This window comes from Myxine glutinosa, chromosome 9, assembly GCF_964187855.1.
Source record: "Myxine glutinosa chromosome 9, kmMyxGlut1.1, whole genome shotgun sequence".
In the NCBI taxonomy this organism is placed as follows: domain Eukaryota; kingdom Metazoa; phylum Chordata; class Myxini; order Myxiniformes; family Myxinidae; genus Myxine; species Myxine glutinosa.
In genome coordinates this window covers 132546476-132821475 of record NC_136269.1, presented here as the reverse complement: position 1 = coordinate 132821475, position 275000 = coordinate 132546476, and the positions used below count along the sequence as shown (strand labels likewise).

The following is a 275000-nucleotide window of genomic DNA, read 5'->3' as shown; positions in this document are numbered from 1 at the left end:
TCCGTCACACACCCAGAGCTACGTGTAGATCAATCACACACCCAGAGCTACGTGTAGATCCGTCACACACCCAGCGCAGCTACCCGGTATAGATCCGTCACACTCCCAGCGCAGGTACCCAGTGTAGATCCGTCACACACCCAGTGCAGCTACCCGGTGTAGATCCGTCACACACCCAACGCAGCTACCCGGTGTAGATCCGTCACACACCCAGTGCAGCTACCCGGTGTAGATCCGTCACACACCCAGTGCAGCTACCCGGTGTAGATCTGTCACACACCCAGCGCAGCTACCCGGTGTGGATCCGTCACACACCCAGCGCAGCTACCCGGTATAGATCCGTCACACTCCCAGCGCAGGTACCCAGTGTAGATCCGTCACACACCCAGTGCAGCTACCCGGTGTAGATCCGTCACACACCCAACGCAGCTACCCGGTGTAGATCCGTCACACACCCAGCGCAGCTACCCGGTGTAGATCTGTCACACACCCAGCGCAGCTACCCGGTGTGGATCCGTCACACACCCAGCGCAGCTACCCGGTGTAGATCCGTCACACACCCAGCACAGCTACCGGTGTAGTTGTTGCTGGTTTTGGATTCTTTTTTTTTCTTCCATCAAGAAAACTAAGGTTTGATTGTTGAAAACCTCCTCGTGATTGGAGGTTTTTCCCTACACTCCCGTTTTTTGTCCAGAGAATCATTGGTTGATGTATATTGTAGAGTATTGTTGAGTGAAATTTTCATATCCTCAGTATAGTACACGACGACTACTATTACCACAAATGGCCACAAAAGGAATATTACCACAAATGAACTACAACTGGAGGCAATCCAGGGTTCGGTGACGATCCTGAACAGGGTCCTTGGAACAAAACTCTGAAAAGGTTGAACAGTTTGGTCCATGAACTGTGATCCCTTACCGAAGCGGAGATGGATACTTTGGGTCCTGAGAGGACTCCGTTCCACCTCCTGAAACCCACAAATGAAGATAAGAACCACACACACACAGTCACACACACACACACACACACACACACACACACACACACACACACACGAGATGTGCACGAGGTCGGCGATGGCGTGTCGCTCGACGTGTATTTGCGGAAGGGGGCGGCGTCTTTGGTTTGGTGGGTTTCTCTGACTCTGGCCAGTCGAGGAGGACACATGTGTGCACACGCATGGGGTCCAGAGGGCTGAAATGGGGTGGACCTGAGTGGGACAGGCAGCCTGAGACTTTGCAGTCCGGAGTGTGGGGGACTGAGATTTTGCAACTCGAATGGATGGGGGGGGGGAGCCTGGGATTTGGCAGACATGGGTGGAAGAGGAGCCTGAGATTTGGCAGACCCGAGTGGAAGGGGGGGGCCTGAGATTTGACTGACCCGAGTATAAGGGGGGGCCTGAGATTTGGCGGACCCAAGTGGAAGGGAGGCCTGAGATTTGGCGGACCCGAATGGAAGGGGGGGGCCTGAGATTTGGCGGCCTCGAGTGGGAGGGGGGCCTGAGATTGATGGAGGAATGCACCGTTTGAGATGGCAGCTTCAAAGGAAGAGACTGAGGTGGATGGGATCAGGATGGATGAGATCAAGAGGGAAGAGATCGTACCCCGGCATACCACAGAGGCCACTTTGGGGCTGCTGGAGAGGGTAACTGAGCACGGATGAGGAGGCATGAGTCGAGGTTCCTCGCCTGGGATGGGGAGAGCTCCGTTTGGTCTTGGAGACTTGTGGATGGATGTGAGGAATGATGGCGGTGATGCATGCATGCGCGCGCACACGTGCACACACACACACACACACACACACACACACACACACACACACACACACACACACACACACACAGAAATGACTGCAAAACCCTGTCTCTCCGTCTGCGTGGGGGGCGGGCTGTTAATAATACTCTTAGGATGTAATGATAATAGAGGTTCCAAGTAAGACAACTTCAAACTTTGTGTTCGTGGTGACACACTATAAAATATGTAATGATCCATGTAACAATTCCTTTTTGCTTTTATGAGTGGAAGGAGGGGAGGGGGGAGAACAGAGCTGGGGTTCAGAGGGGAAGGAGGAGAAAAGATGGGACAGAGTTTGGAGGGGGAGGTTTCGACTTGGCGTGGTAAGAGGGCTTGAGGACTTCTGTTGAGGGGGGGGGGGGGGAGGGAAGGTTGAGGAGTTGTGTTGTGGGGGTCGGGAGGGAGTTTGAAGGCTTGAAGTGGGGAGGGGATTGAAGCATTCGGGTTTGGATGAGGAGGTTGTGGACTTAGTGTTTGGGGAGGGGTAGGGGGGGAGGGTTGATCACTTGGAATTCGGAAGTGGGGAGGGGGGGCGGTTGATGACTTCGGGTATGTGAGGGGGAAGGGGAATTGAGGACACATTTTATATTGTGTGGATGTTCCGTGGGTCCCTGCTCATAATTATTATAGCCATGAGCTGTGTTTGAAATGCATCAATAGAAGGGAAATGCGGTTTTTAAAGCAACTGTTTCATTTCATGCACACTTAATGAGCACCTTCAATAGATGATTCGTGCTGCACCTGTGTTCACAAAAGGCTCGTATGTTATATCTTTGTGGTGATTGTGGTGGTAGTGATTCAGGGACCCAAACAATCCACCTCTCTTCACTTTTTATGCCTCCGCCCCCGAAGGTGGCCGGAGGCATTATGTTTTCGGGTTGTCCGTCCGTCCGTCCATATGGGCTAAACCTCGTTTTTCTCAGCAATCACATGTGATTGAGACAAAAATTTGAGGGTAGGTGTGACATCCATGTAGAATGTTTGTATGACAATTATGATGTCATAGGTCACGTGGTATGGCAGCCATCTTTGATTCAACTCAAATAATTAAAACAATTATTTCTCAGAAACCGCTTATTGAAAAATTTGAAACTTGGCACTTTGTCAAGTCCTCCCAATGTGGAACAAAACCATCATAGTGATGCCATCATCAGTGAAGTGGTATACCAACCATAAATGTTTGAATTGAATGCCTTATCCTAAAAATCTGACATTGCATGCACATGATCAATGACCCATTTGTATAGAAATATAAAATTTATGACATCATAGGTCACATGGTTTGGAAGCCATATTGGATTGGAGGAAATTATTAAATAATTATACATCTGAAACCACCTGCCCTATCAATGCGAAACTTTACAAATGTCATCGAACACCATTGTTGCGTATAGTTTGAAAATGATGACTTCGCAAGTCATGTGGTTTGGCAGCCATCTTGGATAGAAAAACGAACCTTATCCGATCAACACAAAACTTCACAAACATGATCCTCTACCCATGCATATGCAGAGTGTACATTTTTGATGTCATATGTCATGTGGTTTGGCAGCCATATTAGTTTGAAAGCCGACATTTAAAAACATCCCTTCTCCACAAACACTTCACCGATCGATGTGAAACCTGTCCTTTGGTAAAAATGTGATACTTGAAAACAGCTGAAGGGATTTAAAGCAAACTTGTTTATTTTAGGACAGTGCACGAGGGCATCGACCCATTGTCATGGGTGGGGACTGTGTGGAGGCATATTGGCGACACAATCGCGTTGCTCTAGTTTATTTACTTAAATGTTTTTTTTTGTTTTTTAAGAAAGCAAAATAACATTAATTGATACAAGATATGCATGTGTGCAAGTTATACTGAGAACTCGTGTTTTTGGTGTATACAATGACCATGAAAAAAGCATGTTGTGTTCAGAGAGTCAAAATCATGGAGTCCATCATGTCTTTTGGAGTCAATCATAGGCCCAACTTTGACCTTGTGTTAAACATGTTTCTTGTTTGCGGACTGCTATAATTTTTAACGATTTCTCCATACTAGACAGATATGCTATGGTGTCAGTTGGACAGGCTTTGTTAAGGATTTGTCCAAGACAGATATGCTATGGTGTCAGTTGGACAGGCTTTGTTAAGGATTTGTCCAATATATGAGGGAGACTTGAAGTCATTCTTGGCATTAAAGGGGAATTTTTATGGCATAGCCCATGGGCAAAGCCATATATAACAGTGTTTGTATGTATGTATGTATGTATGTCCCCTCAAATGTATACCAATCAGAGCTGAGGATCTGGTCACAGGACAGGGTGATGCAATTACGTCTGATGTCATTATGGCGGTACGGCGGCTGACTCCACACTCCGGCATTTTCATTCCAATTTCGTTCAGGTCGAACATATCGTCGAACCTGTCTTATATCACAATCGCCATGCTCTACCTTGACGTTTTTCATGCAGTGTGAAACACAAACAAACCGATTGTTAAAATGACCATCAAATCTCGAAATCATCGGCGTTACGGCTCTTCCAACAAAACGGTACATAAGGCCTTAGACTTCATGCCTCACCTTCGGGCCGCTTCGGCCAAATTAAGCCCAGGTTTCTTAATACAGTAGTGTATCGTTTCAGTTGTATCGTTTTCGTAATAGTAATAATAATAATATAGTAAATATGACCATAACACTTTAATCCCAATGTCGTGAATACAATGTTCATGGAATGAAGAGGTGTATGGTTCATGAATCAATGATAAGTGGTGTATGGTACTAACAACCGTGGAAGTAAGGAATTTGCCTCAGTTTTTTGATACCATGTTATTAACCCAATCCTGTGAGGTACATAGATTACAGTAGATCTTCCCTGAGTTCTGGAAGTAAAACTTACCTCACGGATGTCGGGATTCCTCCAAATTTCTTTGTTTAATGTTATAAAAATCATTAGCGACTGTTTAAAAATCTAATCATATGTTTGTCGTTTATAATATTTTACAAGCCCGGCTACGTCGCTGTTAGACTTTTGGTCTTGTTTTTATTTGCTTGTTAAATAAACAATGAAAATGCATTGTTAAGAATGGTGATTGTGTTGAGTAATATTTTCTTTGTGGTGTATGCTTTGTATGTATGATGCATTGAAAAAGTTCTGCAAACGCGATACTCAATAGTCCAAACAAGTGAATGTTTTTATTTTTTCAATGTTAGTCGAAGGAATTATTTACAGTAGCCTGCAAAAGTATTCACCACCTCATACCAATAATGCCACATTTACATGAATTACGAATTATGCAGAAACAATTTTTCCAAAATAACTTTTTTTTAAATAACTGAAAAGATCAATGTTATTGTTGAAGGAGGTTACATTTCAGGAATACCTGTAAAAAAAAACATGTCCAAATCAAAATTCACTGGTTGTAAAAGTATTCAGCCCCTTAGGTCAATACTTGATGGAAGCACATTTTGCATCAATGACTGCTACGAGTCTTTAAGGGTAGTAGGTCTCTACCAGATTTGCACAGTGAGATGGTGAAATATTTGCCCATTCTTCATGTGAAAATTGCTCTAGTTCTACCAAGTTTGATGGGGATTGTCGATGGACTGAAATCTTCGAGTCTCGGCAAAAATGTTCAATTGCATTCAAGTCAGGACCTTGATTGGGGCTACTCAAGAACATTTATTTTCTTCTTATGCAGCCACTCCAGTGTGGCTTTAACTTTGTACTTCAGATCATTATCCTGCTGAAATGTTAATCTCCTACCAGGTATCAGATTAATGGCTGACTTGAGCAGGTTTTCATCAAGGATTCTCTTGTACTTTGCACCGTTCATTGTCTCTTCTATCCTGACAAGCTTGCCAGTCCCTGCTGATGAAAAACAGCCCCATAACATGATGTTGCCACCACCATGCTTGACAGTGGGGATGGTGTTGACTGGGTGATGCGCAGTGTTCGGCTTGTGCCAGACGTAATGCTTTGAATTTTGGCAAAAAAAAAGTTCAATTTTGTCTCATCTGAACACAAAACTTTTCTCCAAATCCCTGTATCATTGAGATGCTTTTTCACAAACTCTATGTAATGAGCTTTTAGCTGGGTCTTTTTCAGTAATGGCTTCTTTCTTGCCACATTTTCATAGAGGTCAGCTTTGTGAAGGGAATGGGATGTTGTTGGTTGATGAACACTGACCCTCATCTTGGACAGAGAGCCTTGCAGATCTTTCAAGGTTATTGTTCGATTTACAGTGACATCCCAAGCCAGTCTCCTGCTTGCCCGGCTGCTGAATTAGGATGGGCGACCTGATCTGGGTAGTGTTTGGGTGATATGATACGTCTTACACTTCCTAATGATGGATTTCACCGTACTCAAAGGAATAATGAGTGACTTTGAAATCTTCTTATAACCCTCTCCTGAACAGAGCTTCTCCACCACTTTATGTCTGACTTCTTTGGAAAGATCCTTGGTCTTCATGTTTGCCTTGTTGGTGACCAAGTAAGTTTCACCTTAAAACTTCTTAGATAAGTAGGGGAGATTAATTTTTAAGTTAACCAACTGATTATTACATACAAGTGGAACCTATTACACCTTATTTTGTAACATTTCAGACCAGGTCATTCTACTCTGGACATGTTGCTTCTGCTGTCTCAACAATGGATGGAGGTCCTCAATGCCAAACTCGATGTCCCTGCTCTCAAATGTTGTGTTTGTGTCCTTCCCTCTCTCTCCCCATCTTGTCTACCGCTCCCCTTATTTTGTGTTTCATGTGTCGGTTTGACTTTTTGTGTGATTAATGTTAGCTCTTTCACGAGCCTCGATCTTGTATCCAAAAAAAAAAAAAAAAATCACCGATAATTTGAAAAAAAACCCAGTAGTTCAGCAGTACGTGGGAAAAATGTTATGCCATCCTAACCAATGAACTTTTCCATTCATGCCCTCAGGCCGGAGTTGGCAGCGGGTTCATCTCTGGACTGTTCCGTTTGCCCCATCGGCTTCGCATGGTTGCCATTGCACCTGTTCTTCAAAGCTTAGGAACAAAACGAATAAAGATCGTGTTCGGAAACGCAAAGTAAGAGTTCAAAAAATCCTTCCCACGTCCTCTTTCTCCCACACCTTGTGGGGTTCGGTGTTCTGTGAACTCTCTAGTTGTAATCGGCATTCATGGCACATATGATTGAATGTTGTCATCGCTCCCCCACTCTCAGGGGGTAAGAGGTCAATTTTAATTGCATCCATGACCAGCCCACAGGTACCCCGAGCACATGTGCAAAATTTGGTGGAGACCGGCCTGACCGTTTTTGATTGCATAAAGTACTTACATACGTAACAACAAATTGCATATTTAGTATAATTTTTGTACAAAAGTTCCACAAGAAATCTTCTAAGGATGCACAATATAAAGTCTGACAATGATTAGATGTAGTAAAAAAAAATTTCTTCTTCAAAATTGGACTTTTGCTTCACTTTAAAATGCCTGGACTTGGTCCACGAGGAATTGCCTTTAAAGAAGCCATTTTTTTGGAAAGTTTTACAGTCGTATGGGCGTCATTATGGCTGGGGCAATGCCATTGTTGATATCATGGAGCGGGCACATCAAATATGAATAATTGCGAATTAAAATCGCAAATACGTTCAGGCAATCCTGTTTTTATTCCCACGCTTATTTAAAAAAAACGGGGGTGGGGGATTGTAATCGGCTCTGTCTGTCTGTCTGTCCGTCCGTCACGTAATCTCTTCCTGAATGGTTGTGCAGAAATTCATCAAATTTGGTCGTTGTGATCACCACATGGCAAGAAGCAAGAGCCTATTTTGGCCCTGCACCCTGGGACTTATCATGGAGCGGAGCTCCACTTATCATGGAGCAAGAATGGAGGTTATCATGAACCCCTGGGATGGGGTCAAAAGGTCAAATAGCAAATAATGCAATTAAGGGCACATTTTAAAAACATTTTTTTATGAAACTTTGTGTATGCAATCCACATTGGAGGATGCATTAAATGTCCAACACATTTTTGGATTTGACCCCTGGTTTATTCCCCAGGGCATGGGGTGTTGGAGTCACAAGGGTCAAAATGGAAAATAAAAACTCAAAATTTGATATTGGGTCATTCCTTGTTGAAAATTTTCCATCTTTCAACTTTGCTTTAGATGGGAAGCGTGGAGATTTGTCATGGCGCACCATCGACTTCGCTCTAGTTTTTAATTGGGTTAATTGTGGGACTTTGTACGATTTAGAACTAGAGCAGCACTCGGTAGAGCAGATACTTCTGCTAAGCTGAACAGTTTACATTTTGGAAACCACTGATAGGTCGGATCTGGATCCGAACCTGAACCAAAAATCAAATCGGCTTGTTCTTGTCACGTAACCAACTCATCTAGCCTAGTTTTGTCATAACTCATCCACAACTTTTATAAATATCATGCTATATATCATGCTATATATCGTCTCTCAATCGTAAATAATCACTTTAAAAACAGGAAAAAAATTCTGGTATTTTGATCCGGATCTTCATCAAAATCGAATAAAATCGTCCTTGTCACATACCTAACCTGTCGACAAAATTTCGTCCGAATCCGTCCACAACTTTTTGAGATATCCTGCTCACAGAAAAGCAGACAGACAGACAGGGGTGAAAGCATAACCTGGCCCACCTTTGGTGATGGAGGTAATTACTGTTCCTTTCTTCTTAATTCTGAGAAATATTTATTATTTAATTCCAATCACTGCTCAATTCAGCATCGTACTCTGCGGTGCGATGTCCGACACTTTTCTTTGAAACAATGCCACCTGATTTTGTTCCAGATGAACAAGATGGGGCAAGATTTTAGTTGGGAAAGATTGTGCCGCATCCTGTCTAATGTATAGTTGTATACACATACTGTATATTGTTCCTTCTTGGGACTTGTGTTCAGTATCCTGGCCATTTTTCATTTATAATTGCCCACTTTAGCGTCAGCCACAGAGAATTCTGGTGCAGACGTTCGGGATTGTGAACATCGAAACAGGACCGAGGAGGTTATCCAGTCGGGGCAATATATTATCGCCCCCACCTCACTGTAAATCGAATTTGCCAGTGCATTCTCATTACCACTTTTATAGTTGTGCGCAATCACGGGGAATCCAGTGAAAGAAGACTCCACCAAGTCCTAATCAACACGAACGGGTCACCAGGAGAGTGGTGTCTTTCCTTAGTCGCAATCTCCTCTTTGCTGTCTGGCCTGGGATTGAATTGACTTTGCCTCGGGTTTGAATCTGAGCTGTAAACTGTCATCCAGGTGTTTGACAGGCAGGGCGAGGCATCAATGTGTGTGCCATCCCTCTGATGGACGTTAAGCTGGTCTGATCTAAATTCCAAATTCCTGATCTTACCTACAGGTGAAAGTGCGTCAATCGTACAGCTGCTGCCCCCAGCAATGAGGAAATCCAGAAACTACATACTGCATATGAAATAATGATGTTGATGTGTTTCGTTGTTATCATTATTATTTTTGGAAGGATCTAAGGCTCGTAGTCAAGCTGCAACACACACACACACACACACACACACACACACACACACACACACACACACACACACACACACACACACAGCCACTGAGCTTGGGGGTAGATTCCCCAAGCTTAGTCCACAAGCATAAATCCACCACACTTGGTAATTATGATCACTGCAATTACGGGCACATTTTGAAACATTCTTATAATGTAAATGTGTACAGTATACAACAACAGCAGCAACAACAACAACAACAGCGGGGGTTAGCCTTGCGGTCCCCATGACAATCTTCTCCATTTTGCCCTATTTTCTGCATCTCTCCTTGTTAACCCCCTTGCCCGCATTTCTTCTTCCACCACCTTCAGCCAAGTCTTTCTCGGTCTTCCATGTCCTCTACTTCCTTCTACATTCATTTCCATCACTCTTCTCAACCAGTCACTTTCATCCTTCCTCAACACATGACCAAACCATCTCAACCTGTGCCTCTTCACAGCATCCATCACAGGCTCTATTCCCATCATATTTCGCAATTCATCATTTATCTATTCAAATGTACAGTATATGCAATCAATATTGGGGGATGCATGAAATATGTAACGATTTTTGGGGATTTGAAACCCGGTTCATGCCCCCAGTGGGTGGGGACTTGGGGTCACGGGTCGAAACGTGGCCGCCATATTGGTAAACCTTTTTGTGTTTTTTTTTTCTTTTGAGCACCTCATTAGTCATCTTCAAAAGGTGTTATAACACACCCAAACACCCAGTTTTCATCCTTGCAATCTACTGGAGGTCCAGGTGTATGCATGCAAAGTTTGGGGCCGCTAGGTTTCATGGTTTTGGAGTTATGGAGGAGACAGACAGATGGACGGACGGACACTGCCTTTTATTACTATAGATAGATTAAAGTAGTGGCAGTTTTGTGTCCGTCCGTCACGCTACCTCATTATGTCTATGATGTCATTACGGCATACGACGGCTGACTTTACTGACCGCCATTTTAATCTGAACACATCGTCAAAGATGTTGAACCTGTCATATAACACAATCGCCATGCTTTACCTTCACGTTCTATTTAAATGGACTAAAATACTTTAAATGCATCTTTTATAGTTCACTAATATATAGATTTCACCTGGTGTTAGCCGGATGGTGAGGGTGGTGGGCTTGGGATCCGAACGTCCTGAGTTCGAATCGTGTTCAGCTTTTTCATTAATACCAGGTGGGGTTGACTCAGCCTGTCATCCTTCCGAGGTTGGCGAAATGAATACCAGGGTGGGTACTGGGTCCTCTCTCAAGGAGGTTGTTGGCAGGATTTGCAAAACCACTTCATTCCGTAGCACACACAGTGGTGTGTGTCGGGATGGTTGCTGAGGAGTCGTCCAAGGACGCAGCGACGTGCTGATCCAACGTATGGGTAATCTGGATTCGCAACATAAAACAATTTCATCACATTATTTTTGGCAATAAGTGTGTGGATGACTAAATTTAACACTGGGTTGTTAGCAATAAACAAAAAACTTCTGCGAGCATGCGAGGCAGTGCTTTGTTGCCTATACACTGCCCAAATAAAGGGAGGGTTTTTCTGTGGAATTCTGTTCCACGGGTCCCTGCTAGTGTATTCTGAAACAAACCACACCTCATGTGGGAATCATAAAACGATGGCCCACGATGCTCTTTAATCTTCTCCGTGAGGTAAAAAATGACTCCTTGTAGCCCTCATGACATTTGTGCCGTCGGTGATGCACTTGTCTCTTTAATAACTTTCATAAAAGTTCATACTTTTCGCTTGTGATATTCTGACTTCTACACCTTGAACCTAGAGCCACACTAAAGTGAGCAAAGTGACGTCATTCTTGGTTTATGTTTATGATAATGTTTGTCATGTGACCACTCCGTAATTGAAGCATGGAATCGAGTTACCCCCAGACCTTTCTATAATTTTTCACAACTCGATGTTTCACAGACAGCACAACCCCATTGCCATTCAATCATGTAAAGGCCACAGGCAAGTTAATTAATGTCACATGCCTTCCAAAATATGATTTATATGCAAATGATTTGTATGCAAATGGTAGTAGCGTGTGCGTTTCCTTATGAGCGTAGAACCCCTCCCAGACATACTGATGTATCCCATTTAAATGGTTTAAGTTGTGCTGAAGGAAAGTGATGTTAGCTGAAAGTATGCGTCCGCCGCACATTGGAACACCTGAGGTGAACATTCGTACTGATTGAGGAAACAACAACATTGATTGACATTCCCTTTCATCTGTTATGAAAACACTGCACAGAACAACTATCGGAGATGCCTCATCGTGGTGGTTGTACACCCCCCAAACGCAAGTGGGGGCCAAATCTTCCCCATTTTTTCCTGCTGCTTAGATTTGTCAGGGCAGCACGGTCATGGTGACAGTGCCAATCGGACCCCATGGACCGGCCCTTTCTCTGTTGTCTCTGTTCTCTCTCTCTCTCTCTCTCTCTGGATGGTGGTGAGTCGTGTGTGGGTGTGGCAATCATGGCGGCTATGGGTGTTGAGCTGTGAGTACGGTGTTGTGTTGGTGGTCGTTCCTATCCCCCCTTTCACTCCATTTGTGTCCTTGTACGTGGTTGTGAAGCTTTCTCCGTGTTCTCCTTCTGTTCTTGAGACAAGAGAGGGAGAGAGAGACAGCACGGTAACGATTAGCCACCTGTATTTATATCGTGGGCCACACTGCGTATAACGCACTTTCAATTAGTATACATACTAATTTAGTATACATACTAATTGAAATAATTTAGTATACATACCTTCAATTAGTATACATACTAATTGAAAGTAAACCGTGGCTCGTCGGCTACCCACCTTGGCAAACACGGATTACACGACACTGCTGGTAACCCCTTTCAGTCGTAAAAGCTGAAATATTTTGCATGTGTTGTAACAACATGAAATGGAACACTTTTAGCACCCAGACAGAAAATGTGCTAGAAATGTGTATTTTGATGCACCCTAACGGACACACTCGGCAGTATTGTCCTGATGTGAGGAAGAGTTATGCCACAGCAGCTGGGGCACCTCCCCCTGTAAATGGCTTGAACGACCCTGTAGATGAGCCAGGTGTAGAAAAAAGGTCAACACAGGAATACCAGGGTGCGGGTAATAGTGGTGCTGGCAGCGAGGCTCATACGGTAGTGGAGCAAGCATACGTGAAGGAGAGGCTGCAACCTCAAGAACAAAGGGACTATGAGGAGGTGAAGCTGATGGAGAATGAGTCGAGGAGAAACTTGAAACGCTCTCTTGCGAATGATGAGAATGGAGGAAAAGGAAACAAAATGGTTCTTGTGCAGGCAGATGGTAATACAGACCAACCTGATGACCATGAGCAAAATGGTAATGCAATAGGTTGGGATGGGAATCTGCCCATTTCACAGGATGAAGAGAATCGAAGCATTACCGAATGTGTCACCGGGTGTGATGGTGGACACCCTGCACCATGCGATGAGCAGTTAAGGACCCTCATCTCAACGGAAGATGATGAGAAAGAGATTGATAAGTCTGTGGTAGACAACAACGATGGGGTAGTTGGTGCCATGCAGACGCAACAAAAAGACCATGGTGACAATGACACAGGTGAGGTGCCAGTACCTGACACACTACTAGGCGAGAGTAGGGTCGAGGCTGATGAGGAAGGATGTAGTCTTGCTGCCCTGAGTGAGTCTCAGAAGGAGCAAGTGAGGCAAGCAACGGTGACAAAAGGGAAGGTCATTGATTTCTTAACGAAACGTTTAGACAACGTCATGTTGTCTGATGTTAAAGCTTTCATTAAGGCTTCAAAAACCTATTTTACAAAAAAATGATCCCATGCTCTCGGAGCCTAAATTTCAACGTCTTCGAAAAGCAGTAACAAAGGCGAATAAGGAATTGCAGGCGGAGGGTGAGCTACCACCTTAAAATGACAATGCGAGAAATACATATTGCCTCCCTGAACATTAATGGGGGATGTGCCCCCTTACGAAAAATTCAAGCAATCCAGGCAATGGATAGAGTAAAAGCAGATGTCATTCTATTAAAAGAGACCCATGCCACAAACAATTTAGCAGCTGAATGTTGTAAACTTTTGAAAGGGCAATGGTGGCTGAGTGGGGTTTCCACACCCAAGGCTGGTGTTGCCGTCGCCTTAAGTCCCAGGCTTCCCACTCAGAGTGTTGTTTATAGGGAGGTCTATAAGGCACATTTGATAGCGGTGGAGTTCTACTGCAATACACAAAAGCTTATTATAGTAAACTCGCATAACTCGGCGCGCTACGCGCGCCTCACCACACGTTGTTTCGGAGGGGTAGGCATCTTTGACCATTTCGGTGTCTTTTGGGTCTTCAGGGCCATTTGGGTCTTCAGGGTCTTTTGGATCCTATGGGCCTTTAAGGATATTTTGGGTCTTTGGGGTGTTTTGGGTCTTCGGGGTCTTTTTGGTCTTTGGGGTGTTTTGGGTCTTCGGGTGTTTTGGGGTGTTTTGGGTCTTCGGTGTCTTTTGGGTCTTCGGGGTATTTTTGGTCTTCGGGGTCTTTTTGGTCTTCGGGGTGTTTTGGGTCTTCAGGGTGTTTTGGGTCTTCGGGGTGTTTTGGGTCTTCAGGGTCTTTTGGATCCTATGGGCCTTTAAGGATATTTTGGGTCTTTGGGGTGTTTTGGGTCTTCATGGTCTTTTGGGTCTTTGGTGTCTTCAGAGGCTTTTGGGTCTTAAGGGTCTTCGGGGTGTTTTGGGTCTTCAGGGTGTTTTGGGTCTTCAGGGTGTTTTGGGTCTTCGGGGTGTTTTGGGTCTGCGGGGTGTTTTGGGTCTTTGGGGTGTTTTGGGTCTTCAGGGTGTTTTGGGTCTTCGGGGTGTTTTGGGTCTTCGGGGTGTTTTGGGTATTTGGGGAGTTTTTGGGTCTTTGGGGTGTTTTGGGTCTTCGGGGTGTTTTGGGTCTTCGGGGTGTTTTGGGTCTTCGGGGTGTTTTGGGTCTTCGGGGTGTTTTGGGTCTTCTGGGAGTTTTGGGTCTTCGTGGTGTTTTGGGTCTTCGGGGTCTTTTGGGTATTCGGGGTGTTTTGTGTCTTCGGGGTGTTTTGGGTCTTCGGGGTGTTTTGGATCTTCGGGGTGTTTTGGGTCTTTGGGGTGTTTTGGGTCTTTGGGGTGTTTTGGGTCTTTGGGGTGTTTTGGGTCTGCGGGGTGTTTTGGGTCTTCGGGGTGTTTTGGGTCTTCGGGGTGTTTTGGGTCTTCGGGGTGTTTTGGGTCTTCGGGGTGTTTTGGGTCTTCGGGGTGTTTTGGGTCTTCGGGGAGTTTTTGGGTCTTCGGGGTGTTTTGGGTCTTCGGGGTGTTTTGGGTCTTCGGGGTGTTTTGGGTCTTCGGGGTGTTTTGGGTCTTCTGGGAGTTTTGGGTCTTCGTGGTGTTTTGGGTCTTCGGGGTCTTTTGGGTATTCGGGGTGTTTTGTGTCTTCGGGGTGTTTTGGGTCTTCGGGGTGTTTTGGATCTTCGGGGTGTTTTGGGTCTTTGGGGTGTTTTGGGTCTTTGGGGTGTTTTGGGTCTTTGGGGTGTTTTGGGTCTTCGGGGTGTTTTGGGTCTTCGGGGTGTTTTGGGTCTTCGGGGTGTTTTGGGTCTTCGGGGTGTTTTGGGTCTTCGGGGTGTTTTGGGTCTTCGGGGTGTTTTGGGTCTTCGGGGTTTTTTGGGTCTTCGGGATCTTTGGGGTGTTTTGGGTCTTTGGGGTCTTCGGGGTGTTTTGGGTCTTTGGGGTCTTCCGGGTGTTTTGGGTCTTCGGGTATTTGGGGTCTTTTGGGTTTTTGGGTATTCGGGGTATTTTTGAGCCTCAGAGCCTTGATGGTTATTTTGGGTCTTTGGGGTCTTCAGGGGTCTTGGTGGTCTGAAGGGTCTTGGGGGAATTAAAGGGTCATGAAAGGTCTGAGGGGTCTCAGCAGTCTTAACGCAATTAAGAGAGTCAAATAAGAGGGTGGTAATTTTATTTGAAGAAGAAGAAGACGTTTTATTCGCATATAAACATACATAACCATATACGTTTGCTCTATTTATAATAAAATGTGTATGCACCAAGTGAACCTATCGAAAGAAGAATATTCTTTTCCACATTGCGGGACTTTGTAAAGGGACTGGATCCAGCTGTTCTCACCTGTATCGCAGGGGACTTTAAATGTACAATTGATCCTTCAGTGGACAGGAATGGACATGAACCCCACGGCGCTTCTGCGAAGGTGTTGGAGAGCCTCATCAAGAACTATTGTTTTGAGGATGTGTGGAGGTTGCAGCATCCAACTTCACGGGCCTACACATGGTGCAGATGTCATGATGGCGTCATATCAAGGGCAAGGCTGGCCAGGATCTATATCAATAAGCCAATGCTGAATGTGGTGTCCACTAGCCAAATACTCCCAACAGGGTTTTCAGATCATAATTTCGTCTCAATGTCCTTTAAATTACCCCTGACATCAGGAGGTAGTGCGTACTGGTCACTCAATACTCGTCGGTTAAGGGATAAGAAATTTAAAGATGCCTTCCGAACCGTGTGGGGAAAAATTCGGTCCTCTAAGCTTGAGCATGCCAACCTTCGCATATGGTGGGACCTTGCAAACTGTCAAGTTAAATAGTTTTGTCAACAGTATAGTCTGTATACTACTAAAACGCAAAGTATCTCAATTGACTCATTAAAGGCTGAAATTGCAGCATTGGAACAGAATCGTAATGGGGCTGGAGAAGATTTTGGATATGATCAGTTACTATGGACAAAAAGGTCGTTACTGACCGAAATGGTGCGGCAGCGGGCAATGGGTACCTGGGTGTGCGTATGAGGATGAATTACTTGACTTCGGATATGCCAAATAAGGACTTCTTTAGCTTGGAGAATTCGGTCAAAAACTCTCAGCAAATTCATAAGCTCTGTACTGCTTAGGGGTCAACGGTTACTTCCCAACCGGAGATTAAGGCTGTCTTGAAAGCGTTTTACTCTGACCTGTATTCTGCCCAGAGTATCAGCAGTGAGGTGATACTGGAGCTGATTGCCGGGCTCCCAGAAGTCAAGGAGGACAAGCAACACACACTGGAATCGTTAATTTCACCTGATGAACTTGAAGCAGCCATGCGAGGCTTGAAAGATGGCAAAGCCTCGGGGATTGACAGGCTGCCTGGAGAGTTTTAAAAGACATTTTGGAATCTTGTGGGACCCGATCTGCTTGAAGTCCTTGACGAAAGCCTTCGTGTTGGAGAACTTCCTCTGTCCTGTAGAAGGGCAGTCGTATGCCTTTTGCCGAAGGCTGGGAACATTCAACTCATTGAGAACTGGCGACCTGTTTCCTTACTGTGTACTGACTACAAAATCTTGTCTAAAGTATTAGCAAACCGGCTGAAAGAGGTGATCAGCTCTGTCATACAGCCGGATCAAACCTACTGTGTTCCTGGACGGTTCATGCATGATAATCTGTTTCTGGTAAGAGATATTATTTCCTGTAAAAAGTACGTGCCTGCCAGTTTTGGGTTATTGTTTCTGGATCAATCAAAGGCTTTTGATCGTGTTGATCATGCATACTTGTTTTCGGTTCTTAAGGGGATGGGTTTTGGTGAAACCTTCATATCGTATGTTAAACTTTTATATACAAACACTTTCTGTATGATGAAAGTAAATAATAACTTATGTTCCCCCTTTCCCTTTCGACGGGGTATCCGCCAAGACTGTCCTCTCTCGGGACTGTTATATACAATTGCCCTTGAACCACTTTTGGCATCTTTCAGGAAACGATTGCCTCAGGATATGGGAGTAGAGGGGTCAAAATTTGTCGTAACAGATTATGCTGATGACGTTTGTGTTTTAATTAAAGGCCCAAGCAGTGTGGCTGCAGTACAGCAGTGCTTAAAAGACTTCTCTGCAGCCTCTTCTGGTGAAGTAAACTGGAGTAAAAGTGTAGCCTTGTGGTGTAGTTCAGGTAACCCTTCAGTCACATCACCACCATCACTCCCACAAAATCTTGTATGGAAAACAGACGGAGTCAAATATCTTGGAGTTTATCTTGGAAACCATGAAATGGAAATGAGGAATTGGGAAGGAGGTGTGGAACAAATTGCATACCGTTTAAAATCATGGAAAGGGCTACTGCAGTCTCTTTCATATAGAGGCCACGCTCTTGTTATCAATAACCTGGTTGCAGCAAGATTGTGGCATGAAGTCATTACCCTGCAGCCACCCAAGGAGCTGATCCCTGCCATCCAGAGGAATTTGATAGACGTCTTTTGGAGCGGCTACCACTGGCTGCGGCCCAGTATACTGTACCACCCTCGAAAAGAGGGGGGCCATGGAGTCATTGATGTCTCTGGTCGGCTTATGGCTTTTCGCCTTCAGTTTGTGCAGAGACTACAGTATGTGGAGGAGCTGCCCTGGCACCCATTTGCACATTTTCTATTACAACAGGCTGGTGAACTGAACGATGATCGGCACCTTTTCTTGGTGGACCTTGATTGTGTCAGCAGTGCTTCACTTCCCGGTTTTTATCGGAGTTTGCTGGATGCATGGAAAGGCCTTGGGGTTAAATGTTGTCTTGAGGCATATAATTGTAATTTCCTCCAAGATCCTCTGTTCTATAACAGCTTTTTCCCATGTATTCCTCGTAGCCATGCCTTAATTCAAAAATTCATTCAAGCAGGCGTAAACAAAGTGAGCGACCTAAGGGATGCATCTGGAACCAAGTGGAGGTATGCTGGGGTGGTGGCGACAAGTGTATGTGTAGCGTCTGTTCGAGTTGTTCATCAAATCAAACGTGTAGTCGTAAAAAAATTCAGGCAGCTAAACATTGGCTGGGAAGGTGCCGGAATTGTTGAAGATTTTCGGCTATCTTTCCCCGAAATCAAGGTGCTGCCCTCTGTCCAGTCCAATGATGATGGGTTTCTCTCTCCCTTTCACTTAATAACTAAGGCTGGTGTCCGTAAACTCGTGAGGGGGAAAGAAGTCTCATCCCTGTCTGGAGCGACGCGTGTGGCCTTGTGGTCGGAACGGTTATGGCCGCGGTCTCCCTCTACTCCACTGTGGCATAATATGTTTGTTTCACCCATCTATGGGTTCTTAGTGGATATCCAATGGAGGCGAACACATTGGGCTCTCCCCTCAAAGACTTTTATTCACCACCTTAATGCCTCGGTGCCTGTAAGTTGTCCCTTCTGCGAGCAGGAGGATCTTTTTCATGCATATGTCCAGTGTAGGAGGTTAGCACCTCTATTTTCTGTGATTGCACACCTTTCTTATAAATTATTTTTCATTTTTACCTTGCATATGTTTATTTTTGGTGTACCCTTTACCCCCTCTGGTAAAAATGCTGGTGCCTTGTTGCATTTCTTGATTGCCATTGCAAAATATGCAATTTATAAGTCAAGAAAAATTAAGATTGATAAATATTATGGTCATGACGTCATTCCCATGTTTAAAGGGCTAGTGTCAGCAAGAATAAGGCTGGAATTTGATCACCATATGAGTAACGAGAATGTTGAACTTTTTGAATGGGAATGGTGCATTAAGGAGGCCTTGAGTGTGGTTCAGGACTCGAAACTCGTCGTAATGTTTTAAGAATTGCATCAAGAGTGTGATGCCTTGTTTTGTTTTTTTCCCACTGCTTGTAAATACCTATGCTTTTCCCTCTGCTGTATGGATTGACCTGCTTGTGCATTTAATGAAAATAAACGGTGTTCTCGTTTTCATTCATTCTCTCTCTCTCTCTCACTCTCACTCTCATTCCTCTCTCTCTCTCTCTCTAACTCTGTCTTGGCCCCGACTTCATCAAGGCGAGGGTACATTATCGTGGATGTGGGGGATCTCTGGGTCGCACCTGCGAGATCGATCAGCTGTCTCCGTGCTGCGGGCTTATTCGAGTGAACTGTCCGGGGCTATACAACAACAACATCCACAATACTGCACAGTATAAGAGCCATCCCCTCGGTTATTCAATGTGTTACCTTTATGGAAGCCCCTTGCTTCCGCTATCCTCTTTTCCCACTTGGAATACGCCGAGCTGTCATTGCAGCACACAGTGCCCGATTCTATCACCACATGCATCCCTCATTATATATGATTTTAATTAAGAAGAGCTGCCACGAGAACACCCTATTGCTGAGTTTCTCAAGTTTTAGCAAAAAAAATGCTTTGTAATAAAAAGTAAATTGAGGGCTTTGTTGATTAAAGCTTTATGCTTGCAAGTTTCAAATAGGGGAATAGATTGTGAAAATGTGTTTTGACGCACGATGGGCGAGCAGATTTTCTCAGCTTGTGCTCTTTGTGTTGTGTCGAAGTGCCTTGAGGTGCAATTCTGTTGAGAGCGGAATCGTTCCAGTGCCACTGGGTCCAATATAGTGCAGTGACGTGGCAGGAATGCTGGAAGCAGCAAAGGCATTGTGTATTTGAGCTGCCATCTTGCAACTGAAAAGTTCTCCTTTGACGCACCATGGAGGGAAGTGCAAAGGTACACGTTTTGTCCGGTAAATCTCATGGTGGTGAAATTGTGCCATTCTCTCGGACATGTGTGAACTAATCTGCGAAATCACCAAAATTAATCGTTTAAATCGTCATTCTGTGGCGTGAGTGAGGCGGGACAATGAGAAACCTATACGTAATCCTCTGGGGACATGTATGGTGGCCCGAAGTGTGAAGAAGAGTGTAATCCTAAAATGTTGTGTTTGATATGAGGTACCCAATTCTAAACTAGGGAGAAGAAATGGATACAGATGCGAGGACAATGTGGTGGTATCATGTAAGAGTACACCTTAGATGCACAGCAACCTGCCCTGCTACTAGGTGAAGCCCATTGGCAGAGTCAGTGATGATCAAATGGACAATTCCACCATATGGTATTGAAACAGATGAGTTGATTGCCAGTCTTGCACGTTGTGGAATGCTAGAAGCAGGTGTAAGTGGGAAGGTGAAGGTAGATCTAATCAGAGCACATGGAGTAGACAGACAGCTTATTGAATGATGTGCTCGTCGTTGAGGCATGTTGTGATGGCTGCCATGGTGCTTTTCTTGAATGTATCGTTAACAGAGAGCGACTGTTGAACCCTAACTTCACTCAAACGGTGTCCTGTGCCAGACTTGATTGTCTCCTTGGTTTGTCGACATTACTGCCGATGGTAGTAGTGTATGGGCTGATTTGTACATGTCCACCAATCTTTGTGCTGATTTTGGGCATGAGACCATGTGGTGGGCCATCCTCCTCAATAGTTTATGTGACCACATTGGGGCTGGTACACTGAAGAGCTGCCAAAGGATTTGCTTTTGTTTCTTTACAGGGATTGAGGCTCATGGAAAAGAAGATCAACATGGACAAAAAAAAGTCATAAAGGCGAACCAGAAGTTCAACATATATATTGTTGCGGTTTTGAGAACCCCTCACTTTGTAAATACTTGTAAATAATATTCCATCATTTGAAAGGTTAAAGGTCGCACCCATAGTTAGTCCATATGCAACACGTAGGCCACCATAGGAACTTTAGTTATTTCCTTATTATGTGTCAGATAAGGCTGTGTTCCCAATAGTTGAATCTGCATTGTATCAATCAAATAAGATAGGCCCCATTCGCTTCCTTTCCAATCTCTCTCTCCCAATTCTATTACGCACCTCCGCTTGCCAGCAGCGTTCGCTGCGTTGAGCTGAAGTTTGCTCAAACAAACGCCATTGAACATGCGGTCTCCGGCTGAGGAAAAAAGGGGGCGGGACACGAGAACGAGGTGTGGCCCTGTCAACGAGCCATCAAGAGCGGAGCCGGTAAGCCCTCGCCAACCAACCAGGGCTGAGGCGAGCTCACTGGTGGGCGTGGTTTCGAAGTGCGCGCATTGATCTCAAAGCGTGTTATATAAGCGCGAAGCCCTTTTACGAACTGCGCAGGGGACCGTCGATGATACGGACTTGTGAGGAAAGGCGCCGATTGCATGGACTGCGCCGAGAGAGAGAGCTTGGTGATACGAACATTGTTCAGGAGAGAGAGAGAGCGTTGGCACGAGCTACATATTACGTACGTAGCCTCCCAGTCCCCCCGATATATGCAACATCTGCTCGTGGTCAACGATGACGCGGCACGCTGCCGGCCTGCTTCCATCACCACCACGGCATGAGTCGGGACCGGGCGAGGAGCCTGATCATCTGCCTGGACCTTCCTCCCCTACCACTACAATCCGTGTGAGTGTCTGTTTGTCCTGGGGTCGTAATAAGTTAAGACTGTTTAGATAAGATTGCCCTGTGTCCTTTTGCTTCTTCTTCTTCTTGTACATGCTTCCCTTTCTTCTTCTTTTGGCTTGTAATAAATTCACCTTGTTATTTCTTGGTTTTCCTAATCCGATCGCATCCGTCCTTTCTTTCAATTGAGTACCTGTGGCACGATTTCGGAACTGCTCAGGATCGGGTTTAGTGTTTGTTAACGGCCCGAGTCGCGGCTCGCTTCGCTCGGCGTATCCATTAACGCTGCGGCTCGGGTGGGAGTTATCTCCTCACTTTACGGCCGGTGGTAGTACTTAGGTACTAAGACTAATTAGGCTTACAACCCTACTTACCACCGACCGGAAGTGACGTCATAATTTCCAGGACTCGGGACGGCCAGCTTAAAAGGCAAGGGGATTAACCCCCCCTTGATGAGGGGAGAGCCGACCCCCGAATCCGTAACAATATGTATGTATAATAATATAATAATATAATATATATTGTTATGTCGGGAGGTAAAGGAATATCTAGAGCCAGGTAGATCTGTATAGGTAGGTATTCGACTGTCGCGATAGGGAATCTACCCTGTAATAAGTTCTCTGTTTTTAGGCGGTTTGTCAGGATAAGTGTATACCTGTGAACATACAAGGATGTTCGGGTGTTAAATAATTGTGGGGACTAAGATAAACCCCTGTGTGTCAGACCTGGTAATCATTCCTTCGTCCCTTATGGCAATGCATACTCATATAAACACTTAGATAGGCCCTTAGTGCAACAGTAATTAAATTCCCTTCCCTTACAAAGACTGTGGAAGACAAGCAGGCAAGGGCCACATACAACACCAGCGTGGGCGCCAGACATCGAGCAAGGCTGGGAGCCATGCCCAGGAGGACTGTTGATTGGCCAGGGGGAGGGGCGAGCAACACCACAGTGTGGGAGGCACTCGGCCAATGACAGGGCACCAGCGAAAGAGAACATTGGAGAAGATTTGAGAGGTCGAGAGACTAGGCTCTGATTGGGGGCGAGCAAGACTTGACGGCACAGGCAAAGTCATAAAAGGACGCGCTGGACAACATTGGCTCTCTTGGCGCTGCACGGTCTCTCTTTGCTCCTTGTCTTTTTGTGTCTCTTCGCGCTGGACCTCGTGTTGTAGATCGGCCCCTTCGGGTTGAAGATTGGCTTTGTGTGGGGATTGCTGGCCCTGCGTTGGACGTGTGGTGTTTTTGATTCCGCGTGGTGCTTTTGGTTCCTGGTGGTGCATTGGTACTGGAGCGAGGGACCTCTTGGCATGCCGCGGAGTGAGTCGCATCGAGGCCTGGCAAAGCGTGCGAGCGAGCGGACGAAGGGTTTCTCCGTGCCGGAGCTTGGAGCCGCATTGGACGGTGGACAAGACTACAGACAGATAAGGACGCACCACATTTCACAACTACACGCCATAACGTTTTATTTTCCTTATTTGATTTTCCTTTGTCTCGTATCTGAAGCGAGTTGTGGGGACGTCCCAACCTGGGATATTTATTCATCGTCGCGTTTCATTGTTTCGGGGTCGGAATAAATCATTATTTTTGTACATTGAATTGGGTTGTCATTCGTGAGTTAATTCCCTGCAGGATCGGAGCTGCCGTCGGTTCGCCATATGTAAGCTCTGCTGCCTCTTCCTCTTCACTTCTTCTTCCTGCGGTTGATAGCAAAATCCGTATTGGATCGTCGCCTCAGTTAAAGCCGTTCGGTCTTCCGCGGTCCCTGGTGTTAACCTTGAGGGATTCGCACGACAATATGTATATATATTGTTGTGGATATGAGAATGTTTTTTTTATTTTGTTGTTGTGGTAAAATGTTGTTGTAAAAGGTTGTTGTAAAATATCACCCCTCCTCCCTCCGTTTGTGGTTGTATAAAGGTCAAAGGGCGTCCCATAGTCCACAAGCATACACGTCAGCCAATCATAGGATATTCATGTTCGATAGTTATATCTTATTCTGTGTTTTAAGATAAGGCTGTGTCTCCCATTAATTGAAATACTCCATTGCACCAGTGAAAGAGAATAGATCCCCTTCCATTCCCATCCCCAGAAATCCCCATTTCCTTCACATCCCCCCTTTCGTGATTGCCGACCCTCGATTGCCATATTACATCCCCTCTCATCATTGCTGAGCCTCGATTCCCAATCACCTCCCCTCCAATAACCGCCATTGACCACGAGGCTCGAGTCAGGGAAGAAAGGCGTGTCTCCACCTCGTCATAGAGGGGGAGGAGTGAACCAGCCCCGCTCGACCAACCATGAGCCAGGGGTTTGGCTACAGAGGGCGGAGGAAGAGCGGTCGGGGAGGTTCGCAAAGGTTGAGGGGCGGGGGCCTATATAACCCAAGGCAGGGGTGTGGCCAGGAGAGAAGAGTTTTTACCGGCAGACACAAGGGAGCCCAAGCCGTGGAGAGGAGTCAGAGAGATTCGCTTTTGCAAGAGACTGGAAGAGTTGAGCTTTTACCAGAGACAAGACGGTTGAGCTTTTACAGAGAAGAGAGAACCCGTCACACCAAGGCTCCACCAAGCTCCGTGTTGGCTCCACCGAGCGTTCCCCTCCACCAAGCTCCGTGTTGGCTCCACCAAGCTCCGTGTTGGCTCCACCAAGCTCCGTGTTGGCTCCACCAAGCGTGCACCTCCAGCCGTCCACCTTCTGCCATTCCTGGCATTCCCCGAGTGAGTCAGTGTCTTTGTTTGTGCTGTCCTGGGTAGTTAAGTCAAGTCTGCATAAGCTAATCATTTTCACTGTGTCACCTGCGTCTCATGTGCCTGTAAATAAACGTGCCTGCTTTCTTCTTGCTTCTGTGTGTACATAGTAAATAAATTTAGTAGTATTTCCAACTTCTTTGCCTTCGTTTTCCTCTTTGCATTCGTCGTTTTTGTCTTTTCCCCTCATTGGGCAGCTACGGTGCGATACGGCCAAAGTCTGGGTGAATCGGGTGAGTTTTGTTAGGTCGCGGTCTTACACCACCGCTCGGTCTATAACATCTAACCGCGATCTATAACAATTGGTAGTCAGGAGATGGGATTCGAACCTGGGACTAAATTTATTTAGCCCAAATTTTGGACACCAATTGTGTTAGTACAATAACAATTGGTGTCGAGGAGTGAGATCGGACCCGGAGCGCGTTTACGCGCTCGAAATTATAAAGCCGAAATTTGTTTGTTGTATAAAAACACGAATTTTGAAATCGCGCCATGGCTGTTCAAGGCGACGGGATGCCGGTGGGAGAGATAGACGGGGTAGAATCGACCCAGGACCTCGGGGAAATGTATGTGGAGGAAAGGGTGGAGGAGAGTAAAGAAGGTGTGGTTGAGGGTGTATCAGGTGCACAAGATGGCGTCCTCGCGCACATGGTTGTTGCGGCACCAAATTTAGCCACGCCCATGGTCGCGGTAGCCGAACCCGAGATGCCAATGAATTGGAACCTGTTTATGAAACAGATGATGGCCTTTATGGTAAAAACAGACGATAATTTCAAAGGGATGGAAAACAGGATGGGAAACCAAATGGGGGTAATGGGGAACCGGATGGATGCTCAGAGTGAGCAATTGGGGGTAATGAGGGACGAAGCGAGGGGTACCGGTGAGAAGTTAGACAATAATTTTGAGGGGTTAGACAACGGGATAAAAGAGGTGAAAAATGGGTTAATGGGGGTGGAAAATAGAATGGCTGCCCAGGAGAATCAGTTAGAGGGGGTGAAAAATGGGTTAATGGGGTTAGAAAATAGGATGGAGGACAAATTGCGGGAAAAAGGGGAACAATCCGCCCGGGAAATCGAACAGATGGGGAACCAGATGGAGGAAATACGACGAGGGGTGAGTGAGGAGGTCTCGGGGCTGCGCGAGGAGGTAAAGCGAGGCGAAAAGCGTATAGAGAAAGAGGTGAGAAATAATACGGCAAAGTTACAGGGGGGAATAGAAGATCTGACGGAGGAGGTGGAACAGCTGACGGAGGGACAAACGAAGTTAGTGGAGCAGGTTCAAAAGAACACTGCGGTACTAGGAGGGTTAAAGGCGACACAAAAAGAAATTAAAAACGAATTAATAGCGACGCAGAGGCAATGTCAGATGGTACGGGAGGAACTGACAATGAGGGTGGAGGAGGTGACAGAGATAATGGAGACAAAGGACCGGCAGGTGAGGATGCACATAGAGACGGTCACGGTAGCCTTAGAGGACGAACTTGAGGGGACGCACCGAGAAATAAAAGAGGTTAAACAAAAACTAGAGGAAGTGGGAGAAGAGGTGAGTGAAATTAAGAAGGGACGGACAGAAACTAAGAGGGAGATAAAGGAGGAAGTCATGGAATATGTACAAGGTCTGTGTTCAAATCATGATGTGATGCTCACTAACCAAATAAAAAGTTTGCAGGTGGCAAAGGAGGTGCGGAGACAAGGTACGGAGGTGAGTGGCAATGTATATGATGTGAGGAAAGCTTCAGTCGGCTTGGGGATTGGTTTGGATCCGGGTGTTCGTGAGAGGCCGTTGGTGAAGTGTGCGACAGGTCTGGTGTGCGAAAAAAGAGGTGTGCGAGAATGTCCGACCATGGGGTGTGTGAGGAAAAAGTGCACGCCGAGGAGTGAGTGTGCCGTCAAGAGTGAGTTGGTCGAAGCGCGTGTGCGAGGGAGCACAGGGAAGCGCGGTGTGGTGAGTGTTACGGAGGAAGTAACGAAAAAGTGTGCGCGGGAGGATGCGCGAGAAAGGTGTGTAACGGACGGGTGCATGGGGAAAGCGCATGCTGTCAAGAGTAAGGGAGAATGCATGCCTGTGGTGAGTGTTACGGAGGAAGTAACGAAGAAGTGTGCGCGGGAGGATGCGCGAGAAAGGTGTGTAACGGACGGGTGCATGGGGAAAGCGCATGCTGTCAAGAGTAAGGGTGAGTGCGCGACCGAGAGTGGAGGTGAGAGTAGTGAGAGTGACAAGGAGAGTGAGCTGGTTGTGACAGGTGAGCGAGGATGTACACCTGGGATGGAAGGATGCACACCTGGAATAGTAGAGCGTGTGTGGGAAGGCACATTTGAGTTAGTAGTGAGGCACGTGGTTGGGTGTGCGAATGAGGGCACACCTGTGCTTGTCACAGAGGAGGTGACCGAGGAGGGGGCGCGAAGCGGTGTATTGGTGAGGTGTGCGAGCAACGAATGTGTGCCAAAGTGTTCGGTGGTCAGGTGTGTGACCAAGTCGGTGAGCGGAATGAGTGTACCGAGGTGTGAAAGAAAAGGTACGAGGAGAATGGGAACGGCTGCATGTATGAGCAAGAAAGAGGTAGCGTATGCATGTAGGCCTGCAGGTGAAGCGTCGACGGTAACCGGGTTAAAGGTTAGGTCGACTTTTAGCCGGATCGGGCCCTCGGTGCGTGCCGGGCTTCGCGTGCCGCGAGAACCAGCGGAGATCCGAGCCACGGCGGGTTCGAAAGGACCGCCGTGCGCGATCCACGCTGGGCCTCGCGTGGAGCGGCCGCGTCCGGGCTCCACAAGGCGGAGCGGGCAGCTCGATAGGAAGGGTCGTCATGGCGACCACTTTCTATTGAGACGTGCCGGCAGGTCGAGATCGGGACATTGGATGGCTCCACGCCGAAGTGGTGCATGGGATCTCGGCCCGGGTAAGCCTCCGTCCCTGCCCCGAATGCGGGACGTATCCAGCCGCTGGCACAAAACGACCCGCGTTCATTGCTCGGCTGTACGAAGCCGGGCTGTAGATGTGAATTGGCGCACCGAGAGGATGTAATAAGTAGACGGGTGATGGTGATAGTGATAGTGATTTAAAACGAAATTTAGAAAAGTGAATGGAATTGGCAGTAAATGGAAAATTTTTGAATTGTTGGATTTGGACGAGCGAAATTGGTAGTGAGAGACCCCCGATGTGGTGGGATGGCAAATCCACCATCCCTCACAAGGTGGGGGCAAAGGAGCAATAGCTTATGGGGTGTATGGCAGTGAAAACTAGCCCGGGAGGGTTAGGATATAATGATAGGGCTCTAGAAGATGACATTAGGTGACGATAAGGGTAGTTAGTGACTGATACCTGTAGTGGGGACGCAGGTAGCTTAGTGTGGATTATAATGACGTGGGAGCGCAATAGTTTAAAGGGACGACTGGGAAGCGCAAGTTTCAGAGGGGAGTAGTTAGCTGAGATGATGCCGTGCGTGTGAGGATTGAACAGGTGAGAATGGAACAGGTGTGATTGCACAGGTGTGCAACTGAACAGGTGTGTGGAGCAGTGTATGAGTGAGTGATGGTGATGTGTGTTGCGTTGACCAACTGGTCCAGAAAGAGGAGGAGGGTGCAGGTGGCACCAGGTGAGATTGCACAGGTGTGCAACGACAGGTGAATGAAAGACAGGTGTATGGAATAAATGGTATGGAGTAGTGGAATAGATGGTCGTGGAGTGAGAATGGTGGAAATTGTGGAGTGGAGTGGATGGTGCGAAGGTGTGAATGGGGGAAGAGTGGACCCCCATCACGGATACCCGGGGCGGGTAGTGTAAGTGTTAGGTAGAGGGTATAGGTAAATTGTAGTTGGATATTGGCATCTGTGGTGCGGGTGACAGAATGGTATGTGGATGGGTGCGTTGGTGTTGTGGAAATGGCTGGGCGTGTAGCCTGTTAGTGTGTGTAGTTGTTTGGGCACTCCACCACTGTAAGGATGTCGGCCAGGTGAGGCCGCAGGTGGGCTCTGGGAGCCGGTAGTAGTTGTGTGGATGGGGCCCGAGGATCCGGAGGACGGACCCGGGTAGCCCAGTGCCAGAGGGCACCATGGGGTGACAGAGCCAGGAGAGGGGCTGCCCCCAGTTAGATAGGTTAGGGTGAGGAGCTAGGTAAGCTCGGGTGGCAACTACAGTGGTGGAGGTGTGCAGGTGGGTAGACCTGTTGGGAGAACCACACGTCGCGGCCCAGAAATTGTGCGAGGGCACCGGGAGATGAATCGGGGGAGTGAGACCCCAAATTGAAAAGCACCACAGTTTGGCCAATGGGAATTGGTTTTCAGAACCCATAGTGTAAGTTGGCCAATGGATTGGCAGGGAAAGACCCCGGGTAGTGTAAAGTGTGTTAAAGTCATTTAGAGGATAGTTAGGATGAAGGATCTCCTCGCACCATCTGCATCCACTCACCTGAGGTGACAGGTACTCCACACCATGCCATGTTTTGATTATTTTTTATGATGCAAATGTTTGGATTGTGAGACGCATCATGACGTGGGTGTGACATTGTGCGTAATTCCATCTCTCCCTCCTTATGAGGATTGATGATGAATTGGTGATGGCAAATTTTGAAGTAGAGGGATTGTGGAGACGAATTTGGTATAGGGGAAATATGGGGAAGACGTGACAGTAGTGACGAATTGGTAATGTGTAGATTTTGTACATATGGGGTAAGGGCAAGGGTAGGCTAGGTAACAGGGGGGTGACGTACGGTAGGGACGAGCTTTCTCACTTCGCCCTCCGTACGCATTTCGCCTTGCATTGCCTTTTTGATGTGTACCCTTGAGACCTTACCCCTCGCTCATCTGTCTTGTCCCCCCTTTTTGTCTCCCACATGAGGACCTGAGCGCCGTTGGGCGCCGAGGGGAGCGTGTGTGGGTCGGCCATTGTGCGCCCGAAATTCCCAGAACCAGCTGTCTGCATCGATGCACCACATTATGGACCACATGTCAGTGGCCGAGCACCACTTATGGACCCCATGGGTTGGGGCAAGGCCCCTCTGCTGGAACCGGCCATGAGGGCCCGAAATCTTGCTGGCGGACCTTGGCCACAGGGCACCGATGCCCCACAGGTGAACCACACGTAGTCGGCCCTGTGGGCCATAAATAAAGATAAATAAAATGGACACGTTTGGGCAAGCTTTATTGCAAATAGGCCGCCAGTAAGCAAAGCAAATGAAAATGACAACAACTGGAAGAAATAATAATAACCAGCAGAGGGAGCCGAAGAGCAAGAGACACCTGCAGGGTTGGGTTTGTTGGTTTTATTTTATTCATTGAACAATGGGGACTGCACCGATTGGTGCTTGGGTGTGTATTGGTGCGTTTTTGGGTGCTTTAATGGTGCATTGATGCAGAGCAGACTGTCCTCCCCCCAGAAAGAACAATTACAGGTCCTGGGTTAGTTTTGTAAATAAAAGCAGAGTCATTGTAAATAATGCTCCCCACCGTCAGTGTATAGTTTGAAGACCATTCCGCAATTCGGTTAACTGTGGGCGTAAGTCTGTTAGGCAGGGTGCAATGGACCAGCGGGACACATTTATTTATGTTTTAAAACTGTCGCACTCAGGGTCAGGTTAAAAGTAGAGGGAACTACACCTACGTGCCACACTAAGGTAAAAGTAATAGGCCCGGGACGTGCCTAAGGGGAGGAGGGTGCAGTGTTGTGGATATGAGAATGTTTTTTTTATTTTGTTGTTGTGGTAAAATGTTGTTGTAAAAGGTTGTTGTAAAATATCACCCCTCCTCCCTCCGTTTGTGGTTGTATAAAGGTCAAAGGGCGTCCCATAGTCCACAAGCATACACGTCAGCCAATCATAGGATATTCATGTTCGATAGTTATATCTTATTCTGTGTTTTAAGATAAGGCTGTGTCTCCCATTAATTGAAATACTCCATTGCACCAGTGAAAGAGAATAGATCCCCTTCCATTCCCATCCCCAGAAATCCCCATTTCCTTCACATCCCCCCTTTCGTGATTGCCGACCCTCGATTGCCATATTACATCCCCTCTCGTCATTGCTGAGCCTCGATTCCCAATCACCTCCCCTCCAATAACCGCCATTGACCACGAGGCTCGAGTCAGGGAAGAAAGGCGTGTCTCCACCTCGTCATAGAGGGGGAGGAGTGAACCAGCCCCGCTCGACCAACCATGAGCCAGGGGTTTGGCTACAGAGGGCGGAGGAAGAGCGGTCGGGGAGGTTCGCAAAGGTTGAGGGGCGGGGGCCTATATAACCCAAGGCAGGGGTGTGGCCAGGAGAGAAGAGTTTTTACCGGCAGACACAAGGGAGCCCAAGCCGTGGAGAGGAGTCAGAGAGATTCGCTTTTGCAAGAGACTGGAAGAGTTGAGCTTTTACCAGAGACAAGACGGTTGAGCTTTTACAGAGAAGAGAGAACCCGTCACACCAAGGCTCCACCAAGCTCCGTGTTGGCTCCACCGAGCGTTCCCCTCCACCAAGCTCCGTGTTGGCTCCACCAAGCTCCGTGTTGGCTCCACCAAGCTCCGTGTTGGCTCCACCAAGCGTGCACCTCCAGCCGTCCACCTTCTGCCATTCCTGGCATTCCCCGAGTGAGTCAGTGTCTTTGTTTGTGCTGTCCTGGGTAGTTAAGTCAAGTCTGCATAAGCTAATCATTTTCACTGTGTCACCTGCATCTCATGTGCCTGTAAATAAACGTGCCTGCTTTCTTCTTGCTTATGTGTGTACATAGTAAATAAATTTAGTAGTATTTCCAACTTCTTTGCCTTCGTTTTCCTCTTTGCATTCGTCGTTTTTGTCTTTTCCCCTCATTGGGCAGCTACGGTGCGATACGGCCAAAGTCTGGGTGAATCGGGTGAGTTTTGTTAGGTCGCGGTCTTACACCACCGCTCGGTCTATAACATCTAACCGCGATCTATAACAATTGGTAGTCAGGAGATGGGATTCGAACCTGGGACTAAATTTATTTAGCCCAAATTTTGGACACCAATTGTGTTAGTACAATAACAATTGGTGTCGAGGAGTGAGATCGGACCCGGAGCGCGTTTACGCGCTCGAAATTATAAAGCCGAAATTTGTTTGTTGTATAAAAACACGAATTTTGAAATCGCGCCATGGCTGTTCAAGGCGACGGGATGCCGGTGGGAGAGATAGACGGGGTAGAATCGACCCAGGACCTCGGGGAAATGTATGTGGAGGAAAGGGTGGAGGAGAGTAAAGAAGGTGTGGTTGAGGGTGTATCAGGTGCACAAGATGGCGTCCTCGCGCACATGGTTGTTGCGGCACCAAATTTAGCCACGCCCATGGTCGCGGTAGCCGAACCCGAGATGCCAATGAATTGGAACCTGTTTATGAAACAGATGATGGCCTTTATGGTAAAAACAGACGATAATTTCAAAGGGATGGAAAACAGGATGGGAAACCAAATGGGGGTAATGGGGAACCGGATGGATGCTCAGAGTGAGCAATTGGGGGTAATGAGGGACGAAGCGAGGGGTACCGGTGAGAAGTTAGACAATAATTTTGAGGGGTTAGACAACGGGATAAAAGAGGTGAAAAATGGGTTAATGGGGGTGGAAAATAGAATGGCTGCCCAGGAGAATCAGTTAGAGGGGGTGAAAAATGGGTTAATGGGGTTAGAAAATAGGATGGAGGACAAATTGCGGGAAAAAGGGGAACAATCCGCCCGGGAAATCGAACAGATGGGGAACCAGATGGAGGAAATACGACGAGGGGTGAGTGAGGAGGTCTCGGGGCTGCGCGAGGAGGTAAAGCGAGGCGAAAAGCGTATAGAGAAAGAGGTGAGAAATAATACGGCAAAGTTACAGGGGGGAATAGAAGATCTGACGGAGGAGGTGGAACAGCTGACGGAGGGACAAACGAAGTTAGTGGAGCAGGTTCAAAAGAACACTGCGGTACTAGGAGGGTTAAAGGCGACACAAAAAGAAATTAAAAACGAATTAATAGCGACGCAGAGGCAATGTCAGATGGTACGGGAGGAACTGACAATGAGGGTGGAGGAGGTGACAGAGATAATGGAGACAAAGGACCGGCAGGTGAGGATGCACATAGAGACGGTCACGGTAGCCTTAGAGGACGAACTTGAGGGGACGCACCGAGAAATAAAAGAGGTTAAACAAAAACTAGAGGAAGTGGGAGAAGAGGTGAGTGAAATTAAGAAGGGACGGACAGAAACTAAGAGGGAGATAAAGGAGGAAGTCATGGAATATGTACAAGGTCTGTGTTCAAATCATGATGTGATGCTCACTAACCAAATAAAAAGTTTGCAGGTGGCAAAGGAGGTGCGGAGACAAGGTACGGAGGTGAGTGGCAATGTATATGATGTGAGGAAAGCTTCAGTCGGCTTGGGGATTGGTTTGGATCCGGGTGTTCGTGAGAGGCCGTTGGTGAAGTGTGCGACAGGTCTGGTGTGCGAAAAAAGAGGTGTGCGAGAATGTCCGACCATGGGGTGTGTGAGGAAAAAGTGCACGCCGAGGAGTGAGTGTGCCGTCAAGAGTGAGTTGGTCGAAGCGCGTGTGCGAGGGAGCACAGGGAAGCGCGGTGTGGTGAGTGTTACGGAGGAAGTAACGAAAAAGTGTGCGCGGGAGGATGCGTGAGAAAGGTGTGTAACGGACGGGTGCATGGGGAAAGCGCATGCTGTCAAGAGTAAGGGAGAATGCATGCCTGTGGTGAGTGTTACGGAGGAAGTAACGAAGAAGTGTGCGCGGGAGGATGCGCGAGAAAGGTGTGTAACGGACGGGTGCATGGGGAAAGCGCATGCTGTCAAGAGTAAGGGTGAGTGCGCGACCGAGAGTGGAGGTGAGAGTAGTGAGAGTGACAAGGAGAGTGAGCTGGTTGTGACAGGTGAGCGAGGATGTACACCTGGGATGGAAGGATGCACACCTGGAATAGTAGAGCGTGTGTGGGAAGGCACATTTGAGTTAGTAGTGAGGCACGTGGTTGGGTGTGCGAATGAGGGCACACCTGTGCTTGTCACAGAGGAGGTGACCGAGGAGGGGGCGCGAAGCGGTGTATTGGTGAGGTGTGCGAGCAACGAATGTGTGCCAAAGTGTTCGGTGGTCAGGTGTGTGACCAAGTCGGTGAGCGGAATGAGTGTACCGAGGTGTGAAAGAAAAGGTACGAGGAGAATGGGAACGGCTGCATGTATGAGCAAGAAAGAGGTAGCGTATGCATGTAGGCCTGCAGGTGAAGCGTCGACGGTAACCGGGTTAAAGGTTAGGTCGACTTTTAGCCGGATCGGGCCCTCGGTGCGTGCCGGGCTTCGCGTGCCGCGAGAACCAGCGGAGATCCGAGCCACGGCGGGTTCGAAAGGACCGCCGTGCGCGATCCACGCTGGGCCTCGCGTGGAGCGGCCGCGTCCGGGCTCCACAAGGCGGAGCGGGCAGCTCGATAGGAAGGGTCGTCATGGCGACCACTTTCTATTGAGACGTGCCGGCAGGTCGAGATCGGGACATTGGATGGCTCCACGCCGAAGTGGTGCATGGGATCTCGGCCCGGGTAAGCCTCCGTCCCTGCCCCGAATGCGGGACGTATCCAGCCGCTGGCACAAAACGACCCGCGTTCATTGCTCGGCTGTACGAAGCCGGGCTGTAGATGTGAATTGGCGCACCGAGAGGATGTAATAAGTAGACGGGTGATGGTGATAGTGATAGTGATTTAAAACGAAATTTAGAAAAGTGAATGGAATTGGCAGTAAATGGAAAATTTTTGAATTGTTGGATTTGGACGAGCGAAATTGGTAGTGAGAGACCCCCGATGTGGTGGGATGGCAAATCCACCATCCCTCACAAGGTGGGGGCAAAGGAGCAATAGCTTATGGGGTGTATGGCAGTGAAAACTAGCCCGGGAGGGTTAGGATATAATGATAGGGCTCTAGAAGATGACATTAGGTGACGATAAGGGTAGTTAGTGACTGATACCTGTAGTGGGGACGCAGGTAGCTTAGTGTGGATTATAATGACGTGGGAGCGCAATAGTTTAAAGGGACGACTGGGAAGCGCAAGTTTCAGAGGGGAGTAGTTAGCTGAGATGATGCCGTGCGTGTGAGGATTGAACAGGTGAGAATGGAACAGGTGTGATTGCACAGGTGTGCAACTGAACAGGTGTGTGGAGCAGTGTATGAGTGAGTGATGGTGATGTGTGTTGCGTTGACCAACTGGTCCAGAAAGAGGAGGAGGGTGCAGGTGGCACCAGGTGAGATTGCACAGGTGTGCAACGACAGGTGAATGAAAGACAGGTGTATGGAATAAATGGTATGGAGTAGTGGAATGGATGGTCGTGGAGTGAGAATGGTGGAAATTGTGGAGTGGAGTGGATGGTGCGAAGGTGTGAATGGGGGAAGAGTGGACCCCCATCACGGATACCCGGGGCGGGTAGTGTAAGTGTTAGGTAGAGGGTATAGGTAAATTGTAGTTGGATATTGGCATCTGTGGTGCGGGTGACAGAATGGTATGTGGATGGGTGCGTTGGTGTTGTGGAAATGGCTGGGCGTGTAGCCTGTTAGTGTGTGTAGTTGTTTGGGCACTCCACCACTGTAAGGATGTCGGCCAGGTGAGGCCGCAGGTGGGCTCTGGGAGCCGGTAGTAGTTGTGTGGATGGGGCCCGAGGATCCGGAGGACGGACCCGGGTAGCCCAGTGCCAGAGGGCACCATGGGGTGACAGAGCCAGGAGAGGGGCTGCCCCCAGTTAGATAGGTTAGGGTGAGGAGCTAGGTAAGCTCGGGTGGCAACTACAGTGGTGGAGGTGTGCAGGTGGGTAGACCTGTTGGGAGAACCACACGTCGCGGCCCAGAAATTGTGCGAGGGCACCGGGAGATGAATCGGGGGAGTGAGACCCCAAATTGAAAAGCACCACAGTTTGGCCAATGGGAATTGGTTTTCAGAACCCATAGTGTAAGTTGGCCAATGGATTGGCAGGGAAAGACCCCGGGTAGTGTAAAGTGTGTTAAAGTCATTTAGAGGATAGTTAGGATGAAGGATCTCCTCGCACCATCTGCATCCACTCACCTGAGGTGACAGGTACTCCACACCATGCCATGTTTTGATTATTTTTTATGATGCAAATGTTTGGATTGTGAGACGCATCATGACGTGGGTGTGACATTGTGCGTAATTCCATCTCTCCCTCCTTATGAGGATTGATGATGAATTGGTGATGGCAAATTTTGAAGTAGAGGGATTGTGGAGACGAATTTGGTATAGGGGAAATATGGGGAAGACGTGACAGTAGTGACGAATTGGTAATGTGTAGATTTTGTACATATGGGGTAAGGGCAAGGGTAGGCTAGGTAACAGGGGGGTGACGTACGGTAGGGACGAGCTTTCTCACTTCGCCCTCCGTACGCATTTCGCCTTGCATTGCCTTTTTGATGTGTACCCTTGAGACCTTACCCCTCGCTCATCTGTCTTGTCCCCCCTTTTTGTCTCCCACATGAGGACCTGAGCGCCGTTGGGCGCCGAGGGGAGCGTGTGTGGGTCGGCCATTGTGCGCCCGAAATTCCCAGAACCAGCTGTCTGCATCGATGCACCACATTATGGACCACATGTCAGTGGCCGAGCACCACTTATGGACCCCATGGGTTGGGGCAAGGCCCCTCTGCTGGAACCGGCCATGAGGGCCCGAAATCTTGCTGGCGGACCTTGGCCACAGGGCACCGATGCCCCACAGGTGAACCACACGTAGTCGGCCCTGTGGGCCATAAATAAAGATAAATAAAATGGACACGTTTGGGCAAGCTTTATTGCAAATAGGCCGCCAGTAAGCAAAGCAAATGAAAATGACAACAACTGGAAGAAATAATAATAACCAGCAGAGGGAGCCGAAGAGCAAGAGACACCTGCAGGGTTGGGTTTGTTGGTTTTATTTTATTCATTGAACAATGGGGACTGCACCGATTGGTGCTTGGGTGTGTATTGGTGCATTTTTGGGTGCTTTAATGGTGCATTGATGCAGAGCAGACTGTCCTCCCCCCAGAAAGAACAATTACAGGTCCTGGGTTAGTTTTGTAAATAAAAGCAGAGTCATTGTAAATAATGCTCCCCACCGTCAGTGTATAGTTTGAAGACCATTCCGCAATTCGGTTAACTGTGGGCGTAAGTCTGTTAGGCAGGGTGCAATGGACCAGCGGGACACATTTATTTATGTTTTAAAACTGTCGCACTCAGGGTCAGGTTAAAAGTAGAGGGAACTACACCTACGTGCCACACTAAGGTAAAAGTAATAGGCCCGGGACGTGCCTAAGGGGAGGAGGGTGCAGTGTTGTGGATATGAGAATGTTTTTTTTATTTTGTTGTTGTGGTAAAATGTTGTTGTAAAAGGTTGTTGTAAAATATCACCCCTCCTCCCTCCGTTTGTGGTTGTATAAAGGTCAAAGGGCGTCCCATAGTCCACAAGCATACACGTCAGCCAATCATAGGATATTCATGTTCGATAGTTATATCTTATTCTGTGTTTTAAGATAAGGCTGTGTCTCCCATTAATTGAAATACTCCATTGCACCAGTGAAAGAGAATAGATCCCCTTCCATTCCCATCCCCAGAAATCCCCATTTCCTTCACATCCCCCCTTTCGTGATTGCCGACCCTCGATTGCCATATTACATCCCCTCTCGTCATTGCTGAGCCTCGATTCCCAATCACCTCCCCTCCAATAACCGCCATTGACCACGAGGCTCGAGTCAGGGAAGAAAGGCGTGTCTCCACCTCGTCATAGAGGGGGAGGAGTGAACCAGCCCCGCTCGACCAACCATGAGCCAGGGGTTTGGCTACAGAGGGCGGAGGAAGAGCGGTCGGGGAGGTTCGCAAAGGTTGAGGGGCGGGGGCCTATATAACCCAAGGCAGGGGTGTGGCCAGGAGAGAAGAGTTTTTACCGGCAGACACAAGGGAGCCCAAGCCGTGGAGAGGAGTCAGAGAGATTCGCTTTTGCAAGAGACTGGAAGAGTTGAGCTTTTACCAGAGACAAGACGGTTGAGCTTTTACAGAGAAGAGAGAACCCGTCACACCAAGGCTCCACCAAGCTCCGTGTTGGCTCCACCGAGCGTTCCCCTCCACCAAGCTCCGTGTTGGCTCCACCAAGCTCCGTGTTGGCTCCACCAAGCTCCGTGTTGGCTCCACCAAGCTCCGTGTTGGCTCCACCAAGCGTGCACCTCCAGCCGTCCACCTTCTGCCATTCCTGGCATTCCCCGAGTGAGTCAGTGTCTTTGTTTGTGCTGTCCTGGGTAGTTAAGTCAAGTCTGCATAAGCTAATCATTTTCACTGTGTCACCTGCGTCTCATGTGCCTGTAAATAAACGTGCCTGCTTTCTTCTTGCTTATGTGTGTACATGTAGTAAATAAATTTAGTAGTATTTCCAACTTCTTTGCCTTCGTTTTCCTCTTTGCATTCGTCGTTTTTGTCTTTTCCCCTCATTGGGCAGCTACGGTGCGATACGGCCAAAGTCTGGGTGAATCGGGTGAGTTTTGTTAGGTCGCGGTCTTACACCACCGCTCGGTCTATAACATCTAACCGCGATCTATAACAATATATTACATAGATATATATATATATTACATATGTAGAGTAGTTGGAGAGGTAGAGTTGGAGAGGAGTGTGAGGAGGTGTTGGAGAGGAGTGTGAGGAAGTGTTGGAGAGGAGCGAGGGGTTGGAGAGTGAGGAGCGATTGAAGAGGTGAGTGAGGCGCGATTGGAGAGGAGAGTGAGGCGCGATTGGAGAGGCAAGTGAGGCGCGATTGGAGGGGAGTATGAGAAATTGAAGAGGAATTTGAGGGATTGGAGAGGAGTGTGAGGGATTGGAGAGGAGTGTGAGGGATTGTAGAGGAGTGTGAGGGATTGGAGAGGAGTGTGAGGGATTGGAGAGGAGTGTGAATGGTTGGAGAGGAGTGTGAATGGTTGGAGAGGAGTGTGAGGGGTTGGAGAGGAGTGTGAGGGGTTGGAGAGCAGTGTGAGGGGTTGGAGAGCAGTGTGAGGGGTTGGAGAGGAGTGTGAGGTGGTTGGAGAGGAGTGTGATGGATTGTAGAGGAGTGTGAGGGATTGGAGAGGAGTGTGAGGGATTGGAGAGGAGTGTGAGGGGGTGGAGAGGAGTGTGAGGGATTGGAGAGGAGTGTGAGGGATTGGAGAGGAGTGTGAGGGATTGGAGAGGAGTGCGAGGGATTGGAGATGAGTGTGAGGGATTGGAGAGGAGTGTGAGGGGGTGGAGAGGAGTGTGAGGGATTGGAGAGGAGTGTGAGGGATTGGAGAGGAGTGTGAGGGATTGGAGAGGAGTGTGAGGGGTTGGAGAGGAATGTGAGGGGTTGGAGAGGAGTGTGAGGGGTTGGAGAGGAGTGTGAGGGGTTGGCGAGGAGTGTGAGGGGTTGGCGAGGAGTGTGAGGGGTTGGAGAGGAGTGTGAGGGGTTGGAGAGGAGTGTGAGGGGTTGGAGAGGATGTGAGGGGTTGGAGAGGAGTGTGAGGAGGTATTGGAGAGGAGTGCGAGGAGGTATTGGAGAGGAGTGCGAGGAGGTATTGGAGAGGAGTGTGAGGAGGTATTGGAGAGGAGTGTGAGGGGGTATTGGAGAGGAGTGTGAGGAGGTATTGGAGAGGAGTGTGAGGAGGTATTGGAGAGGAGTGTGAGGAGGTATTGGAGAGGAGTGTGAGGAGGTATTGGAGAGGAGTGTGAGGAGGAGTGGCATTGGAGAGGCATGAGGGTGGAGAGGAGTGAGGGTCACATATTATGTGAAATAAATAAATTGTGTTCATTACACCATTTTAACCATTTTGTAAAATTTAATGTGCAGCATCTAAATCAAGATGTCCAAATGTCACACATGTCCATACCCGTGGGATTCCCACGGGTGACCCCACTAGTGTATATATATTACATAGATATATATATTACATATGTATATATATATACAGACTTGGCATTTAATATGGAATTTTTTTTTTGTGGGGGTGAACTTACTTTTCAAGATGTCTTAGAACCAAAAGTTCATTGGAATTATGTTGAAATTATTCTCGATTTTGTTAATGTGAGCTTTAAAAGAAACAAAAACCACATTTGACATTTCGAAACAAATAAATTGATCCTTGAAAGTGATTTAAACTGATATCGAACTCAATTCATGGACAGTACTGTGTTAAACTTCTGTACGTTTTCCAGAAGTATCTCTTTATTTTGAACATTAGCCAAAACATTTTTAAACACAAACAAAAGTTAAATTACGACTGGGATTACGGACAGTAAAATTACAGTTCAGTACTTCGTGTAACCCCCACGAGCATTCAGGAGAGCACGTACACGTCGAGGCATGCTGTTCACGAGATTTGCCAAGGTTTGGACAGGAATCGCTTGCCATGCAGTGACAATAGCCTGCTGCAATTCACGCACAGAGGTCGGCTGCTGGTCCAAGTGGTCGATTTGACGCGTTAATTCTGCCCACAAGTTCTCTATCGGATTCATATCCCGGGACATGGCAGGCCACTCCATATGCTCTACACCACGGTCAGCAAGAAAGTGTTGGATCATGCGAGCAAGATGAGGCCGTGCATTGTCATCTTGGAAGACAAGGTTTCCTCGAAAGGCTGCACAAGCAAATGGAAGCAATGTTTCTTCCAGAATGGCCCTGTACTTGAACTGGTTCAGGTTTCCATTCAGAACAACCAGGTCAGTTTTGCCCCCTGCATGAAAAGCAGCCTAAACGGTCACCCCACCCCCTCCAGCTTGGACTCTTGGCACTATACAATCTTTGTTGTAGGCTCCATGCACTTGTCTGCGCACTCGGACGCGGCCATCTTGACGATAGACCAGAAATCTAGACTCGTCACTGAAGATCACGTGATTCCAGTGTCCTGGCTGCCATTGACGGTGCTCTCTGGCCCACTGCAATCGGCGCTGGCAGTGTTGTCTGGTCAGGCGTGGCGTTCTCAGGGGACGCCTGGTACGATAGCCTACTTGAACCAGTCATTGGTTGACTAGCCTTCTGGATACAGGCACATTTGTCAGTTGCTGCCACTCAGCCCGAAGCCGATTAGCTGACTTGGTACGGCCATTGCAGACTAACCGGTGCAGCTGGCGATCATCCCTCCTTGTGGTTCTGCGGGGACGTCCTGGCCTCGGGATTGGAGTAGGGACACCCCTCTGAGCATTTCGTTTCAGGATCTTTGACACCTGACGTTGAGTTATGCCATATTGCCGAGCAATAGCATGCTGTTTCATGCCGTAATTTCGTACAGCCACCGCTCCATGACAAACAGCATTGTCGAGTTGACGGACCATCTCCAGAGGAAGCGGCAATAACTTTTGGAGACGTGCAGCAGTTGTTTTCCACTAATACAGAACGCAACAACCCTTGTATACCCGACTGTGAAGCCAATCATCAAATGCACCTGTCCGTACATTTTGCCACGCCACCTGTGATATAATCCTGTTGTTGACTTCTTGCTGCGACAGACAATCAGTGACATGGTTCTTTTAACAAATACTTCACCAAAGTGTAAAAGAAACTCACCAGATTGATATACTGAGTTAAGAAAGTAAACCCAATTCAAGAAAATATATATATTCCATATTAAATGCCAAGTCTGTATATATATATACAGGTGGCGTGACAAAATGTAAGTACAGGAACATTTGATGATTAGCTTCACAATCGGGTATATAAGGGTTGTTGCGTTCTGTATTGGTGGAAAACAACTGCTGCACGTCTCCAAAAGTTATTGCCGCTTCCTCTGGAGATGGTCCGTCAACTCGACAATGCTGTTTGTCATGGAGTGGTGGCTTTACGAAATTACGGCATGAAACAGCATGCTATTGCTCGGCAGTATGGCATCACTCAAGGTCAGGTGTCAAAGATCCTGAAACGAAATGCTCAGAGGGGTGTCCCTACTCCAATCCCGAGGCCAGGACGTCCCCGCAGAACCACAAGGAGGGATGATCGCCAGCTGCACCGATTAGTCTGCAATGGCCGTACCAAGTCAGCTAATCGGCTTAGGGCTGAGTGGCAGCAACTGACAAATGTGCCTGTATCCAGAAGGCTAGTCAACCATCGACTGGTTCAAGCAGGCTATCGTGCCAGGCGTCCCCTGAGAAAGCCACGCCTGACCAGACAACACAGCCAGCGCCGTTTGCAGTGGGCTAGAGAGCACCGTCAATGGCAGCCAGGACACTGGAATCACGTGACCTTCAGTGACGAGTCTACATTTCTGGTCTATCGTCAAGATAGCCGCGTCCGAGTGCGCAGACAAGTGCATGAAGCCCACAACGAAGATTGTATAGTGCCAAGAGTCCAAGCTGGAGGTGGTGGGGTGACCGTTTGGGCTGCTTTTCATGCAGGGGGCAAAACTGACCTGGTTGTTCTGAATGGAAACCTGAACCAGATCAAGTACAGGGCCATTCTGGAAGAAACATTGCTTCCATTTGCTCGTGCAGCCTTTCGAGGAAACTTTGTCTTCCAAGATGACAATGCACGGCCTCATCGTGCTCGCATGATCCAACACTTTCTTGCTGACCCTGGTGTAGAGCATATGGAGTGGCCTGCCATGTCCCCGGATATGAATCCGATAGAGAACTTGTGGGCAGATTGAACGCGTCAAATAGACCACTTGGACCAGCAGCCGACCTCTGTGTATGAATTGCAGCAGACTATTGTCACTCCATGGCAAGCAATTCCTGTCCAAACCTTGGCAAATCTCGTGAACAGCATGCCTCAACGTGTACCTGCTCTCCTGAATGCTCGTGGGGGTTACACGAAGTACTGAACTGTAATTTTACTGTCCGTAATCCCAGTCATAATTTAGCTTTTGTTTTTGTTGAAAAAAAATTTGGCTAATGTGCAAAATAAAGAGATACTTCTGGAAAACGTACAGAAGTTTAACACAGTACTGTCCGTGAATTGAGTTCGATATCAGTTTACATCACTTTCAAGGATCAATTTATTTGCTTCGAAATGTCAAATGTGGTTTTTGTTTCTTTTAAAGGTCACATTAACAAAATCTAGAATAATTTCAACATTATTCCAATGAACTTTTGGTTCTAAGACATCTTGAAAAGTAAGTTCACCCCCACAAAAAAAATATTCCATATTAAATGCCGTCTGTGTGTATATATATATATATATATATATATATATACTTAATATATCCTTTTAAATCAGACAAGTCAGGAGACGACGATGGTTCACAAGCGAGCGGTATTCAATGACAAAGGACGGACTATAACCGAAACAGGCCCGGACTGGGGGTCGGGGGCCCACGTAGCAGGTGTCGGCCCCCGACATGCGGTGTACATGCCTATTTACAAAGGGCCCAATGCGCTGCGTGTGCAGGCCTTTAAGAGCCAGCTGTACGTAATTGTGTGTGGTGCAGGCCAGGAAATGTCAAAATGAAGGTTACTGACCTTGAAATGAGATAGAAAATAATGAATAATCAGTTCTGAGGTTAGTTAGCTACACAATACCGAAAATTCGGTTCGATTCTGACAACTTTGAAAATTTGACCTTTGTGACCTTCAAAGGTCAAAGGTCGAAGATTCTGAAATTTGTTGGAAAACTTGTATTTCATGATGTATGTGATAATATAAGATCATGTACGATATTTCACTCTATCAGGAAGCGAACAATGTAATAAAACCATCAAAAATTGACTTTTCTAAATTTCGTGACCTTGTGACTTTGACCTTGGGGCGAAAATGAAAAATCGAGCTCCGTGGGGCTAGACAAATGACATTGGCCTAACCAAATATCGAAACCCCTTCTCAGATTCCACCAAACCCCTCGGAGAAGATGTAGCTTGAACTTGATTACCCCCTAAAAAGACATCTTTTTCGGGCGTGGCTCCACCCACAATGGGTGCAATACGCCCACTCTAGGCAGGACACAACTACATCATGATATCAACCTCCCACCCAAGTTTCATCAAGATCAGATGATATCATCGGGTAGTTATGCTGCGGACAGACAGACAGACAGACAGACACACACCCATGACGAATATAGTGGTCACTCTGTTTGATAACTCGTGAACCAAAAATACAAAGAAATTGCATTGACAAAATTATTGACAACCAAGACTTAATATTTGGTAGCACAGACTTTGGACAAAATAACTGCAGTCATCCTATAGCCATGGATGAGCTTCCGACACCTCTCTACTGGCAGTTTGGTTCACTCTTCTTGTGTAAACTGCTCCAGTTCTCCCAGATTTGAAGGATGCCTTCTCTCAACTGCTTCTCCCAACTGCAACTCCTGTTTTCAGATCTCCCCACAGGTGTTCAATGGGATTTAGATCTGGACTCATTGCTGGCCACTTCAGAACAGTCCAGCATTTTGTCTTGAACCATTCCTGGGTGCTTTTTGAAGTGTGTTTGGAGTCATTGTCTTGCTGTAAGACCCATGACCTTCGACGAAGACCCAGCTTTCTGGCACTGGGTTGAACATTGCGCTCCAAAATGCCTTGGTAATCTCCTGATTTCATGATGCCATGCACACATTCAAGGCACCCAGAGCCAGAGGCAGCACAGCAACCCCAAAACATTACTGAACCTCCTACATGTTTGACTGTAGGGACAATGTTCTTTTCTTTGAAGGCTTCATTTTGTTTTCAGTAAACATAGAGATGATGTGCTTTACCAAAAAGCTCTATTTTTGGTCTCATCCATCCACAGGACATTCTCCCAGAAGGATTTTGTTTATTTTCAGGTGTGTTTTGGAAAACTCCAGTCGGGCTTTCTCAGCAGTGGAGTCCTCCTAGGTCTCTTACCATAGAATCCCCTTTCATCGAGTTGATGACAGATGGTGCAAGTTGAAACTGTCATACCTTGAGTCTGAAGGTCCAGTTTGAATCTGTTTGGCAGTTTATCGAGGTGCTTTCAACACCATTCAAACAATCCTTCGCTGCAATTTTCGATCAAGTCTTCTCTTGCGGCCACGTCCAGGGAGGTTGGCTACAGTGCCATGGGCCTTAAACTTCCTGATAACATTGCGTACAGTGGACACAGAAACATCAATGTCTCTGGAGATGGACTTGTAGCCTTGAGATTGTCCCTGCTTGGCTACAATCTTGTGTCTGACCTCCTCAGACAATTCTCTGGTTTTCTGTCTTTTCTCCATGCTCATTGTGGCACACACAGTTACACAAAACAGCAGAATGACTCCTTTTCTCTCTTCAAACTGGTTATAGTCCAGGAGCCAGTTTTCAAGAGAGGCCTAGAAAATGAGTTTCGTGCAACACCCACTACACAGTTGGTTTGTCATTTCAGGGTGCTTGGGATACATCTGTAGAACAAATCCAGCCCTGATGTACAGTTGAATTGTGGCAGCAACAATAAATGGCAGCCACTTTTCTATTAAGGGGGTAGCGTAAAGCTCGAAATTGACGATTTTTTTTTTTGTATTTTTGTTTTTTCAGCTCTTCCAATAGGGATTCTTCAACATTATAATTAAAAGGATAGTGGGAAGTATGAGGGGATTTTCGTTATGCTGTTCAAGTATGATTAAAATATATATATATTATTATACCTTGTATTATACCCAAAACACACAAAATCGCTGAAATATGTAGTTTTTGCTTTTCGACTGTAATTATGCAATATCATCTTTATGTTGTTCAAATGCGGTTATGGTTGTAATATGATATATCTTTATGATCTTTTCAAGAAACAAAATTGGACAATCCTTAAGTAAAGTCAGAAAAATATAGATTTAATTTCCCCTTAAATCATCAACCCCACTCCTGTTATGACCAAAAGTCCACAGGTAATCTCAGCAAAAATATCTCACCAGGTCAAATCTGGCTGTGTATCATAACCATAGTCATTCACTGAACATTACAATGTTAACATATAACTGTTATTTGTTGTATTATTAAAATAAACACACATATTTTGCTACTGAATCATCTTCTAAGTGGTATAAAATCACGAAAATGTCATCATTAATCTTCCTCATCATCGTCTGAGTCGCTTGTGGTAGGTTCTTTGTTTGGGTTTTTGCATTGTTCACCTCCCATGCAAGTGCAGGCTTCTGTGCATGGCATGTTATTGTTCTTGCGCACATACGTGGCTACGTTGACATGCAGACACTTTACACTTGCACGCAGTCAGCTCAACTAGTCCAACTGGAGCAGGGTCTTTGGTCATGAGGGTGGGCTGGAGAGTTCCATCTTCGATGTTCCATCCATTACCATCTGGCTTTGGTAGTGCTTGGTTGGGGAGCAATGACTTCTTCCAGATGAATAACTGATAGTTAGCTCGATAAATGTGTTGCCTCATACTGTCAGATGTTGGTGGTAGGCATTCACTCTTCTGCCTTTTCTGGCAGAACATCCAATATCTGATTTCGTCCGCCGTGTCACCTGCTGCCTGAGCTGTTGTGTACAGGGAGCATATGAACCGTTCACAAGCACAGACAGTATCCTCTGTCGGTGGGATAATATCTCCCCGTTTTGACACTTTCTGTTGGTGGTCTTTACCGTCCTGAAGTTTCCTCAAAACTGTCTTCTTACCAATTCCACTGAAGGCACTCGTCGTGTCACTTCCTGTTAGTGCATGCAATGATGGGAGTGCTTTGCATACTTCTGGACCAATGGCCAAGACTATTTCGTGGATTGGTATGTGTCGTAACTTTTGCTTTATTCCAGTACGAAACCAAAGTTTTTGGCATCTCATTGTGGCGTACATGTGTATGCATATGACTGCAACGTCAGTATCTGGTGATTGCACGATCACCTGTGGGTGGTCATATGACGCATTGTGAGCATGCAGAAGAAGCCTGGTGTCTGCTTCTTCGTGGTCAGACTCCAGAGGTGAGAGGTTAGTCACATGCCCTCTTACGATCAGCTTGCACTCCTTTCCGTTCTTGAAGCTACCACCGAGGACCAGCTGATTGCCTGGTGCTAGTTTTTCTGGTGCAGTTTGGCACCATCGATCACATAGGAATGCACATAGATTTGCTTTGTTGTTTGGATTAAGTATATATTTGTCCCATTGTTTAGGTAGAGGTGTACTGGGTCCCAATATCTTAATCTCCAGTTCTGTAGAAGACCCTCGTCGCATGCTTTCTCCGGTCTTGATAGAGTAAGGGTGATCGTAGCGATCACAGACCACATCTACCCTGTTGCAGCCATTCTTCCCAAATGCTGCTGATATCAGATCATAATACTTCTCTGCCAATTGGCCAAATGTCTTTGGTAATCTGCCAAAGATATCTCGATCTGCACTGACGGCAGCTGACTTGTCTTTTGCTGATTTCAAAGAGTTCTGCCAAATCTGCCAGCAGTTTCATGTTACAACAATAATATGATATTTCATCACATCAATACTATTTCAACGCATAGACAACTGTGTAAAATGTTTTGATAGCAAAATATTTGGAAATTTCGGGAAATCCTCGAATTAGGCGATATTATTTTTGCATAATTATATGAACAGCTATGACATGCGAAATATAAAACTATTTTATAACATACACATATAGATGTCTCATACTCATGAATGAAACTTTCACAACAAAATTGGATGTATCTTGCCTGTTGGGGCTAAGAGAAAAAATAAATAAATGAAATCCGTCAAAATCTCAGATTTACGCCTCAGACACCACCCCCCTCATAGAAAAGTGGCTGCCATTTATTGTTGCTGCCACAATTCAACTGTACATCAGGGCTGGATTTGTTCTATAGATGTTCCCCAATCACCTGGAAGTGACAAACCAACTGTGTAGCGGGTGTTGCACGAAACCATTTTGAGCAGATTCTGGCTCCTGGACTATTAAAAGTGATTTTTATATTGCAGGCACCTGCAACTCACCATAGGTGAGATCAATTCCAAAGTAAAAGTGAATCACCTGCTTGAAATCTAAATATTTCTAACAACTTCTAAAAGGTGCCAATAATATTATCCAGGCCATTTTTGGATTTCTGTGTGGAATAAGCTAAAATTAAGTTTTCTTTTCAGCTTTTCTGTTTTGTTCCATGGCAAACCAAAGAAATACATTTGTGGAAACTAAAATATTTTTAATTTCAGCAATTTTCTGGAAGAAATGGTGCATCATTTGAAAAAGTGCAAGGGAGCCAATATTTTTGGCCACGACTGTATAAACACTACATCACCAAAAGTATGCGGACACCGAAGTCCGACGGACGAATCTGGGTTTGGCAGATTCCAGGAGAATGCTACCTGCCCAGATGCATAGTGCCAACTGTAAAGTTTGGTGGAGGAGTATTAATGGTCTGGGGCTGTTTTTCATGGTTCGGGCTCGGCCCCTTAATTCCAGTGAAGGGAAATATTGATGCTGCAGCATACAATGACATTCTAGACGATTGTGGGCTTCCAACTTTGTGGCAACAGTTTGGGAAATCAGTGATGCAATCAGTGAGATTGCTTTGTGGCAATCAGTGAGGTAAGTTTTACTCACAGAACTGACCGAAGATCTACTGTGCTCTATATACCCCACAAGGGTTGGGCTAGTAACATGACCATTTCTGCTGCTAACGTGGCGTTTTTCGTGGTGGCCTTTTGAAACTCGCTCCTCTGTTTAACACGAAACTGAAATGGGAGAAAGTCCGGGTTGTGCTCATTTACCAAGCAGCTAGGTAGTGCTTGCCAAGCCAGCCGTTCCTTAACGGTTTTGAATGGAGTGCTTGCTCGAATGCTGAAACCACTTGGCGATCTCTCCACAAGAAACTTGTTAAATGAACACACACCCACTGTTCTTGAGACCCGACTGTAATGTATACCCCAAAGAGGAATGACACTTCCTGCCCCTCCCATAGTGAGCGGGTGTTCAGGTATGTAAAAAATTAAAAAATAAAAATAAACCTCAATCAACATCTAGCATTTGAAAATTGCAATTTATTTAACTGTAAACGGTGAAATAAACATGACAATAATGTCCGTAAATGAAAAAAAGAAAATGCGTCAGTAAATTAAAATGTACGTAAAAACCATAAACGCGTCTGTAAAATAAGTAAACCTAAATTGATATCTAGCAGGTGGTCGGGGATGCTTGTCTGTAATCATAAAGCTTCTATTTATTATGTACCTACATACGAAGAATGATTTGGTATTGCTTACATAATGTGTAAGCATACCCACTTGTGTATACTATGTATATAGTACACTGTATATATCTATTGAGTCTCGGGATATGCTCATTTCTCAGGATATCCGGAAGACTCGATGGCTCAGTGGATTGTCACCGCGTAAGTGATGAGGTCCACGGGTTCGAGTCCCGGGTTGATTCAGAATTTTTCCACACTAGACCCTTGCAGGAATTTGCTTCCTGTATATTAACTATATATATATATATATATATATATATATATATATCTATATAATAATAGCGTAAGGACTCGACATTGTTATCCCTTTTACGCCGCACCCAGTGACCTGATGCCCATGGCACTAATGGATTTACGATCTACGAACCGCGCTCTTTGTTTATCACATACAGCCATACTCGAAAATTCTGAATTAGCCAACGTTGGGGCCCAAAAGCATCCGATTAACTGCCGATACGACGCCATCTTACCACGCCATCGTATTGGCGTCTGCTGGGCGAAGGCGAAGCGAGCCGTCCGCTGATTGGACAGTCGAGTGGTGTGAACATGGGTGGTGTGAACCAAATGGTCTTTTTATTCCCTTGAACATTTTAAATTAGGATATATAAGGAAACGTCTTTATCGTCATTTTAATAAAGTTAAATGGAGTGACGTTGCGATACTCGGGGTGCGTTGCATAAATCCTCGTAACTCAGAGAGGTGTAGCAGGTGGCGAGACGTAAGGAAGCTTAAAGATAACGAGCTGAAACAGACGAACGATATGTCAATCCCTTTCTACACCGAACGGCAATAAAAGTATGAGAGCGGGAAGGCATGGCCTGAGCACTTCGAGCAGAGAGGACTGATTGGACTTAACTTAAAGAGCAAAAATTGGAGCTTAACGGAAGAAGAAGATCCCATGAGCGCTCCCCTATGCCATCCATAATGGTACACTCTATCCATACACCACATCCTCCCTTCCGTGGATGTTCCACGGGTTTCGGCTAGTGTATATATATATATATATATATATATATATATATATATATATATATATATATATATATAAATATATAAATATATAACTGTAAGAAATAGTAGAAACTCCAAAGTACGAGCAGGGCGTCTCATTTGTATTGAATAAATAATCGTTAGATTAAATAAGACGCGGACGTAGCTTCAGGACGTCGATCTTTAATTGTCGACAAGCTTTCGACCAACAAAGGTCTTCTTCTGAGTCAGCCCCAAGTTCAACGGAAGTATGAGTCGAGATTTACGATCTACGAATTAGATCTAGAAACGAGTTCCGTTGAACTTGGGGCTGACTCAGAAGAAGACCTTTGTTGGTCGAAAGCTTGTCGACAATTAAAGATCGACGTCCTGAAGCTACGTCCGCGTCTTATTTAATCTAATGATTATATATATATATATATATATATATATATATATATATATATACAGTGGAACCTTGACTTACGAGTGCCCCAACTTACGAGTTTTTCGAGATACGAGCCGTCGCTCGGGCGGTTTATTGCTTTGAGATGCGAGCCGAGATCTGAGTTACGAGCTTTCGCCACCCGGTCACGTGGTTATCTTGCCGTGCAAGTACAGTATCTCTGCCGTATAGCGCTGCATTTTTGTTTTCGCATGTTGGTTATTTTGAGTTTACGCCACCAGGTGGGTTCTGGTCACGTGGTTATCTTGCCGTGCAAGTACAGTATCTCTGCCGTCAACTTGTTCAGAGTGCCGGCGATAGCTCGCCTTCTCTTTGTGGAAAACACGGTACTGAGAAGAAGAAGAGGATGATGTGCTTGGATATAAAACACGCAATCGTCGAAAAACATGAGCGAGGTGTCGAGGAGGACGTATATAACGGCAGAGGAGAAGAGCATGCCAGGCCACAACTTGTGGATATAAAACACGCAATCGTCGTGTTTTATATAAAACTTGTGCTTGGATATAAAACACGCAATCGTCGAAAAACATGAGCGAGGTGCCGAGGAGGACGTATATAACGGCAGAGGAGAAGAGCATGCCAGGCCACAACTTGTTCAGAGTGCCGGCGATAGCTCGCCTTCTCTTTGTGGAAAACACGGTACTGAGAAGAAGAAGAGGATGATGTGCTTGGATATAAAACACGCAATCGTCAAAAAACATGAGCGAGGTGTCGAGGAGGACGTATATAACGGCAGAGGAGAAGAGCATGCCAGGCCACAACTTGTGGATATAAAACACGCAATCGTCGTGTTTTATATAAAACTTGTGCTTGGATATAAAACACGCAATCGTCGAAAAACATGAGCGAGGTGCCGAGGAGGACGTATATAACGGCAGAGGAGAAGAGCATGCCAGGCCACAACTTGTTCAGAGTGCCGGCGATAGCTCGCCTTCTCTTTGTGGAAAACACGGTGAGATCCTTAACATCCAACAACTAATGGGACGCAAACGGGGCGCCCAGTTTAGCGGTACACACATTGATGAATCACCCTGCCTGTGATTCACCCATGACAGGTTATAACTGGGTCGGGATTCAAACCCAGGCTGGACAGTTTAGACTTTAGAGTCAAGTGTGCGTACCTCCAGTCCAGGCCGTCCTGCCAACTTGTATGCTGCATACAGGTGAAATATAAAGCGCGAGATATTTTTATATATACTGTATATTTAAAAAAAAATTGGTGTGGTTTTTGGCGGGCTGGAACGGATTAATAACATTTCAATGCATTTTAATGGGGAAATTTGATTTGAGAAACGAGCAATTTGAGTTACGAGCTCGGTCACAGAACGAATTAAACTCGTAAGTCAAGGTTCCACTGTATATATATATATATATATATATATATATATATATATATATATATATATATATATATATATATATATATATATATATATATATATATATATATATATATATATATATATATATGTATATATATATATATATATATATATATATATATATATATATATATATATAATTTTTGTCATGCATGACAATCAGGCTAATTGCCTTCCCGATTGATTCAACCTGCTTTGCTGCACAATGGAATATTTGTAACTTAACATGTAAACGCTTCAGCAGCTCCAAGAACAGCATGCCAACAAAAATGGCAATCACACAAGGAACATGTTTGGGGCAATAACAATGTAAACATTTTAATACTTTAATTTTGTGTGTGATGTTTACGTTGTGTATTTCACCATGCCTTCCTTGGTCGGATAATTTTACACGTAATGCACTATTCACTATTCACACTAAGGTTAGCATTGTTTGTACAAATTTTATGCTTTTGTTCATTACATGTATGAAAACAGAAACAGAGCAAACTAGTGAGGTAACTGTTCACACTGCATCACATCATATCCGCTTGTTAATTGGCAAAAAAAAATTTGACGGCGAAGCCCATAGGGCAAAGCCGTCTAGAAGTGTTTGTACATCTGTATTGTCATGTGCCTGCCCTCTGGTGAACACCGCAGGCCGACACGGATGACCAAACGAGCTTTAACTCCGAGGCGTTCAATCCAAAACTGACGGTATTCTTTACACGCGAGGGAAAGGAGGATGACAAACTTACCTGGGCGGCTTCCACCTGAAATCTTCGACCCTGTAATAATCAACTCAAATCCGGCACAGAATTAAAACGTACAAAAATACCGGCTTTATGAAAGAAAGTGCCAGCAACAAAGAATGCACGATAAAATTAAATTCCTAATTGGAGCGGCCTCACACATACTCAAATACAAACAATGGGAAATATAACTGTGAAAATAAATATGTGTTTGTGTGGCACTTAGCTCTAATCAGCTCTTGAATCTCGTCAGGAATCGTACTGGTTCCCACGTCCTTGCACGTGAAAATGCAGGCTGCACTCCCCGTGGGCGCAAACAAGGCCTCGCTGCGTGGTCCGCTCACTCCTGGCTTCGTGCGCGAAGCGAACAGGCCTTGGCACGCAGCTCGCTCTTCCAGATGCGCTTATTCTCAAGATCTCGTTCACCAACACCAAAGCCAGACGATGCGAGCCAGCCACGAGAAGACGAAGAGAAGCGATGTCGGGACACGGCTGTTCGTCGTCAAAGCCAGGACTCGAAAGGACGAAGAAGAGGAGAGTGGAAATCAAGAGACGAGAATGAAGCCAAGCATGCAAAATGTCGGGGAGATGACTGCACACCACCAAACCCAGAACATCCATGGAAATCAAAGGGAAGAGAAAATCGTGGTGTCTCAAGGAATGTCCTTCACTCAAGAGCAAGAAAATGCCAGCCAGAGCGCTCCTTTATCAAAGCCAGAAATCAAGAGAGTAAATGTCGGGCAGAGATTTCCTTTATACTCCGGGCTCTGACGTCATCCGTGCCTTCTCCACCAATCCCATAGACCCTTCTTACCAGTCCTTTCTTGAACCAAATTCCGGACCAATCACTGCTCTTTGGGGCATGGCCTCACGGACCTTTTGTGCCTGTGTGCTCTCCAAGTCGATGTTATCCGTGGTTGTGCTCAATGTCCTGTTTCCGGTTGGTTTTTATTCAGTGTCATAAATGGGCGATTTCTTACTATGTGTGTGTGTGTGCTGCTGGTGTCATAAGGAACAGAGGAAAAATAACAGAGGCCATTACATACAGGGGATTAATTACCCATAATCCCTCACTAATTAACATACCCCTGCATGTAACATACTCCTCGTGATGGGATCGAAGACACGCTCTTCCACCACATACGGTCTACACAAATTTCCTACTAATTACATGAGGTTTCTTCTTCTTCACGACAATCGGAGCGCACCACCGATGCAATTCTACCTGGACTATGCAATTCTACCTGGAGGTATTGCCTACCCCCTACAAACGTAACAGTATGTATGTACAGTCATGTGAAAAAGTAAGTACACCCCATGTAAAGTTTTGACTTTTTCAACATATTTCAACATACAGCTATTTGATCTTCATTTCAACAACATTGACAGATAAAGGTGATATAATATAACAAATATCATGAAACATTTACATTTTGTAGTGCATTGTATAATTTAAATAAACATAAATGCAAATTTCGCATGTGGAAAAAGTAAATACACCCCTACATTTATCACTACTTCAAAGACCTAAAATTAGAATCAGGTGCACTAGTTCAGGTGCAAATGATTAGAACATCGTTAGAGAGGATCTTGGAGGAACCTGTCTTATTTAAACCTCAGACATTTTGTTTGGTTTGCTCTTTGTTGTTGAAGTGTGTGGCGTCACCATGCCTAGATCAAAAGAGCTCTCTGAGGCCTTCAGAAAGAAGGTTATAGATGCCTACGAGTCTGGGAAGGGATTTAAAAAGATCTCCAAACAATTTGAAATCAATCATTCGACTGTCCGGAAGATCATCTACAAGTGGAGAAGATTCCAAACAACTGCCAACTTGTTCAGGCCAGGCCGCCCCAGCAAGTTCAGCCCGAGAGCAGACTGCAAGATGCTGAAAGAAGTCTCTAAGAACCCTAGAATGTCATCACAGGACCTCCAGGTAGCTCTTGCCACTGTTGATGTCAAAGTGCACGAGTCTACCATTAGAAAGAGGCTGCTCAAATTTGATCTACATGGGAGGTGTGCTAGGAGGAAACCTTTGCTGTCCAGAAAGAACATCAGGGTAAGAATAAAGTTTGCCAATGAACACCTAGGCAAAGACCAGCACTTCTGGAGCAATGTGCTCTGGACAGATGAGTCAAAGGTAGAGCTATTTGGCCACAGTACCAGAAGACATGTTTGGCGGAAACCAAAGACAGCATTTGACCACAAGAACCTGATACCAACTGTAAAGGATGGTTGTGGAAATATTATGGTTTGAGGCAGCTTTGCTGCATTAGGGCCTGGGCAGCTCACCATCATATAATCCACTATGAATTCTTCGTTGTGCCATCGGGTGCTTGAGGATAATGTGAGGCCATCTGTCGGAAAGTTGAAGCTCAACCGAAGGTGGACCTTGCAACATGACAATGACCCTAAACATACCAGTAAAATCCACCAAGGAATGGCTGAAAAGAAAGAAATGGAGGGTTCTGGAATGGCCAAGTCAAAGCCCGGATCTAAATCCCATCGAGATGTTGTGGGGGGGGATTTGAAACGAGCTGTGCATGCAAGAAACCCCTCAAACATCGCACAGCTGAAAGAATTCTGCATGGAGGAGTGGGCAAAAATTCCTCCCAGTCGATGTCAGAGACTGGTAGACAGTTATAAGAAATGCCTACTTGAGGTTGTTTCTGCGAAAGGGGGCAATACCACCTATTAGAGCCAAGGGTGTACTTACTTTTTCCACATGCAAAATTTGCATTTTTGTTTATTTAAATTATACAATGGACTACAAAATGTAAATGTTTCATGATATTTGTTATATTATATCAGCTTTATCTATCAATATTGTTGAAATGAAGATCAAATAGCTGTATGTTGAAATATGTTGAAAAAGTCAAAACTTTACATGGGGTGTACTTACTTTTTCACGTGACTGTATGTATGTATGCATGTATGTCCCCTCAAACGTATACCAATCAGAGCTGAGGATCTGGTCACATGACAGGGTGATGCGATTATGTCTGATGTCATTACTGTGGCACGGCGGCTGACTCTCCACACACCGCCATTTTGATTTATATGTCGTTCATGCCAAAAATATTGTCGTACCTGTTAAGATGACTTGATTAAGCTCTTCGGGTCTTGAGTTTGAGCCCTTGTCAGCCTGTTAAATAACACCAAGTGGGTTAACTCAACCTGTCATCCTTTCAAGGTTGGCAACATGAACATCAGCTCATTTGAGCATCAAAATGCATCCACAGCACAGCCACGTTCCCAGTAATGATGCAATCAGCAGCCACAAGCTCCATACAATTCTTATGCCTCCACCGATGAAGTTGCCGGAGAAGTTATATTTTTAAGTTATCCTTCCGGCTGACCGTCTGTCCGTCCGTGATAGGTTTCCGTTACCGCGATAACATGAGAACGGCTTAAGGGATAGGACTACAAGTCAAACTTGGTACTGGTAATGTATGTATAAAGAGGTAAAGGTGAACTGATTAGATGTTGGGGTTATGAGGTCAAAGATCAGAGGTCATGTTAGGCCAAAATTCTGTTACCGCGATAACTTGTGAACCAGTGATGGGATTCTGAGCAAATTTGCTACAATTATGTAGAATGATGTAAAGATTAACTGATTTAATTTTGGGGTCATGATGTCAAAGGTCAGTTTGTAATAGGTTTATAACTTGAGAACAGCTCAAGCTGGATTCTCTTCCCCCATCCAAAACCTTGATCTTTTCTACCCCTGTTAATTCACCCCAGATCCACTTCTTTGAAATACCGAATTCTTTCCTGGAAGTCCGAGCAATGTCCATGTGTTTTATACCTCTCCCACCCCCCTCCCCCCCCTTCCCGTGCCTCCTCCCCCCAAGCCCTCTCCCTCCCACAGATCTCCCAATGTCCCTGCTCTCAAATGTTGTACTTGTGTGCTTCCCTCTCTCTACCCATCTTGTCTCCCGCTCCCTTTATCTTGTGTTTTATGTGTCAGTTTGTCTTTTTGTGATTGATGTTAGCTCTTACACGAGCCTCGATCTTGTATACAAAAAAAACCAAAAAAAAAAAACCAAAGGGATACACGTCAAACTAGGTACAGTTATGTATAATGATGTAAAGATGAAGTTGTTATATTTTGGGGTCACGAGGTTCACAGTCTGATGTCATGTTAGGTAAAAATCCTGTTACCGTGATAACTTGTGAACCAGCGATAGGATTTTGACCAAAGTTGGTACAGGTATGTATTATGATGCAAGGATTAACTGATTTAATTTTGGGGTCAAGAGGTAAAAGGTCAGAGTCTGTAATAGGTTTTCGTTATTGCGATAACTTAAGAACGGCTGAAAAGAACTAAGTCAAACTTGGTACAAGTACCTGTATGTATAATGATGTAAAGATAAACAGATTAGATTAGACTTAGAGGGTCAAGAGGTCAAAGGTCCCATTAGGTACAAATTATGTTACCGTGCAAACTTGTGAACCAGTGATGGGATTTTGACCAAACTTGGTACAAGTATATATTATGATTTAGATGAAATGATTCGATTTCTGCATCAAATGTTAAAGATCAGAGGTCATGTCAGGTAAATATATAATACTCGAGAACATCTGAAAGGATTTGAATCAAAATTGGTACAAGTATATATATAATGATGTAATAATGTGGGCGGAGGCATGTCGGTCGACGATAAAAACTGAAAACTGAACGCATATATGTGGCATTGTGGAAGCATGAGAAATGATCAGTAATTCCATATCCTGACCAAGTAAATTAATGACATTTTTACAACTTTGTTTTCTGTATTCTTTTTCTTCTTTTCTACAATAGTTTCCATTACCTTTTTCTACATCACCCTAATTACATTTGATAATCAACCTTTTTTTCTTCTTTTTTTTCTTTACAGTAGCAAGGCTGATGGGAAAGTAAGGCAGCACTGATTGACAGTGAGACAAATACCAAGGGAATGAATGAACTGGGAAAGAGGGAGGAGAGGAGGAAACGCTGAAACTATCAAGTAATATGGTTGGGTTAGTAGTGGTTAATGTTATGGGGAAAATAAAGATCATGGGTCACAATTGGGGACAAGAAGAGATTGAGTGACGCACTCTTTCTAGCTGAGGCATTGGGGTTAAGGCCAGATACACTCGAGTGAATTCGACAAGTAATATGACCAAGAAGGGGGGGATACACTTGGCAATAGGTTCAAAACACAATTAACAACACAGGGACGAGAGGACTCAGACCCAGAACCAGAAACCATATATATATATAACTTAAGAAACGAAGTAAATTCCTGCGTGGGGCTCGTGTGAAAAAATTCTGACAACCCGGGACTCGAACCCAGGAACCATGATCACTTACGCGGTGACAGCCCACTGAGCTATTGAGACTCCGGGATATCCTCAGAGATTTCTCACACTAACACTGCGAGCTTTATAATGGCCGATGTCTTACGTGCCTGCTAGCCAGACCCCGGATGTGAGTGTATGTGTATGTAACTATCACTGGGAAGGCAATGGCAAACCACCCACTGTGTAATCCTTACCATGAGAGTACTCCAGCAGCACACAAAACCTCCCCTGTGGCAGACCATCAAAGAGATATAGCAAGAGCACAATGTGATAATACAGTGAAATGGCGAGACCATCACAATGAAAAGTGACTGTACATAGTGTTACTTTGTCCTCGTTGGACATTGTATTTTTACGGCATAGCCCATAGGGCAATGCCATCTGGAACAGTGTTTGTCTGTCCGTCCGGTGTATGTATGTACACTACCGGTCAAAAGTTTTAGAACACCTCAATTTTTCCAGTTTCTATTGAAATTTACGCAGTTTAATGTCTCAATGTACTCTGAAATTAAGCATAGAACAAATAAACAATTGGAGATAAAAAATAAATCATAGAATCATTTTGTTTAACAAAATCGAATTTAAATTTTTGACTCGGCAAAGTCGCCACCTTTTGCAGATATAACCGCCGAACACACTCGTGGCATTCTTTCTACAATGGAAATCAAATATTGTTCGGGAAGTTCTTCCCAACACTGTTGCAGAAGTTCCCACAAATGTGTTGCACTTGTAGGTTGCTTTGCTTTTACCCTTCTGTCCAGTTCATCCCAAACCAGCTCGATGGGGTTTAAGTCTGGAGACTGTGCTGGCCATTCCATGATTTTAAGCCTACCGTCTTGTTCTTTTCCTCGAAGGTAGTTTTGACATAGCCTGGAGGTGTGTTTTGGGTCATTATCTTGCTGTAGGATGAACCCCTGACCAACTAGGCGTATACCAGAGGATATTGCATGGCGCTGCAAAATGTTGTGGTACCCCTTTTGGTTCAGGGTGCCAGTCACTTTGTGCAAGTCGCCGACTCTGGATCCAGCAAAAGAGCCCCAGGCCATCACACTTCCTCCTCGATGTTTGACAGTTGGTGTCACACACTGAGGAACCATCTTTTCGCCTACTCGACGGCATACAAAAATCCTGCGTGATGAACCAAAGATTTCAAATTTTGATTCATCGGTCCATAAGACCTTCTTCCAGTCTTCAGTAGTCCACTGGCGGTGCTTCATGGCACAGGCAAGCCTCTTTTTCTTATTTTGCCATCTTAGCAATGGCTTTCTTACTGCCACTCAACCTGTCAAACCTGCAGCTCGAAGTCTCCTCGTCACAGTTGAAACGGAGACTTGCTTACTTCGACCAGTGTTAAGCTGTGCTTGAAGCTGTTGTCATGTGAGCCGCCTATCACGCAGGCTGTTGACTCTCAGAAACTTGTCTTCTGATTCTGTTGTGGCTTTGGGTCTGCCAGACCTCTTCCTGTCGGAGTTTCCTCGAGTTTCCAATATGCTACTTCCTGCAGTGCAATGTTATCCAAATAATGCTTCAGAGGGTGTAATAACAGTCTGCTCCAATACTGCTTTTATACAGACAGGGGGTTTGTAATCAAGTAATCAGCAGAGGTTAGGACACCTGTCGGAATTGTTTGCATCAACTTTCAAGGCTTAATTTACTTACATTGCTGCAGAACAGCTGTAAGTTGTTAACCCATTACTTGTTCCCTGAAGAAAGCCTTTTTAGCCGCGTCGCAGACGCTGCTCATAGAGTGCCCTCTGCTGTTGTTGTTCTTCTTCTTCTTGTTCTTGTTCTTGCAGAGAAGACAAAACCTCAAAGCTCCACCCATTCTGGGAACCATAGCTCCACCCATTCTGGGAGAGCCTTCATATAAACAAATATCCACCATTTTATTAACTCGCATAGCTTTGAGGCCTGTTTTGTAGGCCCGTGGTGTCTTCCTCTCTCACACAGTTTTATTTCAAATCAAATTCGATATATCATTTCATTTTTCACAGTCGCTAACATAGTTTTAGACTCGGTTGAAAAAAAACGGGAAGAAAATCCGATGAAAGTTGCCCTTTATAGAACGAAATGAATTCTCAAAGGCCTGTAACTTCAAGTCCATTGAGATTTTTTTTTTTTTAATCGCGGCATGGTCAGTCATACACCGCCCGAAATAACAGACGGGAAAATGCCGAGATATATTAAAAATTCGTCCATTTGATGACAATCGTCACGATGAAATATTTAATTTATACGTCGTCACAATAATGTGGAGAGAGGAGAATAGCTTCGTTCACGTGTCGCCACACACGGGAAATTGCCGAGATTTTTTTTTTTAAATCGCGGCATGGTCAGTCATACACCGCCTGAAATAACAGACAGGAAAATGCCGAGATATATTAAAAATTCGTCGCCACACACGGGAAATTGCCGAGATATATTTCCACTTTGCACAAAAATAACATCAAGTAATCGAATCAATAGGAATGTCCTGTGCCTATAACATCGACGTTATAGGCACAGTTGCATCTAGGCATTGTGTAACATCGACGCAGCTTTTGTTTTGATTAAAACTTTTTGTACTTGTTTTACAATATAACTGTGCAATTTACATTATTTTCCCGTTTTTGCTAACATAAACATTTTTTAACCTCGAGCAGTTTACTGCTTACCTTTGTACCATTTCAGGTTATTCACTGGACATTAAACTGCATAAATTTCAATAAAAACTTGAAAAATTGAGGTGTTCTAAAACTTTTGACCGGTAGTGTATGTCACTCACAAACGTCCAACAATCAGAGTTGAGTATCTGGTCAGATGACAGGGGGACAGCAGATCCTCCATTCAGGAGATTCAAGCCCGGCCACACCGTTGTTCGACAATCGGTTTTGCTCTTTTTACAGTGTTCATCCTGCCGCTGTTGTAATGGCCTTAATAAATATTTAATTGTGCAAGTGTATTGAAACGTGTCCAGGAAATGAAAAGCATTTAAGCATTTCACATTTTCCACGATTTTTCTCTCTTGCTATTCTTACATTCATCCTTCTTTCCCTTCTTAATTCCTTTCTGCCATCTTTCTTCTTCCCCCTATCACCCACAGATGAAAGATAAGTATAATTGGTAGAGCAATGATACAATGTACTATGAGTCGATGCGCTCCCAACGGTAAAGAAGCTGATCATGTATGACAAATGAGCCCAAGAAGCTTCACAGACTAGAACAGATCATAACAGAGATGTGTTGTCAAATGAGCAGTAACCGAGCTCTAACCTTGAAGGCCTCGATGAACAGGTAGGACCGTGGGGTCATTAACGTTTCTACAGGTATGAAGGCATGTGGACACAACAGAACTCTGGCGTCAATAAATATTTGATGTCCCTTTGGTCTGACGTGTTTGTAAAAATGTTTTTAAATACGGAATGGGAAACTAGCCTTGGTCGTGAAGGATAATGTCATTCGGTGTCAGTAGCCAGGTAGAAACATTGATGGAATCAACAGGACTTTGCACTTCCCAGACATGCCAAGGGTTGTACGCATTACACTTTATAACTTTTGTTTAAGTTTTTTTTAACTTTACAAGAAAATAACTAGTTGTCGTTGCGTAGATGCACATTCAAAAATGAAGGTAGACCCGATATATATCATCGGCCAGCAGGCAAGGCTTATAGTCTAGTAGGAAGACTAGGTCCCCCTGCACCCCCCGGAGATATACTTCTAATCAGTGTTTCTAGATTGGAAAAAATGTGTAGAAAATGACTAGCTATGGCCCCAAGCTGAAAAAATGTCCCACATACCATTTTTATGCAAATTACTGCTTGAGGGGTCTTTGAGGGCTTCATCGAGGTGCTCTCGGTTGCAAGACTGGGTCATTCTGAGAAGCACAGCAGGGTCAGAGATCATGATGTTCTCCTCCTCAGTGAATCTCTCCATCAACAGCCTCTCCATTGCCTCACACACTGTTTTGAGGCAAAAGAGGGACTTTGCGTAGGCCTTTCCACTGAGAACACCTTTGAGAGATCCACTTGTTACTAGTTGTGCCTCAAAGAGAATCTCTGCATATCCAGAACCACGCATCTTGTGTCCAGTGAGCATCCCGATGTAGTTCATGGATGTGTGGAAGGGTCCAATCGTTACTACATGACTAGCAAATTCATTTGGCCAGCGCCAGATGATGGGAAGGGCTTTCATGCAGACACCCAGATCAAATGTATTCAGGACCCATCTCTGACCCACCTCAGCAGTTGCTGCCTCGGAACGCTTCAGTAGCTCACGAACAACTGCGTTGTCTGTGATCGGTTGGTGGATAGGCGTGCAGTAGTCGACTGTTGATTTGCTGGGTGGGGGAGAACCAGTTGCAGAGGTGAAACCCCCTAGCCCAGGCACAGGCTGCAGGCCACAGCTTCCGATGTATCTGATGAAGAGCCAGATGTAGTACTCTTGCATCGTAGTGGCATAGACTGTGTCATTCTCTGCTGGCGGTGTGAATGATGAGCCTTCAGGGAACTTCGGGCCAACGCGAGTAAAGTGCAAGGGTGGGAGAGTTTTTGGTGTGTCGACCTTCAGGCTACGCTGTTGTGACCTATTGATGGTAGGTAGCATTCGGTCCTTGCTGCTCTCGAACCCGGGCTTGACCTCCTGCACCATGATTCCTCCAGCACTGTTTACAATGTTGCTGCCGTGCACACTGGTAGTGGTTTTATTCAAGTTGTCCCACTCACAGTGGAATACAAGGTTGCCCTCTCCTGTCACAATTTGTGGTGTACGATAAGTTGAGACTTCATCCAGGACCTTGGCGAGAGCAGTTTCCAACTCCAAGGCGAAATCGTAGCTCTCAGAGTGTCCAAGCCTGTGTAGTATTGTGGTGAGCTGTTTGCTTCGGAACAGGTGCCTTACAGTCACACAGAGGAGAATGTGCTTTGGTAACTTCCATTTTCCATCTGACACTGCACGGCACAGATCTTGTCCAATGGAGAAGACCAGACGCTTCACCTTTTCTGTCTCGATGCCCTCCTTGCCAGTCATTAGCACGCTGAGAAAGCGGACAAGGTCTGGAGGTAGGATGTCTTCAGGATTGAGCTCCATGTCTTCAGCTGTTGGTGGCCATGGTTGGTCTTTACACTCTCTGAAAGTTAAAAGTTAAAATGTTAAAAGTGCCTGTGAAAGGAGGCTCTGAGTTTTCAGTGAGGTAACAGAGGTTCTGAGTCATGTTCTACACTAGGGTACTTTTTAGCTGACTAAACCATGTTTAGTGGCATCAAAAGTGCTAATAGCTAAAACATCTAAATTCTTCCACACTAACGTTAGCTATCTAGGCCAATGAAACATTGTGCTAAGTTACTGTAGCTAGCTCAGCTGTCGTGCCTCTTTCTGGTTCAATTCATATACAGAAGTCAACAGATATGTCTCATGTTTGGCATTAACAAAAGTTTAAGTTACACCGACATTAGGAACATACTGTACATAGATGAGGCTAGCTTTAACGTTAGCTAACATGGTGCTAGCTGGCTCAGCTGTTATTCTGCCTGTTTATGATTTCATGCAGAAACTGAAGTCAAGAGTGTGAGTAACATTATAGTTAGCATCTTACCTGGCTAGATTGGAGGATGAATACCAAGAACAACACACAGATGGAATGGAAGACTGAACTTTCAACTGAGGTATTCAATAACATCAACGTTACCAATTGATACGAGCGCGCGACATTACCAATTGATACGAGCGCGCGAGCGCGCATGTTACATGGATGGAAATGTAAAATGGCAGCTATAGCAGCACTAATTTGGATCTCTAGTCTGTCATTTCTGCACTGTGATTGGATAACATAAAAAAATATGTTTGGGAGTTAACAGCAGGAGTTGGTAGATTTTACGTGGGCTGGGTGAGAAACCTTTAAATAAGCAAGTGAAAATCTCTCGCAATACAAAGTCAATGGTGGGAAGAAAAGTTGAGTGGTACCAATGTTACTGCCAATGTCCCGCCCCTATGCAAGACTCAGGAGCATCTTGTTGACATTTAACCTTGAAAATACCTGGGTTTAGACCCCTTATGTACCATGTTAAGTTATCTGCAGTATTAACGTATCCTTATCATTTGTAAAACTGATTATTTTGTAATTACAGCATTAATATGCATACTAGTATACCATAGACACATGTAATCATGTTATGAATAGTTCTATCATGATCTATGCCCTTCAAAACATGGGTCTAGACACCTTCATTTTTCAATTATCTGCAATATTGGCTGAGATATGTCAAAAATCGTTTTTTTGATAATGGCAGCAGTAATTTGCATAAAAATGGTATGTGGGACATTTTTTCAGCTTGGGGCCATAGCTAGTCATTTTCTACACATTTTTTCCAATCTAGAAACACTGATTAGAAGTATATCTCCGGGGGGTGCAGGGGGACCTAGTCTTCCTACTAGACTATTAGTTCGGCCTTCATCCTGGACTGAGTGTAGACTCGGTTGAATACCACTCAATGGTCAAAACATCAGATCTGATCTCTTTCCTTCTGGGCAACTACACGAATTGGTGCTGCCTTCATTTTTGAACATTTTACATGGATCACAAGATACTAATATTGGACATGGAGAGAAACAGACAGAGAAGGTTCAAGTTAAGCAAGACAAGAATAACATTCTATTTAGAAAGATATTGTGATGAAATGGATGAGTTCTCACTGCTTGTTGTCTGGCTTTTTGATCCTTGACCAATACTCCTTGTTTTTCTATAATCAGCATTGCTCGGCCCCGAATAGACAGGAGAGGCTAATCGGTCTGTGTGTCAGTGAGTGAGAGTGGGAGTCTACACACAAATCTCCTCAAATATACTGTAGGTATAGCTCCTCCATTCTCAGATATACTGTAATCTATGTATACCCCGGTGATGCTGTGCGTTGTTAAATGCTCATTCATGTTCCCGATTGCGATGTGGTAATGAAATAAAACACTTCTGAACCTAACATAAGCCCTCCATGAGGTACTTTATCACTGAGCAATATCCGAGCTAAATGGCATCCCATTGTCCTGTTGTTGTTGTTGTTGTTGTATAGCCCCAGACAGTTCTCTTGAACAAGCCCGCGGCACAGAGACTTCTGATCGATCTCGCAGTTGCGACCCAGAGATGCCCCACATCCATGATGGTGTACCCCCTCCTTCACAAAGTCAGGGCCACAGCAGAGTTAGAGAGAGAGAGTTAGAGAGAAAGAGACAGAGACAAAAACAGAGAGGGAGAGACAGAGACAGAGACAGAGACAGAGAGAGAGAGAGAGAGAGAGAGAGAATGAGAATTGAATTTATTTCACAAAAACAAACCAGGTCAAGTCAAATTTTACAGGAGAGAAAAATAGAAAAAAACAACAGTTCGTAATGTAATTATTAAAAAAGAAAGACCAAATTCAATTCATTCACAACACATAAGGCTTCATTAATACACCATTTGCACTCAGAGTTTGACATTTTCATTCGCCACATAATAATCAAACTCTAACCTTATTCTTGCAGACACCAGCCATTTAAACATAGGAACAACATCAAACCCATTATCAATTTTAATTTTCTTTGATTTATATATTGCATATTTTGCTTTAGCAACGAAGAAGTTTAGGAGAACACCAGAGTCCTTGCAGGAAGGTCTGAAAAGTACACCAAAAATAAAAGAATGTGAAGTGAAAGGAAAAGACAACTGATCAAAAAGGTGTGCGAGAATGGAGAAAAGAGGTATTAGTCTTTCACATTTCACGTAGGCATGAAAGAGATCCTCCTTCTGTTCACAGAAGGGGCATGCTGCCAGTACTGAGCTATCAAGGTGATGAACAAAGGTGTTCGTAGGGAGAGCCCAATGTGCTAATCTCCACTGGATATCTGCTAGGAACCCATAAATAGGTAGTTTGTACATATTAGGCCACAATGGCATGGCAGGAGACCCTGGCCCTAACATTTCTGACCACAAGGCCACTCGTGTCACTCCGGAGAAGGGTGATGCTTGGTTTTCTCGAAGGAGCTTGTGAATACCCGCCTTTGTTACCAAATGAAAAGGAGATACAAGTTCACCATTTGACTGGAGAGCTGGGAGCACCTTAATTTCAGGGAAGGACAGCCGAAAATCCTCGACATTGTTTACACCTTCCCAACCAATATTTAACTCCTTAAACTTCCTCTTGACGATGCATATAATTTGGCTGACAACACGCACAGATCTTAAACCAAGAATGGTCGCCACCCTGCCAGCAGACATCCATTTTGCCCCAGATGTGTCCCTCAGGTCACAAACTTTGCCAACTCCTCCTTGAGTAAATTTCCTAATCAAAGTCAGACTATGAGGAATGCATGGAAAACCCCCGTTATAGAAAATAGGTTCTTGGATAAACATCCGGCAATTATAAGCCTCAAGGCAACGATGAACCCCAAAGCCTTTCCAAACTTTCAGCAAACCCTGATAAAAAATTGGGATTGAAACTAAGCTGACACGGTCAAGGTTCACCAGGAACATGTACCTATCATAACACAGGCCTCCCGCTTGTTGCAGCAAAAAAAATGCAAATGGGCACCAGGGCAGCTCTTCAGCATACAACAGACGTTGCACAGACTGCAGGCGAAAAGCCATAAGCCGAGTGGACACATCCACAATTCCATGTCCACCCTCCTTCCGAGGATGGTACAGTATTTGAGGCTGAAGCCAGTGGTATCCTTTCCAAAAGAAATTTATCAAGACCTGCTGGATGGCTGGCATCAACTCCTTGGGTGGCTGCAAGGCAATTCGTTTATGCCATAATCTTGCTGCTATCAAGTTATTTATGACAAGAGTGCGGCCTTTAGAAGAAAGAGATCGCAGCAGTCCTTCCCATCATTTCAACCGGTGTGTAATTTGTTCAATCACTCCTTCCCAGTTCTTCATTTCTACTTCCTGGTTGCCGAGATAGACACCAAGATATTTGATCCCATCTGTTTTCCACTCTAAATTCTGTGGGAGTGACGGTGGCAGTGTTACAGGAAGGTTATCTGAACCGCACCATAAGGCTACACTCTTGCTCCAATTTACTTCGGCGGAAGAGGCCGCAGAGTAGTCTTTAAAGCAATGCTGCACCGCAGCAACACTACTTGGGCCTTTAATCAGAACGCATACATCATCAGCATAAGCTGTGACCACAAATCTTGAACCAAAAACGGCTCCCACATCCTGAGTTATTCGCTGCCTGATGGATGCTAAGAGTGGTTCAAGGGCAATTATATACAGAAGTCCAGAAAGGGGACAACCTTGACGGATACCCCGTCAGAAAGGAAAGGGAGGACATAAACTGTTGTTTACTTTCATCATGCAGAAGGTATTAGTGTATAACAGCTTGACATAGGAAATGAAAGTTTCGCCAAAACCCATCCACTCCAGAACAGAAAACAAATATGTGTGATCAACTCGATCAAAAGCCTTTGTTTGGTCAAGAAACGACAACCCAAAACTGGCACGCAAGTACTTATTACAAGAAATAATATCCCTTATCAAAAATATATAATAAATTGACCTTCCTGGTACACAGTAGGTATGGTCAGGGTGCACAATAGAGCTGATCACAGTTCCCAAACAGTTTGCTAAAACCTTCGACAAAATCTTGTAATCCGCGCACAGCAATGAGACAGGCCACCAGTTCTCGACTAGTTGAGTGTGCCCAGCCTTTGGCAACAAGCACATGACTGCTCTTCTGCAGGACAGGGGAAGCTCTCCAACATGAAGGCATTCATCAAATACCTCAAGCAGGTCAGGTCCCACAAGGTTCCAAAAAGTCTTATAGAACTCTCCGGGCAAACCATCAATCCCAGAGGCTTTACCATCCTTCAAGCTCTGCATAGCAGTTTCAAGTTCAGCAGCCGAAACTGACATGTTCAGTGTGCGTTGCTGGTCCTCCTCAAGTCTCGGAAGCCCAGTAGTCAGCTCCTGCAAGGTCTCATTACTTATGCTCTGGGGGGAGTACAAGTTTGTATAAAAACCCTTCAAAACAGACTTAATCTCCTGTTGGGAGGTCACTATTGACCCATTAGCAGCACGTAGCCTGTGAATCTGTTGTGATTTTTTGACAGAGTTCTCCAAACTAAAAAAGTCCTTATTTGGCATATCCAACGTTAAATAACTCATTCTCATATGTACCAGGGTATCCATTGCCCGCTGCCATACCAATTCAGTCAAGATTGCCTTTTTAGTCCATAACAGCTGGTCACCTGTAGTGTCTTTCCCAGCCGTATTAATATTTTCCTCCAGGGCTGCAATTTCAGCCTTTAATGAATCAATCGAGAGATTTTGCAATTTAGTGGCATAAAGACTATATTGTTGACAGAACGATTTGACCTGACCCTTTGCGAGGTCCCACCACAGTCAAAGGTTAGCATGCTCAAATTTGGAGGACCGAATTCTTTCCCACACGGCTCGAAAAGCATCTTTGAATTTCATATCATTCAGCAGGTGGGTGCTAAGTGACCAATACGCACTACCACCTGAGGCCAGAGGCAAATTAAAACCCATTGAAACCAGATAATGGTCTGTGAAACCAGTTGGGAGTATCTGGGTTGTGGCCATCACATTTAGCATTGGCTTATTCACGTAGAATCTGTCTAGCCTTGCCATTGATATCCTCCCATCATGGCATCTGCACCAAGTATAGCACCGTGAAGTTGGATGTTGCAACCTCCAAACATCTTTCAAATGATGATTCTTGATGATGTTCTCCAAAATCTTCATAGAAGCCGGATGGGGTTCATGACGGGTCCTGTCTACGGAAGGATTGATAGTGCAATTGAAATCATCAGCAATACAGATGAAAGCAGTTGTATCTAGTCCTTTTACAAAGTCATGCAGAGTGGAAAAGAACACTCTTCTTTCCATGGGCTCACTCGGTGCATATACGTTCACAATGATAATCTTTTGTGTGTTGCAATAGAATTCCACCACTATCAGATGTCCCTTATAAATTTCCTTAAAGACAATCTTCCGAGCAGGAATTCTATCACTCAAGGCGATGGCAACACCAGCTTTGGGTGTGGTAAAATCACTCAACCACCACTGCCCTCGATAAAGTTTACCCCATTCAGCAACCAGGGTGTTCATAGCATGTGTCTCTTGTATCAAGATGATATCGGCTTTCACCCTCTCCATTGCCTGAATTGTCTGAATTTTTCGTAAGGGGGTACAACCTCTATTGATATTCAGGGATGCAATACATATCTCTCGCATTGCCATTTTACAAAGGTAACTCACCCTCCGCCTGCAATTCCTTATTCGCCTTTGTGACCGCTTTCCAAAGACGCTGAAATTGGGCCTCCGAGATTTCCATTGGGTCATTTCTTTGCAGGAGGGGTCTTGCAGCCCTGATGAAAGTTTTCACATCGGGAAAATGATCTTTAATTACAACATAGCGTTGCCTAAACGTCTCGTTTAAGAAACCGATGACGTTTTCCTTTGTTACTTCCATTTGTTCTTCTTCCTGATGATCTTTCACAGAAACAAGGCGTTGAGCTTCCTCATCCAGCTCCCTAACCACATCAACGTTGAAACTCCTTTGTTGTGTGTCAGGCGCTGGCACACCCCTTGTGTCATACTGTCATCAACACTGCAGTCTTCTTGTTGCATTACCAGGGACACATCTGTGCCACCACTGCTGCCTATTATAGGTCTGCTTAGACCATCATCCTTGGTCGTTACAACCGGATGTGAGCAACAACCATCGTCACTGAGGACCTGAGACTGCTCGTTGTCACAAGGGACAATGGTCCCATCATCACAACCAATGCTGGTGCTTTGGTTTTCTTCAACAAGAGCAAGGGATGAAGTCCTACTCTCCTCTGTTTCGTCACCACCCTGCCCAGCTTGCCGAGAATCATCAGGATAGTCTGAGATACTGTTTGTTTGTACGAGTATCACTTTGCTACCTTTGTCGTCGATTTCGGCACTCAAAAAGGTACGTTTTAAGTTCTTCTTAGCCTCGGTGCCTTTCATCAATACTTCCTCATAGACCATATTATCTTGAGGTTGTAGCCTCTTGTCCACATCGACTGGGTGCTCCGCTGCTGCACTAACCTCAGCAACACCGCCACCATTTGCCACACCCTGGTCTTCTGGTGTGGATCTCTGTACCCCACCAGGCTCATTAACGGGGGGGCACTGCATCAGTCACAGGGGGGGCCGACCCAGCTGCTGTAGCGTAAGTCTTATTGGCGTCTGGACAATACTGCTTAGTGTGTCGGTGTGCTCCACATCCGTAGCAGATCAAGGTCTCGGTCGCCATGAAAATCCTATATTCATGCTCGTTTACTTTAAAGGTGTGGGAGGTGCTCAACTACTTCGCTGCGTCTTTTAGTACGTACAACAAAACAAAACGTCTAAACGATTGTACGTGCTTCAACCTGCCGTTTCTCGTACGTAGAGGAACCCTAATGATTCGAGAGACGACAGTGCCAAACTCACCGAGCTTGTGCAGGATTTCCTCGTTACCTAGAAAAGGCGGAACGTTGCTCAAAATGACCCCAACTGCCGGCGTGTCCATCGACGACACAGGAACAAACAGATCGTTTCCCAAGGTCAAACCGTTCTCATTGTGCACAACAATGTCGGATTGTCGGCCAGACCTACTTGCGAAACAAATACCACAATTTTGTGATTCATACGAGACGCGGCACGAATATTACTCACGTCGATCAAATCCCCAATCGCGAGCAAAATGTCATCCATTTCAATTTTCAACTCCCTCCGGCGGGACAAGGCACAGCCCGTGCTTACGCGATAAACCCTCATCGGTAACACGATCGGCAGGCCTTTGGCTACTCTTATTAACCATATCGTCAAAGGAGAAACGAAGTGAACAGTAAATAGATTTGTAATCCTAAAGAAAAAGAAAAAAATGAATAGAAAAAAAATAATTAAATAAATAATAACTAAAGCAAGGTTTAAACCACGTTAAGCACGGTTTAAACCACGTTAAGCACGGTTTAAACCACGTTAAGCACGGTTTAAACCACGTTAGGAAAAAAGGTGGTTTAAACAAACCCTCACCGTGCTGGCTCTCTCTCTCTCTCTGTCTCGAAAGAGGGGAAAAGAGGGGCAGGTGGTAACGAAGAAGGAAGGGAGGAAAGGTCAATAAACACGACAAAGGTACAAATGGAAAAAAGGAAAAGGGAAGGTAAAAAGGGAGGTGGGGAGAGGACGAAACCAACACGAGCACACGCCATCTTGCCACGCCCAACACAAACGGCCAGCAGGGGCGAGAGAGATAGATATAGATATAGAGATAGAGATAGAGATATAGATAGAGATAGAGATATAGATAGAGATAGAGATAGAGATAGAGATAGAGATATAGATATAGATATAGATAGAGATAGAGATATCGACAGAGATAGAGATATAGATAGAGATAGAGATATAGATATAGATAGAGATAGAGATAGAGATAGAGATAGAGATAGAGATAGAGATATAGATATAGATAGAGATAGAGATATAGATATAGATAGAGATAGAGATAGAGATAGAGATATCGATAGAGATATAGATATAGATATAGATAGAGATAGAGATAGAGATAGAGATATAGATAGAGATAGAGATAGAGATAGAGATATAGATATAGATATAGATAGAGATAGAGATAGAGATAGAGATAGAGATAGAGATATAGATAGAGATAGAGATAGAGATAGAGATAGAGATAGAGATATAGATATAGATAGAGATAGAGATAGAGATAGAGATAGAGATATCGACAGAGATATAGATATAGATAGAGATATAGATATAGATAGAGATAGAGATATAGATAGAGATAGAGATAGAGATAGAGATATCGATAGAGATATAGATATAGATAGAGATAGAGATAGAGATAGAGATAGAGATATAGATATAGATAGAGATAGAGATAGAGATAGAGATAGAGATATAGATAGAGATAGAGATAGAGATGGAGATGGAGATGGAGATGGAGATGGAGATAGAGATATCGACAGAGATATAGATATAGATAGAGATATAGATATAGATATAGATAGAGATAGAGATATAGATAGAGATAGAGATAGAGATATCGATAGAGATATAGATATAGATAGAGATAGAGATAGAGATATCGATAGAGATATAGATATAGATAGAGATAGAGATAGAGATAGAGATAGAGATATAGATAGAGATAGAGATAGAGATAGAGATAGAGATAGAGATATAGATATAGATAGAGATAGAGATAGAGATATAGATATAGATAGAGATAGAGATAGAGATATCGATAGAGATATAGATATAGATATAGATAGAGATAGAGATAGAGATAGAGATATAGATAGAGATAGAGATAGAGATAGAGATAGAGATATAGATATAGATATAGATATAGAGATAGAGATAGAGATAGAGATAGAGATATAGATATAGATAGAGATAGAGATAGAGATATAGATATAGATAGAGATAGAGATAGAGATATAGATATAGATATAGATAGAGATAGAGATAGAGATAGAGATATAGATATAGATATAGATAGAGATAGAGATAGAGATATAGATATAGATAGAGATAGAGATAGAGATATCGATAGAGATATAGATATAGATATAGATATAGATAGAGATAGAGATAGAGATATAGATAGAGATAGAGATAGAGATAGAGATATCGATATAGATATAGATATAGATAGAGATAGAGATAGAGATAGAGATAGAGATAGAGATAGAGATAGAGATAGAGATATAGATAGAGATAGAGATAGAGATAGAGATAGAGATATCGACAGAGATATAGATATAGATAGAGATATAGATATAGATAGAGATAGAGATATAGATAGAGATAGAGATAGAGATAGAGATATCGATAGAGATATAGATATAGATAGAGATAGAGATAGAGATAGAGATATAGATATAGATAGAGATAGAGATAGAGATAGAGATATAGATAGAGATAGAGATAGAGATGGAGATGGAGATGGAGATGGAGATGGAGATAGAGATATCGACAGAGATATAGATATAGATAGAGATATAGATATAGATATAGATAGAGATAGAGATATAGATAGAGATAGAGATAGAGATATCGATAGAGATATAGATATAGATAGAGATAGAGATAGAGATATCGATAGAGATATAGATATAGATATAGATATAGATATAGATAGAGATAGAGATAGAGATAGAGATATAGATAGAGATAGAGATAGAGATAGAGATAGAGATAGAGATATCGATAGAGATATAGATATAGATATAGATAGAGATAGAGATATAGATATAGATAGAGATAGAGATAGAGATAGAGATATAGATAGAGATAGAGATAGAGATAGAGATATCGACAGAGATATAGATATAGATAGAGATATAGATATAGATAGAGATAGAGATAGAGATATAGATAGAGATAGAGATAGAGATATCGATAGAGATATAGATATAGATAGAGATAGAGATAGAGATAGAGATATAGATATAGATAGAGATAGAGATAGAGATAGAGATAGAGATAGAGATAGAGATAGAGATAGAGATGGAGATGGAGATGGAGATGGAGATGGAGATGGAGATAGAGATATCGACAGAGATATAGATATAGATAGAGATATAGATATAGATAGAGATAGAGATATAGATAGAGATAGAGATATCGATAGAGATATAGATATAGATAGAGATAGAGATAGAGATAGAGATATAGATAGAGATAGAGATAGAGATAGAGATAGAGATAGAGATGGAGATGGAGATGGAGATGGAGATGGAGATGGAGATGGAGATGGAGATGGAGATAGAGATAGAGATAGAGATAGAGATATCGATAGAGATAGAGATAGAGATAGAGATAGAGATATAGATAGAGATAGAGATAGAGATATAGATATAGATAGAGATAGAGATAGAGATAGAGATATAGATAGAGATAGAGATATAGATAGAGATAGAGATAGAGATAGAGATAGAGATATAGATAGAGATAGAGATATCGACAGAGATATAGATATCGATAGAGATAGAGATATAGATAGAGATAGAGATAGAGATAGAGATATCGATAGAGATATAGATATAGATAGAGATAGAGATAGAGATAGAGATAGAGATAGAGATAGAGATATCGATAGAGATATAGATATAGATATAGATATAGATAGAGATAGAGATAGAGATATAGATAGAGATAGAGATAGAGATAGAGATAGAGATAGAGATGGAGATGGAGATGGAGATGGAGATAGAGATAGAGATAGAGATAGAGATAGAGATATCGATAGAGATATAGATATAGATATCGACAGAGATATAGATATAGATATAGATAGAGATAGAGATAGAGACATAGATATCGATAGAGATAAAGATAGAGATATAGATATAGATATAGATATAGATAGAGATAGAGATATAGATATCGATAGAGATAGAGATAGAGATAGAGATTTTGATAGAGATAGAGATATCGATATAGATAGTGATAGAGATAGAGATAGAGATAGAGATAGAGATATAGATATCGATAGAGAGAGAGATAGAGATAGAGATATAGATATAGATAGAGATATAGATATAGATATAGATGTCGATAGAGATAGAGATAGAGATAGAGATAGAGATATAGATATAGATAGAGATAGAGATATCGATAGAGAGAGAGATAGAGATATAGATATAGATAGAGATATAGATATAGATATAGATGTCGATAGAGATATAGATATCGATAGAGAGAGAGACAGAGATAGAGATATAGATATAGATAGAGATATAGATATAGATGTCGATAGAGATAGAGATAGAGATATAGATAGAGATATAGATATCGATAGAGATAGAGATATAGATATAGATGTCGATAGTGATAGAGATAGAGATAGAGATATCGATAGAGAGAGAGATAGAGATAGAGATATAGATATAGATATAGATATAGATAGAGATATAGATATAGATGTCGATAGAGATAGAGATAGAGATAGAGATATAGATATAGATATAGATAGAGATAGAGATATAGATATAGATAGAGATAGAGATATAGATATAGATGTCGATAGAGATAGAGATAGAGATAGAGATAGAGATATAGATATAGATAGAGATAGAGATAGAGATAGAGATTTTGATAGAGATAGAGATATCGATATCGATAGTGATAGAGATAGAGATAGAGATAGAGATAGAGATAGAGATATAGATATCGATAGAGAGAGAGAGAGAGATAGAGATAGAGATATAGATATAGATAGAGATATAGATATAGATATAGATGTCGATAGAGATAGAGATAGAGATATAGATATAGATATAGATATAAATATAAATAGAGATAGAGATATAGATATAGATATAGATTAGAGATAGAGATAGAGATAGAGATAGAGATAGAGATATATATATATAGATAGAGATAGAGATAGAGATATAGATAGAGATAGAGATATAGATATAGATATAGATAGAGACAGAGATAGAGATAGAGATAGAGATAGAGATATAGATAGAGATAGAGATAGAGATAGAGATAGAGATAGAGATATAGATATAGATATAGATAGAGATATAGACAGAGATAGCGATATAGATATAGATATCGATAGAGATAGAGATATAGATATAGATAGAGATATAGATAGAGATAGAGATAGAGATAGAGATATAGATATAGATAGAGATAGAGATAGAGATATCGATATAGATATCGATATAGATAGAGATAGAGATAGAGATATCGATATAGATAGAGATAGAGATTTTTATTTTTTTTATTTTTTTTTGTATACAAGATCGAGGCTCGTGAAAGAGCTAACATTAATCACACAAAAAGACAAACCGACACACAAAACACAAAAAACAAGGGGAGCGGCAGACAAGATGGGGAGAGAGGGGGAAGGACACAAACACAACATTTGAGAACAGGGACATCGGGAGGACTTGGGGGGAGGTGGGAGAGGAATAAAACATATGAACACTGCAAGGACTCTGGGGTGAATTACCGGGGGTAGAAAAGATCAAGGTTTTCGATGGGGGAAGATAAGAGATGGTGGTGAACAGCTGTTTTAAAGACCTGGAGGGAGGAGTGGGATTGAAGGGAGTGGGGGAGTTTGTTCCAGAGGCGGGAGAAAAGAGGAATGAAAGAGTGAATGTGAGCAGAGAGCCTAGACTTTGGCAGTTTAACCATAAGAGGGTTGCAGGCAGATCTTGTGCGACCTGAAGGAATATTGGGGGGACAGAGCACAGAGAGAGCTGGGGGAGTAAGGCCGGAGAGGAGTCGGTAGAAGACAGAAAGACCACCAACCTGCCTGCGGTGAGTGAGTGAAAGGCCCTCGGAGTTAGCTTCATCGCGGGAGATTCCAATGATTCTGAAAGCTTTGGCCTCAACAGCGTGAAGCCGAGCAAGGTGTGAGGCAGGAGCACCAGCCCAGAGGGGGGAACAGTATTCCATTGAGCTGCGGATGAAAGCCTTGTATGTGGTGAGGAGCTCAGATGTGCCAAGGAAGGACTTCGCACGATGGAGGATGCCCAGTCGGCGACTGGCTTTGGAGGCCAGCTTGGAAATGTGGTTTTCCCAAGAAAGATCATGGCAGATAGTGAGACCCAAAAGCTTGAGCGACAGAACTTCTTGGAGAGGATTGTTGAGAAAGTAGATGGGAGGGTTGTCCAGTCAGTCCTTTCGGAGAGACATTGTAAGAGTGTGAGATTTGTCAGGATTGAAAGACATGTTCCACTTGTTTGACCAGTCTGTGATTTTGTCCAGGTCTGCAGAGAGTGAGGAGGCTGCAGACTGCCGATCTGAGGGATGAGGAATGGAGCGGCAGATAGTGGAGTCATCAGCAAAGAGATAGAGAGGATTTTCCAGAGAGTCGGAGAGGTCATTAATGAAGACCAGAAATAGCACAGAGATAGAGATATAGATATCGATAGAGATATAGATATAGATATAGATGGAGATAGAGATAGAGATGAGACTTGACTTTTAGGGTCTTTTATTACAAAAGTATCAAAGGAAAACAAGTAATACAATAGCAGTCAACAAAAATAATTAAATCAAGGAACAGAAAGACATGAGATATTAATTAGAGCACCAACAAAAGTTAATCTCCTCCCACCTTACACAGGACTTCAGCTTTGCACCATTTCCGAACAAAGTGATTAACCCGAGAAGTCTCTCGGTAAAAGTGAAATTCATATATCAAGACTTCAAAGCAAAGTAGTCTGAATTACGATGTTAAGGTTCATCGTAAACAGCCAATTTCACAACGCATTAAAATATTTTAAGGGTCCGTCCACCTGTTGTGTACAAGGCACTGGAGGAGGCGTGAGCTTCAATGAAAAATACGTCATTTAAGGACAGATTGGGGTGGAAAGAAGGAAATGGGAATTTGTAAACTTGTTTTCATTAGTAGTGTCTGCAATAATTTTTGCAATTAAGTGCCAAAGTGATTTTAATGATATTATTGACAACACATTAGCACTTACATCATTACACCGTTCATGCCAACGTGTTGGCACTTAACATGATTAACCGAGACTCGGTGCTCAGGAGGATGCCCCAATGCATCCCATTTACCCAGAAACCCTAGTTCGGATCCTCTTCTCATGAGGATCCTCCAGAAATGCCTCAACATTGCAAGCATGCTCACAACGTTATTACGTCAGTCATATTCCTCCAACGGCTAGTGTTGGCTTAGCGGTTAGGGTGCCGGCTTAGCGGTTAGGGTGCCGGCTTAGCGGTTAGGGTGCCGGCTTAGCGGTTAGGGTGCCGGCTTAGCGGTTAGGGTGCCGGCTTAGCGGTTAGGGTGCCGGCTTAGCGGTTAGGGTGCCGGCTTAGCGGTTAGGGTGCCGGCTTAGCGGTTAGGGTGCCGGCTTAGCGGTTAGGGTGCCGGCTTAGCGGTTAGGGTGCCGGCTTAGCGGTTAGGGTGCCGGCTTAACGGTTAGGGTGCCGGCTTGGCGGTTAGGGTGCCGGCTTGGCGGTTAGGGTGCCGGCTTAGCGGTTAGGGTGCCGGCTTGGCGGTTAGGGTGCCGGCTTGGCGGTTAGGTTGCCGGCTTGGCGGTTAGGGTGCCGGCTTGGCGGTTAGGGTGCCGGCTTGGCGGTTAGGGTTCCGGCTTGGCGGTTAGGGTTCCGGCTTGGCGGTTAGGGTTCCGGCTTGGCGGTTAGGGTTCCGGCTTAGCGGTTAGGGTTCCGGCTTAGCGGTTAGGGTTCCGGCTTAGCGGTTAGGGTGCCGGCTTAGCGGTTAGGGTGCTGGCTTAGCGGTTAGGGTGCCGGCTTAGCGGTTAGGGTTCCGGCTTAGCGGTTAGGGTGCCGGCTTAGCGGTTAGGGTGCCGGCTTAGCGGTTAGGGTGCCGGCTTAGCGGTTAGGGTGCCGGCTTAGCGGTTAGGGTTCCGGCTTAGCGGTTAGGGTGCCGGATTAGCGGTTAGGGTGCCGGCTTAGCGGTTAGGGTGCCGGCTTAGCGGTTAGGGTGCCGGCTTAGCGGTTAGGGTTCCGGCTTAGCGGTTAGGGTGCCGGCTTAGCGGTTAGGGTTCCGGCTTAGCGGTTAGGGTGCCGGCTTAGCGGTTAGGGTGCCGGCTTAGCGGTTAGGGTGCCGGCTTAGCGGTTAGGGTGCCGGCTTAGCGGTTAGGGTGCCGGCGTAGCGATTAGGGTGCCGGCTTAGCGGTTAGGGTGCCGGCTTAGCGGTTAGGGTGCCGGCTTAGCGGTTAGGGTTCCGGCTTAGCGTTTAGGGTTCCGGCTTAGCGGTTAGGTTTCCGGCTTAGTGGTTAGGGTGCCGGCTTGGGATCCCAGGATCCTGGGTTTGAATCCCGGTCGATCGCTGAATTAACACCAGGCGGGTTGACTCAGCCTGGTCCTTCCGAGGTCGGCAAATTGAGTACCAGTTTCACTGGTAATTCCCTGTGTGTCGCAAGAGGTGACTAACAGGGTTGGTGGCAGGAAGGGCATCCGGCCATAAAACATTGCTTCAAAAAAGGGGACGACGGTGCCCAAAAAAGGCCAACCCCAGCTCTGCGGTGGAAAAATGGCCTCTAAAGGTGGTTCCATATTCCTCCCTTCATTTATCAAAAATCCCCTTGAAGGAAATAACAGGCTTTTTAATTGGGCATTTGGGAGCAGAAGTAGCCGTGCATGTGGCAGTGTCGCCTCCTGCATTATTAGCTAACCACAGTAGTTACATATCTGAGAACATGAATTTATGACTTTCTCGGTCAGATCCAACCACATCCTTGCTGTGAGAAAAGTTGCCTTCGGGAAATCAATTCGAGGGTACCTGCTGAGTTTGTACTGCGGAGAACACAATGAATGGATCTGGAAATCTTGAGAGGGTAGGAGGAGCAACGTTGAGGGCAGCAATTAGGCTCTCACTGCCGATGCCAATACGCCTCGACTCTCGCCCTCCTCCAAGGCATCAAACGGATGATAAATTTGGAGTTTTATTTCCTTGAGTGAAAGCGTCTGTCCTTGAATAGCTGTGGGATGAAACCACTGAAATGGATAGACTTGTACACAGAGTCGGCGTCAGAACAAATCTAATCGGGGGGCATTAGGGTAACCGCGGGGGGGGGGGGGGGGGGCACAAACTGCCGTTCGAGAACTCAATATATGATGTAAATGCTTGATAATAAGAGTTTGCCGTCAACAATCAACACCCCAACCCAGTTACAATTTAAAAACATGCTGCAAAGTCTCTCTCTTACACACACACATACACACACACACACACACACACACACACACACACACACACACACACACACACACACACACACACACACACACACACACACACACACTGCACTGTGCCTCCACACTGCACAAAATATAGCCTACGTGCAAGTCACGTCTCCATCTCTCACTCTCTCACTCTTTCACTCACTGCACTGTGCGCGCCATTGGACCATCATTTGAAATAGACTACTTTTCCCCACTCTTACCGAATAAATGCAGACAGACCCAAAAATCATTCAACATTTTGCGTAATAATCATGAAAGCCAAGGCTGGCATCATAAAGTGAATGAAACGCATGGCTTACCTTCAGAAGAGTTGCAGGCGGCGAGTGTTGGTGCTGAACCTCCTAAGAATGGCGTCCTTCCACTCAGTTGTGCATTTTCGGGTTAAGTCCCTCTCAAACGCTCGCTGAACCAACTGGGCCTCTCTTTTGTGGAGCATTGCATGTGTGTGGTCCGAAAATACGTTTCTCAGAGTGGAGAATGAATTCTCGCACATTGCTGTGGAGGCGCCAAATGTTGAGGCATGTTTGAAAGCAGTCAGTACACTGGGCATTCCGATCAGCTGTGTGTGGTACTCCGAGAAGATGTGCTGTGTAGTCCAATCCCCCTCGATCGGCTGTGATTGTTTTTGTGAGCTGAAAAACTGCTTAGCAACTTCGTACTCTGCGTCAATTATAGGCGATCGTGACAGGTCCATAATATGCTTCACAGTCTTTACATCAATAAATGTATCACTTTCTGGATTCAGTGCAACAAGTGCACCAGCCAAGTGTGAGTTCCGCTCGCTGAATCTGTGATCCATCTCTCCAAGCACTGAATCAATAGTGTTGTCGTGCAGTCTCTGAAGTTCTGTTTTTTCGTCATCATCCCTGTGTCCTGTAGCTCCCATAACGACATACTCATCCATATTCGTGTTCGCTTTGCGTCTCCGTTTGGGGATCGCGGGTCTCAGTGATGCGCTGGCAGCCGTGGCCATGTCCCACACCTTATTAAACTCCTCGTCAATGAGCACACTACTTCCTCAAATGTGACCTGATGCAAATATGACCAACAGGGTGTGTTTTTTTCTTTTCTTATTTTTGTTTTTATTTCATTTCATTTAGCGAAAAGATTTTCACTTTTAATATGATAAATATTAATTAATTAATAAAACGCAAAGTATGGCGCCAAAGGCTTGGCCTGCGGGTGGGGGGGGGGGGTTACAATAACTCATTTGGGGGGGCATGGCCCGCGAATGCCCCCCCATGACGCCGACCCTACAGTTAAGAGTCGTGGTTATCGTATCGGTGTAACCTAAATGGGACAAATCCTTAAATCCTGGAAAATGTCATTGTCTCAACCCTGTCACTTCAAAATGATTGTCAATGTAACCCACGTGTTTATTTCCAGTGTCATCCACTGGAAGAGGTTCAGTCTCTTGAACTTCTAGCTCCCACCATCAGTTACAACCTCTCTTGGGCCAACCACACACAAACCAACTCCAGCTTCCAAAGCCAACAGGAGACTGAGCATCCTCCGTCAATTCAAGTTTTTCCTTGGAAAATCAGAGTTACTCAGTCTACAAAGCCTTTGTCTGTAGCCAGTAGCTCAATGGAGTATTGCTCTCTCCTATGGGCTGGCGCTCCAGAATCATGCCTGTTTCTCCTGGATTTTCAGGAATCGAAGGTCTCACCATTATTGGAATCTCCCAAAACGAGGCTGAAGCAAAAGATCTGTTTCTTTCACATCGTAAGCAGGTCGGTGATGTCTCCCTCACGATATTACTCCCTCAACTCTCTCAGTCCTCCGATCCTCCCTAGCAACTCCAGGATGCCCATGTTCTTCCAGTAATCCCCCCTGGTTAAACTTTCAAAATCCAGGTTGACTGCGCACCTAATTATCTTTATACCACACATTTCCAGATTATAGGGAACTGCCTTCTCGACGCCATTTTTCTCACTCTTCCCTGCAGGGCTTCACGTACGAAGTGGACCATCATCCCATGCCATCCCTAATTCAAACCCATGATCTTTATTGCCCCCATGAACCCTTCCTAAGTAATCCAACCCTCTTACTTCCCGGTTTTGCTGGCTCTTCTTCTGTTTCTATCTCTCTCTTCCTTTCGTGTTGGTTTATTCCATTGTCGGTTGTGCCCAAATGTTGCTCCGCGACCACACTGCCAATTTAACCTTGCTCTTCCATGAGCCTCATTTTGTCCAGAAAAAATTCCCAATTTAAATCCCATAAAAGTTTCCTTGTAGTTTGTGTCAAAGCAAAAGGACATCCCCCTAATGCCCTTGTCCCATCTGTGATACATGTACAAGCTGTTCCAGGAGCCTTAAGCACTGGGAGATTAGTAAATAATTAATGCAATGAACATTTCTAAATAATAATGAAATCACTCAAATCCTTTTTGGGGATTTCTTAAAAGTCGCCTCTCCAAGTTGACTTCGAGGATGTGAATTTTTATTTATTTTCTGAATAAAATCTATTTTCTGTTTGGAAAACGCGTCTCAATTTTATGTCAGTTCTGCCTCACTCGTGTACAGCTATTAATGAGCATGTTACATGTGGTTATCATGTACCTAACACATACATGCTAAATGTAGTTAACACACATGTTAAATGTAGTTATCACACATGTTAAATGTAGTTAACACACATGTTAAGTGTTAAAACATGTAGTTTACATGTTAACATGTTAAATGCAGTTTACACACATGCTGAATGTAGTTCACACATACATGTTAAATGCTGTTTACAAACACTTCTTAAATGCAGTTTACAAACATGTTAAATGTAGTTCACACATACATGTTAAATGTAGTTAACACACATGTTAAATGCAGTTAGCACACACGTTAAAAGCACTTCACACCTACATGTTAAATGAAATTCACACATACATGTTAAATGCAGTTTAGAAACGTGTGAAATGTAGTTTACACACACATGCTAAATGTAGTTTTACAGACATGTTAAATGTAGATAACACACATTACATGTAGTTTCACAGATACATGTTTAATGTAGTTTTACAGACACATGCTAAATGTAGTTAACACACATGTTAAATGTAGTACACACATTCGTGTTAAATATAGTTCACACATCACATACATGTTAAATGCAGTTTAGAAACACATTTTAAATGTAGTTTTACAGACATGTTAAATGTAGATAACACATGTTACATGTAGTTTCACAGATACATGTTTATCAACTTGTTGGACAGGTTGTGTGTGAGAAGGAAGAATCGATTCAATTTTGGTGAACATCCCGATCTGGATCCACCTAGTATAACTTTTTAAGTGATTCTTCACCATTGAGTGATATGGCCAACCAGGTGGAGGTATGCTCTCTACTGAGTGCCGTTCTAATTACGAGGTATACTTTCCACTGAGTGCCATTATATAGTTACTCCTGTTATTATAAAAATTATTGCTTTTATTACCTCTGCCACCGAAGGTGGATGGAGGTTATATTTTCACCCGTGTCTGTCTGTTTGTTACTTGCAAAATCGAAGATTTTTCAAGTATATTGGTTGGTCTTGTGTGTTATTCTGTCTGTCTGTTTGTCTGTCTGTCTGTTTGTATGTTATTCATCTACAGGTCACAATTTTAAACCAATCTTCACGAAACTTCACCAAATGGTAGAGTTGGTCGTAAGGAAGACGCCTATTGATGTTGACTGTTGTGGTTGTGTGCTTCCCCTTCTCTCCCCATCTTGTCTTCCGCTCCCTCTTTTTGTATATTTTGTTTGTTTGGTTGATTTGTTTGTGAAATAAATGTTAGCTCTTTCACGAGCCTCGATTCAGTATAAAAAAAAAATTCTGCTCACCTTCACTCCTTCATTCCTCTTTTCTCCTGCCTCTGGAACAAACTCCCTCACTCTCTTCAATCCCACTCCACCCTCCAGGTCTTTAAAACAGCTGTTCACCACCATCTCTTATCCTCCCCCATCCAAAACCTTGATCTTTTCTACCCCCACTAATTTCGGTCCCCTTGTGTTTTATACCTCTCCCCCCCCCCCCCCTCCCATTCCCACGCCTCCTGCCCCCAAGCCCTCTCCCTCCCACACTTCTCCCTGCTCTCAAATGTTGTGGTTGTGTGCTTCCCCTTCTCTCCCCATCTTGTCTTCCGCTCCCTCTTTTTGTATATTTTGTTTGTTTGGTTGATTTGTTTGTGAAATAAATGTTAGCTCTTTCACGAGCCTCGATTCAGTATACAAAAAAAAAGAGGAAAAAAAAGGTCAAAGGTCATCTTGAGGTCAAATTTCTCAAATTGTCATTTTGCATCCGATTGACTCGAAAGTTGAACAGCATTTGTATATTGAGTCACTAAATTGGGAAACCAACTATTTTTGAGGTCAAAAGGTCAACTCAAGGTCAAACTTCCAAAATCATCAATTTTCATCTGAAAAACCATCAATTTTCTTCCGATTGCCTTGAGATTGTAAAGCATTTATACATTGAGTCACTAAATTGGGAAACCACCTATTTTTGAGGTCAAAGGTCAAAGGTCAACTCAAGGTCAAACTTCAAAAATCGTCACTTTTCATCCTGTTAACCCGAGCTTTGATCAAGTTTGTTCATTTTAATCTTCATAAAATGGACAATTTGCTGGATCAATGGAATTTTTTTTCTTGAGGGTGGGGGGAGGATTTTGCAAGTATTGTGCTTTGCATGACGTCTTCTTGTTTGTTTGTCTATTTGTCTGTCTGTTTGTGAACAAGATATCTAAAAAAGGAGTTGTGGACGAATTTGAACGAAATTTGGTGGAGAGGTTGTGTATGTGACACAGACGAAATGATTAAATTTTACTGAAGATCCAGATCTGGATCCGATAATTTTTGAGTGGTTCTTTACCATTGAGAGATAGTGCCAAAAACAATATATAGGACGATATTCGAAATAGTTGTGGATGGATTTGGACGAAACTTGGTGAATGAAGTGGTGAACAAGCGATTCGATTTTGGTTCAGGTCTGAATCCAGATCCGAGCCTGGCGGAGGTATGCTCTCTACCGAGTGCCGAAAAAAGTTACTGCAATATGTTATTACTTCGGGCAATTATGGCTCACCCTGGTGGATGGTATAACCAAATCTTGTATAAGCAGCTAAAACAGTGTCCTGGGACTTATGACTCACCTATTAGTTCTTAATATATTTATAATAAAAACATTATTGTTCCACAGTTCCTTCGCCTGCACATTGTTTACACAATTTGTACTCCACGGACGCTGCCAAACCAACATTTCAGACATTTTGCAGAAACAAATTCGTTTTGCGAAAACAGATTTAACACATTGGTTGCCGTTTCTGGATTAAATGTTTGGCGTTTTAATATCTGCTTTTTAATTACTGTAAAGATGTAATATATTACAAATGTATTCAACGTATTAAAAAAAAAACTGCAGCTCTAAGATGTCTAAGAATGCCTCGTTCCGAAAACATTTTGAACGCCCCTCACAACCTTTGTTGTCCATCAATATCCATTTGCGTTAATGGCTTGCTTGGTTAGGATGTTCTTGGCACAGGCAACCTTACGTACAGTTCCATTCCTTTACACAAAGCAGAATTAATGCTTACCATGTCTGTTTGGCACCTGGGAGCGGGATGTGCGGCGCACATTCAAAGCTCAATATGAACGAGATGCAAGAGTCCAAGACATGAAAATATTCTGGTTTTAAATGTCCATGCACATATAATTACCATTACTCAGAATTCCTTAAGATTACATAATTAAATATTACAAGTTTTATTTTTTTTTTTACTTTTTTGACTATTTTGATGAATTCGGTAAAATACATTTTTTTTGAATGTCCATTGTAACACTAACAGTGGTCAGTTGATAATCTGTTTTAATACCCCAACCACATATAATACTCTGCTATAGATTGTCGATTCTATCTCCACTTAGGTAGTTATCAAGGCATGGAATCCACTGGATGATCTAGCCATTTTCTGCCCAGCTACACAGCAGTGGGAATAAAACCCACATCGACAAGGACAAATTCAATAAAAGCTATACCCATTTAGCCAGTGAGGCAGTTCTGAAAAATCCTAGTGAAAATGAATTGCAAAAATTCCATGTTGTGTGGAATTTACAGATATGCAGGCACAGCACATCAAAGGACTAGAATGGAAACAAACTCGCATAACTGTGTGCAATCTGGAGAGCGGCATCTTTCGCGAATGAATTTTCCATTTCCCTAAAGGGAACTGCAACGGTAAGAGGAGTCTATTGGCAAAGCGCATTGCAGAATCAGTGGGGACTTGTGGGCATTAGAGTCTGCTCACAGTCACAGGGGATAAGAGGGATTTGTACTCGAGATATGAGCCAGCAACATCCCCCAGAATCAGTGGTGACTTGTGGGCATTAGAGTCTGCTCACAGGGGACAAGAGGGATTTGTACTCGTGACATGAGCCAGCAACATCCCCCAGAATCAGTGGTGACTTGTGGGCATTAGAGTCTGCTCACAGGGGATAAGAGGGATTTGTACTCGTGACATGAGCCAGCAACATCCCCCAGAATCAGTGGTGACTTGTGGGCATTAGAGTTTGCTCACAGGGGATAAGAGGGATTTGTACTCGAGACATGAGCCAGTAACATCCCCCAGAATCAGTGGTGACTTGTGGGCATTAGAGTCTGCTCACAGGGGATAAGAGGATTTGTACTCGTGACATGAGCCAGCAACATCCCCCAGAATCAGTGGTGACTTGTGGGCATTAGAGTTTTCTCACAGGGGATAAGAGGGATTTGTACTCGAGACATGAGCCAGTAACATCCCCCAGAATCAGTGGTGACTTGTGGGCATTAAAGTTTGCTCACAGGGGATAAGAGGGATTTGTACTCATGACATGAGCCAGCAACATCCCCCAGAATCAGTGGTGACTTGTGGGCATTAGAGTCTGCTCACAGGGGATAAGAGGGATTTGTACTCGTGACATGAGCCAGCAACATCCCCCAGAATCAGTGGTGACTTGTGGGCATTAGAGTTTTCTCACAGGGGATAAGAGGGATTTGTACTCGAGACATGAGCCAGTAACATCCCCCAGAATCAGTGGTGACTTGTGGGCATTAAAGTTTGCTCACAGGGGATAAGAGGGATTTGTACTCGTGACATGAGCCAGCAACATCCCCCAGAATCAGTGGTGACTTGTGGGCATTAGAGTCTGCTCACAGGGGATAAGAGGGATTTGTACTCGAGACATGAGCCAGAAACATCCACCAGAATCAGTGGTGACTTGTGGGCATTAGAGTCTGCTCACAGGGGATAAGAGGGATTTGTACTCGAGACATGAGCCAGAAACATCCCCCAGAATCAGTGGTGACTTGTGGGCATTAGAGTCTGTTCACAGTGGATAAGAGGGATTTGTACTCGAGACATGAGCCAGCAACATCCCACAGAAACAGTGGTGACTTGTGGGCATTAGAGTTTGCTCACAGGGGATAAGAGGGATTTGTACTCGTGACATGAGCCAGAAACATCCACCAGAATCAGTGGGGACTTGTGGGCATTAGAGTCTGCTCACAGGGGATAAGAGGGATTTGTACTCATGACATGAGCCAGCAACATCCCCCAGAATCAGTGGTGACTTGTGGGCATTAGAGTTTGCTCACAGGGGATAAGAGGGATTTGTACTCGTGACATGAGCCAGCAACATCCCCCAGAATCAGTGGGGACTTGTGGGCATTAGAGTTTGCTCACAGGGGATAAGAGGGATTTGTACTCATGACATGAGCCAGAAACATCCACCAGAATCAGTGGGGACTTGTGGGCATTAGAGTCTGCTCACAGGAGATTAGGGGGATTTGTACTCATGACATGAGCCAGCAACATCCCCCAGAATCAGTGGTGACTTGTGGGCATTAGAGTTTGCTCATAGGGGATAAGAGGGATTTGTACTCGTGACATGAGCCAGAAACATCCCCCAGAATCAGTGGTGACTTGTGGGCATTAGAGTCTGCTCACAGGGGATAAGAGGGATTTGTACTCGAGACATGAGCCAGCAACATCCCCCAGAATCAGTGGTGACTTGTGGGCATTAGAGTCTGTTCACAGTGGATAAGAGGGATTTGTACTCGAGACATGAGCCAGCAACATCCCACAGAAACAGTGGTGACTTGTGGGCATTAGAGTCTGCTCACAGGGGATAAGAGGGATTTGTACTCGAGACATGAGCCAGCAACATCCCCCAGAAACAGTGGTGACTTGTGGGCATTAGAGTCTGCTCACAGGGGATAAGAGGGATTTGTACTCATGACATGAGCCAGAAACATCCCCCAGAATCAGTGGTGACTTGTGGGCATTAGAGTCTGCTCACAGTGGATAAGAGGGATTTGTACTCGTGACATGAGCCAGCAACATCCCCCAGAATCAGTGGTGACTTGTGGGCATTAGAGTTTGCTCACAGGGGATAAGAGGGATTTGTACTCGTGACATGAGCCAGCAACATCCCCCAGAATCAGTGGGGACTTGTGGGCATTAGAGTTTGCTCACAGGGGATAAGAGGGATTTGTACTCGTGACATGAGCCAGAAACATCCACCAGAATCAGTGGGGACTTGTGGGCATTAGAGTCTGCTCACAGGAGATAAGAGGGATTTGTACTCATGACATGAGCCAGCAACATCCCCCAGAATCAGTGGTGACTTGTGGGCATTAGAGTCTGCTCACAGGGGATAAGAGGGATTTGTGCTCGAGACATGAGCCAGAAACATCCCCCAGAATCAGTGGGGACTTGTGGGCATTAGAGTCTGCTCACAGGGGATAAGAGGGATTTGTACTCGTGACATGAGCCAGAAACATCCACCAGAATCAGTGGGGACTTGTGGGCATTAGAGTCTGCTCACAGGGGATAAGAGGGATTTGTGCTCGAGACATGAGCCAGAAACATCCCCCAGAATCAGTGGGGACTTGTGGGCATTAGAGTCTGCTCACAGGGGATAAGAGGGATTTGTGCTCGAGACATGAGCCAGAAACATCCCCCAGAATCAGTGGGGACTTGTGGGCATTAGAGTCTGCTCACAGGGGATAAGAGGGATTTGTGCTCGAGACATGAGCCAGCAACATCCCTTTCGGAAAGTGTGGCTGTGTCAGTGAGACTTTCTGTCCATGGGCACTTGCTCGTAGACATCATTTCATGTTTGTAGAGCTCTTGGTCACTTTATTTAAACGATTCTCATGAAGCAACTAATTCACTGACTCGAAGCATACTGTACTTGTTTTTTCTCATGTTTTCTCTCCATATTGTTTTTTTTAACCTTTTATTTCTAGAGGTCGATAAGTTAAAATTTAATAATTCTTCTTCTGCAGTTGACTGAATTGATGATATTTTCCAAGCCAGAGAGTTGTACCTGCAAACCTCCACTGAAATTCCTGCAAATCAAACCCCTCCAGGGAGGAAACGGTGTCAGCCAATATCGATTCAAGAATCATTCTCCATTTCTCGGCCGTTCTTGATTCACAACCGGGATTGTCAGTCCGACTCCGTCGCGGGGCCATTTGCAGAAGGTCTCTTAAAGAGGAGCCGACGCCGTTCTTCGGTAAGCAATATACACCGAGTGCATTGGCAATTGGCATTCACTTCCCATATGGAGTCAGCACAAGAATTTGGAATTCGTGAGGCCACAGCACACAATGGCATCCTCCTTAAAAAAAAAACGTCATTCAGACATATCCTTAAGTGCAATTTTCAGAGCTTATTCGGGTCATTTTATGGCAGCAATATATGGACTAATTAAGTTTTAATTACATGATTTGACCAGCAAGCACTACCTGTCACTGTGAATAAGCAATACATTTGTTCATTCAGGTAAATTCTGTCATCGGTAAATTCATAAAATGACAATGACGATAAATAACATTTCCGACAAGCCTTTTTTCCTTACTTGTTTTTCAAGAATATTGCAATTGTTGCATAAGTCGTTTGGCTTCAGGTGGAGGTGATTTTTTTTCTTTTTTTTTTCTTTGTATACAAGATCGAGGCTCGTGAAAGAGCTAACATTAATCACACAAAAAGTCAACCGACACATAAAACACAAAATAAGGGGAGCGGAACACAAGATGGGGAGAGAGGGGGAAGGACACAAACACAACATTTTAGAGCAAGGACATCGAGAGAAATGTGGGAGGGGGAGGGCTTGGGGGGAGGTGGGAGATGTATAAAACATATAACCACTGCAAGGACTTCCATGAAAGAAGTTGGAATTTCAAAAAAGTGTACCTGGGGTGAATTAGCGGGGGTAGAAAAGATCAAGGTTTTGGATGGGGGAAGATAAGAGATGGTGGTGAACACCTGTTTTAAAGACCTGGAGGGAAGAGTGGGATTGAAGGGAGTGGGGGAGTTTGTTTCAGAGGCAGGAGAAAAGGGGAATGAAAGAGTGAAGGTGAGCAGAGAGCCTAGATTTTGGCAGTTTAACCATAAGAGGGTTACTGGCAGATCTTGTGTGACCTGTAGGAATATTAGGGGGACAGAGCACACAGAGAGCTGGGGGACCAAGGCCGGAGAGGAGTCGGTAAAAGACAGAAAGACCACCAACCTGCCTGTGGTGAGTGAGTGAAAGGCCCTCGGAGTTAGCTTCATCGCGGGAGATTGCAATGATTCTGAAAGCTTTGGTTTCAACAGCATGAAGCCGAGCTAGGTTTGAGGCAGGAGCACCAGCCCAGAGAGGGGAACAGTATTCCATTGAGCTGCAGATGAAAGCCTTGTATGTGGTGAGGAGCTCAGGTGTGCCAAGGAAGGACTTCGCACGACGTAGGATGCCCAGTCGGCGACTGGCTTTGGAGGCCAGCTTGGAAATGTGGTTATCCCAAGAAAGATCATGGCAGATAGTGAGACCCAAAAGCTTGAGCGACAGAACTTCTTGGAGAGGATAGTTGAGAAAGTAGATGGGAGGGTTGTCCAGTCGGTCTTTTCGGAGAGACATAGTAAGAGTGTGAGATTTGTCAGGATTGAAAGACATGTTCCACTTGTTTGACCAGTCTGTGATTTTTTCCAGGTCTGCAGAGAGTGAGGAGGCTGCAGACTGCCGATCTGAGGGATGAGGAATGGAGCGGCAGATAGTGGAGTCATCAGCAAAGAGATAGAGAGGATTTTCCAGAGTCGAAGAGATCATTGATGAAGACCAGAAAGAGCACAGGGTGCTGAACACTGCCTCAGGGAACTCCAGCCAGAACAGGAAGAGGAGATGAGAGAAATCCATTCAGGGCCACACGTTGCCTACGACCAGAGAGGAAGTCCGCAAGCCATGCATGGAGATTTCCATGGAAACCATAGGAGGAGTGTTTGGTGAGCAGAGCTGGGTGCCAGACCGTATCAAAGGCATGTGATATGTCAAGGGAGACAGCTCTGGTTTCCTGTTTGGCATTGAGGACCTCCATCCATTGTTGAGACAGCAGAAGCAGCATGTCCAGAGTAGAATGGCCTGGTCTGAATCCAAATTCAGATCCAGATCAGAGATCAAGCCATTGGAGAAGAGGATTTGAGATCTGAAGCAATGGTGGATTAAAATGACTTTGCTGATAATTGGGAGCAGGCTGATTGGTCTGTAGTTGCAAGGATCTGTTTTTGCACCTTTTTGTGTAAAGCGGTAATATTTGCTGATTTCCAAGATGCTGGCAGATGACCTTGAGCAAACGAGAGGGTGAAAAGAACAGAGAGAGGGTGCGATAGAGCAGCAGAGCAGGATTTTAGGACCCGTGGACTGATGCCGTCTGGTCCAGTTGCAGAAACAGAGTCGAGGTTTGACAAAAATTTCTCCACCTTGTCAGGAGAGAAGGACACAGAGTCCAGGAGCAGTTGGGTTCGACTGTGAAAGGTGGGAACAGAGAGAGATGGGTTTGGGACACAAGATTTTGAGGCAAACACAGAGTTGAGGCATTCGGCTTTGTCACGTGCGGTGTCAACTGTGTAGCCATTTGACGTAAGGGAGGGGATGGAGGGGGAACAAACACCAGAAACGGATTTGACCAGATGCCACCAGGATTTGGAGGAAGGAGACAGGTTTGAGAGTTCAATCTTGAGTGTGGAGAGATAGTGCTTCCTGGCTCTCCTGAGGGGAGACACACACTTGTTCCGAGCTTGGTGGAAGGAACTGAGATTGCCTTAATCGATGAATGAAGAATAGATTTGGAAAAGACCCCCAAATACTGCTGGGCACAGAGGTATCATCCATTCAAAAATGAAGGGACAGCCAACTGGTACAGCTGCCCAGCAACAAATGGCTGTGTTTTGACGTTATGACCTCTGCAAGCGGTCTTCATCTGAGAATATGTAGGTTTGGCATCAAATACCCTCCAAAAGGTGAGATGGATTGCCTCTGGGACCATGCAGCAACTTGGGAACATTTTTCAACAGTCCATAAAATCTTTCAACCTTGTGGGGATGACATTCTCTTGGATACTTGACACCTGCTGTTTGGTTGAACAAAGGTTGCTGCCAGATTTTCATTCCTTGCTTTACCTCATTGAATTATTGAATCTGTACAGACTATAGGAATTTTCTATTCCTCTAACTTTTCCTGCTTTCTTGTTTATATATACTAGGGCATGCCCGTACTATATCTATATCTAAAATTATATCCCCCCCCCTCTATTTACATGAAATGGTTTGGTCCATGAAATGTTTTGGTCCATTCGCAACGCCAAAGCGAACGGCGAACGCTTTACATGAAATGGTTTGGTGCATGAAATGTTTTGGTCCATTCGCAACGCCAAAGCGAACGGCGAACGGCTTGCGAGTACAGTGACAATCCCCCCGGGGTTTTTATTAGTTTTAAAACATAGTTTAACGCCAACATAGCGCCAACATAGTTTGCAAACGTGAAATAAATGAATACGCTCTCAAATGTGCCATCCGAGGCAGAGTGTGTCCGCCACGTTCGGCACACGCGATAGCTCGCTGCTCTCTGATTGGTTGAATCGTTTTTTGGACATAGCTCGGTAAGTAATTGTCCGATTAATATGAAACCTTGAAAAGGCACATCCTCGGGTCCCCAGCAATATACCTGGCAAGTTTAAAGTATATCGGACCCGTGGTTGTCGAGAAACAGCGGTCACAGACAAACGTACAAACAAACAAACACACAGAGATTACTGGAATTATAGATACTAGGGCATGCCCGTACTATATATAAGCTAGGACGTGCCCGTACGTGGGTGCCCGTTCCTTGCCAAAAAAAAAAAAAAAAAAAATTTGTGTGGGGGTGTGTGTGTGTAAACATCCTAGGGCGTGCCCGTACGTGGGTGCAAAAAAACATGCGTGCAAACAACAACAAAAAAAAACTTTGAAACCACGTGGCAGTAACGACCACAGAACCCCCCCCCCCCCCTCTATTTACATGAATGGTTTGGTCCATTCGCAACGCCAAAGTGAACGGCGAACGGCTAAATCGCCATAGCTCGGTAAGTACTTGTCCGATTAATTTCAAACCTTGAAAAGGCACATCCTCGGGTCCCCAGCAATATACCTGGCAAGTTTCAAGTATATCGGACCGGTAGTTGTCGAGAAACAGCGGTCACAGACAAACATACACACACACATACACACATACAAACACACAGAGATTACTGGAATTATAGATAGATATATATATATATATATATATATATATATATATATATATATATATATATATATATATATATATATATATATATATATATATATCTATAATTCCAGTAATCTCTGTGTGTTTGTTTGTACGTTTGTACGTTTGTACGTTTGTACGTTTGTACGTTTGTTTGTTTGTCTGTGACCGCTGTTTCTCGACAACCACGGGTCCGATATACTTTTAACTTGCCAGGTATATTGCTGGGGACCCGAGGATGTGCCTTTTCAAGGTTTGAAATTAATCGGACAAGTACTTACCGAGCTATGGCGATTTAGCCGTTCGCCGTTCGCTTTGGCGTTGCGAATGGACCAAACCATTGCATGTAAATAGAGGGGGGGGGTTCTGTGGTCGTTGCGAATGGACCAAACCATTCATGTAAATAGAGGGGGGGGGGTTCTGTGGTCGTTACTGCCACGTGGTTTCAAAGTTTTTTTTTGTTGTTGTTGTTTGCACGCATGTTTTTTTGCACCCACGTACGGGCACGCCCTAGGATGTTTACACACACACACCCCTACACAAATTTTTTTTTTTTTTTTTTTTTGGCAAGGAACGGGCACCCACGTACGGGCACGTCCTAGCTTATATATAGTACGGGCATGCCCTAGTATATATAATTTGCTTCCTGCATTGTTTTTATTCGAATGAAAAATTGTGGAGTGTCATTATCTTTTGTCGTTTCTTCCGACTGTCAATGACTGGAACAATGTTCAATTGTACTGTGCTTGAAAAGTTAGAGGAGGAGGTGGAAGGCAAGAGGTCTGTCAAATGCTTTTGATTGGCAGGTGGTGGCAGACCTAAAGCCGCAATTGGTATTCCCGGAGGACATCTGCGTGACATGGTTGGTCGTGTGTGTGTGTGTGTGTGTGTGTGTGTGTGTGTGTGTGTGTGTGTGTGTGTGTGTGTGTGTGTGTGTGTGTGTGTGTGTGTGTGTGTGTGTGTGTGTGTGTGTGTGTATATATATCATACATAAGGGTGAGGTGAGATACATATGTATATACAGTATACATATATGTATAATATATACATATATATATATGTACATATATATATATATATATATATATATATATATATATATATATATACATATATATATATATATATATATATACAGACTTGGCATTTAATATGGAATATTTTTTTTGTGGGGGTGAACTTACCTTTCAAGATGACTTAGAACCAAAAGTTCATTGGAATTATGTTGAAATTATTCTAGATTTTGTTAATGTGACCTTTAAAAGAAACAAAAACCACATTTGACATTTCGCAGCAAATAAATTGATCGTTGAAAGTGATGTAAACTGATATCGAACTCAATTCACGGACAGTACTGTGTTAAACTTCTGTACGTTTTCCAGAAGTATCTCTTTATTTTGCACATTAGCCAAATTTTTTTTCAACAAAAACAAAAGCTATATTATGACTGGGATTACGGACAGTAAAATTACAGTTCAGTACTTCGTGTAACCCCCACGAGCATTCAGAAAAGCACGTACACGTCGAGGCATGCTGTTCACGAGATTTGCCAAAGTTTGGACAGGAATCGCTTGCCATGCAGTGACAATAGTCTGCTGCAATTCACGCACAGAGGTCGGCTGCTGGTCCAAGTTGTCGATTTGACACGTTAATTCTGCCCACAAGTTCTCTATCACATTCATATCCGGGGACATGGCAGGCCACTCCATATGCTCTACACCACGGTCAGCAAGAAAGTGTTGGATCATGCGAGCACAATGAGGCCGTGCATTGTCATCTTGGAAGACAAAGTTTCCTCGAAAGGCTGCACGAGCAAATGGAAGCAATGTTTCTTCCAGAATGACCATGTACTTGAACTGGTTCAGGTTTCCATTCAGACCAACCAGGTCAGTTTTGCCCCCTGCATGAAAAGCAGTCCAAACGGTCACCCCACCACCTCCAGCTTGGACTCTTGGCACTATACAATCTTCGTTGTGGGCTTCATGCACTTGTCTGCGCACTCTGACGCGGCCATCTTGACGATAGACCAGAAATCTATACTCGTCACTGAAGGTCACGTGATTCCAGTGTCCTGACTGCCATTGACGATGCTCTCTGGCCCACTGCAGTCAGCGCTGGCTGTGTTGTCTGGTCAGGCGTGGCTTTCTCAGGGGACGCCTGGCACGATAGCCTGCTTGAACCAGTCGTTGGTTGACTAGCCTTCTGGATACAGGCACATTTGTCAGTTGCTGCCACTCAGCCCTAAGCCGATTAGCTGACTTGGTACGGCCATTGCAGACTAACCGGTGCAGCTGGCAATCATCTCTCCTTGTGGTTCTGCGTGGACGTCCTGGCCTCGGTATTGGAGTAGGGACACCCCTCTGAGCATTTCGTTTCAGGATCTTTGACACCTGACCTTGAGTGATGCCATACTGCCGAGCAATAGCACGCTGTTTCATGCCAGAATTTCGTAAAGCCACCACTCCATGACAAACAGCATTGTCAAGTTGACGGACCATCTCCAGAGGAAGCGGCAATAACTTTTGTAGACGTGCAGCAGTTGTTTTCCACTAATACAGAACGCAACAACCCATATATACCCGATTGTGAAGCCAATCGTCAAATGTACCTGTCCTTACATTTTGTCATGCCACCTGTGATATAATCCTGTTATTGATTTCTTGCTGCGAAAGACAATCAGTGACATGGTTCTTTCAACAAAGACATCACCGAAGGGTAAAAGGAACTCACCAGATTGATATACTGAGTTCAGAAAGTAAACCCGTCAAGAAAAAAAAAAAATTCCATATTAAATGCCAAGTCTGTGTGTGTGTATATATATATATATATATATATATATATATATATATATATATATATATATATATATGTATGTACATGGCCTATGTTGACCTCAAAAATAATTGGTGGTTGAATTCAGTGAGCTGATATGAAACTCCTGTTCAAATTCCAAGTCAATCAGATAAAAATTGACGATTTAAGGTATGTTGACCTTAAAAGGGTGACCGCTACATCAAATGGTCATGTCACATCTGGTAAAGTTTCAATTTCCTCCACTGGACGATTTTCGATGTATGCTCCTAACAAAATGCAGACACGTACGTACGCTCACGATTGCTTAACCTCGGCTTTCGCTTCGCAAGCGCTCGGTAATTAGCTGTCACCAGATTTCTTTTCCATCTGCAGAATTTGCCACGGTCTTGATGATCTTGAGCCTCACTGTATTGAGCATGTGTGAATGACTTGAAAGCCTCATTGCTGTGAATTTAATTATTCACAACTTCCCAAGGATGTTCGGACGGACTTTGTGTGAGGCTTTTGAAGCACATGACAAATTGATGCTTAAAGAGTGGATGTTTTTTTTCAGTTTGTGGTGAACAGCTGTGGGATGCTTGGGGTTATGAAGCAATTGGAAATGGCTGCTGTGCTGTTGCAAGAGCAGATGGAGGTGCAAAACGAGGGGTTTGATGATGACTGATGAGCATAATGAGCCCTGGGAAATCAATAAGGAGGTTCAGGATTTTTGGGTTCAAATTAATATGTTTGTGAGTCTGAGTACTGAACTACCACTACAACCTACCTTCTTGCACGGTCGGCTTGGGAAAGTTTTTGGCATAAATCTTTAAGAAACCAGCTGGCTGGGCCTGACATTCGATTGAAGTTTATTTGGGCAGCCATTTGTAATTTGTTAACTCACCTACTCTTCCTTAATGATGTCCATGAAAAAGTAGATTGGAGGTTTTCCTTGCTCTCATTAGACTTAGTCTACTGTTGGGCTGTGTACCTGTGTATTGAACAATAAGAGGTCAATGATTGACCGTATCCTTGCTCTCAGGGTCCTCACCAGATGCAGGTGAGAGTTTCAGGAGGGGCTGCTTGCAGAATATGTTGATCTCTGCAAAGTGTTCAATTCAGTGAATTGGGATTCCCTCTGGAGGATTCTCGGTCTTCGTGGGATGCCACCAAAGCTGATTGCTCTGATTTCTGGACTATACTCTGGTACTGAGAGTGCCGCGTGGAGTGTTAGTTCCATCTCTAACTTGTTTCAAGGTGTTACTGGAGTTCCTGAGGGATGTGTTTTGGCCCCCACACTTATAAGCGGTTGTATATGGATTGGATTCTGAAGAAGATGTCGGAGAGATCTAGATGCGGTGCATCGCTTGGGAATGTCAAGATCTCTGCCCTTGATTTTGCAGATGATGCAGACCTCTTTGCCGAGACTCTGGATATCCTTATGGGAGCCCTCAAGGCACTGAATGAGGAGTCAGAGCCACTGGGATTATGGATCTCCTGAGTCAAGACTACGATCCAGGGTTTCAATGACATATTGGATTCTGCTATCTTCTCTGTACCTGTCTGTGACGAGAATGTTGAGGTCACAGTGAGATTCATGTATCCATCTGCATGTTTTGATCCAAAAGTCCATAGACGTCTTGGTCGGGCCTGAGGAGTCGTGCATTCACCCGACCATGGGCTGTAAACTGTCAGTACCTACACGCAGGAGGGTGAAAGTCTGAGTCTTTAGGTCCTTGCAGCTCCCAGTCTTGCTCTACGGATGTGAGACTTGGACTCTGACCAAGGCTTAACTCTTTTGGTACCAGGGCTCTTCAGAGAAAGCTTGGCTATCGCTGGTTAGACTTTATGTCTAACAAGAGTTTGCTGAGAGAGACTCAGGTGAGATATGTTACCTGTATTGTCCGTGAGCGTCAGCTGAAGCTGTATGGACATGAGGCTCGTTTTCCTGACATTGATCTTGCTCAACAGATTCTCTCAGCGAGTGAGACTCGTGAGTATAGTAGGTCAACGGGCCAACCACGTGCCTCGTGGTTGCAGCAGGTTGATTGGCATCTCAAGTAGATGGGGATGAGCCAGACAGAGGCCTGGGGGATGAGCCAGACAGATGACTGGGGGATGAGCCAGACAGAGGCCTGGGGGATGAGCCAGACAGAGGCCTGGGGGATGAGCCAGTCAGAGGCCTGGGGGATGAGCCAGAGAGAGGCCTGGGGGATGAGCCAGAGAGAGGCCTGGGGGATGAGCCAGACATTGCCTGGGGGATGAGCCAGACAGAGGCCTGGGGGATGAGCCAGAGAGAGGCCTGGGGGATGAGCCAGACAGAGGCCTGGGGGATGAGCCAGAGAGAGGCTTGGGGGATGAGCCAGACAGAGGCCTGGGGGATGAGCCAGTGAGAGGCCTGGGGGATGAGCCAGACAGAGGCCTGGGGGATGAGCCAGACAGAGGCCTGGGGGATGAGCCAGACAGAGGCCTGGGGGATGAGCCAGACAGAGGCTTGGGGGATGAGCCAGACAGAGGCTTGGGAGCCAGACAGAGGCCTGGGGGATGAGCCAGACAGAGGCCTGGGGGATGAGCCAGAGAGAGGCCTGAGGGATGAGCCAGACAGAGGCCCCAGGAGTACCAGCAGAAAGTGGACGTGGTGACGAACTGCTCCTGCCCATGCTCCCATACCTGACCTGCCTGTTCTACTGGTTATTGTCTATTTATCAATTTAACTACTACGGATTTTCCAGTATTCTTGTATCGACAACTATTTTCAGTACTTGCATCCAAAGTCCATGCAGGTATCTACCCTATAAGAGACATGGGCTGCATTCAACATTTTCACGGTACAGGAGGGTCACGGTACATATTCACAGCCATAGGGTGAAGCACACACACACACACACACACACACACACACACACACACACACACACACACACATACACGAAGGTGGATACTGTGAGACCTGGGAGGTCCGTTCCACCTTCTGAAACCCGCATATGGAGATAACAACCAATAAGAGAGCCATTTGTCTGTGTTCGCATTTATCTCAGAGGTGGCTCAACGGATCTTTCTCCAACTTTCAGAGGTTCATCAGTGATTGCTTGGGAGTGTTTTATTCAAAAAGTTTTTTTTTTTAAGTTTGGAAAAAAAGTTGGATTTTCTGGGATTTTTTATTTAATTATAATAATAATAATAATAATTCATTTATTTTGTATAGCGCTTTTCCAGAAGCCCAAAGGCGCTTTGACAGAGTGGCAAACATAATGCATAACAATACATGAAAACAACAATTGCAAAAAGACAAGAATCAATAGGGAAATATTTAAAGCAAAAGGAGGGAGAAGGAGAAGAGATAGTCAGGGGTTAAATGCTGTGGGTTGAATGTTGAATGCAGTGTTGAACAGGTGGGTCTTTAGTGATGTTTTGAATGTGGTGAGTGAGGAGGAGTCTCTGATGGTGTGAGGTAGTGAGTTCCAGAGGGTGGGAGCAGCGATGGAGAAGGCCCTGTCCCCCCAGGATCTGAATTTGGTCCGGATGTAGGGGGTCAGGAGGTTGGTACCAGCAGAGCGGAGGTTGCGGGTGGGAGTGTGTCTGGAGAGGAGGTCAGCCAGGTAGGATGGGGCCAGGTTATGGAGGGCTTTGTATGTCAAGAGGAGGATTTTGTACTGGATTCTCTGGGGGATGGGGAGCCAGTGAAGCTTGTAAAGGACGGGGGTGATGTGGTCACGGGTCCGGGAATGGGTGAGTAGACGGGCAGCGGAGTTCTGAATGTATTGGAGTTTATTGGTGATTTTTGAGGGTGAACCATAGAGGAGGCTATTGCAGTAGTCCAGACGGGAGGTGATGAAGGCGTGGATGAGGGTTTCTGCAGCCGTGGAGGAGAGGGATGGACGGAGACGGGCAATGTTTTTCAGGTGAAAGAAGGCTGACTTTGTGATCTGTTTAGTGTATTTGTCGAAGGAAAGGGTTTGGTCAAAGATGACGCCAAGATTCCGGATGTGAGGGGAGGTGGATACTGGGATACCGTCGATGTTGAGGGCAAAGTTATGGGTGGATTTTGTGAGCGTTTTTGGGCCAATGATGATTATTTCAGATTTATCACAGTTAAGCTTGAGGAAGTTGATTTGAAGCCAGGATTTTATTTCAGTGATGCAGTTTGTCAGGATAGAGTGGGTGTCGGTGGAGACGGACTTGGTGGAGATGAAAAGCTGGATGTCATCGGCGAAGCAGTGGAATTGGAGACCATGACGGCGGATTAAGTGACCGAGGGGGGACAGGTAAAGGATGAAGAGGAGGGGGCCAAGAACTGAACCTTGGGGGACACCTTGGGGGAGGGGAGCAGTGGGGGATTTGCAGTTATTGATGGAGATGAACTGGCATCTGTCAGAGAGGTATGATTTAATCCAAGAGAGGGCAGTGCCGGTAACGTTAAAGGTGGATTCAAGTCGGGTGAGGAGGATAGTGTGATCGATGGTGTCAAAGGCAGCGCTGAGGTCGAGGAGGACGAGAATGTTGAGGTTGCCAGCGTCAGAGGAGAGGAGAAGGTCGTTGGTGATTTTGAGGAGAGCAGTTTCAGTACTGTGGTTGGAGCGGAATCCGGATTGGAATGTTTCATACAGGTTATTGGCAGAGAGATGATGTTTGAGTTGAGTGGCTACAGCGCGTTCCAAAACTTTTGACAGAAAGGGAGATGGGTCTGAAGTTGTTGTTCGTGTTGTTGAAGTAATTGTTCTATCGTGGGTGTAGGGAAAGTGTGTAGAGACATTATATAGAAAGGTGTGCTTATTTATAAATCATGTCCAATCAATTGAATTAGCCACAGGTCGACTCCAATCAAGTGGTTGAGACATCTCAAGGATGATCAAAGGAAACCGGATGCACCTGAGCTCAATCTGGAGTGTCATGAGCAAAGAGGTTGAATACCTATCGACTCAAGACATTTCAGCTTTTCATTTTTAATTATTTTGTAAAAGTTTTTTTTTTTTATTACAATTTTATATTACTAGGGCATGCCCGTACTATATATAAGCTAGGACGTGCCCGTACGTGGGTGCCCGTTCCTTGCCAAAAAAAAAAAAAAAAAAATTTGTGTAGGGGTGTGTGTGTGTAAACATCCTAGGGCGTGCCCGTACGTGGGTGCAAAAAAACATGCGTGCAAACAACAACAAAAAAAAACTTTGAAACCACGTGGCAGTAACGACCACAGAACCCCCCCCCCCCTCTATTTACATGAATGGTTTGGTCCATTCGCAACGACCACAGAACCCCCCCCTCTATTTACATGCAATGGTTTGGTCCATTCGCAACGCCAAAGCGAACGGCGAACGGCTAAATCGCCATAGCTCGGTAAGTACTTGTCCGATTAATTTCAAACCTTGAAAAGGCACATCCTCGGGTCCCCAGCAATATACCTGGCAAGTTTCAAGTATATCGGACCCGTGGTTGTCGAGAAACAGCGGTCACAGACAAACAAACAAACGTACAAACGTACAAACGTACAAACGTACAAACGTACAAACAAACACACAGAGATTACTGGAATTATAGATAGATGGGGTATTATGCATGAATCTGTGACAAAAAAAATCTCATTTTAATCCACTTTTAATTCAGGCTGTAACACAACAAAATGTGAAGAAGTCAAGGGGTGTCAATACTTTTTGAAGGCACTGTACATAAGAAATAGTTGCTTCCTTATTTTAATAAAGGTTCACTTCTCCGTAATCCAAGCCATCATGTTCTACTCTTCATTAGAAGCGACCATAAATTAGCAACAAGTTATAGGCTTAATGAGCTTGGGGTTTTAGTGCCATTTTAAAGTGTCCCAGCATTATAATGAAGGCAACCACTGAAGCTGACGGATTGAGTGGAGGAAGAAATTGCTATTTTTGTGTCGGGCACAATTTGTTAGAACAATGACCTGGAACTTGCGTGTGATTTGTGTGGAAGGTTAAACGTTCAGGAAACTGAGCATTAGAAGAAGCCAAAGAGACGTGTAGCCTGCTTGCGGTAAATGTTCAGTATCTGTGCTTTGCAAGTACGATTCTGCAAAAACATTCCCACTCCAAAGTTTATTTGTTGTTCATTTGCTCTTTAATTTTCTTTTTTGTTGTTGTTAAGTTATTATGCAAATTAAAGCTTCTCTAACAATTGTAATATGATTTTTAAACCTATTCAATCTCATTAAATACGACCACTCACCAAGAGAGATTGCTCTTTGACTTTAGGCCTGGATGCATTTGTTGCAGATTTTGGAAAGTCCGCAATGGATTTCCAATTCGATCCATGCTCGATGTGGCCGCCTGAATGGTGATCATAGACCCTCATGTAAAATGGTCACAACTGTAATTTATTGAGGGATGTGTAATTTATTTACAATTATTTGTATTTTTCCCCCCTCCAGAGGAGAGGGTATTGCATTTGAGTCTGTTTGTCTGTTTGTTTGTTTGTTTGTTTGTCTGTCTGTTTGTTTGTTTGTCTGTTTTTTGTTTGTCTGTTTTTTTGTGTGTTTGTTTGTCTGTTTGTTTGTTTGTATGTTTGTCTGTCTGTTTGTTTGTTTGTCTGTTTGTTTGTCTGTTTATTTGTTTGTTTGTCTGTCTGTTTGTTTGTCTGTTTGTTTGTGTGTTTGTTTGTCTGTCTGTTTATCTGTTTGTCTGTTTGTTTGTCTCTTTGTCCATTTGTCTGTCTGTTCGTTTGTAAATTTGTTTGTTTGTTTGTCCCTTTGGTTGTCTGCTTGTTTGTACATTTGTTTGTTTGTTTGTTTGTCTGTTTGTTTGTCTGTCTTTGTTTGTTTGTTTGTCTATCTGTTTGTTTGTCTGTCTGTTTGTTTGTTTGTTTGTCTGTTTGGCTGTCTGTTTGTGTGTTTGTGTGTCTGTCTATCTGTTTGTCTGTCTCTTTGTCCGTTTGTCTGTCTGTTCGTTTGTCCATTTGTCTGCTTGTTTGTCCCTTTGTTTGTCTGCTTGTTTGTCCATTTGTTTGTCTGTTAGTTTGTCTGTTTGTTTGTTTGTCTGTTTGTTTGTCTGTGTGTCTGTTTGTTTGTTTGTCTGTTTGGTTGTGTTTGATTGTCTGTTTGTCTGTTTGTTTGTCTCTTTGTCCGTTTGTCTGTCTTTTCGTTTGTCCATTTGTCTGTTTGTTTGTCTTTGTTTGTTTGACTGTTTGTTTGTTTATTTGTCTGTTTGTTTGTGTCTGTTTGTCCACACAAAAGAAATATGATTTTTTTCTTCAACCGTTGTTCTGATTGACAGGAAATTTTCACCTTAGGTGCATCAACTCCTGTATAATTTTTTTAATGATAATTATGACGCCATAGGTCACGTGGTACAGGCGCCATCTTGGAAAACCCGAAAAAAATTGCACCTCTATATCTCCGAAAGCACTGCATGTTGAGACATGACTCATTATTTTAAAAAACAAGTACAAAAAGTTTTAATTAAAACAAAACCCGCATCGATGTTACACAATGCCTAGATGCAGCTGTGCCTATAATGTCGATGTTATAGGCACAGGACATTCCTATTGATTCAATTACTTGATGTTATTTTTGTGCAAAGTGAAAATATATCTCGGCAATTTCCCGTGTGTGGCGACGAATTTTTAATATATCTCGGCATTTTCCCGTCTGTTATTTCAGGCGGTGTATGACTGACCATGCCGCGATTTAAAAAAAATATATCTCGGCAATTTCCCGTGTTTGGCGACACGTGAACGAAGCTATGCTCCTCTCTCCACATTATTGTGACGACGTATAAATTAAATATTTCATCGTGACGATTGTCATCAAATGGACGAATTTTTAATATATCTCGGCATTTTCCCGTCTGTTATTTCAGGCGGTGTATGACTGACCATGCCGCGATTTTAAATATATATATATATCTCGGCATTTTCCCATCTGTTATTTCGGGCGGTGTATGACTGACCATGCCGCGATTTTTAAAAAAATATATCTCAATGGACTTGAAGTTACAGGCCTTTGAGAATTCATTTCGTTCTATAAAGGGCAACTTTCATCGGATTTTCTTCCCGTTTTTTTTCAACCGAGTCTAAAACTATGTTAGCGACTGTGAAAAATGAAATGATATATCGAATTTGATTTGAAATAAAACTGTATGAGAGAGGAAGACACCACGGGCCTACAAAACAGGCCTCAAAGCTATGCGAGTTAATAAAATGGTGGATATTTGTTTATATGAAGCCTCTCCCAAAATGGGTGGAGCTATGGTTCCCAGAATGGGTGGAGCTTTGAGGTTTTGTCTTCTCTGCAAGAACAAGAAGAAGAACAAGAAGAACAACAACAACAACAGCAGAGGGCACTCTATGACCAGCGTCTGCGACGCGGCTAAAAATTAAGACATGGCTCATTATAAATAACTCTCCATGGGGAATAACATAGGTTAATGATAATGTCATAGGTTCCTCCATTATGACGTCATAATTACACAAGTACAAAACTTAATCGATCAAGATGAAATTTCTTGAGCATCATCTGTGGATAAATTGGTCAGAAAAGAAAAGATGACGTCATCGGCCACATGGTTCGGCCACCACAACTTCATGGTTATGTTTATTTGTTGGTTTTTTTTTTTTGGTTTTTTTTTTTTTTTGTATACTGAATCGAGGCTCGTGAAAGAGCTAACATTTACTTCACAAACAAATCAACCAGACAAACAAAATACCCAAAAAGAGGGAGCGGAAAACAAGATGGGGAGAGAAGGGGAAGCACACAAACACAACATTTGAGAGCACATTGCATTTGAGAGCACGACAAGAGAGGAAGTCCGCCAGTCCGCCAGCTTGAGCAGGGAGATGTGTGGAAGGGAGAGGGCTTGGGGGGAGGAGGCGTGGGAAGGGGGGGGGGAGGGAGAAGTATAAAACACAAGGACACCAAGGACTTCCAGGACAGAAGTTGGTATTTCAAAAAAGTGGATTTGGGGTGAAATTAGCGGGGGTAGAAAAGATCAAGGTTTTGGATGGGGGAAGATAGGAGATGGTGGTGAACAGCTGTTTTAAAGACCTGGAGGGTGGAGTGGGATTGAAGAGAGTGAGGGAGTTTGTTCCAGAGGCGGGAGAAAAGAGGAATGAAGGAGTGAAGGTGAGCAGAGAGTCTTGATTTTGGCAGTTTGACCATAAGAGGGTTGCAGGCAGATCTTGTGCGACCTGTAGGAATATTTGCCGGACAGAGCCCAGAGAGCGAGCTGGGGGGGCAAGGCCAGAGAGGAGTCGGTAGAAGACGGAAAGACCACGAACCTGCCTGCGGTGAGTGAGTGAAAGGCCCTCGGAGTTAGCTTCATCGCGGGAGATTCCAATGATTCTGAAAGCTTTGGCCTCAACAGCGTGAAGCCGAGCAAGGTGTGAGGCAGGAGCACCAGCCCAAAGGGGGGAACAGTATTCCATTGAGCTGCGGATGAAAGCCTTGTATGTGGTGAGGAGCTCAGGTGTGCCAAGGAAGGACTTCGCACGACGGAGGATGCCCAGTCGGCGACTGGCTTTGGAGGCCAGATTTGAAATGTGGTTTTCCCAGGAAAGATCATGGCAGATAGTGAGACCCAAAAGCTTGAGTGACAGTACTTCTTGGAGAGGATTATTCAGAAAGTGGATGGGAGGGTTGTCCAGTCGGTCTTTTCGGAGAGACATCGTAAGAGTGTGAGATTTGTCAGGATTGAAAGACATGTTCCACTTGTTTGCCCAGTCTGTGATTTTGTCCAGGTCTGCAGAGAGTGAGGAGGCTGCAGACTGCCGATCTGAGGGATGAAGAATGGAGCGACAGAGAGTAGAGTCATCAGCAAAGAGATACAGAGGATTTTCAAGAGAGTCAGAGAGATCATTGATGAAGACCAGAAAAAGCACAGGGCCCAGAACACTGCCTTGTGGAACTCCAGCCTGAACAGGAAGAGGAGATGAGAGAAACCCATTCAGGGCCACACGTTGACTACGACTAGAGAGGAAGTCCGCCAGCCATGCGTGGAGATTTCCATGGATACCAAAAGAGGAGAGTTTGGTGAGCAGAGCGGGGTGCCAGACCGTATCGAAGGCACGTGATATGTCAAGGGAGACTGCTCTAATTTCCTGTTTGGCATTGAGGACCTCCATCCATTGTTGAGAAAGCAGAAGCAGCATGTCCAGAGTAGAGTGTCCAGGTCTGAAACCAAATTGATGATCAGAGATCAAGCCATTGGAGAAGAGGAAAGATTTCATATCTGAAGCAATGATGGATTCCATGACTTTGCTGATAATTGGGAGAAGGCTGATTGGTCTGTAGTTGCTGGGATCTGTTTTTGCACCTTTTTTGTGCAAAGCGGTGATGTTGGCAGATTTCCAAGCAGATGGAAGATGACCTTGAGCAAAAGAGAGGGTGAAGAGAACAGAGAGAGGGAGTGAACGAGCGTAAGAACAGGATTTTAGGACCCGTGGGCGATGCCGTCAGGTCCAGTTGCAGAATCCAAGTCGAGGGTTGACAGAAACTTTTCCACCTTGTCAGGAGGAAAGGACACAAAGTTTAAACACAAAAGCCTTAAAAACCACCAAAAACACGCCCTGGCGAGGGTCTGCAATCTCTGATTGCTCTTTCTTGTTTAATTTGTAATTATTTTTGTAATTGTAATTTGTAATTTGTGAATAATTAATGTAATTTGTAATTGAATATTGTATTTGTAATATGTAATTTGTAATTTGTCATAATGGATTTGTAATTATTTAATGTAATTTATTGAGGGGTATTAATTTGTAATTTGTTGTCATTTATTGTAATTTATTGTAATATTTCATAACCCTAACCGACTCTAGCCGAACATCAGGCCTAGCTAGTCAACGGAGTCCTGAAACACTTGAGGCAAAAGGTTTCCCCAGCAGACCCCACAATAATGTGGGAATAGGTGAGCCTGTAAAAGAAGTAGTAATAGATTCTTATCAAATTTTGCAAGTCACATCCTTTTCCCGATTGTCCAAAACGCACGAGTGGAGACAGCCAATCACACACTAAACAGACTGCCTCCGGATATATGACTGGGAAATTTGCATACCAATAACAACAATGATTTTAATGAGCAAATACACCGCCCATGCAACAGTTTTTGAAAATGTTCAGTAATTATAGGCGATCAATGTGCTGCTGTACATGACAGGTGCGACATTTTGCATTTGTCCTTGTCTAAAAGAGGATTTACACTTGATTGACTTACCCAATGCTTGCAGCTCCGCCATTCATCAAGTTCCACGTAGGAGTTTTCTCTACATTGACGAATGTTAATTGAACAATATGGTGATACATGAAGCCATCAATAAGGGTCAAATGAAAGGTAATAACAAAAGCAATCGGAGGATAAAAATGCATTTGTGATTTATTTATTTTTCATAATATTTCAATCTCGACAAATAGATTAATGGTAGGTTGTTTGATCAGTGTTTATTTGATACAGGTGTCGAGGCTCATTGGATGACAGAACAACAGGGGCAAAAGGTGAACATACAATGAGGGCCAAAGGGGAAACAGGAATACAAGAACGCAAGGATGTAACAAGGCATGGGGAGAAGAGTTGCAGGTGAAAGTGGGACAGAATCCTCAGCAGGTGTAGAAAAGTTGGGATGGAGGAATGAGAGCCACCGAGTTGGGGATGAGGACCACGCTTGATCCTTGAGGGAAGAGCATTAGACAACAGACTGGATGCACAGGTGACCGAAGAAGAAGATGGATGCACAGGTGACCTAAGAGTGAGGATGAATGAATATGGGTAAGTATTTAGGTTTACACTTTGTGTGGGCCAAAGTACCAAAGGAAGAGTTTATGCGAAAATGTGTGTGAGCAGGTGTAATAGGAGATAGGTAGAGTGCTGAGCAAAGAGGGGATGCCATGGGGAGAGGAAGAGCATCAATTGCCATCATTGGTTTAATGATTTAATGTACATACCGTATACACGAGATAAACAAAACTGTAGTCTTTCTGTGTTTCCCCTTTTATTTTATGATACTGTAGCGACCCATGGGTCCCCCAAAGCTCGAGACCAGCAACAGAATCTCCTGGCCCAAGCCGGTGACGTAACCGGCGGCCAAACCGCGGCGCCGAGGTTATAATCCTTTGCACCTGTCGGTCACATGACCACCAAAGCGTGCCTCGCCTGAGAGGCGGGGCTTTGGTTCTGATGTATGCTTTTTGGTTTGGATATACATATGCGAACCCGATAAACGGGCTTTCAGAGTTCCCGAGATGATTATACAATAAACATCTTCTCGGACGAGTTTGTGTCTTGTCCGTCACTTCGTCCGTCTCAAACAGGAGCGCTGCTCCTTCACTGGTGACCCCGAGTTTACGACACGCGATGGACATGGCAGTGTCCCTCAAACTGCCCACTTTCTGGGAAGCACATGCCGCCGTCTGGTTCGCTCAGGCGGACTCCCAGTTCGCCCTGCGTGGCATTACGGAGGACACCACGAAATACCATTACGTGGTCGCCGCGCTCGGCTCCGTGACCGCCGCCCGCTGCCTGAGCCTCCTCCAGAGCCCGCCCGCTGACGGCAAGTACGACGCCATCAAGGCACTTCTTCTGGGCGCTTTCGCCCTCTCCCCGGCTGAACGTGCACGACGCCTGCTCGCCCTTCCTGAGCTCGGCGATACGCGCCCGTCCGAACGTATGGACTACATGCTCGCGTTGCTCAGCGAGCATCCCTCGAATTTCCTTTTCCAAGAGCTTTTTCTCCGCCAGCTCCTGGCCCAGGTCCGGGTCGCCCTGGCAAGCACAACCATCACGAACCCCCGCGACCTCGCCAGGGAGGCCGACAAGATCGATTCGGCAAGCCAGCTCGTCAGAGCGACGAGCCAGCTCGTCGGGGTGGCTGCCGGGAGCCCGCCCACCGCCCAGTCGGCACCCGCGGCGCAGTTTCCCGCCCACACGCCTGACGCCTGCGACGCAGCTTCCTTCCCGGAGGCCGCCGGGCCGGCGCGACTGGCAGCGGCGACGCCGCGTCACCCGGTCCCGACGAGTCGACCGGAGCCCCCGCCAGACCCGGCCTGGTGTTATTTCCACGCCAGGTTCGGGCGGCAGGCCCGATCATGTCGACCCCCGTGCACGTTCGGCAAGTCGGGAAACGGTCGGGCCGGCGCTCACTACCAGCCATGAGCGCCGGCCGTTCCGGAAACCTGCTATTCATCGCGGACCAAGCGTCGGGTGGCGTTTTCTCTGCGACACCGGCGCTCAGCTGAGCGTCATTCCCGCTTCGGCGGAGGACAGGCGGGCCGCCATTTGCGGCCCCTCCTTAATCGCGGCCAACGGCTCCGCCATCCGCACCTTCGGCCCACGCACCGTCGCCCTCCGCTTCGGCAGCCAGCTCTTTCGCTGGGAGTTCGTGACGGCGGACGTCCCCATGGCTTTGCTCGGGGCCGATTTCCTTTGCGCCCATGGGCTGCTCGTCGACGTTAAACGTCGGCGTCTCATCAACGCCGAAACTTTCAGCTCGCTGGCGTACGCCTTGAGCCGTTCCGCGCCCACCGAGCTTTCCTGCATCCTCCCGTTGGCAGACGACTTCGCGCGTCTCCTCACGGAGTTCCCGGCCCTCAGGCGACCGACGTTTTCGGCCGTCGCGGTGCGTCACGGCATCGAGCATCACATTCCCACTACGGGCCCGCCGGTGTACGCCCGAGCTCGCCGTCTCGACCCAGCCAAACTCGCCGTCGCCAAGGCCGAGTTCGCCACGCTGGAGCGCCTCGGCATCGTGCGGCGCTCCGACAGCACCTGGGCCTCGCCGCTGCACATCGTCCCGAAGCCGGGGGGTGGATGGCGGCCATGCAGCGACTACCGCCGCCTCAACGACGCCACTACCCCCGACAGGTACCCCGTCCCGCACATCCAGGATTTTTCCGCCGGTTGGCGGGGCGGACCATTTTTTCAAAAGTGGACCTGATTTGGGGGTACCACCAGGTGCCCGTCCGCCCGGCCGACATCCCGAAGACGGCCGTTATTACACCTTTCGGCCTCTTCGAATTCCTCCGGATGCCCTTCGGCCTCAAAAACGGGGCACAGGTGTTCCAGCGCCTGATGGACGGTGTGCTGCGCGACTTGCCGTTCCTCTTTACCTACCTGGACGACATCCTCGTCGCCAGCACGTCCAGAGCCGAGCACCTCCTCCACCTCCGGACGCTGTTCGGCCGCCTCAGCGAGCACGGCTTGATCGTCAACCTGGCCAAATGTCACTTTGGTGCGGCGACGATCGACTTTTTGGGCCACCACATCACCCGGAACGGCGCCGTACCACTACAGGCCAAAGTCGAGGCCATCGCCGCTTTCCTGCGCCCCCGCTCCGTCAAGGCGCTGCAGGAGTTCCTCGGGATGGTGAACTTTTACCACCGCTTCATGCCCCGAGCTGCGCAACTCATGCAGCCCTTGTACACCGCCCTCCGCGGCCAGCCGGCGAAGCGTGATGTCGTCTGGTCCACGGACATGGACGCTGCTTTCACCGGCGCGAAACGGGCCCTCGCCAACGCCACGCTGCTGGCCCACCCGGTACCCCATGCTCCCATCGCCCTCACCACGGACGCCTCCGACTACGCCGTGGGCGCGGTTCATGAGCAATGGGTAAACGGGGCCTGGCAGCTGCTCGCGTTCTTTCGCCGGCAACTCCTGCCCAACGAGTTGAAGTACAGCACTTTCGACCGCGAGCTCCTCGGGCTGTACCTGGCCGTCCGCCATTTTCGCCACCTCCTGGAGGGCCGCCCGTTCACGGCCTTTGTCGACCACAAGCCATTGATTTTCGCCATGGCCAAGGTCACGGAGCCGTGGTCGGCCCGCCAGCAGCGCCACCTCTCCGCCGTGTCGGAATACACCACGGACATCCGGCACGTCGCCGGAAAGGACAACGCCGTGTCCGACTGCCTTTCTCGAGCCGGCGCCAACGCCGTCCACCTCGGCGTCGATTTCGCCCTGATGGCGACGGACCAGGCCACCGACGGCACGGTGCAGGCGCTACGGGTGGCGGACATGGGCCTCCGCTTGGCTGATGTCCCCTTCGCGGACACGGTCCTGCTTTGTGACGTCTCCCAAGGCCGACCTCGCCCCGTTGTGCCGGTCACCTGGCGGCGGCGCATTTTTGCTTCGCTCCACGGCCTCTCACACCCGGGCCGGAAGGCGTCCCAGAGGCTGGTGTCGGCACGTTTCGTCTGGCACGGGTTGCGACGGGACGTCCATGACTGGGCCAACGCCTGCACACCCTGCCAGCGGGCCAAGGTCCACCGTCACACCCAGGCTCCGCTGGCTCCTTTCACCGTGCCCGAGCGACGTTTCGACCATGTCCACGTGGACCTGGTGGGTCCCCTGCCCCCATCGCAGGGGTTCACCCACCTGCTTACCATGGTGGACAGGACCACCAGGTGGCCGGAGGCCGTGCCCCTCGCCTCCACCACCACCGCCGACGTGGCCCAGGCGTTCATCGCCACCTGGGTCGCGCGTTTCAGCGCACCGGCGGACATCTCGGTGGACCGCGGCCCACAGTTCACGTCCGAACTGTGGGGCGCAGTCGCCCGCACGTTGGGCGTTACCCTGCACCGCACCACGGCCTACCACCCCCAGGGCCAACGGGTTGTGCAAGCGGTTCCACCGCTCCATGAAGGCCGCACTCATGGCCGGCCTCCAGGATGACGGCTGGGCCGACCGGCTCCCGTGGGTCCTTTTGGGCCTCCGCACGGCTCCAAAGGAGGACCTCCAGGCGTCCACCGCCGAGCTGGTGTACGGCCAGGCCCTCCGCGTCCCGGGCGAGTTCGTGCCCGACGCCACCAGCCCCTGGTCCGCCGCGCGCCAGCGCATGGACTTCCAGGAAGCCGCCCAACGTTTCGCCCCGGTGCCCACATCCCGCCACGGCGACCCCCAATCCTACGTCCCCCCAGCACTCCGCACAGCGGAGTACGTCTTTGTGCGCCACGACGCGCACCAGGGGCCGCTCCGGCCACCATACGACGGACCCTTCCGGGTCCTACGACGGGACAACAAGTCCTTCGTCGTCAGCATCGGCGGCCGGGCAGACCGGATTTCGGTGGACCGCCTCAAGCCGGCCCACATGGACGTCGGCCAGCCGCCACGTCTGGCTCTCCCACCGTGGCGCGGCCGCCCCCCGTCCACTGCACCCCCCATCCGGCCACCCGCCACCACACCGGACCCCCCCCCCCCCCCCCCCCCCCCGCGACCAGCCAGGGTTCGTTTCGGTCGGGTCATCCGGACCCCCCTCAGGTTGACCTTCCTGGACCAAGTCGATTCTGGGGGGGCGTGTGTAGCGACCCATGGGTCCCCCAAAGCTCGAGACCAGCAACAGAATCTCCTGGCCCAAGCCGGTGACGTAACCGGCGACCAAACCGCGGCGCCGAGGTTATAATCCTTTGCACCTGTCGGTCACATGACCACCAAAGCGTGCCTTGCCTGAGAGGCGGGGCTTTGGTTCTGATGTATGCTTTTTGGTTTGGATATATTGTTGCGGATATGGGATTTGGCCTCCATATCCGCTTGTAAATATTCCCCTATTTCCCCAATACTCCCCAACTATCCCCAATCCCCCATTCCCTAGTCCCATTGTCTGTAAACAACACTCTGTAGAACCGACCTTCCCCTTTTTCCCCCATTAAATGTCGTGCCCAGGTTCACCGCATCTCACGTAGACAACTATAGGACATCTTGCTAGTTATTCTTAGCCTATGTCAGTTAAGGACTCGTTTCCATTAATTCTGACTCTTCGTTACACCAGAATGTGATTGTATGGCACCAGTAGTGAGTTTAGGACCTCCCCATACCTCCTCCCATCTTCCTCATGAAACAACAACAACAACAACTACAACAACAGCGCGCGGGGAGTGTGCGTCCTCACTCCGGCTTGGTTAGCCGCCATTGCCCATGTGCGCCGACGGGGTTACCACGAAGGGGCTGACTGTCGGCCCCTCGTCAAGGGCGGAGCCCGGTAACCCCCCGCACCCAATAAGAAGCAACGGGCCGATTCCATCTGGGGCGGAGCTAACGAGCCGAGGGCGTGTCACTCCCCGCTGGATATACGCAGCCACTTACCGGACGTGACGTGAGATGCGCCCCCAGCTTGGAAAGACAAGTCGCCACCTCCGAGCGCTGAGAGACCTCCCGCATCTCTGGACCGGACCGGGTCGATTCTGCCCCTGAGCCAAGGTGCACCTTGAGCCTCGACTACCTGCCCTTCCTTGCCATCAATCCCGGTGTGAGTCAGTCTTGTCCTGTTTATCTGTGGTCTGTCGGGGTTACTATAAGACCATGATTAAGTGCCTACCTTCCTATGCTGTCCCTCTTGTCCTTGTAATCTCAACGTTCCGAAATATTATAACCTCCTCCGGAGGTCTTGAGAACTGTACCCCTGGTGTCGTGTCATTTAACCCAGCCGTTGTGTCCTTTCCTCAATTGATTTAGCGTAGCGCGACTCGGCCAACGTTCGAGTATAATCAGGTAAACTGTGCAGACGCGGTCATACCAAACCGCTCGGTAAACCAACATCCACAACCGCGTCTGTAACATTTGGTGTCGGGAAGTGGGATTCGATCCGGAGCGCGTTTCACGCGCTCGAAATTATAACAGCGAAATTTAATTGTGTTTTACAAAAAAAAATAAAAACCCGAATTTTGAAAGTCGCGCTATGGCAGACCAAGACGGCTGGGTTCCGGTAGAAGGGAGTGAGGCAGGGTCGATCCAGGACCAAATTGAGGGACAAGAGGAGAGCGAAGCAGTGAGGGTAGCAGATTCGCAAAATAGCGTCGTCACGCACGAGGGTGCGGGCGCGCAAAATGGCGCCTCGCAGATGGCCACGGCGACCACGCCCGCGACCGTGGTAGCGCCGCAGGTGGATTCGAACCTTTTTATGTTGCAAATGTGGGCCCTTATGGACAGGCTAGAAGCCAAAATGGGACAAATGGGGAACCGGATGGATGCTCAGGGTGAGCGATTGGAGGGCCAAATGGGGGTAATGGGAAACCAAATGGGGGTAATGAGGGACGAAGCGAGGGGTACCGGTGAGGGGTTAGATAAGAAATTTGGGAAGTTAGACAATAATTTTGAGGAGTTAGATAAGAAATTTGGGAAGTTAGACAATAATTTTGAGGAGTTAGACAAGAAATTTGGGAAGTTAGACAATAATTTTGAGGGGTTAGACAACGGGATAAAAGAGGTGAGAAATGGGTTAATGGGGGTAGAAAACAGAATGGCCGCTCAAGAGAATCAAATGGAAGGGATGCAAAAGGGGTTAGAGGGGTTAGAAAACAGGATGGAAGGCAAATTGAGGGACATGAGGGACCAAGCGGAAAGGGAAGTTAAACAAATGGGGCAGCAGATAGAGGGGGTCAGAATGGGGGTAGAAACCAAACTGGATGCTCACAGGGAGGAAATGGAGCAGATGAGGGTGGCATCTGGGCAGGAGATGCAAGTGATGGGAGAGGAGATCAGAAGAGGTGTGAGTGAGGAGGTCGGAGGAGTGCGCGAGGAGGTGAGGCACTGTAAGGAGCGCATGGAGAAGGAGGTGAGAAAGGGGACTGTAAAATTGCAAGGGGGTATAGAGGAGTTGACGCTGGGAGTAGAACAACTGACAGTGGGACAAAAGGAGTTGGGGGACCAGGTAAAGAAGAACACAGCGGTAATAGAGGGTTTAAAATCGACACAGAAGGAGATGAAAAAGGACGTAGGGGTAATTAAAAAAGAGTGTCAGACGGTACATGAGGACCTGACGAGGAAAATGAACAAAGTGGTAGAGGTGATGGAGGTTAAAGAGCGGGAGGTGCGGGAGCACATAGAAAAAAATAAAGTGGAGTTAGAGGAAGAACTTAAAGGGGCGCACGAGGAGATGAAGGAGGTGAAGCAGAAATTAGAAGAAGTGGAAGAAGGGGTGAGCGAAATTAAGAAGCGACGGAGAGAGGATAAGAAAGAGATAAAGGAGGAAGTAAAAGAATTGGTCCAAAGTCTGTGTTCGGATCGTGATGATGTGCTCATTAACCGGATGAGGGATTCGCAGGTGATGGAGGAGAAGCGAAGAGAAAGAGGACCCGGTGTAAGTGGTGACCAATATGGTCGTGCGTATGATGCGCCAGGTGATTTAATAAGCTTGGGGGTCGAGATAGACCCGGATGTTCGTGAGAGGCCAAGAGTGAGGTGTATGGCTGGTCCGGAGGGTATGGAACGAGAGGTGCGAGGTGTGGGTGAGCAAGGTTGTGGTGGTATGGAATGGGTAGCGGGTTGCGGAGGTGTGACCCATGCATCGACACCAACAGGGGTAGTTGTTGGAGGGACCGGGGAGGCACGAGAGCCCCTTGGGGGTAATGTACTGTGGGGGCCCGGCCGGTTCGGCCCCGCGCTGACCCCGCAAGGGGTGACGCACGGGGTCCGGCAGGCGGGCAACGACTCGCATACGAGGTGGTCCCACAAGGTCCCACTCGCGCCGTATGACGGCAAGAGTGATCTACGCGCGTACCTGGCGCAGTTTGACTGTGTGTGTAAGGGCAACGGTTGGGGTGAGGACGAAGGTGGAGTACACCTGGTGGCCGCATTGCGCGGCGCGGCGGTGGAGGTGCTGACGGCATTACCAGCGGGTGCTCTCACCCTGCCAGCCCTCCGCGACGCCCTAATTAATCGATTCGGCATTGAACAGCAGAGCGAGCTTGTTAAAGCTCAGCTCGCGCTGCGAAAACGCAAGCCCCAGGAAGCCATCGGGGAACTTGCCCACGACATTCGCCGCGCAGTGGGGATCGCACATGCTAGCATGGCAGCGGATTCCCGGGAAAGCCTGGCGCTGGACCATTTTATCCAGGCCCTCCCGGATATTGAGCTCCGGCAACAGCTCGCCATGTGGCGCCCGCAGACTCTGAGCCAGGCGGCTGACGCTGCGGCCCGTTGGGAAGCAGCGAGGCCCCTGGCCCGGGGGGGCGAGCGTCTCGCAATGGCGGTCCGCCAGGTGGGACCCCCGATGGAGGGCGGACCCCCTAGGGGGCCCGCCCCCGACGTGAGTCCTGACCTGGCGGGCATGGTCCGGAGGCTGGTGGACCAGCGCCTGGCGGGACCTGGACCATGGCAGGCGGCCCCGGAGGTGGCCCGCGGTGGACCACGAGCGGGTAATCCAATTCGGACCTACAGGGGGGGAAATTTGGAATTCCGGAGACAAGCACCTTATCAGGTGAGGTGCTATACCTGCAACCGTCTGGGTCACCTGGCACGGCACTGTCGAGCCACGCGCCTGGATGATCCCCGGCGGTTGAGGTCCTCAACTCCACCCAGGGGGGAGCGGGTTAGCCGACCCCAGACACCCCCCCGCCAGATCCCGGGAAACTAGAAGGTGTCGGGCACGTAGGGCGGTGTTCGGCAGAAGAGGATGGAGGAGAGCCCTCATTGACGCGACAGGTCATTTATTGTGGCCAAATTGGAACCGGTAGCCTGACAATTAGATGCAAAATTGCCGGTGTGGGGGTAGACGCCGTAGTGGACACAGGAGCCAGCGCCACGATCATCAGCCCCGTGGTCCTTAATTCGAGTGCAGACGGCTGGGGTAAAATCCAGCATCTGGAAAATCATAGTTTGCAGTTGGCTACCGGGGCAACGGCTCCGATCATAGGGCGTGGTTTTGTGACCCTCAAGTTGGGATCGTTAAAGCAAGAGATAGAGGTTTGGGTGGCGGAGGTGTGCGACCCATGCTTCATAGGGTTGGATTTGTTGACTGGCAGCGGTTGTAAAATCGATTTGAGTCGGGGGATCCTGCGATGGGGAGTGGAGGAGCTACCATTGGAGGGGGTGAGCACGGCCGAGAGGGTGGAGCTGGAGGCTCCTGAGGCCGTGACCATCCCTCCAGGGGCCGAGGCCATCGTGCCGGCCCGATGGTCAGCTCGCCCGACATGGCAGGAATCCTGCGGCCTGGTCGAACCGGTGGCAGCGCTATCCATACCTGGTTTAATCGTGGGCCGTACCCTTGTAAAAACGGACGGGCCGGTGGTGGCCGTCCGAGTAATTAATATTAGCACAGAACCACGCACTATAGTGAGGGGCACGAAGGTAGCTGGCTGCACCCCAGTTAGAGAAGTCGCGTCAGTGAGGGGCGAGAACGTCCAGCCGAGCCGGCCCCAGGGGGAGCCTTCAATAAGTTCTAGGAATTGGCCCGATCCCATTTGCGAGATGGTAAATCGGAGTAGCGTAGAGTTGGGAGGTACCCAGAGGGAGGCCTTACACAAACTGGTTGGGTCCCATTTGGACCTCTTCTCCCTGTCCACCGAGGATATTGGACGTACGGGCCTGGTGAAACATCAGATCCACACCGGTGAGGCCCGGCCTATTCGTCAGGCCGCCCGACGGCTCCCTTGGAGCAAGAGGGCGGAAGCTGACGAGCAGGTTGAAAAAATGCTCGACGCAGGCGTGATCGAGCCCTCGGGAAGTCCTTGGATGTCACCTGTTGTGCTGGTCAAAAAGAAGGATGGGACCACGCGGTTCTGCATGGACTATCGCCAGCTAAACAACGTGACACTCAAGGACTCGTATCCCCTGCCAAGAATTGATGACACCCTCGATGCCGTTGCGGGCTCAAATTGGTTCTCGACTTTGGACCTCAAGAGTGGGTATTGGCAGGTGGAGATGGATAGGGCAGGGAAGGAGAAAACGGCATTTTCCACAGGTAAGGGACTGTATCAGTTTACTGTGATGCTGTTTGGTTTGTGTAACGCCCCCGCCACCTTTGAAAGATTGATGGAGCATGTACTAGGCGGCATGCCATGGCAATCATGCCTGGTGTACCTGGATGACGTCCTGGTACATGCCCAAACGTTCCCCCAGGCAGTAGCTAATTTGGACCAGGTGTTCGGGTGCCTCAGACAGGCAGGGTTGAAGCTGAACCCGAGTAAGTGCACCTTGTTTGCCAAGGAGGTGGCCTATTTAGGCCACGTCATCGGTTGTGAGGGGGTAAAAACGGACCCAGACAAAATTAAAGCGGTAGAGGAGTGGCCCGCACCACGTACCATCAAAGAGGTGCGGGGATTTTTGGGACTCTGCTCCTACTACTGGCGCTTTGTGGCGAAATTTGCGGAGTTGGCCCGTCCCCTCCACCAGCTTACGGAGAAGGGGACGCGATTTAATTGGACACGGGAGTGCCACGAGGCCTTCCAAAAATTGAAGGGGTGTCTAACATCCGCACCCCTTCTAGCTTACCCCACTAGCAACGGGGCATTTACCCTGGACACGGATGCGAGCCAGGAAGGATTGGGCGCAGTTTTGTCTCAGACACAGGAGGGCGTGGAGAGAGTGATTGGTTATTATAGTCGGGCCTTAAGTAGGCCCGAGAGAAATTATTGCGTCACTCGCAAAGAGTTATTGGCTATGCTGGCTGCCATGAACCATTTCCACCCGTACTTGTACGGGCGGAAATTTTTGGTTAGAACTGACCATTCCTCCTTGCAATGGCTCCTTCGGTTCAAGGAACCAGAGGGCCAAATTGCAAGGTGGTTGGAAAAGTTGCAGCAGTACGATTTTGATGTGGCCCATAGGGCCGGGAAGGCCCATGGTAATGCGGACGCACTCTCTCGGCGTCCTTGTCTGGGGGAAAACTGCAAATTTTGTGCGAGACACGAGGAGAGGGAACAATTGGGCGATTCGGACCCGACCCTCGTTGTCCGGGCAACCCGGGTGAGAGGGCCAATTTTGCCACTAACCGCAGATGAGGAATTCGGAACTTTGGCATGGAGCACGGCCCAGCAGGAGGATCCTGTCCTGGGGCCAGTGTTCAATTGGGTCAAATTGGGGCAAAGACCTAATGGGGAAGAGGTCACCCCCCTCGGGGCACAAACAAAGGCATATTGGGCTCAGTGGAAAACCCTGGAATTGAAGGATAACATCTTGTATCGCAAGTGGGTGGAGGTTCCCTCTGATAAAACTTCCTGGCTGGTGGTAGTCCCAAATAAATTTAAGACCGATATATTGCAACAGGTGCATGGTACCCGCCCCGGCGGCCATTTGGGCAGGACAAAGACGACATCGCGGGTACGCCGGAGGTTTTATTGGGTGAATATGGGGCGCGACATACAGGACTGGTGTCGGAGATGCGACGCCTGTACTGCCAAAAAGGGACCAGCACGGAGGATGAGGGCCCCCCTTCAATTACACCAGGTGGGGGCCCCCCTAGAGCGGGTGGCCATGGATATCCTAGGCCCACTACCCCGCACCCGCCTAGGTAATAAGTACATCCTCGTTGTGATGGACTACTTCACCAAGTGGCCGGAGGCCTACGCCCTCCCCAACCAAGAAGCAGGGGTGGTAGCGCAGGCCTTCGTGGAAGGATTTGTGTGCCGGCATGGGATTCCACAGGAGTTGCACACCGACCAGGGACGAAATTTTGAGAGCAAATTGCTAAAAGATGTGTGCAGTCTCCTGTCAATTCGGAAAACCAGAACAACGCCTTTAAGACCTCAATCTGACGGGATGGTGGAAAGATTCAACCGAACTCTAATCCAACAACTGGCACTGTTCACCGCCACCCGTCAGGATGACTGGGACGAACATCTCCCTTATTTGCTCATGGCCTACCGAACCAGCCAGCACGGGGCCACCGCATGCAGTCCAGCATTGCTTATGTATGGGCGGGAGTTACGGGCTCCCGCCGACTTGCTATGCGGTCCCGTGCCAGACACAGTGGTTAACCCGCCGAGGGAGGGGTACGCACGTCACCTAGAGGAAGGCATGGAGCTAGTCCATGCCTTCGCCCGCCGCCAACTCCATCTGGCGGGGGAAAAGATGAAGCGCAGGTACGACGACCGGAGCCAGGGGAGTCAATACGCTCCGGGGATGAAGATTTGGTTCTTTAATCCCCGGAGGCGGAAGGGAAGGTGCCCAAAACTCACCTCCCCCTGGCAAGGCCCAGGAGTCGTCCTGTCGCAAATCTGTGACGTGGTCATTAAGATCAAAATGGGGCCACGAGCCCTCCCTCGGATCGTCCACGCCGACCGGATAAGACCTTACACCGGCGAGCAGGCGCCCAAGTGGATTGCCTCGGCTTTAGATGCCGAGGCGGGACCCAGTACCTCTGAATAAGGGGGGCTTATTAGTGCCAGAGGACTGGGGGATTGATGAGCGATGGGCCCGGTGGGTAAGGGGGGCATCCCTGCCACCCTTCCCATGGTGGGGCAAATGCGCAATAGTTTATGGGGTGTATGGCAGTGAAAACTAGCCCGGGTGGGTTAGGTTATATTGTAGGGATCTAGCGAAGATGACATTAGGTGACGTTAAGTTTAGTTAGTGACTGATACCTGTAGTGGGGACGCAGGTAGATTAGTGTGGATTATAATGACGAGGGAGCGCAATAGTTTAAAGGGACGACTGGGAAGCGCAAGTTTCAGAGGGGAGTAGTTAGATGAGATGATGCTGTGTGAGAACTGGACAGGTGTGTGGAGCAGTGTGTGAGTAGTGAGTGTTGTGGATCAGCGCGAATGCGCTTGGGGAGAGAAGGGTGCAGGTGGCACCAGGTGTGAGAGCACAGGTGTGCAAGTACAGGTGTGTGGAATATATGGAGCAGAGAATGAGTGGTGTGGAGAGAGTTGGAGTAAGTGGTACGGAGTGGTGTGCATGGTGCGAAGGTGTGGATGGGGGAAGAGTGGACCCCTTTCACGAGTACCCGGGGCGGGTAGTGTAAGTGTTAGGTAGAGGGTATAGGTAAATTGTGGTTGGATATTGGCATTTTTGGTGCGGTTGCAGAATGGTATTGTGGATGGGTGCATTAGTGTTGTGGAAATGGCTGGGCGTGTAGCCTGTTAGTGTGTGTAGTTGGTTGGGCACTCCACCACTGTGAGGATGTCGGCCAGGTGAGGCCGCAGGTGGGCTCTGGGAGCCGTTAGTGTCAGTGGGGCCCGAGGATCCGGAGGACGGACCCGGGTAGCCCAGTGCCAGAGAGGGCACCGAGTGGGGAGAGCGCCAGAGGGCCTTCCCCAGGTAGTTAGGTTAGGGTAAGGAGCAGGTAAGCTCGGAGGCAACTGCAGTGGTGGAGGTGTGCAGGTGGGTAGACCCGCTGGGAGAGGTACACGCCACAGCCCAGAAATTGTGCGAGGGCACCGAGAGATGAATCGGGGGAGTGAGACCCCAAATTGAAAAGCACCACAGTTTGGTCAATGGGAATTGGTTTTTAGAACCCATAGTGTAAGAGGGCCAATGGTTTGGCAGGAGAAGGACCCCGGGTAATGTAAAGTTGTTAAAGTCATTCAGGAAATAGTTAGGATTGATGAACCTGTCGCACCATACGCAGCCACTTACCTGAGGTGATGATGATGACTCCACACCTGTGTTTTCTTTGTTCTGTGCGCAGGAAATAAGAATTGCTGTTTGGATTTGTGAGACGCATCACGACGTGGATGAGACATTGGGGTGCTTCCATCTCTCCCTCCTTAGGAGGGACTGATGATGAATTGGTGATGGCAAATTATGATGTTGAGTTGGAGATGGCAAATTTTGATGAGAGTTGAAAATGGCAAATTTGATTGGTTAGGAGGGAGAGAAGACGAATTTGGTTTATGGGAGGAACGGGGAAGACAGTAGGGACGTTTGTTGATTTGTAAAGTAGATGTGTATGGGTAGTGTTGTGTTTTGTGGATACAGTAAGGGGTAAGGGAGGGGCAATGTAGGTTACCTGGTGGGGGGGGGGGCGTACGGTAGGAACGTACCTGCCTCACCTGGTTCCCATGTGCCCCCAGTGTGCATCACCTTGTATTGCGTGCACTTTTGCGCCCTTACCACCTTACTCACTTGTTTTCTTCTTTTGTCTCCCACCTCCGAGGATCTGGCTTTGGGGCAGAGAGAGAGGAGAGAGAGGTGCTGGCTCCGCAGTTGTGGGCCTGCACTTTCGCTGCTTGCTGCCGGGATCGATACACCATATGGACCGCAATGTTTGTGGCCGCCCACCATGGACCGCCGTTCTTTTGCGGGCAAGCACCACCCGTCGATGGACCTATGGGTCAACGTGGCACCTATGCCAGACAGGTGAACCACTAATAGTTGGCCCCCTGATGGCCACAATAAAGAAATGGACGTGGTTGGCGCCTTTCTTTATTTTTTTAAAGAAGCAAGAAGGCCAAATGCACCACACGAAGAGCAAGAGACACCTGCAGGGTTAGGGGTTGTTGTTTTTATTTTAATGAACAATGGTTACTGCACCGGATGGTGCTGACTGTGTTATGGGGTGGTGCTTTTGGTGCTTGGATGGGGTGCTCTGCACATTATTAAAGGCCGTAAGGCCACAGAGCACTCGTGGGTTGGTGTATCGATGCTGGCATGCGTGCTCTCTCTATGCATAACATCTGCATGTGTTCCTCCAAAAACAGGTCCTGGATCGTAGTGTAAATATCAGCGTAGTCTTGTGTAAATAATGCTCCCTACCGGCTGTATGTTTAGTTTGAGAATTCTTTCCGCGATTCGGTTATCCTGTGGGTGTGTTTCTGTGAGGAGAAGGGTGCAACGTCGCAGGGGGACATATTTACTCATTTGTGAATATCTGTAAAACTGTCGCACTCAGGGTAGAGTTAATAGTAGAGGGAACTACATCTGAGTGCCACACTAAAGTAGGTAAAAATTTATCGGGTCGGGACGCCCCGAGGGTAGAGAAGGGTGCAATGTTGCGGATATGGGATTTGGCCTCCATATCCGCTTGTAAATATTCCCCTATTTCCCCAATACTCCCCAACTATCCCCAATCCCCCATTCCCTAGTCCCATTGTCTGTAAACAACACTCTGTAGAACCGACCTTCCCCTTTTTCCCCCATTAAATGTCGTGCCCAGGTTCACCGCATCTCACGTAGACAACTATAGGACATCTTGCTAGTTATTCTTAGTCTATGTCAGTTAAGGACTCGTTTCCATTAATTCTGACTCTTCGTTGCACCAGAATGTGATTGTATGGCACCAGTAGTGAGTTTAGGACCTCCCCATACCTCCTCCCATCTTCCTCATGAAACAACAACAACAACAACTACAACAACTACAACAACAGCGCGCGGGGAGTGTGCGTCCTCACTCCGGCTTGGTTAGCCACCATTGCCCATGTGCGCCGACGGGGTTACCACGAAGGGGCTGACTGTCGGCCCCTCGTCAAGGGCGGAGCCCGGTAACCCCCCGCACCCAATAAGAAGCAACGGGCCGATTCCATCTGGGGCGGAGCTAACGAGCCGAGGGCGTGTCACTCCCCGCTGGATATACGCAGCCACTTACCGGACGTGACGTGAGATGCGCCCCCAGCTTGGAAAGACAAGTCGCCACCTCCGAGCGCTGAGAGACCTCCCGCATCTCTGGACCGGACCGGGTCGATTCTGCCCCTGAGCCAAGGTGCACCTTGAGCCTCGACTACCTGCCCTTCCTTGCCATCAATCCCGGTGTGAGTCAGTCTTGTCCTGTTTATCTGTGGTCTGTCGGGGTTACTATAAGACCGTGATTAAGTGCCTACCTTCCTATGCTGTCCCTCTTGTCCTTGTAATCTCAACGTTCCGAAATATTATAACCTCCTCCGGAGGTCTTGAGAACTGTACCCCTGGTGTCGTGTCATTTAACCCAGCCGTTGTGTCCTTTCCTCAATTGATTTAGCATAGCGCGACTCGGCCAACGTTCGAGTATAATCGGGTAAACTGTGCAGACGCGGTCATACCAAACCGCTCGGTAAACCAACATCCACAACCGCGTCTGTAACAATATATATATATGCGAACCCGATAAACGGGCTTTCAGAGTTCCCGAGATGATTATACAATAAACATCTTCTCGGACGAGTTTGTGTCTTGTCCGTCACTTCGTCCGTCTCAAGCAGGAGCGCTGCTCCTTCAATACCATGTTTTATCTACCTTGCCTCTCCCACTACATCTCCTCTCACTCTTCTTCATTTTTCCTCTCCTCTCCCATCCTCTTTTATCTGCAATTACCTGCCTTTTCTCCCTCTGTTATATCAGTTTGTTAACTGTAATTATTATGTATTTTTATAATTTTGATATTTAGTTTATACTATTTTATTATATATTTATTTTTTACATTTAATATATTTTACTGTTAGTAAATCTATGAAATCTATTTTGTTTATTTATTTATTTATTTATTTGTATACAAGATCGAAGCTCGTGAAAGAGCTAACATTAATCACACAAAAAAATTGGCATAAAACATATAATAAGAGGAGCGGTAGAGAAGATGGGGAGAGGGGGAAGCACACAAGCACAACATTTTAGGGCAGGGACATTGAGAGATCTGTGGGAGGGAGAGGGCTTGGGGGGAGCAGGCGTGGGAAGGGAGAGGGCTTGGGGGGAGGTGGGAGAAGTATAAAACACATGGACACTGCAAGGACTTCCAGGAAAGAAGTTGGTATTTCTAAAAAGTGTATCTGGGGTGAATTAATGGGGGTAGAAAAGATCAAGGTTTTGAAAGATCAGGTTCAAAGATCAAGGATCATCCACCATTTTACAGTGGATGCTGTGGCAATTTCCAGTTGCAATGTGTGGATACAAGTCATAGACAGTGAAAAGGAAAGGAAGAAGATTGACAGTTTTGAAGTCTGGTGATTGTGATTAATTTTAATAATCCCATGGACTGCAAGAAGAACAAACAAATCAGTGCTTGAATAAAATTATAGGGCTGATGCTAAAACAAAAAGTCATACTTTGGACACATCATGGAAGCAGAAAACAAAGGTCTGGAGAAATCAACCATGCTGGTTGTAGTTGAAGGAAGAAGAGGAAGCTGCAGACCTTGTACTGTACTTCTATATGTCCCTGATGGATGTGGTGGAGGTGGAAACCAATCAGTCTCTGTCAGAGCTTCGGGAAGCAGTGCAGATTAGGGATGTTTGGAGAAATCTCATCATGGATGTCACCAGAAGTCGGACAACACTTGACGGAACTAGATGACCATTTTACTATTTTTATTTGTATCACTTTTCAAAGTTCCTTTCGTTTCTTTATCTAATATTCCTTTGCTTGTTTTTCTCCCCTATTATTTTCCATTTTATCCCAGTCCAAATCCCTTTAACCCTTAAACCCTGAAGCCTGATCCTCCTAATAAGTCACATGCCCACTCTGACCCCTAATGTCCACTATGGGTGGACAAGACTGCTCGGTTTCGACAAGTACCACTATTTGCATTCCCATCTGGCCACTAGGTTTTGCAGTCATGCTGACAATTTTCTGGTGATTAATGATGAGAAACAGTCGTGAACTTTGGAAGAGGTTACAAAGCCAAACCCATTGCTTAATTTTCACTTGACGACTCTTTTGTGACCTTTAAGACTCGACGGGAAAGGAAATTGTGGCTTTCTACTCGTATGTAGTGTTAAGACGATTAGGTGTGTGGAAAAATCATGGACAGCTAACATTAAATAATTATTGATAGCTCAATTATTTCTCTCTCTTCCTCTCTCCCTCTCTCTTTCTCCCCGCATCTCTCTTCCCATCACTTTCAAGGTCTCCTCACCCTTTTCATCTTCCCTGGCTGACCCCATAAGAAGGTGGGAATAGGGCCATTAATGAAGTGAGTGTGTGTGTGTGCTGTTGTTCTTGGTTGTCATCTCTATTTGCGGCTTTCAGAAGATGGAACTTTCTTTCACATGTTTCTCAGAAGATGCTTTCATGACGCTTTCATGAAGATGAAGATGAAGATGAAGATTTTCATGAAGATGGAAAAAAAATTTTGTTCAGAAGATGGAACGGAGTCCTCCGGGGTCTCAAAGTATCCACCTCATTTTCAGTTAGGGATCATGATTCATGGACCAGTTTGTGAAGTTTTCTCAAGTTTTGTTCCAAGGGCTCTTTTTAGGATCATTACCGAGTCTCAGACAACTTCAAACTGCGGTTTGCTTCTCGTAATATTCCCAGGCATGGTTTTTAAGATCTCTATAAGGTTCTTTTTTATCATTCCTTTGCTCCAATAATCACTTGTACTATTTCAGCACTCTTCAGCTTCCAATTGGTTCACGAGTTATCAAGTGACCACTATATTCGTCCTGTGTGTGCGTCTGTCTGTCTGTCTGTCCGCAGCATAACTACCCGATGATATCAGCCGATCTTGATGAAACTTGGGTGGGAGGTTGATATCATGATCTCGTTGTGTCCTGCCTAGAGTGGGCGTATTGCGCCCATTGTGGGCGGAGCGACGCCCGAAAAAGATGTCTTTTTAGGGGGTAATCGAGTTCAAGCTACATCTTCTCTGAGGGTTTTGGTGGAATCTGGCAGGGGTTTCGGTATTTGGTTAGGCCAATGTCATGTGTCTAGCCCCTCGGAGCTCGATTTTTCATTTTCGCCCCAAGGTCAAGGTCACAAGGTCACGAAATTTAGAAAAGTCGATTTTTGATGGTTTTATTACATTGTTCGCTTCCTGATAGAGTGAAATATCGTACATGATCTTATATTATCACATACATCATGAAATACAAGTTTTCCAACAAATTTCAGAATCTTCGACCTTTGACCTTTGAAGGTCACAAAGGTCAAATTTTCAAAGTTGTCGGAATCGAACTGAATTTTCGGTATTGTGTAGCTAACTAACCTCATAACTGATTATGGTCCCGATTTGATGCATCAATCGTCGATGATCGTGGCGATCGATTTGATAGTCCATCCTTTGTTATTGAATACCGCTCGCTCGTGAACTATGATCGTCTCCTGACTTGTATCTTTTCACTTCATTTTTGAGATCTTGGTATTTGGTCATTTCTTGAATTCTGTGTTGCTTTGGCCAAAATAACTGGGTACTGAAACCTCAATTAGCAATGCCTTATTTTCCTTTTTGTACCTAAGTACGATATCCAATCGCAATACATAGTTTTCTGTGTTCACGCTTGATGGGATCATTTGGTTGTACGTGAGCACTACTTCCTTGTTTCCAGTGACTGTTTTTGGTTCATGTTTCCATGAGTTTTCTGGAACTGGAATATTGAAACTTTTGCAGATGTGCCAGTGGTTACTCTACATGCCTTGTTGTGCCTTTGTGTGTACAGCTGCTCTGACATGACATTTTTTTTTTACATCCTGATAGGAGATTGGCGTCGGTTTCTACCTTACAGAATCTACACTTTTCCGATTGACTCAGTCCCGCCATTTTCTTAAAGCCATTGGTGTTCTTGGTCTTGGGCATTAATCTATATAATAATTGCGTAAGGACTCGACTTTGTTATCCCTTTTCTGCCGCACCCAGTGACCCGATGCCCACGGCACTAATGGATTTACGATCTACGAACCGCGCTCTTTGTTTATCACGTACAGCCATACTCGAAAAATCTGAATTAGCCAACGTTGGGGCCCAAAAGCATCCGATTAACTGCCGATACGGCGCCATCTTATTGGCGTCTGCTGGGTGAAGGCGAAGCAAGCCGTCCGCTGATTGGACAGTCAAAGGCGACAGCAAGCCGTCCACTGAGTGGACAATCCTGAGCATGCATTTGTGCCGGTGTTGTTGATCGCGGTGTACGCTAACCTCTTCAGGTAATTTTCAAAAGTATATCGTAGCGTTGTCATTTAAGTAGATTGCAATAAATACGGTGTTCATATACGCACTCTTCATTCTCATCTTTCTTCCTAACTCTTACTCGGACAAGCAAATCCCCTATGCCATCCATAATGGTACACTCTATCCATACACCACATCCACCCTTCCGTGGATGTTCCACGGGTTTCAGCTAGTAATGAATGATTCGTTCTGCATCCCAGGTGAGCTGACCTCTTCTTAGCCATTCCAAAAGAACCTTCTTTGTCTACTCAATCTGTCCAACTCTTTTTTTTTTCTCTTTTTTTTTTTATAACTTCCTGCTCTTTTATCGTTTTCCCAGTTGTCGTTGTATATCTGTTGATATTTCATTTTATATTTTTCTGTTGTCTTTTTTGCAGTTGTTGGGGTGTACTCGTTGTTTCGGTTTCTTGTGTAACATCTTCCATTCGTACCTGTCGTTGGAATTATTTTAGCTAGGTGGGTTCTGGATACTTTCTCTGGTTTGTTGTCTTTATGTTTTCTTACAAATTGGGTTTTGTAATATTTTGCACTTTTCACGTATTCAGCCAATTCTACAGTTGTCATTCTGTGAACTTAGTTGAGCTCCATCAGGCTGCTACGTCCTTCTTGTATTACAATTTATGAAAATGGCCGTTTTTAGTGGATGATCTATCGTTCCATAACATCCTCTTTTACATCCCTTCTGTTCAGCCTCTTTTACATCTTTACATCTTTCTTGTTTTAGGTGATGGTATATCATTTCTGTAATGATTCCCGTCGGGAGTTTGTACGTACATTGTTGGCAGACAGGTTATTGGTATATACTTGTGAGGTAGTTGGGTCTCTTCAGACTTTGGGATGAGGAAGGTCTCCCTCCCTTGGATAAGTTTGTTGAATGCCCAAGCATAGTGCATGAGCATGTAGTTGCTTTAACCAGGAGTTTGGAATTCCATCTGGGCCTGGGCTTTTAAAGTTTGGCATTTTTGATAGTTGGTATGTATCACTTTGATAGTTGGATAGTATGTATGTGTGTGTGTGTGTTTAAAAGGCAAATACTTGTGTAAAACCCTCAGAAACCACTCCCTTTTCATATGAAAATTGAATTGCACTAGATTACAATCATGTGTTCAACGTTTAAACGAAGATTTGGGGTGTAATCTGAGGGACGGGATACACATCGTTGCTCACTGTCCCCTGCTTCTGATACACCAGGATGACAGTTTATCGCTTGGCCGAGACTTGAACCCAAGCTAGACAACTCAGAGGTAAGTACGCATACCTCTCGGCTATCCTACCAGCCTGTTTTTTTTTTGTTTTTTTTAATCATTGTTTTGGAAGGGGGAAAATATGAGATGGTGGTGAACATCTGTTTTAAAGACCTGAAGGGAAGAATGGGATTGAAGAGCATGTGGGAGTTTGTTACACAGGTGAAGAAAAAGAGGAATGAAAGAGTGAAGGTGAGCAGGGAGACTTGATTTTGGCATTTTCACCAAAAGAGGGTTGCAGGCAGATCTTGAGCATCCTGCAGGAATATTTGGGGGACAGAACACAGGCAGAGCTAGGGGAGCTAGGCCGGAGAGGAGTCAGTAGAAGACAGAAAACCAGCCTGCCTGCGATGAGAGAGTGGCAGACCCATTGACTCAGTTTCATCGCAGGAGATACCAATGATTCTAAAAGCTTTGGTTTCCACAGCATTAAGCAGAGATAGGTGTGAAGCAGGAGAGCCAGCCCAGAGGGGAAAGCATTGCGGATGAAAGCTTTGTATGTGGCGAGAAGCTCAGAAGTGGCCAGAAAGGACTTTGCATGATGGAGGATGCCCAGTCGGCGACTGGCTTTGGAGGCCAGCTTGGAAATGTGGTTTTCCCAGGAAAGATCATGGCAGATAGTGAGACCCAAAAGCTTGAGTGACAGAACTTCTTGGAGAGGATTATTCAGAAAGTAGATGGGAGGGTTGTCCAGTCGGTCTTTTCAGAGAGACAAAGTGAGAGTGTGAGATTTGCCAAGATTGAAAGACATTGTTTTGTTTGTTTGTTTTCTTGTTTGTTTGTTTGTTTGTTTGTCTGGACAATGTCTCAGCCATCCTTTGAGTTAGGAAGCTGAAATTTGGACACGACAATGACCAAGTGGTTTGGCTGTAAAGGGTATTTTTGATTCATTGATTAATCAATTAATCGATTAATCATTTAATCATTTGATTAATTACTTAATTTAAAATAATATTAAGTTACAGATTCGGATGGAACGGTGGTGGTTTAGATATTATATTAGCCAATTGATTAATGGTTGAATTATTTTACCATTATCATTTATTTATTTTCATTATTAATCACTAATTTATTTTCTTTCTCATCTGAGCAATATCTCAGGCACCTTTTGAGCTAGGTAGCTGATATTCAGACACGACAGTGACCAAGCGATGTGGCTATAAAGGATATTTTTGATTAATCAACTAGTCAATTAATTATTTAATCAATTTTTTTTTCGATTAATGACTTATTTAATTATTTTTCAAAAAGTTACAGCTTCAAATGAAACACTGGTGGTTTCGGTATGGTATTATCCAAATTGATTACGAAATCATTTTACGATTGTTGTTTATTGATTTTAATTTTATAATTAATCAATCAATTAACTGTACACTTCTCCTTTTCAATACCATCTCTATGTGCTGCACGGTCGTATCGCCGGGCGCCGAAGGCTGAAGGCGCCCTGGAAATGCCACGCTGGAGGGTGTTATTTATTTATTTGGAATGGGGGCGGTGTACTTTGAATGTACCTGTACTTGTTTTTACAACATTTTCAATAAACCTTTTAAATTTTGCTAATTATATTATAACGTTGAGATTACCTTGCATATAATTTTTTTTTTTTTAAAGAAGAAAGTTTCAAGATGTAAAACATATGTCAATATGAAACTTTCAATTAGTGCCAAGCATGCTCAGTGTAATTATTAAATACTTTTTCATTGCAATCCACCGTTATTAGCTGGTTGGTTACAACATAAAGATAATAAAGAATATCATTTACCCCAGGTAATCAACGAGATGAGCTGTATTTCGCAGTGAAAGTCAGAAAATTAATTGGCAACCATCTTTTCCCCTGGCATTCGCTGGCTCAACATGCAATGCAGGCCATTATCATTGGAAGATTTTCCAGCTACTTGTGTTGCTTTCGTTTCTATCGCAGATGTCTCCCAGGTAGCCAACAATGAGTAATATTTTGGCTTGTGCTCTGCGATGAATCCTCTTGGGTTCAAATCCACAATCTCCACCTCGTACTTGGCAAATGAGCAGGTGGATTATGAATGTTTATTTATTTAATATTCTTATTTCTCAAAGATTCCGTTACACTATACTAGGTGTGGCAGCCATTGCTTCACTGATTAATTTAATAAAAAGACAGCATGTTGTACTTCACAAACATATTATATGTCCATCTGTGAATCTCAATTAGGATGGAAAATGAAGTGCAACATGCGAAACTAGAGCAATGCGACTGTGTTGCCAATATGCCTCTGCATAGTCCCTGCCCATGATAATGTGTAGATGCCCTCGTTAACTGTCCTATGAATAAACAGGTTTGGTTTAAATCCCTTCAGCTGTTTTGAAGTATCACATTTTTACCACAGGACAGGTTTTACATCGATCGACGAAGCATTTTTGGAGAAGGGATATTTTTTCAATATCGGCTTTCAAGCTAATATGGCTGCCAAACCACATGACATATGACATCAAAAATGTACACGCTGCATATGTATGGGTAGGGGATCATGTTTGTGAAGTTTCGTTTTGATCGGCTAAGGTTCGTTTTTCTATCCAAGATGGCTGCCAAACCACGTGACTTACAACGTCATCATTTTCAAACTAAACACAACAATGATATTTGATGATATTTGTAAAATTTCACATCAATAGGGTAAGCGGTTTCAGATATAATTATTTAATATTTTCCTTCAATCCAATGTGGCTGCCAAACCATGTGACGTATGATGTCATAAATTTAATATTTCAGTACAAATGCGTCAGAGATCATGTGCATGCAATTTCAGATTTTTAGGATAAGGCATTCCATTAAAACATTTATGGTTGGTATACCACTTCATCGATGATGTCATAATTATCATGCTTTTGTTCCCCATTGGGAGAACTTGACAATGTGCCAAGTTTCGAATATTTCCATTCTGCAGTTTCCGAGAAATATATATATATTTTTTTATTTGCGGTTAATCCAAGATGGCTGCCATGCCACGTGATCTATGACGTCACAATTATCATAAAAACATTCTGCATGGGTGTCACTCCTACCCTGAAAGTTTTGTCGAAATTGGACATGTGGTTGCTGAGAAAAATGAGGTTTAGTCCGAAAGGACGATTTGAACCGCTATTACCGATATAAAATATATGTTTCCTTTTTAACCGCTGTATTGAACTCCCAATTACGATGCTTCTTCTTTTTGTACAATTTTCGAAAGGGGGCTTTCAACACAGGCATATTTGTGATTAAACAGACTATTTTTATTCCAAGTAAATATATTATTAGTTTTCCAACGGTTATTAAGTTAACAAGTTCCATCAAGGCATATTCGACTTCTGATCAGATTTTCCAAACATCCTGATTCTGCATTTCTTTCTGAAGCTCTGGCAGAGACAACTTGGTTACATCTTTTACCCTATCCATCAGGGACATACAAGGTTTGCCTCTTCCTCCTCTTCCCTCAACTATACCCAGCATGGTTGACGTCTCCAGACTTTCATTTTCTGTATCCATGATGTGTCCCCCCCAAGTATGACGGTTTCTGCTTTAGCAGCAGCCCTTCTAATGTACATACTGTCACGGCCCGGGGTTCGGGTCTACTACGAGGGGGTTAGCCTCCGTTCCCTCCCGAACTTACCGGACCTGAGGCTGCCGCTCACGAATAACTTCGTACTTCGGCAGGTTGCGAAACAGTAACTACGAATGCCAATTGTTCCGTCGCGCGATAGCAGGGTCCATCGTCTAACTCCGCTTACCTGTACCACGTGAAATTTTCAATCAGGGAACATACCTTCCCTCTGGTGGTGTACCACTTTCTTTTGTTCCTGGATGGAAATTTGGAAGGTGGAGCATCCGGTGGTACCGCCGTGCTTGGTGCTAATGCTAATTTTGTTACGGCCGATCGCTACTCTGGGTGCGAGCAATGGCGGACCAATAGAAGAAAAGACATTCATGGACAGAGAGAAAGGAAACGTTTAACGATTTGATTTATTTACAAGTATTTACAGTGAAACTTATCAATAGGAAAGAAAAAGGGACAAGAGGCAGAAACTTAGCTTAATCTACGCCTTATGGCGATTACTACGAATAAACACAACATGGGCACCCAGCACACATTCACGGGGGAGAGGAGGGGGAACTAAAGTTGGGATCCTGTTAGCAAAATGGCCATGATGTTACCAGATGCTTTTCCTCGCGACGCCTTTTGTCTCGACCACACCAACTAGCACCTGGCCGGAAAACGGCAGTCCCCAACACTAGCAGGTAAAGGCGATTCCCAGCACGAACACGAAGATGAGAAAGTAAAGGCGATCATCAGCACGAACTTGGGCAGGGAATTCCAGCACGAACACGGGCAGGCAAGCAGGCACATGTAGAAAGAGTCCAAGTCCCACAGATTTATCCCATCTCGTCTTCAGTTGTCATACCCTTCCTCCCGTCCATGGTACACGGAATCTTGTGGTGAGGCTATTGCCCAGAAACAACTTGCTTTCGTCTCCTGGAAAGCAAATCCAACGGAAGGAAATCTCATTTCCTTTCACAAAGCCCGAAACAAGTGTGTGTCCACCCTCAGGAGAGCCAGGAAACAATATCTCTCTGTTCTCAGGACAGAACTCTCTTATCTGTCTCCCTCTTCCAAATCCTGGTGGCGTCTGGTCAAATCTTTTTCTGGTGTTTGTTCCCCCTCCATCCCCTCCCTCACCTCAAACGGCCACACGGCTGACTCCGCACGTGAAAAAGCTGAATGCCTCAACTCTGTGTTTGCCTCTAAATCTTGTGTCCCAAACCCATCCCTCTCTGTACCCACCATACCCAGTCGTACCCAGCTGCTCCTGGACTCTGTGTCCTTTCCTCCTGACAAGGTGGAAAAGTTTCTGTCAACCCTCGACACTGATTCTGCAACTGGACCGGACGGCATCAGCCCACGGGTCCTAAAATCCTGTTCTTCCGCTCTTTCACTCCCTCTCTCTGTTCCCTTCACCCTCTCTTTTGCTCAAGGTCATCTGCCATCTGCTTGGAAATCTGCCAACATCACCGCTTTGCACAAAAAAGGTGCAAAAATAGATCCCAGCAACTACAGACCAATCAGCCTTCTCCCAATTATCAGCAAAGTCATGGAATCCATCATTGCTTCAGATATGAAATCTTTCCTCTTCTCCAATGGCTTGATCTCTGATCATCAATTTGGTATCAGACCTGGTCACTCTACTCTGGACAGGCTGCTTCTGCTTCTCAACAATGGATGGAGGTCCGCAATGCCAAACAGGAAATTAGAGCTGTCTCCCTTGACATATCACGTGCCTTTGATACGGTCTGGCACCCCGCTCTGCTCACCAAACTCTCCTCTTTTGGTATCCATGGAAATCTCCACGCATGGCTGGCGGACTTCCTCTCTAGTCGTAGTCAACATGTGGCCCTGAATGGGTTGCTCTCATCTCCTCTTCCTGTTCAGGCTGGAGTTCCCCAAGGCAGTGTTCTGGGCCCTGTGCTTTTTCTGGTCTTCATCTATGATCTCTCTGACTCTCTTGAAAATCCTCTCTATCTCTTTGCTGATGACTCTACTCTCTGTCGCTCCATTCTTCATCCCTCAGATCGGCGGTCTGCAGCCTCCTCACTCTCTGCAGACCTGGACAAAATCACAGACTGGGCAAACAAGTGGAACATGTCTTTCAATCCTGACAAATCTCACACTCTTACGATGTCTCTCCGAAAAGACCGACTGGACAACCCTCCCATCCACTTTCTGAATAATCCTCTCCAAGAAGTTCTGTCACTCAAGCTTTTGGGTCTCACTATCTGCCATGATCTTTCCTGGGAAAACCACATTTCAAATCTGGCCTCCAAAGCCAGTCGCCGACTGGGCATCCTCCGTCGTGCGAAGTCCTTCCCAGGCACACCTGAGCTCCTCACCACATACAAGGCTTTCATCCGCAGCTCAATGGAATACTGCTCTCCCCTCTGGGCTGGTGCTCCTGCCTCACACCTACCTCGTCTTCACACTGTTGAAACCAAAGCATTCAGAATCATTGGAATCTCCCGCGATGAAGCTAACTCCAAGGGCCTCTCACTCACTCACCGCAGGCAGGTTGGTGGTCTTTCCGTCTTCTACCGACTCCTCTCCGGCCTTGCTCCCCCAGCTCTCTCTGGGCTCTGTCCCCCAAATATTCCTACAGGTCGCACAAGTTCTGCCTGCAACCCTCTTATGGTTAAACTGCCAAAATCAAGACTCTCTGCTCACCTTCACTCCTTCATACCTCTTTTCTCCTGCCTCTGGAACAAACTCCCTCACTCTCTTCAATCCACTGTTCACCACCATCTCTTATCTTCCCCCATCCAAAACCTTGATCTTTTCTACACCCGCTAATTTCACCCCAATTCCACTTGTTTGAAATACCAACTTCTGTCCTGGAGGTCCTTGGTGTCCTTGTGTTTTATACTTCTCCCACCCCCCCCCCTTCCCACGCATCCTCCCCCCAAGCCCTCTCCCTCCCACACATCTCCCTGCTCTCAAATGTTGTGTGCTCTCAAGTGTTTGTGTGCTTCCCCTTCTCTCCCCATCTTGTCTTCCTGCTCCCTTTTTATATATTTTGTTTGTCTGGTTGATTTGTTTGTGAAGTAAATGTCAGCTCTTTCACGAGCCTCGATTCAGTATACAAAAAAAAAAAGTCATGCACACATGCAGCGAGGAGAGTCCGATGAACCTATGCACCGAGGGCGATAAACACTTGCAAAACTAACAAAGTCCAAGGCCTTTCTGTCGTGTACACGTGCAGCGAGAGGGAGCAGGGAGAGTCCGGCCAAGAGAGTAATGCAGGCATGTGCTCGGTGAACAAAGTCCAAAGCCAAGTAATCCACGTGTGCAAGGCCCTTTTGTCCAGCCATCGCTATGGGGGGGCTGCTGTTCGAGGGTGTCCGGGCTCCCGAATGGTGGAGCCCGTCACTCCGCCCCTCAAGCCCACCCACCCCACCCCCGCAGTTCCTCAGGCCCTGATTGGTGCATTGGAAAAGTACCCTCTCCACAAAATGTTTTTGCTGGCATCCACCTTTGAGGCCTTTGACCTGTCTTCTGTCCTTCAAGACCTCAAATCAATAACTGTGGATGCAAACTTGGTGCATCTGCCTGGCTAATTATCCCTTATGAGTGGAGGGCCTGTCTTTCCCTCCCCAATGCATAAAGACATACGAACCCGGAATAAGGGGAAGGGGCTAAGATAATGTTCTGCTATGAAATAACTATTCTAAGGGACCTGTATGGTGGTTGCCATTATTTATTGGCAGTTTCCCAAAACCGCAACAATACATACATGGTGGTCTAATTTATTCAAACACTGATTTGTTTGTTCTTCTTCCCGTGCAAGGAATTTTAAACATTAATCTCCAAAACCACATTTCAAAACTGGAAATCTTCTTCCTTTTTCATTCACATCCATACAACGCAACTGGAAATACCAGATCATTCATCATTCTCCTCTTAGTTTGTATTTTCACATCTTTGTCTTTCCAGATCTTTGTCAATCCTGACATTTCTGATCTCCCGAACGCTAACGGTCTATTAATTCCTCCTCCACATTCTTCACTCACTTCAATCATAGAACTCAGGAAGATGAAACTTTCCACTATTTCCACATAATCATCTCCCAATCAGTTGTACTGTTGCATCTCCCAATCATTTTTTTAGTGTGCATTGAACTGTTGCATTCACCAGTCTGCTCATTAAACAATAACCGAGGTTAATTTGTTACGCTGACAGTGTTCGAAAGAATGATCCTATGGAGACCATTCTCCCCTATGGAGACTGACCTATGGAGACTTTGGCGTGACCTTTGACCCTATGGAGACTATGGAGAGCTTTGGCACCCTCATTATTTTTTCTGCTGCGAATATGAAATGAAAAGTTGAATATGAGACATACATGGTTGGAGGAACATTATTTGGTGTGATGTCCACAAGAGAAATGCAATTGGAGTTTGGGTTTTGCTTTGCATACATCACCAGCTGGTCTCCTGTCTCCTGTTTCCAGATGGAAGCCATCGTGCGGCGCATGGAGGACCAGGAGGACGTGGGCATACCTCTTCGGACTGTGAAGAGCTTCCTCACGAAAATCCCCAACGTGATCACAGGCAAGCAATCCACAACAGGCCGAGGTCCGCTTTTCATGTCCGTACCAATCAGTGTCGAACGTAGAAAGCACTAAATGCCTTGTGGAACGTTGAGATCGAGTGAGGCTGTTTTATCTCCAGGATTCGACATCAATGATTGTCAATCTTTACCTACACCATCAAAGGTTGATGGAGGTTATGTTTTCACCCCTGTCTGTCTGTCCGTTTATCTGTCTGTTTGTCCGTTTGTGAACAAAATATCTCAAAAAGTTGTGGACGGATTCGGACGAAATTTGGCAGTGATGTAGTGTATGTGACAAGGACGAAATGATTAGATTTTGGTGAAGATCCGGATTCGGATCCGGCTACTAGAAGTTTTTAAGTGATTCTTCACCATTGGGAGATACGGCCAAAACCTATTAGTCCAGTCAATCTATGACCGAAAATATGCTAACCTCAAACAAATTGCAAAAGAATGTATTTTAGTTGTTTCAATATAAGAACTGTTTCCTACATGACATATAAAAAGTCTAGAAACATTCAGCTTGGGGAACATTTTCAAAATTAGGTTTTCCTTGACCCACCCGGTATGTGGTTTTTAACCGCCTTGATATGAAACAGTCCGATTGTTATCGAATTTGATTATACATCACTGTGTTATCAGATTATCATTTCATCTATTAAACAGCCTAATCTCATTTCAAATAAACTTCTTCATCATGTGGACTACCTTTTTCACTTTCCTTTGCCTTAGGAATGTCTATGTTTCCCCGTGAAGGTCGGCTTGAAGGTCAACAGAAGGTGCATTTGAACAACTGATGCCATGACAGTCTCCACATCCAACTGAACACTGCAAACCATGTTTCTTGCAGTTGCAGCGTCGACTGTCACAATCTGTTTTACAGTTACATCTTATGATCTTCAGTAGTTTCTCTGGTGCTGGAGGCAAGTGGGTACGGATAGGCTGAAGTCTGTCACCGGCTGTAATCCATCCCCAGTCCTCTGGAATCAAATCCCCATCTTGCCATATCCATTGCTGAACTTGCAAGTAAACACGCTGACTGTGATGTCTGGCTGCTTCTGACGTTGGCGGTAAGACATGAACATGGACAAATGAGGTATTAGTCATGACTTTGCTGCAAAATTTCCTGCACCTCAATAGATCCAAGCCTTCCCCAGGATTACCATTATACAGACAGGTAGGTGCTTTCTCCCCAGCCACAACGACTTCCTCCTTTGATGCCTTTCTGGAAAATACTTCAGCTTGGTGCTTGAAATGAGGGTCACTTTTAAGTTTTCTCAATGCAGCTCCCTTTCCAATTCCATATAAACGAGATGTTGTATCACATCCTGTTATGCTATGAACAAATGGGAGCAAACAACATATTTCAGGGCCAAGTCTTTGCTTGATGCATCTGATGTGCCACACACGCTTTTTCTTAACAGCTGTTTGTTTGGCCTCCGACTTGAAGTAGATATCTCTTGAGCAGATTTCTGCATGGTAGCATAGAAGCACAAGAAGATCGGTGTCTTCTCCAACTAATACTGTCACGTTTGCAGATGCTGATGACACTGTAGTCTGGACAATCAGCAGGTCAGCATCCCCAGTAGCATGAAACGTCTTGATTCCCTTTTCTTCCATCTTCTTGCTGAGCAGATTGATGAAACGTTGTTTGTTTGCAGAGTTGGTCAAAAACTGCTGCTTCTTGGATTTGAGATGCATATCCTCTGTGAATCTGACTTCAGGTCCGTATGTTCCACCAGTGCGTCGCATGTGAGCATGGTCTTTTGTGGATGGGCCATTGCAATACCCATCGAAAACAACTGTGGGGTTTGAGTACTTCAAGACATACTCTACATACAATTTGCAGAGGGATGCAAAACTAGATCCTTGGGGCCATGGTATGCGTTGCAGCAGAGAACCACCGTCAAAAACATGATGCAGATCTTCTACGTTTGGTGCTGGCATGTCATATCTGGCTAAAGTCCATATTGCATCTGCAAGTGCTGGCTTCTGTGCCTCTCTGAGGAGACCAGATGAGTCAAACAACGAAGAAGGAAAGCTACAGAGTTCATAAGTGAAGACTTCCGAGATGTCATCAAAGAGGCCGTTAGCTGCTGTAATTAAATGTTGAAACAGGAGCTGAGGGTCAACCTGTACTGATTCTCCATCTATCTTCACTGCTGTCTTGGCTCCAAGGGTTACAGCTTGGTTTGCCTTCTTAAAGGTGTAGCTCTGTACATTCTGAGAAACCATCGATTTGAGGACACGAAGGCCAACTTATTTTGCTCTGTCAACATTTACACTTGCTTCTGCTGTCACACCAGTTGCTATGTTCCGAAGGGTTGGATCCTCTGCAAATGGATTTCTATCCTCAAGGAAAGACAAAATTGTCTTGGTGTCATTGTAATCTCTAGATTTTCTTGCTGGCGTGTCTTCTTTGTGCTGTTCACTTGTGTATAATTCAGTGCCTGTAAACTGCTGCATGGCAATGTTGATGTCTGCACAAGCTGGTCTGGAGAGTAACCACTGTGCTCTCTGAGATTCTGACATTCTGTGTCCTCTAGTCAATCCACCTGTTGTTTTAATGCTTCTTATTAAAACATGCTCTATTACAAGATCTGTAGATAAGCCAGCCCAAAAACGATCACTTCTCCTGAGTACATGGTGTCCAGATTAAAAGCAGGTGTACACTTCAGGGTGATCTGCTTCTAGATTTTGCATATTTTTCAAGTACATGTAAGCTGATTTCACATAGAAATTGTGTCCAGCAGCAGCAAAATACGGCAACATGTCTTGTACAGACTGAAGATGAAGATGCCAGTTACCTGTACGTTCTGCTTTTATAAACTTGTGGAGTATGTCTATCATATCCATGTACTGAAGCCAAAGAGATGGCGTGCGATGATGAATGAGTTCTACTTTTTCACACACAAGCTTTTCATTCATTTTGTCAACAACATTCTCCATACAGACTGACTCCGCAGTAACGTCTCCTTTCAGTAGACATTCATAGAGTTCAATACATTCTGACAAGACATTGTTGCTGGTTATCCTGGTAGGACCTTGAGCTGCTTCATCTTCAGAGACTATGACTTGAGGAATATCTGCAATATCTGGTTCCCTAGGCGTAACATCAGAAACATCATGTTCATTTGAATCTCTGATGTCATTGGACATGTCGTCATGTTGATGCTCTTCAAACAAGGGTACTCTGAATGCCTTTGAAATCAGCATAGCATTAAGGGCCTTGTCAACCAAAAAGTGTCTCCTGACAGCCCTTGATACAGACTTGTATTAGCATAGCTTGAAAACCAAAATTTCCTTAGATTTCAAACTATTTTGTATCTGACCTCTGCCGAAAAGTCGCACGCAAAATCCGTCAAATTTATTTCGTTTTTAAAACTGTTTCCGCACTCTAGACTTTTCTAGACTTTTGATATATCATTAAGGCAATACTACTAAGCATGTTTATTAAAACAGTATTTCTTTTGCAATTTGTTTGAGGTCAAATTACAGATTGACTGGACTATATACATAGCAGGATATCTCAAAAAGTTGTGGACGGATTTGGACGAAACTTGGAGGAGAGCTTGGGCATCTAACAAGGACGATTTGATTCGATTTTGGTGAAGATCTGAATATGGATTCGGATATGAGAATTATTTAATTTTTTGAGTGATTCTTCACCATTGGGAGATGGGGCCAAAAACGATACATGGCAGGATATCTCAAAAAGTTGTGGACGGATTTGGACGAACCTTGGAGAGCATGGGCGTCTGACAAGGACGATTTGATTCGATTTTGGTGAAGATCTGAATATGCATTCGGATATGAGAATTATTTAATTTTTTAAGTGATTCTTCACCATTGAGTGATGTGGCCAACCAGGTGGAGGTATGCTCTCGACAAACTTCCGTTCTGGTTTAATATTGTAGTCAGCTTTATCAGTTTTGTTTACAATGTTAAAAGATGTACGTTGAATCTGCCTTTTCCTTGCCCTGTCCTTATTTCCCATCCACCAACTGTTCTTTAATTTGGCTCCTGATAGCTTTTGCAGTGCTCCATCTGTTTTATAGTGAGCAATCTCCCGATTGTAAATGACATATATTTCTGTTTAAATACCTGTGCCACCAAAGGTGGAATGTAGGTTATGTTTTCATCCCTGTCTGTCTGTCTGTCTGTTTGTGAACACGATATCTCCTGTGAACAAGTTATGGACGGATTTGGACAAATTTTGGGGTGAGGTTGGGTGTGGGACAAGGACGAAATGATTCGATTTTGGTGAAGATTTTGGTAAATACGGATCTGGATCAGATATTTTGTTCAGTGATTCTTCACCATTGAGAGATAGGACCAAAAACGATATATAGCACTATATCTCAAAAAGTTGTGGATGGATTATGACGAAACTTGGTGGATGAGTTGGTTAGGTGACAAGAACAAGCCGATTCGATTTTGATTCAGGTCCGAATCCAGATCCGACCTATCGGTGAGATACAAAACAAACTGTTCAGCCTGGCGGAGGTATGCTGTCTACCGAGTGCTGTTATCGTTGACATTTGTATTTGCCATTAACTCAATGTCTTGGAATCTCATCTCATGGGTCATGTAGAGTATTGAGTCTTGAGTGTCGTCATTTTTAGTATTTTTCATGCCATCCTGACAGTAACCAAGTGGTACGCACACTCACCTTGAGCTGTCTAGCCTGGGTTTGAATGACAGTAACCTAATGCCAACACTAGTTGGTGGACGGTAGAGATCCCGCAATGTCCTTTGTGAAGAGTGGGCGAGCTTTTCCAGTCTCGACTGCAGGAAGCAGGTTGTCTTGTCTTCTCGGAGGATCCTTGACACCAAGTTACACTGTTTGTTATCTCAGAGTGTTGTTACTGTCTAGGGAGAAGCTTCTGCACTGCAAACAAATTGACCAAATGGTTTGCATGCGTCATGTGAATGGTCTTCTTTGGATACGAAGGGCAACCAATACACACCCATCAAACGGGACATTAAGATGGTAAACCGTCGAGCAGCTTTGGGTTGCTAGTCGATGTTAAAGATCCCATGGTGTCTTTCAAAAGGTCCCTGACACCTGCAACTATATTCCATTTTATTTCCCTAATTTCAGGGTAACTCTTTCAACAGCACAGCCATGTCTCAGTATTGAAGCAACCAACAGGCCAAATTCACAAGTAAATGTCCTCTCCATATGCATTCGCCAAATGCTAATCCTATATAAGGCTGAATCCTTGTGTCCACCACATGTAATTCTTACCCCTGGGGGCCTGAATTACCTTTTCCTCTGCGAGATTTCTTCGCATTCCTTCTTCATGAATAAATGAAGAGTGCACTCGAGTTGATCCTCCTGCAGCGAGTACAACTTAGACTGCAACAACTATCGGGGATCCCTCTTTGTGGTGGTTGTACCACCAACCCCCTCTCGTTCCCCCCACCCCTTCCAAGTTCCCCCAAAAGTCAGGGGCAAAATCTTCCCCATTCTTCCCTGCTGCCCAGATTCCTCAGGGCTGCACGGACACGGTCAGAGAGCAAATCTATCCCTATGGACCGGCCCTTCCCCTCTTGTCTCTCTCGTTCTCTCTCTCTCTCTCTTTCTCTGTATCTCTCTCTCTCTCTCTCTCTCTAACCTTGTCGTGGTCCTGACTTTGTGAAGGTGGGGGTACACCTTCCTGGATGTGGGGGTCTCTGGGTTGCTCCTCGGAGATTGATCGGCTGTCTCCGTGCCGTGGGCTTGTTTGAGAGAACTGTCCGGGGCTATACAACAACAACAACAACAACAACAACAACAACTTAGACTGCATGCTAAAGATGTTTTATGAACCACCTTTTGAGGCCATTTTTCCCCACAGAGCAGGGGTTGGCCTTTCCTTTATGGGCACCTTGGTCCCATTTTTGAAGTAATGTTTTATGGCCAGATGCTGCCAACCCTGTTAGTCGCCTCTTGCGATACACAAGGAATTACCAGTGAGCAGGTACTCAATTTGCCGACCTCGAAAGGATGACAGGCTGAGTCAACACCCCTGGTGTTAATTCAGCGATCGACCGGGATTCTAACCAGGATCTTCGGCACCCTAACCGCTAAGCCAGCACCCTAACCGCTAGGCCGGCACCCTAACCGCTAAGCCGGCACCCTAACCGCTAAGCCGGCACCCTAACCGCTAAGCCGGCACCCTAACCGCTAAGCCGGCACCCTAACCGCTAAGCCGGCACCCTAACCGCTAAGCCGGCACCCTAACCGCTAAGCCGGCACCCTAACCGCTAAGCCGGCACCCTAACCGCTAAGCCGGCACCCTAACCGCTAAGCCGGCACCCTAACCGCTAAGCCGGCACCCTAACCGCTAAGCCGGAACCCTAACCGCTAAGCCGGAACCCTAACCGCTAAGCCGGCACCCTAACCGCTAAGCCGGCACCCTAACCGCTAAGCCGGCACCCTAACCACTAAGCCGGCACCCTAAACGCTAAGCCGGAACCCTAACCGCTAAGCCGGCACCCTAAACGCTAAGCTGGCACCCTAACCGCTAAGCCGGCACCCTAACCACTAAGCCGGCACCCTAACCACTAAGCCGGCACCCTAACCACTAAGCCGGCACCCTAACCGCTAAGCCAACACCAGGCTAGCTAAAGATGTTTTATGGCCACCTGATTTCCAGTTCAGCACTGCTTGGTACCAATACGGCGTGTGGCCATCGTCACGTAATTTGCGAAAACATTATTTTACTACCAACTGCTTTGTAACATGCAGGGTCCATGAAGACAAACTAGCATACTTTGCATCACTGCCTTTGAACGCCTTCTTTGGTTGTTTGAAGTGGTCCATCAAATCGTTTTCCAGGCTTCCGTGAAATAGAATTTGCTGTCAGCAGCGGCTGGTGGTATTCAGCAAAGGGTGGGCCGAGGGCCATATCAGCCTTGGCAAAAGGTGAAATTAAAGTGGATGACAGTGGTGTAATGCACTATTCCGATCCAATTCCATCATCAAACTCGGCATAGTATTTGCTAGTTTATAATGTTCAGAACTTGAGTCATCCATTTTACAGCAGGGGGCTGTACAATCGATTAACGTGGAGTAACTTGTGTTCTACATACGTATCCTCACATTAGTAATATATTCCTCACCTAGCATAGTTAAATCCATTCTTTGCACATCTTTTTGATTGGCTGTGCTCTCTTTTTAATTGTCTTTTGCCCCCAAACCTATTGTTGGTTGATCGATCTTGGGAGAGATGGTCAAATAGCCATGCAGCAGTGGACCCTTGTTCGCAAAGCCATTTCACAATTTGGTACAGGTATTAACTTAAATGTTATATGATTAGACATGGGTCTGGCCTCAATCATTGGTAACTTCTGAAACTGAAAATATATGTTTAGTGTTACAGTGCTGGGGTCCAGGTTCCACTGGAGGGGAACCCTCGGGCTCGTCCTGACCTCTGACACCTGTACGCCGCTGGCACGCAAATAACTGTGTGGTCCGTCGGGTTGCGAAGGTTATGGTGCAACTGCAACCGCTTAATTTTTCGAATTACCGGCCTATCAGGGTTCAATAGCATCCATTAATCTGCCTAAGATGGTGGATATGCAGCACTTCTTGGTGAGGTCAGCCATGTGTTACTGTTACGCGTTCCTCCCCAAACCCCGGTTTGGTGCACCTCAGAGTCTTGAGAGGGAACGCAGCAGAAAGATTTGTTATTTTGAGTGTTCTAATAAACCATGGTAAAACCACACTAATGCAATTGTAGAACAAAACAAGTAATTGTATTAAGAACTCTCACATACACAATAACAACATTATTAAAGAAAGTACAATGAAAATGTCACTTGCATCAAATGAACAATACAAATGATGGTACCATCATTCCCCAATGCTCTCAAAGCAATGAACTCACGATACGACAAACGTGAGTGGAATGTAACATTCCCCAAAGTCCGTGCACAAATCCCCACGCTGGTTGGAGATGGAGGTCATGCAGAACGGCAAATCAATAGGCAGGTATTGGCGCGACTGTGGATGAGGAGTTACGAGGTGAGAGGTCGATATGGGAATTGAGCCAATATAGAAATCCCAACGACAAAACAAGATGCACCAAGCGAACAGTCTCTTCTTCTTCAAGGACAAAATGGCGTGTAGGCCTGTAATGGAAGCACTGGCTTCCTTCAACAATGACTCACACTTGGTGATAAAACCTGAGACGCAGGTTTAATTGCACTGGCAATACATGACGATGTTGCGGGCAATCCCTTTCCCGGGAAGCCTCAACTCATTCGCGACCAATATCAAAAAGTCTGCTCGCACCCTCGACGCGATTCACGGCTGTATCTCTATCATGGCCGTTCTCCTCCTCCTCCCCCTTCTGGTTCCTTTGCCACGTTTTCCTTTTTCCTCCACAAACATTTCTTTTTACCTTTTACTGAAGTCATCTCCATTTCACACAAAAATCTTAACAACAATATTACCTGAAACTAAAAATCCTACAAGTATATAATAACAACACAGGTGGAAGTGACGGATCCGTAACAGTTGCACTTCCGTTGGTGACTGTGCAAGCCAATTTGGGAGCGACTACAAGTGCTATATCTGAAGTCGTTGGCGAGGTTGGCATCTCCTGTAGTTGTAGGACGATGTTGTTTGCGGCGATAACGTCTGTTGTGCAGCTGCTCCAACCACTGGTCATCACAATGGCTTATTCCAGCCCATAATTGATGTCGCCATGTGCCTCTGTAGTTATAGTTTCCCAAGTGTCAAAATTGATGTGTAGGACTTTCGTATCCTGCTTACAGACATCCTTTTACCTAAGCTCCAGGCGACCTTTTGTTATTTTGGCCCCAGCTATCTCCCCATATAGGGCTTCCTTTGGGATAATCCATCTTTCATCCTGTATACGTGCCCAAGCCATCAAAGTGGTCTTTGCTTTATAAGTGCAAAGACACTTTGCAGATTTGCCTGGGAAAGGACTTCTGCATTTGTGCATCTGTCCTTCCACGTGCTGCCAATGATGCATCGTAGACAGCAAAGCAAAGATGAAAATTGTTGAGTCTTCGTTCTTGGCAGCTATAAGTTGTCCATGTTTCACAGACGTAAAGTTGAGTGCTAATAATGCACGCCTTGTAGATCAACATCTTGGTTCTGAGGGTCGGCTTTCTGTTCTACCACACCCCTTTGTTAGATGACCAAAGGTGGTGGCTGCCTTCCCGATGCGTGCATTCATTTCATCATCAAGAGACAGGTTGTTAGTCACTATAGACCCAAGATAATTGAATTTACTGACTACTTCCAGTGCAGTATTGTTTCGTGTAATCAGGGCCTGGGTTGTTACACCTTGTCCCATCACCACGGTTTTCTTCACACTAATGGTGAGAGAGAACATCATGCACGCATGTGAGAGATTATCAATTAGCTTCTGGAGCTGGTCTTCTGTGTGGGTGACAAGTGCAGCGGCGCCTGTGTAGAGTTCTCTGATCAGGACGTGCCGCACTTTTGTCTTTGCCCTTAATCTTGTCAGGTTATACAGCTTCCCATCCGGCCTCTTGTGAAGGTCCTGATGTGATGGCAGGGTTACGTTCTATTGATACACGCTACCTTTCCATTACCATGGTAACCTAACCAGGGGCCACACCCTCAACAACCACCCGTCTATTTATTTAAGTATGGCCCAGTGAAACCGTGGAAAATATCCCACGATGAACGTGAATCTCTGGGCCTGGCTTTTTTCTTGTCACATTGCAGACAGGTCGGTGGCATCTGTCTTTGTCTTGCACCCCGTGCCCTGACCCTGCTCTCTTCCTTCCCCACCCCTTTCACCAGCTCCACCTTGGTTTCTCCAGGGCACACATGTTTACCAAACCATGGATGGCTCTTACTCCTCAGTCACATTTGCTCTACGGCTAGGATACGGCGGCCGTACCCCCCCTAAATTGACAGAAACGTGCGGTGGCCGCAGATTTTCTGAGGTGGCCTCAGGGTGGCCCTAGGGCGTATGGCTATATTTTACAGGCCATAGGGGTCGCCGTGGAATTATAGCGCGGAGTTATAACTTTTTTCATTTTTAGGTTGGCCGTAGCAATTCGACAAGCCGTAGCCATGACAACTGTAAGTGCTGTTATACATATGAAAAAGAACTGGTATATATACCCACTCGTTACCGTCCGTCTGGCCGCACGTTCGCCTTAGGGCCCCCCTGCGGTCGCCTTGCGGGCACCTTGAGGCTACCTTGCGTCTGCCTTGAAAATTCTATGGCCGCCGCAGGGACGCCCTAAGGTCACCGTGCGACATCAAATCAAAGACCGTACGGCACCCACACGTTTTCGGTCTCCACAATTTCTAAATACCCCATGCGGCTACCCGAAAAATAAAAACATATGTGACTGCTACATTGTGTGACCGTGGAAATACTGCGGCCGCCCTATAATTGCTAGTGGCCGTAGATTTTTTTAGACCCTACGGCCGCCGAGCCAAATGTGACTGAAGCATTAATGGCACAGCTCACTCTGGGAACCTGCATTCTCTTGTATTAGTCCGTGGGCTGAGTAGGGTTTACATGCAACCCCCCCCCCCCCCCACACAACTTAACTTCCCGGGTATGTCCATGTACCCCCCACCCTAGGGGTTAGGAAAAACCATGTTAACAGAAAAAAAACTCATTCCCTCATAGTTTGACCTCTGGTGACCTCATTAGTGACCTCATTTGCATATAACACATATCATTGTAAAGAGTGTCCCAGGACAAACATTTTGAGGGGTCACATGCAACCATAGGATGACGAGGTAAAAAGTTATGGCCATTTGAATTTCGCCTACCCCTAATTTTCGGAAATCACTGACACAGGGGGGGTAACATCAAAATATGCGTGGGAGGTACCTTGGGAATGAGTTTTTTTTCTGTTAACATGGTTTTTCCTAACCCCTAGGGTGGGGGGTACATGGACATACCCGGGAAGTTAAGTTGTGGGGGGGGGGGTGCATGTAAACCCTACTCAGCCCACGGACTATATGCTTAGAGCTGTATTTGCAAAACTGCAACAATACACATGCACACACACACACACACACACATATATATATATATTTTTTTGTTTGTTTGTTTGTTTTTTTGTAAGACTGGAGAAGGTGGATCAGACTCGGCAACGGTTGCTGGAGTGAGATGTGCATGGAAGAAGTTTCGGGAACTGAGTGGCGTGCTGATGATGAGGGGAGTGTCGTTGAAGCTGAAGGGAAAGGTGTATGCTGCATGTGTGAGAAGTGTTATGATTTACGGGAGCGAGACATGGGTAATGAACGTAGAGCAGCAACGAAGGCTGGAAAGGGTGGAAATGCGAATGGTTCGGTGGATATGTGGAGTATCGTTGAGAGAGAGGAAGACAAATGATGAATTGCGAAAGATGATGGGAATAGAGCCTGTGATTGATGCTGTGAAGAGGAACAGGTTGAGATGGTTTGGTCATGTGTTGAGGAAGGATGAAAGTGACTGGTTGAGAAGAGTGATGGAAATGAATGTAGAAGGAAGTAGAGGACGGGGAAGACCGAGAAAGACTTGGCTAAAGATGGTGGAAGAAGAAATGCGGGCAAGGGGGTTAACAAGGAGAGATGCAGAAAATAGGGCAAAATGGAGAAGATTGTTATGGGGACCGCAAGGCTAACCCCCGCTCTAGCAGGGAAAATGGCCTTTAAAATGCATGTTGTTGTTGTGTTGTTGTTGTTTTGTAAGACTAGACATTGAGGCTCTGAGAGATTCTGAGGAGATTTCGGCTGGCTCAATAGTGCAGTGGGTTGTCGCCGCGAAAGCGATGGAGGTCCTTGGTTCGAGTCCCGTGTTGAGTCAGAGTTTTTCACAATCAGCCCAATGCAGAAATTTAATTCCTGTTTATATATATATTTTTTTTTTTGTAAGACTAGACATTGAGGCTAATCGAAGTCCTGAATACCAAAGCACCAAAAATAAACTTTATTTGGCCTGTAATGGGGAGGCTTTGCATATATGGCCCATTGTTAAAGGAACCAATGTTTGCTGTGCTCCCTAAACCTTGTCATTTGTCAGTGTTGAGGTCCCACCTGCTAGCCTGCCATTAATGGTCCTGTGTACTGGGTGCTTAACATCGTGAACAAACTTTTCTCTCTAGCTTTTCATGGGTCCAGAAAATTAACTTCATTCAAGATCATCAGCCACGAGTTGGTTATGTGTATGTATATGGTTGTAGTGTGCAAAAGTGTACAGGTTCCTCCTTTTGCTGCAGTTACTTAACAATTAAATTGACTAACAATAATTTTATGAAGTTTGTAAAGCTTTTTTTTTTGTAGAGCAGGTCATGGGTTCTAAAGATCCAATAGCGTCCAACTCGTACAACTGCCACGGTCATGTGCCGTCCTGGGTGTTGTGCTTCCCGATGCAATTGTTCAATGATCAGCTTGGTGACGTCTTTCAGAATTAGTACCGGGTGATGACCTCTGAGATCAAGATCGGCTCATCGAAGTCTACCTTTGACTCGGATAATTGCCTCTTTGTGGAGGAATAGACTCGATTTGTATAACGGGCCCCTTTTGATCGTATCGTGTGGGGTCTGGTCAATATTCGGAATTCTGATGTGCTTTGAGGCTGGCTATTTCTTTGCCCAAAGACTTATTTCATACAATTTGGAGGACTTGCTCTGCACTCGTAGTTCTTCTCTTGTTTCCTGTCTGAAATGTTTATTCTCGTTCTGGTTATCTGATTGACTGGGATCAGTAGTATCCTCCCTTCCAGACTTGAAGATCTTTACCGAAATGAGTAATATGTCTTCCATTTTTGCACATCTTGATAGAGTCACGAGCTTGTCCAACACTTGGAATACGTAATTCAATCCCGATAAATCTCACACTCATATTCTGTCTATCTGGTAGACCATCTGACAAACCCTCCCACGTACTTATTTAACAACAAGACCGAAAGTCTAACAGCGGCGAAGCCGGGCTTGTTTTATACTGTTGCGGATCTCGCCGCCGGCCTTCTCCCCTTACCAAGGGGGGATTAGTCCCCTTGTCTTTGACTGGCCGACGGGACCCGGGACCTATGACGTCCTTCCCGGACAGCGCGAAATAGGGTATTAGGACTAGAATCGCTATTACCTAATTACTCGTGCTGCCCTGAAACGAGGAAATAAGCCCTGCACGAATCACGCGTGTTGAGACGCCGAGTGGTGCATACATGCGATCCGTGCCGTTTATATGGTGACCCCGGTTCTAGCGATCTTATTCGTGCCACGCTTACCCAATGGAGAAATCACACAGGCGATCGAATTGGGAAGAAAGGAATAACAAGATTTATTTACACTATTCACAATGATTCCAGAAAAGAGGACACAGTGCAGCCTTAAAACAGTCTTAACTTACTACCCAGGACAAACGGGCCCGTCTCACACACAGACACACTCACACGGGGCTTGCAGCTGCAGGATGATGTTCACCACGTCCAGGGATGGCTCTCGTGCAGCTCCCTCCGGCCTCCGGCTCGTCCCGTGCAGATGGTAAGTAGAGGGGCAGGAGCTCTCCGCGTGTCGTTTGGCGCACAAGGGTTAATACGGGGCGAACGGTAGGGTCTGGGCTATGGCGGTTGGCAGTTATCACTGGTGGCTATTGCCGCGTTCACTTGCGTGGCTGAGGTAAGTGCTATTCGCCACCGGCGCTTCTGGCTGCCTTTCCTCTGGCGCGTACGTTATACTCGAGATATAGTGCAATGCCTCCAAAGCGAGCGATGCGAATCAAGTTCTTCACAGTCCTCTTGATCAACAAGTCCTCTCACGTGCGCTCTCCCCTTGCGAGTCCTCTTCTCCGCGAAAGCTCTGCAGTCCTTTCAAGGGCTTTATGCAATTACTTTTATAGGCACGCCCCGCGAACCTTCTAGCACTTATCAGACGCGCCTTACCACGCCCTGTCACGCCATGCTGTTAGAGTCCTGGTTGGCTGGTGGCCCTTACCGTCATCGCCTCTGACGCTCCGCCTTGACGCCACCCCATCCCGACCCCGTGCTCCTCCTTCTTAGGCCTACCTCGTGTTACTCGACTAGTGAGCGAGCAAAGGGCAGCAAATGCTGCGGGCAGCCAAAGCGTAACAAACTGAGTGGGGCAGCCAAATGGGGCGCGGGATAAATTATGCCCATAGAGGTGGAATTGGAGGGTGGACGTAAAATGACCGGGACCTAAACTCATGTCTTTACACAACGCAGATATTACTAGGGGAAATGGCCTATAATTACACATACTATGACATAACTAATAGTACAAGTGGGCCTACGTGTTGCTCGTGGACCAACTATGGGGGGCAACCCTTTAACCTTTCATGACCAATATGTGCAAATCTCAAAACCGTAGCAATACTTTAGTTGAAGAGGATAGTATGACCTGGGTGGAGAAACTAGTTAGCAAATAATGTAAGTATTAAATTATTTGAAGTACTCCAAGTCTCTAAGCTGGCTGTCATCATGGAAGTAAAGAGATTGCATTGAGACGCTGGTTTATTCTATATGTTGCTCAGTTAGTCAACACTATCAAAGTGACCTCAGCACCATCCCGGCACACACCACTGTGTTACGGAACGAGGTGTTTTACGGCGAACGGAGTACAAATCCTGCCACCAACCTCCTTGAGAGAGAGGACCAAGTGAGTTGGTACTCATTTTGCCGACCTCGGAAGGATGACAGGCTGAGTCAACCCCACCTGGTGTTAATTGAACAGCTGACTGGGATTCAAACTCAGATCCCAAGCCCTCCACCCTAACCGTTAAGCCAACACCAGGCTGAGGGTGGTTGGAGGCAGTCGTAAGAAATGCTTCAATGTTTGAAGAACCCTTAATCAAAGTTTTCATTATTTATGATCTGGGGGGGCATGCCCCTCCTCCTTCCCCCCAATCATATATCATCACCCTGTTGTCATAATTCCAGTTCCTCCCAATCATCAAGTGTGATAATTTGCCCCAAACAGGTATATGACGTAATATATGGACGTTCCCTAAAGGGTGTTGAAAGAAACATAACTGGCAAAGCCAAATGGCAGAACATTCTACCTTTCAGAAGCGTAATTGTGGCTATAAAACTCACTAATATGTAGGATAAACATGTGAGGAACACATACATACGGAGAGACAAACGCTGTAAACACAGGAGCCAAACATCTACGTCGTAAAAAAAAAATCGTTTGTTTAATCACGAATTTGCCAGTTCTGAAAGTTTCTTTGCGAGTTTTAAGAAGAGGAAGAAGCGCTAATGTATGGTTTATTCACACAGCAGTTTGAACGGAACATTTATTATTCTATGACAGTAGAAACCCTTTAGAATAACACGGAACAGCATACAAAATTATATTATACAGTAGTGATGTTTTGGGAAGCAATAGAAAAATGTATAAAACTACACAGAGGAAACCCACAAACAACAACAACCACGATAACAATCGAGTGTTATAAAAGATCCATATTTTCACGTGTTTTACTTCATGTGTTTCACGTGTTTGTTTGTGTTTCACACTGAATAGAAGAAAAACAATAACTGCCCTTGGAGTCCATTTTCCCTGATCCTGAAGCCTGATCCACCAACCCAATTGGAGAATTGTGAGCACGTGACCCTCCAGCAGCTACGGCATTAACCGCAGAGTCCTCCCCAAAAATGGCGCGAACATCCTTTCTAGTCTAGCTTGTTCCACAACACCGCAACTTCGACCGCTTTAGCAAACGTAATCTCTTCAAACGTCATCCGTAAAATTGACGCGACCATCTTCGCGTCACAATCTCACAACCCTGCGATAAATCGATCCTTCAATCTTTGTGATCGTTATCGTCACCAAAACGACAATCCCCCGCCAGATGCTTGAGCCTGGTCACGAAATCAGCGACACTCTCATCGGGAAACCGAACCAGGTTGTGGAGCTCGTACCGCGATAACTGTGGTGACTCGCCTGTTTTAATGTGGTCTTGCAACGTCTTCACTCGGCAAAATCAAGTCACACAGCAACCGGAAAACCTCCGCCGAGAGCGACGACAGAAGAATCGCTTTCTGCTTCCTCACCTGGACGATGTCGTTGGCAATGAAATTGAAATAAAAGCTCAGCTGCTGCGCCAAAACTTTAAAGTTATCCCCAGCATACTCCGGGACCTTTCTATACGACGTCGCCATGGTCCGGAAAATCCTCGTCGCCAATTGTAATGTCTTTGTTATAAAAATGCGGACACGCAGATGGGATCAAGCACCATCTTTATTCCCGGCAACGCAGGCCTCACTCGGCCCCGCCCACAGCGGCTTCACTCAGCCACGGCACTACACCCTGTCATGTGACCAGATCCTCAGCTCTGATTGGTGTATGCCTGAGGGGACATACATACATACATACATACATACATACATATGGACAGACAAACACTGTTCTAGACATCTTTGCCCGATGAGCTACGCTGTAAAAAAAAAGTTAAATCCTCAAAAAGATGTGGACGGATTCGGACGAAATTAGGCAGAGATGTAGTGTATGTGACAAGGACGAAATGTTTAGATTTTGGTGAAGATCCGGATTCGGATCCGGCTACTAGATTTTTTAAGTGATTCTTCACCATTGGGAGATCGGGCCAAAAACGATACATAACAGGATATCTCAAAATATTGTGGACGGATTTGGAGGAAACTTGGTGGAGAGGTTGTGTGTGTGACAACTGACAAGGACGAATCGATTCGATTTTGGTGAAGATCTGAATATGGATTCGGATATGAGAATTATTTAATTTTAAAGTGATTCTTCATCATCGAGTGATCGGGCTAAAACCAACGTATAGCAGGATATCTCATAAAGTTATAGACAGATTTGGATGAAACTTGGTGGACAGTTTGTGTGTGTGACGAGGAAGAATCGATTCAATTTTGGTGAAAATCCAGGTCCGGATCCGGCGAGTATAAGTTTTTAAGTGATTCTTCACTATTGGAAGATCGGGCCAAAAACCATATCTCGTAATGTGAATCTGTATTGTGATTTTCTGGTCTACCCTGGGATACAAAACGTAAAATGTTCACCTGGCGAAGGTATGCTCTCTACTTAGTGCCGTTCTAGTTACCCTGCGCTCACGAAGTGAAAAGCAGGGTTAAGCATTCAGGTGAGTACGTGTGCCGTGTCTGCATTTTAAAAATTCATTTTCTCGGCAACCGTTGGTCCAATTAACACGAAATTTTCACCATAGGAGCGCCTCCGCTTGTAGAATATTTTAATGATTATGACGTCATAGGTCACGTGGTACAGGCGCCATCTTGGAAAAAATTCGCACCTCTATATCTCTGAAACCACTCCATGGAAAAAATCGAGACCTGGCTTATTGTCACCTACTCCCCATGGGGAATCAGATATGTTAATGATGATGTCATCGGTGCCTTCGTTATGACGTCATGATTCAAGAAATACAACAATTATCCATCCGATCATTATTTAAAATTTTCAGCAACTGTTGGTCTGATGGACACGAAATTTTCACCATAGGAGCGCCTCCTCTTTTAGAATATTCAATGATAATCATGACGTCATAGGTCATGTGGTACAGGCGCCATCTTGGAAAAACCGAAAAATGTACCTCTATATCTCCAAAACCGCTGCATGGAAAAAATTTAAACATGGTTCATTGTAAAGAACCCCATATGGGGAATAGGTGTTGTTAACGATGACGTCATTGGTGCCATAATTATGACGTCATAATTCGACAGGGACAACGCTTAGTCTGATGAGTTTGAAATGTATTGAGCGTGACCTATGCAACAATTATATTGGAGAATATAAATTCATGATGTCATCGCTCACGTGGTCTGGCAGCCATATTGGATCAAAGAAAAAAAAATGTTCAAAAACAAGAGTTGGCTCGCATTAAGTTGACTGCACAGGGTAAGTATTGTATGAATACCATATAGTTTTATTTGCAACCACCAGATTACGGAAACAGATACTCAAGCCAATCCAGAACTCAAATGCAAGTTGCACATGACTAATATTATGTCGCATATGTTTGAGTCTCCATGTGAAAATTGACAAATTAAATTGGGGATTGAGACAAAGGATAAACGCAGCAGTGGGGATTGCTATGATTAATAGAAGCTTCAAACTGTGGCTTAACATTGGTTTAACAACATACCTGCATCACACTGAGCAATAGGAAACTCAGCGGTCCATCAAAGATATTATTCAAATAATTTCTCAGCTCTTCCCCATCTTCCACATATATTAATTTTTCATAATCCATGACCTAGAAATCTGGATTTCGTTGTTGAAAAGTAATTATATTTTTCATGGTTTATCCTCCCGTTTCAGACTTTAAAATGTCAATTATTGCATTTCTCATAGGGGAAGCCCATATGTGAGAAACATTAGAATAAAATTGATTACGCTTTTTAAAGGGGCACCATTTAATGAAATTGGGAGGAGGTTAAACGTTTTTCCAAATTGCCTTAACTTACCAATTAGTCAGAAAAACAATGCTATTCTTTAGTGGATTAGCAAACCACTCTCTTCATCAAAATGTCACAGATTAACAGATGATTCTTTACTGATGGTAATTATCTGATGGAGGGATGGGTTCAAGACACGTGGACAACTGTCCCAGCACATATTTATCTGCAGTTAATATAAATATACATAAAAAAAATTTTTTTTTACCGCACCAGTAACGTATTTCCGGGGAGCTTATGCGATGACGCGGGCGCGTCGTTCGTCCGTCAGTCCGGAAACACTTGCAACTTCTTCTCTGAAACCGCTGATGGGATTGTGACCAAATTTGGCGCAAATTATATTTGTTATGTTGTGACTAAAGTTTGTTCATGGCATTAAAAAATCGGGATCTAAGGGGGTTTACCGAAAGTCAAAGTGTTTCCGGGTTTGACCACCCAAAACAGGATTTCGATGAAACCTGACCACAACCTTCATCACCTGTGATGTACCGAAGTTTGTTTACAGCATAAAAAAGGGGCCTTGAGGGGGCTACAGGGGGGGTTGCCCCCCCCCCCACCCCCCAATATAGATATTTGCTTTCTTTTCAGAAACTACACATACAATTCCAATGAAACTTCACCACAACCTTCATCACCCATGATATATATGTATATATATATATATATATTGTTACGGATCTCTATGTCGGCCTTCCCACTTAAGAAGTGGGGATTAATCCCCTTGTCCGCGACTGACCGACGTGAGTCCTGGGGGTCCCAACGCTCCTTCCGGTCGGGAGCAGCCAGGGTATTTGGTCTACAAAAAGTCCCAAGGACCTGAGTGCCACTCCTGACCGTGAAGCAAGGGAGGGACTCCCGCTCTAACCCCGGTTTGGATGGTCTAGTTGCCGAGCGGTTTTTAGCAACCTGAAGTTCGAGTTATTAGCATTCACTAACCCGATTCCGAAACGTTGGCCAAATCGTGCCACAGGTATTCAATTTGTAAAAGACGAAGACGAAGGATGTGAAGAAGAAGAAGAAGACAAAAGGTATGAAGGACAAATATAATTTATTACTAATATTTACACAATTAAAAGAAACCAAGGAGGAGGAAGGATAATAAAATAAAAACAGAAGAAGAAGAAGCGGACACAGTGCACCTTAGCTTACCTATGCAGTCTTACTTAGTACCCCAGGACAAGACAAAAGACAGACTACGAGCACACTTACACGACTGGGGAATGAAGGCAGGAACGATTGGCTGGAAGGAGAGGAAGCTCCAACTGGAACCGGAGCACGGTCGGGCCGGGAGTGAGCAGCCGCCGCCCCCTTCTCGATCGGCACGTTTAGCAGCCGCCGTTCCTTCGCAGCCATGGTCGAAACTGCCGTCGAAGCTCAAAGCTGTGGTGGTTTAAAGCTGCGGTGGTTCAAAGCTCATGGGACATCCCTCTCTCCTCTCCTGGATCACGCAGCTCGTCTCAGGTGCGTCGCGTGCTTTCCAAGGGCTCATCCTTTGTATCTCATCTGAGGTGGGGGCGTCTCCCGCGGGTTATATAAGCCCCACCCTTGAACCTTCGCGAACCCCCCAGATCGTTCTCTCTCCGCCCTCTCAAGCCAAACCCCTTCATGCTGGATTGGTTGAGCGGGGCCGACTCACTCCTCCCCTCTATGACGAGGTGGAGACACGCCTTTCTTCTCCGAGCTGGCCGCGTGCTCAATGGAGTTTTGGGATGAAGAAAACCGCCCAAATGCAGTTGGCAATGGATGCTTTGGGAATGGGAATGAAAGGGAATCTATCTATTTGAATTCGGTGCAATGGAGTGTTAAATTAATGGAAGACAAGGCCTTAACCTACATAGAATAAGGAGATAACTGTATAGAAGGATATATGATTGGCTACGTGTGGTATATGAAATAACTACGGGAACGACCTTTTGACCTTTATACACAACAACTGGAGGAAGGAGGGTGATATTTTACCACAATAAAAAAAAACACAATTCTCATATCCACAATATATATTTTTTTTTTTTTATAGATATATATATATATATATATATATATATTTATATATATATATATATATATATATATAAATTTTTTTTTTTAATATATATATTTCTTTTTTATTATTTTATATATATATATTGTTACGGATCTCAGAGTATGGCACTCCCGTTAGCAAGGGGGGGTTAATCCCCTTGTCTTGTTAAGCTGGCCGTCTCCGGTCATGAAACTATCCTGCTCATTTGCGGGGTGAGATTGGCCAGGGTGATTGGTCAACGGTTTCCCAAATACCTTCACCAATCTCTCCGCAAAGCAGGGAGATGAGTCCCTGCTCGAACCGCGGATGTGATGGTAATTGCCGAGCGGTTTAGCAATCCGCGATCCGAGCCGTTAACAAAAGGACTAAACCCGATTAAAAGCGGTTGGCCAAATCGTGCCACAGGTACTCAATTGGGGACAGGACGCAAGCGATCGGATGAGAGGAACCAAAGAATAAGAAGGGTGAAGGAAGAACAAATATGATTTATTAACTACACTACAAGAGGAAACGAAAGAAGGGAATGTACAAGAAGAAGGAAATAAAAGGACATAGGGCAACCTTATCTAAACAGTCTTAACTTATCACGACCCCAGGACAAACAGACAGACTCACACGGAATGGTAGCTGGTAGGGGAGGAAGGTCCAGGCAGATGGTTCCAGGCGATGGGATCCGTCCAGGCTCCGGGTCCGTGGGCGAAGAACGGCAGGCAGCTTCGCGTATCGTTGGCGCGCGATCGGACCTTACATATGCGAGGGGCTGGAATGCTGCATACGTATAACGCACTCAAAACCAAACGGCAGTTCGTATCAAAACGATCGTTCCAAGCGATCCTTTGCGCAGTGTTCTTATCATCTGCCGTCTCTGCGCTGTTCTCTCAAGTTTGACTCCTTCTCTCTCCCTGGCGCATCTCTTGCATCTGCCGATCATCTGCTGAAGTAGTCCGCGGCGGCGCTTTTATTACAAGCCTCGCGTATCAAGCCGTGTCCGCTTCGCTCCGCCTACTCGTGAACACGCCTCGGCCCGGATTGGTCGCGAGGGTCCATTCTGACCTCCCCTCATGACGCGTTGATGGGGCCACGCCTATGTTCCTGGCCGCTCCTCCCTTCTTCTCCCACTCTGCCACGTGGCTTATGGCAGCGGGCAGGAACAACCAAAAGGCAGCGAACGCTGAGGCGGCTGCAGCTTGTAGAGGCGCGTAATACAATTTGGAGAGGGTAAAGCCGCAAAATGAATAGGATTGGAAAAAGGGGCCTAGGTTATTTGATTAATGCAACGCAGAGTCAAACTATTGGGAACAGATCCTTACCTGAAACACATACTAATGAAATAACTAAAGAAGATCCTATGGTGTGCTACGTGTTGCTCGTGGCCTAACTCGGGTGCGACTTTTGACCTTTACACCAAAAATGGGAATATTTACAAGGGATTATTTATAAGGGAATATTACAGATATTTACAAAGTGGAGGGTTCTAAAAACCACAATATATATATATATATATATATATATATATATATATATATATATATATATATATATATATATATATATATATAATAAGTATTTTTATTTGATTTTTTAATATATGTATATTGATTTTTTTTTTTTTTTTTTTTTACATATATATATATATATATATATATATACACACACACACACACGTGTTTGATTACCTTTTGAAACAGTCGCTGCTGCTGTTATAACACCACGAAACTGAAACGGAGGAAACCGGGGTGCATTCAGTTAAGCAAGCAGATATCTATGGTGCGCTTGCCAATCCAGCCATTTCTCATTTATTCTTATTTATTCTCGTTTCTTATTATTTAGTCACTTGGGGAGCTCTTGGCAAGAAACTTGGTTACTGAGCAGAACCCCCCCCCCCCCTTCCCCCCCCCCCCAACACGACCCCCTTCAACCCACCTCTTTCTCCACCCGATGTTATTGAGGCCCGACCCTAGATCTACTGTAATCTATGTACCTCAGAGAGGAATGATCCTTCCGGTCCCCCCCATAGGAAACGGGTGTGTACTAGTTTTAATAAAATAATGATTTTTATGATCGTTAAAAAATCCGAAAGTTTAGTGCTATTGAAGGTGTCCATAAGCATTCCCCAATACCACCCTTGTATACCACCCCATTGAGCCTTTATTTAAATTGAAGTCCAATAAATCCCAGACATTCGCAGGGGATGAATTTTCCTGGAAAAGTTCCTGGAAATGCCACGAATATTGAATCCGTGAATGTCGGGGCAATGTTTAAATGGGAAAAAGGGGGATAGGTTCCCGGAGGTTCGTGATCAAATAAATTAACTCCTCTCATGCTTTTCTAGCTGAAGAAATCTGCATAAAGCAACTGAGAAAAACTACACAAGGTAAACCCTTTGCTGTTTAGAACTCCACCTGAGTTTCTCTACAACTGCGGACATTCATAAGTAGTACATATATGAGAATCGCAATGCTACATGCCTCCCTCAGCCGTTGGACCAGTAATATTTTATAATCCAAGCCACCTGGGGTAATTGAATAGGTGAGAGCTTATTGGCTATTCCGTCTAATTACAGGTGAGATATGATTGGGCCTTGTTATTTATATTTTGACTGTTATTGATTTTGCATGTGGTACATACTTGGGATCCTCTATGTTTATGGTTTCTGTCTACGCTGTTATTGATGACTCGCCAACTGAGACTGCTGAGATCCATTCGACCTTTGAAGACCCTTTTTAGACCCATAAGATCCTTAAGACTCGAAAGACCCCAAAAGTCCCCGAGGGCCCAAAAGTCCCTGAGGACCCCAAAGACCCAGAAGACCCAGAAGAACCCAAAATACCCAGAAGACCCAAAAGTCCCCGAAGACATAAAAGTCCCTGAGAACCCAAAAGACCCAGATGACCCAAAAGTCCCTGAGGACTCAAAAGTCCCCAAGCACCCAAAAGACTCCGAGGACTCGAAAGACTCCCAAGTCTGGCAGGCAGATATGCTACAAGGTGGTGAAGACCAATGAAAATTTGGTTCAATAGACCAACGGGGTCTCCCTAGTATCTTCAAATGCCCGAAATTTTAACCATCAGGCAAGACTTGCTTGATATTTCTCAACCAAAATCTTGATCCTGCGAGTTTGGAAAGACTGCAAATGGACCAGGCAGGCACCCACAAGCATTAGTCAGTCCCCGTGCTCAACAACGACAGACACCGTCAAATGCTCCTGTCAGCCAAATATAAAAGGATCCATTCCAGAAAAGATGAACAAATCGCTTTGATTCTCATTTTTCATGAAGTCCAGTGTGCCAGACCTTATCAAAGGCTTCCATGATATTTACAGTGGCAGTTCGTACTTTATGCTGATTGTACATACAATGCATTCACCCTGATCTGAGACACAGCCATCTGAAGGCCATCTGAAGGTATGATGTAACAGAGTGTCAAACTGCCTATGAGCTAATTATATCAGTGTTTTTGTATCAAGGCTTTTCAACTTTCCATTCACAAGCTTTTCATAACCTCGTTAATTGTTCTGAGCAGAGACATAGCCTGTTATATCTCAGGGTCACATTTTGAGCAACATTTGTGAATTGGACACACACGAGCTATTTTCCATTTAATTGCTCATATGCATGTATCAATGGCCCTCCTTCAAGAGCCACACAAAGTGTACTGGCAAGCGCACTGGACAAGACTTCAGGATATGAGCTGGTATTTCATCTGAACAGGTAACCTTGCTGAGATCTTGGCTTGTAAGGATCTTCCTGACTACCTATGTTTTGTATGCAAAAATCTAGGTGCATGGAAGAGAGGTAACAGAGGGTAGAATGTAATGCATTGGCAGTGGCACAATGTGACAACATGTGTATGCACCAAGACAGAGAGAGACATACAGAGACAGATGGACAGACACAGACAGACAGAGACAGACATAGACAGATTGACACAGACAGACAGAGACAGACATAGACAGACTGACACAGACACAGATAGAGACAGACAGGCACAGACACAGAGAGACAGACAGACAGACACAGACAGACACAGACAGACACAGACAGACACAAATAGACAGAGACAGACACAGACAGACACAGACAGACTGACACAGACAGAGACAGAAAGAAACAGACAGACAGACATAGACAGACAGACACAGACAGACAGACACAGAGACAGACAGACATAGACAGACAGACAGACACAGATAGACACAGACAGAGACAGACATAGACAGACCGACACAGACAGACAGAGACAGGCAGACACAGACAGGCAGACACAGACAGGCAGACATAGACAGGCAGACACAGACAGGCAGACATAGACAGACAGACGTAGACAGACAGACACAGAGACAGACAGACACTTAGGAGACTTCTGCGTCCTTAGGGTATTTTAGGTCCGCTGTGTTGTTTGGGTCCTCTGGGTTGTTTGGGTCCTCAGGATTGTTTGGCTCTTTTGCATCCTCAGGGTCTTTTGGGTCCTCTTTGTCATTTGGGTCCTCTTTGTCATTTGGGACTCTTTGTCATTTGGGCCCTCTTTGTCATTTGGGTCCTTGGGGTTGTTTGGGTCTTTTGGATCCTTGGAGTCTTTTGGGTCTTCGGGGTCTTTTGGGTCTTCAGGGTATTTTGGGTCTTCGGAATCTTTTGGGTCTTCAAGGTATTTTGGATCTTCAGGATCTTTTGGGTCCATTGGGTATTTTGGGTCCTCTAGGTCTTTTAAGTCATTTGAGTATTTTGAGTCCTCCATCTGGATATTTGGGGTATTTAATGGTCTTCAGGGTCTTTTTAGTCTTAGAGGTAATTTGGGTCTTTGGGGTCCTCATGGTATTTAAGGGCTTTGGGGAATTTCGGGTCTTTACGGGTCTATGGGGTATTTTGGGTCTTCGGGGTCTTTGGGATATTTTGGGTATTGAGGTCCTTGGGGTCTTCTGGGTATTCATCGTCTTTTGTGTCTTTAACAGTCTACAAGGTATTTTGGGTCTTTGGGTATTTTGGATGTTTGGGGTCCATTGGGTCTTCGGGATCCTCTGGGTCCTTGGGGTCTTTTGAGTCCTCAGAGTCTTTAGGTCTTTTAACCGGTGGACACACAGTCGTCGTGTTCAAAAATTTCCAATTAAACCCTCCCACTCAAATCCCTCCAAAAGCACGACTCAAACTCAAAGCCCTTATGGATGTAAGGGGGGACAGATACACACACACACACACACACACACACACACACACACACACACACACACACACACACACACACACACACACACAAACACACACACACATTGTGTTTTATATGGTAGATAATAATTAATTAATAAATCATTGTATCTGTACACCTAACACCGTTGCTGGAGTGTTTCGATCTAAAAATGTGAATCTCCTTGTTGCTCGTACTCCAGCGAAGACGATTGGTGTTCGAGCATTTTTATGCCAACGCCAACAAAGTGGCCGGAGGCATTATGTTTTCGGGTTGTCCGTCTGTCCGTCCGTACGTCCGTCTGTCCGTCCGTACGTCCCTCCGTCCGTACGGGCTAAACCTCGTTTTTCTCAGCAACCATATGTTCGATTGAGACGACACTTTCAGGGTAGGAGTGACACCCATACAGAATGTTTTACTGATAATTGTGACATCATAGGTCACGTGGTATGGCAACCATCTTGGATTAAAAGCAAATAATAATAAAAATTATTTCTTGGAAACTGCTGAATGGAAAAATTTGAAACATTGTCAAGTACTCCCATTGGGGAACAAAAGCATGATAATGATGACATCATAGGTGAAGTGGTATACCAACCAAAAATGTTTATTTTTTAAAATCCCTTTTCTGAAACTGCTTCACCGATCGATGTGAAACCTGTCATGGCTGGTGAAAATGTGATACTTGAAAACAGCTGAAGGGATTTAAATCAAACTTGTTTATTTTTAGGACAGTGAACGAATGCATCTACCCGTTGTGGGACTATGCGGAGACCTATTGGTTACACAGTCACATTGCTCTAGTTCAAATATGCAACTCAACTGTTATACCCTCTTCCTTTTAAAATATGCACATCCCCATCAATTACAATTTTAATATCTCGTATTTTTACAGTTTCTTCTTTCCTTTTTGGCTTTTCTTAGCTCTTCTTCATGGAGCGCTTTGAGATTATAGTTCTAAATGAATAGCGCTCCATGAAATCCATTGATTGATTTCATTTTCATATTTGATTCAGGATTGTTGCTCCTTTATTGCAAAATTCTGGCTTGTATCAAATAAATGTATACACTGTCTGTATCAGTTTATCTTGACCTGTCTCCAACTGCATTACTGATTTAACCACACAGGCCAAAGCTCCATGACACTTGGGACAATAACCTCACCTTGCCAAACTTCCTGCTGCTTTGTTTGTTATACTCGTCTCTGAAGAATAGGCTATCGAAACCTTGAGTCGACACTACTCGTTCTTTTAATGTCTTAGTAAGGGCATTTTATGAGATATTTCACAAATCTGTTAACTAAATTGTTACCAAAAAATTTCTTCACCAATATGTTTGTAAAGGTGTGTAATAACATGTGTTAAAATGTTGAAGTTCAACTCCCGTGGGAAACCCAGAAAAAAAGCTGTTGAATTCGGGTACCGAAAAATTATTTTCGAGAATTTTTATTTTTTTTAATCGGCCCTTAAGTAACTTATGAGGGGTCAAATAAGGGTTTTTCATGATTCTGAGTTGATTGTTAACATTTATATTTTCACTTTTAGATTTACACACAAAGTAGCTTTTATTTCACATACATATATAATACTCAAGAGTTATTTCTCATTCACAATGTCAGAAGTTTCAACAGTCATTGTCTATGTCTTCTTCAGACTCAACAACATCATGACTGCAGTTTCTGCATGTAATGCCATTACAGACTCCACAGGCCGAGATGCATGTGACCCCATTCTTCTTGCAGCTGCATCGCCGGTTGCTGCAATCTCCATGACAATTATAGCTCGTGAACTGCAATAGCTCCTCAGGAGCCGTGGGGTCCAGTGTTGGAACTGGCTCATACCCATGCACACCTATTGTCCATCCATAGTCACTGGGGTTCAGAGACATGCTCTGTAGAAGGATCCAGTCCCGGGTCTGCAGGTAGGCACGGAGTGAATGTTGTGCAGCTGCACCCTCTGTTGGAGGTAGAGTCTCTGGTTTGATCACTCCTGCCGCTGCCTTCCTTGAGAACATGTTGTACCATGCATCATTAGCATGGATTCTCTTCATCCAGCCATTCCAGTTGGAGTGTGGGAACTCAGGATCGTTGGCTTTGATCACCCACCCCGCTGCCCAGAGTGTGTCACCTGGAGTGAGGAGTGGCTGATCATGAGCCAGGGAGGAGGAAAGCTCAGCGAGGGGGAGAAACATGATCGCGTTCGTTCCTATCTGTTTCCTGTTCATAAATGGAATAATCTTTACTTCAGTTCCTCTCAGGATCTTAGTTTTGTCGAGTGCCTTCAACTTCACCCGGGGGAAAGCTGCTGTTGTCTGTGGATCTGGCAAAGGTGGTGCCGGAGAGGTGACTTCGATCCAACCCATTGAGTGAAAGGGAGTGTTTCCGTGAATAGAGACAATGTTTAAATCTATATTGTTTCCAACAAACTGAGTGACTGCATTGTTTGTTTCCCCAACCTCCATAAAGACCACCTGATCATTACTTGACAATTCACTTTCACTGGCTGGCACTTTGGCTGTCATCACTGATTGATCCTCAAGCGCAACATCAACCGCAACCTCATCATTGATCTGTTCATCGGTTTCCTCCACAATGGTGTCAAGAGTGCCACAAGTATCTGGAACATCATCTCCACTCCTACTATTAAGGAAGCAGTATTTGTAGTTTTGTGTCTCCGTGTAAGACTCAGTGTATCCCAGCCGGTGGAACTTGTTGAGCATCCATTTTGACCCAAATCTATGATCAAGTTGTATGGCAAGCCCCATTTGGTGTGGCAATACTCCAGACCGAGGTCGACAGGCCTTAATAAAATTCTGCCCCCAAACGGCAACTCTTTCGTCTGTCTTGACAATCGGTCTCAAGAACATCTGAAGGCTTGCAGGAACAAGTGTCAGCTGACTATCGATGTCAGTCATACTGTGTGTGGTGGGGTATGACTTTGGACCTAAATCAATCAAGGCAATATCATTGGATATGAACTTGAGTGCCGTCTTTATGATCTGAGTCTTCTCATCTCCATGGTCAAGATTAGCATGATGCCCTCGCAGAATATTGTCGGTGCCATCTTTGAGACAGAGTACATCTGCCCTTCTTTCCTGTGTTGTGAAATACAAGGTGTCTTCGTATTTCTCTAGAAGTTTTATCTTTAGCCAATGCTTTGAATAAGAAAGGCTCTTCTCTGGTGACTGATCAAACTCCTGCAGCTTTTCATGGACTTGGTCCATGTTCATTACCCCATGCTCTAATTCTGAGTCTAACCATTCGCAGAATTCAATAAAAACTGCCTCTCGCTCCTCATCAATACTCCTCTGTCCTCTCTTCCTTTTTCCTTCCTCATCAGTCTTGGACAAACTGTCACCTCTCGCAAACATAAGTTTGCATCGCAAATGGTACAGTGTTTCTTCTGCTACCAAGTCGTTGATCCCTTCCAGGCGTCCAGTGACTTCAGTGCCCCAGTCATCCCCGCGACTCCGTGCTGTCTTCAGCAAGCTTGCCTTCAGTGTATCTGCAGTCAAATTATCTGGCACTCTGTATTTCTTTCTAGCTTGTGCTGGATTATTTTTGTAGAGCTGGGCTGGTTGGTTGCAAAGAATGCATACATCCTTATACAGGAGGTCAACTGACTGTGATCTTCTAGAACTGCAGCCAGTTGATGAACTGAACTCACAAGTAGTGCGTCTTCTCTTCAACTTTGATGACTCTTTCTCTGCCTTTGATGCTTGAGCTGACTTCTTGGTGGTTGCAACAAAGTTGTTGTACAGATCATTTTTACACTTCTGGTGGTACCTCAGTTTTCCTTCCTTTTGAGCCTCCTTCATACGTTCCACAACAGTAACATTTTCGACAGTTTCTGCTTGTTTCAATAAAGTTGAGTATCCCTTTGGAGTTGCCTGTATGAGCCTTTCAGCTGGTGTATCCGAGCGTACACAGATGAAGCAATTGAGCACAGGTGGAGTAACGTCTTCATCCATATTGCTAGACTCCATGTCCTGCAAAGTAGAAAATGAGATATATTTAGAAATTATTTTTCCACAAAGGAGTGTCTGTGGTGAAATATAAATGTTAACAATCAACTCAGAATCATGAAAAACCCTTATTTGACCCCTCATAAGTTACTTAAGGGCCGATTTAAAAAAATAAAAATTCTCGAAAATAATTTTTCGGTACCCGAATTCAACAGCTTTTTTTCTGGGTTTCCCACGGGAGTTGACCTTCAACATTTTAACACATGTTATTACACACTTTTACAAACATATTGGTGAAGAAATTTTTTGGTAACAATTTAGTTAACAGATTTTCATATGTTTCCCTTACTATCTGGAACTTTTCCTGTTTTTCAAAGTTCAGTCGGAATAAAATATAAATCTGCCCTCACATTGATTTTGATGCACTGTGGTCTAAACCAGGTGTAAGAGTAATATATCATTCTGAGATTCGACCTGCTTTACCTGTGCCTCTGCACCTTCACCATTCCTGGCCAATGCAGATAAGATTACCAAGTCTGATATTATCCAGTGTCTGATACACCAAGAAGTCACTTTCCTTTGTTGTAATTCAGACTAGTTATGCCCTAGTCGATTTGCAGCAAGCAAGTTTCTTTCTATGTTTGGTATTTCAGTGCTATTTAAAAACTATTTTTCTCCAAAAAATAGCAAAAAAAATAGGTTTTCCTTAACAATTTTTTCACTATTTTTGTGGACTTTGATGGTTGCATTTTTTCACTATTTTCCTGGACTTTCTTTTTTACACCAAATTAGTTACTATTTTTTCAATATTTTGCTGGACTTTCTTTTTTACACCAAATTTGTTACTATTTTTCCTATTTTTGTTCCAAAATTCGCTATTTAAAACATTTTCTCCTATTTTTTCCTTGTTTTTTGTGTTCCAAAACTGGCTATTTAAAATATATTTCATATTTCTTTCCTATTTTTTTTTGTTCCAAAACTCGCTATTTAAAATACATTTTATTCCTATTTCTCCCATATTTTTATTTAAAAGCTGGCTTCTTGAAATATATTTTTCTCCTATTTTTTTCGTTCCAAAACTGTCTATTTAAAACATGTTTTTCTACCTTTTTCCTAGTTTTTTTTTGTTCCAAAATTTGCCATTTAAAACATGTTTTTCTCCTATTTTTTCTTTGTTGTTTTGTTCTAAAACTGGCTATTTAAAATATTTTTTCCTAGTTTTTTCTTTGTTCCAAAATTCGCTATTTACAATACATTTTACTCCTATTTTTATTCAAAAACGGGCTATTTGAAGTGTATTTTTCTCCTATTTTTTGTTCCAAAACTCGCTATTTAAAATATATTTTCTATTCTTTTCCTAGTTTTTTTGTTCCAAAATTTGCTATTTAAAATATCTTTTCCTCCAATTTTTCCTTGTTTTTATTTAAAAACTGACTATTTGAAATGTATTTTTCTCCTATTTTTTGTTCCAAAACTCGCTATTTAAAATATATTTTCTATTCTTTTCCTAGTTTTTTTGTTCCAAAATTTGCTATTTAAAATATCTTTTACTCCAATTTTTCCTTGTTTTTATTTAAAAACTGACTATTTGAAATGTATTTTTCTCCTATTTTTTGTTCCAAAACTCACTATTTAAAATATATTTTTCATACACAGAGAAATAGGAAATATATATATTTCCGTATGTATTTTCCCCCCTTACTTTCTCCTATTTCGCCATATTTTTTTGACTAGGGTGTGCTTCTAGGATCGCACTTCTGGTGTTGTTTGGCTATTTCTAGGATCATATTACCATTAGGTGCCCTAAATTCAGGAACAGGCAGCTCAGAGATGAGCGCACTTTCAAATGAGTTATCCTGCCTTCCCTAATATTACAAAATCATTTTAATCATACTAACCACATTTGCTTCTTCCGAGATCTGATAGGATCGGGCCCAATCAAGCTGATAAGGTGAAGTTTAAACATTTGATTTATCAGATATGAATGCAAAGAAATTTTATTGTGAACAATAGGAAAATTGTATTTTGATCAAAAAATGTCGGAAGAGATAAGTCAGAATTTTAATAAACAACATCCCTGTGTCTGGAATAAACGAATGTAAACGGAGATTTGTACAAAAAAGCAAGTAACTTGTCTGCTCTCCTGTCTTTGGGCTGGTAGGATCGCCTAGAGCTATGTGCAATAGCATCTGAGTGGCCTTGCTTTTGCTCGAATCCCGCTATAAACTGCCGCCCTGGTGTCTTGCAGGCAGGGAGATTCATCAATGGGTGTACCGTCCCTTGGATGGAGGTTAAACTGGGAGTCCTTTATGCCACCATCAGTTGGTGGGCATTAAAGATCCCCCGGTGTCCTTTGTGAAGAGTATGCAAGTATCGCTGGTACCCCGAACAAATTCCAAATTCCTGCTCTAACCTACAGGAAGAGGCACATCAATATTGGCACTGCCACACCCGTGCAGTGTGGCAGTGCCAAAAACTGATGCCCACAGGCACATAACCATATATGGACGATGACGACAATTCTCAGGAAATGTCAGAAAATGGAAAAATGCAATCAACAAATTCATTCCCTTCACAAGGGAAGACCAGAACATGACACAAAACATCCTCTAAAACAGCACAAAATATAAAGAAGAATCTTCTTCAATTGGTCCAGAATTAAAACTTTAAAAAGATTTTGAACCTGAGGATGCACCGTTATTCGCACCACGAAATATAATTTACCTTCCACTGTTTAATCTTGTCTGATGTAGATCAATAGATTAAATTGCCTCTGCACTTTCATTGATATTTCAATTGCAAGAAATTGCAGCAGTTATTTTATCAAACGTCATAGTTTTATTATTTATTTGTTTTATAATGTTACCATGGCATTAGTAGACAATGCACAAACACCTGTGGTATGTGGGATTTCAACATGGATTATCTGCATGAGCTCGGGGTTCAGATGGGAACACTAACAGGACGATAACGGATCAATTTGTTGCAATTCGTGTAATACCAATGCTCTACTTTTGAAGGTTTTGTTGTTGTCTTCTTTATTTTATTCTTCTTTTTTTTTAATGGAAGATGCATTTTTTTTCACAGGTTCAGACATTTTACAGTGGTTGATGAAGAACCTGGAGATTGATGATCAAGGTACTCCAATGAAAGCATCTTTTTGTTCTTGATTGCAAGAGGCCTTACCTCTTCTGGATAGTTCTGGTGACCGCTGGCACGCCAATGGTCGATGCTGGGGAAATGAAGATGCCATGTGGTGTTCCTCGTTTCTTTGGCAACCTTTGAAGCAATGACTCAGAAATGATATAAGACAGAGCTTCACACAGATGCTAAAGACCAAACGAAAGCCTAGTTGATACTAGCTGACAGCGCAGTCATTTTTTAAATCAAAATTTATCAAAATTTGTTTTTTTCTACCTTTATTTGCTTCGTTGGACTAAAATGTATTTTTTATTTAATGTTGAAGTCTCCAGGCATAGACTATATAGTATATAGCCCTCATCGAGGCCAGGCCTTAAATAAAAGAGAAGGAAAGTGTATGATGAAAAGTGTATGGTGTTTGTTTGTGAGAAAGAGAGGTTGAAGCTAGGCCGGTAGCTGTAGCTTGAGTGAGACAGAAAGTAAGACCAGCAACCCTGTGTAAGTGTAAGATGGTTCCGGGCACCACTTTAACGCTCCCAAATCAGAACGGTGGTACTACCCTGGGTGGTTGCTGTCTACAACCTATTACCTGTGTAGTTTGTTTTCGCCCATGTTTGTTTCTATCTGGTTCTCTGCCGACCTACTGGTCTTCCACTACTCATCCTGCTTTGATATATTATTTTCACCAGTCTTTCCTCCTCCATCTTACTATAATTCACCAAATGTCCGTCCATCTGTCTGCCCATCCGTCTGTCTGTCTGTCCATCCGTCCGTTCCCAGGTACCGCAAAAACGGCTGAACCGATCGCAACGAAATTTTGGGTGGGTAATCTTGGGACCCCCTGGAGTAAAATAGGCTATATTGTGTTTCCAATTTCAGCTCCAGTATTTTCAGGTTTGGACTCCCGCCTAACGTTATTGTCCCGGGTACCGCAAAAACGGCTGCAATTAATGTCTTCAATTAATGGCTGCAATGTCAACATTATTAATTTGCCTTCTCTGTATTATCATAATAAAGCTTTGTTGAAAGTTTGATGGCAAAACTCAAATGGTAAATTTAAATTTCAGGTCAGTTGGCTGAAAAGTGATGGTTTTAGGTGACGCTGACCTTTGACCTTTTGACACAATTATTAATTTGCCTTCTCCGTATTATCATAATAAAGCTTTGTTGAAAGTTTGATGGCAAAACTCAAATGGTAAATTCAAATTTCAGGTCAGAATTAATATAATTAAAGAATAAAATTAAAGAAATTAATTAAAGAATAAAATGTTGACATCATTATCCCATCGCAACGATACACCTCCATGCCCGTGGGATTCCCATGGGCGACCTCACTAGTTCTTTCAATATGTCCAAACCATTTCAGTCTAGATTTGTGAATTCTCACACTTATTGGAATTTGTTCAAGTCTTCCCCTAATATCAAATCAATCAAGTCAAATCGTCCCATTTTATTATCAGCATGTTTCTCAATGTGCAGTAAATAAATGGGAAGGGAAATTGAAGGAAAATGAATAGTAAGTTGAAACAAAATTCAACTTTTTGTAAATGATGCAAAGTTTGTGCCCATTTGTCTCACAAGACAAGACCATACCTTGTTCTCATAACCTTCACCTGCAGTCACTTCCGTTAGAGGTCCTCGTGAAACGCAGCATATCTGACAAACTCGATTCACTGAAAGAATGTTTAAGAGTTTGCTCGATGGTTTGCATAAATTGTACGGTTCTTTTTTATTTGGGCAGAGGCTTTGCACCTGGGGTCGCAGATTGCTGCGCATGGATACTACTTCCCTATTACTGACCACGTGCTGAGCCTCAAAAATGATGGCACCTTCTATCGCTTTCAGGTACACAGTTCCACCCAGGAAAGGTATTTTGATTTAGCCCATTACTATGATATAAAATGTTGACATTATTATCCCAAATAACTAGGACATCATTTGAACAAGAATTTGGAAGTTTCTCATCAAAACAGCGAGGTTATTTTTTAGCCCGTCCATACGAGCTAAACTTCGTTTTTCTCAGCAACCATATGTCCGATTGAGCCGAAACTTTCAGGGTAGGAGTGATACTCATGCAGAATGTGTTTATGATCATTGTGATGTCATAGGTCACGTGGTATGGCAGCCATCTTGGATTAAAGGCAAATAATAATTGAAAAATTATTTATCGGAAACCGCTGAATGGAAAAATTTGAAACTTGGCACATTGTCAAGTACTCCCAATGGGGAAGAAAAGCATTATAATGATATCATAGGTGAAGTGGTATACCAGCCAAAAATGTTTTAATCGAATTCCTTATCCTAAAAATCTGAAATTGCATGCACATGATCTATGACCCATTTGTATTGAAATATTAAATTTATGACATCACAGGTTGATGTCATATGGCTGTTATTAATCACATGGTTTGGCAGTCATATTGGATTGAAGGAAAATATTAAATAATTATATCTGTGAAACCGCTGACCCTATCAATGTGAAATTTTACAAATATCATCTAACAGCACTGTTGCAATGTTGCATATAGTTTGAAAATGATGATGTCGTAAGTCACGTGATTTGGCAGCCATCTTGGATAGAAAAACGATCCTTATCCGATCAACACGAAACTTCACAAACGTGATCACCTACCCATACATATGCAGAGTGTACTTTTTTATGGTCATATGTCACGTGGTGTGGCAGTAATATTAGCTTGAAAGCCGATATTTAAAAAAATCCCTTCTCTGAAACTGCTTCACCGATCGATGTGAAACCTGTCATGTCTGGTAAAAATGTGATACTTGAGAACAGCTGAAGGGATTAAAATCAAACTTGTTTATTTTTAGGACACTGAACGATGGCATATACTCGTTGTGGGACTATGCGGAGGCATATTGGCGACACAGTCACATTTTAAAAATTATATTCTGGAAGTTAATTACAAGCAAATTGGGAAGGTATCCATGTGTGGCTGATATCCTCAACCAATGTTTATATCTTAACAGGTAATTTAGCAGAACAATGACATGAATCATCTGGATGACTTGTGTGTCAAGTGGTTTCCTTTTATTGCTTGTGAAAATTGAAGATTTTTCAAGTATATTGGTTGGTCTTGTGCATTATTCTGTCTGTTTGTCTGTCTGTCTGTCTGTATGTCAGTCACCTACAAGTCGCAATTTTCAACCGATCTTCATGAAACTTCACCAAATGGTGGAGTTTGTCATAAGCAAGAAGCCTATTGTTTTTAGCGTCAAAAGGTCAATAGGTCAACATAGGCCAAAGGTCACCAACTTTGTCAAATTTCTAAATCCTCAATTTTCATCCAATTGACTTGAAATTTTAGGAGGATTTGCATATATGGTCAGTGAATTCAACCACCAACTATTTTTGAGGTCAACATCGGCCAAACAGTCAACATAGGCCAAATTGTTAAAATCCTCAATTTCCATCCGATTAACTTGAAATTTCAAGAGGATTTGCATATTTGGTCACTGAATTCAGCCACCAAGTATTTTTTAGGTCAACGAAGGCCAAAAGGTCAACATAGGCTAAAAGGTCAACATAGGCCAAAAGGTCAACATAGGCCAAAAGGTCAGCATCGGCCAAAAGGTCAGCATCGGCCAAATTTCTAAAATCCTCAATTCTCATCCAATTGACTTGAAATTTGAAGAGGATTTGCATATTTGGTCAATGAATTCAACCCCCAACTATTTTTGAGGTCAACATAGGTCAAAAGGTCAACATAGGCCAGATTTCTAAAATCCTCCATTTTCATCTGATTGACTTGAAGTTTTAAGAGGAATTGCATATCTGGACATTGAATTCAACCCCAACTATTTTTGAGGTCAACATAGGCCAATGGGTGAACATCGGCCAGATTTCTAAAATCCTCAATTTTCATCCGATTGACTTGAAATTTTAAGAGAACTTGCATATCTGGACACTGAGAATTCAACCACCAATTATTTTTGAGGTCATCATTGGCCAACAACTTATTTTAGGGATTTCGCAAGTATCGTGCTTTTCACAACATTTTTGTTGTTTATTTTTATTTTTTAACCAGGAAAGGTTTTTCTTTTCCTGTTTCCTGTTTCCTGATTCCTGGTTATTTTCTATTTCCTGGTTCTTTTCATGAAACTAATAGTTTACTTGGCATTATTTTCCAAAATGTTGCAACTTTGGTATTCTTTTCTGCTCAACTACAATCCTATGATGCAAGAAAGTTGATCTGAAATTGTAAGGAAATACAATGAAACCAGTTGGTTCAATCTTGATAGACCCACCAACAGGCTCTTTCCCCAGAGTGTTTCTTTAAGGACAGCTCTCAATAGACCTTTTTAGTGGAAACAACCTCAAACACAACTTTTTAGAACATTTGTAGTTGCAATGATTAATTTTTATTCATCTATTTTCCATATTTTGCTCATTTACCTATTGATAACCCGATCCATGTATTGGTCGTTAAATGAGCCTCAACCCCACACTTGTGGCATGTCGGTGAGTACTGATGTAAAGTCAGCAGGTGCTTGTACAATAATGAAGCGTTTGAACCTCCTCTAATTGTGTCATGCACTAATTCGAACTTCCTCTTTAACAGAACTCTTACTACTGGGCATCCAATGGCTGGGAACCAGACAACACAGATTATGGTACGATTACCAAATGACCTCTTAAGAAACTTCCAACCGAAGGTCTCTCTTGTAACAAAAAAAAAAAAAACTCTGCTATATTTACACCTCACCATATTTACCATATTTAGTGAGTCCTACCATATTTAGTGAGGTTTCACTGCATTCTTTCAGAGGGTGGAAAACATATATTCGTTCAAAATGGCCACCACACGTGACAGAGAAATGAAGCAGAGTTCCTCGCTTATGAAGTTGTAGCACTGATTGATATTCATGTCACTTGATTGCCTGTTTTCTGAGGACCTGCGGTGTTATGACGTCGGTACAATAAGACGTGAGTCAAACTGCTTTTGAATGGGGTAAAGGGAAGATCAGAGACGAGCCGGATGCCAGGTCTGCAATGGCCATGGATGTTAGCAGAGATTGGCATGATGAATTCCTTCAACCTGTTGCCTTCAGGCAGTGACGTATCGAGGAAAAATGACGCACGGGGCGAGATGTCAAATTGCTCCTGGTGCTCACCTGGTAGAATAAGCAGTATACTGCACTGAATAAAGGTATTTTAAACCCATTTCAATGGTTGCTAGAAGACAGGGCAGCATGTAGAATCATACTAACATAATCATAAGACTTTAAACAAACAAACAAAAAATACCTATTTTGGGGGGCAAACCCCTCTGCCCCCCCCCCCTTATCCCCGTATACCTCCTCAGACCCCATTTTTTCCAATGCCTTGAACAAACAATGGTGCATCACGGGTGGTGAAAGTTGTGGTGAAGTTTCATCGAAATCGTGTGTGTAGTTTCAGAGAGGAAAGCAAATATCTATTTTGGGGGTCAAACCTGGACCCACTTTGACCCCCATAAACCCCCAAAGGGGCAGATTTTTTTAATGCCGTGAATAAACTTTGGTACATCACGGGTGATGATGGTTGTGGTCAAGTTTCATCCAAATATTGTGTGTACTTTCAGAGGAAAAAGCAAATTCCTATTTTGGGGGGTCAAACCTAGATCCACTTTGACCCCGGTAAACCCCCTTAGACCCCGATTTGTTAATGCCTGAACAAACTTTAGTCACAACACAACAAATATAATTTGTGCCAAATTTGGTCGCAATCCCATCAGCGGTTTAGGAGAAGAAGTTTCAGTGTTTACGAACGGACTGACGGACGGACGACGCTCCATCGCATAAGCTCCCCTGAAATTCGTTCCAGGTGAGCTAAAAAGAGAAAAAACAAGTACAGATACATTCAAAGTACACCGCCCCCATGGCAAATAATTAAATATCCTACAGCATAAGAAAGTCATAAAGAGTCATTAAGTCATTAAGAAAAAATTAAATAATTAATTGATTAATCAATAAATAATTAATCGGGTTTTTTTGTTTGTTTTTTTTGTATACAGAGTCGAGGCTCGTGAAAGAGCTAACATTTATCAAACAAACAAATCAAACAAACAAGTAAACAAAGTATATAAAAATGGGAGCGGTCGACAAGATGGGGAGAGAAGGGGAGGAAGCACACAAACACAACATTTGAGGGCAGGGACATCGGGAGATGTGTGGGAGACAGAGGGCCTGGGGGGAGGCAGGATGGGTATAAAACGCAAGGACACCAAGGACTTCCAGGAAAGAAGACAAAGGTCACCTCAAAAAAGTGGATTTGGGGTGAAATTAGCGGGGGTAGAAAAGATCAAGGTTTTGGATTGGGGAAGATAAGAGATGGTGGTGAACAGCCGTTTTAAAGACCTGGAGGGAGGAGTGGGATTGAAGAGAGTGAGGGAGTTTGTTCCAGAGGCGGGAGAAAATAGGCATGAAGGAGTGAAGGTGAGCAGAGAGCCTTGATTTTGGCAGTTTAACCATAAGAGGGTTGCAGGCAGATCAATTAAATGATTAATTAAATCAATCAATTAAATGATTAATCAATAAATCAAAAATATCCTTTATGGCCACATCACCTGGTCACTGTCATGTCCAAATATTAGCTTCCTTGCTCAAAAGGTGCCTGAGTTATTGCCCAGATGAGAAAGAAAATAAATAAATGATTACTAATGAAAATAAATAAATAATAATCATTAAAAAATTAAATAGTTAATCAATTGGCTCATAGAATACATAAACCACCACCATTTCATCCGAATCTGTAACTTAAAAAAATAATTAATTGAGTCATTCATCGAATAATTAAATAATGAATCGATGAATTAATTAATCAATAAATAAAAAATACCTTTTACAGCCAAATCACTCGGTCATTGTCATGTCCAAATATCAGCTTCCTAGCTCAAAAGGTGCCTGAGATATTGCCCAGATGAGAAAGAAAATAAATAATTAATAATGAAAATAAATAAATAATAATCATAAAAAAATAAAATAATTAATCAATTCGCTAATAGAACACATAAACCACCACCATTCATCCGAATCTGGAACTAAAAAAAAAAGAAAAAAAAAGTCATTAATTAAATAATTAAATAATTAATCGATTAATTGATTAATCAATAAATCAAAAATAGCCTTTGCAGCCAAATCACTTGGTCATTGGCATGTCGAAATATCAGCTAATTAAATAACTCATCAATTAATTGATTAATCACAAAACAAAAAAGACTGTTTTTGACAAAGGACTTGCTCACTATTTGCCGAAATTTCAGCTTCCTAGCTCAAAGGATGACAGATATCGTCCGGACAAGAAAACAAGAAACAAGAAAACAAAAACAAACAAACAACCAGAGTGAAAACTGAGTACTCCCTTTCAGCGTGCGTCATTGCCGAGCCCCCTTCGGTGCCAGACAATGACCACGTCATGCAGCACCTGGGGATGGCATAGGAAAGGAGCGGTGTACAAAAGGCTGGCGAAGCAAGCTCAGCATGCCAACCCTGAAAAGATGGGAGCAGAGAACGAGAGCTCCATGATGATGATAACATCGATCACAAGAGAATCCTGACACTGGGGGGAAGAGTTATTTTACAAGTTCGACTTCTCAAGATTTTGCTAAGATGGCGATCAGCAGCAAGACCCTGAGGTCATGTGGCTTCGCCCCTCTGTGAAGCGCCATGTCGCATCAGCTCGCCACCCCTCGGCCTTCAAAAGGGGAATTCTGCCATTTTTGCTTACGTAATAAATAGATGATATAGTGTTTTATCCAACAGGATTTCAAATAAATTAAAGAAAATTAATTTTCAACCTTTAAAATCGTGCGAATACGTTCTGCTTTTTTGTTCGTATCCTTTTCTCACCTGCACAAATGAGCCGCAAACACTCATGAGGCGTGAACGGCGAACGAGAATGAACACGAATGAATGACTCATCCGCTTAGTTTCCCGGCATGCCACGCGCTCCTTTTGCCCGCCCCCTCTCACGGGGATATTGTTGGCCGCAACCATTGGTCACAAAAACGGAGGGCGGGGCCATTTGCACAGTTTAACTCCTCCCATCGCTTGCGCTCTCATGCGCTTTGGCAAAATGGTACGAAGTGTCGATAATGACAGATGCAAAATAACAAATTTGTCGCCACACAAAAGTGCCGCTCGGGGCGACCGCCCCTTACGCCTCCCTCCCCCCCCCCTCCCTCGCCTTCAGGAATAGTAGATACGAGACATCTATTTTGGAATGAGCCTCCTTCACTTGTACAAATTCTGGATTTTACAAATTACTACAGTTCTCATTGATATTGTAGCGGTTACTGCTGGATGCACACAATCGCCTTGTGCACCGGCCAGACGCGCCTCTCCCGGGCATGCCCGGACTCACTGTTCCCGGGCACGCCCGAACCTCCCGGGCACGCCCGCTATCGCCTTTCCAGGGCTCGCCCAGAGCGTCCGGGCATGCCCGCTATCGCCTTTCCAGGGCTCGCCCAGAGCGTCCGGGCATGCCCGCTCTCGCCTTTCCAGTGCTCGTCCAGAGCGCCCGGGCACGCCCAGCCTCGACTTGCCAGGCCGCAGCCAAACACGCCCGGGCAGGTCCAGACTCACCTTTTTTTTTTTTTTTTTTTTTTTTTTTTTTGTATACAAGGTCGAGGCTCGTGAAAGAGCGAACATTAATCACACAGAAAGACAAACCGACACATAAAACATATAACATAGGGAGCGGTAGACAAGATGGGGAGAGAGGGGGAAGGACACAAACACAACATTTGAGAGCAGTGACCGAGAGACATGGAGACATCGAGAGATCTGAGAGAGGGCGAGGGCTTGGGGGGGGGGGCGTGGGAAGGGGGAGAAGGGGGAGACCTTTCCAAGGCTCGCCCTTGACACCCGGGCATGCCCGGTATAGCTTTTGCTGGGCAAACTTCCCGACATAAATGTGTATATACTGTATATTGCTGCCCGATAAACGGGCTTTTCAGAATACCTGAGCTGTTTTGTTTCAATAAAGCAACTCGGACGAATTCCGTCTTTGGTCGCGTCACTTCTTTCGACTCGCGTTGGAGCGCAGCTCCTTCACTGGTGACCTACCGACATGGACACGGCAGTGACTCTTAAACTGCCTACCTTCTGGGAGGCTCACGCGGCTGTTTGGTTCGCCCAGGCGGACTCCCAGTTCGCCCTGCGAGGCATCACCGCGGACGACACCCGCTTCCACCACGTCGTGGCAGCGCTCGGTTCCGCCACCACGGCCCGCGCCCTGAGCCTCCTCGAGCACCCGCCGGCTGCCGACAAGTATGACGCGCTGAAGACGCTCCTCCTCGACGCTTTCGCCCTCTCACCGGCGGCACGCGCACGGCGCCTGCTCGACCTGCCCGAGCTCGGCGACACGCACCCGTCCGAGCGCATGGACTATATGCTCTCGTTGCTCGGTGAGCACTCTCCGGATTTTCTGTTCCGCGAGTTGTTCCTTCGCCAGCTGCCTCACCCGGTATGCCTCGCCGTGGCTGGCACGTCGATCACCGATCCCCGCGCCCTCGCCAGGGAAGCCGATAAGATCTCCTCGGCGGGCCAACACATCGGCGCGGCTACCTGGAGCCTGCTGCCGTCCGAGGCGACGCCCATGACGCCCGAGCGCCCTGCGCGGTTGGAGGCAGAACTGCCGGTGAAACTGGCGGCCGCCACGCCACACCGACCGCTTCCGACACGACGGCCGGGGCCTCCACCTGACCAGGCGTGGTGTTATTACCACGCCAGGTTCGGACACAAGGCTCAGACGTGCCGACCCCCGTGCACTTTCGGCAAGTCGGGAAACGGCCGGGCCGGCGTTCATTCCCAGCCATGAGCGCCGGCCACTCGGGCAACTTGCTTTTCATTCGGGACAAAGCGTCCGGGCGGCGTTTCCTTTGTGACACCGGCGCCCAACTAAGCGTCATACCCGCCTCCGAGCAGGACAGGCGGGACGCCATTTGCGGCCCCTCTTTGGTCGCTGCTAATGGCTTGGCCATACGCACTTTCGGCCTGCGCAACGTCACCCTTTGCTTCAACAGCCAGTGCTTTCAGTGGACCTTTGTGACCGCCTGCGTCCCCATGGCTTTGCTGGGCGCCGACTTCCTCTGCGCGCATGGGCTGCTGGTCGACGTCAAACGTCGTCACCTTGTCAACGCCAAGACCTTCAGCTCCCTGGCGTGCACGATGAGCAGCTCCGCGCCGACCGAACTGGCGTGCGCCCTCCTGACGGCGAACGAGTTCGCTCGCCTGCTCGCGGAATTCCCGGCCCTCACATGGCCGACGTTTTCGGCCGTCGCAGTGCGGCATGGGATCGAGCACCACATACCCACTACGGGCCCGCCGGTCTACGCCAGGGCCCGCCGCCTCGACCCGGCCAAGCTCGCCGTGGCAAAGGCCGAGTTCGACGCGTTGGAGCACCTCGGCATCGTGCGGCGCTCCAATAGCGCGTGGGCCTCACCACTGCACATCGTGCCAAAGCCAGGGGGCAGATGGCGCCCGTGTGGCGACTACCGCCGCCTCAACGACGCTACCACCCCCGACAGGTACCCGATCCCGCACATCCAGGACTTTTCCGCCCGTTTGGCGGGACGGGTCATATTTTCCAAAATTGACCTGATACGGGGATACCACCAGGTACCTGTCCGGGCGGCCGACGTCCCGAAGACGGCCGTCATCACGCCGTTCGGCCTGTTCGAATTTTTGAGGATGCCGTTTGGCCTCAAGAACGCGGCCCAGGCGTTCCAGCGCTTAATGGACGGCGTGCTGCATGACCTGCCATTTCTTTTTGTCTATCTGGACGACATCCTCGTCGCCAGCACGTCCCACGCCGAGCACCTCCTCCACCTCCGAACACTGTTCGGTCGCCTCAGCGAGCACAGCTTAATTGTCAACCCGGCCAAATGCCACTTCGGCACGACGACCGTTGACTTTTTGGGCCACCGCATCACCAAGACCGGGGCCGTGCCGCTGCCGACCAAGGTCGAGGCCATCACCACGTTCCCGCGTCCCCGTTCCATCAAGGCCCTACAAGAGTTCCTCGGCATGGTGAATTTTTATCACCGATTCGTGCCCCGCGCTGCTCAGCTCATGCGGCCCCTTTACGAGGCAAGCCGGCAAGCCGGCCAAGCATGACATAGTTTGGTCCGCGGCCATGGACGCGGCATTCGCGAGCGCAAAACGGGCCCTCGCCGACGCAACGCTGCTGGCTCACCCGGTGTTCAACGCACCCATCGCCCTCACTACGGACGCCTCCAACTACGCGGTGGGTGCCGTCCATGAACAATGGGTGGACGGGGTTTGGCAGCCACTCGCTTTTTTCAGCCGGCAGCTCCGGCCGAACGAGTTAAAATACAGCACGTTCGACCACGAGCTGCTCGGTCTATTCCTGGCCGTTCGCCATTTCCGACACCTCCTGGAGGGCCGCCCGTTCACGGCTTTCGTCGACCACAAGCCGTTGGTCTACGCAATGGCCAAAGTCATGGAGCCGTGGTCGGCCCTCCAGCAGCGCCACCTCTCCGCCGTGTCGGAATTCACCACGAACATCCGGCACGTCGCCGGCAAAGACAACGCTGTGGCCGACTGTCTTTCTCGGGCCAACGGGAACGCGGTCCACCTTGGCGTGGACTTCGGGCTCATGGCGGCCGACCAGACCACCGACACCTTGGTGCAGGCACTCCGGGCGGCGGACACGGGCCTCCGCCTGGCCGACATCCCCTTCGCGGGCACCGTCCTGCTCTGCGACGTCTCCCAGGGCCAGCCTTGCCCCATCGTGCCCGTTTCCTGGCAGCGCCGCATCTTCGCCTCCATCCACGGCCTTTCTCACCCGGGCCGGAAAGCTTCTCAGAAGCTGGTGTCGGCGCGTTTCGTCTGGCACGGCCTTCGACGGAACGTCCGCGACTGGGCCAACGCCTGCACGGCCTGCCAGCGGGCCAAGGTCCACCGCCACACCCAGGCCCCGCTGGCACCTTTCACCGTGCCTGCACGGCGTTTCGACCACGTCCACGTGGACCTGGTGGGTCCCCTGCCCCCATCGTGGGGGTTCACCTACCTGCTCACCATGGTGGACAGGACCACCAGGTGGCCGGAGGCCGTGCCCCTCACCTCCACCACCACCGCCGCCGACGTGGCGCAGGCGTTCATCGCCACCTGGGTCGCGCGCTTCGGCGCACATCTCGTCCGACCGCGGCCCACAGTTCACGTCCGAACTTTGGGGCGCGGTCGCCCGCTCGTTGGGGGTCACGCTGCACCGCACCACGGCCTACCACCCGCAAGCCAACGGGTTGTGCGAGCGGTTTCACCGCTCCATGAAGGCCGCACTCATGGCCAGCCTTCAGGACGACGGTTGGACCGACCGGCTGCCGTGGGTCCTTTTGGGCCTCCGCACGGCCCCCAAGGAGGACCTCCGGGCGTCCGCCACCGAGCTCATCTACGGTCAGCCGCTCCGCGTCCCGGGCGAGTTCGTGCCCGATGCTACCAGTCCCTGGTCCGCCGCACACCAGCGCTCGGACCTCCAGGAGGCCGCCCGCCGATTTGCCCCCGTGCCAACGTCCCGCCACGGTGGCCCCCAGTCCTACATCCCCCCGGCGCTTCACACAGCGGAGTACGTCTTTGTGCGTCATGACGTGCACCGGGGGCCACTCCGGCCGCCGTACGACGGGCCCTTCCGGGTCCTGCGACGGGGCGACAAGTCCTTTGTCGTCGACGTTGGCGGCCGGTCGGACCGGATCTCTGTGGACCGCCTCAATCCGGCACACATGGACGTCGACCGACCACCACATTTGGCCCTTCCTCCGCGGCGAGGCCGCCCCCCGTCCACAGTTTCCCCCGCTCGACCACCCACCACCATGTCGGACCCCTCCCCACGACCCTCCAGGGGTCGCTTCGGCCAGGTCATCCGGACCCCCCTTAAATTGACCCTGCCGGTGCAGGTCGATTCTGGAGCGGCGTGTGTAGCGGTTGCCGCTGGATGCACACAATCGCCTTGCACCGGCCAGAACACGGCCAGACGCGCCTCTCCCGGGCATGCCCGGACTCACTGTTCCCGGGCACGCCCGAACCTCCCGGGCACGCCCGGTCTCGTCTTTCCCGGGCATGCCCGCTATCGCCTTTCCAGGGCTCGCCCAGAGCGTCCGGGCATGCCCGCTATCGCCTTTCCAAGCCTCGCCCAGAGCGTCCGGGCATGCCCGCTATCGCCTTTCCAGGGCTCGCCCAGAGCGTCCAGGCATGCCCGCTCTCGCCTTTCCAGTGCTCGTCCAGAGCGCCCGGGCACGCCCAGCCTCGACTTGCCAGGCCGCAGCCAAACACGCCCGGGCAGGTCCAGACTCGCCTTTCCAAGGCTCGCCCTTGACACCCGGGCATGCCCGGTATAGCTTTTGCCGGGCAAACTTCCCGACATAAATGTGTATATATATTCCTGCCCGATAAACGGGCTTTTCAGAATACCTGAGCTGTTTTGTTTCAATAAAGCAACTCGGACGAATTCCGTCTTTGGTCGCGTCACTTCTTTCGACTCACGTTGGAGCGCAGCTCCTTCAATATACTGTTTTTACAATTGCTCATTAAAGATGTTGATGCTTCATTGGCACGAAGACGAGTATCGGTAATCATAACTCCAGGAGGGGACTTTATCTTGGCATGAAGACATTTGGGTAACCCTTTAGTTTCCAGCCATAAAGTCACTCTCTCGGTAGCAGTCAATGTATTGTGAGGGCACAAATAAACTATTGTGGTGTTGGCGAGCCGCTCGGTGAGCCGCCCAGAGAGCTGCTCAACGAACTGCTCAGCGCACAAGCAAGCGAGCTGAAGGTTTCGGCTTGGACAAGGCGTCTGTGCCTCACGTCCACCAACAGCCCATGCGTACAGAGGAAGTCCGCTCCGAGTAGGCCCATGGGGACATTAGTGGTAACGAACGACCACTGAAAGCGCTGCCCCCTGAACCGCAGCGAGAGACAATGCTTCCCGAACGTGTGGATGGGCGTGCCGTTGGCGGCAAGCAAAGCGGGGCCCCGGCCCTCAGCTTGCTTGTCGGACGCGGAGGCAGGGAGGACGCTCACCTGCGCTCCCGTGTCGCACAGGAAGCGATGACCCGAGGAGGTGTCTGTTATGAACAGAAGGCTGCCAGTATGGCCGACGCTCATGGCAGGAAGCGATCGCCGGCCTGGCCGTTTCCCAACCTGCCAAAAGTACAAGGCGGGCGGCAGGACCTGGCCTTGTGGCCGAACCTGGTATGGAAGTGGCACCAGGTCTGGCCCGGTGGTGGTTGTCGCGCCGGTTGTGACGACGGTGGTGGGCGGGGCGTGGCGGTGGCCACGCGCGGATCCGCCAAACCTGCACCATTTTCGGGAGGATCCGAACGCCATGCCACGTGGCGATCCGAACTACTCGCGCCGTGCGCGGCGCCGGGATCCACGACGGCCGTGCTATATGCCGGCCGTGCGTCGTGGGCTGCGAAAAACTTGTCCGCCTCCCTGGCCAGGGCGCGCGGTTCCGTAATGGTCGAACCGGCCAGCGCGAGCCGTACCTGTACAGGTAGCTGGCGGAGGAAGAGAGCACGGAAAAGGAAATCCGCGTGGCCGTCGCCGAGCAGGGACAGCATGTAATCCATGCGGGCGGACGGTTGTGTGTCGCCGAGGACGGGAAGGTCCAAAAGACGGTCAGCGCGGTCGGCCTCTGTGAGGCCAAACGTGTCGAGGAGAAGTCGCTTGAGCGCCGCGTACTTGCTCTCGTCCGGCGGGTGCCGGAGGAAGGACACGACTCGGGCGGCCGTGCCAGATCCAAGGGCAGCGACCACGTAAAAGTCGTGTCGTCCGCCGTGACGCCCCGGAGCTGGAATTGGGCTTCGGCCTGTAGAAACCAGATGTCGGCCTGCGCTTCCCAGAACTCCGGGAGCTTGATCGTGACAGCATTGATGGCCATGGCACGTTCGGGGAACAGCAACGGCTGAACCAGTCGGAGGTCACCAGTGTGGTGCTGGGCACACACGTTTTTTTTTGTTTTTTGTTTTTGTTTTTTTTGTATACAAGATCGAGGCTCGTGAAAGAGCTAACATTAATCACACAAAAAGACAAACCGACACACAAAACACAAAAAACAAGGGGAGCGGCAGACAAGATGGGGAGAGAGGGGGAAGGACACAAAAGAGAGGGGGAAGAGGGGGAAGGACACAAACACAACATTTGAGAGCAGGGACATCAGGAGGACTTGGGGGGAGGTGGGAGAGGAATAAAACATATGAACACTGCAAGGACTCTGGGGTGAATTACCGGGGGTAGAAAAGATCAAGGTTTTCGATGGGGGAAGATAAGAGATGGTGGTGAACAGCTGTTTTAAAGACCTGGAGGGAGGAGTGGGATTGAAGGGAGTGGGGGAGTTTGTTCCAGAGGCGGGAGAAAAGGGGAATGAAAGAGTGAAGGTGAGCAGAGAGCCTAGACTTTGGCAGTTTAACCATAAGAGGGTTGCAGGCAGATCTTGTGCGACCTGAAGGAATATTGGGGGGACAGAGCACAGAGAGAGCTGGGGGAGCAAGGCCGGAGAGGAGTCGGTAGAAGACAGAAAGACCACCAACCTGCCTGCGGTGAGTGAGTGAAAGGCCCTCGGTGTTGACTACATCGCAGGAGATTCCAATGATTCTGAAAGCTTTGGCCTCAACAGCATGAAGCCGAGCAAGGTGTGAGGCAGGAGCACCAGCCCAGAGGGGAGAACAGTATTCCATTGAGCTGCGGATGAAAGCCTTGTATGTGGTGAGGAGCTCAGGTGTGCCAAGGAAGGACTTCGCACGACGGAGGATGCCCAGTCGGCGACTGGCTTTGGAGGCCAGCTTGGAAATGTGGTTTTCCCAAGAAAGATCATGGCAGATAGTGAGACCCAAAAGCTTGAGCGACAGAACTTCTTGGAGAGGATTGTTGAGAAAGTAGATGGGAGGGTTGTCCAGTCGGTCCTTTCGGAGAGACATTGTAAGAGTGTGAGATTTGTCAGGATTGAAAGACATGTTCCACTTGTTTGACCAGTCTGTGATTTTGTCCAGGTCTGCAGAGAGTGAGGAGGCTGCAGACGGCCGATCTGAGGGATGAGGAATGGAGCGACAGAGAGTAGAGTCGTCAGCAAAGAGATAGAGAGGATTTTCAAGAGAGTCAGAGAGATCATTGATGAAGACCAGAAAAAGCACAGGGCCCAGAACACTACCTTGGGGAACTCCAGCCTGAGCAGGAAGAGGAGATGAGAGAAACCCATTCAGGGCCACACGTTGACTACGACCAGAGAGGAAGTCCGCCAGCCATGCGTGGAGATTTCCATGGATACCAAAGGAGGAGAGTTTGGTGAGCAGAGCAGGGTGCCAGACCGTATCGAAGGCACGTGAAATGTCAAGGGAGACAGCTCTAATTTCCTGTTTGGCGTTGAGGACCTCCATCCATTGTTGAGAAAGCAGAAGCAGCATGTCCAGAGTAGAGTGACCAGGTCTGAAACCAAATTGATGATCAGAGATCAAGCCATTGGAGAAGAGGAAAGATTTAATATCTGAAGTAATGATGGATTCCATGACTTTGCTGATAATTGGGAGAAGGCCGATTGGTCTGTAGTTGCTGGGATCTGTTTTTGCACCTCTTTTGTGCAAACCGGTGATGTTGGCTGATTTCCAAGCAGATGGCAGATGACCTTGAGCAAAAGAGAGGGTGAAGAGAACAGAAAGAGGGAGTGAAAGAGCAGAAGAACATGATTTTAGGACCCGTGGGCTGATGCCGTCAGGACCAGTTGCAGAATCAGAGTCGAGGGTTGACAGAAACTTTTCCACCTTATCAGGAGGAAAGGACACAGAGTCCAGGAGCAGCTGGGTACGACTGGGTACGGTGGGTACAGAGAGGGATGGGTTTGGGACACAAGATTTAGAGGCAAACACAGAGTTGAGGCATTCAGCTTTTTCACGTGCGGAGTCAGCCGTTAAGCCGTTTGAGGTGAGGGAGGGGATGGAGGGGGAACAAACACCAGAAACAGATTTGACCAGACGCCACCAGGATTTGGAAGAGGGAGACAGATAAGAGAGTTTGGTCTTGAGAACGGTGAGATATTGTTTCCTGGCTCTCCTGAGGGTGGACACACACTTGTTTCGGGCTTTGTGAAAGGAAATGAGATTTCCTTCCGTTGGATTTGCTTTCCAGGAGACGAAAGCAAGTTGTTTCAGGGCAACAGCCTCACCACAAGATTCCGTGTACCATGGACGGGAGGAAGGGTATGACAACTGAAGACGAGATGGTATAAATCTGTGCATGAGAGAGAGAGCAATTTACTTTGAAAGAATTCCCAGGATGAGTTGATGTCAGAGACGGTAGAGATGGGAGACCAGTCCAGATGATTGATGGCTGCTTGAAGACCGTGCCAGTTGGCCTGAGTGAAATGCCAGACTCGTCGACGCTGAGGAGGCTCTCTGAGAATGGTCAGAGAGATGTCCACTTTGACAAGCACATGATCAGATGAGCCGATTGGAGCAGAAGAAGAGCAGCAGACATTTTCAGGGAAGTTTGTCATAACCAAATCCAGAAGAGAAGATGCTCCGTTGACTGAGATCCGGGTCGGGAAATTGACAGATTGTGTCAGTCCCAGTGAGTCGCAGAAGTCCTTTGCTGAAGAGCCATGGCTGGTGAGAGAGGTACCCACACCCAGCCAACTGGCATGGTGACAATTGAAATCACCACATATGAGGAAGAGAGAGTTGGGATGGGTAGATAGAAGTTGGTCCATATTATCAGACAGTGAGATGTAGATGGAGTCATCGCTGTTTGGTGGACGGTACAACACACATATGAACAAAAGGTGGGAGCGAAGGGGAAGCCGTAGCCAAAGGTATTCCTGGGGGTGAGGTGGAGAGAGGACAGTGGAGGGCGAGTGAGGAAGAGAGTTTTTTATAAAGATAGCAACCCCACCTCCAGGACGAGGCTCAGGTCTATCATACCGGAGGAGGGAGTAACCTGGGAGAGATACCAAGGCATCAGAGACATCATGAAGGTGGAAAGTTTCTGTTAAGCAGATCACATCTGGTTTGTCAGAAGCAACCTGTATGGAGAGGTCAGTCAAGTTTGAGCGAAGGCCCCGGATGTTTGAGGTCCATACCGTTAATGAAGAGGAAGGGGGAGCATCGGGTCCAGAACAGGGGGGGGGAGGGGTAGGGTAAGATGTGGAAGAGGAGGAAGAGGTAGGGAGAGCTGTTGAAGGTGTGTCAGAGATTTCAGAGATTTCAGAATAGCTTGGAGAAAGGGAAGAATGGGGTGGACAAAAGGTTTGATGGAGATTGGGTGAGGCACAGTGAGGTGTTATTTGAGGAGGGGGAAGAGCGAGGCAGAAGTTTTGGGGAGATGAAGGTGAAAGTTGGAAGGGGGAAGAAGCAGGGAGGATGCTTTGAGGAGGAGGGGTGAGAGGGGAGTCTAGGAGGGGAGGAGCGAGGGAGAGTCTCGGAGGGGAGGGGTGTGGGGGGAGTTTAGGAGGGAGGGGAGGGAAGGGGCAAGGGGGGAGATTTGAAAGGGATGGGTGATGGGGAGGATTTGGAGGGGAGGGGTGAGATTGGATTTTGAAAAGTGTACGATTCATGGGAAACGAACATTTTTTGCAAAATGAGTTTGAGACCTTCGAGTCAAAAATACGTTTGAGGACACTGGAGGAGGGGTGGAGTTCTGGATAGTTTAGGGAATGTAGAAAGGAGGAACTGTAAGAGATGGTATTATATATATTTTTTGGAATGAATAGATTTGGTGAGCAAGACGAAAGCATCCTTTTGTAGGAAAAGAAGAAAAGGGTGTTATAATATATGAGAGAAAATAGTTGTTCAGGGGAGAGATTATACATTTCTAACCGCGTGATCGCGAACGAAGAACGAACGGACAAAAAATAAACGATTAAGACCTGGGAAGGAAATATTTTTTGGGGGTTTTTTTTTTGTTTTTTTTTGTGAGTACAGATATTAAACAAGGAGGTACGGGGTGAACGACTGGTACGAAACAGAGAACGAAAATAATTTCAGCGCATTCGACGAATCGCTGAGAGTAAAACAAAACCACAAGGTCGGAGATGGTACGGTAGTCTAAGCCTACGAGTACTAGGCCGCAGAATACTCGATACCATTAACCGACGATTGTGTATACATGTACGAAAAATTAGCACCGAAAATTTTCCAAAAGATACGCTATAGGTACACACACCGAAAGATAGATACAGTCTCGACAAAAACACGATTGTGATAGATCAATTAGCTTCGAGAGCGTGAGCGCATGGAGCAGCTTCGAAAAGACGTGACCTCGCCGTGATCTCGCGAGATCTCCCGACGTTAAACAAAGGTAGGCCACAACGCTTTGGGTTAAGTCGAGCTCTTTATTGGTTGCTCACTCGTCAGCACTGCCGTGCTCGGGGCTGCGAGCCCGCGTGTATATCTGGAGGCCACGCCTCACCTGGGGCGTGGCCGACACCCACTGGTGCACGGAATTATGTCACTGCGCCAGTGAGCCATCGTGTCCGCCACACTATGATTATTTGGGAAGAGTAGGCAAGGAATTTGAAGGCAAGGTAGACCAAGAGGCAAGGAATTTGTCATTTCTCCAAGGCTTGGGAGTGTGCATTACATCATAGAGTGCACCAACATTTTGAAGAAGCCATTAGGCTAGCTGTCATATCTGCTAACACTCGCTTGTGGACATTGCACTTTTCCAAAAGAGTAGGCCATTGCATGCCTCTGGCCAAAGTTTGGTGTGCCTGGACTCCCCTCCTGCCTTGACTTTCTCTTTCTCTGCGGTTCTCCGCCTGCAGGAAGATTCAATGCTGTCGAGGCAGCCCCACAGCAAGAACGACACTGAGTGGCTGTCAGGGCAGGAATTTGGAATTTGTTGAGGGTGCCAGTGATAACTCACCCATTTTTCACAAAAGCCTAAGACCCTGACCCTAAGCTTTGGACCCTCACCCTAAGCCTTGGACCCTTACCCTAAGCTTTGGACAAACCGTGGGATATTAATGTACACTAGCTAATGCTAGCAGATGGGATACCCGGCTTAATGTCCATCTGAAGGATGGCACGCCCTGCGAGTCGAGAATCAAACCCAGGCTAGACAGCTCAAAAGTGAGGGACCTCTGAACAATCCTATCAGTCCCTACCCTGACTACTGCTGCAAATACCACTACTATTACCCCAATTATTACCAGCTTCATGTGGTGTTCACTGGGAAATTTCTTGGCTGCAGTCGATTTCAAACCGGCTGGCTCGGGATAATTGCTGGAAAAGGATCAGTCAACTTATCTGATGGCTAAAATTGTTTCTGCAGCTCCTAAACCAGCCACAGACGATGCATGATGCACACAATATCTTTTGTAGAGGCACTGTGAAATCCTCAATGTCCACATATGAAAGCAAGCAATAAGAAAAGGGACTCGATATTGCCTCCGAAAGCATGGCTTACTCTCCGATGCAGTCCCCTGAATGCAGAATTCCATGAGGATGATTGTTTGCAATTTGATCCTGTTCCATCAGAAAACCAAGAAAATTACAATCACCGATTTCATTTGAAACTTTTATTACATCACATTCAATTGTCATAATATTTCATGTATGGAGACTATTTTATTAGCAGTCATAATCAGTCAGGTCAGGTCAGTCTTTTGGGACTGCTCCTGGTACCATGTAACCCCTGGTAACTACCTGCCGCATGGTCGGGTTGTTGGCGACTAAACCGACACCCCTCACTGGTTTTGCTAGTGGGGAGGTGACTCTCTGAAATGCTGCCAGCTACCTGAACACCTGCCAGAACTAAAAACAATACCTGGAAAAGGGCGGACGAGCTTCCAGAGGGAGCAAAAGGCCATCCAGTAAAAAGATGGTGCCTCCGAAAAACATCCATCTGGATTGGACCGGTTTGAGTCATACCGAACACTTTATAAATGGTACGTGTTGCTTCTTCGCTTTAAAAGGATAGAGCACGGACAATCCAGATCCCCATCAGGTGGCATCCATGGGGAGGATCGAGGAAATTCCTCCTGAGGAAATGCCCCACTGAGTACGGTGAGAAAAGCGGCGCCATTGTTGTGACGTCACTGGTACCCAGAGTATCCCGAGAAGTGACGGTAGTGGCGGTACTACCCCCAAGCTCAATGGCTGTGTTAAGTATTTGTCTCGTCATTATGTCCTCGTGTGTGTGTCAGCTCCATTACGAGCCTTAGCCCAAGTATAAAATAAATATATAAACCAGAATAATTTCATCTTTGTAGCAATATTGGCAGTTATATGATGAAATAGATTTTTTTAAAGATCTTTTATATCGAATATCTTTCTTTCTGTAATACTTAGCTGTTTGTACTTAGTCTCGCGAGATTCATTGTCCCTTAAAATGAATGTTTAGCTACCAAAAGCACTTGGCTATGTGGATTAGAAGTGGAGATGTTTGGAAAATTGCTTTTTCAATAGTGGCCATTTTGAAAATCCATGATGGCTACCACAGAGACTTTTTTAAAATGTAAGCATTGGTTTTCATATTCAGTATTTCCTAACGTTTCCGAAAATGTATAGTAGAGTAGAGCAAATCTCCAGAAGAAGTGAAGGAAAATACATTATGAACCAGACTATAATAGACTTGACGGATTTCTGAGGAATGTGAATATTAGGTGCATTTTTGGGTAAAAGTTGGGAACCTCACTTTTTAACATCATTGGGGTATGCTGAATTCGATTAACCCGCTTCCCAAGCCGAATTTTGAGTTTTTGACCTTCTAATTAGCATAAACAAAATGGCCGCCAAATTGCCATTTTTGGGCAATCTCTTTGAACAAGCATTTATATATCAAGTATATACATGCAGCTCTTTTACTTTAACTTTACAACTTTTACCCCAAAATGCACCTCGAAGCTTAAACATGGCCTTTTTCCATAAATCAGTCGAGTCTATATTATGGTTGGCGACATATTGAAAGAGACATTCAAACTGATATTGGACACTATAAAATGGGAAATGGTTTTAATAAGACAATGTTTCATACAACCCTTTATTCTAAAATTAAGTATACATGGCCATGAAGCACAAGCATTCAGGAATGTCACACTTGTTGTTTTGCCAAACTACATCACATTCATACAAGGGGTCTGATCACACTCTGTTTCTGACAGGCACACATTGATGTGCACCTCAACTCTGAATAGCAACATTTGCAGCGTCGAGTCTTGCATTGCTTCTGGCATGCACAACAAATCATCTCGAGGCAACTTTCTGGGATTGGACTCAGCGACATCAGAATAGGCTCTTGTCCTTAATCACCACGTTTCCATCCCATTTACACAGGTGCAGGAAGGTCAGGTATGGCACAATGAGCATGTCTCCATACCATGGCTTGATAGTGTACTCGCATCAAATGGAAATGAAGAGCATCACTTGTCGGTGACATTGCTTCTGGTTTACCAGTCTTGGCGAACAACATATATCGTGCTGAATCAACAGAGGTTGTTCTGTGCACATTATATATTCTGCAGACGAACGCTTCTGCAGATTTGATTGTCTCCTCTGTGAGTTCACCAATGCCCAAGTTCTTCAGCAGTTTATTTAAAACTCAAAATTCGGCTTGGGAACCGCGTTAATCGAATTCAACATACCCTAATTATGTTAAAAAGTGAGGTTCCCAACTTTCACCCAAAAATGCACCTCAAAGCTTATACGTGGCCTTTTTCCAAAAATCCGTCTAGTCTATAATTAATACTACAGACCATAATAACGTTTTTTTTCTTCGCTTATTGTGTTAGTTGTTTCTCTATTTTTTCTCTCTGGATTAAAAGGTGTACATGAGTTTGATGTTTTCTGTTTTTTTTGCGTGTACTTTGTCATGTACTTGCAGCCGTGTATCTTTGCAAGCGCACCATGCAAAATAAAGCACGACTGGAACTTTCAGACTATGAATCGGTGAGTCCAGTAGTTTCTTTGTCTTTTTCAGTAAACGATGTTCTTGTAGGAATTGCACAATGATGCAATGATAATTGGGGCTTGATGGACAAACAAAAGTGCAACATTGGCCTGTCTTGTATTTTCTTGGTGTTTAAAATGTAATATATTTGTGTTTATCGTGGTTATTTACAATTATGTAATACAACAGCTTGTATTTCGGGCCAATCGATTCATCTGACTCTGCATACAGAGCATGGGTGCTGCACCAAAGCAGTGTTATTCAGGGTAACAATTATACAGGGTGGTTTGCATGACCTTTCCAGCATTAGTTTGCTTGGAATTTGGAAATTGGGTAGTGGTGACAACTCATGAAAGAGGGTGGGATCTTTAACGTGTAATAATATATTTTGATACTTGATTTGGTGTCCATCTGAGGGATAGTATATTTTGTGGCACCGCAAAACACCATTCGGACAGTTTGTAGCCGTGTTGGTAATCAATCTGGATTGGACCGGACCAAGATTAGGGAGTGATCAAAGTAAGTATCCTTACTCTGCACCGAGTTGCTAGTGTTTATAATGTAATTTATGTACTATCAACGGTACCCGCCCTATGGGCGGGGCTCCAATTGGGAAGGCCAAATGAAAAGGCAAAATATCAGAAATTCAAGGCTTTTTTTATTTTAAACGATTCATATAAACATCCATTGAATCATATCACACGCAAATCATCAAAATCTAAACAGTATCTTTAGAATTTCAATAAAAGCCACATCACTGTTCATATCGGTAAATATTATTCCATCATGTTTCAAATTGTGATCGATACACTCTGATCGTGATGGTGAATCGTGATCGATAATCGTGATCGATAATGGTGTTCACAATCGCCATGTCGTATGTACTCCCGATACGTGTACCAAATTCCCGATACGTGTAACTGTACCAAATCAACAGTTAAAAGGATTTTGAGCCGATAGCTGTTACGGCCTTGGCAAGATTGATGGAGACAGCGATCTGTTTGCGTATTCACCGCCCAAATAGCAATGTGGAATTCTCTCACGTAGAGATTAAACGTTACGGCTGTTACGGCCTTGGCAAGATCGATGGAGACAGCGTTTATTATACTTTTAATGAAGGACACTGTCTCAAGCCCCAGTCCCCATCACGGATGGGGCTCAGCGGTTTACCCGAGCCTGACGGCGAAGGGCAAGGTACACGCTGGCCCGTCCAGTGTAGCGCGCATGCGGCCCCGGACATCGAAGGGCCTTAAACGTTCATTAAACATTAAACGTTCATGAAACATTAAATGTTCATTAAAGGATTACGAAACGAAAACCAAAACGAAATTACGTTCACACCGTCACGTCAAACACTACCGTGAACACATACATCGTAACAATGAGAACATCGTCACAATGGACGTTATGCGAACGTGAATGTTATGCAGGAGTCCAAATCTGAGAATACTGGAGACCAAAGCTGAAATTTGGAAAACTAAATAGACTATTTTACTCCTGGAGATCCCAGGATTACCCACACAAAATATCGTTTCGATTGGTTGAGCCGTTTTTGCGGTACCTTCGAACAGACGGATGGACATTTGGTGAATTACAGTAAGATTTGCTTGGGTTTAAATTTTAATTATATAATTGTTTGTATTTGCTTGAGTTTAAATGTTGGTTAAGTAATGATAAATTAAATGTTTATAATGTAATTGTTTGTATTTGTTTGAGTTTAAATATTTGTTATGTAATGATAAATTAAATGTTTATAATGTAATTGTTTGTATTTGTTTGAGTTTAAATGTTTGTTATGTAATGATAAATTTAATGTTTATAATGTAATTGTTTGTATTTGTTTGAGTTTAAATGTTTGTTATGTAATGAATAATGATAAATTAACTGTTTATAATGTAATTGTTTGTATTTGTTTGAGTTTAAATGTTTGTTGTGTAATGATAAATTTAATGTTGATAATGTAATTGTTTGTATTTGTTTGAGTTTAAATGTTTGTTATGTAATGATAAATTTAATGTTGATAATATAATTGTTTGTATTTGCTTGAGTTTAAATGTTTGTTATGTAATGATAAATTTAATGTTTATAATGTAATAATTGTTTGCATTTGCTTGAGTTTAAATGTTTGTTATGTAATAATAAATTTAATGTTTATAATGTAATTGTTTGTATTTGCTTGAGTTTAAATGTTTGTTATGTAATGATACATTTAATGTTTATAATGTAATTGTTTGTATTTGCTTGAATTTAAATGTTTGTCATGTAATAATAAATTTAATGTTTATAATGTAATTGTTTGTATTTGCTTGAGTTTAAATGTTTGTTATGTAATGATAAATTTAATGTTTACAATGTAATTGTTTGTATTTGCTTGAGTTTAAATGTTTGTTATGTAATAATAAATTTAATGTTTACACTGTAATTGTTTGTATTTGCTTGAGTTTAAATGTTTGTTATGTAATAATAAATTTAATGTTTACAATGTAATTGTTTGTATTTACTTGAGTTTAAATGTTTGTGATGTAATGATAAATTAACTGTTTATAATGCTAATGTTTGTATTTACTTGACTTTAAATGTTTGTTATGTAATAATAAATTTAATGTTTACAATGCAATTGTTTGCATTTGCTTGAGTTTAAATGTTTGTTATGTAATAATAAATTTAATGTTTACACTGTAATTGTTTGTATTTGCTTGAGTTTAAATGTTTGTTCAGTAATGATACATTTAATGTTTATAATGTAATTGTTTGTATTTGCTTGAGTTTAAGTGTTTATTATGTAATACTAAATTAACTGTTTATAATGTAATTGTTTGTATTTGCTTGAGTTTAAATGTTTGTTCAGTAATGATACATTTAATGTTTATAATGTAATTGTTTGTATTTGCTTGAGTTTAAATGTTTGTTATGTAATACTAAATTAACTGTTTATAATGTAATTGTTTGTATTTGCTTGAGTTTAAATGTTTGTTCAGTAATGATACATTTAATGTTTATAATGTAATTGTTTGTATTTGCTTGAGTTTAAGTGTTTATTATGTAATAATAAATTTAATGTTTATTATGTGAATGTTTGTATTTGTTTGAGTTTAAATGTTTGTTATGTAATAATAAATTTAATGTTTTTTACGTGAATGTTTGTATTTGTTTGAGTTTAAATGTTTGTTATGTAATAATAAATTTAATGTTTATAATGTAATTGTTTGTATTTGTTTGAGTTTAAATGTTTGTTCTGTAATAATAAATTTAATGTTTATAATGTAATTGTTTGTATTTGTTCGAGTTTAAATGTTTGTTATGTAATGATAAATTTAATGTTTATAATGTAATTGTTTGTATTTGTTTGAGTTTAAATGTTTGTTATGTAATGATGAATTTAATGTTTATAATGTAATTGTTTGTATTTGTTTGAGTTTAAATGTTTGTTCTGTAATAATAAATTTAATGTTTATAATGTAATTGTTTGTATTTGTTTGAGTTTAAATGTTTGTTATGTAATAATAAATTTAATGTTTATAATGTAATTGTTTGTATTTGTTTGAGTTTAAATGTTTGATATGTAATAATAAATTTAATGTTTATAATGTAATTGTTTGTATTTGTTTGAGTTTAAATGTTTGTCATGTTATAATAAATTTAATGTTTATAATGTAATTATTTGTATTTGCTTGAGTTTAAATGTTTGTTATGTAATGATAAATGTAATGTTTACAATGTAATTGTTTGTATTTTCTTGAGTTTTTTTTTTTTTTTTTTTGTATACTGAATCGAGGCTTGTGAAAGAGCTAACATTTACTTCACAAACAAATCAACCAGACAAACAAAATATATAAAAAGAGGGAGCGGAAGACAAGATGCGGAGAGAAGGGGAAGCACACAAACACAACATTTGAGAGCAGGGAGATGTGTGGGAGGGAGCAGGGAGATGTGTGGGAGGGAGAGGGCTTGGGGGGAGGAGGCATGGGAATGGGGGGGGGGGGGAGGGAGAAGTATAAAACACAAGGACACCAAGGACTTCCAGGACAGAAGTTGGTATTTCAAAAAAGTGAATTGGGGTGAAATTAGCGGGGGTAGAAAAGATCAAGGTTTTGGATGGGGGAAGATAAGAGATGGTGGTGAACAGCTGTTTTAAAGACCTGGAGGGTGGAGTGGGATTGAAGAGAGTGAGGGAGTTTGTTCCAGAGGCGGGAGAAAAGAGGAATGAAGGAGTGAAGGTGAGGAGAGAGTCTTGATTTTGGCAGTTTAACCAGAAGAGGGTTGCAGGCAGATCTTGTGCGACCTGTAGGAATATTTGCGGGACAGAGCCCAGAGAGAGCTGGGGGGCAAGGCCAGAGAGGAGTCGGTTGAAGACGGAAAGACCACCAACCTGCCTGCGGTGAGTGAGTGAGAGTCCCTTGGAGTTAGCTTTATGGCGGGAGATTCCAATGATTCTGAATGCTTTGGTTTCAACAGCGTGAAGACGAGCTAGGTGTGAGGCAGGAGCACCAGCCCAAAGGGGAGAGCAGTATTCCATTGAGCTGCGGATTAAAGGCTTGTATGTGGTGAGGAGCTCAGGTGTGCCAAGGAAGGACTTCGCACGACGGAGGATGCCCAGTCGGCGACTGGCTTTGGAGGCCAGATTTGAAATGTGGTTTTCCCAGGAAAGATCATGGCAGATAGTGAGACCCAAAAGCTTGAGTGACAGAACTTCTTGGAGAGGATTATTCAGAAAGTGGATGGGAGGGTTGTCCAGTCGGTCTTTTCGGAGAGACATCGTAAGAGTGTGAGATTTGTCAGGATTGAAAGACATGTTCCACTTGTTTGCCCAGTCTGTGATTTTGTCCAGGTCTGCAGAGAGTGAGGAGGCTGCAGACTGCCGATCTGAGGGATGAAGAATGGAGCGACAGAGAGTAGAGTCATCAGCAAAGAGATAGAGAGGATTTTCAAGAGAGTCAGAGAGATCATTGATAAAGACCAGAAAAAGCACAGGGCCCAGAACACTGCCTTGGGGAACTCCAGCCTGAACAGGAAAGGGAGATGAGAGAAACCCATTCAGGGCCACACGTTTGTTATGTAATGATAAATTAACTGTTTATAATGTGATTGTTTGTATTTGCTTGAGTTTAAATGTTTGTTATGTAATAATAAATTTAATGTTTATAATGTAATTGGTTGTATTTGCTTGATTTTAAATGTTTGTAATGTAATAATAAGTTTAATGTTTATAATGTAATTGTTTGTATTTGTTTGAGTTTAAATGTTTGTTATGTAATGATAAATTATCTGTTTACAATGTAATTGTTTGTATTTGCTTGAGTTTAAATGTTTGTTATGTAATGATAAATTAACTGTTTATAATGTAATTGTTTGTATTTGCTTGAGTTTAAATGTTTGTCATGTAATTATGAATGAGCTGTTTATAATGGAAATGTTTGCTAGAATTATGGACTGCAGATGGCTCCAATTTGTACTCCCAGTTGGCCAGAGCTTAATTTTTTTTTTTTCTGAGGGTTTGGAGTTGTTTTTGAGTTTTAGTAATTGCAGAGATTGATCAAGTATTGGAATATAACGTTTTTTTATTTTTTATTTTCTTGTATACAGAGTTGAGGCTCGTGTAAGAGCTAACACATTCAAAACCAAAACATGCATGGACACATAAAGCATGCAATGAAGGGAGCGGGATTCAAGAGGGGGAGGGAGAGGAAAGGAAACAAGCACAACAACAGTAGAGAACAGGGACGTCGGTATATCTGTGGAAGGGAGAGGGCTGGATGGAGGTGAACGGGGTGGGGGGGGGAGGGAGGGAGAAGTATAAAACACAAGGACACCAAGGACTTCCAGGACAGTAGTTGGTATTTCAAAAAAGTGGAATTGGGGTGAAATTAGTGGGGGTAGAAAAGATCAAGGTTTTGGATGGGGGAAGATAAGAGATGGTGGTGAACAGCTGTTTTAAAGACCTGGAGGGAGGAGAGGGTTTGCAGAGAGTGTGGGAGTTTGTTCCAGAGGTGAGAGAAAAGAGGAATATAAGAGTGAAGGTGAGCAGAGAGTCTTGATTTTGGCAGCTTCACCAGAAGTGTTTCTGGCAGATCTTGTGCGACCTGAACTATTTGGGGGGCAGTGCACAGACAGAGCTTGGGGAGCTCGGCCGGCGAGAAGTCGGTAGAAGACAGAATGACCACGAACCTGCCTGCGGTGTTTGAGTGAAAGGCCCTTGGAGTTAGCTTCATCACGGGAGATTCCAACGATTCTGAAAGCTTTGGTTCCAACAGCGTGAAGCCGAGCTAGGTGTGAGGCAGGAGCACCAGCCCAGAGGGGAGAGCAGTATTCCATTGAGCTGCGGATGAATGCTTTGTAAGTGGTGAGGAGCTCAGAAGTGCCCTGAAAGGACTTCACATGATGGAGGATGCCCAGTCGGCGACTGGCTTTGGAGGCCAGCTTGGATATGTGATTTTCCCAGGAAAGATCATGGCAGATAGTGAGACCCAAACGTTATACAAAGTTTCAATGAGTATTTTGTACAGTGAGGGTGGGGACGGGGGACAAGAGTCAGGGTGCAAGAGATGTTAGTTCCACAGTTTTCGGCCTACTGGCATATTCAGTCACGACTGTTTAACCTGAATTGTACATACCAATGATGTGTAGTCTGGTTTTTCAAAAAATATTGGGTTTTTTTCTTTCAAGTTTTTTTTCTTTGAAGTTGGAGGCTGGTAGAAGAGTTATATTGCAATGGTTTGAAAGGCAACGAGCCAACAGCAGAGTATAGGGGACAGGCAGACAAGGGAGATACAGATGATTAAAGCTATACACATACGTAGTGTGTTCAAAAAGTATCCGACCTTTATTTTTCGTGCATAAAAAAAAAAGAAGCTAGGGAGGCGTTGATTGGTGCACGTATGTAGGCGATCCTAATGCGCACGCGTGAATTTTTTCCCACCTGCAGAAGCTGTCATTCGACGGCAGACCGCCGATGAGTGAGGACATGTAAGTGAGCACCGTCGGATTTTCGTTTTTGACAAAATGACGGAAAAACTTGAACAACGCTACTGCATCAAATTTTGTGGTTTTTGGCCTTGGGGATGTTGGATGCTTCCATTGTGATGACTGCAACTTGGTTTCTGGGTCGTACCCATAAACCCAGGACTCATCGCCAGTGATCACTGTGTTGAGGAAGCTGGGATCGCTGTTCACAGTCTCCAGCATGTCCTGTGCGATCTCCAAACGGAGTTGCTTCTGCTCAATCGTTAGCAGCTTTGGTACGAACTTCCCTGAGATTCTTCTGAAGCCCAAATCCTCCTTCATAATGGAATGAACGGTGTTGAATCTTGCGGATCGTTTCCACTTGGGAATCGCCAAGCTTTACACAAAATTTGATGCAGTAGCGTTGTTCAAGTTTTTCCATCATTTGGTCAAAAACGAAAATCCGACGGCGCTCACTTACATGTCCTCACTCATCGGCGGTCTGCCGTCGAATGACAGCTTCTGCAGGTGGGAAAAAAATTCACGCGTGCGCATTAGGATCGCCTACATACGTGCACCAATCAAAGCCTCCCTAGCTTCTTTTTTTTTACGCACAAAAAATAAAGGTCGGATACTTTTTGAACACAGTAGTAGCTACATGAATCAACTGAATCGACTTGTGATGCTTCTCGTTTCCCTTTGTGCTGGAATACTTGTTCTTGCGTGATGGTTGTCTCGCTTCAGTCAAAGCTAATTGCATTACATTTGAAAAGCTCTATGGACACTTCATGGTGCCACAAGTGCTTGAGCTTGGCATCGGTATGCTCTGCCCTTTGGCAGGAAAGCCTGGCACGGATGCAGAAGGCATTTGATCGGAAGTGGGAGTTCATCTTTGTACAGGCCGAGATACAGGCAAAGTGAGAACATTGCCCTCAACACTAATCATCTGCTTAAGTGGTGACTTTGTTTCAGGTTCTAGAATTTGCCTCCTTAGTTTGGCTACGTGTTTTCACAAGCAACTTTAACGCTTGTGCTGGATTTTTTTTAATGTAGAGAAATGTAATTTTGATTACAATTCAAATGCGACAAGAGTATCATGATATACTCTTTGATCCCAATAGCTGAATATCAAAGTGGAATGTCAGTGAATATTAATTTTATTTTTGTTCCCTGCAGGGGTGATCGGAAAAAGGAAAAGACAGAACGTAAGATAGCGGATGGCCAAGAACGAGCCTTTTGGGACGTCCACAGAATTGCAGTAAGTTTTCTAATGTTTGACACAAAAAAATGAATGAGCGAAATAATAAAGCAATGTGGTTGAATTTATTTTGCCTCTGCTTTAGATTATAACAATGGGCTAGCAGAATAGTCTAGACGAGAAGGATGCACACTCGTCTTTGAGCTGTCTTGCCTGGGTACAAATCTCTTTTCATTTTCAGGTATACATTTTCATCCTGGTGTTTCATATGGAGGGCGAAACATCAATGTGTGTGCTGTCCATCCGTAGACTGTTAAACTGGAGGACCAATCTGCTAACGCTAGTCATTAGTGGACCTTAAAGATTCCACGGTGTCTTTTTAGCTGCAACGAGCAGCTCTATGAGAGGACCGTGTTGTTGTTCTTGTTGTTGGGGTGCCTTTTTGAATAGCGCATGCGCATACACTCGGACGTGCATTGGTATGAGGTAAGAACATCGCGAACTTAAATCGCGATTTGTTTGAAGAAACCAGAATAAATTTAGCAACAAAGACAACATTAATGTTTTCATATCAATCTCGTTTCACAGAACTTGACACAAATTAGGTGTAATTATTGAATAGCGCATGCGCATACACTCGGGAGTGCGTTGGTATGAGGTAAGAACATCGCAGACTAAAATCGCGATTTGTTTGAAGAAACCAGTATGAATTTAGCTGAAAGACAAAAAGACGCTAGTGCATGCATATAATTTAATGACTGGTCGAATTTGGTAGCGCATATTGCAACGGATATCCTCATGATTCTACACGTCGCAGCTGGTGACCACACTGGTCATTTTTCTCTTGTGTTAAGAAGAGAGGTGATTTATCTTGGTTCCTTTTAGGGAATGTTCAATGTAAGCACGTTGTTATTGAATTGTATTGTCTGTGTTTGATCTTAAGTGATCCTAGTAATATATTGTTACGGATCGCGGATTAGATGTTATTTACCGAGCGGTGGTATTGCCGCGACCTAACAGTTCCCACGATTCTTCCCCAACTCACCCGATTCCACCCGAACGTTGGCCAAATCGCGCTACGCTAAATCAATGATTGGAAAGGACACAACGACTGGGATAAATGAAACGACGCAAGGGGTACAGTTCTCAAGACCTCTGGAGGAGGGTATAATTAGTGGTGGAGAAAAGGGGTAGATTACAAGGTAGAGTGAGGTAAAAACACAGAAGAGATAGGCACTTAAATACAATCTTATCTTATCCCAGACAGACCACACACAAACGGGACAAGGCTGACTTACACAGGGATTGATGGCAGGAAGGGACAGGTAGTCGATAGTACAAGGTGCACCTTGGCTCGGGGGCAGGATCAAGCACGGTCCAAGAGATGCAGGGAGGTCTCACTGCGCTCGGAAGGGACGTCTCTCTTGCTTCAAGCTCAGCGCGCATCTGACGTCACCACTCCCTCGGCTGCGCATGCTCAACGGGGAGTGACGCGCCCTCGGCTGGTTGGCTCCGCCCCAGATGGGACCGGTCCACCGCTTCCATTGGGTGCGGGGGTTACCGGGCTCCACCCTTGACGAGGAGCTGACAGGGAGCCCCTATTTGGTAACCCCGTCGAGCACATGTTTGATGGCGGCTCGTGGGGAAGGCCTCGTGCCCTCCCAACACCCCCTACCAACCAAGCCGGAGTGAGGACGCGCACTCCCTGTGCACGCCGCCGCCGTTGCTGTTGTTGTTGTTGTTGTTGTTTCTGATCCGTGAGGAAGAGCTGCGGGGAGGTATTGGGAGGTCCTAAACTTCCTAACGGTGCCATACAATCACATTCTGGTGCAACGAAGGGTCAGAATTAATGGAAACGAATCCTTAACTGACATAGACTAAGAATAACTAGCAAGATGTCCTATAGTTGTCTACGTGAGATGCGGTGGACCTGGATGCGACATTTAATGGGGGGAAATAGGGGGAGGTCGGGTCTACAGAGTGTTGTTTACAGAAAATGGGACTAGGGAATGGGGGATTGGGGATAGTTGGGAAGTATTGAGGAAATAGGGGAATATTTACAAGCGGATATGGATGGATGCAAATCCCATATCCGCAACAATATATATATATATATATATATATATATATATATATATATATATATATATATATATATATATATATATATATATACACATATATATATACACACACACACAGACTTGGCATTTAATATGGAATATTTTTTTTCTTGACTTGGGTTTACTTTCTTAACTCAGTATATCAATCTGGTGAGTTTCTTTTACACTTTGGTGATTTATTTGTTAAAAGAACCATGTCACTGATTGTCTGTTGCAGCAAGAAGTCAACAACAGGATTATATCACAGGTGGCGTGGCAAAATGTACGGACAGGTGCATTTGATGATTGGCTTCACAGTCGGGTATACAAGGGTTGTTGCGTTCTGTATTAGTGGAAAACAACTGCTGCACGTCTCCAAAAGTTATTGCCGCTTCCTCTGGAGATGGTCCGTCAACTCGACAATGCTGTTTGTCATGGAGTGGTGGCTTTACGAAATTACGGCATGAAACAGCGTGCTATTGCTCGGCAGTATGGCATCACTCAAGGTCAGGTGTCAAAGATCCTGAAACGAAATGCTCAGAGGGGTGTCCCTACTCCAATACCGAGGCCAGGACGTCCCCGCAGAACCACAAGGAGGGATGATCGCCAGCTGCACCGGTTAGTCCGCAATGGCCGTACCAAGTCAGCTAATCGGCTTAGGGCTGAGTGGCAGCAACTGACAAATGTGCCTGTATCCAGAAGGCTAGTCAACCAACGACTGGTTCAAGCAGGCTATCGTGCCAGCTGTCCCCTGAGAAAGCCACGCCTGACCAGACAACACCGCCAGCGCCGATTGCAGCGGGCCAGAGAGCACCGTCAATGGCAGCCAGGACACTGGAATCACGTGATCTTCAGTGATGAGTCTAGATTTCTGGTCTATCGTCAAGATGGCCACGTCCGAGTGCGCAGACATGTGCATGAAGCCTACAACAAAGATTGTATCGTGCCAAGAGTCCAAGGTGGAGGTGGTGGGGTGACCGTTTGGGATGCTTTTCATGCAGGGGGCAAAACTGACCTGGTTGTTCTGAATGGAAACCTGAACCAGTTCAAGTACAGGGCCATTCTGGAAGAAACATTGCTTCCATTTGCTCGTGCAGCCTTTCGAGGAAACTTTGTCTTCCAAGATGACAATGCACGGCCTCATCGTGCTCGCATGATCCAACACTTTCTTGCTGACCGTGGTGTAGAGCATATGGAGTTGCCTGCCATGTCCCCGGATATGAATCCGATAGAGAACTTGTGGGCAGAATTAATGCATCAAATCGACCACTTGGACCAGCAGCCGACCTCTGTGCGTGAATTGCAGCAAGTTATTGTCACTGCATGGCAAGCGATTCCTGTCCAAACCTTGGCAAATCTCGTGAACAGCATGCCTCAACGTGTACGTGCTCTCCTGAATGCTCGTGGGGGTTACATGAAGTACTGAACTGTAATTTTACTGTCCGTAATCCCAGTCATAATTTAACTTTTGTTTTTGTTAAAAAAAAATTTTGGCTAATGTGCAAAATAAAGAGATACTTCTGGAAAACGTACCGAGGTTTAACACAGTACTGTCCATGAATTGAGTTCGATATCAGTTTACATCACTTTAAAGGATCAATTTATTTGTTTCGAAATGTCAAATGTGGTTTTTGTTTCTTTTAAAGGTCACATTAACAAAATCTAGAATAATTTCAACATAATTCCATTGAACTTTTGGTTCTAAGACATCTTGAAAAGTAAGTTCACCCCCACAAAAAAAATATTCCATATTAAATGCCAAGTCTGTATATATACAGTGCGTATCAAAAAAAAGGTAATCCGAATTCAAGGGGTTAATATGCAAAGGTTATTTAGTTTGACAATTTACATGTGGTTTACCAATTAAGAGGAGATCTTCAGCTTTCCATTGATGCCTTTCATGCATCATTGCTGTCGCACATGACCGAGTACATGTTCATTGAAAATGACAAGTTCAAATCGCATTTTTACAAGTTTGGCTAATCGGTGCAAGACAGTTTGAAATGGACGCATTACTTGTCGACTCCCAAGTTGATTATGTAAAATTGTTAAGCTGGTCTGGTAATCGTCGGTTCCGTCATCCTTTGTTTAAGATGGGTATTTAAGATGGGCCTACAGTGTATGGGTTTAGAGACAGTCTGGGTCATTGAAAAGATGATTCAACTTACGACTGAACAGCGGACCTTTGTGGTTGCAACCTTTCACCAAACTGGAAGTTTGCAGCGAACTCGTGATGGGTTCAGGGAACGTTTCCCAGAACGGGAGCCTCCAGCAGCCAAAACGATCTGGGCGAATGTTAGAAAATACCAAGAGCATGGCACTAGCCTCAACCACAACAAGGGGAATTCCGGTAGGAGGCACACTGGGCGATCGGAAATGAACATTGCAGCAGTAAGGCAGCAAGTTTTGGAGCATCCTAAGGATACCAGCGCAAGACGAAATGGGACGGGATTGCCTTCGGCAACATTCAACCGAATCACAAGACTGGACCTCCACCAACATCCATATCAGATTCACATCCGGCATCAACTTATGCCAGGGGATTTTGCCAGGAGGCTGGTGCTTGCCGGATGGTTGATAGCACGTTGCGAAGCAGATGTCAATTTCCTGCGGTATCTCGTTATCGGCGACGAAGCTGCTTTCGTCATGGACGGCAAGGTCAATACCCATAATGTTCTTGAATATGCACCGACGGGACAACCCCCGGAATTTAATTTTGACACCAACATGAATCGACAAAAGTGGACTGTTTGGTTGGGACTTTGTGGAAGTGGTCAGGTGATCGGACCATTTTTCTTTCAAAGGAATGTCAATGGTAACAGGTATCTGCAGATGATCAATGATTAAGATTTACCGCAGCTGGAGGAGAACTTTGAGCGACAGGTTCATGGTGTCTTCAGATACCTCTGGTGGGCCCAAGACGGTGCCTCAGCACAGCACATCGTGTTATCGCTGTCCGAGATCGACTGAGGGAACTCTTTGGAGACCGAGTCATCACCCTCAACCATGCAGTGGAATGGCCGCCAAGATCACCTGACCTCACACCATGTGATTATTTCCTTTGGGGACATTTAAAGAACAAGGTGTTCGTAACTCCTCCCCGTGATCTTGATGAATTGCAGGGCCGTATTTGACATGAAGTGGATGCTTTGCGCAATGACCCGGCTATGGTGAGACAAGCAGTTCAGGGCATGCTCCGCCGCTGCGAGCTTTGTGTTGAAAGGGGAGGTGGACATGTTGAAGGTGTCGGTGCATAAAGGCCAATCATTCCTGAGAAAAGTTCACATCTGACATTCATTTTGCACCAATTATCCTGACTTGCATCGATTAGCCAAACTTGTAAAAATGCGATTTGAACTTGTCATTTTCAATGAACATGTACTCGGTCATGTGTGACAGCAATGATGCATGGAAGGTATCAATGGAAAGCTGAGGATCTCCTCTTAATTAGTAAACCACATGTAAATTGTCAAAATAAATAACATTTGCATATTAACTCTTTGAATTCGGATTACCTTTTTTTTTGATACGCACTGTATATATATATATATATATATATATATATATATATATATATATATATATATATATATATCAATCATCATCATCATCATTATATATATATATATATATTGTTACGGTAATAGTACAATTGGTGTTCCAAAATTTGGGCTAAATAAATTTAATCCCAGGTTCGAATCCCAACTCCTGACTACCAATTTGTTACGGTCTGCGGATTAGATGTTATTTTTACCGAGCGGTGGTGTAACCGCGGCCGAACAGTTATTCCCCGACTAAAACCCGATTCACCCTGAACGTTGGCCGTATCGCGCCACAGCTACTCAATCGGGAAAACTCTAAAGCGACCGAATGCAAAGAGGAAGAAGACGTACAGAAGAGTAACGGGATTTATTATTTACACACACAAGCAAAAAGGAGCAGTCACGATTATGTACAGGGACATGAGACGCAGGTGACACAGTGAACTCCTTATACAAGCTTAATTACCTACCCAGGACAGAACAAACAAAGACGACTCACACGGGGAATTGCAGAGTGGATTGGCTGGAAGGAGGTGTGTGGCTGGAGGGGGAGGACGGCACGGAGCTGGCTGGAGCTTGATCCTGCACGGGACGTCGGGCTGGACCTCGACGGCCGCTGATGCCACCGATCCTGTCGTGTGCGCGGGATCACGGGTCGGATCACGGGTCGGATCACGGTCGGAGCCGACGCGCTGGTGGGGGGGTCTGGCGTGACGGGTTCTCTCCTCTCTCTTTCTTTTTGTCCAACCACTCTTTCTCTACCGACAACTCAACGCAACCAACGCAACCACTCAACGCAACCACTGACCACCCCTGTCGACCGACTCAGCTCTTGTCATGGACCTCTCTTTTCAGACTCAGCTCCTTGTCTCAGTAAAAGCGCATCTCTCTGACGACCCAGCTCTTTCCTTTGTACCTCACCACGCAGCTCAGCTCAGCCTTTCAGCTCATCTCTGGGACTCATCTCTCCTCTGTAAAAGCTCATCTGCTTGTCTCCTCCCTTGGACTCATCTCTCCTCTGCCCTTGGGAGCTTCCCGTCGCGGGTTATATAGGCCCGCCCCTCAACCTTTGCGAACCTCCCCCAAACGCTCTTCCTCCGCCCTCTCAAACCAAACCCCTCGTGCTCGGTTGGTTGTTCGGGGCTGGCTCACTCCTCCCCTCTATGACGAGGTGGAGACACGCCCTTCTTCTCCGACCCTGCCTCGTGGTCAATGGCGGCAATTGGAGGGGATGTAATTGGCAATGGCAATTGAGGCCTGGCAATGACGAAAGGGGAAATGGAGGTTTTGGGAATGGGAATGAAGGGAATCTACTCTTATTTCACTCGGTGCAATGGAGTATTTAAATTAATGGGAGACACAGCCTTACCCTAAGACACATAATAAGATATAAGCTACTGAACAAGGGTTTTATCGGGTCCTGCAATGTGGTGTTTATGGAATAACTACCGAGACGCCCTTTGACCTTTACACTACGGAGGTATTTACAAGGAATCATTACATTTCACAGAGGGTGATATTTACAACAATTTACTATACAATAAAAAAAAACAAGCCATTCTCATATCCACAACAATATATATATATATATGACGGGATCCGTTGACTTAGGACTCAAGACTCATGACAGAGAGAAAGAACAACTGGTATATGTATTTGATTCGTCAAACACACAAGCTTGGTGGAGAGCAAAACACGTCGGACAGAAGCCCACAAAAATGACCAACATTCCAACAAGATGCTCTCCCTTAATTCAGTCAAGCTTTCACTTTATAAAGGGAATATTGGGGTGTGGTTTTAGCTCTCAAGACAAAGAGAACGACCAAGTGGTCTCCTCGATTCGTCCAGGGTCACTCATGGGTTAAACAACATGTTGACGACTTTCCAGAATCCTGGTTTTTTGGGGGAAAGTTCAGCAAGTCATAACAATGTCAAACATGAAAGTGATCTAACACAGTTTTCAACGGGGACTGGAAAAGATAGGTTGGTCTTCACAGAGTGAGGGATTATATCATCAGGGCCTGGATTTACAAAACATATAACTCCTTTATGAGGATATAGCAAGTTCCAAAGGAATATTTTCGACAGTAAGAGAACAAAGTCACAAAAGTATATGATCCTTAAGAGACATGACAGGCAAAGTAACATAAGTCTTTTAAAGGGAAAAGCAGGGTTTTCAAGGATATAAAGGATATAATCTTTTAAGCAAAGCAGACATATAATTGGTCAAACAGTATAGAACACAAAAGGGCGGGGGGGAGGGTCTGCATACCCACATAAATTTTTTTTTTTTTTTTTTTACGGATCTCTACGTCGGCCTTTCCCCCTTAAGAAGGGGGGATTAATTCCCTTGTCCGCGACTGACCGACGTGAGTCCTGGGGGTCCCAACGCTCCTTCCGGTCGGGAGCAGCCAGGGTATTTGGTCTACAAAAAGTCCCAAGGACCTGAGTGCCACTCCTGACCGTGAAGCAAGGGAGGGACTCCCGCTCGAACCCCGGTTTTAGATGGTCTAGTTGCCGAGCGGTTTTTAGCAACCCGAAGTTCGAGTCATTAGCATTCACTAACCCAATTCCAAAACGTTGGCCAAATCGTGCCACAGAGATTCAATTGGGAAAAGACAAGAACGAAACGGATGTAAAGGAAAGAAGGCAGAGTAAGGAGGAACAAATATGATTTATTACTAACTAATTATGTACAAGTCAAAAGTAACCAAGGAGAAGGAAGGATACGAAAATAAAGACAGAAAGAGGGACGGACCAGAAGGACACAGTGCAAATTAGCTTACCTATTACAGTCTTACTTAGAAACCCAAGGACAAGACAAAAGACAGACAACGAGCACACTTACACGGGGAATGATGGCAGGAACGAATGCAGGAGGTGGATGGCTGGAGGGAGAGGGAGGTCCACTGGAACTGGGTCACGGTCGGGCCGGGAGCGGCAGCTCCGTTCCTCCGCGGCCACGGTCGGCACCACCGTCAACGCCCAAGCTGCGGTCGTGCGAGCTTCCGCGGGGCGAGCTCCGCCGGTCGAGTTAAAGCTGCCTGGTGGAGCCAACGCTACTTGGTGGAGTCAAAGCTGCTGGTCCTGCTCCTGGTACTCCTCTTGCTTGCATATTGGTACTCCTCTTGCTTGCTGGTACTCCTCTTGCTCCTGGTACTGCTGGTCCTGCTCCTGGTACTCCTTGCCAACGCTACTTGGTGGAGTCAAAGTCCTGCTCCTGGTACTCCTGGTACTCCTCTTGCTCTCCTTATTATGTGTATTAGGTTAAGGCTGTGTCGTCCATTAATTAATACTGCATTGCACCGAAGTGGAATAAGGTAGATTCCCTGCACATCCCCCCTTTCGTCAATTGCCAACTGCATTGGGCGGTTTGCTGCATTCCGCTGCTGCTGTGGGTTGTGGTTTTTTCGCTGCAAGACTCCATTAGCCACGAGGTCATCTCGGAGCAGAAGGTGGGAGGAGTCGGCCCAGCACCGGGAACAAGGCGTGGCCTTGCCAACGCCTCCTCTAAGGGCGGGATCGGTGAGCCCTCGATCAGGACTCTCTCTCAATGCTTGCTCGCAGGACTCTCTCTCAATGTTTGCTCTCAGGACTCCTTGGACTCTCTTTCAATGCTTGCTCTCAGGACTCCTTTGAACTCTCTTTCAATGCTTGCTCTCAGGACTCCTTTGAACTCTCCTTGAACTCGCTCTCTGGACTCTTCCCTCTTGAACTTCTTGCAAAGGCTTCCGCGCGCGTTTATATATCGCCTCGGGCGATCAAGCCGCCGGCCTCCAGGACACGCCCATCGGTGAGCTCGCCTCGGCCCTGATTGGTCGCGAGGGCTCACTGATCCAGCCCTTAGAGGAGGCGTTGGCAAGGCCACGCCTTGTTCCCGGCGCTGGGCCGACTCCTCCCACCTTCTGCTCCGAGATGACCTCGTGGCTAATGGAGTCTTGCAGCGAAAAAACCACAACCCACAGCAGCAGCAGAATGCAGCAAACCGCCCAATGCAGTTGGCAATTGACGAAAGGGGGGATGTGCAGGGAATCTACCTTATTCCACTTCGGTGCAATGCAGTATTAATTAATGGACGACACAGCCTTAAACTAATACACATAATAAGGAGATAACTACTGAACAAAGGAAATCTATGATTGGCTACGTGATTGTATATGGGATAACTACGGGCACGACCTTTGACCTTTATACACTGAATGGAGGAAGGAGGGTGATATTTTACAACACACAAAAAAAAACACAATTCTCAAATCCATAACACTGCACCCTCCTCTTCTTAGGCACGTCCCGGGCCTATTACTTTTACCTTTAGTGTGGCACGTAGGTGTAATTCCCTCTACATTTAACCTGACCCTGAGTGCGACACTTTTAAAACACAAATAAGTATGCCCCGCTGCTGCATTGCACCCTGCCTAACAGACTCACGCCCACAGCTAACCGAATTGCGGAATTGTCTTCAAACTACAACATGAACGATGGGGGAGCATTATTTACAGTGACGCTACTTGTATTTACAAAACGCAACCCAGGAACTGTGATTGTTCTTTTGGGGGGGAGACAGCCTGTGCTGCATCGACGCACCAGAAAGCACCAAAACGCACCAAGGCACCAAAACACACAAAAGCACCATCAAGCACCAATCGGTGCACAGTCACAACAGTTCATTAATAAAAAGAACCCAACAAACCCCTGGTGCTGGTCTTCCTCTTCGGCTCCCTCTGCTGGCCATTGTCGTTCTTCCAGATGTTGTCATTCTTCTTTGCTGGTGGCCTATTTGGTGGAAATAAAACTTGCACAAAACGTGTCCATTGTTGTGATTTATGGCCCACAGGGCCGACTAGGGGTGGTTCACCTGTGTGGCATAGGTGCCCTGTGACCAAGGTCTGCCAGCAAGATCTTGGGCCATCATGGCCGGTTCCAGCAGAGGCGCCATGCCCCAACCCTTAGGGTCCATGAGTGGTGCTCAGCCACAGACATGTGGTCCATACGTGGTGCATCGATGCAGACAGCTGGTTGCGGGAGTTTCAGGCACGCAATGGCGGGCTCCCGCATGCTTCCCTCGGTGCCCAGTGGCGCACAGTCCTCGGGTGGGAGACAAGGGGGGGGGGGGGAAGAAGACAGGTGAGCGAGTGGTAAGGTCACAAGGGTACACATCAACAAGGCAATGCAAGACGAGGTGCGTACAGAGAGCGAAGTGAGAAAGTTCGTCCCTACCGTACGTCACCCCCCCTGTTACCTACTCTACCCTTGCCCTTACCCCATATGTACAAAAATCTACACATTTACAAATTCGTCACTACTGTCACTGTCGTGAAAATCATCCACAGACATGACTTGTACCTTGGGTAGGTTTAATATCATTTAGATCTGTGGTAACATCCTGTAAAATACATTCATGCAATAGACATCAGAATCAGAGTATGACATGGGAAATGACCGATATCAATAGGCAAAGCAAGCAAGTCCAGCATATAGGTGCGTACATACCATTCAGACTACAGGACTATATGTCACAGTAAGTGTCGCTGGAGTGTCCTTGCGTCGCGGTTGTCCCGGGGCTTATAGACGCCCCTTTAGTGGGATAAGCGAGCACTCCCGGGTTCACCTTCAGTATAATTTCACTACATTCTCCCCGCCGTTAATACTATACTGCCGCTAGGCAGGTCGCAAGCATGCGTCAGCAATAATCGATTGGGGTACGTCATTCCACGTCAGTCGGTCCACCCGTAGCGGTCGGGGCGGCGAACTACCCTGCCAGTTCGTGTCCGGAGACTACCGGGTCCGGCGTCCCCAAGCCCGGAGTCCCCCGCGTCGGAATAGCTGCCGGAGGTGGGTGTCGGAGGGGGCACCCCAGAGCCATCAGGCAAGGGAGTTGGCGACGACGGAAGTGACGGCAGTAGTTCCATAGAGGAAGCTTCGGTAGAGTCCATAGACTCGTAGATCGGTTCGTCGATATCCCTGTCGTCGACCCCACAAGGGGCAAGATGGCGTACAGAGACAGTAGACTCGCGTCCGTCTGCCTTTATCACACGAGCATGCTCGGGATTAGCCTGGAGTACCCGCACCTTATCAACAAAGGGGTCGTACTTGCTAGCGCGAACCGCTCGTTTGAGATAGGCCGGCCCCGGCTCAGCGAGCCAGCTGGGTAAAGATTGGATACTACCCGAGCTTCTAGGGTGGTGGAACAGTCTTTCGTGAGGAGTCTGGTTGGTGGCTGTACATAGGAGAGCCCGGATCGAGTTTAGAGCCGCAGGTAGCGACCACGCCCATTTATCGAGGCCCCGGCCGAGGGTCCTGAGGCTTAGCATGACGGCCCTCCATATAATCCCATTAAAGCGTTCGATCTGCCCATTTGCCTGGGGCCGGTACAGGGTGGTGTAGCTCGAAGCGACATTATTTTGGAGCAAGTAGCCCCTCACCTCCTGAGACAGGAACACCGCACCCCGATCGGTATGCACGTAGGCCGGATACCCGAACATAGAAAACAAATTTTGCAGGCACCGTATAACCGTGGCAGCCGACATATCCTCGCACGTATAAGCAAAGGGGAATCGCGAATACTCATCAACGATAGTGAGCAGATAACGAGAGTTACTCGACACCGGCAGCGGCCCTTTGAAATCCATCGCCAATCTCTCCCACGGTCTAGTAGCCTTAACCAGCATCCCCATAGGAGGGTTGTAAAAACGCGGTTTGAGCTCCGCACAGATAGTGCAATCACGGCAGATCCGGCGGATGTCCTCAATCGAATACGGCAGATTACCACTGCGCACAAAATGCGCGAAACGCGCCACCCTGGGATGACACATAGTGCCGTGCAAAGCGCGCAGTCCCTCCAAAGTTACAACCCCCGCGCAAGTGGCCGGCCTCGATAAGGCGTCGGCGACCAGGTTATCCTTCCCCGGGCGGTATTTGATGGTGTAGCATAAGTCGGCGAGTTCGATACGCCAGCGAGTGATTTTCTCATTCTTAATGCGTTGAGCATGTAAGGTGTCGTACATGAATGCAACGCTTTGTTGGTCCGTGATGATTTGGAAACATCGCCCGAGCAAGTACGGCCGCCATCGCCGAATTGATTCGACGATCGCGTACGCTTCCTTTTCGACAGACGAATGCCTCCGCTCAGTGGAGGTGAGTCCGCGAAAAGGAAGCCACAGGGCGCCCCCCTTGGGAGAGAGTCGCCGCTATCGCATGATCCGAGGCATGACTTTCCAAGACGAAAGATGCACTCTCGTCAATTGTCGCTACAGCGGTGCCAGCGATGTCGGCCTTAAGGCCCCCGAAGGCTGCCATGGCGGCTGGGCCCATGGGGAACGTGTCGCAGGCCACAAGGGGGTGGAGCTTCATGGAAAAATTTTGCACCCACTTTGAATAGTGGGCGAACAGCCCAAGAGCGCGTTTCAGCGAAGCCCGATCGCTAGGCGGAGCCATATCGAGCAAAGGTCGCAGACGCTCCTTATCCGGAGAGACAGAGCCATGGGTCACGGTGTACCCCAGAAGATCTACCGTGCGTAGAGAGTAACGACACTTAGCCTCATTCATGGTTAGGCGATATTTCTGCGCGACCTCGAGGAAGCGCTTCAGATTAGCGTCGTGATGCCCCTGGTCATACCCACAAACCGTAAGATTGTCCAGATAGACAAAGACATCGGTCAAGTTCTCCTTCGTAACGAGGTCATCCATAGCCCTCTGAAAACATGCGACCCCGTTTGTTACCCCAAAAGGGAGTCGAGTGAACTGGTACAACCGTTGACCGGATTCAAAGGCTGTATAGACGCGATCAGCCCTAGAGATGGGGACCTGATGATACGCACTACGCAGATCGAGTGTGCTGTAAACGGAGTACAGGGCCACCTGGCGTACCAGTGCATCCAGCCCCGGTAAGGGGTAGGCATCCAGCTGTGTAAAACGATTAATCGTCTGTGAGTAGTCGATTACCATGTGCCGGCGATGGGCCTCACTTCGCACCACTCAGACTTGGGCCCGCCACGGCGACCGACTGGGTTCTATAATACCGTCCTTTAAGAGCTGGGCCGTTTCTTCCGCAATGAATTGCGCATCTGCGCGAGAGTAGCGCCGCGATTTTACGGCTACAGGGGTACAATCAGTGGTCAGGTTGGGGAACAGCGAGAGAGGCTCCACGTCCATCTTAGCGAGTGCGCACACAGCAAGCGTTTCCGGCCCACCGAAGTCCATTTCCAAACGTCCATGTCGCTTAAGGAAATCGTGTTCTAACAGAACGTCGGCACATAACGCAGGTAATACCATGAGATACACGTCTGGGAACATGCGTCCCTTTATCACAAGTTTCAATCGACATGCCCCTTTTGTGCTCAGCCGAAGTCCTTGGGAGGCCATGAAGATCCGTCGTGTAGTCCCGAGAACCGGCCACCCATGTTGATGCACTAGTCGTTGATCGATAAAACTATCCGTAGACCCCGTGTCGATTAAGGCTTGCGCAAAAACGCCCTCGACCTTGAGCGGAATGATGGCCTGGGCAAGGCCGGAAGATCCGGCAGGTATTGTGCCGTCCGGGCGAGAAGATCGCGCCTCGCGAGTGGATCCCACACCGGCTGCAGTTTTCCGGTCATTCGGGCAGCCCGGGGAGGACCCCCGTAACAAGGGCATAGTTGGCCGCGCTGGAGCAGGAGCATGTAAATCGTAATAGCCACTGTCAGAGGACGTTCCCACACCGGCTGCAGTTTGCCGGTCGTTCTGGCATCCCGTGGAGGACCCTCGTGACAAGCGCATAGTTGGCCGTGCTGGAGCAAGTGCGTGTAATTCGTAAGAGCCACCGTCAGAGGGCGCTCGAGTCACGCGTAGAGGATCACTGCCATTCACCATTTCATGAGCTGGTGCGATAGCGTGTAATTCGTAAAAGCCGCCGTCGGATGGCGCTCGAGTCACGTGCAGCATTCGCTGCGAATCCAGAGGAGTTTTCAAAGCAGTACCTCGTTGCTTGTTTGAGGTGGGCGTCCGGACGCCAGCCAAGGCCGATCGCTCCGCGGCCGGTCATGGTCGCGCCAGTTGTTTAGGTGGCCCGATGTCCCCCACCAAGGACGAGCGTGCAGCCAGGGGCCCACGAGGAGGGGATATGCTCATCAAGGCCGGGCGGGGCGCTCCGCTCGGTGCGCAGTCCGTTGGCTCAGCGATAAGCCCATTCAAGGCCACGCGGGCTCGCGTACCTCGCGTGGACTTCTTGCAGACCTTCGCGAAATGGCCCTTGGTGGAGCACAGATGGCATATTGCCTCCCGAGCCAGGCATTCTAATCTGGGGTGCTGCCGATTGCCACAAAAATAACACTTCGCGTACCGTTCAGGCCGTGGCCGGGCAGCGGTAGCAGCAGTCAGGCCGGAAGCCGAGTCCGCTTCAGGAGCAGCCAGAGACTCGGCCGTAGTCGAGTCCACCCCCATATCCTCGGCGGTAACCCTCTCCAGTCGCGCGAGTTGAGAAGTCCCCGCCACGACTCGTGGATGGTTATAAGCGGTAGATTGTTCACGGGCATCTGTAAAGACGTGAGCCAGCCGTAGTGCCTCCGTGAACGTCAGCTCCGCGGTTTCCAAGAGTCGGAGCCTCAAGGCTCCAGAGCTGATCCCAGAGACGAAAGAATCTCAGAGAAGGTCATCCTGAACTTGCTCGTGTGTCCGTACCTCCTGAGCGCTGTCCGCAAGGTGTCGCAGCTCCTGTGCGTAGCGATCGATTGATTCCGATGGTTGTTGTCGCCGCTGAGAGAGCTGATGCCGGCCGTACACGGCGCTCCGTTTCTTTATGTATATTCACTTTAGCTCGGCCAGAGCAGTGGCGTACGTCGTAAATCGAGCAATGCACCGGTAGACGCGGTGATGGACCTTCGACTGTAACACGGACAGCTTCACCACGGCGGTGGGCTCGGTTTCATGCGCTGCGAAATAATTCTCCAGCGTTTTGAGCCAGTGGGTGAACTCCGACCCCGACTCCTCGGCTTGTGCGTCGGCGTCGAGGATCGGTACCATGATCATCTTGTGTCCACCCATTTCGTAGATTTAAATGATATTAAATGTCGTGAAAATCATCCACAGACACGACTTGTACCTTGGGTAGGTTTAATATCATTTAGATCTGTGGTAACATCCTGTAAAATACATTCATGCAATAGACATCAGAATCGGAGTATTACATGGGAAATGACCGATATCAATAGGCAAAGCAAGCAAGTCCAGCATATAGGTGTGTACATACCATTCAGACTACAGGACTATATGTCACAGTAAGTGTCGCTGGAGTGTCCTTGCGTCGCGGTTGTCCCGGGTCTTATAGACGCCCCTTTAGTGGGATAAGCGAGCACTCTCGGGTTCACCTTCAGTATAATTTCACTACAGTCACGTCTTCCCCATATTTCCCCTACTCCAAATTCGTCACAATCCCATTGTCTAAATTTGCCATCACCAAATTCATCATCAATCCTCATAAGGAGGGAGAGATGGAACAACAAAGCACAATGTCACACCCACGTCATGATGCGTCTCACATTCCAAACATTTGCAACCAAAATAATCAAAACATGGCATGGTGTGGAGCACCGTCGTTACCTCAGGTGAGTGGATGTAGATGGTGCGAGGAGACTTCAATCCTAACTATCCTCTAGATGACTTTAACACGCTTTACACTACCCGGGGTCTTTCCCTGCCAATCCATTGGCCAACTTACTCTATGCGGTTTTAAGAACCAAATTCCCATTGACCAAACTGTGGTGCTTCCTCAATTTGGGGTCTCACTCCCCCGGTTCAACTCCCTGTGCCCTTGCACAATTTCCGGGCTGAGTCGTGTAGCTCTCCCAGCAGGTCTACCCACCTGCACACCTCCACCACTGCAGTTGCCTCCGAGCTTACCTGCTCCTTAACCTAACCTATCTAACTGGGGAAGGCCCTCTGGCGCTCTCCCCACTCGGTGCCCTCTGGCACTGGGCTACCCGGGTCCGTCCTCCGGATCCTCGGGCTCCATCCACAACTCTAAAGCCTCCCAGAGCCCACCTGCGGCCTCACCTGGCCGACATCCTAACAGTAGCGGAGTGCTCAACCAACTACACACACTAACAGGCCACACGCCCAGTCATTTCCACAACACTAATGCACCCATCCAAACACCATTCTTCCACCACGCACCACAGATGCCAATATCCAACCACAATTTACCTGTACCCTCTACCTAACACTTACACTACCCTCCCCAGGTATTCGTGATGGGGTCCCTCCTCCCCATACACACCTTTGCACCATCCACTCCACTCCACAGTTTCCATCATACTCACTCCATACCATCCATTCCATATATTCCATACTCCATGTATTCCACACAACCATTCTCCATACACCTGTAATTTGCACACCTGTGCAATCACTCCTACACCTGGTGCTTCCTGCACCCTCCTTCCTCCCTGGACCATTCGGTCAACACAACTCACATCACCATCACTCACTCATACACTGTTCCATACACCTGTTCAGTTGCACACCTGTGCAATCACAATTATTCCTCACTCACTTTTCACAATACACTTCCGATTCTCAAACACACGGCATCATCTGTTCTACCTGGTTTCCCTGCTAACACTGGCGCTTTCCCGTCGCCCCTTACATTATTACGCTCCCTCGTCATTATAATCCAACTACCCTCTCTATGTCCCCGACTACCTGTCCAAAGTTGCTACCTAACCTTACCGTTACCTATGGTCAATCTTCTCTAGATCCCTATCATTTTATCCTAACCCTCCCGGGCTAGTTTTCACTGCCATAAACCCCATAAAACTATTGTTCCTTTGCCCCCGGTGTGAGAGATGGCAAAGTTGCCATCCCACCACAACGGGTATCTCCCACTATTACTATCAATTTTGTCATCAAATTTCAATCACAAATTCCCTATCCCAATTTCGGGTCCAAAACACTATCATCATCACAGTCTACTCACTGGAGCCTCTCGGTGCGCCAATTCATGCTCAGAACCTGGCTTCGCCAAGTCGAGCCATGAATGCGGGTGGTTCGTTGCCGGCGGTTGGATCCGTCCGGCATTCGGTGCAGGGAAGGGGGTTCGCTCAGGCCGAGATCCCAGGGTCCACCTCGGCACGGAGCCTTTCGGTCTCCCGCCTGATGACCCGATCTCGCCCTGCCGGAACGCCGCAACCAAAAGGGGTCGCCATGACGACCCTTCCTACCGGGCCGCCCACTCCGCCTAGTGGAGCACTGACGCGGCCGTTCAGAGCGCGGCCCGGCGTGGATCGCGTACGGCGGTTCTTTCAAAACCGCCGCGGTTACGATCCCCGCTGGTCCCCGCTGCACACGAAGCCCGGCACGAACCGAGGGCCCGCTTCGGCTAAACGTCGATCTAACCGCTATCCCGTTTAGCGTCGATGCTCCACTTGCATGCTCACACCCCGTGTTCCGTTCCTTGCTCACACATCCAGCCGTTTCTCTGCTCTCCGTCATTGCACTTTTTCTGACACACCCCGGTACACTCATTCCGCTCACACTTTGTCACACACCTGACCGCACACCTTAGCACACACTCGTCATTCGCACACCTCACCAACACACCTCTTCGCGCCCCCTCCTCGGTCACATCCTCTGTGACTACCACGGGTGTGCACTCACTTGCACACCCAATCACGTGCTCCACTACCAACTCAAGCATGCATTCCCGCACACGCTCGACCATTCCAGGTGTGCATCCTTTCATTCCAGGTGTACATCCTTCCATTCCAGGTGTGCATCCTCTCTCACCTGCTACAACCAACTCGTGCTCCGTGTCACTCTCGCTACTTTCACCACCACACTCGGTCGCGCATTCACCCTTACTCTTGACAGCGCACTCTGTTATCATGCACTCCTCTGTTACACACCTTTCTCACGCATCCTCTTGCACACACTCTCCCGTTACGTCCTCCGTCACACTCACCACAGGTGTGCACTCTTTCGTTACATCCTCTGTAACACTACCCCCTACGCGCTTCCATGTGCCCCCCCGCACACGCGCTACGACCAACTCACTCTCGACAGCACACTCACTCCTCGGCGCGCACTTTTTCCTCACACACCCCATAGTCGGACATCCTTGCACACCTCCTCCTTCACACTCTGTACCTGTCGTACACTTCACCAGCGGCCTTTCACGAACACCCGGGTCCAAACCAACCCCCAAGCCGACTGAATCTCCCCTCACACCATATACATTTCTGATTATATCACCACTCACCTTGGCACCTCTTCTCCGCACCTCCTCCGCCACCTGCAAACTCTTTATTTGGTTAGCAAGCACACCATCACGATTTGAGCACCGACGTTGCACATATTCCATCACCTCCTCCTTTATCTCCCTCTTAGTTTCCCTCCGTCTCTTCTTAATTTCACTCACCCCCTCTTCCACATCCTCTAACTTTTGCTTCACCTCTTTTATTTCCCGGTGCGTCTCCTCAATTTCGTCCTCTAATGCCACCTTGACCGTCTCTATGTGCATCCTCACCTCCCGGTCCTTCGTCTCCATTTCCTCTGTCACCTCGTCCAACCTCGTTGTCAGTCCCTCACGTACCATCTGACATTCCCTCTTTGTCGCTATGAGTTCATTTTTGAGTTCTTTTTGTGTCGCTTTCAACCCTCCTAGTACCGCAGTGTTCTTTTCCACCTGCTCCACTAGCTCCTTTTGTCCCACCGTCAGCTGCTCCACTTCCCTCGTTAGATCTTCTATGCCCCCTTGTAACTTTGCCGTCCCATTTCTCACCTCTTTCTCCATACGCTTCTCACCTCGCTTTACCTCTTCGCGTACCCCCGAGACCTCCTCGCTTACACCTCGTCTTATCTCCTCCATCTCTTTAGTAGATGCCACCCTCATCTGGTCCAATTCCTTATTTTGAGCATCCAATTTAGTTTCTAACCCGATTCTCACCTCCTCTATTTGTTCTCCCATTCGTTTAATTTCCCGGGCGGATTGCTTGTCCTTGGGTCTTGATCTTGTCCTTGGGTTTTTAAGTAAGACTGTAATAGGTAAGCTAATTTGCACTGTGTCCTTCTGGTCCGTCCCTCTTTCTGTCTTTATTTTCGTATCCTTCCTTCTCCTTGGTTACTTTTGACTTGTACATAATTAGTTAGTAATAAATCATATTTGTTCCTCCTTACTCTGCCTTCTTTCCTTTACATCCGTTTCGTCCTTGTCTTTTCCCAATTGAATACCTGTGGCACGATTTGGCCAACGTTTCGGAATCGGGTTAGTGAATGCTAATGACTCGAACTTCGGGTTGCTAAAAACCGCTCGGCAACTAGACCATCTAAAACCGGGGTTCGAGCGGGAGTCCCTCCCTTGCTTCATGGTCAGGAGTGGCACTCAGGTCCTTGGGACTTTTTGTAGACCAAATACCCTGGCTGCTCCCGACCGGAAGGAGTGTTGGGACCCCCAGGACTCACTTCGGTCAGTCGCGGACAAGGGGATTAATCCCCCCTTCTTAAGGGGGAAAGGCCGACGTAGAGATCCGTAACAATTGGTGTCAGGAGTGGGATGTGCAGGGAATCTACCTTATTCCACTTCGGTGAAATGCAGTATTAATTAATGGACGACACAGCCTTAACCTAATACACATAATAAGGAGATAACTACTCAACAAAGGAAATCTATGATTGGCTACGTGATTGTATATGGAATAACTACGGGCACGACCTTTGACCTTTATACACTGAATGGAGGAAGGAGGGTGATATTTTACAACACACAAAAAAAACACAATTCTCAAATCCATAACAATATATATATATATAGTTACGGTTCTTCGCCGCCCTTTTTCCCCTTACCAAGGGGGGATTAATCCCCTTGTTCTTTCTGGGCTTGGCGGAACCGAGTCTTGACACGTCCCTTCCGGGCAAACGCAGAGTAGGGTCTCGGGACCAATTCTCGCTCGTACCTAATTCCCTGCGCCGCCACGGAAGCGAGGAAGCAAGCCTCGCACGAGCCACGTGTGGTTTGCGTACGCCGAGCGGATTGTGTACCACGTGGTCCATGTAGTCTTAGTTAGTGGAACCAGATTTGAGCGATCCTATTCGTACCACGCTTAGCCAATGAAAAACCACAGAAACGATTGAATGGAAGAAAGGAAGAACACAGGTTTAATTATTCCCACACGTATTTACAATGATCGGGGACGCAGAGACACAGAGCAGCCTTAATCAATCTTATCTTATTCCTGGGACTCGGGCCCCTCACACTCACAAAGGGAATTGCAGATGGGTTGAGGTTCAGCCAACGCGTCGACGTGGTCGTTCAGGAACGGCCCTGTCCGGCTCTCCACAGTCCCAGCACGTCCCGCGAAGATGGCAGCAGGTGATGGAAGGAACCTCGTAGCTTGTCTCCCGAACAAAGCAGATGATGAGGCGGAACGGTAAATGTGGGACTCTCAGCGCGGCTGGCGATTACACAGCTGTTTTCCTCACTCGCGCGACTTAATGTATAGCGATCGGACTCAAACTCAACCGAGCGTCACGTATTAATAGCGCGTCTTTTGGTTCATGCACGTCGGGCTTCGCCCGCGTATCTTGTGCAGTTCTCGGATGCTCACAACTCCTCTTCCTCGATCCCTCCAAGCTGGTTGGTCAGTGCACGCGAGTTCTGTTGAACGAGTCCTTCTCTCTCATCAGCGAGTCCTTTAGCGCTAGTCCTTCTTTACTGCTGCGTGCGCGTGAGTCCTTTCGAGGAGTCCCTTGGTGCAAGTCCCTCTCGGGAGCTTTGTGCAGCGGGTTATATAGCTACGCCCCCGAACCTTCTGGAACCCCCTCGAACCTTCTTACCACGCCCTGTGACGCAACGCCACCACCACCACCTCTGAGCCCTGATTGGCGGCTCGTGCTTACCGTCAGCGCTTCTGCTGCTCCACCTTCAGCTCTGCCCCGACCCTCCTAGCCTGCCTTGTGTTAATTCGCCCAAAATGAACCAAAGTTAGCGCAAAGGGGCATGAGGCTTAGGGTAGCTGGAAAGTCGTAGAAGTAGGGCCTATTCTCCTGACTCTACTCAACGCAGAACTAACAATGGAAAAGGACTAAGCTCACAAATACTAAGACATAACGATACTATCGTGAGGCTACATGTTGCTTGTGTGACTATGAGGGGGAAATTTTAACCTTTATTAAACTCACTGTACAAACTCAAAACCGCAACAATATATATATATATATATATATACATTATATATATATATATATTTATATATATATATATATATATAAATTGATATATGTGGGAAAATTACATGTCCAGACCAGGAATTGAACCCAGGTCCTCTGGAAAACCATAGCAGTGCTCTGCCATCTGAGCTATCTGGGTGACAATGACTGAGCATGGAATTTTCCCACACATATAAGCATGCATTGACTGAAAGAGAATGGCAAATTTTCCCACATATATCAATTTAATTATTTAATCCTGTTCATTAATCGAATCTAATCTAATATATATATACACTGCAGACACTGGTTGAAGTAATTCAATCTAATAGGGTCCTCACCCCCAGTCACGTTACCTATTGGTGACCTAATGACCTCAACTGGGAAACGAAACGAAGGGGAAAAATTGGCAATATCAATCACCTATTGATGGCCTAATTACCTATTGGTGACCTAATGACCTCACCTGGGAATCGAGGCGAAGTGGAAAAATTGGACAAAAATCACGCACAGACCAATAATTATTGCCAAATATGGACAGACAGCAAACCAAATGGCACACAAGAAGAATCAGAGAAGCTAGGCAGATACATTTACATTACATGGTCCCCCAATAAAAACGGGTTACCCATTAGCGATATCTGGCTCACCCTCATTAACAAGCAGACACCTAACATCATAGTTATCAATAACCGAGGACAAAGGACCATGGTGAGCAAAACCACACCCAGCCATTCAGCACCCCACAATAACCAACTAATGGGGTTGTGGAGTGCTTATAAACACTGATCCCATTCGTTCCAGTTACTTCCTCCTGTCGATGGGTGGAACATGCTTTTTTCGAGCAAAAGTCGAGGCCTCATTTAAGTATGAAGAATACAAATAGATCCTTAAAGAGCCAACACATGGTGTAAACCATAAAGTTTTACTTTATTATTCCACCATGGAAACTTTTCAAATTAAACAGCACTTATGTTAATGTCGTTTGGATGGGAACTAAAACCGAAGATAGAATTCAGAATTGTGAAGAATGGAATTCAGATTTCATTTCATTACCCTCGCCTGTGGAGAGGGTATTGCATTTGAGTCTGTTTGATTGTCTGTCTTTGTTTGTTTGTCTGCACAGAATAAATATGATTTCCTCTGCAACCGTTGCTCCGATTGGCAAGAAATTTTCACCGTAGGTGCACCTCCACCTGCAGAATGTTTTTATAATTAGAACGTCATAGGTCACATGGTATGGGCGCCATCTTGGAAAAACCTAAAAACTTTACACCTCAATATCTCCAAAAGTGCTGCATAGAAAAAATGGAGAGATGACTCATTATAAAGAACTCTCCATGGGGAATAAAATATGTTAATGATGATGTCATAGGTGCCTCCATTATGACGTCATTCGACAAGTACAAAACTTCATCCGATCAAGATGAAATTTCTTGAGCATAATCTCGGAATAAATTAGTTTAGAAAAAAAAAATGATTACATCATCGGTCACGTGGTTCGGCCGCCATCTTTGAAAAACCGAAAAACTTTGCACCTCTATATCTCCGAAAGTGCTGCTTGAAAAAATTGAGACATGGCTCATTATAAAGAACTCTCCATGGGGAATAAAATATGTTAATGATGATGCCATAGGTGCCTCCATTATGACGTCATTCGACAAGTACAAAACTTAATCCGATCAAGATGAAATTTATTGAGCATAATCGAGGAATAAATTAGTTTAGGAAACATAATGATGACGTCCTCGGTCACGTGGTTCGGCCGCCATATTTGTTTTAACACAAAAGCGTTAAAAACCACTGTAAATACATCCTGGCGAGGGTTTGCAATCTCTGATTGCTCTTTCTTGTTTTAATTGTTTTTCCTCTCGGTCTGTCTCCGTCTCCCTGTCTGTCTGTTTCAATCTGTCTGTCTGTGTCAGTCTGTCTCTGTCTGTCTATCTGTCTCTGTATGTCTCTCTCTGTATTGGTGCATACACATGTTGTCACATTGTGCCACTGCCAGTGCATTACATTCTACCCTCTGTTACCTCTCTTCCATGTACCTAGATTTTTGCATACAAAACATAGGTAGTCAGGAAGATCCTTACAAGCCAAGATCTCAGCAAGGTTACCTGTTCAGATGAAATACCAGCTCATATCCTGAAGTCTTGTCCAGTGCGCTTGCCAGTACACTTTGTGTGGCTCTTGAAGGAGGGCCATTGATACATGCATATTAGCAATTAAATGGAAAATAGCTTGTGTGTGTCCAATTCACAAATGTGGATCAAAATGTGACCCTGAGATATAACAGGCTATGTCTCTGCTCAGAACAATTAACGAGGTTATGAAAAGCTTGTGAATGGAAAGTTGAAAAGCCTTGATACAAAAACACTGATATAATTAGCTCATAGGCAGTTTGACACTCTGTTACATCATACCTTCAGATGGCTGTGTCTCAGATCAGGGTGAATGCATTGTATGTACAATCAGCATAAAGTACGAACTGCCACTGTAAATATCATGGAAGCCTTTGATAAGGTCTGGCACACTGGACTTCATGAAAAATGAGAATCAAAGCGATTTGTTCATCTTTTCTGGAATGGATCCTTTTATATTTGGCTGACAGGAGCATTTGACGGTGTCTGTCGTTGTTGAGCACGGGGACTGACTAATGCTTGTGGGTGCCTGCCTGGTCCATTTGCAGCCTTCCCAAACTCGCAGGATCAAGATTTTGGTTGAGAAATATCAAGCAAGTCTTGCCTGATGGTTAAAATTTCGGGCATTTGAAGATACTAGGGAGACCCCGTTGGTCTATTGAACCAAGTTTTCATTGGTCTTCACCACCTTGTAGCATACCTGCCTGCCAGGCTTGGGAGTCTTTTGAGTCCTCAGGGACTTTTGGGTCATCTGGGTCCTCAGGGACTTTTGGGTCTTCGGGGACTTTTAGGTCTTCTGGGTATTTTGGGTTCTTCTGGGTCTTTGGGGTCCTCAGGGACTTTTGGGTCTTCTGGGTATTTTCGGTTCTTCTGGGTCTTTGGGGTCCTCTTCATCCTATCAAGATGAAATTTCTTGAGCATCATCTAGGTCTAGGGATAAATTGGTGGAGGAAAAATAATGATGTCATCGGTCACGTGGTTCGGCCGCCATTTTTGTTTTAACACAAAAGCCCTAAAAACCACTAAAATACGTCCTGGCGAGGGTCTGCAATCTGATTGCTCTTTCTAGTTTTGTATGCAACATGCAGCTGTTGCTTTGCGACATTGCTGGGCACAGCTGTGCGGCTGATGCAGTACCTCCTGTAGGTTAGAGCAGGAATTTGTTACTTACCTGGATGCCAGTGATAGCTTGCCTACTGTTCGCGAAGGACACCGTGGCATCTTCAACATCCACACATTAATGCTAGCAGACGGGATGCCCACCAGGATTACAGTTTATAGCTGGATTAGCTGGGACGACATGGTGACCCAGGCCAGACTGCTCAAAGGCTTGTTGTGCATAGCTGTTCAAGTTTATTAAGAACTACACTGGAGATTGTAGGGGCCACTCCATCTAAACCTAAAGACATGTCATATTTTGGAGTGGGATATAAAGCCAGCTGTTTGCTGTGAGGTTGTGGCCATTAACAATAAATACCACTCTATCTTTTGAAAAGAGTAAGTTACTGCTTAAGATTGATTGTATAATTAGCACTATCTGCAGGTGGTGAGAATGTTGGATCTGCATATGGCATTGGAATATGCCAAATGACCTTTACTTGTACCATGACCGAGTGCATTTTGATAAACGTGTGACCTTAAGGGGACAAAGTGGAAGTGGTAGAGATGGGGTACTTGTAGTGCACCCTGGTTATGAAAGTGCTGCAATTTGTCATTGCATCCTCACTGTTTAACCCTTTAGTCAAGAGTCCTGCATATTCTACTCTTCTATGACATTTCATGCAAAGAACAGGCATAATTAGCTTGGTGTTGCCTTGAAAGGATTGTGATTCACAACACATGCAACAAGTAAAAAAAACAAAAACAACAACCTATACCACCAGAAATATTGGATGGCTTTCTGGAAGTGCATCTATTATGGTTATGTGAAATAACAACTACTACTACTACTACTACTACTATTACTACTATAACAGCCACAATTATTCCCACTTTCTTGAGGGTTCAGCCAAGTATTTCATGGCGTTCAACTGAAGGTGGCAGAAATTTGTAATTTGTCCAGACGATAACTTACCTACTTTTCACGAAGGACTTTATCACCATGGGATATTTAATGTTCGCCAACGACGAGTGGTGGTAGACAGGACACCCAGTTTGACGTCCTCCCAACGGATGGAAACACCAAGATGGCCATCTACAGCTGGGTCGGGATGCGAACATACCTCTCAGCTATACTACCAGCTCCATATATCATGAATATATTTTATTTTTAGATATTTTTCTTAATTATGACCCATACTTACATCTTACTATAATTCACCAAATGTCTGTCTGTCTGTCTGTCTGTCCGTCCCCAGGTACCGCAAAAACGGCTGAACCGATCGCAACGAAATTTTGGGTGGGTAATCCTGGGACCCCCTGGAGTAAAATAGCCTATATTGTTTTTCAAAATTTCCAATTTTCCAGTTTTTCCAAACACTATGGAATAATATTTACCGATATGAACAGTGATGTGGCTTTTATTGAAATTCTACAAATAGTTTAGATTTTGATGATTTGCATGTGACATGATTTAACGAATCTTTATATAAATCGTTTAAAATAAAAAAAAGCCTTCAATTTCTGATATTTTGCCTTTTCATTTGGGCCTCCCAATTGAAGCCCTGCACGTAGGGCGGGTACCGTTGCTAGTATTGAAAAATCATGAAGTTGACCTTTCTTGGACTACTATAAGCACCTCATTCCCTGAACCTTTTGAATGGCCCATGTAAATTTGCTTGCTCGTATAGAGCAATATTTTCCCCCTGTGTCACAGGGCATTTTCTCATTGTTTCTGCATTCATTCCTTTCACTCTAAATCCATAAATCTCTGTTCCCTCACCTTTCATTTGACAGATATTTTGCTTCAAAGTAATGCATGTTTTAGGAATACAAATGACCTTCATTTTTTTTTCCAAAATGTTTTCATGTGGTGTGTGCAAACTCAAATTATCCATTAATATGAATGATGTCATAAAAAATTTTTTTGGGGGGGAGGGTCGATTAATGCTGGAACTATCCTGATAACATTGCTGACATCATTGTGCAAATAAAAAGAAAACCTGTTGTTGTTCTTGAGATTCCGAATACGCGCAAGGCAGGTGCATGTGTATTCGTCAACTCGACAAGAGGTTAAGACTGAACGGATCTAAATGAAATAACTCAACACTCAAATATGAAGTGAAGCAAAGTTGATTTTTAAAAAATATACTGTTGCAGAAAATGTTTAATTGTTTGTTTCTTTTTGCATTAACGTTTTCATTTATTTCATTTACATTTGTTCTTGTCGAGTTTGATGAACCCACATTCAGGTCCTTCTGATCACAGGCATTCCTTGATAAATCTTGACTGCATTATACAGTGTGCATCTTTCTTTTGATTGATTACCGTTTCGATGGAAGTCGGCTGCTGTCGTTTTGTTGAACTTGGTGATTTTTCATGGCAATGATGTAGGCCAGAATAAATGTTGAGGATATTTTGTGGACTAAGCAGTGACAGACACCACAGACAATGAATTGGAAAGTAATCATGCGGTATCTTGTTTGGAAATATAAATATTTCTTTGCTATTCACCTGCACTGGGTGAGTTTGTGGACGTTAAAGCTCCCGCAGTGTTTCGACGTAGAGTAGACGAGGCAGAAATTTGGAATCTGTTCCAGGGTTATCTGTTTTTTTGTTTTTTTTTGTATACAAGATCGAGGCTCGTGCAAGAGCTAACATTGATCACAAAAAAAAACAAAAAAAAAACAGATCACCCTGGAACAGATTCCAAATTTCTGCCTCGATTGATTGATGGGAAGTGGGAAGGCAATGGCAAACCACGCAGCATAACCCTTGCTCAGAGAATACTTTGGAACCACCACCGCTTTTTAAAGACTGATCAGGATGAGGACGATGATGTACAATGAGGATCATGATTTATTTTCATCAAAATTTTAAAAAGAAAACCTTTTGATCACTTGAAAAATCACGTAGTACAAGAACAGTGCTTTTTTTTTTTTTTTTTTTTTTTTTTTTTGTATACAATATCGAGGCTCGTGAAAGAGCGAACATTAATCACACAGAAAGACAAACCGACACATAAAACATATAACATAGGGAGCGGTAGACAAGATGGGGAGAGAGGGGGAAGGACACAAACACAACATTTGAGAGCAGGGACCGAGAGACATGGAGACATCGAGAGATCTGAGAGAGGGCGAGAGCTTTGGGGGGGGGGGGGGGCGTGGGAAGGGGGCAGTGGGAGAGGTATAAAACATATGGACACTGCCAGGACTTCCAGGAAAGAAGTTGGAATTTCAAACAAGGTGGATCTGGGGTGAATTAGCGGGGGTAGAAAAGATCAAGGTTTTGGATGGGGGAAGATAAGAGATGGTGGTGAACAGCTGTTTTAAAGACCTGGAGGGAGGAGTGGGATTGAAGGGAGTGAGGGAGTTTGTTCCAGAGGCGGGAGAAAAGAGGAATGAAAGAGTGAAGGTGAGCGGAGAGCCGAGATTTTGGCAGTTTAACCATCAGAGGGTTGCTGGCAGATCTTGTGCGACCTGTAGGAATATTTGGGGGACAGAGCACAGAGAGAGCTGGGGGTGCAAGGCCGGAGAGGAGTCGGTAGAAGACAGAAAGACCACCTACCTGCCTGCGGTGAGTGAGTGAAAGGCCCTCAGAGATAGCTTCATCGCGGGAGATTCCAATAATTCTGAAAGCTTTGGTTTCAACAGCGTGAAGCCGAGCTAGGTGTGAGGCAGGAGCACCGGCCCATAGGGGAGAACAGTATTCCATTGAGCTGCGGATGAAAGCCTTGTATGTGGTGAGGAGCTCAGGTGTGCCGAGGAAGGACTTCGCACGACGGAGGATGCCCAGTCGGCGACTGGCTTTGGAGGCCAGCTTGGAAATGTGGTTTTCCCAAGAAAGATCATGGCAGATAGTGAGACCCAAAATCTTGAGCGACAGAACTTCTTGGAGAGGATTGTTGAGAAAGTAGATGGGAGGGTTGTCCAGTCGATCTTTTCGGAGAGACATAGTAAGAGTGTGAGATTTGTCAGGATTGAAAGACATGTTCCACTTGTTTGACCAGTCTGTGATTTTGTCCAGGTCTTCAGAGAGTGAGGAGGCAGCAGACTGCCGATCTGAGGGAAGAGGAATGGAGCGGCAGAGAGTGGAGTCATCAGCAAAGAGATAGAGAGGATTTTCGAGAGAGTCAGAGAGATCATTGATGAAGACCAGAAAAAGCACGGGGCCCAGAACACTGCCTTGGGGAACTCCAGCCTGAACAGGAAGAGGAGATGAGAGAAACCCATTCAGGGCCACACGTTGACGACGACTAGAGAGGAAGTCCGCCAGCCATGCGTGGAGATTTCCATGGATACCAAAGGAGGAGAGTTTGGTGAGCAGAGCGGGGTGCCAGACCGTGTCGAAGGCACGTGATATGTCGAGGGAGACAGCTCTAATTTCCTGTTTGGCATTGAGGACCTCCATCCATTGTTGAGACAGCAGAAGCAGCATGTCCAGAGTAGAGTGACCTGGTCTGAAACCAAATTGATGATCAGAGATCAAGCCATTGGAGAAGAGGAAAGATTTCATATCAGAAGCAATGATGGATTCCATGACTTTGCTGATAATTGGGAGAAGGCTGATTGGTCTGTAGTTGCTAGGATCTGTTTTTGCACCTTTTTTGTGCAAAGCGGTGATGTTGGCTGATTTCCAAGCAGATGGCAGTTGACCTTGAGCAAAAGAGAGGGTGAAGAGAACAGAGAGAGGGTGAGATAGAGCAGCAGAGCAGGATTTTAGGACTTGTGGGCTGATGCCGTCGGGTCCAGTTGCAGAATCAGAGTCGAGGGTTGACAGAAACTTTTCCACCTTGTCAGGGGGAAAGGACACGGAGTCCAGGAGCAGCAGGGTACGACTGGGTATGGTGGGTACAGAGAGGGATGGGTTTGGGACACAAGATTTAGAGGCAAACACAGAGTTGAGGCATTCAGCTTTTTCACGTGCGGAGTAAACTACAAGGATGTTAGTGGACAATAACGCTGGAATCAACTTCATGAGCCATGTTCTCAGATGAGAACCCCAAGCAGGCCATGTAACCCTTTGGTTAATTTGCTTTGATGGAGATTCTGTTTTCTTTTATTATTTTTTCATTCCATCGACAAATTTGTGCAGTCGATGCTTAAGTTGCTTTGAAATTGCTCGGAAGCTCAGAATGTGCGAGCGTTGCCTTTGGCATCCTCGGTTCGATACCTTCCTTCTCCGTGTAGGGCGTCCTCGATCCCTGTGGAGTGCAGTTTATCAAAGGCATCGTGAGCGAGCCAATGTACGAATGTCCTTGGCAAAAGAAGTGGATGAATGTTTCATTTTGCAACTGTTACGGATTCGTCACTTCCGTTGTTGTGGTTTTCATCCACTGTAAACATTTTTGATTCCATGTACTATTATTGTTGTCGTTTGGGGGAAATAGAGATTACTATTTTCAAAAGGTAAAAAAGTTAATGTTTTAAATGAAACCGGAACCGGACGACGGCGAAGAGGAAGAGGAGGGGAGAAGGCGGAGCGAGGGAGTCGGACAAGAAGCCTTGCTGCTTCGAGGTCTGGAGCGAACGATTGGCGAACGAGAGTCACGAGTGAACTTTGGGTTTCCCAGGAAAGGGATTCCTGTGACAGAGTTGTCATCGCTGTGACAGATAAACCTGCGTGACAGGTTTTGTGGTTGATTCCGAGGAGAATCATCATAGTGCCGTTACGCCTCGAGAACGGGCCGTCGGCCATTTTGACTCGCGCGCTTTGCGCATCGCTCAAGGTTTTTCACTTCGCTTCAACCATTCTCACCGCATCCAGACGTTAATTTGGTGTGTGTGCAACGTGGCTTTTGAGTGGGAAATCTGCGGTTCGCCGAGTGGGAGCCGTGGAACGTCCATACCCGAGGGTGTAATTTCCCAGTCGCCTTGAGGGCGCCTTTGCGCAGCTTTGGCCGTGTGACTGTGACTGTCATCCGAACGGGATTCTGATCTCGATTAGACATCGTTCTGACGATCGCTGGAGCGGATCGACTTTGGCTTGATGCCGGAATAGAGACATTGGGGAATGTTCTTCTTTTCGCTCACTTGGAGCACAGCGAGTTATATTGTACGAACCTGATGGTACCATCATAGGAAATATATATTGGGTGTACAATTGATTACTAATGTTGTTGTACTGTTATTCTTGTGTGATCTTAATACAATACTTGTTTGTTGGTAACCATTGGTGTGGTTTCACCATTGATCGTTGACATACAGAATAACACATCTTTCTGCCGTGACTCCTCTCGGCGCTCGGAGGTACACCGTGACCGGGGTTTGGGGAGGAGCACGTAACACAACTTCATGACCAAAGCAAACAAGTCTATACTGTCAGGAATTCGAGAATCATTCATCAGCACACCAAAAAAATACAAAAGAATCTTGCTTTTGCTATAATACCTTTTTTTTCTTCTTCAACTCAAAGTAATCCAAGTTCTCATCAAGTTTCACTGGCACCTTGTTCCCCAGCCTGGCTGCATCAGTGTTATGGAGGAGGACATCAAGAAGTCGTGTCGACCGAGGCCGCAAAAGTTGGCACGAAAGGTGACTGCTCGCATCGAACCCCGGGTGCGTTTGCGGAATAACTCTCAAGGATGCAGGTGCCACTAGAATGTGAACACTCAAACTGATACCTTATCAGTTATGGTATGGGATTTGGGGGAGGGTAGTTTTTAGTTTGAGAATAAAGTGTAGAGCATGTCCAAAATAAAACAACCAAAAACTGCAGGTTTTGTGAACCACAATATGGTGCATTCAGGAAGAATCATTTTTCCATTCTCCACTGAAACATCTCCATTCTTAAAGATAGGCATCCACTGTTGTCATCCTGCCGGCTTTGAATGTTTCTTGGCAAAGTCCGATCGTATAGTCCGATCGTATTGTTAACTGAATAACACCTGCTTTTACCACCGTATTGATCATAGCAAGGCTTCTTCACCCCCTTTTCCCCCACTTGCCTGGCAGTCAATATATGGGATCCAAGAAGATTCAGACGGTGAAGACTGCATCTCCAATCTCTCTCTGCCTCCTGTTGAAGTCCAATCGCCGACGGTGGGCGAGATACGTCGTAAGGTATGCTCGGCTTCGTACCTGTGTTTAAAGGCATCACTGCAGTTGAAAGCTCACCCATGCTCCACACTGCTAAACAGTCTCCAGTGCTTTAGCTAAAGTCTCTTGTTGGCAACTTATCTTGCTGGCAATCGATATTCTAAACATGGATACTGAGCAGCTATTGGAAACGTACAAAGGGGCTCATCCATGTTTTCCATTCACAGATGATGTGGAATTTTTGTTTGACCCTCTTCCCTTCTCCTTGTGCCCCATACATACCCTTCTTCTTCTTCTTTTTTTTTACTCACCTTTTCTCCCACAGTTTTTATCATCTCTTAATTCCTCAAAACTCCCTTACTTTTCCTCTCTCTACACACAAACAGTAGAATTTAACGATGGTTTAAAATAATTTTTTCCCCTCTCCTTTGCGGACGTTGAGACTCATGGAAGGGTAGTAAGCATACACAGCTTACCTTGTGCACAGGAGGGTTAATGGAAAAAGGACCATGCTCCCAATAAAGACTGAGTGGGTGGGCATGAGACACACAAATTGGCGAGATTAGCGAAAGCTGAAAAACGTTGTGCATTTACGTTTGATCGCATGGGCAACGACAAACTGATGGTGAGCCACATGAACAGGTACATCACCCGGTAATTGAATAGGATTCCATCTGACGGTGCTGAAAATCTTGTACTGCACGAGGATTTGTTAGATTTTTATTTTATTTTAAGGCGAAGCCACCCAGCTCGTCTTCACGCTGTTGAAACCAAAGCATTCAGAATCATTGGAATCTCCCGCGATGAAGCTAACTCCGAGGGCCTTTCACTCACTCACCGCAGGCAGGTTGGTGGTCTTTCTGTCTTCTACCGACTCCTCTCCGGCCTTGCTCCTCCAGCTCTCTCTGGGCTCTGTCCCCCAAATATTCCTACAGGTCGCACAAGATCTGCCAGCAACCCTCTGATGGTTAAACTGCCAAAATCAAGACCCTCTATTCACCTTCACTCCTTCATTCCTCTTTATTCCCGCCTCTGGAACAAACTCCCTCACTCTCTTCAATCACACTCCTCCCTCCAGGTCTTTAAAACAGCTGTTCCCCACCATCTCTTATCTTCCCCCATCCAAAACCTTGATCTTTTCTATCCCCACTAATTCACCCCAGATCCACTTTTTTGAAATACCAACTTCTTTCCTTGAAGTCCGAGCAGTGTCCATGTGTTTTATACCTCCCCCCCCCCCCCCCCCCCCCACACCCCAAGCCCTCTCCCTCCCACGGATCTCCCGTTGTCCCTGTTCTCTGCTGTTGTACTTGTGTGCTTCCCTCTCTCCCCCCCATCTTGTCTCCCGCTCCCTTTATTGTATGTTTTGTGTGTCGGTTTTTTATTTTTTGTGATTGATATTAGTTCTTACATGAGCCTCGATCTTGCATACAAAAAACAAACAAAAAAAAAACGCCTGGACATTAAACTTGTCATGCAACTAGTCAGCAAAATAAGACCATCGAGCTCCTGGTGCTCACACACACGGATACGACCCTTGACCAATGAGATCTATACAAATTTGATTTCCTTCGGATTCATGTAAGACAAATGAATTGTAAGTAAAATGAATGAATTATACATTACTTTCTCAGGATCATGAGATAAATCTCCTGCTGCAATGCATTATCTGCTCTTATGAAGTTAAAAAATAATTATTAGATCTTGCACAAACTAACTCATTCATTTATTTACATCTCAGAAAGACTAACTATTCTATTGCTGAGTTTTGTCTCTTCTACCCTTTCAGATCAAATTACTGCAAAAGCAGTTGGAAAGGCATTGCCTTAAAGTCTCCAAAGTTGCAGACAGGTGAGTTTCTCAAATTGTGTCTTTGTCGTTCGCATGCATCACGTGGCTGCGGGTTGGGATCATTTATTGCAGGGACATGTATGTTAAAGGAATTTGTTCAGGGAGCTGGGGATATCTCGCAGAGGACACCATGAGATCTTTAACACCCCCCCAACTAATGATGGCAGATGTGGTGCCTAGTTTAATGTCCAACCGAGGCACGGTGCACACATCGACGCCTCGTCCTGCATGAAAAATACCTGGACAACAGCTTGTCGCCCTGCACCTCTAGGCCATCCTCCCAGCTTTCTGAAATTGCTCTATGTAGGCTTACTCGGTTCGATCATTCACTCAGGAGAATTGCCATGTCACTATTGGAATGTCTGCAAAATCCCAGTTGCCTCAATAATGACTGTGGGACGCGGTAGAAGACAATCTGTTAGTCGCCCACCTTATCTGTAATATATGTTACCAGTCCACTACTTTTTGATCATTGCAATAGAGCTAAACATGATGCTTAGCTATTGCTGCCTTGAAGGCAACTTGTGATGGGCAATGAGATGTTGGGGGTTGTACACAAAATATGTGACTCTTTTTTTGCCAGTTTTTTTATGCCCTCCGTCCCTCCCGTGATGTTTACCTGACCCCCACACCACGAAGGGAAGAGAGGGGTTAAGCAATTATTGGTGCACGTCCATCTTATCAGTTTATGATCAAGGAACAACTTATTGAAATCGAATGTTATATTTTGAAGACAAGTTTGCTGTTTAACAGTACTTCAGCTTTGCATTTGTCCCGGTTGCGCATGTGCCGAGAGGAGTGAGATAATTTTTTTTTTACTCTGTCTGCCTGGCAGTGAAATAAAATTAAAAATCATTCCAAGCCGAAAACTTACTGTTTTTAATGACGTTACAAAGGACACAAAAAACAAGCACGAATAACTAATGTAACTTGTGTTACGTGCTCCTCCCCAAACCCCGGCCATGGTGTACCTCCAAGCCCCGAAAGGAGTCACGGCAGAAAGATGTGCTATTATGTGTGCCAATGACCAATGGTGAAACCACACCAATCAATTGTTACAAAAACCAAGTATTGTATTAAAACCACACAATAATAACAACGCACGTACAAGAAAACCTCACATGCACAGCCAACACGATATAATTTATATGATGGTACCACCAATTTCCTGAATCAATAACTCACGGTATTCCCACGTGAGCAATCGATAACATCCCCCAAAGTCACTGTGTCACGATACCAGGCCAAAGTCGATCCCCTTGGCTCTTGCGATCACAAGAAAAGGTCGTACTGAGACCTGAACCCAGAACGGCTAACAGTCGACGCTGCAGAAGAGCCGCTTGGTGAGGTGTCGGGCCGACGTCTGTCGGGTAAAAGTTCACCCAAAAGGCGATTGGGAATTCATACCTTCGGTTCACCAGACAATGACGCTGACATGAACGATCAGCGGCTCCCAAGTGGAGAACTGCGAGTTCCCAAGCGAAATCCACGACACACACGAGAACCAGGCGAATGGCTGGTGCGAGGTGAAATGGCTGGTGCGAGGTGAAATGGCTGGTGCGAGGTGAAATGGCGGACGGGCCCGTAATGGAGGCGTACCTGCTCTCCAGCGATGATTCACTTTCGAAACCAAAAGCAAAACCCGTCACGCAGGTTTATTTGCCACAGCAATAACGACACTGTCGCAGGAATCCCTTTCCATGGGGAAACCAATATTCGCTCGTGACCAATGTCCACCAGCGTCCGCTCAACCTCTCGAAGCAGATCGGCTTTCCTTTCCCAATCTCACTCGATCCACTTCTTCCTCTTCCTCTTGTTCCGTTTTCTCCGTCACCCATCTCGTTTTCCTTCTGAGACATTATTTTTACCTTTGAAGAGAGTTATCTCCATTTCACACTCAAACTGTAACAATAATAGTAAATGAAACTAAAAATGCTTCAAGTGGATGACAACCACAAAGACGGAAGGGACGAATCCGTAACACTTGTTAGATAGCGTGATGTAATAGACACTGCGTAACAGCGGAAACCCCAGAATTGATTTATATGGTGATAAACCCAGAATTGTTTTGTATGGTGGTAAACCCAGAATTGATTTATATGGTGGTAAATCTAGAATTCATTTATATGATAGAAAGCCCAGAATTTAATTATATGGTGGTAAATCTAGAATTCATTTATATGATGGAAAGCCCAGAATTTATTTATATGCTGGTAAACCCAGAATTTATTTATACTAGGGCATGCCCGTACTATATATATATCTAAAATTATATCCCCCCCCCTCTATTTACATGAAATGGTTTGGTCCAAAGCGAACGGCTTGCGAGTACGGTGACAATCCCCCCCCTCTATTTACATGAAATGGTTTGGTCCAAAGCGAACGGCTTGCGAGTACGGTGACAATCCCCCCCCTCTATTTACATGAAATGGTTTGGTCCAAAGCGAACGGCTTGCGGAGTTTGGTAAAGAAATCGCCATAGCTCGGTAACTACTTGTCCGATTAATATGAAACCTTGAAAAGGCACATCCTCAGGTCCCCAGCAATATACCTGGCAAGTTTCAAGTATATCGGACCTGTGGTTGTCGAGAAACAGCGGTCACAGACAAACATACAAACATACAAACATACAAACATACACACAGAGATTACTGGAATTATAGATAGATGGTGGTAAACCCAGAATTTATTTATATGGTGGTAAACCCAGAATTTATTTATATGGTGGTGAACCCAGAATTGATTTATATGGTGATAAACCCAGAATTTATTTATATGGTGGTAAATCCAGAATTTATTTATATGGTGGTAAATCCAGAATTTATTTATACTAGGGCATTGCCCGTACGTGGGTGCCCGTTCCTTGCCAAAAAAAAAAAAAACGCTACCCGTACGCTCTACCCCGCCCGTACGCCCGTAAACAAAAAAAACAACGCTCTTCGCTTCCGCCCTTCGCTCTGACTGAATTGGGAGAAATAATGCGCATATGAAATCGAGAAATTATTATTTTCTCCGGAAGAAATCGAATTACGAACCGTAACGTAATGGCGGTCAGCTCGTAACGCGCTCAGCTCCGCTCGTTCTCACATCGGCCACGCCTACGCAACAAAGCGTTCTGTGATTGGCTGCCGGACCGGAAGTTCGCAAATCGTCGCAGTTACGATGAATCGTTTTAATTTAATCGCAGTTTGAATTCGTTTTAAAACATAGTTTAACGGCAACATAGTTTTCCAACGTGAAATAAATGAATACGCTCTCAAATGTGCCGTCCGAGGTAGAGTCTGATCGCCACGTTCGGCACACGTGATAGCTCGCTGCTCTCTGATTGGTTGAAGCGTTTTTTGGACATAGCTCGGTAAGTACTTGTCCGATTAATTTAAAACCTTGAAAAGGCACATCCTCGGGTCCCCAGCAATATACCTGGCAAGTTTAAAGTATATCGGACCCGTGGTTGTCGAGAAACAGCGGTCACAGACAAACACACAGACACACAGACACACAGACACACAGACACACAGACACACAGAGATTACTGGAATTATAGATAGATGGTGGTAAATCCAGAATTTATTTATATGGTGGTAAACCCAGAATTTATTTACATGGTGGTAAACCCAGAATTTATTCATATGATGGGAAACGCAGAATTTATTTATATGGTGGTAAACCCAGAATTTATTTATATGGTGGTAAACCCAGAATGTATTTATATGGTGGTAAACCCAGAATTTATTTATATGGTGATAAACCCAGAATTTATTTATATGGTATATGGTGGTAATCCCCAGAATTTATTCACATGGTGGTAATCAGAATTTACTTCTATGGTGGTAAACCCAGAATTTATTTATATGGTGGTAAACCCAGAATTTATTTATATGGTGATAAACCCAGAATTGATTTATATGGTGGTAAACCCAGAATTGATTTATATGGTGGTAAACCCAGAATTGATTTATATGGTGGTAAACCCAGAATTGATTTATATGCTGGTAAACCCAGAATTGATTTATATGGTGGTAAACCCAGAATTGATTTATATGGTGGTAAACCCAGAATTTATTCATATGGTGGTAATCCCCAGAATTGATTTATATGGTGATAATCCCCAGAATTTATTTATATGGTGGTAAACCCAGAATTTATTGATATGGTGGTAAACCCAGAATTTATTTATATGGTGGTAAACCCAGAATTGATTTATGTGGTGGTAAACCCAGAATTGATTTATGTGGTGGTAAACCCAGAATTGATTTATGTGGTGGTAAACCCAGAAATGATTTATGTGGTGGTAAACCCAGAATTGATTTATGTGGTGGTAAACCCAGAATTGATTTATATGGTGATAAACCCAGAATTTATTTATATGGTGGTAATCCCCAGAATTTATTTATGTGGTGGTAATCCCCAGAATTTATTTATATGGTGGTAAGCACTGAATTTATTTATATGGTGGTAAACCCAGAATTTATTTATATGGTGATAAGCACTGAATTTATTTTTATGGTGGTAAGCACTGAATTTATTTATACTAGGGCATGCCCGTACTATATCTATATCTAAAATTATATCCCCCCCCTCTATTTACATGAAATGGTTTGGTCCAAAGCGAACGGCTTGCGAGTACGGTGACAATCCCCCCCCCCCCCCCTCTATTTACATGAAATGGTTTGGTCCAAAGCGAACGGCTTGCGGAGTTTGGTAAAGAAATCGCCATAGCGTGCACAAACGCGCAGGAAAGCGAAAGAATCGCAAATTAGTTTTAATTAGTTTTAAAACATCGTTTAACGCCAACATAGCGGCAACATAGTTTGCCAACGTGAAATAAATGAATACGCTCTCAAATGTGCCGTCCGAGGCAGAGTCTGTTCGCCACGTTCGGCACACGTGATAGCTCGCTGCTCTCTGATTGGTTGAATCGTTTTTTGGACATAGCTCCGTAACTACTTCTCCGATTAATATGAAACCTTGAAAAGGCACATCCTCGGGTCCCCAGCAATATACCTGGCAAGTTTCAAGTATATCGGACCCGTGGTTGTCGAGAAACAGCGGTCACAGACAAACATACAAACATACAAACATACACACAGAGATTACTGGAATTATAGATAGATGGTGGTAATACCCAGAATTTATTTATATGGTGATAAACCCAGAATTTATTTATATGGTGATAAACCCAGAATTGATTTGTATGGTGGTAAACCCAGAATTGATTTATATGGTGATAAACCCAGAATTTATATATATGGTGGTAAACCCAGAATTGATTTATATGGTGGTAAACCCAGAATCGATTTATATGGTGGTAAACCCATAATTGATTTTATTGGTGATAAACCCAGAATTTATTTACATGGTGATAAACCCAGAATTTATTTACATGGTGATAAACCCAGAATTCATTTATATGGTGGTAAACCCACCATATAAATAATTATTTTCTAATAAAGTAACCCCACCGTATAAATAATTATTTTCTAATAAATGTTACGTGCTCCTCCCCGACCCCCTGGTCACGGTGTACCTCCGAGCCCCGGCAGAAAAATGTGTTATTCTGTATGTCGAAGATCAATGGAGAAGTCACCCCAATTGTTACTCACAAACAAATATTGTATTAAGATCACACAAGAATAACAGTACAACAATAATAGTAGTAATCAAAAGTACAATCAATATGTCCTATGATGGTACCATCAGTTTTGTAATATATAACTCACTGTGCTCCTTGTGAGTGAAAAAAGAACATCCCCAATGTCTCTTATTCCCGGCTTCAAGCCCAAAGTTGATTCGCTCCAGCGATCGCCAGAACGATGTCCAATCGAGACCAGAATCCCGTGTGGATGGCAAGTACAGTCACACAGCCGAAGCTGCACAAAGGTGCCCTCAAGGCGACTGGGAAATCCAAAGGCGCTCTCCAGGCGACTGAGAGATCACACCCTCGGGTACGGACTTTCACGGCTCACAATCGGCGAACCGCAAATTAATCTTCAAAAGCCACGGTGCACACACGCACACCAGATACGTCTGAAAGCGGTGAAAACGGCTGACGAAGCAAAGAAACCTTGCTCGACACGCAAAGCGCGTGAGTCAAAATGGCCGACGACCCGTTCTTGAGACGTAACGGCCCGGCGATAATTCTCCTCGGAATCCACCGCCAAAAACCTGATACGCAGGTTGATCGGTCACAGCGATGACAACTCTGTCACAGGGATCCTTTCCCCGGGAAACCCGAAAGTTCACTAGTGACTCCTGTTCGACAACGTTCGATTCAGGACTCAGAGCAGCTCGGCTTTCTTGTCTGACTCACTCGCTCCGCCCTCTTTTTTTTTTTCCTCTTCCTCTTCTTAACCGTCCGGTTCCCGATCCGGTTTCCTGTTTCTTTTTAACACTAACCTTTTCACTTTTTGAAAACAATAATAGTACATGGAACCAGAAATGTTTCAAGTGGATGAAAACCACAACAACGGAAGTGACGAATCCGTAACATAAAGTAAACCCATCGTATCTAATAAAGGCTTTGTGCTTCCCCTTCTGTGCTTCCCCTTCCCCTTCTCTCCCCATCTTGTCTTCCGCTCCCTCTTTTTATATATTTTGTTTGTCTGGTTGATTTGTTTGTGAAATAAATGTTAGCTCTTTCACGAGCCTCGATTCAGTATACAAAAAAAAAAGAAAAAAAAAGGCGATGCCATTTTAAATGTTGATCAAGCTTCCATTCTGCAAGTTATTTTCTTAGTTTTTTTTTTTTTTTAACCTGCGGCATCCGACAGCTCTGTCAATGAGATGGTGTTGCTCTTCAGCTCTCTCGAACTATAAACTAGTTGAACTCTGTGCTTTCCCGTTTTTGGAAATGCCCTCGCATCGCTTTGAATTAATGATTTGGACAGCACATCCACCATTTTTGGATGAATTCAATCGAAAGTCAGGTCTTTTTAAATTGACATGTCCTGTTGTGGTGAATGGAAATCCAAGATGGCGCGTGAAGATGAAGCTGGTGTCACGTGACTGCAGTATCCTTTTTGAAACATACAGCGTATCTGTTTTTGCAAATAAATCTCCAATGCAGTGGAAAACAAGGGCTTTTAAACATCAGGCTCTGTCTTGTCAAGGAAGACAAATTGCAGATGACAATGTGAGTCATGCTCAGCTGCTGGGTAGCAATTAACAATTAATCTAAACTGCCATGTTGTCTATAACAGCCAAATAACCTACACAGAGCAGTATGCTGAGTTTGATGCCCTCGTCATGGCTACCGGAGTAACGTGTCCATGGATCTCCGACGACACAACCTTCTGGCACATGGAAACAAGGTGGAACTCTTAATCCAGTAAAAGCCTTCACAAACAATGTTTGTTTAGCTTTTGGCTTTATATGTCAGTGACTCTTTCTACAAAATGTGTGGCAGGATTGAGTTAGGTTGGGATGGTGTTGGCAGCCAGTGAGCGAGTTTATTAGAGGAAGTAGTGAGGCTCAATGATTGATAAAATTAGACACAATCAAGAAAGACATCATATGATTAATGATGATTAAGGGGGACGGAGATAGGGGCGATGGGTTCTGAAATGCTGGTTCTTGTTTTTAAATATTTATTTTTGTCCACACCACCATTGGCGTCAGGAAGGGCATCCGGCCATAAAAACATTGCCTCAAACAGGGAACCATGATTGTCATGGAGCCCGCAAGGCTAACCCCCGCTCTAGCGGGGAAAAATGGCCTAAAAACGATCATTCATTCATTCATTCACGCCACCTATTTATTCATGTGTCTGGATGTGATTTGCAGCAAAGAGCCGAGCCAGTCAGCAGTACGTCGCTGGGGTCTGTCTCTGGATGAAGTTCTGAAAGACCCACTTGGCCGTGCTCACTTCCTAAAGTTCCTTGAGTCAGAGTTCAGCTCTGAAAACTTGCAGTAAGAGGCGGATACTGTTGCATACAAAATCCTAACCTAACCAACAATGTTTTTAGGTATTCTTTTTATTTTTATTGCAGGATCTCAGGCAAGTTGTGGAGCTGCCACACACAGACGTATCTCACACACATGAACATTCAGACGAATACATGAGACACAACACAGACACAATACTGTGAGATGAGAAAAACAGCCACTGGGTACCAGCGACGTCACAAACATGTCACCACATTTCTCAACGCACTCAGTGGGGGCGCATTTCCTAAGGAGGAATTTCCTCTTCCCTATGAATAACAATCTGTGGTTGTTTGTCTCTCCTTTTAAATGCTGAGCGTAGAGCAAGGAAGCAGCACGCACAATTTTTAAGTCTGGTATGACTCGGCCTGGGTTTGAACCTCTGAGACCTCCCAGACTGGAACGGACGCTCTAACCATTACCAAAATAAAAAATATCACCAATCAGTCTGGAAATTTATAATAACGCATCTTTGTCGGTTTTCGCATCTTTACCGAGAGATGTAAGATCAAGGTGTTCATGCGATGCGAGATGCAATTCTTGCACCTCTTTTGGAGCAACACAATTGAAGATTGTTCAGCAGAAATGGGAAATGGCAAACATCTAACAATGAACGAAATCAACAGGATGTTGACCGAAGATGCTAATCGCGATGGGAAACGAGAAGCTGACGTTTCGGGCATAAACCCTTTATCGGAGCAAAAGAGAGATGTGTTAACTCTGATGAAGGGTTAATGCCCACAACGTCAGCTTCCTGCTTCCCCTTGCAGTTAGCATACCTCGCTCAACATCATGTTGGTCTCATTCAATGCTAGATGTTTGCCATTCCATTCATTGTTGATTTCAATTCTCTTGCCCCAATAAATATTTTCTCAGAAGTTTTCTTGGTTCAAGAAAACTTTTCTTATTTTGAGAAAATATTTTCTTACTTAAAAAAAAAATTTTGGCAGTGTAAACTCTCCCTTTTGCCTCGGCTACTTTGAACCTCACAACCTCCTTTGTCCATTATTTACACTAGCGATCACCACCGCCCTCCAGAGTATCCGTGTCAGCCCAGCGGACACGGATAGCCGCTTAGTGTCCGGGGAGTCAAAGAAACGTAAAGTTGTCAAAGATAAAGTAATCACCAGTATGAGTCAGTAGGTGAGGAAAGCATGGGATAAAGATACAGCACTGTAATCACCAATATTGTAATCACCACTGCGATAGGTGAGGTAACACGAGGTGAGGAAACGATCGTCAACATCAATTCAATATCTAAGGCTAGTTGGCAATATCTATCTAGGGCAATATCTAAGGACACACCCAATTTGTCAGTGCCACGACCAATAGACAAGTGAAGGGAAAACCGGACACACCTGATTGGTCAATGCTGCGACCAATCCCCAAGTGAATATTGCTGACATAGCTACAGCCACACACGTTCTATTCATTATAGTAGATTCTCAATAACAACGAACCCTGATGAAGGAGAGCAAAATGCTTAAAGAGAAGTGACATCGTCTGTTTGAAGCATGCATGGTATCATAATAACACCTCTCAAAGGACGCAAGCTCAACAAGATCAACCCCCAGTACTACCTGTCTGTTGTTTTTCTTTCATGCGTTTCTACGATGAGGTTTTGGATGGCGGTGCAGGATCTGAAGCGGTTGCCCCTTCAGCGAGTCCCACAATGTGTCATCGAGATCTGGGAGGAATTCCTTGCGGATGGTGCTCGCAATGCCATCAACCTGGACTCGCAAACATTTGAGCAGACTGCTCAGGGCCTCAAGGAGCCAAACCGTTACACCTTCGAAGAGGCACAGGTAATATGGGGATATGATTTATACAGGGTGGGAGTGAGATAAAGGGGGGATAATAGATCCAACAGTCTGTATTAATAGATAACTTAAACACAAAATCCTACCCATTTCACTTATCTATTTAAAAACAGGAGGCGCTGTGATTTTTTGTTGTGGTTTTCCTCCTATTCCCTTTATAAGGGGTGAGGTCCGATGGCACCAAGCTCCTGCCCTGCCCACGATACTCCTCCACTCCCCTCTCTCCTTAGGCAACTATCTCCATTCTCCAACTACCCCCACCTTACTGATATCCCTCTTCACACAATCCTCCCATCTAAACTGCGGTCCACCTCTCTTCCTCCTACCTTGTTCCCTCAACCTATCTGATCCATCATCGTTAATATTGTCACCAAGTTGAAAACGTTGTGCATTATTTAGACTACATCCAATGTGAAATGCTGTCCATGAGAGCAACTACAATTATTTTTTGCCCCAATCTGCACACAAGCAAGCTTTGATTTATCAGAAGAGATGACATGAATTCTCTGACATTACAAAAGAGTGTTCGAGTATTAGTACATTCCATCTTTCATTGTACCTGCATTATTTATCACACAGGCTCCCCCCTGTGCAAAAGATAAACTTTGGGGTGCAATGTTGAGAATTTCCAATGGAGCTCTGCATTCAAGCCCTGGTCCATTTGATCCCATTCTTCCCTTCAGTTACAATATGGCACGTCATCACCACCAGCATATCATCCCTCATCCATGCTCAGCATCTTTCCTAACCTCATTATTAACCCTCCCCAAGCCCATCAATTCCTTTCCACTTTATTTTATTTTCTCCTCTCTCCATAATTTTTATTTTTTTGTTCCATTTCTGATTCAATGTAGTTCAGGTGAGCTCATGGGATGGTGCATCATCAATCAGTTCGTAAACACTTACTTCTTCTCCAAAACTGCTGATGGGATTGTGACAAAACTTGTCTAAAATTTCCCTTGGTGTGGTAGAACTCAAGTTTGTTCATGGCATCCTCCTCCTTCACCTCCAAGTCGATCATTGTAAGGTTTAAATTTCCCCAAAATACTTGATTTCCTATCTAATTTGGCAGCCATTTTGGATTACAGTAAAACCATTAACAATATTCTTCTCTAAAACTGCTCAACCGATCAATGTGAAAATTTAAATTTACAATCAATTACACAAGGGGAATATAGATTGTTGACAATGATGTCATCAGTCACATGGTATGGCAGCCATATTGGATCATAAGAAAACCTGTAAAAATCTTCTTCTCTGAAACCGCTTAACTGATTGATGTGAAACTTTAAATTTGTGAATAACTTCCCATGGGAAACATTATTTGTTAACAATGACATCATCAGTCACATGGTATGGCAGCTATATTGGATCAGAAGAAAACCTTTAAAATTAACCTGTAAATCAATAGTTCTCTAAAACTCAATAGTTCACCAAACTCTCCTCCGATGGTATCCATGGAAATCTCCATGCATGGCTTACGGACTTCCTCTCTGGTCATAGTCAATGTGTGGCCCTGAATGGATTTCTCTCATCTCCCCTTCCTGTTCAGGCTAGAGTTCCACAGGCAGTGTTCTGGGCCCTGTGCTTTTTCTGGTCTTCATCAATGATATCTCTGCCTCTGGAAAATCCTCTCTATCTCTTTGCTGATGACCCCACTCTCTGCCGCTCCATTCCTCATCCCTCAGATAGGCAGGATAGCCTGCTCACTCTCTGCAGACCTGGACAAAATCACAGACTGATCAAACAAGTGCAACATGTCTTTCAATCCTGACAAATCTCACACTCTCACTGTCTCCCCGAAAAGACCGACTGGAAAACCCTCCCATCTACTTTCTGAACAATCCTCTCCAAGAAGTTCTGTCACTCAAGCTCTTGGGTCTCAAATATCTGCAATGATCTTTCTTGGGAAAACCACATTTCCAAGCTGGCCTCCAAAGCCAGTCGCAGACTGGGCATCGTCCGTCATGCGAAGTCCTTCCTTGGCACACCTGAGCTCCTCACCACATACAAGGCTTTCATCCACAGCTCAATGGAATACTGCTCTCCCCTCTGGGTTGGGGCTCCTGCCTCACACCTATCTCGGCTTCACGCTGTTGAAACCAAAGCATTCAGAATCATTGGAATATCCCACGATGAAGCTAACTCCGAGGGCCTTTCACTTACTCACCGCAGGCAGGTTGGTGGTCTTTCTGTATTCTACAGACTCCTCTCCGGCCTCTCCGGCCTTGCTCCCCCAGCTGTCTCTGGGCTCTGTCCCCCAAATATTCCTGCAGGTCACACAAGATCTGTTAGCAACCCTCTTTTGGTGAAACTGCCAAAATCAAGACTCTCTATTCACCTTCACTCTTTCATTCCTCTTTTCTCCCGCCTCTGGAACAAACTCCCTCACTATATTCAATCCCACTCATCCCTCCAGGTCTTTAAAACAGCTGTTCACCACCATCGCTTGTCTTCCCCCATCCAAAAACCTTGATCTTTTCTACCCCCGTGAATTCACCCCAGATCCACTGTTTAAAAATACCAACTTCTTTCCTGGAAGTCCTAGCAGTGTCCATGTGTTTTATACCTCTCCCACCCCCCCCCCCTTCCCCCACTTCCTATTCCTCCTCCCCCCAAACCCTCTCCCTCCTACAGATCTCCCAATGTCCCTGTTCTCTACTGTTGTACTTGTGTGCTTCCCTCTCTCTCCCCATCTTGTCTCCCGCTTGAAACTCTGGTTATAGGGGTCTTAAGGATCTTTGAGCCCAAAAGGGTCTTTGGCGTCTTAAGGGTACTAGCAACGGTACCCGCCCTATGGGCGGGGGCTTCAATTGGGAAGCCCAAATGAAAAGGCCAAATATCAGGAATTGAAGGCTTTTTTATTTTAAACGATTCCTAAACATCCGTTGAATCATATCACGCGCAAATCATCAAAATCTAAACAGTACATGGTGCCCATTTTGAAAAAAAGATTGAATTCTGCAAAACGGAAGCGGCCGCCACACGTCTTTCTCAGTCGCACGTTTATGTGTGAAGAGTGCGCGCCGAATCTGTAACACGGAAGCGGCCACTACACCTGTTTCTCAGTCGCTTTGCACACGCTGCCGTGTTACTTCAGAGCCACACGTTTATAGAGGAAGAGTTCGTCTGGAGTCGATCTACCCTCTCCTGGTACGTAGAATAAACAGTATTTGTAGAATTTCAACAAAAGCCACATCACTGTTCATATCGGTAAATATTATTCTATCGTGTTCGGAAAAACTGGAAAATTGGAAAACTTGGAAAAACAATATAGCCTATTTTACTCCCAGTGGTCCCAGGAATACCCACCCAAAATATCGTTGCGATCGGTTGAGCCGTTTTTGCGGTACCTTCAAACGGACAGACGGACATTTGGTGAATTATAGTAAGATTCGGGATCTCCAATGGTATTAAAGGTATTTGGGCTCTAAAGAGTCTTCAGGGGTCTAATCTCTCAAGCATGTAAAAAGGGCCTTAAAAGGGTTTGTTTTTTTTGTATTTTTTTTTTTTTTTGTATACAGAGTCGAGGCTCGTGAAAGAGCTAACATTTATCAAACAAACATATCAAACAAACAAGTAAACAAAGTATATAAAAATGGGAGCGGTCGACAAGATGGGGAGAGAAGGGGAGGAAGCACACAAGCACAACATTTGAGGGCAGGGACATCGGGAGATGTGTGGGAGGCAGAGGGCCTGGGGGGCGGCAGGATAGGTATAAAACGCAAGGACACCAAGGACTTCCAGGAAAGAAGACAAAAGTCACCTCAAAAAAGTGGATTTGGGGTGAAATTAGTGGGGGTAGAAAAGTTCAAGGTTTTGATTTGGGGAAGATAAGAGATGGTGGTGAACAGCCGTTTTAAAGACCTGGAGGGAGGAGTGGGATTGAAGAGAGTGAGGGAGTTTGTTCCAGAGGCGGGAGAAAAGAGGAATGAAGGAGTGAAGGTGAGCAGAGAGTCTTGATTTTGGCAGTTTAACCATAAGAGGGTTGCAGGCAGATCTTGTGCGACCTGCAGGAATATTTGGGGGACAGAGCCCAGAGAGAGCTGGGGGAGCAAGGCCGGAGAGGAGTCGGTAGAAGACGGAAAGACCACCAACCTGCCTGCGATGAGTAAGTGAAAGGCCCTTGGAGATAGCGTCATCGCGGGAGATTCCAATGATTCCGAACGCTTTGGTTTCAACAGCGTGAAGACGAGCTAGGTGTGAGGCAGGAGCACCAGCCCAGAGGGGAGAGCAGTATTCCATTGAGCTGCGGATGAAAGCCTTGTATGTGGTGAGGAGCTCAGGTGTGCCAAGGAAGGACTTCGCACGACGGAGGATGCCCAGTCGGCGACTGGCTTTGGAGGCCAGCTTGGAAATGTGGTTTTCCCAGGAAAGATCATGGCAGATAGTGAGACCCAAAAGCTTGAGTGACAGAACTTCTTGGAGAGGATTATTCAGAAAGTAGATGGGAGGGTTGTCCAGTCGGTCTTTTCGGAGAGACATCGTAAGAGTGTGAGATTTGTCAGGATTGAAAGACATGTTCCACTTGTTTGCCCAGTCTGTGATTTTGTCCAGGTCTGCAGAGAGTGAGGAGGCTGCAGACTGCCGATCTGAGGGATGAGGAATGGAGCGGCAGAGAGTGGAGTCATCAGCAAAGAGATAGAGAGGATGGAAGGTGGTGGATGAAAATACCCATAGGACAGTCCCCGGGTTGTATTTGGTCTGTGTGCCAAATCTGGTGGTTGTCGGCCCAGTGGTCTATGCAAAAAAACGTGAACACGCAGACAGACATCTGATGAATTTAATTTATTAGACAACTACAGAGTTCTAAAATCCCTACTTTATAGTTTTAAGGAAGGCTCAGCCAGCAGAGTTACCTTTGGCATTGAGGTCGAGGTCTCTCTGTCTTCAGTAGACAGCGATGCAGCACACCGTCCAAATGTAAAGAAAATCTGTGCATTTGCTAAATATCCCTCTTGATCAAAAAGAAAAACAAGTAAAGACAAGTACAGATACATTCAAAGTACACCGCCCCCATGCCAAATAATTAAATATCCTCCGGCACCCGGCAATACCGCAGTGCAGCTCATAGAGACTGCATTGGGTGGGAGAGGTGTACAATAATTGATTGATTAATTGTATAATTAAAATCAATAAAAGATTATCACAAAATATTTTCTTAATCAATTGGCTAATAGCATAACTAAAGCACTAGTGATTCATCCGAAGATGTATCTTTTAGAAATTTAATTAAATAAGTCATTAATAAAAAAAATTAAATAATCCATTGATTAATCAATAAATAATTAATCGATTAAATGATTAATCAATAAATCAAAAATATCCTTGATAGCCACATCACTTGGTCACTGTCATGTCCAAATATTAGCTTCCCAACTCAAAAGGTGCCTGAGATATTGGCCAAATGAGAAAGAAAATAAATAAATGATTAATAATAAAAATAAACTAGAGCTTCCAGGGAAGCAGAACTCAACTGAACTGACTGGACAACTTCAAAGTAGGTCAGTTGTCTGTACTATATTTGACTTAAGATAGCAACCTACCTTGTGTGGGAAGAGTCTCACACACCAAGTTTGATCAAAATCCATAAATATTTGTGGATGTTAAAGTCTTAACGTCGTTTCTGAGCTGAAAACAACATGGCGGCCTATGGCGGCCATTTTGTGACAGATCGGGTTGGAATGCAATAGCAACCTACCTTGTGTGGTAATGGTTAAACATTCTAAGTTTGATCAAAATCTGTTAATATTTGTGGACGCTAGAGTGTTAACATCGTTTTCATGACCAAAAACAAAATGGTCGTCTAAGTCCGCCATTTTTCAACGGATCGGGCTGAAATGTAATACCAACCTGGTCCTTGGGGTAAGGATGCTGCATGTCAAGTTTGATCAGAATCGGTTGATATTTGTGGACGCTTGAGTGTTAACGTCGAAAAGTTAATGGACGACAGACGACGACAGATGCCAGAGGGTTCAGTATGTGATGAACTCAATTGGATGGTAGTCCAATAGCGTTAATAAATAATAATCATAAAAAAATTAAATTATTAATCAATTCGGTCATAGAACACAAACCACCACCATTTCATCAGAATCTGTAACTTAAAAAAAAAAAAAATCTTGTCATTAATCGAATAATTAAATAATTAATCGATTAATTGATTCATTAATAAATCAAAAATAGCCTTTGCAGCCAAATCACCTGGTCATTGGCATGTCCAAATATCAGCTTCCTAACTCAAAAGGTGCCTGAGTTAATGGTCAGAAGAGAAAGGAAATTTTATTAATTAAATAAGTACTTAATTAATCGCTAATAATTAAATAACTCCTCAATTAACTGATTAATCAAAAAACAAAAAATACCGTTTTTGACAAAGGACATGCTCACTATTGTGCCGGAATTTCAGCTTCCTCGCTCAAAGGATGGCTGAGATATCGTCCGGACAAACAAGAAAGAAAGAAAGAAAGAAAGAAAGCAAGAAAACAAACAACCAGAGTGAAAACTGAGTACTCCCTTTCAGCGTGCGTCACTGCCGAGCCCCCTTCGTGCCCGGCAGTGACGATTTGCAATGCCTGGAGATGGCATAGGAAAGGAGCGGTGTACAACAGGCCCATGTCTTAGTCAGGTACATAAAGGATTTAAAGTACACCCACCACATTGCCAATGATAAGGTTATAGTCAGGTTCACAATGTCAATAAATTATATTTCGTTCAAAATCATGGTAGATTAGCAAACCTATACATTTTTGGAAAGGTTATAGCATAAGGAAACTAAAAATCAATGTTTACGTTTGGAGAGATACCTGTATGGCGGCCATTTTGGATTTTCAAAATGGCCACTGTAAAATACATATTTTGTTCTATTTCTGCCTCTAATTACCCTAAAAACTTTTTAAAATATACTAAACCTATATTTTCAGGGACAAGGAATCCAATGAAAGTATCAAATTAGTGCTATGGGGAATGGTAAGACACGAATCAAAGGTTTTGAATTGCAAAATACTGTCTTTATATTCGCGATAAGTTGCATTATCAAATACATGTTATCATTTTGTACAGGCAGTTAATAACATCAAAATGTGTCACAATAATTCATATCACCAAACATACAGAGGCAGTCAGCAAAATCATATATACACAATATGCAGTCAGTATAACTTCACATCTACACAGGCAGTCAATGACAAAATATACACAGGCAGTCAATGGCATCAAACATACACGATTACAGAATATGCCATTTAGAGTTCGTCATCACTGTCCTGTGTGTCGTATCCGACAATATAGTCCGCATCGTTTTCACAGTCCGTTCCACACAAGCAAAGGTCGGTCAAATTGATTGGCAAATCGAATTGGTCGAATGGTCGATCGAAGCGATTGGTCGAATGGTCGAATGGTCGATCGAAGCGATTGGTCGAATGGAATTAGTCGAATGGTCGAATGGTCGATCGAAATGATTGGTCGAATGGTCGAATTGGTCGAATGGAATTGGTTGATTGGTCGAATTGATCGAATCGAATTGGTCAGAATTGGCAAATGTAAACATTGATTTTCTGATTTTCCATGTAATAACGTTTCCAAGAATGTATAGGTTTGCTAATCTACCATGATTTTGAACGAAAAAACATAGTGAACCTGACTATTAGTACAAGTTTGCCTGCAAACCAAAATCAATGGTAGTAACAAACATAACCCATCCACATATCAACTTGTTTTTAAGGAACACATTTTCAAGCTGATGAAGAGTGACAGCTACGCCCGGTTTCTACGCTCCAGCGATTACCAAGAGCTGCTGGTAAAGAAAAAGGTAAGATTTTTCTTTTACTTCCATTGATCATTTTCAAACGACGAGAGTCAAAATCAATGGGAACAACTGGAGCAGGAGAGGACTTTTGCCATTCCAAAATTTTTGCACCTCGCGTACTTATTTCTGCAATCTTGTCGACGAGTATATCTGATACTTTTGAGTTAATGCAGTCCCCGTATGTGAGAGTTGTGGGCTCACAGTATAGACTAGACTAGGAGACACACACTCTCCTCTGAGAAATCTAGCCTGGGCTTGAATCCCGACCCAGCCATAAACTGTCATCCTGGCATTTCACAAGCAGGGTGAGGCATCAATTGGCGTGCCATCTCTCCGATGGACATTAAACTCTGACGCAGGATACCCGAATGGCGAATGGCGAGATAGTTATCACTAGCGGATATACCCGTTAAGGATGGGTGATGAGATTTGATGGGCAGGCAGGCAGGAAGGGTCAAAGAACAATCCCATGACAAACGGAATAAATGGAGATGCCAACTCCAACAACAATTCCATGACGGTTAGTCTTGAAGTACAGTAGAATATTCTGGAATGTAGTGACGTCATCCGGCATAATGCATGCTTCTAGAAAAGTCTACTTTCGACTTCTTCTTCTTTCGTATATAGCACAAGGGATGCAGGGTACATCATTGGCTGTGCTGCTGATACAGTGGCCTCTGTAAGTCAAGGGAGGAATTCGGAATTGGTTCAGGGTTCCGGTGATAGCTCGCCCACTCTTCGCGAAGGCCGCAATTGGGTCTTCAACGTCCACCAAGTAATGCCGGCAGATGGGATGCAAGTGTCCATCCAAAGGATGGCACACATTGTTGAATCACCCTGACTGTGTAACACCGTGATGAGTTTATAGCTGGATCAGGATTCTAACCCAGGCTAAATACATTGGAGGTGAGCGTGCGTACCTCTTGGAGTTGCGTATAAATTAAAATGCTCCAATTGGCAATGCAATACTAATGCGCCAACGGAGTTTGGTGACGATGTGTGTGTGTGTGTGTGTGTGTGTGTGTGTGTGTGTGTGTGTGTGTGTGTGTGAGTGAGTGTGAGTGAGAGAGTGAGAGAGACAGAGAGACAGAGAGAGAGAGAGAGAGAGAGAGAGAGAGAGAGAGAGAGAGAGAGAGAGGAAAAAAAAAAGAGAGAGAAAAAAGAGAGAGAAAAAAGAGAGAGAAACAAAAAGTGAGTGTGAGAGTGAGAGAGAGAGTGTGAGAGAGTAACCGCAGAGAGAGAGAAAATGCAAAGAGATACAAAGAGAGAGAGAAAAAAGAGAGGAGAGGAGAGGAGAGGAGGAGAGAGAGAGAGAGAGAGAGAGAGAGAGAGAGAGAGAGAAAAGAGAGAGAAAAGAGAGTGAAAAAAAAGAGAAAAAACAAGAAAAAAAAGAAAAAGAGAGACAAAAAAGAGGAAAAGGAGGAAAAAAGAGAAAATGTGAGTGTGAGAGAGCGTGAGAGAGAGTGTGAGAGAGAGCGAGAGAGAGTGTGTGAGAGAGAGAGAGTGTGTGAGAGAGAGAGAGAGAGAGAGACACAGTGAGAGCAAATGGAATAAGACAAGGATGGACAGACACCATCCTTTTACTTATCTGTCTGGATGAATGTGCCGCTAAATTGCTGATTGAATTGAGTTGGTCGAGCGTTCTCACTTACTGCCCTCTGGTGGATGCCTTCTGCGTTTTAATGCCGAATTATACCGATGCCTCCTCCCAAACTATATTTCTTCATTCCACATCCCTTTCCCCTAAAGTCTGAACAAGACCAGGACCGGAGGACATCCTTTGAGAAATTTACACGTAACGTCGTAAGTACCAAATGTAGAAGGGGTCCCTTTCCCATTGTACGTGAACGAACACCCATGTTAGCGATTCCTAATGAATCCATGCACAGCAAACGCTATACATTATTTGACAGCAGTGGAGTAATGTTGCAAACTATAAGCACAAAAAAATGTACTTATCATCCTTGCCCACAGAAAAGTATGAACTTGTTTTGACCACGACAGGTGATGGGTAAGAGGTTAAAAAGTAGTTGAGCCTTCCATTCCATGGCTTTACCATTCTTATCATGCAACCTCTTTTGTCCTTATCATTGTGGGAATTTGCATGACATGTTCATTGATGAAAAAGCTGATCAGTGCTGGTCACACGTTCATTAGGCCAAAATTTCGGTGTCGTTGCATTAAGTTCCGAACTGAACTGTCAATATAATGAATCTGGTGTATAGTTAAAGCACGCAGTCACACACGTACACAACAAATGTGAATTGCATTTCTTATCATTTCATTACGGTATCTATAACTGCCTCGAAAATGGACTACTTTGGGTTTTTTTGCCATCAAGTGTCGTGCAAATACTCCATTGATGTCACATCACCCCAGTTTAAGAAAGGTAACTGTTCAAGCTGTCCGATTGACGAGGTAAACGGAATCACACCGCTGTGTGAAAAGAACCTGTACGTGGGGTGATGTGCAGAACACCAAAGCTGGTTTTGATTGGCAAGGGGCTGTTTGGAAGTAGTGCTGTACCAATGCTGGACCACCTCCTCCCATCCATCATTCCATCCTCCTGCAGCCAAAAAATGTGCAACTAATCGATGGATTTGTGTTGCAATTTCCACCAAAGTTCATTCCACCTCAAACTTTTCTAGGAGATGCAATTCAAGCCCTGCCGGCAAAAGCAATCGCGCTCTGCATTGGCGTGCCCGGCCGAGCACGAGGAAGAACTTTCACCTCTCAAGGGCCGTGGTGTGAAATGAGTGATTTCAAGGTTACCTTTGGAGAAAACAGTTTATCTACAAGTAACTGGCATGAATGCGACTTGAAAAGCTCCATCTACTAACTGTAAGGTATTGGTCAGGTGGAAGAGTCAGAGTACTTTTCAGATGGCTTAGAATAAATGGATAATTATTCCGCAACGAACATTTTCACAAATCATTGTTTGGGGTGACCTAAATGATCCTTACAGACAGGTGTGAAACAGGTGTACTATTTAAACTCTTCAATTTCATACAATCCCAACTTCATGTCACTTTGCTATTTTCTACATTATCCGTGCAGAATTCCTTTATTTTACTCCTCAAATGCAAATATGTTGACTTCTGACATTTTGTAAATAACTGCATTTACAATAATAAAGTTGCCTGTTAAAAAGTTTTATTTTCCCCCAAGTCTTTATATTTTTGAAACGAAAACGAGAATTAAATGACAGACCTTGAGGACGGCCAATGCACTTCCATACAGCAAGTGTTGGTGGCGAGTGTAAACTTGTTGCATGGCAACAACCAGCCATGGCATTGCGGCAATGGCCTTCTGCGACTCTGAGGTTGTGACCCTATCAGTTTCACGTCGCTATCAGTTCCACATCCCTATCAGAAAACTTCCCAATCCGGATTTTGGAAAATGGTAATGATTGACTTTATATCCCACCTATGCTGTTCATCCTCTGACCCTGTTCTTGTCTCTGGCTTTTGGAAGGAAACAACCTCAATGATGCAAAACTGTTCGCACAGGCCAGCTGCCATCTCCACCACATCCGGAATAGATTCCACCTGCGACTACTTCTACAAATGCTCTCTATCTCTCTCTCTCCTCTTCCTCCCTCCATCCACCTCAATCTCTCACCCCTTCGCCGTACACGGATTCATGTGGAAAGGCAGTGTCGGAAAATCTCAGCACTTTCCTTGGAAGGATGCATGAAGGTTTCCTCATTAGCAAAGTCGAATCTGGATATTTTCAGTAAGAGTTCATGGAACTTACCCCACACAGTTTTGAGGCAGAAAAAAAATGTGATGGGAAGGGTCTGTGAGCGGCAAATTTGATTAGGCGAGATTATGTAAAATGTCGTAATATTTGTCCACATCCTGCTAAAGTGAAGTGTTTTGAAAATGCCAAAAAGGCGATCTGTGTTCTATAGTGTTCAAGTATATAATCCAATTTAAATAAAATGAAGATTTTAAAGGTCGTAGAAAAACAAGATTCAGAAGTTTACCACCATTGACGCGGCGTCTTATACACCACCTTGTTTAACACGTTGCATTAAATTTCCGTGCCTCGTGTTTGTGTCCTTGATGACGTCCTTAGAAACAGTAATTTCGTGTTTGGTATGATTTTCAATTTCGTTTGACTGCCAGGCAAGTAAATATGTTTGTACCTCACCGTGTGCATGTGTGATCGAGATGAGATTCCGTACAATTTGCCAAATTAATAGTCCAAGTACTGCTAAATTGCATGTTAATGTTAAAAATATAACAATTGAAATGCAGTTGTTCCTCGATCATAAAATGATTTTTGTAGACACAAAGTGAACCAATTGCTTAACCCCACTTTTTGCTTGGTGCAGTAAAAATACAAATCCCAAAATGCTACCTTTGAGGGCACAGGCCTAAAGGAAGAGCAAATGTCAGAAAGATGAGAGGGGCTGTGACTGCACAACAGAAAGGCGAGCGAGCAAGGCTGTTTGTGTGTTGAGCCTGAACAAACCATCTCAACTTCTCTAAGGTTCAAATCCTTGAACATTAAATACTATGACAAAAGTATTCAGTGACGAAGCCCAAAAAATCCAATGATGATCCATAAATGGCAACAGAAGCGACTTAAACACAATCACTAATTTGACATTTTAATTTACTCGTAATAACTGTATGGAATAGCAAGAAAGGGCCGAGCACGTGGATGAAGACATTTTTATGAAACCTTGAAAGTTCAGGACTTTGATCACGAAGCAATGAAATCACTCTGCACAATGGCACATGATACTTGCACAAATTCAGGTGCAACACCCATTGTTAAAAGAAAACCCATCACAAGTCACCGATGAGTGATAGTGCCGGCTATGAAGCGTCAGAAGAGGCAGATCCATCCGATACAGGGCACAAACGATAGGCAAGAAGAGCAAAAACACACAAGTTGTCCCTTTTAAGATATGATGAGGAATTTATTTTGGAGGTTTCTCTTTGTGGTTGGATTTGATGCACATGTACCGCTTCTCTACGAGTTCACAAACCTCCTCTAAGCAGCCATGTTGGAATAAGGAAGAAAACTGTGTGCAACCTCCCTTTATCACATCACCCATACCTGTACCTCATCACCTGCACCTATATCATCACCTCACCACCGATATCTGCACATACCAGTACAAACTTCAATAAAGGTTGCTCTCATGATTTGGAGGGTGGGGGAGTGCGGATTTGGAAGAAGAACCTGCATTTTATTCGTTCAAATGAAGTTGTGATAATAAAAGTGTGCGCATGTCAAGTTACGGCAGCAAGGGAAACCTCAGATAAAGTTCAATGGATTCAGATTCTTGGCAGAGGGAAAAAACAATCATTCTTGAAATAAATAACCACACAATGTTTTTTTTTATGAGCATTTCAAACAGCTTGCTCCAATAATACCAAAATCAAGTTTGAACTTTGGGCCCTGCAAACTTAATTCCACATAATTAATGTGGTTTTCAAGTAAATAAAACAAAAACAATCAACCCTGGATAGTGTACAACACTTGGTTACAAGGGCGACCACAAAACGCAGCTTTTAACGGATTGAGAGATGAAACATCGCAAACATCGAGGTGTGCAAAGGTGGGATCAACAAATCTTGGCAAAGTGTACAAGAAAAGCAATGGAAAATGTGATTATCGAGTTTAAACATAAAAACAAAAAGGTTCTTACCTGAACATCAAGCCAATAGTTTTGTGTCAAGTTTTAGGGAAAACATAATTATTCCATATTTCATTGCTGAAGTCAATGGTCGGAGAAGAGTTGATGTACACCAGACTCGATATAATGGTGAGGGCATCCGCTCTGAGTTTGGTAGATTGGTGGTTCAAACCCCGGCCGAGTCATACCAAAGACTAATAATGGTACGTGCTGCTTCGGTATTTGAAGCTCGTCATTTAAAAGGATAGAGCACGGACGGACAAACAACTACAGGTTGGCAACAATTGCATAGCCATTTATGGCTGCCTCTTGGGTTGTACTTCCTTGTATGGTAACTTGCATATTTTATCATAAACCTCTTCAAGACAAAACATGTGTGGAGAGATGGTTCATTTAACATGTCGTCTGCACCTCAACGTTGTCCTGAGATCATCGAGTGGTATCGTGCTCGAAGGACATCATAATTTTCGTTTTTGTATACAAGATTGAGGCTCGTGTCAGAGATAGCACATTAAACACACATTAGCAAATAAAACACAAAAAATATAAACGGATACATAAAACAATAAAGGGAGGGGGAGACAAAATGGGGGGGGGGGGGGGGAGGAGAGAGGGAAGCACACAAGCACAACAGTAGAGAACAGGGATGTCGGGAGATCTGTGGATGGGACAGGGCTAGGGGGGGGGGGAAGGGGGAGGGGGAAGGGGGAGGGAAGGGGTACACATTATAAAACAAATTGACACTACTAGGAATTTCAGGAGTGAAGTCGGAAATTGAAAGAGATGGATTTGGGGGTTATTAACGGGGGTAGAAAAGATCAAGATTTTGGATGGGGGAAGATAACAGATGGTGGTGAACAGCTGTTTTAAAGACCTGGAGGGGGGAGTGGGATTGAAGGGAGTGAGGGAGTTTGTTCCAGAGGCGAGAGAAAAGAGGAATGAAAGTGAAGGTGAGCAGAGAGTCTTGATTTTGGCAGTTTAACCAGAAGAGGGTTGCAGGCAGATTATGTGCGACCTGTAGGAGTACTTGGGGGACAGAGCACAGGCAGGGCTGGGAGGGCTAGGCCAGAGAGGAGTCGGTAGAAGACAGAAAGACCACCAACCTGCCTGCGGTGAGCGAGTGAAAGGTCCTCAGAATCAGCTTCATCGCAGGAGATTCCAATGATCCTGAAAGCTTTGGTTTCAACAGCGTGAAGACGAGCCAGGTGTGAGGCAGGAGCACCAGCCCAGAGGGGAGAGCAGTAATTAGGGTGGCATAATGGAATGGTGGATTTTCTTGTGAACAAGTAGAAGCATTGTTTCAGCAGGTAGTCCATGCTCATCATGCAACTACCCCATTTGGGCACAACTTCCTGAATTAACCATCTATACAATCCAAAAGTTGAACTTTAATGCCCTTCCAGTTTCAAAACAGGAAAAAGCCTTACAAAATCGATTTGCGATTTCTGCAATGCAACACAATATGGTCCAGGAAACGGGCCCTTTTTTTTTTTTTTTTTTAACAGTTTGTGCGCATTTTGTTTGAAACGGTACCAACGAATTAACAATATACCAACTCACGGGGCCGGAAGCATGTGCATGCAATTTGTATCCCAGGTGGTCGGACGAATCCCACCCTTTATAATCAAAAGCCAAAAAGGTTTTCAGCATGACCCAAACAATAGTTAAAAAGGGTACAGCAAACGAATCCAGAAATGGCATCTCCAATGAAAAGCATCTGCAGTGTTTATTTTGCAGCAACCAGCAGTTACAGCCTACGATGACTGTTGGCACACGATTATCGACATCAGCTCGTTACCGCAAAAGATAAAGTCTCTTATTGAATGCACAAAACGTAATCTGCACTCTTCTCCCCACCTTTACCCCCATCTTCTCCAGGCCCTCTTCAACCATTACGTCCATTGAGCAAGAATCGAACTTTCAACACCGGTTATCCACAAGCTCGTTTGCAAATATAACGGAGCCATTTAAATTCTCCACAAATTAGACTTTGGAGTAGCATGAAGATGGGGGAAGGAAATAATACTAATAAAATGTGCTTCAATAAAGATCAACAAGGATTAAAAATGGCATAGATTTAACATTTGTCATTATATGGTGGAAAAAAAATAACTTTGTAAGAACGTGCATCTATATAAAAAATGACAAAGGCCAACGGCGAATGAACATAAAAAAATTAACAGGGTTTGACACCATTGCATCACATGGTTCCCGTACAAACGGACGAATCAAAATCGATGCACAAAAGGAAGTGAGACGTTGGAACGATACGAGGCTCAGGTTAGTTCAGTCAGGGCGGTTAGACTTTTCAGGTAGAAAAAATAAAAATATTAAACACACTATATATCGGTACTTCAGAATGTATACTTATCCTTATAAAATAATATACCTGAATGGCTAACGAGTAGGAAATGTCTGTGTTGCATACTTCTCTTCTCGCTTGCTCCAAGTACCCTGATTGTTAATGGAGAGTAGGTGGGCAATTTTTATTGAAAAAAATACCCTCTTTATGCCTTGCTCATGAAAACCGAAGCTCTTTCCTTAAGCAGTTCCAAACAAAGGTGACAACTCCAACTGCCTGTAAAATAAAGTAAAATAAAAATACAGAACAAAACCAAACTGCATAAATGACAAAATTCTAAAGGGTTATTAAATTAGTGTTCCAAATGCGTGCGTCAAAATACTTTTGGATATACTTACGGGCAACCCCACCCTCCGGGTGGGGAGCACCATTCTCAATCCACCTTGGGTGGGCAAAGTGCTGTAAACATTCTTGGAAATGCACTTTATAATTTTTTAAAATGCTATTGATCACAGTATATTATAAGATAAAGGAAAATTTGTAATACCGGCTACAACCAAAGGTGGTGCTATTTCCACCACATTGTCAATTTAATTGAAGTTTCGGTGACATCCACATTTGCTCCATTATAGTAACATTTATGGATTGCATTGTGAAGACTGATGGGTGCTGCATGGAATCTACCAGGCTGTAGATCTATAATACATCCATTGGGAATTGGGATGTTGAAGTTGGAGTATGAACGCACTGGCACAGAATCTATTTTCAACCAAATGTCAACGACTCAAGTTGTACAAATATTATTTTCCTTCTTCCTCTCTTTGAGCCTATCATTGGACGTTCTTTGCAGCTTTGCATATGCATCACCAGTGCAAAACATCTCTGGAAGTTGAAAAGTTGATAATACAACTGTCCCCATTAAGGTAAGTGAACCTACCTTTCAACCATTTCAAACTGCATCTTTAAAGTCTCATAAATAGTGACTCATCCTAAAAATGTCATTGTGTGAGAAGTGGCATTTAAATATGATACTTATACAACGTTTCAGAAATAAATAAAAATTAGTCAAATAGTGTCCCATGTAGGGTGTGGGGGAGGAGTGAGTGGGAGGGTCGGGGGGGGGGGGGGGAGGGGGATGTATGCTGCAGATTCTTGGGCACTGCAATAAATCAAGGGTTGTCTGAAAGTCGTTTTACCCCTGTTAAATTTCTCGCACCTCCCTTCTTCCCCGCCGTGAGGAACGGCAACACTGACTCACTAACATGGGAGACAGTAGGAGGTTACACGGCATGGCAGACACCGTTATTACAGTGTTGAAACGCAGTTGGTTGCTTGTGTTTGGGTGCATGAAAGGGCACACACACAGGCCAAACAATTGCTCAAGTGTGGACAGCTTTCACGGAACGCTTTGCAAAACCATATCCACCAAATCAAACATTAAAGTGGGGAAAACGCGCTTTTGAAATGGGAAGTGTGAAGGACAAGAAGCGCAGTGAAAGAGTGCGAACAAAAAGAAACACGTGCACTGCCGTGTTGGTGTCAGTTAACCGGTCGCTGAGAAAATCAACACAAGAAATATAGCCAGTGAACTTGGCATACCACGGACTACTATGGGAAACTTCATCAAGGAGAATGTGTCGACAAATCGGTATAGGACGACTGAAGAATTGCACGCTGCAGTCGTGACCTCTTTCACACAGGTGATTCCACAAATGCTACACAACACACACACACACACACACACAACACACAACACACACACACACACACACACACACACACACACACACACACACACACCCCTAACTTGATGAGGCAGCAGGGCACAGATCGTGGCCCATCACAGCACTTGCTGCACGACCTATTAGTAACAGGTGTCGTCTGCCACACAACCACATTGTCTCTGCCCAGCTGATCACCATTCAGGAGGTTGGCAGTCAGGAATAATAAATTTAACGAAAAGAGCACAATGACCCCATGGCATGATGCTGACGAATAAACAATTTAGCAGTATGTTGTCCTGATAAGTGAAGAATACAGCAGAGCTGGTGAAAGAGATATGGGCCAAAGGGAACCTGCCAACATCTGATATAGCGTTCTGCGTGAAGAAACTCAACAAGCTGATCGATCACGATGGCAGTTTAAAGAAGCTGAAATCAAGAAAGTCCGAAAGAGAAGCTACGAATCGAGAGATGTTCAAATCCGACATGGAGGAGATTTTCGACCTTGGCAACTCAAAACCATAGTCAAAAAAAAAAAAAAATGGAGATTAAGATTCCATAGGAAGACGAGGCTTTTTTTGGAAAAGTAGCAGGAAGATCACATGACATCAGCAATGCTGGGGAAATGGAGAAAGAGGGAGTTGGCCACGATGAAACAGAAGGAGAGAGATGGAAAGGATGCAGCAAAGCTCGAGAAGACAGTTGTCTTGGAAACAACGAGCTCCGCAGAGCTCCCAGCATCCGAGTCAAACGCTATTAGGTTTCAAAAATGTTTGTTTGTGCTATGAATAAATTTTCATCAATTCTTTTCAAATGTGTCTCAGTTTGCATCAAGTAAAACAAGGGCACATAGTACTTGTTTAAAATTAACCATTTTGAAATTTCACCCTATATATACGGTAATAATAATAAAAAGCAGTGTGTGTGCGTCTTCTCCATAACCATGAAACCTAGCGGCACCAAACTTTGCATGCATACCTCTCGAACTCCAAGGGAGTGCACAAATGAGAACTGGGTGTTTGGGTGTGTTAAAACACCATTTTTGAAGATAATTAACGACCTTATCTAATTAAAACAAAACAGGCTTTATTCTTTGTCAGTCCCCTATCCCTTGCAGGGGTCTTCTGCTTTTTCGGCCTGCTCAACAACACCTTTCCTTGGAACAGGCCGCAACGGTTTCTGCACGATTAAGTGGTCAAAATTTAGGTTTTCACTTTCCTCACTCACATCATCAAATGTCTGGTCTTCATACCAACAAATTGTTGTGTACATCACTATTGTAGGTGCTGCACTTTTCAGCTGAGGAATCGAAGTGATTTGATGCAAATGATGCGATTTTCCATAATGGCCTCTTACAGACAAATTAAAGTGCACAATCAAAGTTCTGATATTTTCTAAGAGAGCGAGAAATCCTTATAGTATTAAAGATTACATAAGATAAAGGTTTCTTCGTTCACTGCTGTTATGTCTGGCGTATGAGCCTTGCGAAACAATGGCATAAAAGCAAGCCGTTCCTTATCAACCAATGTTTATAAGCTATGGTGATAGTGTAATTGACTTCTATCGCAAAGGATGTTGTTTTTGAAATTAAAATTACAAATGCCTTTTATTATTATCAATGAACACCCCTGCTCCCTCCTCCTGAGTATATTTTACTTATCGCCTTCCTTTAAAAATTAAAATTAGATCGATCAACCAACAGACAGTTGCCCTCCCAACTACCTGCGTTGAGGTCCGCAGTGTCGTGCGTTGTGTGGTGCGTTGTGTGGTGCCTCGGCTGCTGAAAATGTTGTGCTATTTTATTTTACCCCTTTTTGTGTGATCTGCTTTCATTATATTAATATAGTTATATTAATATACCTATAAAAATAAATATATAAAAGAACCAATGTTGAGTGCTTAAGACACTTGGCTCCCATGGTGATACGGCAGCTTACTACTCTCTGTAGGGACATCCCAGGAGTTAGAAGGCAAAATAAATTAGAGGATTAAAAGCAACGAGACATGCAAGATGTCCGAGAGGTATGCACACTCGCTCCGAGCCGTTTAGCCTGGGTTTGAATCCTGACACAGTTATAAACTGTCATCCCGGTTTTTCACAGGCAGGGTGATTCATCAATGTGTGTGCCATCCCTCAGATGGATGTTAAATTGCGCATCACATCTACCAGGTTTTTCAACCCCCTCCCCACCTCTCCCCTCTTCATGCTTCCCTCACCCTCCCCTCCCCTCCCCATCCTCCTGCCTCCCCCCTCACTGTTCTCCTGCTCTTCCCCCTCACCGCCCTCCTGCTCTCACCTCTGCCCATCCCCCCTGCTCTCCTCCCGTTCCTGTCATCCTGCTCTCTCCATTCTCCCCTCCTGCTCTCTGCCTCCCCATCCTCCTGCTCACTTTTTCTCTCCCCTGCCCCCATCCTACTCCCCGCCCCCCCCCCCCCCCCTCCCAGTCCTCCTGCTCCCTCTGCCTGTCCTCCCCTTTCGTCCTCTACACCATCCCCCCACCTTCCCCTCCCCTTCTCCTCCCTACTCCCCTTTCCCTCCCCTCTCCTCCCTCCTTTGTATGGAATAAATTGTATATGAAGACTAACTATGGAATACAATATTTATTATTAACATTTCGTTTTAAGAAGTTTTTAATTTGTAAACGAAGTGTATTCAATGCTTTCAAGTTTTAAAATGAGCAACAGAATTAAGTCATTCAAGGCAGCCCCCCCCCCCTCCCTCCCACATCTGTAAGGCATGTTCCCCCCTCATAAATTTCTCAAGTCAAGGTAGAAATGTCACTCTCCCCCCTACCCTCCCTCCTCTCTCTCCCCTGTGTGCGATCCTCTCCATCCTCTCCCCTGTGTAGTGTGCGCGATGTGGGGAGGGAGAGGGGGGAAGATTTGAGGTACTGAAGTCACATTTTACATTACGTGGAATTACACATTACAAACTGTATTTCCCATGTGCATGGCCATGTATTCACATATTATGTGAAGTAATTATATTGTGTAGATTACATAATTTCTGGAACTGATGAATTGTACCCGTTTTACAAAACTCTTCGTGCATCATCAAACTCAATATGTCCAAATGTCATACACGTCTATGCCCGTGGGTTTCCCACGGGTGCCCCACTAGTATATAATAAGGCTGGACTGTCTGTCTGTCTGTCTGTCTGTCTGTCTGTCCATCCCCGCTCTACTCCCTCAGTTTTGGGGCTACCCCACCAACCTTTCTGTGGGACCTTTTGGGGTCCCAACGGGTATCCAAAGCAGGGAGGGACGTTTCATAAATTTCTCAACACAATTATAATTTTGAGCCGAAACAGAGATAAAGTTATGTCGATGTGTGTTAAAAAGGGTTGATTGTCTCCCCTTCATTATATATATGTATATATCTAATCTCTCAGCCATATATCCCACCAATTAACTATCTAATTAAACCCATGTTGTCTGTCTCAGTGTGTTCCTTTTGATCCGTTTTCCGCCCATGAGAACAGGGACAAAATCACATGGAAAGACAGAGCCAAGCCATTCACCATCGAACTATCTGTTAAAGCCCAACAAACGTGCAAACAAGGCTGAATTTTTGTGAAAGGCCCTGAAGTCACAGATGACATCACTCAAAGGCCAGATTTGGCAAAAAGAACATGTGAGATGATTACAACGAGGACACACCCAGGGGAGGGTGTGGGGGTGATGATGTTGGATTTTGCTATCTCCGTTGGTGATAAGCTGCTGTAAGGATCAGGGCGATTGAGGTCCAGAAAAGCTGCGGAGCAACTCGTAGACCCTAACAGCTCATAGACCCTAACAGCTCGGGCTACGACATCTCCTTAGTTGCGGGAATCTGACTTTACTTTCTGCTTCGTCTCGCTGGCCTCATCACACTGGCTCCAATGCTCAACCACCCATCTCGTGGCCTGCAGGTATCACATTGGGAACGGTTTTCCTGCCATCTATTATTGTGAACTCTTTGTCTTTCTAATTGTGTGTGAATGGGATAAGTTATTGTGCATAAACGGTTTTGACATTATGAGGGTGTGTGGGTTATGAATAGTTCTGTACTGTCTAAATGTTTTGTTCGAGTATTGCTGTGCAATAAACCCAAGTTATTCTCATAATCTGAGTGGTTTGCGGTTTCACTCCTTTGGGCTACACATACCTGGCAGGTAGTAAATTTGCACGCTGTGGGTAATTAGTGGTTAAACACCTCGTTAAAGGGGTTTGCATTATCGCGTGCTACCACTGGGAATCGCTCGGTACAGATTCCATCCATCACATCACATCCATCACAGACGTCCATCACACGGGGAATCACATCATAGGCTGCAGAAACTCGTTAGAGATACACTACGCTGTCCCGACGGGAAACAAAAGGTAAAAATTTGGAAAAGGGTGTGGACTTTCTAAAGGCACGATGTGTGTGTGTGTGTGTGTGTGTGTGTGTGTGTGTGTGTGTGTGTGTGTGTGTGTGTGTGTGTGTGTGTGTGTGTGTGTGTGTGTATATATATATATATATACACACATATAGCATAGTTGATTTTAAAATCTTCAACAATACCTTTAAACATCTTCATTCACATACAGTCGTGGCCAAAAATATTGGCACTCTTGCACTTTTTTCAAATAACTCACAATTTTCTCTGAAAATAAGTTGAATCCACAATTCTATATGTCACTGTTAATATTACAGAAACTTTGTTTTTGATTCAGAACTTAATATATCCTTTTAAATCAGAAAATAAAAATAATGGCATTGACAAAATTATTCACACCGTAGACTTAATATTTGGTAGCACAGACTTTGGATAAAATAACTGCAGTCAAGGGCTTCCTATAGCCATGGATGAGCTTCCTACACCTCCCTACTGGCAGTTTGGCCCACTCTTCTTGTGCAAACTGCTCCAGTTCTCCCAGATTTGAAGGGTGCCTTCTCCCAACTGAATGAATATGAATGAATGATTGTTTTAAGGCCATTTTTTCCCCGCTAGAGGGGGGGTTAGCCTTTCGCGCCCCATGACAATCATGGCTCCCTGTTTGAGGCAATGTTTTTATGGCCGGATGCCCTTCCTGACGCCAACCCTTAGTCGCCTCTTATGATGCGCAGGGATACGGTATACCTATTCTAGATTGGGGTACACACCGGGATCATTCATCCCAGCATGCTGGTACTCGATTTGCCGACCTCGGAAGAATGACAGGCTGAGTCAACACCCCTGGCGTTAATTCAGCAATCGACCGGGATTCAAACCCAGGATCCTAGGATCCCAAGCCGACACCCAAACCGCTAAGCCAACACCAGGCTTGCCTTCTGCAGTGCCTTCTTGTCTTCTGCCTTCTCCCAACTGCTGTTTTCAAATCTCCCCACAGGTGTTCAATGAGATTTAGATCTGGACTCATTTCTGGCCACTTCAGAACAGTCCAGCGTTTTGTCTTAAACCATTCTTGGGTGCTTTTTGAAGTGTGTTTGGGGTCATTGTCCTGCTGCAAAACCCATGACCTTCACCTGAGACCCAGCTTTCTGACACTGGGTTGAACATTGTGCTTCAAAATGCCTTGGTTATCTCCTGATTTCATGATGCCGTGCACACATTCAAGGTACCCATAGGCAGCACAGCAACCCCAAAACATCACTGAACCTCCTCCATGTTTGACTGTAGAGAAGGTGTTCTTTTCTTTGAAGGCTTCATTTTGTTTTCTGTAAACATAGAGATGATGTGCTTTACCAAAAAGCTCTAATTTGGTCTCATCTGTCCACAGGACATTCTCCCAGAAGGATTTTGGCTTGTTTGAGTGTGTTTTGGCAAACTCCAGTTGGGCATTCTTAGCAGTGGGGTCCTTCTGGGTCTCCTACCATTGAACTCCCTTTCATTGAGTTGGCGACAGATGGTGTGAGTTGAAACTGTCATACTTTGTGTCTGAAGGTCACCTTGAATCTGTTTGGCAGTTGATCAAGGTGCTTTCTCCACCATTCAAACAATCCTTCGCTGCAATCTTCGATCAAGTTTTAACTTGCGGCCACATCCAGGGAGGTTGGCTACAGTGCCATGGACCTTAAACTTCCTGATAACATTGTGTACGATGGACACAGGAACATCAAGGTCTCTGGAGATGAACTTGTAGCCTTGAGATTGTCCATGCTCGGCTGCAATCTTGTGTCTGACCTCCTCAGACAATTCTCTAGTTTTCTTTCTTTTCTCCATGCTCATGCATCTGGGCCAACGTGCATCGAAGTCCTTTCCAAGGGTGTGGTGCTGACCGGGTCACCGTGGTGCTGACGGGGCCCCCGCAGCCGTGATGCCCCCCCCCCCCCTCCCAGAATTTCCATGTTTTAAACGTTTCCCAGTGTATACTCTGGATTAGAATAGGTACACCATATCCCTGCGTGTCGTAAGAGCCGACTAAGAGGGTTGGCGTCAGGAAGGGCATCCGGCCATAAAAAAAAAAACATTGCCTCAAAAAGAGAACCATGACAATTACAACTACATATGGGCAGGGTACACCCCGAAGTGGAGATCGGTTTCTGAGGTTTGGGACATGGAATGTAGGGACAATGACAGGGCGATCAGGAGAAGTGGTGGAAGTATTGGTCAGAAGAAGAGTGGACATATGTTGTGTGCAAGAGACGAGATGGAAGGGAAGTGGTGTGAGAATGGTGAAGGGTAGGCAGGGACAGAAATACAAGTTTGTGTGGCAAGGGTGCCTGGATGGCGTGAATGGTGTTGGTGTCCTGTTTTCTGAGGAGTTTGTAGACAGTGTGGTGAGTGTGACAAGAGTGAGTGATAGGTTAATGATGGTGAAAATGATGATTGGAAAGCTCTTGGTGAACGTCATCTCGGGATATGCTCCGCAGGTTGGTCGGAGCGATGAAGAGAAGGACAAGTTCTGGTGTGCGATAGAGAAGCTGATGGAAAACGTGAAAGATGAGGAAGTTGTTGTGGTAGGAGGAGACCTAAATGGACATGTGGGAAGGAGTATGGATGGTTTTGAGGGAGTTCATGGGGGTTACGGATATGGTGTGAGAAATGGAGAAGGTGAAAGGATTTTGGAGTTTGCTGATTTGTTGATTTGTAATACTCAGTTCCAGAAAGAGGATAATAAGCTTGTTACATACACGTCAGGTGGGTCGACGACAACCGTTGACTACCTGATGGTAGGTAGGCGAGATAGGGGGCACTTCCGGGACACAAAGGTGATCCCGGGGGAGGAGGCTGTTTCACAGCACCACTTGGTTGTCTGCGACATAAGGGTGAAAGGTGCGAGGAGAGTTCGCCGGGTGAAGTACCAACCGAGAATGAAGGTGTGGAGGTTGAAAGAGGTGACAGTAAGGGAGGCATTAAAAGAGAGGCTGAGTTGGGTAGAGGATGATGTGGTTGAGCTTGAAAGTGGTTGGATGTCGATGAAAGCTAGTCTGTTGGGAGCCGTTGGTGAGGTATGTGGATGGACAAAAGGACCACCGAGGCACTCGGAAACATGGTGGTGGGATGATGAAGTTGGAAAGAGGATTGACGAGAAGAGGAAGAAGTTCAAGAAGTGGCAGAAGGCGAAGGGTACGGGAGCAGAAACAGCACAGCATGAAAGTTATAAGGCAGCCAAGAAGGCTGCAAAGAAAGAGGTGGCAAAGGTGCAGGAGGCATGTAGGAAAATGTTCGGAGAACGCTTGGATACGGAAGAGGGTCAGAGAGCAGTATTCAGGATTGCAAAGCAGATAGCGAAAGAGAGGTGTGATGTGATGGGGGTGAGTTGCTTGAAGGATGAAGTGGGACAAATCGTTGTGGACCCAGATGGAATTAAAGGAAGATGGAAAAGATATATGGAAATGCTGTTGAATACAGAGAATGAATGGGATGGCAACAGAGAGAGTAACCCAGTTTTAGGACCGGCAGAGAAGATAACTGAGAAGGAAGTTGAGGAAGCGATAAAAGCAATGAAGAGTAGAAAAGCAGGAGGGCCGACGGGAGTTGTGGGAGATATGTTGAAGGCAGCAGGAAGATGGGGTGTGAAGAGAATGACAGAGATCTGTAATCTGGCGGTGAAAGAAGGCCGCATTCCAGTGGATTGGGAACTGAGTACCCTCGTCCCTCTATACAAGGGGAAAGGTGACCCTCTAGATTGTGGCTCATACCGAGCGATAAAGTTATTGGAGCATGGAATGAAGGTATTGGAAAGGGTGTTGGAGAGGAGGATAAGGAAGAAAGTGAAGATCGACGAAATGCAGTTTGGATTTATGCCAGGAAGAGGAACGACAGATGCGCTTTTTATTGTGAGGCAGTTGCAGGAGAAGTACATGGAGAAGAGGAAGAAGTTGTTTCTTGGGTTTGTTGATCTGGAGAAAGCATTCGATAGGGTTCCACGCAAAGTATTGACATGGGCAATGAGGAAGTTAGGAGTGGAGGAATGGTTGATCAGAGTAGTGATGGCAATGTACAAAAGAGCGCGCACAGCTGTAAGGACGAAGGACGGGAACAGTGGTGAGTTTGAGGTGAAGGTGGGAGTGCATCAGGGGTCGGTACTAAGTCCACTACTATTTGTAGCTGTGATGGAGGTGCTGGCTCAGAACGTAAAGGAGGGTTTACCGTGGGAGTTGTTGAATGCAGATGATCTGGTGTTGATTGCGGAAAGTATGGATGGACTGAAGGAAAAGATGAACAAGTGGAAGGAATGTATTGAGACAAAAGGTCTGAAGGTGAATATCGGAAAGACGAAGGTGATGGCAAGAGGTAAAGCATGTGGTGAGGTGGAAAGAACTGGGAAGTGGCCCTGTGCTGTGCAGGAAGGGTGTCGGAGTGAACTCCATTCAATGTACAATGTGTGCTGAGTGGGTTCATCAAAAATGTAGTGGTCTGAGAGGGTCATTAACCAGTATGGCAGCTACATTCAAATGTAAGGTGTGCACAGAGGGAGCTGCGGATGGAGGAAATGTTGAGTTGGATCTTGGAGACGGCGTGAAGCTGGAAGGTGTGAAAACATTTTGCTACCTCGGAGACATGCTGAATGGAGAAGGTGGATCAGACTCGGCAACGGCTGCTCGAGTGAGATGTGCATGGAAGAAGTTTCGGGAACTGAGTGGCGTGCTGATGAGGAGGAGAGTGTCGCTGAAGCTGAAGGGAAAGGTGTATGCTGCATGTGTGAGAAGTGTTATGATTTATGGGAGCGAGACATGGGTAATGAACGTAGAGCAGCAACGAAGGTTGGAAAGGGTGGAAATGCGAACGGTTCGATGGATGTGCGGAGTATCATTGAGAGAGAGGAAGACAAATTATGAATTGCAAAAAATGATGGGAATAGAGCCTGTGATTGATGTTGTGAAGAGGAACAGGTTGAGATGGTTTGGTCATGTGTTGAGGAAGGATGAAAGTGACTGGTTGAGAAGTGATGGAAATGAATGTCGAAGGAAGTAGAGGACGGGGAAGACCGAGAAAGACTTGGCTGAAGATGGTGGAAGAAGAAATGCAGGCAAGGGGGTTAACAAGGAGAGATGCAGAAAATAGGGCAAGATGGAGAAGATTGTCATAGGGCTAGCAGGGAAAATGGCCTTAAAATGCATGTTGTGTTGTTGTTGTCTCCATGCTCATTGCGGTACACAGTGACACAAAACAGCAGAATAAATTCTCTAGTCAAACTGGTTAAACGAGTGATTTATATATATATATATATATATATATATTATTTTTTTTTGTATACAAGATCGAGGCTCGTGAAAGAGCGAACATTAATCACACAGAAAGACAAACCGACACATAAAACATATAACATCGGGAGCGGTAGACAAGATGGGGAGAGAGGGGGAAGGACACAAACACAACATTTGAGAGCAGGGACCGAGAGACATGGAGACATCGAGAGATCTGAGAGAGGGTGAGGGCTTGGGGGGGGGGGCATGGGAAGGGGGCGGTGGGAGAGGTATAAAACATATGGACACTGCCATGACTTCCAGGAAAGAAGTTGGAATTTCAAACAAGGTGGATCTGGGGTGAATTAGCGGGGGTAGAAAAGATCAAGGTTTTGGATGGGGGAAGATAAGAGATGGTGGTGAACAGCTGTTTTAAAGACCTGGAGGGAGGAGTGGGATTGAAGGGAGTGTGGGAGTTTGTTCCAGAGGCGGGAGAAAAGAGGAATGAAGGAGTGAAGGTGAGCAGAGAGTCGAGATTTTGGCAGTTTAACCATCAGAGGTTTGCTGGCAGATCTTGTGCGACCTGTAGGAATATTTGGGGGACAGAGCACAGAGAGAGCTGGGGGAGCAAGGCCGGAGAGGAGTCGGTAGAAGACAGAAAGACCACCTACCTGCCTGCGGTGAGTGAGTGAAAGGCCCTCAGAGATAGCTTCATCGCGGGAGATTCCAATGATTCTGAAAGCTTTGGTTTCAACAGCGTGAAGCCGAGCTAGGTGTGAGGCAGGAGCACCAGCCCATAGGGGAGAACAGTATTCCATTGAGCTGCGGATGAAAGCCTTGTATGTGGTGAGGAGCTCAGGTGTGCCTAGGAAGGACTTCGCACGACGGAGGATGCCCAGTCGGCGACTGGCTTTGCAGGCCAGCTTGGAAATGTGGTTTTCCCAAGAAAGATCATGGCAGATAGTGAGACCCAAAAGCTTGAGCGACAGAACTTCTTGGAGAGGATTGTTGAGAAAGTAGATGGGAGGGTTGTCCAGTCGATCGTTTCGGAGAGACATCGTAAGAGTGTGAGATTTGTCAGGATTGAAAGACATGTTCCACTTGTTTGACCAGTCTGTGATTTTGTCCAGGTCTTCAGAGAGTGAGGAGGCTGCAGACTGCCGATCTGAGGGAAGAGGAATGGAGCGGCAGAGAGTGGAGTCATCAGCAAAGAGATAGAGAGGATTTTCCAGAGAGTCGGAGAGATCATTGATAAAGACCAGAAAAAGCACAGGGCCCAGCACACTGCCTTGGGGAACTCCAGCCTGAACAGGAAGGGGAGATGAGAGAAATCCATTCAGGGCCACACGTTGACTACGACCAGAGAGGAAGTCCGCAAGCCATGCATGGAGATTTCCATGGATACCATAGGAGTAGAGTTTGGTGAGCAGAGCTGGGTGCCAGACCATATCGAAGGCACGTGATATGTCGAGGGAGACAGCTCTAATTTCCTGTTTGGCATTGAGGACCTCCATCCATTGTTGAGACAGGAGAAGCAGCATGTCCAGAGTAGAGTGACCTGGTCTGAATCCAAATTGATGATCAGAGATCAAGCCATTGGAGATGAGGAAAGATTTCATATCCGAAGCAATGATGGATTCCATGACTTTGCTGATAATTGGGAGCAGGCTGATTGGTCTGTAGTTAAAAGGATCTGTTTTTGCACCTTTTTTGTGTAAAGCGGTAATGTTTGCCGATTTCCAGGATGCTGGCAGATGACCTTGAGCAAAAGATAGGGTGAAAAGAACAGAGAGAGGGTGAGATAGAGTGGCAGAGCAGGATTTTAGCACCCTTGGGCTGATGCCGTCTGGTCCAGTTGCAGAATCAGAGTCGAGGTTAGACAAAAACTCCTCCACCTTGTCAGGAGAGAAGGACACAGAGTCCAGGAGCAGTTGGGTTCGACTGGGAAAGGTGGGAACAGAGAGAGATGGGTTTGGGACTAAAGATTTTGAGGCAAACACAGAGTTGAGGCATTCGGCTTTGTCACGTGCGATGTCAACTGTGTGGCCATTTGAGGTAAGGGAGGGGATGGAGGGGGAACAAACACCAGAAACGGATTTGACCAGATGCCACCAGGATTTGGAGGAAGGAGACAGGTTTGAGAGTTCGTTCTTGAGTGAGGAGAGATAGTGCTTCCTGGCACTCCTGAGGGTAGACACACACTTGTCTGACCACTGACTGAGAAGGAACTGAGATTGCCTTCAGTTGGATTAGCCTTCCAAGAGGCAAAGGCAAGTTGTTTCAGGGCAACTGCCTCACCACAAGATTCGGTGTACCATGGACGGGAGGAAGGGTAAGACAACTGAAGACGAGATGGGATAAATCTGTGCATGAGAGAGATCAGTTTGCTTTGGAAGAATTCCCAGGAAGAATTGATGTCAGAGGCAGTGGAGATGGGAGACCAATCCAGACGATTGATGGCTGCTTGAAGCCCGTCCCAGTCGGCCTGAGTGAAATGCCAGACTCTTCGACGCTGAGGAGGCTCTCTGAGAATGGCCAGAGAGATGTCCACTTTGACAAGCACATGATCAGAAGAACCGATTGGAGCAGAAGAAGAGCAGCAGACATTCGCAGGGAAGTTTGTCATAACCAAGTCGAGAAGAGAAGAAACTCCATTGGCTGAGATCCGGGTCGGGAAATAGACAGATTGTGTCAATCCCAGTGAGTCACAGAAGTCCTTTGCTGAGGTGCCATGACTGGTGAGAGAGGAACCCACACCCAACCAGGTGGCATGATGAGAGTTGAAGTCACCACATATGAGGAAGAGAGAGTTGGGATGAGTGGATAGAAGTTGGTCCATGTTGTCAGAGAGTGAAATGTAAATTGAGTCATCACTGTTTGGGGGACGGTACAGAACACATGAACAAAAGGTGGGAGCGGAGAGGAAGCCGTAGCCAGAGGTACTCCTGGGGGTGAGGAGGAGAGAGGGCAGTGCAAGGAGAATGAGGAAGAGAGTTTTTGATAAAGATAGCCACCCCACCACCAGGACGAGGCTCAGGTCTATCATACCGGAAGAGGGAGTAACCAGGAAGAGATATTGAGGAATCAGAGACATCTTGAAGGAGGAAAGTCTCTGTTAAGCAGATCAAGTCTGGATTGTCAGAAGCAACCTGTATGGAGAGATCAGTCAGGTTTGAGCGAAGGCCCCGGATGTTTGAGGTCCATACCGTTAAAGAAGAGAGAGGGGGAGCATCGGGTACAGGACAGGGGAGGGGAGGAGTAGGGTAAGATGAAGGATGAGAGGGGGAGGTAGGGAGAGCAGTTGATAGTGTGTCAGAGATTACAGAAGAGTTCCAAGAAAAGGAAGGATGAGGAGGATGAAAGGTTTGGTGGTGAAGGGATGAGGCAGAGTGAGGGGTTGTTTGAGGGGGGGCATGGGACAATAGAAGGTTGGGGGGGTGGAGGCATGAGATAGAAGGGAGACGAGGTGGGGAGGAGGAAACTTTGAGGGGGGAGGAGGGAGAATTTGAGAGGAATGGTATGGGGGGAGATTTGAATGGGAGGAGTTGGGGGGGAGTTTTGAAGGGGAGGAGTGAGGCGGGAGTTTAGGAGGGGAGGGGCAAGGGGGGAGTTTAGGAGGGGAGGGGCAAGGGGGGAGTCTAGTAGTGGAGGGGCAAGGGGGGAGTTTAGGAGTGTAGGGGCAAGGGGGGGGATTTGGAGGGGAGGGGCAAGGGAGGAGTTTATGAGGGGAAGGGCAGGGGGGGAGTTCAGGAGTGGAGGGGCAAGGGGGGAGTTTAAGAGTGGAGGGGAAAGGGGGGAGTTTAGGAGTGTAGGTGCAAGGGGGGGGATTTGGAGGGGAGGGGCAAGAGGGGAGTTTAGAAAGTGGATGATTAATGAAAGACGAACATTGATAACAAATTGGGTTTGTTGTGATTTTCAAGTTAGCAATCCGATTCAGAACGATGGAGGAGGGATGCAATGAATGTGAATTTAGACCATGTAGTGAGGGAGACGTATAAGATATTGAATTTCTTTTTTTTGACGTGGAATGAGTTGGAGAGGAAATTGAGAAAAGCCTTTTAAATAGGAAGAAAAACAGCGTGTTGTAATATACCACTGAATAAACCACTGAAGGGGAAAGGTTAAACATATTTAAAATAATATTTAAACAGAACCGTGAACAATCTTATATGCACAAAATACCAACGGGGGGAGGGCCGAGAGGGACCACCACGAGTCACGTGAACAGGGCAAAAGGTGGATGGCAAGGAGATAATGGGGGCGGGGCGAAAAGCACCGCGATACACCTGGACAGAAAGTACAGGATGAGACAATGGCACACGTGGAGAAAGGAAAAATAAATGTTTTTTTGTTTTTTTTGTTTGTTTTTTTTGGGGGGGGAGGGGTGGGGTGGGGATTTAAAACGTTAGACAGAGAGTATTACGTTCGGTGTAGAAGGGAAAAACTGAGAGCCAAGCAAAACACGATGTAGGGGACTTAAGTTAACAAACACCGACAGGGGTACAAGGCCGCACACGAGGCGCAGAACAGGATTAATTAATTACGAGTTACAGGA

The 275000-nt window shown here is 45.4% G+C and overlaps 2 protein-coding genes across 2 annotated transcripts in view; one reads left to right on the top strand and one right to left on the bottom strand.

The window, feature by feature from the left end:
* Positions 1-135814: 135814 nt before the first annotated feature.
* Positions 135815-253163, top strand: LOC137434907 (regulator of G-protein signaling 7-like). The gene is made up of 16 exons (XM_068128119.2): positions 135815-135914; positions 168586-168636; positions 170381-170484; positions 173220-173271; positions 191469-191533; positions 199314-199390; positions 199650-199731; positions 231189-231263; positions 231684-231791; positions 233557-233618; positions 240818-240928; positions 241401-241526; positions 243160-243346; positions 251085-251171; positions 252918-252971; positions 253143-253163. Exons 1-16 carry the CDS (start codon positions 135815-135817, stop codon positions 253161-253163), a joined length of 1362 nt encoding a protein of 453 aa, XP_067984220.2.
* A 5363-nt stretch (positions 253164-258526) lies between these two features.
* The window catches only part of LOC137434908 (zinc finger protein ubi-d4), a 65947-nt gene continuing 49473 nt past the window's right edge, over positions 258527-275000 (bottom strand). Inside the window, exon 13 of the mRNA XM_078784957.1 lies at positions 258527-259402. Coding sequence (XP_078641083.1) covers positions 259332-259402 — 71 coding nt within the window. The 3' untranslated portion in view covers positions 258527-259331. The remainder of the gene's footprint in view (positions 259403-275000) is intronic.

Excerpts from the sequence above, each read along its gene's own strand:
- LOC137434907 (XM_068128119.2), top strand. The coding sequence starts at position 135,815 with ATGGAAGCCATCGTGCGGCGCATGGAGGACCAGGAGGACGTGGGCATA. Across the intron at positions 173,272-191,468 it reads ACCAGACAACACAGATTATG|CCGTGTATCTTTGCAAGCGC; the intron begins GTACGATTACCA and ends ATGTACTTGCAG. Across the intron at positions 199,391-199,649 it reads CAGGCCGAGATACAGGCAAA|GGGTGATCGGAAAAAGGAAA; the intron begins GTGAGAACATTG and ends TGTTCCCTGCAG.